A 278505-nucleotide genomic window follows, 5' to 3' on the forward strand; every position below is an offset into this window, starting at 1 on the left:
ATGGTCTCTGAAATCCTTTTATGTTTACATAAATTGCAAGTAAAAGCAAATGGGCCTGATGAATCACTGCACATTCCAGCCAGCCACCAGATTAAACTCATACTGCCTAGTTGGTCTTCCGGAGCATATTTTTCTTATACAGTTGCCCTGGTCCAGGATGTTTGTGGGAGCTTAGCATGTGGCGTCTGCTGGGCTTGGGGTGTCTGTGTACCAGGCTGGGCCTGGGGTGTATGCAACCCACACTTGAACAGGGATGTTGTTTCCTTTATGTGCAGTGGTCTTAGTGCTGCCTCTACAACCTGAATTTATCCATACATTGGAATTGTTAGGCAAATGCTTGAATCCAAGACAAGCCAACTGAAAAAACTTTCCATTTTTGTAATCCACACTGTGACATTTGAGAAAGCAGTCTTTATCTGATGGGTTTTCTGTACAAATGCTGATAGAGCTCAACTTCAAAGCTTCAGTAGTTGGAGCGTGCTTAGTTGACTTGGTTGACCATCTGAATTCTGGTAAGGACCTGCAGCTGGGGCAGTACCACACCTCTGTGATATTCTCAGTTCCAAGGCAGTCTAAATGAATTAGTCCAGTAGGGCACTTTGGATTGCTGCATTTGCCAGTGTTGTCAATGTCAACTTTCCTGCAGTAGCAAATGCCAGTGCTTGAGGATTGTGTAACTTCACTGCTTGTATGCTTCCTGGTATACCACCTGCCTAACACTTCAGGCAAACGCCAATTCTCCAGAACTGTTCAAGTTTAGGAAGAACAGTCTCCCAGCATTGAGGATGGCAAAAATTTGCAGTTGTACTATTTCTGCTCCCTTGTTACTGCCTACTGCACAACCTACAAAGTCACAGTTGGCAGTGAAAAGCTGCTGCTGTACTTGATAGCAGTACTGATGCTCTTTTGAAAGCATGTAGTTACCAGAACTATCTTTTCACAAACAGGAAAAATCGCTGTTCTCTAGACAAAGGAGGCACTTCACCTTGCCACAAGCCTTTCCACAACAGCGACAGTAACAAAGGAAACCTGGTGTATCATGTAACCATGGATAATCTCTATTTGTAATAACTCCACACTTTATGACTTTAAAATTTGTATGGGTCTCTCTGTTTCATTCTTAATTCATACTTCTGAATTGCAGTCTTCTCATGCTTGCAGCCATACTCGACTGGCTTTTTTGAACTTGTTTAATATGTATTCTGTGTAAGGGATAGGGATGGAAGGGAAGGGTCTGAATGACTGGCAGCCTTGCTCTGAGGTGCACCAATTCTGCCAACTCTATGTTTAAAAAATGCATCCCATTTTGCCTCATTAATGGTATCCCTCTCATGTAAGCAATTTCTTCACTAGATATTTTGATCTTTGTTTCCTTACATATATTAGTAAGATCAGGATAGGACAGGTCAACATACTTGGTTTGATGTAAATCCATTACAGTAAGAACACCAAGGCTTCATAAGACATATGCTTCAGCAGAAGGAGAGATTAAACTCAACATGAGTGCCATTGTTCCATTTGATTGTAAGCCTTCATACTCATAAAATTTGTAAACTGCCTGTTTGTGTAATAACCTGTTTTAAGAACCAAAAAAGCAGAGGAGATCTGTGGACTGTTTGGGTGGAAGGCAGTCAGGCTCAAATCACTTCCTGTCGATAAGTACAGGGTCAATTCCTTTCACAGATATTTTATTCAAATAGTGCTTTCTCACAGGTACCTCTAAGGCATATTCAGACACCCAGATTGTTGCCTTGTCTTTGGGACTAAAATATATCAAAGGCAGGGATTGTAACTCTATTTGCTCCATTATACTTGTTACACAAAAACGTCATGCAATATATGCGATCTGAGGTGCACAAAAATGGCGCCCGCAATATCTGGCGGTCACATGAAAATGATCTATTGCAAAAGAATCTTTGAAAAGGACGACAAAGTGGGGCACATAATACTTTATACCTGAGAGATCATTCTATGCTGTTCCAAAATACATTATGGAGGTGGGAGATGCAGAAGTGTTTCAAGAAAGCCCCTCCAGCTAGAAGAATTAATCCTCTGACTGAAAGAGCCATGTAGGAATTGATGGACAGATATCACCATGTGAGGCACAGAATGGTGTACAGTGGAATAACAAAAGATAAAGCTGGAGCTCTGCCACCTGCAGTATATTGCAATCAACCTACTTGAATGAAGGTGATGTTCCATGAGGACTCACAGGATCCAGTAACAGAAAATCAACAAAGAATCAAACAAAAAGGGCCACAAGTCACAGCCCCAATGATGAAGTAATGGTTATCACATTTGTGGACAATTGCGTGGTTGCAGTTGTTGCTGTTGGTGAAGTGCCTGATCCTATTGCTGTACAAGAGGATGAATACGACACTGACTCAGAGATCAATGTGGATGATGACACCTCACCACCCATAACACCAGTTGCTACGTCTGGTTGGGCCATCTGCACTCATTTTTACCTTGATTTTTAAAATCAAGTATGTGCAAATCCATTAATTAAATAAGTTTGTGAAAAAAGATGTGGAAGTTGAGAAAGCCTAGCAAGGAATTATGGAAGATCTTATTATTGTTGAGCATAAAATCATCTTCAACTTTTAAATAATTGCCCATAATAATAAGCTTTATTTACCCATCTTAAAACAAGTACACAATGGATTTGCATAGTTGGATTTAAGACAAAAATATACAATTCAATCATAAACAAAGGAGCCTTGCGCCTTGCGCCATTAAAAGAGTTTGCATGTCTTTGGGTTCTTGAGCTTGGTATTGCTGCTGGGCCTCGTACCGATCTCAAGTTATAGCTGTAACTAGTATTTGGCTTTAATGAGAATTTGATTTGGGTGGTTTTGATCAATTACAATTTTACGATGATGAAAAAATAAAAATGAAAACACAAAAAATGTAATCAAAAGACTAGTGTAACCATTGGTATATAACTCATGGATAAACATCTCTATTACCATCCTGGTCCTTTTGAAGCCACTTTCTTTCTTTTCTTTTCTTTTTTTTTTGTGTGTATCACATTTAGCGTTACAGTGAGTTTTTTTCTGAGATGTTTAACAGCCCAAAATTTTACTGTTTGATGTGATAGAGGCATTATTGTTATTGAGGTACCTCCATCCAGACCCTCTGGTATGTTTGTAATGCCAGGGGTTTCATCTACATGTTCCTATTAAGCAACTTGTTTCTACTCTTTCGTCCTTCTCGCCAAGTTATGCCGTTCTGGAGCAGCAAAATATTTTTACTCTTACACAACCCCTTTCGGCAACCCCTTCTACATTTTTTTCTGTTTTATGATCCTCTACCTTTGCAAAATGTTGCTTTCCATAATTTATTTTCAAATAGGCAGTAAGTCGTTGTATTTACAGTGAAAATGGTAAACTGTCTGTATGGCCACAGTTTCACTGTACACAAAGACCACAAGCTTGTCAAGTGCACCAACCTCAAACACCTGACAAGTATACCACCATGCCTTCAGTGGCTGTAGCTAATCAGTAACAAAATGTGGTAGAGAAATATTATCAAGGAACAGACCTCTTCAGACCCAGAGATCAATGTACCAAAGAAAATGATCCACCCAGGGTGGCCCCCAAACATTTGGCTCTTTTGTGATGAGCTTGCAGTATAAGATGGGTTACCAATGAAGGGCCTCTGTAGAATAATCATGCTATGCTGCAATTAACGCCTATGTCGCAAATGGAGGTTGGGTGTCCAGGAGCCAGGGGCTGGTACCGCCAACCCAAACCCCATAAGCCCAGCCACGAGCCCTGCCCGCAACCCAGCCTTAACCCTAGCACCTGTCACACTGAGACTAGAAGCTCAGTGGAAAAATAATAAGTAAATAAGACAACGAACTAACCCTAACCCTAACCAGCCCCCAACACCAACCCTAAACAATAACAAGGTAACACTACCGGGAGGGAAGGCAGGGAAAGAAAAACCCAACAAAACGCAATAAACTAGCCACGCCACGAAAAACGCTGAGTAGAGTAAATTTCCGAGCATGTGCAAAGGAGCATGCCTAAACTGCAAGAGAATACTGCTGGCCGACCCGAACCAGGCCCAAACAGTAATGTAACAACAAACGCCCAAACGCTAATGTGCCACCTGTGCTCAAACTATACGCCCATAAATGCTAACGACTCGCTACGCCACGCCACTAAGGAGCAAACTTGCTCCAAGTCGTTAACTAAGTTAAATTACATTAAACCCTATAAGGAGATCCTAACAAACCTCTAATCAAGCAGACGGTCTTTTTTACAAGTCACATTCCTCAGGTCACAAGTACAGGTCACTGTTGTACTGGTACATAACCAAAAGGGTTAGCATGCACGAGGCCTGAATTAGCTTTTTAGTACAGGGTAGGGCTAGGAGACCCTGTTTAGCTTGTTTATATACAACTATGGCAGTGATCTGTACTTGTGACCGGTGACCTGTAAAAGAAACCTGCCGCTACTCAGCACACCAAGGAACTGAGAAGACCAAGCTCAAGGCTGGAACCTCAGTGTACAGGAGAGGGCTCAACAAGGATGTAGAACCTAACTTTGCCCTAGTTTCCATGAATTATCTAAAAGTTACAAATTCTATAAACATTATCACAGCAACTAATTAGAGAAACCTCCACTAAGCATTGCCTTGTAATATATAGCAATTCACGAATGTTGCATGTAGCTTAGCCCAAAAGTGCTGAGAAAACCAGTCGTGTACTGTTGCTGTTTTAAAATAGAATAAGCAGTGCTGAGCCATTTTCATTTGTTAAACAATACTATGGTATTAGACAAGAAATGCATACCATCATCCCCAACCAAGAAGGTCTCTGTAGTGTGTTCCATAACACTGCGTGCTACTGAAATGGCTCGCTTTACTCGCTTAAGACAGCCAACAGCCCCAACATCATGGGTAACACTAAGAGAAAAAAAACTTCACTTAATCTCATACTTTTAGGATCTCATCTCAAGTTGTAATAATATATTACTTAAAAATCTCTAAAAGGTAGATCCATTCAATTTGAAGCACTTTTGCTGCTGCAAACTACAAACAGTTACATGTACATCGCACCTTACTCAACATCCTCTTGCAAAAGAATGTAGCCAACAACATTAAAGTTGTATTCCTAAAGTCAAACTTTGAATTTCGTAAACATGTACTGATCCTTCATCAGTGAACCTGATCACTTATTCTCCTTTAAAATGGTTTAACGTGGATGCTCCTTAGGAGTGAAAAGGTTATCCTCACCCATCCATTATCATGGCATCCAGAGTGGTTTCTCCATCTTCATTAGGACTACAAGAAAAACACACTTCATCATATTACTGTATGAATTTATCTTTGTTAACAATGTTCCAGTGAGATTGACAAGTTGATTGAGGTGTTGGTGAGTGGGTTATGGGTTGCGCACCAAGCTTCAAGGGTCATGGCTTGAGCAACATAAGAGGAAAGAAGCGAGTGCAGATTTGATTCTTAGCTGAAACTTCACATGCATTTGAGGCAACTGAAAGGTGCTGATGAACATTGGAAGGCATGGGTCATGCATCATGAGGCTTCTCTGTTGTGTGAAGGTTTACATAAATCTGTACACAGATCCAAACTAACAAATCAATGATCAATTACATCAATGAGTAATCGATGGATAATCAATGAGTCATCAACTGATAAGTCATTGATTATTGGTGATGATATATGGGTAATCAATGACCAAAAATTTTGGGGCCTATCAATTACTCATTGATGGCATTGATTACTCATCGATTACCTATTGCAGAGTGTCAAGTGCTTTAGGGGTCCAAAAATATAGGAATATAGGACTCAACGACCTGAAAATATAGGGCAAAACCCACCAAAACTGCAAAAATATAGGGCTAATCTGGCAGTAACTAATAGGCCCAACATAAGGTTCTTTATTTTATAAAGACTCTCTAGATATACTGTTCATATAATATGCTGCCAAAATTGAAAGCCAACAAAAGAAAGATGCTTTTCCGGTTTCAACTTATCGTTAGTTCATTATTTATTTCAAAAAGTCAGAAATGGCAATCAATTTTTTCTCGGATCATAACATCATCTCACTGAAAAAAAGCTACTTAACATGCAAGATCAATAACAAGGGCAATCTTACATTCCTTTCAGTTCAACAGTGGTTGACAACATCAACAGGTTCGAGTCCAAAACTCAATACCGACACTTCTGTGAATGCATATCAGTAGCAAAGAAATGGATTTACTGACAAAAACTCTTATAATTACAAAAATAGGCCATATAAAAGACAATTTGAACACAAGTCACCGTCCTGGATGCACTCATATGCTTTCAGGTCAGCTAAAGCACGTGAAAGATGGACCCCCACAGTCAACCCACAATCCATTGCACACCAACAAAAGTTAAGAGAAAGAGTGGGTGCAAATTTAAAGAAAATGTGCACTCTGAGGTGTTGCAAAAGGGTCTTTGTCACACGAAAATCTCCTGAATTGTGGATTTTAAATGCCAATGCAACGTTTAGTTAATTTTCTAAATATTTCTTGAATAATTTTTCAAAGAAGTCCTAAAATACGGGAAAACATAGGATTTTTCCTCGATTTATAGGACTTTATAGGACAAGTCTGAAAAAATAGGATTTTATAGGATTTTATAGGAATACAGGACTCGCTTGACACCCTGCTATTGATTACACATCAGTTACTCATTGATTACAGGTATATTATTATGCCACACATAATTTATTACAAATCTTTACATGAGTGGCTTACGACAATAATAATAGCTATAGGCAAAAAGGAATTGTACGTGCATGGTCAAACGGGGAAAGAAACTGAATTCATAGGAATCCAAGACTCGTTTCTAGTCTATTATAATGTTTAGGCCATCTATGAGAAAAACGAAATGGTATGTATCATATTGATTTGATGGATGATAAAATTACTGAAAAGGAAATATTCAGAAGGTCGAGTTGTCTTTCTCGCTCTCCTGGCTATCAGAGTCTGGAAAATATACTCAAAAATTTTCAACAAGTTTTCCTGCTGGGGTAAAAGTTTTCCGTCTAAGGCAGTTGTTTTAATCTATTAATGTAAATATGAAATTGTTTAATTTATTTCTTTATTTTCTATTTGGTATGGTTTATGTAGCCATGAGATTTGATCGATGACTAATCAGTGTCATCTATGACCAATCAATGCCTAATCGATAACTGAAAATTTTGTGGCCTATCAATTATTCATCGATTATTCATTGATCATTGGCAATAATCAATGACTAATCAACTGATTAACCATCGATTTAGGTGTGTTCAAATACCATCGTCAGTTACAATGAGTACAATAAAACTGCACTTACATATCTCAGAGAGTGGTAGGTTAAATAGATTAACATTAAATACTCACTGACAATTACAATATGTAAATTACTAAATAACAGTTATTATTATAATACACCAGTAAAGAGGTGTTACACAATGACAGATTAACATGTTACAGTTTCACTGTAATCATTTGAACATACCAAAACAAGCTATTCATGTATAACTAAACTAAAAACATTGTTCTCTATTTTCAACACCATCAAGCTATTACTACCTTCCACCAAATCCCACAGTTCCATCACACTGCTGTGCCTCACACACTGAACAGCCAGACTCTATTGCATCTAATGCAGTGCCTTTTCCGCTTGATATTAGTCGCCATGCTGTATAAAACAATCAGCAAAGTAAAAAATCAACAATCAGATGCTACATACCATACCCAATCACCACTAACAGTATCAGGATATAACTCGTTTTTGGCACAGAGAGAAGTTTATTAAGCATCACACTATATACAAGAAAAAGACACTGACCATTGTTTAATAAACTTCTCTTCAACTCACATGAAATTCATTTCCAGGGTGACTGGGAGGGAAGAAATGTATAAGCAATAACTTGAACTTGTAAACTCTAGGGAAACTAAATGAACTACGAAACACTGAACCACGATAACCTGATACTATACCAAAGGCCTTTAGGGGGTAAGTTGTGCAAATAAATTCCATTGAGCACGTGCTTGCCCAAGAGGATTGTGATATTGTTTATGATTAGGTAAATAGGAACCTTGAGTCACGTTTTTGTTAGCTGTTACGTATGTCATGCGGAACTTACTTACAATTTGGAAGGAGAGTCTAGCAAAATATCAGAAGTCACTTCAGGGCTTTTTTCCAGGCACCCTTTTCAATTAAACTCTGCACGTACCTCAAAACTCATATGGTTCGACCATATGGATCTGAATGTGGAAAATCGGTAGAGATATGATCAAACTGCAAGAGGAGGTCCAGGAGAAGTTATCCATGTTGCAGGGAACTTTTTATCAAAAACCATTTGTATACGATCAGGAAGGGCGATCACATTGTCAAATAGAGCATTGTCATCATATTACACAAGGTAAGGTGAGAACCATAAATTGAAAAGGCTGTTGTTGAAAATTAATCACAGAGGTTTTCCTTGCGTTTTTGAAAGTGTTACCATCCTTGTCGTTTTAAAATGGGACAGACCTTGTGCATTATGCACTCGATCAAGGAAATGTGACTTCTAAGAAATTTCGGACTAAATGCCACTTAAATCGAGTAATTTGTGCTGACTGTTTTCTGTGTTGTCAACATGAAATACAGGTTTCGTGAAATACCAAAAAGTACGCACGTGAATTGTGATGTGAGAACAAATAGGCTCCTGATTCGTGCTTGGGACCCCCCTCCCCCCCCTCCCCCCCCCCCCACGTTTACCACCCCGTACGTACAAATTGCACATAAGTTAGGTTCGTGTATGTCGGATAGTATGACAGTGGTGCATGTATAATTATTGCATGAGGCTTAGTGGAAATCTTTCCAAACTTAAAATGAAATGCCAATGTACATTTCTAGGAATCACATTACAAGTTTACATGTTCAGGCTTCGCTTCAAGCTTACTTCCTTGGAAAAGCTTACCTTCAGAAGTTGCGTTAGTGAAAGGGGGGCCCCATGTGTTAATGACGACGGGAAGAAACTTGGAAGCCACAGTTTTTCTTTGCTCCGACAGTTTTCCGTGTGCAATACACAAAAACATAGCAAAAACAACGAAAGAAAAACAGCCCGACATGCCCGCCATGTTACAGCAAATCAGTTAAATCACCGCTGAACGCACGTGAAACTCGGCCGCGATCCCAGAATTCCCACAATCGGTCTGCGCTAGGTCACGAGATGGGAACACAGTCCGGAATGTGACGACAGTTCTGGGACTGTTTTCTAGAGATGATAGACAAGGTCATGATAATAAAATATAAAATGCTAATTCTTGTTCAAAATATGTTCCTTAACCACTACTTCAAAAAACAGGCATGTTTGTGGGCTTGAAAACTGTTGTGAAACTTTGTCTCAAAGACATTCTAAATCCTCCAAATGGCAAGGAAAACTGCCCCTCCCTCCCCACCCACACACATCATTTGACCCATAGCCCGGTTCAGCCTGAAAAGTAACTTATGTGCACAATGCAATGCGGTCCTCAACAGAGATTAAGCTTTCACTGATTTCAAAAGTTATATTTTAGTTAAAATAATAAATAAATAAATAAATAAATAAATAAATGAAATTATGCAACATTACAGCAAGATGTGGTGAAGCAATTAACCTTAGCAAAACTAGTCCAATGTGAGAGTCACAAAAATAAATTTTCAATCAGAAATTTACTTATTGCTTTACTGAACAGAGAAAGATTTCATAGAGCCCTCTCGACTACATCTTGTATTATTAGTAAACAAGTAAACGTTGTAGCATACTACATTTTGCAACTAAGAAGTATTAACTCTTATTTTCGGGTCTGTTTATCTTTCTTCAGTTCACAGGGAGGGAGGGAATCAAGGGGAAGCCTCTTTTAACTTTTTAATTATTCCCAAATATATCAACATGTACATTCTCCATAATGTTCTCTCCATATTTTATGGTACTAGTTGGGAGAGTTTGTTTAAGAATCAAGGCAGCTTATCTTTGCTGATCAATTCCTTCATTCTCATGACAAATATGCTTGATCAACTAGTAATATTGTACTGAGAAATTACATCTTGATCACTATTGGGGCTTAAAGGGTTAAGGCCTTGTCAATAGGCCTTTTCACAGTCAGTGTTTGTATGGAAATCCGATGTCAAATAATTTTCATAAAACATCGCTTCTGAAAAATTCATGAATCGGAAACTTTTGGCACTAGGAAAAGGATTTTAAGAAAAAAATTGGAGGGATGTAGCTGTGCCAGAAAGCGTCCAGTCATGTTTTGAACTTTCCATTCATTTCTCTGTATTTTTTCCCGTGAGTTATTTTTAGTAGCAGTTCACGGCTGGTTCGCTATACAGACAAATATATGGAAAGTTCAAAACATGACTGGACGCTTTCTGGCACAGCCACATCCCTCCAATTTTTTTTCTTCAAATTCTTTTCCTGGTGCCAAAAGTTTCCAATTCATGAATTTTTCAGAAGCTATGTTTTATAAAAATTATTTGACATCGGATTTCCATATAAACACTGATATTTCAACCCTGTTTGCCTACTCGTCAAATTGGCGTCGAAAACCGTGATAAGGCAAAGTTGTCAAATATGTGTGCGCATTGCGGGCCTATTTCTATTTTAAGACCTCAGAGAATTGCGAAACGACCTTTGAAACTTCGTCACTAGGAACTGTTTCATTTCATTTGGGAACTTCAGGGTTATTCCATCTACTTTTAACGTTGCCTTACCTATAAGGACTAAGGGAAGCTTTTATTCATGGTTCACATTTCACTTGACAAAGAGAGATAAACTCATCAGTTCAAGACAGATAGAGAAAGATATCTGTCCCGGTTGGAAAAGGAAAACAAAAGATGCTACGTGTACGCTTACATAATGGAAAAATCTTCCGACCAATCAGAAAGTGACTTCCATTTTGAACTAGCCAATTGCATTGGCCAACAAGTATGAAATGAGCCTTGGCGCCCAAAAAGTCGGTCTTTTTTTGTTTACATCGACTGTTTTGATCATGGAACGTTGACTTTTGGGTGTGTAACCAAAGTTCTGAATATCTTACCTATGTATTTTAGGTGAGCTGGTTTTTCATCTCGTAACTGTTCAGTGTTGTTGGTAAAGAAGTGGTGGAGGCGCACAAATGAGGTACGTAGAAAACGGAGCTATCAGATGTAAGCGCATTTTCTTCATACTAAAATGGCGTCTTCCCGAGCGGTGACAGCTGAATTTTATAATTTCTCTTTATATCATAAAACAGAACACTAACCTATCTTGAAGTCTAATGTATTTATATCTAAATATGAATAATATATATACGGATGATATACTGAACCTACTTTGTGAATAGAGAACTACCATCGCGAAATATCTGTCATCTTCCGAGGAAATATATATACGACGTATCAGTCAATTAGGCCAATTGCCTTTATGTATATTTTTTTCTTTACCCTGGCAACAGTAAAATATTCTCTAGGAATATGGCTATCGAAGCTTTTCTCTTCTAATGTTTCATGCTATGGAAGCGACAAAAGGTTAGAAAGGAAATTAATCACACTTTCGATCGATTTCGCGCCGTGCAGTACGTTCGTTTGACTATAATCAGATTTATTGCCAACTTTACTTTGTTGCTTTCAGTATTCTTTTAGTTCATTTGACCGACATGTTGGGGAGATTTTTCTAACCTTTTCTGCAGTATGTAGTTAAATTCAGTTTCGGTTAGTATCTTGGCACTACACAAAATATGAAAAAAGATGTTTTTTTACTGATAACATGCAAGGGAAAAACCCGTGACGTCGCTCGCAAATATCTTAGCCGTCACATAACAGCCATAGAATTTGCTTATATGTGTGTTCTGTTGAGTGATTCCGCCTGAAAATGGATGCACAATGGGATAAGAAATATTACTCAGGTCTCTTCATTTACTATAGATCTGTCATGAATGTTCTCTTGATCCTGTAGTATCCACTGGGGTATAAAATTGCTCAAGCTTTTAAGCTCAAATGAACGTTCCAATCAACATTGTTGAACCAACAAAATATTGTGCAACAATGTTGGGACATTTAGCTGGGGCTTTGGAGTGTGGCAGAATATTGATCATGCCATGCCAAACATGTTTAGAAAAGGCTGTGAAGTCATTTTAATCATATATGCAAATGCTCAGACTACATACAGAGAGTTAGCCTGCAAACGCAGACGTATTTCCGGCTATCGCTTCACTCCGCCGAAAAACAGGGTGGAGTGAAGCGACAGCCGGAAATACGTCTGAGTTCGCAGGTTAACAGAGAGTAGACCTGGGGCACTTTCACATTTCTAAAGCCAAAATTTTGGTTGAAAATTCAAGAAACTTTCTGTGTCAAATGGAAGGGCTTTTTTTTTTTTTTGTTCCAAAATTGCAATCTCATTGGTAGATCAAAAAGGTTACATGAACAAAGAGCACAAGAACAAAGGAAAATGGAAGTGGAAATTTTGGGCAAATGGAATAATGCAGATGTACTGTAAATTTTCCAGAACAAATAAACAACCTTCGGGGGCACTCAAACTTTTTTTTGGAAGAGAAATTAACATTCCATTTGCTCAGAAATGCCATTTCTATTTTGCTGGCTAATTTGTGCACAACAAGGTATGTTTTTGTTCTACCTATGAGATTGTAAGTCTGTAACCGAAAGCAAGGCTTTGTAACTGGATGGTAAGAGAAGTTGGCACAGAAGTTTCTGGAGTTATAAACAGAAAGGTTTGGCTAGATGAAAAGTGTCCCAGACCTATTGAGAGAGATTTGCAGTTCCGTACTTGCCTTTACCGTCTGGTGGTATGATTAATGGAGTAAGAGCTTTATTTGTAGTATAATCTTGATTACATAAGTTTAGTCTGAGGGCTCTTTCCATTGATCAGAAAGTTCTGGCCGACCAGACCAGTCAGTTCATAAACAGAATGTACCAATTTGAAGGATAAGTTTTATCCTAGTCCTTTGAGTTTCTTCAAAATAGTATGTACCTTTTTCAGAGTGATTATTTTTCAAGATTTTGCAGCACCATCCCTTTATAAAATGATGTATTTGATTTAGTCTGGCTGGCCAGTACTGCCAAATGGAAAACACCCTAAGCTACTTTCTTATAATTAAATTTGGATGAACATGTCATATTTTTTCTCACAATGAAGAGTTTTAGGGTGCAGTGTAAAAATAATAAGAAAATAATAATAATGATGATGATGATGATGATGATGATGATGATGATGATAATTAAGCTTGCTGATAACTGTATTTTGCAACTGATAGCTAACATTGTGATAGGTTCCTATTGCACTGAGAAGTGGTTGTACTTGGAAAACGTAGAAAAGGGTAAATTTGTTTCCATGAAATGAATAATGTGGTCTACTGTTACAATAGTCAATTAAGCGGATGACCAGTCAACAAAAGGATAAGTCCAGACATAGGTATTCAGATGGCCACACCTGAGAGGGAATTCCTTGTAAATGTCATTACTTAACCAAAATGGGGTTGAGTCAGGAACTTATCTAATTTGGCTATTTATTATATTACTGTTGTGATTGTGGGTGTTTACAAGTGTTCTTAGGTGTCAGAGGAAACCATTTAAATCGCCCATTGTTTTGACTTGTTTAAACCTGTTAACGTAAACAAATATTTCTTTTCCTGTAATGTGCATACACGAAGATCATAGTAAGCTTACATCTTGTTTTTTTGCATTGTCCACATAGATACAGAGATTTTGTGCAGCTGTTTGTAGAATTAGTGAGGTACTGGTAGCCGAGGTGAGTATGAGTTGGGAAAGCAACAGTGTTGATATAGACATTAAAATTCTGGCCTTTACCATAGAATCATTGGTGTTTTATTTCACCATGGCATGTGATAGCTCAATATTTTGACCCATGAGACTGTGTATTTTTATGTTACAGTGTATCTTTCCATTGTGCACCATTTATCAAGAGATTCACTCTGTGATCCCATATTTTATTACTTTATCTAAAGATGTGATTCATGCTGGTCACACATAACACTTCAATAATTTCTCTTCTCTAGGCTCTAGTCAAATGGCATTGTTTCAGTGTTTCATAAGACAAATTTATGCTCTGACCTCTTAAATGTAAGAGCGTTTATTAAAAAAATGGATCATTGTATTAAATGCAATAAAATCGGATTGATTGGCTTAGAGGCCAATTAGTATATGAGTCGTTATCTTTGCCCAAGAAATAGAGACCATTCAATTGTCTTCTGGTTCTTCATGCAAAGTAAAATTGGCAAGATCTACATTGTAGCAATATTTATTTCTTGATCGTCCTTAATAAAACAATTATTCCACTCTTGCTTGTTGGATAAGAGGTGATTTTAGCCAACTCTGTGCTATGGAATAAGTAAATATTGATTGGTGCAATCCTGAGATAAGAGATCCCTAGTCAAATAGATATTAACGAAATTTGACAACAACAATTTCTGACCAGCTGCAATGTATTTTCTTGTAAATCCAGCTTTTCAATAGCTTAATGGCAGTTCTGGTAGTATGTTAACAGGCAATATTTTTTTTATCAACAAAATACACATACATCGATTTTTTTTTTTTCTTTTCAGATGATAGTTTCTTGTGGTTTGAATGTTGGAAAACTGCTCAGAGTGCTGCATGAGGGGCTTTTGAAAGAGGAAACACACTGTGCACCCCTTGTGTGCCTGCTCGGAAATGAGGTACTTCGAGTCAAACAGATGTCAAATACTTTTTATTTGATATTAATATTTTTTTGAGGCAAAATGCTGCATAAAGGCCATTATGCCTGCTACAAGTGACAGGTATTGTTGACATGAATACACAAAACTGGAAAATTCATTTTGAAAATAGACTGCTAGCAGTCACTTTCTGGATAGTCATCAGGGAGCAAGCATGGAATAACTGAGCAAAAAAAGCTGAAAACTGGAGTGAACAAGCAGAGAGAAGCTTGGGAAGAGGCACCAAACTCTTTCGTTTCTTCTTTTTTTTCCTTGCTCAAGTCTCAACCCTTTGTACACTTTCAGCTCTTTTGCTCGGCTATTTGAATTTCACACGGCCTCTCAGCCACCAAGAAAGGGACTGCGAGCAGTTTTTTTTGGAAAACACTGCCTGAAACAGGGTATTGACTCCTGGCCTGGTAATTGGCCTTTTGCTTCTTTAAAGTTTTGTAGAAACAGGTGTGGTTTCTTTGCTATTATGTATCCAAGCAGTGAGGATTTATAATTAAAAAGCACATATGGTGTACCATCTAGTACATTTAGTCAGGAAAATTTGGATCGTGAGTTATTTGAAAAGTTGCTTTCTTTTCTAGGATTCAGATGGAATCAGTCTTTCCAATCGGGATAATATAACAACTTTCATGCTGAATCTGAGCAGACACTGTGGCTTTCATTCAGAGACATACTCCCTTTCTGTAAACTTGCTTGATCGTTTCCTGTCAGTTGTAAAGGTGAGTGCTGTTCAGTTGAAATGAAGTTTACAGTACCTTAAAGTCATTAAATAAATTTTGTGGAAGAAATGTGATCTTATGTGATATATACCTACACTATGACCTGTTAAGTTTACTACTTGGGATGCTCTACCACACATGAAACTACATGTAGGTTCATGTGACAAACATCCTGCCTCTGCTAGGATTTGTACATGTATGTTGATGTGTCCATGTGAAAGAAATGTGATGTTACAGTATATTTTAAGGTCATATAGGTTGGACTCAACTGACTCAACTTAGATTTTCTTTCTCTGAGTATGCTTGCGTCACTGACATCTGCATGTAAATAAATGTTATTTTTAATTATTAGTACATAATTTGTAAGGTCTATTGTTCAGAGCATTATTGGCTAATGACAACTTGCATTATAATTAAGAACTTTGTGGAACTAATGGTGATATATGATATCTGATATATGAAGGTGATATAGGGAGTACATCCTTGTGTGCTGTCAGTAGCTAAACGCTTGACTGTACACCAGTTTAAATGCAATTTTTCTGAAATTCTTTTTCATCTTGAAGGCCAAGCGAAAATATCTTCCTTGTATGAGCATTTGCTGCCTATTCCTGGCTGTCAAGATGTCTGAGGAAGATGAGGTAATATAAGTAAAATATTTTCTAAACATATTGCAAACAAGATCTGTATATTAATAAATGTGGTTACTGATTTGCACAAATATGCGTGTCACGTCTGAGTGAAAAATTTATCTATCATTACTGATTTGCTGTTTGCATGCATTCCATATTTTAAAATTTTGTTTATATTTATATATATATATTTTTGTTCATTGTTAGGATGTTCCAACAGCAGCTGATTTTGTTAAAGTCAGTGGTCTTAACTTCTCTTCTTCTGATTTGCTACGGATGGAGCGCATTATTCTCGATAAACTTAAATGGAATCTTAATGCTACAACTCCTTTATATTTCCTTCAAGTAGTAAGTATATATGTACATGTACAAAGAGAGTTGTTAAAAGTGGAGTTTCAATGCAGATTAGGCTTGCATTATTCTAAGTTGCAAAATCTAAAGAATGTATTTTGATTTCTTTGCAGTTTCATGCTCTGTGTGTTTCAAAAGGATATCTTGATCATTGCCCAGTGAACCAACATTTGCAACATGTAACCTTAATATTAGAAGGTCTTCTTTGCCACCACAAGTTTATAATCTTCAAGGTAAGCTTGCTTTTCTTTGTCTCTCTTTGCTTGTTCTATGAATTTTAGTTGTTGTTGCTTGTATTTTGTTGTGCGGAACAGATTGTAACAAAGTAGCCGTGAAAAGTGCTTTGAAAATATGATAATATAGGGACCTGCATGAGTATTAAGAACATTGATGTTGCACAAACATGGCTAGAAGAGCTTTGATATTTGTTTAGTAAACAGAGCATTTCAATAAAGGAAACACTTAACTTCCTTTTGTCACACTCTATGTCTAGGATGTCAGCATTTGCATTTGGTTAAGATCTCTAATATTAGCAGTAGACCCATTACATTGTTTGACAAAAGTCAGTTGAAGGGCTGACAGCATAACTGTCTTATGTTTAATTTTAGGCTGATTTTTAGTTTTGCTTTAAAACTGCCTGAATTTTTGTATGTGGCATTTGAAACTAGTCAGAGAACATAACTCTGTCTTTTCACTGGTTTTCACTTAGTTTGGTATAAAAACAAGGCCAAAATCTATCATTAAGTCATTGAAAATAAAGCAGAGAAAAAAGCAGGAAAACAGATGCTTACGAGCCCCCCCCCCCCCCTCCCCCCTCTTCAAAAAAAAAAAAAAAAAAAAAGGGAGAAAACACAAAGCGATGTTCATTCATTAAATTGAAGGCCCCATGCAAAAATTCAGGCCCTCTGTACTTTGACGGAAATTAAAAAAATCTACCTAAAATTTGAGATACCCTTCTGTTGTAGCACTCATAATGACAAGAATGTGTAGACAGCTTGATCTTGGGTTGTCTTTAGTGTTCATGGTTTGATTTTGAAGTTACTATTTTTCAAAGGGGAAAAAAGGGGTTGCACGGCAAGGGTATGCCTGTATTTCATTGAATAAAGTTTTAGATCAGTGAGCTTTATATATCAGATTATGTTAGAAAGGAAATACTAGACTTTTAAAAATTGGACTGTATAGCATTACAGTAACTGTAACTTCTGACTCCATGTGTAGTCCACAGTTTGTCATTTTTGAGCTGTCTTTTGGCTTGTCTTTAGAATCAAAGGACTCCAAACATGAAAATTAATGTTGTTTTAATATTACTTTGAACCCTAGATGTCCCAGCTTTTAAAATGGAGGGGTGGTCCCTAGCTATTGCCACTAGAAAACAATGTTTTTAATTTCATGTATATAGTCATTCCTTTCATGTTTTTGTGTGCGTGGCATAAGTTCCCACCAAGGTTTTAGCCAGAAATTGAAAATTGGACAGGTCTAAGAGGCATTGCTCCAGTTAAAAAAGTGAAATCAAGTTTGAGAGAACTGTAAGAAACTCAGCAAGTTTTCCAATTTTTAAGAAGTGTCTTTTTTCTGCTTTTTATAGTTAAGTATTTGTTTTTAGTCCTTGCAGTGTGTATGTTGTAATCATTTTTATATCTCGATTTTAGCTTAAATTTTTATATTTTTAATTGTATCATATATATCGATTTTAGCTTAAATTTTTTATATTTTAATTGCATCATATAACATACATCTAGTAATAGGACCTCTATGTAAACCACTCTTGTGATGGAGCATCCTATTAAAAGATTGTTATTATTATTCACACCTAAAAAATGCATTAGTATTGATTATAAATGCAAGTTTAATGTCAAAAACACCTTTGTTTGATATTCAATGCCTTTTTTTTTTTCAGCCATCTACTCTTGCTCTTGCTTTGTTGAGTTGTGAATTAGTGTATGTCAGTAACAACTGGCTCCTGGCAACACATTTCCTGCAACAAGAAGCAAAGGTATCTATGATAGTTAAGCTGTTATTAAATGACATGGGTTATCATGAATGACTTTTGTTGTTGGGCTCAACACTTCAACTCCTGGGCCCAGTTGTTCGAAAGGCGATTTAGGCTAATCCCTGATTAAAAATTAACCGAGGTTTGTATCTCGCTCATTAAAAATGGTTTTGAAAGATGATTTTGAGCTAAAAGTTGAGAAAAGGCTAAGTCAAAACTGAAGGGCAAAAATCTTTTAGAAAAATATTTATTGATTAGTAATTAAACTTGAATCAAACTTCACGTTAAACCAGGATTAGCTTAATCGGGCTTTGAACAACTGGGTCCTGGCATCTCTGCAATTCATTAATACTGTAGGTGTTTTGTTTTCCGTGAAAGCAGAAAAGAATTCATGTTTGAGTATAGGGGTAATTTCTTTTTATCAGGACAGTTTTAGGTGTGTTTAACACAGCTTCTCAAATGCAAGAGAAAAATTGGACGAGCAGGCATGCTTTCGTGCATGCTCCTTTGTTGAATCTGAGTCGATTATAATCCTTTCTCTATGTGATGTTGCAGATTCCAGATGCAGAGCTATGGCAGTGTTCCAAACTAGTGGATGAGCATCTGAACTCTGTTGCACAAAAGCCCAGATTCAAGACATTGGCTATCACTGACACACAAGATGAACCTTTTCCAATAATAGGCAACTAAGTGATCTTTTCTCCAGGTATGTTTTTTCTTCATTTTTTCTTTAATTTTTTTCATTTTTTCATCTGCAAACTGATAGTCAGTGGTGTAAAAAACCTGAATGTATAGATGTTGTCCAACCACAGTCTGGATTCTGTTTGGCTTTTCTCTAAAATTTTGACAGACTGTTATTTGGATGTCAAATTTCCTAGACCTGAAAGTGAAATGAAATGAAATGCTATTATTCTAGCACAGCTAGGTGCCCAGAGCATGCACCCAGGCTATTGTTACCAAAGGCTTTTTGTTTGTGGTAATTCCAGTTTATTTCAAACAGTAAAAAACATTGCTAATATCAAAACTGAAAGGTATCATTGTGATCTTTCTAGAGATTAAATGGCCCAAAATATTAAAATACAAGGTGGTTGATTCAGGGCAAATTCAATGACAGAATGATTCCATGAAACTTCTCAAACAGGGCCACCTTGAATACAGAATAAATAAACTTGCACATGATAATAATTATTGTTTGTACAAACACAACCAATTGCAAAATTTGGTAGTTTTCTGAGAAGTCTGCAACTTGGGGTGGTTTCAAATTAAGCATTATACAGTTGAATGTATTGTCTGCAAGCTTCAATGCTGTTAAAAGACTGTTTTCAAAGATGTTTGGTGTGCATCCTTTGTTCTAAAGTCACGCTGTGATTGATTACAACAATTTTCAAAGGGGTCCAATTTGAGTTGTTGATAAACATTCAAAGATATAATTGCAACAGTAACTGCAAAATATGATTGTGTACTGTGACTTTTTTTGATGCTGATGTCAAACAGTTAGTGATTACTTTGAATCCATTCCTTTTAGGTGCCCTAACCTGTTTGCTGGTTGCAAACCTGGATAATTTCTTTGTTTTTATTGGAATAGTTGCCTTGAACATTGTTATAGTGGCAAGGGGACATTGAACTGTTAGACTAGTCAAGGGAACATGTCATGAATGTAATTAGTTCATATTTGTATATTGACCTCATGCATGTCAAATAGGCAAACTACACTGTAAGTATCTAGGTCTCACAGCTAGAAGCTAAAAATATGTGTATACCATTCTAAACAATATCATGACTAAGAGTCTTCAGCCTAAGTTATACTTTGTTGGGTTACTATTGTTGTTTTTCATGTTCATGCCATTTAATTGTACATTTGTAATATTCAGGGTTTTTTATGGTGGAAATGGAAGAAAGAGTAGGGTTGGCATTTTATTATTATGTGTAAATATTTTGGTATGAATTAGGAATAAAGTTTTTTTTTTTTATGGAGAATATGGTTGTGTCATTTATGTTTGCACCTCCTTTGATTAGCCATCTCAAGCATGTAAAAGCATGGGTAGGGTTAAATTAACAAAATATATTTAATCATGATTTATTCTAGTGTAAAAAATGTGCGTGAGAGTCAGAGGCAATTTTAACTGGGTAACTTTTGTATCCATAGGAAATAAAATTTGACATTTTACATTTGCAGTTGTTTGACTTTAAATATTGTGATCAACAAACAAAAATTAAGCACTCAGAAACTGAAATAAATGCCGGTATTCCAAAGGTGTTTAGGGTTCCAGAATTTCAGCCTAAAAGAAGCAAGTTCGTATGGCACAAAAATATCATGTATTTAGTCACCATCAAATTTACGTTGGGACACTCAAATGGCCCAAAACAAAATATAATAAACAACTTGGATATGCTGGAAAGCACTTGGCTGCCTGGATGAGATAAGTTTGACTGTCAGTTGGGTTTCCCAATTTACAGCATTGTAACCAGAATAAAAAATACGTGCCATACCATCCTTGGGTTTGACTACACTTTCACCATCAGAACCAATGCAATCATTAATGATTAGACTCTTCAAAATCAACCGTTTTGGGTATAAATCATTTTTACCTGCAGTTTTCCTGTTCATTTCACCCAACACAATGTAAACTTTATTATGCATTTCTCTGCAATGCATGACAATTTTGTTGAACGGTTGTGATATTCAGCAAATCAAACCACTCCTGACAGTAATCTGAAATAAGGCAACCCAGAGAAAAAAGCTAAAAGCAACCAAGCCAAGAATCCTGGGGCCAGATGCACAAATCCCTTCTATTGATAAAAGTTAAGATGTGTCTTAAGGACGGTGCCTACTTTAGTTACTGCACATACGTTCTGCGCATCTCGAGATACTTGGGTTTCCTATGGGTGGTGCTTACTGATACAGGGATATTTTTGCGTGGTTTAAAACTATGCAGACAAAGCAGAACTTGGCAAGTGCTCTTGGTATCCAAAAAGAAAATTTGGGTTAACCATGCATTTTTCAGAAATAGTAAAGCTTCAATTTAGAAAAAAATGCCATACATTTCTTTGTATTTTACTGTTTTTAGAATTATTATTGCTCCATATCTCTAAAAAAAAAGCGTGTTTACCCCCATTTTCCTTATTAGTAGGCACTGTCCTTAAGTATTGTTTCTTAATAAAGCCTATTGTTGGAATAACAGACTAATGTTTAGAAACATACTTGGGTTACATCTTAATTTAGGAAGGATTCGTCAATCTGGTCCCTGAACTATTTGTACCTGAAGGTCCCTGAAGTACTACCACTACTTTATTGTTTGCTCTCCTTTACTTATTGTGAGCCAGGGAAGCTTATGAACTGAATATGGTGGATTGAAGTTCAAAAACAAGGAAAGAGATACCAGTAGGACTATATCAATATTCACAGAGAACCCCCACTGGCAAATCGCCATATGCCACCAATCTGCTGCCATTTAAGGGACCTTCAGATTTGACTCCCAGTACAAGATTGAGTACAAGTACAACTTCAAATCTAGTTTGCGTGGCTTATGTAACTGCTTGTCACACCATTCTTGTTCCTATGGTCTCCTTATCTCCTGATAAGCAACAGGAAGGAGTGAGAGTTCTGGGGATGTGTCTGATTTGACTTTTGAAAGTTGTACTCGTAGTCAATCTCGTAATCGTATTCTGATCTGAAGGTCTCTATTGTTGCCACTGCAGTGGAGGAGGCCAAGTGAAGAATTATGCACAATTCGTTGACTGTAATAATTACAGAAATTATCTATACCTCTCACAGTAGGGATTAGAAATTCCAATGAGTGGGGGGTTTCAAAGGCCATAAAATTTAGAGGAAAGTACAAAGCTTTACTGGAATTTCTACAGGGGTAGGGGGCTAAGGAAAAAAATCCCTTCTGTGGGAGAGGGACGGTATCAATGTTTCCTGGAACTACACATTATTTAACTTTCCTCAGTTGTGACAAAATAAAATCAGACCGATCAACAAACAGGAAGACATTAATTTTATAACAAGTTTTTTATATCAATATAATTCAAACTTTTGTACATTTGTAAGGAGAAATAAATACAGTAGTTGTTAAAATGTATCTTTCACATTCCTTGACCCTTCATTTTATCTGCTAATGGTCCAACCTCCATGAACACTGCCATCTGACGCTGATTGAGATTCATCCACTTTGTACTACAAGTGTCAATGCACGACTGCTGTTAGAAAAAATAAAAATGGAGGCAGGCATTTTAGTCAAATTCTTCACTAGGAACGATTAAATTCAGCCTAATCCCCATTAATGATGTAAGCAACTAAACATTTCATTGGAATCACCCTCCTGTAGGACAACTGAATGTACAACACAGTAGGTTTGAATGAATCACACCACCAAAACAGGGCCCATTACAGCAGATAAGGAGTGATTTACAGTAACATATATGAAATATGAAAGCAAGTACTAATTCCATCTAATAATAAAATAAAAGGGACTGGTCAAAAAGTACAGGGTAGGGTGGGCCAGAGCAGAGAGGGGTTGGGTCATCAGTTTTTGAGCCCTTACATCATCTTGAATACCATAACATGATAAAACAAAAGAGAGAAAGGCAGAGTAACTCGTTTGAAAGCAGAATTTCAGTCCTTAAGAAAAGAGAACAAGTTTGACTTAGCGTCAGCTCAAATTCAGTTGTCAGGAGCCATAGGCAGTGTATCCACTAGCAAAGACAGAAGTGGCTCTGAATCGAGTGTCAGCAGCTCAGAAGCAAGTGAGACTGTGTTCTACAGGAATTTGGGGTGATACATGCCTTGATGACATAATTTTCAACCTTCACTTAAGGGATGTTCAGTCAGTTTTGTACAAAAAAGACCAGAAATGTGTTTTATTTTATCCACCACATCTCCAAATGAAGGGGTGCCTGGAAAAAAGGTTTCCTTCTCCTTCCGACTGTTTGCCTTATATTCACTAGTGAAACAAAAGGAGAATTTGACCTTACATCAAAAGTCACTTAGGGCCTTGCTCCATGTACCCCTTCAAATTATGCTCCAGCCCTGACCCCCACCCCTTTACCTTTTGACCAGTCCCTAAATGAAAAGAAAAGGCTTTGCAAACCTTAGCAATTATATGAGGAGAGTTTGAAATTCTATTTGTACAGTTATTACGGCCTTTTTTAGGATAAAAAGAAACAATAGTAAGACTGGGGCTATTTTTGTAACTGAATCAGTACTAGCCATGATTGATATGTTTTGCTCTGATTGATTTTGTTATTTAACAAGAAAATGACTGACCTCCTCTGCAGTAACTTTGCGATAATTCAAATTTGTCACACAGGCAAGAAAACAGTTCTGAGTCAGCTTGTTGTATAACTGCAGGAATTCTCTGTACTGGAGGAAAAAAGTTGTTGTCATTTACCTACTGGGAAGCAACACTGTCATGTATTAATCTATTGTGCGTCCGCTGGCCGCTGAATTGCCAGATTAGCTTTGCTAATGGCAATTATGCTAATTAAAGATTAAAGATGTCTCTTTTCCCAAATTAATGTAACTACATCCTCTTAGAGGATCCCTCTGTTAATCACTCTTGTGGCATTGGCATCCTCATAAAAGATTGATCTTTTATACTTGGGGCATTGCAAAATATATCATTATTAAGGTTCCCTTTTCCTACCCTTCCATGCACTTACAATGACCTGCATGTAATTCTCCAATGAGTCCAATGGTATAGCTAGCCTTTAATTAAGCCATTAAGCTTAGGGAAGGCGAATAACTGAGGGTTTTTTTTCCAGAATTACCAGAAGACTGTAATTCCTAAACTGTTTTCAATGCTTCCTATGCAAAATAAAATTGTACTGATGAATGGAAAACTGAAGGGACCGTGACAATGATCACTTGAGATCCTTTGAGGACTACGACAGGTTTGCTATGATATATAAAAGTGGAACCTGTTTCATGTAATCAGTATTGCTCCGCCATGGTCTACCAACCTTAACCCAGCTTTACTGAAAAAGCGAGAAATAATCACAAAATACTTACATTTCGAGCTGCTAGATCGTCTGCTATGAACCTTTCCATGGAAGAGCACTCTAAGTCGCTTGGTCAAATTCCGGACAAATTTCCTGGCACTATCCCACTTAGCTACCCCAGCTCAACAATAAATTGGTGGCGAAAAATCGCAGACGAGAAAAACAAATTTTGGGGGATTATTGAAACAAACAGATTATCTCATGCTTCCACCTTTTAAAGATTTGTGGAAATCATGGGGCTAGAAAGTGGGTAAAGTGTCGCACGTTGTAAACACATAACAGGTGAGGTGGGAGTTACATGAAGTACATACCGGGAGTTGGGTTCGGCGCATTAGTCCTTCATGTAAAACGACTTATATTGTCCTCAACTTACAGTGAATGGTCCACTTTCACAACTTATCAGAGCCCGCCTGACTGGGAGCGAGATTGTAGTAGAGCCTACTTTACTTATACTTATATGTATGCTTATGCTTACTTGCTTAGTATACTTTACTTGCTTGGTATACCTCACTTGCTTGGTGGACTTGAATTACTTGGTTAAATATGCAATTTACTTGGTTGGTGTACTTTACTTACTGGTCGCCATTAATATTTTATTGATTAAGGCTACATTGGTGACTATGCCCAACCTGAGTACTTGAGTACAGTTTAACACACACTCGATGTGTGAATTTGTATAATTTATTTGTCTGCAAATATCTTTATTGTAGGTGAAGTAAAAAAAAAATGTTTTTGATATAATTTTCATATTTCCCTCGCAACATGTCACAAAACCACCTTTTCTTTCTCTGTAAGTTTTACTCCTGACTTTTTGCAAAGGCTCTTAGATTTGATTCAAAAAAAGGAAGTGACATCATGATCAAGAGGATACTGCTTTTATTTACAAATTATTAATAATTACAACCTTTTAAACAAATATGGTGAAACCTTGCCTAGTTCCTAGGCCTCTCTCTGTCTTTCATCTCAGTCAATCCGTTTCGAAACCTATACTTGTGTAAATAACCTTTCAGAGTTAAATTGCTTTTTTTGTTTTAACAAATAAAGGCCTGTGCTACTCCTGTGTGTTTGTAATGGGTTTGGAGGATTTAATAGAGCCTTGTATTCAAACATCATGTCCCAGTTGTTCAAAGAATGGATAACTCTATCTAGTATCCAGTGGATAAATCGCTATCCAGCGGATAAAATGTAATCCAACCAATACACTTTATCAGCTGGATAGCGACTTATCCATTGGATTAAGTTAGCCATTGTTTCAACAACTGGGGCCATATGTTTAACATCAAAGATCATTCTGCGTGATGAGTTCTGTTTCTCCTACTTTTTAAATCTCTTCATTTTGAATATAAACTCTTATTCTGTGTGCTTAACAATGGTGTTTTTGTGTTTTCAATGCAATATTCAGTGCACATAGCCGGGGCGTTTCAGCTGGGTTTGGTTTGGCTGTGCATGATACTGGCTTCCCTTTCTTGTTGAGATTGTGCAATGATAGGACACAAGTTTGCACAAGCTAAATTTAAAAAGGATAAATCACTATGTCTTGCCACGCAGGCTTGTCATTCTTTATTTACATAGTTGGAAAGCAATCAAAAGGTAAAGAGATTAATCAATATATATACTGTTTGAAAGTTGAAACATACTAAACGACACACTAAAAATAAATGAAAAAAAAACAACAAATAAATATAGAAATAAACAAATAAATAAATAAATGAAATTAATAAAACTGAGAAACAGTGGCGTCGAATTCAAGCCCATCGGATAAAAAAACTTAAACCCTCCCCTTGACAGGCAACTTTTGTTTGTATGAAGCTGCAATTTCAAGAACGCTATTTAGTGGTTATCTAGGCTGGATAAACACAAACTCTGCCATTTTTTACATCTTCGGTTTCTTCACTCACGGGTTTGTTTACATTTACAAAAAATCATGGCCGTGAACTGTTTTGGAGGTGGTTGTGAGGGATGGTAGTGATTTCAAAAATGAGGAAAGTGATAATGAACTTGACAACAACGATCGGTGAAAGTGAATTACAACTGATTGGCGAGTTGGAGTCCTTTGCCTTTGGACAAAGAGATTTTCTCTGCAGGATCGGTTCGACCCTCACCGCCTTGTGAAATGCCCCCGGGGGGGGTACTCCCCTATATGGGCTATAAGGGGACGTGCCGCTGGATAGGGTATGGATTTTGGCCCCTCTGTCCTGTACAGGGTATATAATTTCAAGCGAGTCTGTCCCGGACCCGTCCTAGACAGGGTATGGTTGCAAGACTGTTGTCGAGTATTTGGCAATCTGAAATCAGAGACGCTAGTCTGCATTTATTTTAGTGAACAATGCTTCACGTCAATTGAGTTTCCACTTAAGGTTCACCGCTGTTAATGCGAAATTTTGAGGTTTTTCGCCATCACTTCTAGGAAGAGTATTATTCTATCTGTTGTGATTGGTATTCGCGATTCAATGCGTGGAACATCACGTTCGGTAAGTGACAGTGGGCCTTTAAATGTTATTACTATTACCAATAAACACTTGTGTAACACAAGAGCTAGATGTTGTCTTCTGTCCTAAATAGGGTCTTAAAATTGAAGACATTGTCCTACACAGGGTAGGTATTTAAGGTTATTTTTGTCCTAAACAGGGTCAGGGTTTCAAACCCCCAGCGGCACCCCTATACCCAAACATGGGTCAAGTGCCCCCCCCCCCCCCCCCCCCCCCCGGGGGAAATGCCTTCACAGCTTTGAAGTAGGGACTTAGTATTTATTAACCTTCATTTGGAAAGGGATCCATGTAAAGTTTTATTTAGAGAGAATTGGTGATTTTCCGAACCAGTGTTCCCGGTTTTAGCACATGCCCTTTTCATCCAGATACAGAATGAAATATAAAAATGTCCAGGAAGACAGTAGCAATGTAGTTGTTAACAAAGGACAGGATAACTTTCTTATCATTCAGCTACATTGTTCTCAGAAGCTAAGGAATTAGTTTTCTTGAGCAAACACGCAGTTTTGTAAGGCGGGTTGATCGGTTCCTGAGTGGGTGACAGTGACTGATATTTTTTCTGTTCAGTTGTGAGTGGGTATGTTTGGTCTGAGTCATATGCACTGAGGTCTCCACATGCCATGAACGGGATAATCATCTTGTTCACTCCTTCAAGGCTACAAAATAAAATGAATATAAGAGTATAGAAATGGGAAGTGATTCAAGAAAAAATAGAGTGTTATCCAAACAAAGACTCTTTGGTTTGATACGTTAAGTGACTTTAAAAGATAGTCGGAAGTCTTTGGGAACTCAGAAATAATATTATTTGAACAAGCAGCCCCTAACTTAGTGCAACAGAGTCCCAAAAAGAACATCAACGAACACAATTTTGAGATGGAAAAGAATGACTTATAGGTTGACTTATGACTCGTCTGAGAAGAGTTATAAGTTGAATTAATTATAACTCATCTCCAAAAGTTTGTCACTTTTTGTTTAACAAGCACAAAACATGTACCATTTTGTTTAATTAGCAAAAGTTACATGTTTAATAAACATAAAGAGTTGCCTTTCTTGCTTAATAAGCAAAAAATAGTGTCTTCTTTGTTTAATAAGCAAACTTGATGTGTTAAACTAGCTTATTAAGTAGAAAAGACTGCACTTTTGTGTACTAAACATGAAAAATTGAGTCCGGAAACAATCTGACTGATGTTTCTTAGATTTCTCAGAACTTACTCACAACACAAAAAACTTCAAATCACGTGCCTTTTAGAGAGAGGGTACCCAGAGGGTTTTAACCAAAGGACGATTTCAAAAGTGACGTTTGAAGACAGAAACCTAGCACTCCAAAAACAACAAAGAAAACAAAAAAAATCTTGCCTCTTGTAATAATATTATATGAAATGCCATCCAGCAGTGCCTAATCTAAAACCAGTGCTCATGAACAATTGGAATCTTACTAGACAGCAACCTCTAGTAAGAGAAATATACAGACACCCACTCCTGATATCATACAAATGGGACATCCTCTAAAAAAGATACCAACAAAATTAAAAAAGGCTAAAACATGTGCAAGGGAGTGGCGCAGGCATATCACTCTTTATCTACAAAGTAAGCTTGTTTCCGTTCTTCACCTTGAATTGTTGGACTCCAGGTTTTCAGTCTCCTGTCGGTCGTGTCCATTTAATTTGGTAACGTTGTCCAGTGAGCTAACTTATAAGTCACCTTATAAGTTGCCTTAGATGAGTTATAAGACAGTCGGCTTAAAAGTTGACTTGTAAGCTGCCTTAGATGAGTTATAAGTCAACCTATCACTCGTCTCAGATGAGATATCAGTCGACCTATAAGTCATCATGGATGAGATCTTACAGGTTGTCTTAGATGAGTTATAAGTTGATTTATAAGTCATTCTCTTCCATCTCAATTTTTTTTCTTTTTTTGATGCCCTTTTGGGGGTTCCTGACTGACTGGTGGGGCACAATAGTTATTAGAACCTGAATGATAGCTTTATAAAAGCAACTGCTACAAGATACCAGTAACAGCTGATTTGAATGCAAGACGTACATGTAGCAGAAAATATTATCACTGCCTGACAACATGTTTAATACCCGATTGAAAATTTACACCTTTGTGGAAACACTAAAAAACAAATCTATAATGAAGAAGAAAAAACAGAAACAAAATTTTGAATGCCTACAAAATGCCTGGGCCCAGTTATTTAAAGCCTGATTAAGCTAATCCTAGGTTAAAGTGAGCTTTGCTTTGAGATTAGTAATAATTACTACTCAATAAAGATTCTTCCAAAAGATATTTGTTGCTCAGTTTTGACTTAGACTTTTCAATACCATTAGCTTGAAGTTAGCTTTCAAAAACACCGGAGTGAGATGAAAAGCTAACAACCCAGACCTGACCTCTACTGTACACATTTTAGGATGCTATGAGAGAATGTTTGGTTGATAACCACATAATTACAAAAGAAAAGCAGACCTTTAATCTAAGAGGCTGAGGAATGCAAAAGATTTAAGAGTCAAGTCCCAGTAAGTTCACTTGGTAAGCAGTGTCTCAAAAAAATTATGAAAAATGACCATCATTATGAAATTGTGCCCAGTCCTAAAAATAGTTTGACCAACCTTTTGAACTGGCTTGGATCACTCAGCAAAGGGTTCAACATTGTTGGTGTATATCCAGATGGTGGAGAGTAATCCTGACAGACAACAAAAGACTCAATGCTGGAATTTCGACTACTTCTTGGCTTACAAATGGTCACAGTAGGGAAAAACACCTTGAGTTGACTATACAGAAGGTCAACATCTTTTCCTCTAAATATTTTGGCCACAAAGTTTCCTCCTTGTTTGAGGACATGAGTGGTGATATTAAGTGCTGCCAGTAGGAGTTGTCCTTGAATATATTCATCAATATCATGAAGCCCAGTGACATCCGGAGCACCATCACAAATAACTAAATCTGCAACCTGCCCTTCAAAGTGGCTGATGATTTCATGGGCGGTTGAGATCTACAGGTATAAAAGCATACATTCAAGTTAAATGATTGAAAAGAAACAATAACAAGTGGGAAAGTGGGATGGAGTGGTATTATTCAGTTATAAACTGCACTGTTGTTTTGGCAAACAGACTTTTTTTGCCTTATTTTGAACATTTAGGGTGACTATGGGGAGGGGGGGGGAGAGGAACTCCACATGGGCTATATGGGGAGGTACTGCCTAAAAGCAGTGCCCTTTTTACCATCTTAGTGTATATGCAAAGTGTAGCAAAATTTACAATTTTAGTATTTGAAACAAGTAACATTTTCTGGAAGAAATATAATTGGCTGCGTGAAAACATTTTTCTCTGTGAACTTTGCTTATGTGCCATGGAAATTAATTTTAAAATATTGAAACATTTTTAAACTTTATATTTTATAACAAACTTGTTGAATATTATTTTTGTTCATTTGTAGCCTTTGGAGTGGTTGGCTTCCAAAGGTGAAAAAATAAAAAAATATATCTTTGGCCAGGGTGGGATTTCAATGTGAAATCATAATTTTGCTCACCATATTTCTTACCAATTTTGCTACATGTATTTAACCATAATTTGCCTTGTGGCATCAAACTATCCAGTGCCCACGGCACAACAATTTTAAACACCCAATTGACAAAAGACTTTGAACCGCCCAAAAAACCACATGAATGAGCCTGGAAAACCCTCAGACGCTCCTCCATTGCACTTTCTCCTTCCATTTTGTGCAAAATCATTCACTTTAGGTTTACTGGTCTTTTCACTTGCATTAAAGCTGTTCCTATAATTCCACTGACGGATGCTGGGTAGGTTCAGAGGTGGAACTGGTCCATAATGTTGTCAGTTATAAGGCAGATTCTTTGCTTTCTGCAAATGTGTTGTTTTAATTTGCCAGTACGTAAAAACTTGTCTTATAAATTTTGTCAAAATTGAACCCCAATTAATAAGAGCTTGTTTTTTTTAAACCTCTGCACTAATATTTAGGACATTAAAGGACATATAAAGGCCTGGCTACACCAGGTCTTTAATTTGAGCCATATCGTTGGCTTGTTCATTGTTGTAAGAGCTTACATCAGCTCACACATGCACATTTCTTAAAGCTCACACCATCAGTGTGTATGGAAGCTTGAAATCCTAGAGAGACACCTCAAAGTGATTTGAGTCGTATATTAAAGCAATTGCACCCAGAAGTGTAAGGTCAATGGCAATCTTCCTCAGGCAAAACAACTCACTTGTGGAGTTCCCCAGGGATTGATCCTAAAGCCCCTGATTTTTCTCTTATGTATTTTATGCATTAATGACCTCCCAAATTGCTTGTAATGAGAAAGGCTGTTCCTAGGATGCATGGTGATGGCACCAGTATAGCCTGGGTGCTTCTGATCTTTAAATGACTATGAACATGAAATTATGAACAATGAACTAAAAAACTTATTAATCTTATAAAACATTGGCTCATGGCTAACAAGTTAAGACTGAATACTGCTCAAACCAAACTTATGTTGATCATTGGTCTTAATGGGTTCTTATTAATGGGTTTGAACTGCTTTGAACTGCTTTGAACTGCTTTGAACTTTGATTATAACTCAACACCATACATTACAGTCTGTTGAGTGCAACGATATCACTAAGCTTCATGTCAGGATATTCTGCACAACATTTGCTCTGGGGAATGTTCAAAAGTCAATCACTGCAGAAAGTATCAACATCAATGCTTCAAATAAACAAAACAAAAGGAGCTAGTTACAGCAGGAGATGTTCATTGATACATGTATGTGTTCCTCCTAGTGATGCATTTTAAAAAGAACACATTCACTATGTTGTTTATGATTTTGTCAAAAGGTCTTGCTAGCAGCAGGCTACTAAAAAGTTTTAAGAAGAAGACGACACTTTTAAGTTTTGAAAGAACCAACTGTCATTGTTAGTTACACTGTGAGAGTGAATTTCACAGTGTAACTGACGATAACAGTTGGTTCTGTCGAAACATGTTTTCAAACTTTAAAGTGACAGTTGTATTCTTCTTAAAACACATTCACAGGGTGTCAAGCACTTTAGGGGTCCAAAAGTGTAGGAATATACGACTCAACGACCTGAAAAATATAGGACAAAACCCACCAAAACTGCAAAAATACAGGACTAATCCGGCAGTAACTTATAGGCTCAATGTAAGGTTCTTTATTTTATAAAGACTCTCTAGATATACCGTTCATTTACTATGCTGCCAAAATTGAAAACCAACAAAAGAAAGACGTTAACCAAGTTATTTGGCATGCAAGATCAATAACAAGGGCAATCTTGCATTACTTTCAGTTCAACAATGGTTGACAATATTAACAGGCTTGAGTCCAAAACTCAGTACTGACACTTTCTGTAAATGCAGGTCAGTAACAAAGAAATGGATTTACTGACAAAAACACTTAGAATTACAAAATTAGGCCAAATAAAAGCCAACTTGAACACAAGTCACTGTTCTGGATGCACTCAGACATACAGTATGCCTTCAGGTCAGCTAAAGTATTCGTAAATTATTTTATGGTTAACGCCTTCAGCACTGCTGTTAGGTTGTCTTGGTTATCTTCCTAACGTTGGATTTCTTCTTGACCCCCCACAGTCAACCCACAATCCGTTGCACATCAACAAAAGCTAAGAGAAAGAGTAACAAAGTTTGCACTCTGAGGTGTTGCAAATGGATCTTTGTTTCATGAAAATCTCCTGAATTGTGGATTTCAAACACTAATACAACGTTTAGTTAATTTTCTAAATAATTCTTGAATATTTTTTGAAAGGCTTAAAATAGAGGAAAATATAGGATTTTTCCTCAATTTATAGGACTTTATAGGACAACTCTGAAAAAATGGGATTTTATTTTTTTTTTAAAGGAATATAGGACTCACTTGACACCCTGCATTTACTGTTTTTATGTTGTCAGCAGGCCAGCATTCCAGCAGAATATGGTTTCAAATAGTTATTCTTTTTGGACTGGCTATTTCAACTGCAAAGAGTTTGGAGGGGAGGGGGTGGGGAAACATGTATCACTAGCAGCCATATTTGAGGACTCAAACTCAAATCCCAAGTCATGCCAAGTGATGTGAGTGGGGAAACACAAATCACAGGTAAACACATATCACTGTTATCACTATGACACCGGTTTGTGATTTCACGGGAGGGGGTAAGGCACTGCTGGTAATAATAGGTTGACTGCATGTGACGTCATGGCGGCCATGTTGGTGGTGTGGAACAATAAGATTTTTCTCTTCTGGGAGTTAACTTCTATTTTTATGCAAACTATGTGAGCAATTTTTTGTTTGTTTTGGCACCAACATGGCGGTATTGCAATCCACCTATTGATTCATAAGAGATGCACGCTCGGGCTTGTCATCGGATTGAGGGCATGGACTAAAATTATTGAGGATTTGAGTCATACTTACTTTCGTGATATCTCCTTGAATTTGTATAACACCAGGGAGAGGAGCCATTGCTTGTAAATCAACCGCTACAATCTTCACTTTGTCCTTGTCATGTGGACGCTCTTCGATTAATTTTCTGCTTAACACCTGGCTCCAGCTCCCGGGAGCAGCGCATAAGTCCACTACACGGTTTACACCATTAAACAAATCAAAATCGTCGTTAAGTTGCAATAGTTTATAAGCACTTCTAGCTCTCCATCCTTCTTCTTTGGCAAGTCTATAATAAATGTCTCTTTTATCTTTCGATGAGCGTCCCATTATGTCTACCGTGTGACCTTTGGTGGTACAGTACGTTTCGAATACATGAAGAGGTACGTTGGAAACCGAAATACCGCTGACGGTGAAACACATGGGCTCGTTGCTCTTCAAAAATGGCGGAGAAGACGGAGGTGGCAGCCCAAGTGAATACAGGTGACAGCAAACTAGATGAAAAGATTGTGGAATGGCTTTCCTTAGACCAGGTGAATATGCTTTTTGGACTTCACTGAAGAATACTGGGCCACTTATCTGCATATCATCGAATAAGAATTGTTTTCTTTCGTATCTCTGTTTATTTGCGCTGATAGAACGTATTAAACGAATACATACCCGGCACAGTCTGCTGGCAGTCGGGAGCGTCTTCAAACCGAGAACGTACACGGACAGTCGAGAGTTTCGATTTGCAAGTTTGATTGAGACCTTGCAAGGCCAGCAAGACAAGTATAAGCTGCTTTTGGGTAATGGATTAATCCCATGAGGGTTGTCTGGGGCGGATCTAGGATTTAACCTTTTGGTCCCTGAATTTTTTACTAATTTTTGCTAAAAATTGACATGGACAGAGAACATAGCTAATAAAAGCTTAGATTCTCATCCAAATCATACATAGCCAAAAATTTCTAGAAAATAGATGAGTTGAACATCTTGAAAATGTAAACATTGTTGTTAATTATTAACTAGTCTGGTAAGTCATTCAAAATGTCTGCCATAAAAAGAAGAAATGTCGCGTTTGCTGTCGTGGGTCCAAGTTTATTACCCTCCATGCAAGCTACTGATCTTTAACTATCTGTATATCACTTGAATAATGTATAAGCTACAACAATCAGCACTTTTTTCATTCTTGGATCACACTTCACCTGTAAGCAGCCTGTAAGAACATATAGTTGATATTGACCTCAAAGGCATGAGTCGGTCCATGGTCAGAACCTGAAAGTTGTGGTTAGTCCATATTGTATTAAAAATTCAAACCGCTCTGATTCAGGTTTAGAGTCTTCTCTTCATTTCAACGGTGCTGTTGCCGAACTGGTTTCCATCTCCGTGTTTGTCCATCACGATTTGCACATGTGTGAGACGTTGCTTTCTTGATGCTTCAACAGTATTTACATTTTTGGTCTCTTCTGGGGAAGGTCAAATAATCAGTGGTTTTGAACTCGGAACTATACTCACATTGATGTCTGAGGAGAAGGATGCCATTTTTAAATCACCAGATAAAATCTGTAGACAATGCTAAAAAGAAAAATTTTGCCCCAAAAACTGGACAGATGTACTGTAAATAGACGCCATTTTGAGTCGCGTTTTTTCTCACATTAGTAGAGGAGGTCTGGGGCCTAGATTGAGCAAAATGTACACTATAGATGTAAGCCTGCCTTCAGGCGTCTTCAGGAGTCAAAGGGTTAAAGAAGAGGGGTTTCATGAAACTACGGCCGGAGTATTGTAGTGTGCACGATATTGTTAAAAAAGCAAAATACTCAGATTGACTATCTTTGATGGCACATTTTTGATTAAAATTTTTATGGCGCACCGGGTATGGCAAAGTTATTTAATATTATTTATGAGTAAAAGCTATGTGAGTTGAAACAAGAGCTGGCAAGCGTTTTGTCACATTCTATGTTTTGTTTAGCATCACAGCTGGCTGTCTATAAGGCCTTCAAAGTTGCTTAAAATGGCAAAACACTCTTTTCGTAAAGGCAAAATTTGCAACCAAAATTATTGCAGTATGGTGTACCCAGTATTATGGGGTATTTATTTACGAGCAGAAATTGTCCGAGTTGAAACAAGAGCAGTCAGGTGTTTTGACACATTGTCATGTTACGCTTAGAAAGGAAAATTACAGAAAAATGGAAAATAAAAAGAAATAAGACAGAAAACCAGAAAAACCCTTAGCCTATCCCTTAGCCTATAAGCCTTACTTTGCAAGCATCCAGCCAGGTTTTTAGTTTTGTGAATAAAAGTGATCAAGTTCAGTTGGATTGGCCAGCATCCAGCCAGTGTAGTACCTAGTAAATGAGTATGGAAAATAATAAAATAATGCTTTTACTTTGTCAGCATCCAGATAGCATTGCAGAAGTAAAACGTCTTGTGAAAGAGATGAAGTTTGATGAACTAAGAGATACTATGATGTCACCATTGTCATTTGGCACTGCAGGTAATTTATACATTTTTGTCTTTACAAGAGAAAATAAGGGGACAGAGAGGGAGACACCAGTATAGCCCTTGGCATATGTGAATTTCACTTAATAAGCTACTTTTAGATGTAGTGAAAATGGATGTCTGTTTCCCAAGACGTCTTCAAAAATACATCTGTACGCCTGTAAATGCCACTTAGAAAAGCCATACTGAATATTGAATGGCACACTGTGATGACTTCCTGTGACGTCAAATTGCCTGTTTGTGGATGTCCTGGGAAACCAACTTCTGTTTAGACGATGTCTAAAAATAAATTAAGTGTAATTCACATACATGTATCCCAGCCAACAGCCCTGGTTTTTCTCTTTGTCCCCTTATTTTCTCTTGGTAATAATAATAATAATAATAATAATAATAATAATAATAATAATAATAATAATAAATAGTAGTAACAACAACAATAATAATAATACAAAGTCATGAAATTACTATTATCATAAAAAAAGCTTTACAATAAAAACCCTCGGGAGTGTTTATACTCCTGTATACTCTTGCTAGTGGGGCCGTGCATTAAACTTCGCAAAGAAATGAATTAAGTTTCATAATTCCTTTTAAATTTTTTGGATTTTATGTCCCCTTTACTCCATCCTCCTGGAATTTCCAATCTATTCTGTGGGAGACTATTTATGTTTTCTGGAAGTTAACACGTTTTCAGTAAAGTGACCATATTTTGAGCATAAAAAAAACAATCCCTAATTTGGTGTGTTAAATTTCAAAAAAGTGGGGATGAATAAAGAGAGAAACAAAACAAAGTTGAACAAAACAATGTTCAGAAACAATTCCATAAAACCCAGATAGTGAGATCTGCCATTTTATCGTTGAGTCAATAATGGGCCATATTATTCATATTTTGATTCTCTTCTAAAGGTTTGAGATCAAAAATGGGAGCAGGTTTCAACAGAATTAATGATTTGACCATAATCCAAGCTACCCAGGTCAGTACAAAATAGTTAATACAGGGAATTGTGGTGGTTTCAAAGCAACATGTATGATGTTAACCACTTTTGAAAGAAGCATTACCTGAAAACACAGAAAAAGTGTCGGAAATAAATTGAAAGGCTGACTGCATAACCGTCTTTTGTCAAATTTCACTGACTTAATATTTGGAAAACTAAGTGTAAGCCAGTGGAAAAAAACAAAACAAAACTCACACAGCAGTGTTCTCTGACAAAATTGAAAGCCACATGCAAAAATTCAGATACTAGAGCAAAATGAAAATTCTGCCCAAAATTCATATAAGGATGGTAACACACTTACTGTAGCCCTTCAATGCTAAGCGTTTATTGAACCTATCTAGACTGTCTTCTGGGGCTGATCTAGGAAGATCAAAGAGACTCTGCTCGCAGGGTATGGGGGAGAGGGATTCCACTGCTTTTATAACTCAGTGACTGCAAAAGCTATGACAGTGACACTTGGATTAAAAATATTACAATACAATACGTGCAGAGTTGTTTCCTTTGAGGTCTTGCAAACAAGAAGTGAGGATGTCATATGAAATGGCAATTATGTCATAATAGCCAAATGGCAACCATTTTGGATCTGCCATCTTGGATAACTGGATTGCCTCAAATCTTCAGGAAGGTGCCAAAATTTAACAGGAAGTAATCAAAACCACTATCTACAATAGTACGAGCTAAAATGTAAAAGTTACTGAAAGCAATTTAAAATAAGTATTTTTTTTTCTTCATTTTAAAAATATGTCTTCACAATTTAGGACTGATCTGTGCGGGGTGTCATCCCATGCGGTGGTAGGTTAAAAAGAAACCTTTTCCGTACCCCCTCAAAACTCACAAATATATGTGCAGAAGGCAGATTCTGGTTGGATTATTTACAAGTCTCTAAAACAATTGACAGCTCTATAGTAGGGAGGGAGGTAGGGGATTTTGTGTTCTCCTCGTGGAACATGTGCAAGGCGTGGCCGGTTTTGGCCAGTGTAAGGGTCAATTGGTTAAAATAATATTGATTTCCAACAGGGTCTTTGTAGATATTTGGAAAAGCTTTTTCCAAATCTGAAGGAAAGAGGTGTTGTTGTAGGATTTGATGCAAGATACAACAGTGAACGGTAAGGGAACAGCCATAGCTGACAAATAAATAACACAGACTTTTGACTCTTAACTCTGACTTATTAACATGCATTATGTAGACTTTTGTTGGAATGGATCCCAGGAATAGATGCATACAATGATGCAACAATTATTGTTTTGAGTTGTGTGTAAATGAATAAAATGACTGGATGTTTCATGCCACATGAGCCTTAGGTACCTGTAAGTGTACATATTAACCTACAAGTGGGATATTCATGGTGTACCCTAAGGAAGCATTGCAAGTTACATTACTTTATCCCATACCTCTAAAATATCATGTGTGTTGAACTTTGAAGGGCCATCCCTATAAGTGAAAACAACTTGCCTAGTTATTGTTTAATAAACATTTTGTCATCTTGGATTTAAGAACACCAAGACTAAGTGTTCTTTGGTCCACCAAACCTTGGATCAAATTTCACAGGCCTTGTAGTCTCTATTTACAGTATTTTCACGATGCTGTATCAGAGTCTCAATTTGTTTACAGAATGCTAACCTTTTTTTTTTTTTTTTGCTTTTTGCTAACCTTGCTGTCTTGCATAGTCTTACGATTACCATTTTGCCATTCCTTATTAATAATATTATAATAAGTTAGACCTGTCCTCTGCTGAGTCCAAGACTCTTTTGTGAATTATCCTATCCATAGTTTTGTAATATTGTATTTTTGTGTCTTCCAATTTAATAGTTCATTGTAACAAATGGAGATTTATATCTATTAAAACAAAGGATAAGTGCATGTTTTAACATAATTATTTATGGTTAAAAACTGAACCTTGTAGTCATGTGGCCATGTTGTGTAACAGTTATAATAATAATTTTACTACATAAACACATTTTGCAGACTTGCCCAAAGGACTGGTAGTGTATTTGCTAGTCAAGGAGTTCCAGTGTATTTGTTCAGTAAAATAACACCCACTCCATTTGTTGTAAGTAAAAATGCATGCCAATGTATTGTAATAACGCCACTGCAGCATATTTGACTGTTTTAACATATAGGAAGCATGGCCAGAGCATCTGCACAAGGTTTTTGAGCTGCAGGTCAATGCCTTGATTGAATATTATTGGTGTCTACTGCCTTATGTTTTTCTTACACAATTAACTTTGGTCCATACTGTCTTGTCCCGTGCATGTGTATAAATGAGAGAAAGTGACAGAACTGTTTGGAAAACTAACAAAATGCTGATCAACACTTCACTTTACTCTTAGCAACATGGTAACAGAGGGGGAGTGGTCCCAATCCTGATTTCAAATCATCATTCATGTGTGTATTTTATGGCATTTCAGAATCACTTATTTTGTATTGGCAGCACAGAAAATGGTCATCCCATATTACTCTATTTAGTCTGAAATGTCTTAGAAGTTAGTCATGTTTTCTCAGGCGAGTGCATGGTTGCACAATGTCTATCCTGATACAAAAACGCAAGGGAAATTCACCGGGACCTCCTCCCTCCCCCCCCACCCCCCCTCCTGTATCTCTGATTTTCTATCGATATGGTCAAACCATGTGAGTTTTGAGGTATGTGCAGAGCTAATGGTTAGCCAGTTCCGACATGGTTAATAAACAGTATCATTTAGGTTTGGGTAAGTACTATAATAATCATTCAGATTGATAATTTGACTTTACTTCCATTGATAGCCATACAGTGTACAAAAGTATAAATGTGCATGTGGAGTCATGGTGACAGCCTCCCATAACCCCAAAGATGACAATGGATATAAGGTAAAAATATACTCAGCTCCATTTAGGTTTTAGTGCAAGAAAGGCATACAGGTTGTTTCTTGCCAAAAAAATAAAAATCAAATTTGCCAAAATTGCCCAGTTTTTGCATGTACCGTAGACTTTTTCTGTGCCTCTGTAATCGTCTGTTTATTTTATAACAATTATTATATATTTATAAATCTATTTATTCATTTTTTTTTTTTTGGGGGGGGGGGGGGTGGGGCTCAAGGGCTTATTGAAATGTATTGTGCAAATTAAAATAAAGGGTCTGTTGGTATGGCAAATTTCTCAGGAATTTAGACTCAGGGAGTTAAGACAAAAACGAAAAATAAAAATAGAAAATAAAGCAAGAAAGATGTAAGATCAATGTTTAGCAAATAACAGCTGCAGTGCATTCAAATTAATTTTAATGGGCTTTTTGGAGTGGTTTTGTTTCTTATTTTTCAGCCATCATTGTGCACAAAGCCCTGTATGGAACACAAACTTGTTAGAATGATCCATTCTCATGTGACCACAGTCAATGGGCTTATTGTTTTGCACTGTATTGCTCTCCCTATCCATCACTCTAAGAGTAGGCAATACTAACCACATTAATTTTTTGTATGAAATTCCACTTATGATAACACTGAGTGATTCTTACCGGTTGTTTGTAGGTCTTTTGGCTCTATTAAAGTTTACTTTTTTCTTTAAGGTTTACTTGGACAATGGGGCTCAGGTAGGTGTGCATGGAATTAGAAGTTTTTAAGTAAACTTATAAGCTAGACACTAGTAACTATTGCAACAGTAAAAACAGAAGTGCACAAGCATGCTACAAAATAATGTTACATTGCATGATACATTATTTACATGTGGGACCCTCCAGGGCTTTCATGGAAATATAAAATTAATGCACATATGGCTTATTAAAATGCACTGTGGGAATTAAAAACAGCTGATTTTGAGTGCCACGTTTGTAATTTTTGTTTTGTTTTGATGACACGAGGGAGATTTGTTTTTGACCGTGTACCTTGGGCAAGTAAGTTTAAGGTGATCCCCCAAAATAAAAGATTGTCATGAAAGTTTTCTCAAACTTTCTGTCATTGTTTGCTTTTATGTATTATTTTGAGAGAAATGTAATAAAAAAGATAAGTCACCATGTCTGCGAACAAGCTAGGATCCACTCAATTTACCCCGTAATCACTTTCAAAAATGAGTCTATTTGATCAGTTATTGCCATGTCTGCTGATTATAGAAGTTACATAGATAAAGCAGAACTCAGAATAACATTAGAAATAAAATGTATAAGGCATGATTGGCAATTTAAGATGAATTTCTTGTCATGTAAGCTCAGTATGAAGCAGTATTGACCCAAAACATTACTTCTCGTGTGTGACTTCTCAGTATCATTATTTTATGCCCACGAGTGGTGGGCAAGCTCGTATTTCTGGGAATACCACATTTTTCTGTTGTCTGGAGAAAGTACACTACAGCAGAGCTGTCATTAAAGGTGGTAACCCATTACACCTGTCACAGATAAATATCCTGAGAACCTTGATGTTACAGGTGATGTTGCTGGTTGTGAGGTTGTGAGAAGCTGACTGCAACATGTGTCTAAAAAAACTTAATGGCGGCTCTGCTACCGGAAAGCATTATTTATTGGTTTAAAAAGTTTTGAAGTTTCACACCAGTGTCCATGCTTGCCAACCAGAAATTTAATAATAATAATAATTATTATTATATTATTATTCCTTAACAGACTTGTTCTGAAAATTGTTGAATATAATTGAACAAATTTACCATTATATTAATTTGATTAACTGTCCACCTTTGAATAAGCACTCACCCTGAAAGCCCAAAAACTCAAAAAAAAAAAAGTTTCACATACAGTTTTAAATACAGTAGTCAATGAAATTTTGTATTGTTTAGGGCTTGTTCATGTTAGCTTTTCAAGTTGGTATTTTCTTGTTGAAGTGAAATAAACTTGTCATCCTTTATTTTTGTTATTCACCAAAAATGTCCTCGCTTGCTGAAAATATTAACCGCCCACCCTCATGGGCCCAAAATTAAATATTAAGTGCCTAGAGGTTAATCGAATAAATACAGTACTGTAAATGTGTTTATTTTATGAAGTGTTCATTGAACACTAAAAAAGATCAATGTTTAAACTTGGATAATCCACTACTCAAAAATTTCCGTTATATTGGCCTGTTAGAATGTTTGATGACCATCATGATTTAACTTTAAACTAAATTTCCACAGAACACATTCATACTGTTATAAAGAATGATGTAACCGAGCTTAAGGGTCAATTTACTCTCTTACTGGGAAGGTTAAGTTTAACTATCATCGCTTGTCTGCAATTTGCAGTAACCGTGTTTCATACAATATTTGCAATAGTTATTAGTAATATCTTGTTGATTGTGACTTCAGTGTTTTTTGCTTAGATCAAGACACCTCATGACAAGGGGATTTCCCAATGTATAAAGGAGAATAAAGTTCCTTGGCCAAACTCATGGACACTTGACATTACAAACCCTCTAGTGAAGGATCCTTTTGATGAGATATGTTCCTTTTACTTTGAAGACATCAAAAAGTATTCCATTTACAGGTTATTGTAAATAATTGAATGATGTTATTGAACTAGTCCTAGGTATACATTTTTCCAATATCTTTTTATCTCATGGTTTTCAGATGCTTGACCACATTTACATTAGCCATGCAAAATGATCAAGTGAAACAGCAAGTTACAGTATAAGTAGCAGTAATGTGAATTTTTTGCATGAATGTAAGAACTGCATGCCCTTTCTAAAATGTACATGTATAGTGAACTATCAGGTGTGGAACTTTTGGTGAATACACTGCATATTTTTTGCTGTCGACTGACATACTTTTGCATCCATGTATGTAGGATAGGAAATCAAATGTTTTTTTCCAATGGTATCTCTTGTTAATTTTTTTTAAAAATAACAAAAAATCTTTTTTCAGCTGAGAAACCTGTTTGCAGGGTGAGCATTGATATTATTTTTTTGTCCACTTTTTAGAAAAGAAAATAGCAAAACAAAGTTGAAGTATGTATTTACTCCCATGCATGGTGTTGGACAAAGATTTGCTGAGTTGGCATTTGAAGCATTCAACTTACCACAGTTTATATCAGTTAAAGAGCAGGTGATTTCCTTATGAGTTAATGTGTTTATGCCTGTTTTTCATGTTGTTTTTTGTATGGGTTCCCTCTTAACAATTTCTTGATGAACTCTGTATAATATCATAATATGGTGTACATATCTTTCAGACAGCTAAAGGAACAGTGTTCTTCAGTCTATATGACTGTCTGAGGCTCTGTCTGTTGATAATAAACAAAGCTTTAATCCAAACAACCAATCCTTCCCATCTAAGACAATTACTGTTAGTAATTTATTTATAATTAATCAAGTTTGAATTTTTATTTAGCAAAAGAATAGATTACACATAATTATACATTCATACATTTATGATAGATTTAAATTATGTAATAATTTATTGTAATAGTCAGAATTTATTAAACGTTTTGGAGAACTCTGCTGCTAAGATTCAACTGGCTTGCAGTTTATTATTGGAATAGAAGACAACAGCACAATTTGTAAAGTAGAAGTAAAACACACACAAATGAGACATACACTGTGTAAAAAGCTGGGTAAAGTTACTGTCAACATTCCAGGGTGTAATTTAACGAAATTTACCTGTCACATTTTGATACATATATATCTCAAAAGGTAGTGAAATGTAGAAAATGTTTTAAAGGTTGGCATACCCAATGTTCTCAAATCTGCTAATATCTGCTTAACTGAATTACCAGTGGAGACTGGATTATATCACTGAGGAGGTGATAGTCTAACAGGCTTTTTTGAAACTCTATTGGTTCCTGGGAAAATCCATCATAAATTTAGACAATGGATATTTATTTTCTGAGTGTCACATGTTGGGACATCAGAAGAAAAAAATGTGAAATTTTGTAAAGGTTTCACAGACAGTTGAACCTGTATTAAGAGCTCCCAACCATAAATATCAAAAATCTGATGACGGAAGCAAAATTTCAGATAATTTTCATTTTATTTCACCGAAATGTCTCCTTTAGTGAACTATTTTCAAAAGTCACAATTATAAATGTTCTGCTGCTCTCACACCAATATTTCTCTTCCTATTTGAAATATTTCTTGCACTATGAAAAAAAAAGAAGAAATAACCAGTGTTGATCAGAATTTACCCTAAAGGACTTTGAGTTTATAAGTTTGGCAAATTTTTAAGGCCCTTCCTATGATGAATTCAACTGGAGAAAAGGCTAGTGATTTTGAGTAAAGATCCTTGCTAATGCGTTGTTGCCTTACCATTCAGCTGATAGCTTGAATAGGAACAAACGTTTGACAAACATAGCTTTTGTTATACCTCTTGGCAAAGCTGTGGAAAGGTGTTGTCCATCCAGAAAAGCTTCTTCTCTCCCTACAGGGCCAGTATGTTTTCAATTCTTGCTTACTGGTTTTACCTCCCCCCACCCCCACCCCCATCTCCCAACTACCTTGCTTTGCTTTTCAGTTATTACTACACAACAAGATGCCTGCTATACTGGCATTACGCGTGATGCTGGGGCTGATTCATTTATTCCAACTGTATGCTTCGCCGATTGATAAAACTATCCTTGCTAATGGAATAGTTTGAGTCACGACGATCGCGTTACGTTGTTTTCCGTGTGTTACGTGACTCAGACTATCAGCGGAAATTTGTCAAATTCCATTACGATAACGTAAGGTTCTCAATGACCTCTTTTCTGTCTCGCGTCGTGGCCTAAGACTGTCAAACAAAGCACGATCCCTTCACTAAGAACTCACCAATTTCCACCGTTTTACGTGTCGGGTGCTTCTTAGAAGTTATTCTTTCGATTTACCGCTTCAAAATGGTGAAATTTCCCTTTGAAAACGGCACACTTGAGTCCAGAACATGTTAAAACAATATGGCGCGACTTAATCCGTCTTTAATAAATATATCAAATGATGCATTGACGTCACACAGGTAGGGGTGAGTGGGTCCCCTCCCTCGCGATATAAGCGACAAGAATGGATTTTGATTGGCCTGCTGTTGTTGAAGACAATCAGAACAATACATCCCGAGTAGGAGAGGGGAGAGTTTAATGAATAAATTAATGTACCGATTTGTAGCTACGAGGAAGAAAAAAAAAAAAAACAAGATGCCTGCTATACTGGCATTACGTGTGATGCTGGGGCTGATTCATTTATTCCAACTGTATGTTTCGCAGATTTATAAAACAATCCTTTCTAATGGAATAGTTTGAGTCACGAAGATCGCGTTACGTTGGTTCCCTTGTGTTACGCTACTCAGGGTTTCAAGGGAAATTGCGGGAATTCCATTGCGATAACGTAAGCTTCTCAATGACCTCTTTTCTGTCTGCAATCGTGGTCTAAGACTGTCAAAGAAAGCACGATTCCTTCGCCAGGAACGCTCCAATTTCCACCGTTTTAGATGTTGAGTGCTTCTTAGAAGTTATTCTTTCGATTCACCGCTTCAAAATGGTGAAATTTCCGTTTGAAAACGGCACACTTGAGTCCACAACATGTTAACAATGGTTGAGGTCACACTGGAGAAAGTTAACCATGGTAAACTCAAGTTTACCATGGTTAACGGCACCGCAAGTGTGACCCCCAATTTTCAGTTTACCATGGTAAACCTAACTCTGGTAAGTTGCCCTGACAACAGCGGCAAGAACAAAGTTGACTTGACCCCAGATAAGAATCTAGTTACCAAAAAAAATAGGTGGGTACATCTCTTGTCTATCTAAACCATGCTTATTTTGTTGACAGTTTGTCATCTTTTTGGACAAACGCAGTAATTACAATACATTTGTGGATTCATATTTTTTATAAACATGACATTTATTTTCCCGCTCATTCGTGCGTGTGTTTGAGTCCCTTTCAACGAGCTGGCAAATGAAGTCAAATGTTTCCCGTGTTACCCTGAAATGGTCTTTCCAAAGGGCTCGAAGGAGCCGGTTATTATACATTTCCTCAAACCATCCTTGTGGTCGAGGGTAAACCCAGGCTTGCCTGCGCGTTTTTTTTTTTGTCTGTGCCTTTGCCGTCTACGGTTAATTAACGAAACCGCTGCACTTTCTTTGGTCCCAAGATCTAAATAGTTGTATGTAAGAAGGAAGTGAATTCTACGTGCTCGTCTAAGCAGCAGAATTAAAAGCAAAATGGGAACAATTGAAAATGCAACTCTCTTGTTGATCCATAATTTTATTACGCGCTAAGTCACAGTTCAGTAACTTACCGCCGATCAGTGAACTCACGCGACATGTCAACATTTAGTGTACTCGTCACGTATAAGTTTACTGATCATGCAAAAAAGTGTACATGGAAAGCGTCAAATCTATTTTTTATGACTTTGACAGCTTTACTACGGTAACTAGGTGGTTGCGCAATTTACCTTGGTAAAGCAATTTTTACCATGGTAAAGCCTCTAGTGTGACCTCAGCCAATATCGCGCCACAAATTTAATCCGTTTTTGATAAATATATCAAATGATGCGTTGACGTCACACAGGTAGGGCTGAGTGGGTCCCCTCCCTCGCAATATAAGCGACAAGACTGGATTTTGATTGGCCTGCTTTTGTTGAAGACAATCAGAACAATACATCCCGAGTAGGAGAGGGGAGAGTTTAATGAATAAATTAATATACAGATTTGTGGCTACGAGGAAAAAGAAATCGTCCCGTTTTTAGACACGGTATGCCCCCTCAGGGCGTCCCGCGTAATTATTTTTATGCTGTCATGCAGTTCAGTTTGGCTATAAAACACTCTAATCTGTTATATGCCACTTCCAGGTAAAATCTGAAAAATAGATGCACAGCAGGCATTCAAATGGTTAACATTCATTTTTTATTACATCTGTTAGGGTGTTTTAAAATTCCCATTTGAATAAGTTGAAAATAGAGCTAGACAAGTGATAAGGGTTAAAAAGAATTCACACTTTTCCAGCACTGTCTAACAACTAATGATCTTTTCTATCTTCAGATGTTTCCAGATCCTTCATTTCCAACTGTAAGATACCCCAATCCAGAGGAAGGAAAGAGTGCTTTGGTGAGTAAAATCTATTCAGCATTATGAATAAATCAGAGCTTTGAATAAAAACGTATCAGTAAAAGTCTGGTGATCATCTCTCTACTGTTAGGGACTTTGAGGAGGAAGGGGCATTGTCATGGAATCAGAATGCAGACCCACATACCCAGGGTGCGCCTCTCACCACCCCGATCTATCAACAAACAGGAAACCATGTCACTAAATATGAGGAAGGCTTGCCAGAATGCTGCAGCCGAAGATGGGGTTGGGGGGTACCTGGGGTGTCTCTACTTCCCACCCTAAAGGACGGCACTGATAAATTTTCTGGAAAATAGAAGACAGTGTCTGTGGCTTCCTCGCTACTTAAAATGTTATTGTTTTTTATCACTCAAAGCTACTGAAATCATTGGAAATAATTTTTCCACAGGACCTTGCCATGAAAACTGCAAATGAGAACAACTGTACTGTAATACTGGCAAATGATCCTGACTCTGACAGAACAGCTCTTGCAGAGAAACAGCCCAGGTAAGATGTAATAATAACAAATGCACATTCAAAATCTACATTGTGTTCCTCGCTGCATAGTTTTCTTATCGTCATGAAACTGGCAAATACATGTAAACTAGTGTTTTGAAAGCTATCAGATGTCTCACATTTTGTATAAGGCAAACTTTTTAAGTTGGTAATTATTCATATTTGTTTATAAGTGATGAAATTTAAGAAAAGAGTTTATTTTAAAATAATTGCCTGGTATTCAATTTTGTTACCATCATGAAATGGACATAAAGCCAGAGCTTTCAAAGCTCTTTGATGGGGTTTTTGTTAGCAGTAAACAACCAGCAACCTTGCATAATACTGTTATTTATGATTTGCCTTAGCCAATAATGTGTTGATATGCAAATAGTTTTTGTACAAAGGTAGTGTTTCACTAAGCAATATTTTGTGCAGCTTGCCTTGCAATGGGTAAAAATGCTGTTTAGTGGCATTGCATGACAAGTTGCAGAAAGTTTGTTACACCACACTTTGTGTAACAATTCTGGAAACAGTGCAGTAAGTTTTTCAAGGATTGCATAGTATAACATGCTTCCTACAAGATAAGGTAGGGTGATGTAAGGTATGGGAAACTTTATTTAGGCTTAGGTTAATCCCGCAACTAGGCGGATATCCAGCTAAAAACCATAATCTAATACATAATATGAAAAATACATGGTATTGAAAATTTTAAAATTGGAATTGAAAACCAGTATTGAAAAAAAAATAACATGGGATAAAATGCTGGGTCACAAAACTGGGCTCTGTTGAGGTTTTTAAAGGAGGCAAGTAATACAACTTGTTTAACATTTGCAGGTCGTGCAATAAAAAGAAGTGAGCCAGAAAATCTAAAAATATGTTTACCAAGACTAAGTCTTGGTTTGGGTAAACCTTAACCTTGTAGTTATGTACATTATTATTTCTGTTGAAATAGTTATTTAAGATACCGAGGAACAAAATTATGCAAACATTAAAATTCAACTTGTCTCGCGATGCACTATATGTATAAGCCCAATGTGAGGCAAGTCACATGAGACATTGCCTAGTTGATCAGGCTGCAAATATTGATGTTATTTTTAATTACTGGATATTTTTTTGTAATCTGCATCTGAAGTGGTCAGTGGAAGGTTTTTACTGGAAATGAGATTGGGATTATGTTGGGCTGGTGGGCATTCACTTGTCACAAGAAACAGCACCCAGAGTTATATCCAGGTATGTGAACAATCAGTTTTATTGGGAGTTGTACTACCTGAGACTTAATTTACATTTGAACCTCGCTGTGACTGGTCACTTTAACAAAATACCAAAATTTTCTCAGTGAAGTCACTTAAGTTAGCACCTCTGGAAAGCGACTGTGACTACTTTTTGTATGGGCTTATACATAGAATTTTCTGTTCTTTCTAACCTCTGGTAAACAACCAGTGGACACATGATTCCATCTTCTGACAGGTGCCAACTGCATAATGCATTGCTGTACAATCTAATTTTTCTTGATAACGAAGTTGTAAATGCAGTGTACTTGTATGTATAAATCATTACCTTAGTGACACCTGCAGTCTTCCGTTTCAAATACATTAAACTGTTGTGTTGTGATATGATGATTTTAAATCTGTCATATTAGGTCTTCACTGGTAGCCCTTGTTATAAACTGCTAGTGGCTGAATATTAGACAGTAGTGTCTTACATGTAGTGTATATAATTATGTGTTTCTTCCCCCAATACTGCCACAAACTAATGTCTCAAAAATTAAACCCCTGTGGTCTTACTTCTTGTGAGTGACCACCTTCTGCAAGCACCCACCTTGGCTTGACATTTTGGGTTGTTGTTTACAGAAGGTTCAACTGTATTTAATTGCTACAGTATAGCTGGGAATATATAATAAGTACAATATGTTGCATGAATTTCAGTTTAACGAGTTTCTCAGAGTGTTGAAAATTCCACAATACTCATTTTTTCATTTTAACTCAAATTCTGAATCTTGTGTTGAGTACACTGTATATGCGGCTTTATCACACTTCATGTCAATTCTTAGTCTCAGAAGTGTCAATGTCCCCATTGTTTCTGGTATAATATTTTTTATTATGAGATAAATATCTCTGGGGTTACCATTGCAGTCTTAAACAAAATTTAACAGCACACTACAGTTAATTTCCTTCTTTTGGACGTTTTGTCTTCTCTTTGTATTAGTTTCCTTTTTGGGTTGTTTTCCCATTCAATTTGCTTTAATTAAAGTTGCACATATTTCATGTACCTCAATAAGCACAAGTATTAATTTTCAGTAACATTGTCCCTTTTTAAGAAACTTTGATTGGTCAACTATCCCAGAGCAAAGTCTGGTTCTTTCCACCTTTGAGGTGAATAGTATTGGAATTTTGGGCAGACTTCAGTGGGCTTTGAGTTTCAAATACAGGCCAATAAGAGGCTCCCAGCAGTTCTTACTTTGCCAACATTAAATTTTAATGACTTCAGTTTACAGCCATTACATCTGCAGCTACAATGTATGTGCCTTACTCCACAGTGGCATTATATAACTTTATTTATAAACAGGTTCGTCTGTGTACATGATCGCAAGTACGGTTTCTTCAAAAATGCTCCAAGCCATGGCCAGAGAAGAGGGTTTTATGTTTGAGGTCAGTCACAGTGACCGAATTATCTGTCCGAATTAATATGAATATTATATATGAAACATATATTTTAAACTGTGGATGAAAGATTAAATATAAGAAAGATCCTCGCAGTTAGTACGCAACTTAAGCAGTTGTGAAAAGAAAGCCTAAAAAATATCCAGGCTTGAACGTCAAAAGGCCATTTGAAAAGGCACTCAATAAATCCCAATATATTTAATGAAAGTAAAAACAGCAGACAGAAAATTACTTGATGGCGCCAATGCCTACCTTAACGCCAGAAACTGATCAAAACGGTTTAAAATGGTTATTTCTCTTTAACATCTTGTCATCCTAATTTGCCATAATTTATATACATCATCAGCTGCACCAAGATACGTAGACAGCTTCTCACACAAGGCTTAGTAACTGCTGAAAATGTTTGTTGTCCATAGATGATATTAATTATTTGTAAATAGCTGCTGTTTTAATTACCTAATGATAATGAAAAATCAGTTGAAAATAAAGACTGTGGATCAGTTTCCATAGCAACTGGTTGTAAATCTTCATTAAAAATTATTATTGCAACATTTGCAGCTTTGTCTTCTGCATGCTTCATTTCTTTGTTGCTAAAAAGTTGCTTGAGCTGTTAACGTTAACATGACTAATTGTTTTAACAAACTAAAATAATATGGGAGGTGTATGATGGTGGGTAATTATATCTAATGTTTGGCCTCTTTTATGCCTGAAAAAGTCCTCCTATTTTTTTCTAAAACAGGAAAAATATTAATGGTCCATTTGAAACAGTCTACTTAAAAAATTTCAGTATAACAGAAAAATTCTAGTTAAGTTAAGCATAATGTAGTTTAATAGATGCTTTCAATAACTGATGTCTTCTGGTGTCTATTATCTACATAAATTTTCAAGCCCGCAGATGATAGAAACCTGTTTCCCTACAACGCAATAGCTTTTGGTACAAAAGGGAGGTCCTTTATATTGCCTTTTTGATCTATCTAAATATTATTTTTTAATTTTATTTCAGGAAACTTTGACAGGCTTTAAGTGGATGGGCAATCTTGCATTTGATCTTATGACTCAAGGAAAAACAGTCCTGTTTTCATTTGAAGAAGCAATAGGTAAGGTAATCCAGGACTATACATCACGTTTTGGATCCACTGAGAAATGTTGTGAGTGGGTAGGTTGGTTGGTTAGTTGGACAGCTAGTTTGTCAGTTGGTTTGGCCAGGAGACAGGTGGGTGGTAAAGTGGGTCGGTGTCTTGTTTGGTCGGTTTTATAATTTTGGCACTGACCTGGTGTTCTTCTGGCAAGATTTTATAGCCAGTTCTTAGACTTTCTTCAGCTGATTGTTTAAGTGATGCGTCCTTCTTTATAAGAAGTGGATCATGCATGGCACAGAAGCGCAAAATGTTGTTGGGCCATGTGTTGGGTTCCAAGGTTTCTGAAGACGGTAAAGTTATGTTTTGTTGTTAGCTTTTTTTCTATCTTTGGGTAGTGATCGTCCTATTTTTATCTTGCCAGTGCTATCCACGTTATTAGAATGAGCAGGTCATGACTAAGTTAACCAATTGCTTGGTGAGATGAACCTTCTCGTCCTTTTCAATGTGGCTTTTGTAGGGGCCTTTCCATTGAATCTGCTTTCATCACTTTTACCTACACTATTCACCGAATTATGGATCAACATCTTTTGACAGGGGGTGGGGTGGGGGGGAGTATTTGTTGTCTTGAGGAAAGCATTGGATATGGTCAATAATGGGCTACTCTTGAGAAAGTTGCATACACATGACTACTTGAATAATAGAACTCAAGTAGAAGGGCATCAGCCTTCTCTCTCCAATCCCTGCCCTCTGCCCTCGGGTGTGCTCCAGGACTCAATTGTGGGTCCACTTTTGTTTGTTTTGTTCATTTATGATCTTCCTGATCCAGTGTCGCAGTGCAGCATCCAGTTGTGTGCTGATGACACAGTCATTTTTTGTGTAAACAGAGATGCTAGGGTGATCAGGAAGGTTCTGAATGAGGAACTTCATGTTGTTGATGACTGGACACAAAAGAACTTTCTGTTTAAATAACCATAAGAGCGACTGTGTGATATTTGGAATGGATGCTAGGATCTCTCAAGTCTCGAATTACAGGGTTTACATAAGAAAATAAGGAACTATCTAGGGTCAGTGAATTTAAGACAGAATTTGAAAGCATAGAAGTAAACAAGATGAATAAAGGTCTCTCTAAGGTTTACATTTCAGTGAGGAGAAAAGGTGACAGTTTTTATAAGGAAAATAGTTTGTTGTCGTAGTGAGCAGCTCTCGGCGACCACCTGAACTCACTGTCCAACAACAAAAAAAGAAGAGAAGAGTTTATTTGGAAGAGCAAAAAAATTAGTCAACCTTTTGATGTTTGAAATAGACTGTTCCTGAACATGCCTGAAGGTCAAATGATAAGTATGACTAAAACCACTCCAGGAAACGAAGCAGACAAGAAAGTCACACAGATTATTAAATTTTAAATGATAACCCACTGAACTGCTTAGGACCAGTCCAGAAAAGCAAACAAAAGTTAAACATTAGTGCCAAAAGTCACAGAGTGGAGAACCAACAGAATTTTGTGCAAATGTGATCATGTGATCATAATGATATCTTATTATTATTATTATCATTATCATTATCATTATCATTATCATTATCATTATCATTATCATTATCATTATCATTATCATTATTATTATTATTATTATTATTATTATTACTTAGAAGTTGATATGCACATTTCAAAATTTGTGTTGAATTTATGCAAAATGTTGTAAAATAAATATTAAAAGAACAACAAAGTATGTGTCAAAACCTTTTTTTTATTCAATCTGTTGCTTAATGATACCATTAATGTGGTGCATTTCTTTGTTAGGTTTTATGTTTGGCACAAATGTCCTTGATAAAGATGGGATCAGTGCTGCAGCGGTCTTGGCAGAGATGGCTACTTATCTTAGTTCTCAGGGAGTCACTCTAACGGAGCAGCTCAACAACTTGTACAAGAGGTACTGCGCTTGATGGCCTTGTTTTATTGCTTTTTCTTGTGAGGAGTGTGTCCATCCAGCCCACCAACCTAAGAATTGAGTCACAACACACACTGCCTCTTCCTCTTTGTTTTTAGGTATGGCATCCATGTGTCCAACAACTCTTATTACCTTTGTTACTCACCATCAACCATAAAGAGTATTTTTGATCGCATCAGGACTCTTGAGGACGGCCAGGTCAGTAACTACTTACCAAAATTAAAGGTAACCTGTTCTGTAATGAATAGATAACTACATTTGGGGGTCTGTAAAAACTTCAATTGGATGTACTTTTGTTTATTTATTCATGTGAATTCAGCAGTCGTCTTAACCTGAGCAGTGTATTCAGACCTACCACATCGGCAGGTCTGATTCGTTCTTATTTTAAATGTTAAGTAAACCATCTTTTTCACTTTAGAGTGCTGAAATTTGATGGCATCAGTTAGCATTGAAAGTTAGTGAAGTACTAGTGCAGCTGTGCTAGAAACTGGATTAATCAGTGCATGAATAATAGCCAGATCCATGGGTTAAGATACTGGGGAGCAGCGTGAAAAAGCATGCTTCAGAGAAAAAAGTTCAGCAGAGGGGACACAAATAAAAACCTGTGAACGTTTTTGGTTTAAGTCGATTCCAGTTCACCAGTATCTGGTATTTTAATTGGTCAATTTTAACATTTACTGCCAGCAGTCCAGCATCTTTGATAATCGAAAATACAATGATTTTTGCTTTTATTTATTAACGCAGTTTTTCTACTATAACAAAAAGCCAGAAGGGAGAAAAAGGATTAAAAACATGGGATAAAAATGCGAGAAACTTTATTTTATTAAGTCTGACGTGACCAAAATCAAAAACTTGTCTCGGTCTCTTATTGGTTAATGGAAAAAGGGAGACTTTCTATTGGTTGAGAAGTGACAGATTGACGTTTGGTTGTTTTCAAATTCCCCGTTCTCGTTCGTTGCGTCAACATCGCATAAATTATAAATTTATGTGTCAGTCGGATTATTGACAATGAAAGTTGTTGTAAAAAAGAATGATGATGATGTATTATTCCAGAAAGTGACACAGGCATACTCGGAGGATATTTGTCCCATGAACCTAGTTTAATGGCCTTAGCTCCCACGAGTCTCCTGTAGCTCAGTGCTAGAGCATCCAAACTAGTAAGGAAGGTCTTAGGTTCGACTCCTGATAGGAGCACTCGGATTTCTTTTTTCCGAGTATGCCTGTGTCACTTTCTAGAATAATACATCATTCTCATTCATTCACCAGGCTTGAAATATACCATCACATATATTTCCACACGTTCGACATTCAAATCCTAGCAGTATGCAGGATGTTTGTCCCATGAACCTAGTTTAACGGCCTTAGCTCCCACGAGTCTCCCGTTGCTCAGTGGTAGAGCATCCGAACTAGTAATCGGAAGGTCTTAGGTTCGACTCCTGATAGGAGAACTCGGATTTCTTTTTTCCGAGTATGCCTGCGTCACTTTCTAGAATAATACATCATTCTCATTCATTCACCAGGCTTGAAATATACCATCACATTTATTTCATATAAGAATAATGATGTTCTGTTTGGAAAAAAAAGAGCTTCCTTGCTGCTTGAATCCAGAAATTGTGTTTTTTCGAGCGAATGGTTTTCTTTTCCAGTCTTGTAAAAACTGATTGTAACAGCAGATCTTGACACAGTGTTCCATCCAACGGTTTATTTGTTGCTTGACAAGGTGTTGCATTTGGGGCCAAAACTGTTTCTCTTCAAAATAAAAAGAAGAAACCAAGCAACAAAGTTCTCCTTTTCAGTATGTTCTGTGAGGTACATGCAGTAAACACTGCTCTAATTTCTATTTCCAGATGGTTAGGTTGCACTTGTAATGAATCCATTTTCAAAGCAAAGACTAGTTGGTGAATAAAACCTCCCATCTTTTCATTTACCCATACGTCAACAATGTATGAATAGCAAAACCAAAAACAAGAACAAAAAAAACAGTTGTCAAGAAAGAGGATAAAAAACCCCCCGAATTATGGAAGAATTGTTTCTGAATTCTGTGCATAAACTGGTCTAACCAGTTTTTTTTCTGTGAAATGGTCATCATGAATCTTGTCCAACCAGATGAAACCCGTTTGAAGTGGTTTTCCTTTATGACGTTAGTGGAATCTAAATATGTGACAACCCTTCTTCTATCGTTGCCTAAATATGATACAGCTCGGAGGGTGAGCAGAACCGTACACCCACACACCCTTTAAGTTCCAGGTCACTCTTCTTGCTCATGCAACATCAACCAGCAGGGCTAGCATCTTATTGTCTCAGGACAACTGAGTATGCTTGCTTGCATATATTAATAAAAGCTGGCCCAACCTTCCCCACATATTACTGCCATCTGTTGTCAACCATGAAGGAAATAGTAAGTCAAACCTGTACTGAAATAAAGCTCTCTAATTAATAAAAGGTTGGCCTATCAAGTGTTATTTGGTTTATTTCAGTATCCCACTGCATGTGGTCCTTATAAGCTGTGTGGCATTCGAGACTTGACAGCTGGCTATGACAGTACTAAGCCTAATAACAAACCGGTGAGTGGCTGAGTTTCTTAACTCGTCAATTATGACAGCAAGCCAAATGCAAACCTACTGATCATAGAGAGAAGCAGCATGGGCTGTGTTACGAAAATTGCCTGTTCTGACTTTGAACATTCCATAATGCTCTTCAGAACGTTCACAACATTGTACAGTGCATTCAAGCAAATTACCATCTAACTACATCATAAGAAAATGACCTAGTCGAAAGAGTTTATTTAATCAGTTTTGAAGTATCAGTGTTGGGTATATGCCAGATCTAGTCGACAAAAGCTCACCATTAGTAGCCATTAGTATTTACTAATCAGACTAATGGTATCACGAAATAATTTTGGTTGTATCAACTGGACGTTTTAAATTATGATCCCTTTTCTAATGGGTAGTATACATAATGCCTGCACAAAATGAAAAACAACAGGAAGGCAACATTTATTGCTAGATGAAAAATCTTCGTCACAATCTGTTTGTACGTACAAATAAATAAAAATGAAAATGTAAACGCCCTGTTTAGGTTTGGGACAAAATTAATAATCCTTCAACATTAGAACTGTACCACATGGATACTCATTGAGAAAATATTGTTTTATCCATATTAGGTTCTTCCTGTCAGCAAGTCAAGTCAAATGATCACGTTCTATTTTGAGAATGGATGTGTTGCCACCCTTCGGACAAGTGGTACTGAGCCCAAGATTAAATATTACACGGAGCTTGCATGCCAACCAGGAGACAAGTATGTATATTCTGCTATTGATCTCATAGCTGTATACAAGCCTAAGCTGTATAGGTTAAAGCCCTTTGTCTGGGTTGATCCACATGTACAACAAGGGTTAGTTTCATGTGGTCTTAATGCTATCTTTAGGAATTCCTTTCCTTGTAAACCCTTCCAATTTCTCAATACAGCATCGTCGTTGAGTGGGAATGCAATAATTTGTAGTCCCTATCAGCTCCCTGTGCTTTCTTCTAGGCCAAATTTCCAGATATTCGACATTAATTAATTTTGGTTCAGACAAAAACAGTAACAGTATTCTAGCAGTATAACCGGCAGCATCTGTAAACACAGAACTCGTCTCTCAATGTAAAACGTGTCTTGTAACTGCACGTTATATTCAAGTAACGGTGTAATGACGAGATTAGTCAGGCAAGTTAGAAAAGACAGAAGGGTCACGTGAGCACATTACAAGAGGAAGGTAATGTTGGGGAGGGGGGGGGGGGGGAATCAGTAAGAGAGCTTAAATCCCACTACTTAAGCGCAGGCATCAGTGTGAGAGTCTTTGATTCATTATTTGCCTTCTTTTTGTACCTTTTTCCTTAGTGTGGATATGTCAACTGCTAAAGAAACACTTCAAAACATTGTAAACAGAATTATCCAAGAGTATTTGCAGCCTGGTTTAAACAATCTCACTCCCAAGCAAGACTAAAGATGTGTCTGTGAAGGTTTTGATCATTTTTGGTCATGTGCAGTGAAGTTTCGTTTGGCACATCACATGGTGATTATGATGTCATTTTTAAGTAAACTGAAATGAATAGTCACATATATGAGTTGTCATTAGAAAGATTTTTTATGGCATACAGTTCAGCTGCAGTTTAACCTCCTTGGATTCTTAGCTTTTATAGACTGAACAACAAACGTCTATTTATAACAAAAATATTTTCCTGTCAGAGTAGCGAAGTTTTTTGTAAATTCACGTCTGAACAATGGACATCAATAGACAATCCAATATGCTGGCTGCTGTCACAGTCCGCAGACATATTGAATATAACAAATATGTTTTGATGACATCAGATATTTGTAATTTTAAAGGGGCAGTGTCACCGATTTTTTAGTGTGCCTTTGAATAGCGAAAATATATAGTTGTATCGATGGAAATGTTAAAATAAAGGTTCAGTATTGTTTACAATTACCCTACCAGAATACATAAGCTAGTATTTGTTGTCTTTTGTTGCGGATGGCTTGGATGCAAATGGATTACAACTTGAAAAAATTGGCCAATTTTTTTCAAGTTCTTCCTGTGTATTTTGGACAAATTGCTTATTTATAAATTGTTCTTCATTGGACACTTAATATTTTCCTCTCGGTGCTCTACGAATAATTTCATGTCAGAAAAATGGTTTTATGTTAAATATTTAGGTAGCTTTGATTAAAATACAGCAAATGTTCCGTGACAGTGACCCTTTAAATTTCTTTGAACTCGATATCACTAACAGTTTACCACGAGTTTGTATCAAGGCCATGGATCGACTACACAGGAAGCTTTACAACACCTTAAAGCTTTGGAACTAAGTGAGTTAAACTGGGGCTGCACTGCGGTATTATATGCATACTTCTTTTTTCAATTGTTTGTTATGATTTATAATAAAACGATATATTAAGCAGAAATGCAGATACGAAAAGCAGATATTGAAGTGATAATAGCATTTAAGTTGCTTTGGTGATCTCCGCAGTTATCTGATCCTTTTACTCAGAAAGCACTATTCAATAGTTCCCAAATTAACGAAGGCAATAAAACTTCAATGAAAGTTTCCCGTTGGGATATAATCAAACCCATCGTGTTCAGATAAAAGTGTAGTGTGGTATTGTATGGTGAAAAAGTGTGGTGTAAAGTGTGGTGTGGTATGAATCTCAGCTGCGGCTATCTATAGCCAATTGTAAAAACGAGAGAAGACTCGGTCGATTATATCAATTTGATTAGATAGGACACCCAAACCATTCTACTTTCGAAACAACTCATCCATTTGTGAGAGCTCTGAAAGTGGGGAACTGGCAGTCTTGCCGAAACTGCAAAGTCACAAACCGTTATAATTTTATGACAGTCACAGTTATTGAAACTTGGTGATATGAAGGTGATCATTCATTTACATTTTAGCTTTTCGAACGAACGTAAAATAATACAGTCGGACCTCTATTAAGCGGCCACCCTCCATTAAGCGGCCACTTTCCAAAGTCCCGAATTATTATGTTGTCAGTAAAGTGCTGTATTCGATACCTCTATTAAGCGGCCAGTTTTCAAAGTCCCCAGGGTGGCCGCTTAATAGAGGTCCGACTGTAGTAGTCTTATGAGTTCCCTCGCGTTTTTGCAATTGGCTATTTAGTATGCTTTTGTTTTCCCAATACTGTAGAGAAAGAAAATGCAATTTGCTTGTATTGTCCGATTTTTTATGAAATGACAGAATAAAGAAACCAGAGAGAAATAGGGATTGTTTCTTTCCCTTCCCATTACTTTTACCTTTGATGTTAAAACAACCCCTTTACGTATAGTTACCAATTGCACAATTTAATACTATTCTGATACCAGCTACTAAATCCAGGCATGGTTCCTGTCTGGTGCCATATATCTGCGACTTACGTATTCTTTTATGAACTCTTGACACTAATAAACCTGAATACAACCCCTGGACAGCTCCACGATGAATGGAGTGACTCTAAAAACTCTCTGTGTTGGTGACGGGAGCTGAGGTTAAACACATACAAAAACGTAACGAGACCTTTAGAACTCAGTGAAAGGGCAAACTGGACATTAGGGTACAAGTACGGTGAACACAAGTCTAATCGAACCACATGAGATCATGGAGCGACCAGACGTAAAAAAGAATTATCTTAGATCCAAAGCTCGAATGTTCACAAAAAGAGGCCTTGATTAGTTGCCTCGAGGGAACTTCTTGCAATTGCGTCCCGACGAGCCGCTTGAGTAACCTTGTAGGACGCGATTAACTGCGCAGACTATAGGAGCCTCACGGGGTCCATGTGAGGCGTGGCTACTGGGCGCAGTGACGTAGGCAAGACGTGCTACTGGGCACAGTGACGTATGCAGGGCGTGGCTGCTGGGTGCAGTGATGTATGCAAGGCGTGGCTACTGGCCGTAGTGACGTATGCCAGGCGTGGTTGCTGGGCGAAATGATTAGATAGATGCTTTATTAAAAAGAAATTGCAACCCGAGGGTTGAATTATATAGTTTTTTACAATTAAATTTTAAAAATTACAAAGTTTAAAGAACTGCTACAAAATGAAAAAAATTACAATTTGAGCGCATTACTAAGAAAGAATGAGTTATTTAATCTATTTGTCTTACAATGACCTATGCCAGGCGTGGCTATTGGGCGCAATGACGTATGCAAGGCGTGGCTACTGGGCGCAGTGATGTATGCCAGGCATGGCTAGTGGGCGCAGTGACGTATGCAAGGCGTGGCTACTGGGCGCAGTGACGTATGCCTAACGTGGCTACTGGGCGCAGTGACGTATGCAAGGCGTTGCTACTGGGCGCAGTGACGTATGCATGACGTGGCTACTGGGCGCAGTGACGTATGCCAGGCATGGCTGCTGGGCGCAGTGAAGTATGCAAGGCGTGGCTACTGGGTGCAGTAACGTATGCAAGGCGTGGCTACTGGGCGCAGTGATGTGTGCAAGGCGTGGCTAATGGCCGCAGTGATGTATGCCAGGCGTGGCTGCTGGGCGCAGTGACGTATGCAAGGCGTGGCTACTGGGCACAGTGATGTATGCAAGGCGTGGCTGCTGGGCGCAGTGGCGTATGCAAGGCGTGGCTGCTGGGCGCAGTGACGTATGCAAGGCGTGGCTACTGGGCGCAGTGACGTATGCAAGGCGTGGCTACTGGGCGCAGTGACGTATGCATGACGTGGCTACTGGGCGCAGTGATATATGCCAGGCATGGCTGCTGGGCGCAGTGAAGTATGCAAGGCGTGGCTACTGGGCGCAGTGACGTATGCAAGGCGTGGCTACTGGGCGCAGTGATTTGGCAAGGCGTGGCTAATGGCCGCAGTGATGTATGCCAGGCGTGGCTGCTGGGCGCAGTGACGTATGCAAGGCGTGGCTGCTGGGCACAGTGATGTATGCCAGGCGTGGCTGCTGGGTGCAGTGACGTATGCAAGGCGTGGCTGCTGGGCGCAGTGATGTATGCCAGGCGTGGCTGCTGGGCGCAGTGGCGTATGCAAGGCGTGGCTACTGGGTGCAGTGACGTATGCATGACGTGGCTACTGGGCGCAGTGACGTATGCAAGGCGTGGCTACTGGGTGCAGTGACGTATGCATGACGTGGCTACTGGGCGCAGTGATGTTTGCCAGGCATGGCTGCTGGGCGCAGTGAAGTATGCAAGGCGTGGCTACTGGGCGCAGTGACGTATGCAAGGCGTGGCTACTGGGCGCAGTGATGTGTGCAAGGCGTTGCTAATGGCCTCAGTGATGTATGCCAGGCGTGGCTGCTGGGCACAGTGACGTATGCAAGGCGTGGCTACTGGGCACAGTGATGTATGCCAGGCGTGGCTGCTGGGCGCAGTGCCGTATGCAAGGCGTGGCTACTGGGCGCAGTGATGCGTGCAAGGCGGTGAACAAAAGCGTCAAAACGAAGAAAGGCCATCAGTAGCAGGGTGGTTCCGTAGTGTCAAATGTGTCATTTGGGCCAGGGGGGAAAAACAAAAGCAACCAAACAAACATGTTATTTTAATGGCATGCTTCAGTTTTTGCTGCTACGGTTTAACGGTTTCCGTTTTGGTTTGCCTGCCTTTGATAAAAGTGTAATTTCAGAAGCGATTTGGGGCGCTTTGAAAGGAAATTTGTATTAAATCTCGTCTCCAAAAAAAAAAAAAAAAATCCAAACAACCCCAAAGCTAAATTATTTGTAACTAGTTGGCAAAGCTCTTTACCATGGCAAAGTTTGAGGAAATCGAATTTTTCTATCTTGCATCGGTGTGGTTGATAGTTACAGCAAGGCACTCTATTTTAAGCAGAAAAAAAATATGGTGCGAGCGTGTGTTATCTTGGTACATTAAGATCAAGGAGCGTCATGTAGTCAGTCAGCGATAGTTGTTCTTGATGGCATCAGGTTATCTCAGTTTGTTATTAGCTAACCGAAGTAGCAATTGTTTCCAGTGAGCGAAAAGCTATTTGCGCGAGAAATAGTGCGCTCGTCCTATTTCTCGGGCGGCCAGAAACGGGAAAATTCCGACGGCTTAGCAAAGGTTTCAAGAGAACCCGGCGATTTACTAACGACACAAATGTACGTATCAATGATTAATTGATTTGTAATCGACTAAGCAGCAAAACTGGAGTAAATCACTTCAAGAGTGAACTAATGTCCTCCCTATTATAGAAAAACTGGTACGGTCTGGAAAAGCAGCTTTTCCACTCTTCGTGAATTGCATCTCATTAGGGGGACCTAGAATACTTCCACGTTTCATTGTGAAGGCTGAAAGATGGGAGAAACGCTTTTTCGGTCCGCACGGTCAGTACAGACCGTAAAATGGTCATTCGGTCCGTATCCGGTCTGTAAATTGCATCTCATTAGAGGGACTTAGGGAAGGTACGTTTTTAATTGGGGGGAGGCAGGGGGATTTTAAATTTATTTCGTGGTTCTCCCTTTTTCATTACCTGTTAAACTCATGACTCTCCCTACCCATAGAAAATAAATACCTGTGAAGCTACCCCATTCCTATCGTTCCATTCTTTGATGTCGCTTCATTTGTTTCTGGTCAATTTTTGCCTGGTGTTTCTAGTCACGTTATTTTCTAGTCACGTTATCTTCTAGTCATGTTGTTTTCTAGTCATGCTATTATTTAGTCACGGTATTTTCTAGTCGCGTTATTTTCTAGTCATGTTACTTTCTAGTCGCATTATTTTCTGGTCATGTTAATTTCTAGTTACGTTATTTTCTACTCATGCTATTTTCTAGTCACGTTATGTTCTATACACGTTATTTTCTAGTCGGGTTATTTTCTAGTCATGTTATTTTCTGGTCATGCTATTTTCTAGTCTTGTTATTTTCTAGTCATGTTATTTTCTAGTCACGTTATTTTCTGGTCGTCATTTTCTAGTTACGTGATTTACTAGTCACGTTATTTTCTAGTCATTTGATTTTCTATTCATGACATTTTCTATTTTCTGGTCACGTTATTTTCTAGTCACGTTATTTTTAGTCACGTTATTTTCTAGGTACGTTATTTTCTAGTCATATTATTTTCTATTCACGTTATTTACTAGTCATGTGATTTACTAGTCACGTTATTTTCTAGTCATGTGATTTTCTAGCCATGATGTTTTCTAGTCACGTTATTTCCTAGTCGTGATATTTCCCACTCATGTTATTTTCTAGTCATGCTATTTTGAAGTCATGTTATTTTGTGGTCATGTTATTCTCTAGTCATTATTTTCTAGTCATGTTATTCTCTAGTCACGCTATTTTTTAGTCACCTTCTTTTCTAGTCATGTTATTCTCTAGTCACGTTATTTGCTAGTCACCTTATTTTCAAGTCATGTTATTTTCTAGTCACGTTATGTTCTAGTCACGTTATTTTCTAGTCATGTCATTTTCTAGTCATGTTATTCTCTAGTCACGCTATTTTCTAGTCACCTCATTTTCTAGTCAAGTTATGTTCTAGTCATGTTATTTTCTAGTCATGTCATTTTCTAGTCATGTTATTCTCTAGTCACGTTATTTGCTAGTCACCTTATTTTCTAGTCATGTTATTCTCTAGTCACATTATTTTCTAGTCATGTTATTCTCTAGTCACGCTATGTTTTAGTCACCTTATTTTCTAGTCATGTTATTCTCTAGTTACGTTATTTTCTAGTCACCTTATTTTCTAGTCAAGTTATGTTCTAGTCATGTTATTTTCTAGTCATGTCATTTTCTACTCATGTTATTCTCTAGTCACGTTATTTTCTAGTCACCTTATTTTTTAGTCAAGTTATGTTCTAGTCATGTTATTGGATAGTCATGTCATTTTCTAGTCATGTTATTCCTTAGTCACGCTATTTTCTAGTCGCCTTATTTTCTAGTCATGTTATTCTCTAGTCACGTTATTTTCTAGTCACCTTATTTTCTAGTCAAGTTATGTTCTAGTCATGTTATTTTCTAGTCATGTCATTTTCTACTCATGTTATTCTCTAGTCACGTTATTTTCTAGTCACCTTATTTTTTAGTCAAGTTATGTTCTAGTCATGTTATTTTCTAGTCATGTCATTTTCTAGTCATGTTATTCTCTAGTCACGCTATTTTCTAGTCGCCTTATTTTCTAGTCATGTTATTCTCTAGTCACGTTATTTTCTAGTCACCTTATTTTCTAGTCACGTTATGTTCTAGTCACGTTATTTCCTAGTCATGTTATTTTCAAGTCACGTTATTTTCTAGTCACCTTATTTTCTAGTCATGTTATTCTCCGGTCACGCTATTTTCTAGTCACCTTATTTTCTAGTCATGTTATTCTCTAGTCACGTTATTTCCTAGTCACCTTATGTTCTAGTCACCTTATGTTCTAGTCACGTTATGTTCTAGTCAACTTTTTTTCAAGTCATGTTATTTTCTAGTCACGTTATGTTCTAGTCACGTTATTTTCTAGTCATGTCATTTTTTAGTCATGTTATTCTCTAGTCGATACGATACCCGTTCCTCCGAACAGATAATTAGATGCGGTGTTCCACAGGGTTCCATATTAGGCCCTTTACTTTTCATATTATATATCAATGATCTTCCCAAAACAACCAGACTGGCAGAATGCCTGCTCTTTGCAGATGACACTAGTATCTTTTACTCCAATTCAGACCCTGATCATGTTGCCTCTGTAATGAATAGTGAACTGACTAAGATTAGCTTATGGATGAAATCAAACAAACTTTCTGTTAACATAAAGAAAACCAATTATGTTATATTTAAACCCAAACAAAAATCTGTCCGCATGAGCTCCCAAATTTCACTTGACAGTATACCCCTCAAGCAAGTAACAGAAGTTAAGTTCTTAGGTATTTATATTGATGAAGGTCTCACCTGGAAATCGCATATCAGTTATATTTGCAAGAAAATCTCTAAGTCCGTTGGTATAATGTACAGATTTCGTTTCCTTTTGTCATCAAACACTAAAAAATCTTTGTATTATACCTTAATTTATCCCTATTTAACTTATTGTACTACAGTTTGGTCTTCTACTTATGTAACAAACCTAAATCGCATTTTTCTTCTTCAAAAACGAGCTGTGCGAGCTATGACAAATTCTAATCACCTTGCACCTTCTGCACCTTTATTTGCACAATTGAATATCCTAGATATTTTTAAAGTGAATTCCTTTTATATTGCAAAATTTATGTTTTCCTATCACCAACGTTTGCTGCCTTCGCCCTTTCTAAATTTATTTCCGACTGGTGGTCAAATTCATAATTATGATACCAGAACCTCAGCTCATTTTCGACCTCACACCTGCCGAACTAATATCAAGCAATTTACTATACTCTATAGAGGGCCAAAAATATGGAATGCTTTGCCATTATCAATTACGTCTTCCCCTAGTCTATCCACCTTCAAAAGAAAGCTTCTTGATTTCCTCAGTTAATTGCACGAAACGTCCGACTCTGTTATGTCTTTATAGTCTTACCACCACCGTATGTTAAAAAATCTCAACACAATGTCTTTACTGGTCTTAAAGTCCCAACATATCTCCGAGGAGACCTCTCAGTATAAGCCCGGGGGTTTCTTGAGGTCTCCTCGCCACTTCTTACTTCTTTTACTATTTTTATTTACTCTAAACTTATGTACTTGTAATCCTAGTCTATTATTCATTGTAACTTTCTATGTTTGTATGTCGTGGTGAATGAATAAATAAATAAATAAATAAATAGTCACGCTATTTTCTAGTCACCTTATTTTCTAGTCATGTTATTCTCTAGTCACATTATTTTCTAGTCACCTTATTTTCTAGTCATGTTATTCTCTAGTCACGTTATTTCCTAGTCACCTTATGTTCTAGTCACGTTATGTTCTAGTCAACTTTCTTTCAAGTCATGTGATTTTCTAGTCACGTTATGTTCTAGTCACGTTATTTTCTAGTCATGTCATTTTCTAGTCATGTTATTCTCTAGTCACGCTATTTTCTAGTCACCTTATTTTCTAGTCATGTTATTCTCTAGTCACATTATTTTCTAGTCATGTCATTTTTTAGTCATGTTATTCTCTAGTCACGCTATTTTCTAGTCACCTTATTTTCTAGTCATGTTATTCTCTAGTCACATTATTTTCTAGTCACCTTATTTTCTAGTCATGTTATTCTCTATTCACGTTATTTCCTAGTCACCTTATGTTCTAGTCACGTTATGTTCTAGTCAACTTTTTTTCAAGTCATGTGATTTTCTAGTCACGTTATGTTCTAGTCACGTTATTTTCTAGTCATGTCATTTTCTAGTCATATTATTCTCTAGTCACGCTATTTTCTAGTCACCTTATTTTCTAGTCATGTTATTCTCTAGTCACATTATTTTCTAGTCACCTTATTTTCTAGTCACGTTATGTTCTAGTCACGCTATTTCCTAGTACTGTTATTTTCAAGTCACGTTAGTTTCTTTTCATGTCATTTTCTAGTCTCGTTATTTTCTAGTTGTGATTTTCTAGTCTCGTTATTTTCTAGTCGTGATTTTTCTATGCACGTTATTTTCTAGTCATGTTATGTTCTTGAAATGTTATTTTCTAGTCATGCTATTTTCTAGTCACGTTATTTTCTAGTCATGATGTTTCTGCTCATGTTATTTTCTAGTCATGTTATTTTGTAGTCTTTTTTTGTAGTCATGTTATTCTCTAGTCATGTGATTTTTCTAGTCACGTTATCTTCTGGTCATGTTCTTTTGTAGTCACCTTATTTTCTGGACATGTTTTCTAGTTTCGTTATTTTCTAGTCGTGTTATCTGCTAGTCATGTTATTTTCTTGTCACGTTATCTTCTAGTTACGTTATTTTCTAGTCACCTTATTTTCTAGTCATGCCATTTTGTAGTCACCTTATTTTCTAGTCACGGTATTCTTTAGTCGTGTGCTTTTCTAGTCATGTGATTTTCTAGTCACGTTATTTTCTAGTCATGCTATTTTGTAGCAATGTTATTTCGTAGTCATGTTATTTTCTACTCATGCTATTTTGTAGCCACGTTATTTTCTAGTCGTGTTATTTTCTGGTCATGTTATTTTCAAGTCATGTTATTTTCTAGTCACGTTATTTTCTGGTCATGTTATTTTCTGGTCATGTTATTTTCAAGTCATGTTATTTTCTGTCATGTTATTTTCTAGTCACGTTATTTTGTAGTCATGTTATTCTCTAGTCATGTGATTTTTCTAGTCACGTTATCTTCTGGTCATGTTCTTTTGTAGTCACCTTATTTTCTGGTCGTGTTATTTTCTGGTCATGTTATTTTCAAGTCATGTTATTTTCTAGTCACGTTATTTTCTGGTCATGCTATTTTCTAGTCATGTTATTTTCTAGTCACGTTATTTTCTGGTCATGTTATTTTCTAGTCATGTTATTTTCAAGTCATGTTATTTTCTGTCATGTTATTTTCTAGTCACGTTATTTTGTAGTCACGTTCTTTTCTAGTCATGTTATTTTCTAGTCGGGTTATTTTCTGGTCATGTTATTTCTAGTCATGTTTTTTTCTAGTCATGCTATTTTCTAGTCATGTTATTTTCTAGTCACGTTATAGTCTGGAAAATACCCAATAAATTTCAATAAAAACTCAGAATCACTAGCCCCGATCATTTGAGAAACACATACAGCTGTTTCGACAAAGGTTGTCCAAAAAAAAAAAAGGCGTAAAAGCGTACGCGACAATGCCGACAGGTAGTCTGGAAAATACCCAATAAATTTCAATAAAAGCTCAGAATCCATAATGCCTCGACCGTACAGAACGTTCAACTTTCACTGGCCCTGATGATTAAAGAGAGGCATGTCATTAACGGACCGTGGCATTTTGTATTTATTGGACAAGTAAACAGGGTAAATAAGCCTTCCGCCCCCTTTCTAGCCTCACCCCCGACTCCAAAAAAAAAAAAAGAGAGAGAGAGAGAGAGAGAGAGAGAGAGAGAGAGAGAGAGAGAGAGAAAACTCGCCATTTTTATACCTTTATTTCCACGTATTCGCCTTAAAACCATATATGGTAAGGTAAAGGTAAAATCAATGTACTTTATAGAATTGGCGATTTTTACAAAATTAATTGATGTCGACCAGAATAAATATATCTCTTTTATCCGTTTAAACGGGATTTGACGACTGTAAGTGATATAATTAACAATTATTGGACAAGGTTGAGCAAAATATCGTGATTTGTCGGTGGCGAGCAGATCAATTATTTGCCGAAGCCGTAGACTGAGGCAAATAATTGATCTGCGAGACACTGACAAATCACGATTTCACGGTGTTTTGCGATAACCGAGATCAATAATTGTTTGATCATTCGATCACCGAGTTTGTTTTTCATAATTATTTTCTGGCTTCCGCGTAAAATTTTCTTAGAACAGTTGCCAACTTATCTTTCGATGACACAAGTGGCTTTTCGTCTATCTTCCTTTCTTTGAGATACTCTCGAAAGACGTTGAGGGCAACTTTGGTTGCTTTTTTAACATTCTCACTGATCTATTGATCAACTAAAGATGTCAAATCACTCTAAGACAGCTCAGGGAAGCGATCTGCCATTTTTATACAAGAGCGTGGTTTCAATGACGCATGAGCAGAACATTAATTGCAGCAAATCACAATTCGACAGTATTGCGCATGTGCAGACCATTATTTGCAGCCAATCAGAACTCAATCTCGTACCCAGAGCCTTCGTTGCCCTTGTCCAGCGGAACGGACCAAAAGAAAAGCGGGCTCTGGGGACGAGATTGATCAGAACTGGAAACCATTCAACTGCTCGCGCCGTTTTCTTGCTTGTTTGACTGGAAGCGCTGCCGTCTGCAAAGGAATTGTTTTGAGCTACAAAATGGCTGAAAACACGCAACGACGAACAAAATTCTCAGTCGTCTCAGCTAGATGAAGAGGACTTACAGAAACTCGTGGGAATGGTGGAAATAATGCCTGTAGTAGCTGTATGGTCGGCGGCCAAGTGAATGTAAATTTGTCTTCGTCGAGTGAAACCCGCTCAGTTTAGCAATTGCACAATTTTAACATTTTCACACCTGTGACTATTTCTTAGCTGTTTACAAAATTTTCTTATTTTCCGTTTGAAAACTTAGAAGCAGACATTCTTTTGACAAATTTTGCGGTGTTCTACTAAAGTTAAGGTTATGCGACAATGAAAACTTTTGTACAAATAAACGCCGTAAATATGTTTTTGGCCTTCTCAGAACTCATTTTAAATGAGCCTGAGTTGGGCCAAAAACATATTTACGCCCAAGAACATCAACTCCGTCGTTATAATATCCTACTCAAAGTCACTGTTTGCGTACAAAAACAAAAAAGTTTGCCTTGCGACACGCAAAAACAATATTTCCCCAGAGGAATCAGAAGTGGAGGATTTTTTGTTGACATCCGGCCTCTTTGCTCTTCACAATGCACCATAATGAAGTTCACGTTCCTTCATCATCAGCCCCTTAAGAAAAAAAAAATATTATTCATCGCAAGTTAGTTTTTCTTCACAGTCCGGCACTTGTGAATGTGAGCAACAATAGACTACAAGTAATTAACGCAAACAAGTCATTCTTATTAATAGATGTTTTTAGTTAAGGCGGTATAAAACATGTGAATTAACTTGCTGCTGGCCGTGGGGACTCAGTGTTCACTCGATGGTGTTCATAAGTGTCTTGCTACAAAAGTAATCTTGGTGTCGCCAGGGTTACTGTTTCTGTGAAGTCCTGTCAATTCTGACAAAAAAGTCCTCACATACGAAAAGAAGTTCATCGCACTTATGTCTCTGAAATGGATGTTAAACTTGTCCGAAATTCCTCCTGGCCTTGAGGCGTGTGAAGATGGTAACGGCTACACAAAATCTTCAACGCAGTAGAAAATTCCTTGGGGAATATTAAACTATACATTTAGACCTTTCTAAGTGAATCGTTACAAAAATGTCGTAACGTATGATGTCTTCAGGCTTGTAAATATGATTTATTATATCTTTCAGTTAGTACGCGCGGTGTGATTGGTCAATTTTGCGGGGCGTATTTCACCGTGCGGCCTGCTAAATTTCAAAGTTAAACCTCAGAGATAAAATAAATATCTTACTAACCTCGTTTTCTCGGTCCCTACTGTAAGTTACAGATCCTCGTTTTTCCCTGTTGATTTATGGCCCAAGCGTGAAGCACGCAGGCCATAAATCAACGGGAAAAAACTCGGTCCGTAACTTACAGTACGGACCTCGAACTCGGTTAGTAAGAGGTACATATGGATGAAGGCGCCTTTCTAAATTAGCGACTGTGCTAATTTTTTTATATTTATATGCGTATTTTTTCACTGAAGCTGCACCATTCGTTCTAGTGGGTCTTACCTGTCTCAGAGCAGCCAGCTGCTGCAGAATCATCTCCTGGCGTGCTGTAGGTAACGGGTCTGGAGACACCTAATAGGCAATATGATCACAGTTACAATCTATCAGACAACTCCATCCAAAATATATTGTTTTTCACAAACTTCAATAGCGTAGCTGTAAGCATAAAGCAACCACCATCAGGCTATCGAGCAGGTAAACGGTTTACCTAAAAAATTCTAAGATTATTAAGATAATTTTTTCTGATTATTGCAAATTTGCGGCTATAGATTGACAGTGCGCTGAATTACTAAGTTCTTCGTCATAAATCACGTGACATCATCAATCAAGCCAATCAACTCACTGCAATTTATGTCTAATAAATGACTTTAATGATTTAAAATGTTAGAAAAACCCTGACCTGCACTGGCTGCAAAAGAGGCTTTCCGTCATCCACATGTTTACCCTTGCGCTTTTCAGCCATTCTAGAAACAGCGGATGTTTTTGAACTAAGCCCTTGACCAACCCTTGGGATTTCAGACACCTTTCTTGTCGCATTGTCCTTTCTCATATTTGTAGGTTTTTTGGTAGATTCCTTGACTTGCCTATACTCTGCAGTTTGGTCCGACTGTGTTTTCTTTATTGTTAATTTATTCGTGTTTCCGAAAGTGTCTTGATGTGATGACGGAGTGTCCGCCGTAGCAGCAGGAAAAGTTGCACTAGAAGTCCTTCTGTAAGGCAACAAAAACGCATCCTCCCGTGGAACAGGAGGAGGAGGAGGAGGATTTATATCCTCGCCTTGCGTTACATTTTCCAAGGAAGGGCGTTTATTTTTTAGTTTTTTGGGTGGCTGTTTCTTTCTCTGGCTTCTCTCCGATTGCGATCTTGCTGTTTTGTATTTTTGTGCCTTATCTTTGCGAGGTGATGGAGACGATTCTGACAGCGCCGACTTTGCCTGAGAATCGTTTCTCGGATTGGAAACCGGGGATGACGGTATCCACTGTGATTCCAGCGATGTATTTAAACTTATTTCTTTCAGTTCTGCTTCAAATGATTCGTTCTTTTGGTGCGTTGAATAAATGGATCGGTCCTCACTTTCCATTAGTAGATCGCTGCCTTTTCCCACTCTCGGACTTGACTGGGGGTATTGAGTAGCATGCGATGAGCTGTCTGTGTGTATTTCTGTCGATTGTGCTTTATCCTGGTGCACTGAGCCAAAGCCAGCTTCAAAGACAAATATGACTGTTTTATTTATAAAGCCAACGACTTTTATACAGCGTGACATGTTGATTACGATTGGATTGTTCAAAATGGGGGTCATCAAGCTTGTTTTGAATTATACTAATTAAAGCTAACTTTACGACTGTTTTGAACATAATTATACTGTTGCTATTGTAACCTTTAAAGTCGATGAAACAACTACAGCTTGTTCACCAATAATTAGGCTTTTGTTTGTAGTATGCGCTGATAAAGAGTGATAGTATTGATCCGTCAAAGCTAACTGCTGGAAAGTGTTGGAAATTCCGGTGCCTGCCACCTTAAGAAAAGTTCTGATCATAGAATATGGCATAAATGATAGCGGCAAGTCTCTTACCTTGATGTTCTCTTGGTGATGTATTTTCCAGACGTGATTTCAATCCAGTAACATCATGCCCACCTGACTCCAAATGTTTTAGTCGTTTTAAAGCTTTTTCCTGAAGAAGAAAAAAAAGTACATTGGTTATCTCAGTACCGCGGAACCTCCCTGTCAGCTTTCAGCAACAAACTCACTGAAGGACCACTCGCTAAAAAGAAAAAGCTTTCCCAGTCATATAAAACCTCTCCTAGATGAGTTGGATCAGGCGTGACGCTGTTACGTGTTGACTTGCATGACGGCCGGTCAGGTTTTGTGAGACAGAACGCGCATATGGACACATTCCTATCTCAAGACCTCCCTCCCAATAGTGTAGTATTCTACACTAAAAGCGACTGTTGACTAACACCACTAACACCAATTCAATGCCCAAGTATTCTGCAGTTTGCTTTTTAGGTCAGGTGTAATCCGCAGAACGAGAAACCGATCCGTACAGGAGCGAATTACTTCATTCCCTCCTGTGCGTATATTTATCAAGTTATGATTCGTCGCTTTATTTGAAATACAAGTTAAACTGTAATTAACAAACACAACATTAAACACCTATAAACGGGATACGTTACCTGTTGAGCTGATTCATACGCCTGGGATACACTTTGTTGTAACGCCTCTGCCCGGCGCCTCGCTTCTTCCTGCAAGATAGCGTACGATACCATACCATAACTTTATTTATACACGATGGGTTTTAAAGCAATAGCTGGTGGGGCCCTGTTTCAACTAAAAAATACCAGTCGTATACTAAAGTAATGCTAATACTATATACTAATAATACTTATACAGTCTAGTTGACAATAAAGATGTTATCCTTGTTTTCAGTAGTTTGAAGGGATTCAAAGTTGAAGTTAAGGTTTTTCCTCTTCAAACTCTCCTGTGCTGTTAAAATTTTGGCACAAAGACTTTACGTTTAACAGACCCCTCATATCCACCTATGACAGAGGGTTCAAATATTGGGAAATGCACGCGGCTCAGTTGAAAACAGATCCTAAAATAAGAAGGAAAAAGAGCAGCTAGAGGAAGAAGAAAAGTAGTGGAAGCCAGCCAAAGCTGCTTGGTGGCTACTTCACCTCTCCACAACCCACGCACCTCACTTCAGCATATGCAAACACACCTTCAAGACTAGAAACTAACTCCCCTAGTGGACAGTGATGTTTTGACCAAAGTGTGCGTGTTCACTATCCGTCCTGTCCAGAGGCACAAAAGCTGTGCCAAAGTTTCGTTTTGTTCATGATGTTGTGTTAGACAAAAGATCGGTCGACTTGTGCAATCAAAACTGTTGAAGTTGACAACTAAGGAAAAAAATGCATTGTCTGTTGTTCCCAAGGTGTTGAGAATTCTGTTCACTTTATGTCTGTGAAACCCATTTTGTTTGATTTCTAACAGAAACACTACAGTTTCTGTGTTTTTGAACGGAAAAAATTACTTCCAGAAATGAAAACCCTACTGGCCAAAGCTAAACTTTTACTAGTCTTTGACTAGAACTTCAATTTTACTGTATCCTTATACTTGCATAGCTGCGTTCAACTCCGCCTTCTTAATACTGTTCATTGTAATTTGATCAGCAAATTGTTGTTGGTGACGCGATCTTTCCTAACATATCTGTCTGTTTGAGTGATAGTGTAGTTCCTAGGGCTACAAATGCTCCGTGTTTATTTTATGTGGATCAAAGTGATCAATATTTCAACAAGCCACTAACCTCTTTTTCTTGTCTTAGTTTAAGTTCCTCTTCATACTGGATTTGCAGTCTTGCTCGCTCCTGTGCTAGAGCCCTTTCTTTCTCTGCCTCTTCTTTCATCCTCCTTTCTTTCTCTTCTTGCTTAAGTCGTCTTTTCTCCTCTACTTGTTCTTTAATGGCAAGCTGAAAACAACGCAACATACTTTAAAAAAGTGGAAAATAAACTAACTATTTGCAAGAGAAATGCACTAATTTAAAAATTAATTTAATTAGAATTAAAAAATTCTGCTGGTTAAGGGTTTACATTCTATTGGCTGAGCGCATTTCCGAATATTAACTTTGTGGAATATTAACTTGTGGAAAGATCCTGGAAGCAGTTGGAACAAGAAACAAAGCAAGCAAACAAATTCAGTATCAAGGAATACACGCGCCATCAGCCAGTGATGATAAAACGGACTTTGTTTACTTTATTAAAAAGCATAAAGCTTGTTTCCAATTTGGGAAGATAATAATATTCAGTCCTACAGAAATAGGAAAACCACCCTTCACTCACACATGTGCACACTGAATCACTAAATAAGGAATAATGAATGACTTCTTTCGTCTATCTATTACCTTAGTCTAAATCTGCCTACTGGCCGACAACTCAGCAAAGTGCAAGGTGAAATTTTACACATGCACGATAGGAAACTGGACAGGTGCTAGTGTAGACTTTCTAAAATTCCTTTGAATTTCTTTTTCCTGGTTGGTTATACCTCGCGACTTCGTCGCTTGCTCGGTCACTGCACGACCTCGTTGAAGCTCGCTTCGCTCACTTTTTCTTGCTTGGTTCATTCGCTACGAAGAACTTTTTTATATGACTTATGAGAGGTCGACTTGCAGCAAGTCTAGTGCTAGTGTAGAGTTGCACAAAGAGAGACCAGGCTTAGGGTTTACATTCTATTGAGGACATAAATTTGTAATGACTATGATTTAAAACTGTGAAAACTGTCAAAAATATTAAGTCCAAGATAGCAGCTAGTGGAAAAGATATTTGAAAGGAAGGACAAATCTGCTAGTAAGCTGCTGACCTGATGTTCAAGTGTCTTCATTCTCTTTCTTTCTAGTTCATCCTGGTTCACTTGTCCTAAGCTTTGCAATCCATGACCTCGAGCATGAACATTCACAGCCCTGTTATGGCAAACCAGATAAACATCAAAACTTGACAGTAAAACACATGACAATATCATTGACTCGGTTGGTTGATTGACCTATTAGATGGGTAGAAAGGTAAATGGGGAAGTAGGTAGGTGAGTGGTTAGGTGAGTGAGTGAGGTAGATATGAAGGTAGATAGGGACAACCAGGGTACATAAGCATTCCTAACTTTCAAAAATGAAGCGCGAAATTGTCACCCACGTTTGGGCACCAAGTGGGGAAAACCTCCACTAAAGCAGGCCGCGCTGTTGGTCATCTTAGGTGAGAAAAAAATTTGGTGAACATATGAACAAATAAGAGACTTACCAAGAGCTCGATTGCAAAGCTCTCGACATATCACCTCGCTTTTCCTTTACTGGTAAACTGATTTAATAATTTTTATAAATGTTTTCAACGGTCTTGGCCAAACAGCTAAACCTCCAGGAGATTGTTGGTTGCAAAACTCAAAACGTGCAAAATAGACTTTCAGCAGGGAAACTGTACAAGGCATTCTACACTCGATAGGATATCAGAGAGAGTCACCAAAAAAATAAAGTGGTGGTTCAACAGACGAGTACCGGAAAACAGTGAACAAAGTCAGGTCAGATTGTGCTCGGTACAAAACAACTGTGTTTTATATTTGATGAAAGGAAGACGAAACCGATACAATATAAGACTTTTTCATTGCTCCGAACAGAAGAAACTGAATTTTGATGTCTCTTGTGCGCTCCCCTCGCTTCGCGAGTGTGCCTGATCACCCTCTTCCATCCCCCTTTCCGACGTTTCCCACACAGGCAATGCTAATACTAGCGAGCGAGAACGCAAACGCCGCAATATTCAAAATGACGAACACTTGGTTGGGTAGGTAGATACAGTGTAGGTAGGTTCATGTGGAAGTAACTTGGCAATAATTCTTCTATTTGGGTACAGAAATCATAAATTGAGTTTTTGGAATTTACACTTAAAATAATTGTTAAAAAGCGTACATGTACATGGAGAAAAACCCTCGGAGCAAGGACGCGAACCAACAGCAAACTCAACTCACATATGACGCTGAGTTCGGGAATCGAACCCACGCCACATCGGTGGGAGGTGAGTGCTCCCACCACTGCACGATCCCTGCTCCATTTTAAAGTATAAAATAACAGGACAAACACCGGGGACAAACAATAGCTGCTGGTATGTGGTGTTTGGAGATGGTAACCATTTTGATAAATTTAACTTCCTTTTTCCTGAAGAAAACTATGAAACGAAACTGGCTCTTAAACATAAAGACATGTTTATTATTGTTATTCATGTCTGACAAAAGATTGGGAAACTAGTGTTTCCATCTCAGTCAGCAATAATATTCAGGGGTTTTATAAAGGGCCAGCCACCAGGTAAATTGACCTACTGGGAACATGATTTTGTCCGTCTGCTTTTAACAATCTCAACAAACATTGTCTTATCTCTTACATGCCTGTTCAAAGTCTTAATGAAACTCCTGTATAATATTGTCTTTATTGTAGCTGATCAATGAGCCTACCTGACACTACCGCCTGGTGCAACTGATGCTTCAGTAGTCAAAGGAGAATCTATGGCAGTACCGCTTGACACAGTGACACTGGCAGCTGACTCATGGGGAACAGGCCTCTGATGCCAGGAGTCTTGTTTGGCATCCTTATATTCAATAAAAACTTGTTACAGCAAATAGTAACAAATTATTTTCACAGAAAATGGAAAGCTGTAAGCAATAATTGTATAACCGGTGTTAACTACTTTTTGAGATATTTGTTCATTTGAGATATTTTAATGCTCAGTGGTAAATTTAGAAGAGTTCGAAACAATGGCGTCACTGTTGGGCCATAAAATGCACTCGTATTGATAGGGCAGTCACATCAAAAGGGTTTAAAAATGAAAGAGAAACTGCACTTTACCTGTTAAACTAACAATATTGAGTTAATTTTAGACATTTAAAGCGAATGGAAGCTGGAATCAGGTAGTGTCAGTGAAATCTCAAATATTACAATTAACATGGATGCATGTCTTCTAGTACAAGTGCAAAACATCAACACATGGAACTAACGTAAAAAAACACTGTAATTACCTTTAGAAATTGGTGTAATTTTTCTTGGGCCTCCCTTTCTTGTTTTGCTTTGATCTGTTGTTCTATTTGACAGGATAAAAATCATTCTGAATTTTGAGTTGTGTGATTTAGTAAATACATCAGGGGTTACACTTGCATCATTTGTGAAGTGCAATGCCACTTGGCATTTGACATATAATAGGCATGTTATGAGACCACTCACCTTCAATGATTTATTATTGTTTTTTAAGGTTACAATATTTTACTGTTAATTAATATTTAGGAGTTTTATTAACCACATATTAATAAAGTGGCCTGATGAAAAGACATTTTCTTACCAGAAAACATTTAACTGAAACTGCATGGCCATAATAATCAAGAAGTCACCAAAGGAGTCGGAGGCTGCCTTAAGGTGTTGAATTCAGGGAATGGAAAACATTTTTCAAAGACGGTAGAAAGTCATATCAGAAAGGACCTTTGTCATTCAAAACATTCCATCTCATTAATATTTTACAAAAGGTAGGAAAAAAAAACATAGGGCAGCACACAAAGCATAGAAGACCTGTGAGGTTTTTAGGGTTATATTGTTCATTTTGGAAGTACAAGGCTTACCCTAGGTAGGTTATGAGCAATCACCATGAACTTAAAGCTAAACTGGAATAGGAACACTAAATTAGAGTTGTACAAATATTTTGTGGAATGACATTATTATAACTGATTTAATAGTTTCAGTGAATACAGCATACCAAGTTCTTGCAACCATTTTTTCTTTCGTTCTGCTTTAGACTGGTCTGTTTCATATTGAACCACTCCTGGAGCCTAACAAGTGAAACATTTTCATGATATATGAATTTCCAAATCGCAGGAAGAAAATAACATCATAATCCAGTGTACCAACATGAAAAGTTTCCACTTATCATAGTGATAATTCATTGATTAAAGTTCAGTGACTTTTATTAATGCTGATCATTAAAGTTTCTAGACTAAGTATATATATCAAAATTCAATCTCTAGAGAGGAGTAAACCTCCAAGCTTGCTCGAGAATAATTCCAGAAGCAGAAGCCTTACTTTATATAATTTGTATCAGAGTATAGTTAGAAATCATTAACAGTGTTCTTACCCCAACAGCAAATGAACTTCTCATAGCTGCAGGAGTTTCTGTTTTGACATAATGTGAGCTGCTGGCCTCCACAGTTGCCATCATTCTGGGCTGAAAATCATTTGTCTCCCCTGATGATGCCTTTACCTCGTTCTAGTAAATTATAAATATGCCAGAGAAACAGATATTCATACATAATTGTACACGAGTAAATATCCTGTACCTATGAACATTGACTGAGTGGTCCACCTTTAAAGGTCATGCAGAATAATTGAAAGAGAAATATTTTTGTGTGACCTGAACCAACTGGTCTATAAGCAGTTGTTGCTTGTGTTAATAATGTCTTGTTTATTTCGCAGTGGTAGGTCTAAAGGAATGGTGTGAGGGACCCGGGCCTCTCCTTGTTGTCCAATTCTATCTGAAAGTTTTTTTACTCTGGTGTCACAGAACTCTAGCATATACAAGGTTCTGGATCCACACTATTGCTGTCATTAGGTAGAACTACACTGTATTATGTAAGATCAGAAGTTGTCTCAGACCACATTCATAGTGTTGAGATGGTCATTTTGTTAATACTTTCCCCCCTCTGAATAGTTTATTTTCATGTGTAACTCAAAACAACCTTTTTTTCCTAACTTGTACAGCTGTGTCTCACCACCACTAAAGCCTAGTTTTGATGTGATTACAAAGAATACTGACTCTTATGGGTCTGTCCACTGATTAGTACTGCTGCCAAAAGTACCTGCATTGAAGTACCAAATAGTTCTACTTTCTCAATTTTTCTTAAAAATCTTCTCTCAAAGCAATATATTTTAGACACCTTTGGTACAAAACCCTTCAATTGTGTATAGTGTCTGCCATAATTATGATCACAGCACATGATAGCTCAAATGAAGTGCTGAAGACCATCATAGTGATTGTTCTTGTAGTGATTCATTTGATCACAGGATATAGTGGTGTCGTACATGTATGATAATTCTTTTCCAGCAATCACAGTAATCATGTGAAAACCAGGCTTATAATTTTGTCAGCATATCAAGGGAACTGCTCTGTTTATGGCATATTTTTCAATGAGTTCTTATTTCAAATGCAAAAATTTTATAGCTTTGTACAGCTGCTATTTCTAATTTTAGCACCTTAGTCAGTGGTACAAGTTTGGTATTAAAGGGCACTACAGCAATCCACAAGGCTTACCTTGACCATTTTCTTGAAGTCTGCCACAACAATCCCAGACTGGGTTCTTATAGGTGCACCTCCACCTGGGCGACCCCATGGATTGTATTCTTCAAATTCATTCTCTTTACTCTACAAAGTTATGAACATGCATGAAAGAAGAAATTTGAACACCTTAATTCTTTAGAAGAACCTTCACCTCGACAATCCATAAGTTTAGACTCTAAGTAGTCTAGTTTTTCTCAGGGATAGTTGAGCAAGAGAAATGCATAGGAATGTACAAACATTGCCTCCTTCCAAGAGAAAAGGGAATTAAGGTAAAAATACATGTAAGACACTACAGGCAATTAGCCAATTAGGAATGAACCATGTGTTGCTCTCACAAGGCAAAATTCTGATTGACTTTTTCTCAATCCTCTGTCACCACTCAGGAAATGACATACATGCAGTTGTTGCAAAGCAGTGAATAAATTATTTTTCCTTTATTTCAATGTTCACATTTTGTTTTGTGAGGCCAAAGTTCAAACACTTCTTCAAAAAGGTAAACAAAAAATTATTTAGCTTGATGGGGCTCCTAATGACAGCCAAACATCAAACTAGATGTTTATCTATTATAAGGGGTTTGCACAAAATTGACAAATGTTTGTTAACATGGAAAGAAGAGATTGAATCATTTTGGTGAACTGAGTATTTTCATTCAAGAGTTTTGTAGCATGCAGTAACCATTAAGTAAAGCAGCCAATGATGAATATTAATAATGTCACGACTTAGCAAGTTCACTTTGATTGGTCACATAATTTTTTTAGGGATAGTCCAGCAACCATGCGAATGAATGCATAACCACTGACTTTTTGAAAGACCTCTGGGTGATCTGGGCAACAGGTACATGTACATGTAAGGGACCTTTGAGTCTTGCTTCAGATCTCTTTAATTTCTCCATCTGGGATTCTAGCCTGCTTGATTTTAATGTCCCACCATGACAGAATTTTCAGTTCCCTCTGTGTTGAGGGTACAGATAAATTTTTTTGGAGCCCCACAATATAAAGTATTTCTGCAAAGTATTATATGTATAATTATTTCCTATATTTTCTGTATTAAAATGCAATCTTAAATGTCTCAGTAATCAATTAAGTAATATGCAGTACCTGTTTAGGGATGGCAGTAACCCCTGCAGTTGTTTGGCCTTCTGGAACATGCACCAGGTCTCTGCTGTTGATTATCAAAATACTGGTAACTTAGATCTGTACTCCTCTCATATGGTATGGTTGTTTTGAGGTAACATTATAAGTTGGCTTTTTCAAAAAAAGGAAAAACATTGGCATGTGACAAAAAGCAAATGGCATACTGTCCTGGCATAAATAGAGCAGTACTCATGTGTTGTTAGGTATCTTCACCACAGGTTTACTGGTCTAATTACTAAAGCTGTGAAAACTCGAGCTGGCCAATAAACCGAGTGACAGATGTCAAGTTAATTATAAGTGAAAACAGCTTGATATTGGCAGCTAAAGCATATTAAAGATTAACTAGACAGTATTTGACTATAACTATTTTGTTACAAATTAAAATAATGCAGTTTTAACAAAGGGTCACATACACTGTAGGTATGTGCTTTTAATTTAAAGGTCAATAAATAAGCATGGATTGATGAAGATATAGTTCTAAGCTAAATTTAGTTCTGACAAGGGTCAAACAGGAAACCGCAATGCAGCAAATAATTTTGTTCACCATACATCGTAGGTATAAAAACACAAACATCGCACACCATAGGGTTTGAGATCGCAATACCACAAAGTCGGGAGTTTATTCACCGAAATACCACACAAAAAAATGAGCAACACTGCAACACCACAAACCTCAGTGTCCCCCTTCCTTAGTGGTTTATGGTAAAGCAGTGATTTTGGCTATTCCCTTTACAATGTATAGATGTTTTCTTTTTTGAAAACTTTGGAGACAGCTGTCCAGACTAAATAGAATAACACCTGATTATTTTTACTTTAAAAGGACTTAAGAGCCAATAAAAATAAACAGGTCAGAATAATTCTGATTCTAAAATTTTACTTACAGTGACTAATATTTGTACCAGTGGCACACAATGATTTCTGGAACACAACAACAATCATGCAGATATGACTGTTATTTACTTCAAACCTTACCTCCTTTGACTGTTGGCTGTTGAGAATTGATTAACTGAAGTGTCTTTTGCCTCACTCTTCCTCGAGTCTATAATCATTAATAATAATTTAAGAAATTTTGAGCTGTTTGCACTCAAAATTTACAACATTGTCACAAAAGCCTGCACAAATTTCAACCCACCAACACTTGGTGTATTTTACAAGTTTAACCTCCATCTCTCTTGGGAAGGCAATCCAGTTTCCTCCCCTGTTGTTCCTAATTAATTTTGTGTTTGCCATAATTTTTGCAGACTTTTTTCAAGAATGGGGAGTACCAGAAAGAGATGAGAGACACAGTGACTGATGAAAAGCATTTGACCATTTGCAAAAAAATTCCATTAAAAATATTGTCCTCTATCTGAGGAAGACAAAAATAAAACAAAATGATGCAAAACTGAGATGAGAAGTCTTCTCTGATTTCTGGATCCTGGATTCCGTGTTTTAGGTAAACCTTGCCATAAACAAATGTTACATTGCACTGACATTGCTGAGGTCATGGGTTTGAATCCCGTTCATACCTGAATTTTTTCAGGTTTTCATTATTATACACCATTTCAATGGTTTACAACAAAAGGAAATTACAATATATAAGAAAAGGAACATAAAGACAGCATTAAATTACATAAATGTGAAAAGTAAAATGTGCGCAGTGACCAAAGGAGCTTAGGCTTTCGAGTTGGTCACTGCCACGTGCAACTAACTGGCGTATAACGTGCAACTAAATAGAGCAAAAAAAGTAAAGAATAATAAAAGTGCAATAATAGAAACATACTACAATTTTTACATAAAAAAACAATAGGAATGATAATTAATAGTGAGGGCAATACCTTTTAAATACCCAATATTCATTGGGCATTTCAAAGGTACAATTTGTACTGCTTGTAGAAGCTATTATATGAGAGCTTTTTTAATTTAGAGGGAACTTTTTCCCAAATTTTAGACCCTGCAAATGCTAAAGTGGCAGCTCCGTAGATATTCATTATCCTCGGCCGATGAAAATTACGGTTTGATACAAATCTGGTGTTGTAGCTATGAACTTAAGAGGCAAGAGTTAGGGTTCCTTTGAAAATGTTAGGAATATTAGTAGTATTGTTAATAATTTTATGTGTGAAAAGGGCCAGCTTAAATTTGTAAATGTTTTCAAGTGTAAAGAATACCTAAGAGATTTAAGTATGGCATAGCACTGTCCCTGCTATAAGCAAAGAACATGCTACGCACACACTTATTCTGTTTAGTTCTAATCTTAAGCAACCTGGTCTTGTAAGCACTACCCCAGCTTGTAATACCATAAGTTGAATGTGGATAAATGAAGGAGAAATACAACTGCCTTAAAGTATGAAGATCTACATAATATCTTAATTTATTAATGATGCCAATATTTTTACCTAATTTATTGTTTATGTGTTGAATCTGTGGTCCCCAGTGTAAATTTTGATCAATGTATACACCTAAATATTTTATTTGCCTTTTCCGTTCAATATTATGAATATGTATACTTCCATTTTATTTTGGAGATGAATTGCTTAAGTTGTGAAAATATATGTAACTGTAAGAATCTTTCTTAGAACCATTCAATCTTTCACCCCCAGTTTAAATATATGTTTCACACAAGCATTTCAGCAATTAAAGATATATCATTGGTGTTGTTTTGTATTTACCTTCCACACCAGCTGGTGGGCCTCGGCTCTCACTTGTGAGAGATGAGAGGATTCTAGAAAGCTGATCCTTTGTAAAATAACTAGCATCATTCACAGCCAATTCCTTTGAAGTGTTAGGAGTTTTTTTCCTAGTAGCATCATCTCTTAGCTGACCCTTCACTTCACCCTTTGCTTTTTCATTTCTCTTTACTTTTGGAACATTGGTGACTTGATTCTTTGATGTTGTTGCATGAGATGTTCTTGCTTGAGAAGACTTGGAAGAGGGACCTTTGGTTCTTCCCTAAAAATATAAACAATATCCACTCACTAATAGCAAAAACTTCACAATAATTTCAAGTAATCTGCAAAGACTAGATTAAAACAGAATATTATCAATTCTGGAAACATGTAGACTAGCTATAAGTTTTTTCCTTACTTTTAGTGTGTTTTTAATGTGCAAATATGGGAATCATTACAATTTCATAATTTATGATTATAGTCAAACTCCATTATTATGGACCAGAAAAGTGTCCATATTACAGAGTGTCCTCATTAAGTGGGTTAATTTTAAGGAAAATGTTTGGGGTGAGACCAAGAAAACTGTCTGTAATAACGAGACGTCCATACTAAGCAGGTGTCTGTAAAGTGGGGTTCCATTGTACAATAAATTATAATTATGATACATTGTAAATTTGTAATTGCTGTGTTGTTAGTGGGAACTAAGCCTTGTGATTTGTTCTTTAATTTATGCCAATTTTAATTATCACCTTTGTCAGTGATTCTCTGGAAATGGATATTATTATTGTTAATAAACCTTTCTTATTGCAAGATGAGACTGGTAACTTACTTTTGATTGGACAAATTCTAGAATATTGTGAATAAATTACTGTGTAACTTAAATACACTGTAAATGCGTCAAGCCTTACCTTAAGACCTCTACCTGTGGCTTTGGCATCAAATAACTTCTCTAAAACAGAAAATAAAATGATACAATTGGACAATACTGACAAGTTTAACAATAATAAATTATTATTAATTAACTTTCATTCACTTAAAGTGCACGTAATGCTCCAAGGTGGTACTCTGTATACTCCCTTTTAAACTGGCACTACAGAAAATAAAAATATTTTCCAAGCATTTCTGAAAGCATATGTTATCTTCAGCAATGTACAGTTTACACACATTAAGCATGCATCCGCATGTTTGTGAGCCACCAACAAAACATTTGAGAGACAATAATGTACAGGGTCAAGGAAACAGACCTGGTTAACAACGCTATAATATGATTGGGGAAAGGAAAATAATTTTAAAGCCTTTATACAAAGTTTATGAAACATGCTGAATTGTAATAACCAATCAAACAGTAATGGCCTCAGCTGCTTATGATTGATCTCTGTCGCAAGATCTTACCACAACTTTGTACCTTATTACACTACATGAATACAATTTTCTCTCTGCTGTTTATAAACGAAGACTAGTACAGTATGCTGAGGGAACTGAATAATGCATGGGGTTAATACTTAGTGGAACAAGCAACATTTTAAGTACATGTATGGAATGTTTACAAGTACATGATGTTTTTTAAAACTAGTTTTGCATTAAGGGTATTTTGGGGTCAATAGTGACCCATGTGCAGGTGGCAGGGGATTTTTGCCAGCTCTGATAACTCCATCCCTTGCAACTATGCATTCAATACATGTACACCAAAACAAATTTTATTCAGTTGATGATCTGAAGAATTTGACATGAGCACCTTTTTTTTTTTTTTTTTTTGCAAAAGTGGGACCAAAATATTTCACCTTCCCATGTTGTTGGTGAAATACAGGTATTTAGATTTTGAGATACATGTACATGACCATGTATGTGTTTTGATGGTAGATCAAATTTCTAGTGAAGAGATTTTCAGGTGTGAAGTACAGAACAATAATTCAGACCTGACTATCATCACAAAAGCTATGCAATTACCAAATATCACTCAAGGCAACATAAACATAGTGAAAGTTGTGTGGCGTCTGATGTCCTAGTGCATATTTTATACTCCAGTACATGTTTGTTTTCAGTAATCTTGCAATGCCTACCCTGAGTACTGAGTAAGTTACTTGTAAGGACGTGCCAGGTAGTGGTATTCACTGGGCCTGAACAATCAATGAAAATCGTTGATCCAAAAATCAATCAATTACGGTTGGTTAATTGGCATCGGCAAATCGATGACCAATAGATAATCACACAAAAATAGTTGTGAACTTCATAGCTTTTGTAATAACTTTAATTTTCAAGATACGGTTCAAGTTTTGTTCCAGAATCCACTGTTACCTCTCCTTCTCCTTCTCCGCTAAAGTTTTTAAATTGTTTAGTTTTCGTTGCCCTGTAATATGACAGAAGAGTCATATCATGCAGTATATTGTTGGCATAAGATTGAAGAAGTCAGGAAAACTTGTTGTATGTAGGACAAATAGAGATCAAAACAGGATTACAAGAGACAGGAATGGCTCTGGACAAAAAAGAATTGAACAAATACACAATATGGAAAGATTCGAGATTCATCTTAAATTCCTTGTTGTATCCTATTCTATAGATGTTTTAGGTATCGTTGTTGTTGCTAATACACACAGTAGAGGCCGTGTGCTTTATTAAAACTGAACATATAATTTAACGAGTACTACTAGTCAAATAAAAACCGATGGCTGCAAAAGTGATCGATTAATATTGGTAATCGATGAAAATCGAGGTTATTTAAGGATGGTGCCTACTAATACCGAAGTATTTTTGTGCGGTTTATGACTATGCGGGGAAAGGCAGATCTCAGCAAGGCCTATTGGAATCCAAAAAGAAAATTGGGGGTAACCACGCATTTTTCAGAGACACTTAAGCAATAATATCTCTAAAAGACGCTAAAATATAAAGCGATGTATGGAATTTTTTCCTAAATTGAAGCTTAATTATCTCTGAAAAATGTGTGGTTACCCCCAATTTTCTTTTGAGATACCAAAAGCATTTGGTAAGTTCTGCTTTCTCCGTATAGTTTTAAACCGCGCAAAAATATTCCTGTATTAGTAGGCACCACCCATAGGAAACCCAAGTATCTCGCGATACAATAGTAGGCACCGTCCTTAATTGATTGATTCTTATCGATAATCGATTTTATTGATAATCGATGACAATCGATATTCCCAAAAACTTGCCCGATCGTTTTCCATACCGGCCAATATCAATCGATTAATTAACATTGATTGCCATCTATTGTTCAGGCCCTGTTGTATTAAACTCATATTAAGTGATCAGCTCTGCAAATTGAAAAACAATTGTAAAGAAAATTTGGCCCGGTAGAAAGCCAAGGCACATGACACAAGAACTTAAAGCACGCCAGAAGCTTCGCGTTTCTTCAGCTGAGATACCGGGCCGAAATGTTGAGAAATGTTCAGTAATCTTCCGACTTAGTAGCTTTGTGGTTTTCGCCTGTCTATTTGACCTCATGTCGTTGTTTGCAACTGTACAAATTTGAGCTTCCCTTGGGCAAGAGTGTTGTGTGACTACGGATAAAAACCCCAGCCTCTACGCAATAAGTGCCGTCAATCCTGAGTCGGATTATAACCTTCAAACGACTTTTGCTTTATACGAATCGAAGACATACAAATCAGAATTGACTTAACTAACCTTCATTCAGAACTATGTCAAACTTTCCCTTTTCGTTCTTCACTTTGAGCCTGGTGAAACAAAGGTAAGATCTTGAAGGATCGAGGAAACACCAAAGCTAAGAGTGAGCAAAGATTCTCAGCTGTTGTGATATGTTCAATACTTCACTGCCCATGAGAAACGCAAGAAAATGTCATTTATAACAATCAAAACAAATAGCTCTTACATCTTCTTGCTTTCACCAGCCCCGAACTATTATGTCCAGAGAGTATTTGGAAATGAACTGATTCAGCTGGCTTTTGTTGTTTGCCTCGGCAATGGTTGCCGTGAGGCAGCCATTCCCAATAAATACTTCATGTATGATGACACAAGTTAACACCTCGTATCTCCTGACAGTTTTCTCAGGTCTTGTAAAATTCGTTTGAAGGTTTGAAGGTTTGCTTTCAATTTCAAGTGGAATTTAGATTTTTTCAAATCCGACTGCGAAATGGAGTTTCATCGCTTTTTTAAAAGCTTTTTCTTACAAGACTTTCATGTACTCTATTTTGGCGATAAGACACATCTCTGTGGAACTCAGAATGGAAAGACCTGATATCCCTGATATTAGGTCTTTCCATTCTGAGTTCCACAGAGATGTATCTTAATTGTAAGACGAAAAAATATGGGTTTAGGGCTCCAGGGCTCCGGCCTTTAAAAAAGTGGGACTCCAGGGCTCCGGGCCAACTATAAACAGGGCTCCAGGGTCCCCAAGAATCTAATCAAGGGCTCCAGGCCCCACCATTCTTTTCTCCTTTAATACAAACTCAAGTTCTAGAATTAAAAACGTTACAGCAATTTTCTATTGATAAACCCTGTTTGCTGTTTTTCTCTACTCATGTCTACTTTACTCGTGTGTAACAGTTGTTTAGCAATGAATACGGTTAACATTTGATCCTGTCAATAGACGTTTCAAGCTCAGCACGCGGTAAGACCACTGTTCGTAACGTTTGACTTCTCAGAATTCTTCCACACCGCTATGTGACAAGCAAGATAAAAAAGAAACTGCCTGTTCTCTCCGTTCGTTCGTCCTGTAAATCTTCGATTTTTGTCACTACGCTTCACTATTATGTCGATTCTGAGAGAGAATTCAAAGACGAATGTTTGCTGGATGCAACAAACTGGGAGCAGAGAAGGTCCGCCATCGCAGGCCATCGGCGGAGTTTCGTGTTAAAGGGCGATCGTACTGAAAAATCAATTTCGGGATTTAAAGGTTACTTGACTTTAAACCACGGCCTAAATGCTTCTGGGGGCTCGGAAAAAATGTACATATCATCTATTTCATCCAAAAATTTACGGTAGAAATCAGTGTTCGCCGATATCAAAACGGGAACCGCAGTTTCCAAATGGCCCGTTTGCATGTAACACATGTAACTCTGAAAGACAGTCTCCACTATCTGTCAGTTTTGCAGCCAGCAACCAACCAGCAACCAACCAGCAGTCGAAGCAGAAACCGGTCCAGGGTTAGGATTGATTTTACGGGACATCAAGGCGAAAGGTAGCACCTGAGTTGTTGTAGTAAAAAACGTGGTATATTTTCATTAAATGGCAAAGTAATAAGTGTTGACTTAATAGCCCGAAACAGAAAAATAGCAACGGCTTTCACAGAGCTCTTCGAGTGACGTCCTGATTCCTTTAACAATGTCAACAATCTATCGAAGGAGCAATCGTTTTCGGGAAAACAGAATAAAAATTGTAAGAATGAAATAAGGTAAAAGGAGTCCAGGTCGTTTGACCACGAGTCATCCTTGTCATTATATCGTTTTGGCCCGTGCACATGCTCAAACCTCAGAACGTACCTCATGGAAGACCATGGAAGATAATTTGTCGAGCGCGGCCCCATCAGGTACTCCTGAAAACAACAACGTCCAAACCATATTCTAACTAGTCATACCAACAAAGGTATTTAAATAGTGACTATGCAGTGAATGGGTCCAAGGATGGAATGCATCCCGTCCTGGCTTAGCCTGCGCGGCGTTTTTATGGAAAGCCGGAAAATTCCACAGAAACGCTTACTTCGCAGGCTAGTCCTGGCGCTTTCTCCTGCCTCTGTTATACCTGCAGCTCTGCATCCTTTCAGGATGATTTTCCTCCTCTTCTCGCCTTGCAGGAATTCATATGTATGAGTAGCTTGACATGGATTGGCTTCAGGGTTGAAAGCTTCTTGTCTGCGAGGTAGACCTGAAAGCTCAGGTCTACCTTGCCGGATTGTGGCGATATCTCTTTGCTGGTCTTTCCCGAATATTTCAGTGATAGTGGATGTAAAATAGTCACTAAAACCACGCTTCTCTATCTTCTTGACAGATGCGTTAGTTGTTAGGTCCAAAGGCTGCAACAAATGTGTCATGTTCTGTGACAACCTTTATGTTCAGCCTTAACTTTCCAGTTCGCGCATGACTTTATCTGTGCCAACAACAACAACCTTCATTTTTCCTCAAGATTAATTGCCTTGAACGCATCCCATACTAGCAATGCCCCAGTTCCGACTTTCAGGGAGGCCTAACTCCTCTTTGACTTTGGTGATATACGGGTAAATGATTTTCTTTAACCGAGCCATCGTCTCAGCTTTGTTACTCCAGTGCTTCTCATTGTAACGCAAAGAAAACCCTGCTGGAAATTCGACATTCGGCAGTGACCGGCTCGCCTTACCAGTGTAGATGAGTTGGAATGGTAATATCTGTCCGCTTAGCGTTTCCGCCAAAGTAACAGTAATTCCACGTTTGTCAGTACTTCCTTTCCTGTTTACATGCTTTGAACTCTTCTCTGCCATCGTGATGTTATCAGTACGAATTTAGACGGCGTTTGGTCAACATTTATAATTAAGTTCATCGGGAATTTCATCTTCAACTGAGCGGACACTATATCATGCAAAAACTTTGCCTTTACTACCAGCCATGCTGCTTTGGTGATAGCAGCCCTATATCTGGTGTGCACTGCAGAGAGGAGCTGACATAAGAGGTGAGGTCAAATCTATTAGATACAAACCATCTCCGCTTAAAAATAGTGCTTAAAAAATGCTGTAAAATACTGTGACTTTAATAAACAATGACGTAAATTAAGGTGCATAAAATAATATAACATAAATAACATGCATCGTTCATTTCCTTTAGTTCGTTTGTGGTCGGTGCATGCATTTCATCTCACCTGTGTTAAGGAAGCTTGAGCATTCCAGGGCAACCAAGTGCCCCACATGGCACTATGTCTTCACAAACTAGTCTGTGAACAGGCTCTTACGCCGATTTTTTTTTTTTTCGCCCTATGCCTAGCCAGCGAGCAAGCTCTCTTCAGGTCAACCGCGGGAGGATAGCGCGAGTGAGAGGATTAGCTTTGCAGACTTACCAAAGACCAAAGATGCCAAAGTTAACAAAATGCAAGCTTTCAACAACAGATGTTGCTCAAGATGAGAGAGTGGCGGCAACAAAATGATGGGCAAAATGTTCGTCAGCAGAGTGTTCGAAACATGAGTACAAAAGACCGGCCGGGCACACTACCTGTGAATGCATACGAGGAGGAGAATAGTTCTACAGAACTCTTTAATTCATCTCAACTCCAAGACGATGCCTTACTATCTTCACTCTAAGAAGAGAATGTCAGACACCAGAGAAATAAAAATCACGAGCAGGAGACCACTCTGCAGTTGCAAAAAAAGGGCATTGCACATGGCTATCACCGAAAGGACTGGTCACCAAATCCTGGTCGTTTTCTCCTTTATCATAAGATTGGAAGAGGATGTCTTGACTAGGTACTCGGAGGATTTACTGCCCTCCATTTCACAGATTCTGGCATCAAGAACGCCACTGTAGTATCGCAAGGATTTTTAGAGTATGGCATTGCCTATTTAGATAGTTTTGATTAAAAAAAAATTGATAGTTTTGATAGTTTTATTTAAAATAAAAAATAAAATAAATAACCTTTCTTTACCCTCGGCAGTGTTTATAGCACAAGTGCTTGTGGGGCCGAGCATTAAACTTCAAAAATAAGTAATTTAAGTTGAAAATAACATAGTTAAAAATCCCAACTGGCAGGAGGCAGACCAGCTGCCTATTTACAAGCGCGGCCTCGCGGCTACCGAGAAACAATTCCAGCTGGCGGTCAGAGCGGGACTTGAACCCGGGACCTCCGGATTTCAAGTCCGGCGCCCCAACCACTCGACTACGCTCGCAACCTGAAGGCTGATGTGCTATGATGCCCACAAAAAGTCAATTACATGTAATGGTGCAAGATGACCAAAAGCGACCAAAGACCGAACCGGAGCTAGTTTCAACAAGAAGATCAAGAAGAGCCAGAAAGCATGTCAAAGACAGTAACTTCGCCCAGAGCACAAAAGGAATATCATCACAGTACAGTGGGCAAAATAAATGTTAATCAGCCTTTAGTCTACTCTGTTCCGGTTACCACTGATCAACAAACGGAGCACGATACATGTATGTGTGTGCAAGAATGTGCGAATTTCAGTGCTTTGGTCTCCGGGCTCTGCGGCAAATGTTTTTAGGGCTCTAGGCTGGGTACAGCAAAATTGTATTAGGGTTCCAAGCAGTGAAATAATGGGGCTCCGGGTTCCGTAGAGAAAATTTTAGGGCTCCCGGTCTCCGGCTACCCCCCTTTGGGACACTGAGAAATTGAAACGATTTCAACGTATAGCTTTTAAAAGATGTTAAAATAATGAATAGTTTCTCGCGCCCGAAATGTAATCGAAAGTTCCGTGACACGCACCACTGATGCAAAACCATTTCAAAATTAGATTTACCTGGACGCAAACGAAAGCTTTGAAGGAGAAAGAAAAATAGGGGATTACTCCAAGCGTATTTTGTTCTCTGTATCGAATGTTAGTTTTTTTGCTTTGCTTATACTACAAAACTGAACTTTTCCGTTTTCTTATTTCTGTGACCCGCCTTCATGTTTGTCGCTGCAGCACCACCGCAAATGATTTATTCTCAGTAGCAAACTTTCCCCGTTTTAAAACTTGTTGATAGGGCATTTCTTAATTGCCTCCAGCCGCTTTTTTCCAAAGCTAGTCCTGGTTCATAGCCTTCCACACAAACTACTCATAGTCTAAGTACAAAATAATGTTACCCTGAAATGCCAGACAAAATTACCACTAGCCACCAAATATTCTTCAAATCTATACTTTATTAGAAACTGCATCCCTGACTGATTATTGCTTTATATTACACACTATGACTTAAAAATGCTCAAGGGCAGCCAATGGGAAAAAAACAAAACAACAACAAAAACAAAAAGAAAACTGGCTAACCTTTTGCTGGATTGCAGTTACATTTAAACGGGTACGATGTAATTTTGAGCTTCTTTTTAAACTTACGACGTTTTAATTGGAAAATCAACTTTTACAGCCCTAGGTTACTCTTACAAGTTAAAATTATGGTCTGAATTCGTTGACACACCGAGCCAAATCACATGAAAGAAAACAAATTCATTCTTGAGGCACACAGTAGTGCTATGAATGAATTTGCTGTCGTTGTGCTGGTCCCCTTCGTCTCCAATCCATGTTGACAATGTCAGAGTTCGGAATAATTCCGGTTGTATAGAATGGTTTTGTTTATTTAGGGGGTGAAACTCCTTGAACCACATCAGTTCTTTCAGACTAATTATGTCAACACGTCAGGGCAAGATCGCATTTTACCTTAAATAAAGATATATATTTATTTTAAAAAATCCACCTTTATAATTCTAGAGGTCGTACTAGTCCTGACCAACATCATTGTCAACCAAAAAAGGTTCTCCAAAAACAGAAAAGAAGAAAGAAACTTAGCTATCGACATAAAAAGCAACAATGAAGGTTTTTCTGATTGCTGAAGAAAACTCCCACCCTTACAACAAATTAACGTCAAATCGTTGGAAATAGTGTCTAAATTTCAAAGTTTAGTCATAAAATCCAAGATGGCGGCGCGCGTGATATTTAAACGAGGACAATACATTAGGCGATAATCATATCCAAGTTTTAGAACGCTAAAATGCTATTACCACTTTTTAAACTAAGCTTGAAAATTTGTTGTAAGAGTTGAGGTTCCCTTAATAATCAATCAACAAAACGATATGTACATCCAACACCGCTTCAACGTTTGATAGTCAAACTTCCTGGTATGTTCTCTTGAATAGTATAACTCAACTAAACATTAAAATAGTAATAAAAAAAAAAACTTGCAGTTGTAAATAAGAACGGGAATAAATAAAGCCGAGACCCATACATGGGTTTGGAAAAGGTTCTGTTTTAATTTTACAAATATGTAGATGACAAATGAATTACCATTAAATCCCGACTATACGCCCTCGCCCTATATTTGTCCAAAGAACTTTGTTAGGGGCATATTTCCAGTGAGGTCTTGTTTTCACTAAGCTAACAACTTCAACCAGGTAACAGTACATGGGCCTAAAGTTAGCGTCTCAGATGTTTTGTTTTGGACAGGGGCTTTTATTTAGAATTCTCTTCTTAGTGTTAATCTGATGTTAACTACTGGCCTACGCCATACACAACATACTCGGCGAATACGTTTAACGCCGTCATTAAAAGTTTAAATCAAGGCCACTTCAAGAACAAAGCGGAGAAACTCGTTAGGCATCAGTCATCTGAAATGGTCGCAATCACGTGCTCAAGCTTAGAGGCCAATGACGACAATTCGGATTCCTCAAGGGCATCCTGCAGCTGAAGAAAGAACAACGGATCAGTTAACATATGCGGGAAATAACATCAACAACATGAATTCCCAGTTATAACACGCAACAGAAACTGAACTAAAAAACTTCATTAAAATGTACTTTGGCCCAAACATGTTTAACGGGGCCTACTGTACGTACAAAGTGGAGAAGGCCATGTAAAACTCTTCAAATCGCTAAAACTTCACCGTTTTGAGCCAGAATGACGACAGAACAAAACGACTGAGGTAAGTGCACGTTTCTTGCGAGCTTAAATGCTAATATTCCATGCGCTAATATGAGCCTTTCGGTATTCCCACACATTCCCTTACATTTCGAAAACTACAAACTGGTCACACATTAGACTCACAGTTTGTGTGCATGCACATTTAAGAAATCGAACTGTAAAGAGAATGATCATTACGCTGTTTACATAGCGTGGTGTTGAAGTCCCGTCAGAGAGTAAGGATCCAAAATACAAGATCAACCACTGAACCAAACAAATGGCCCAGCTGTCTCCTCCTGACTTCAAAGGCTAGTAATGATTTACTGCAATACAGTATCGCTAGAGTCGTTAAGAAATTAGGCACTATCCTGACACACTACTTTCGTTGTTCTTTTTTGTTTACTTTTGACTATTTAACAATAACTTAGGTTGATTTTGTTTCACGGCTTATGCGAAACCACCGTCTAAACAGTGAAACAGATATTAAACAGGCACCCTCAGACCCTAATCCTTTTTGTTTTCTTTAAACTGTTTGGTAATAAATGTTAAACATGTTCTGTCACGTGGTCCCTACCTGGTCCTGATATCTTTTAACGTAATCATACAGCTCCTGAAGCGCATGATCACCATTAAACTCGTGCCCATGCTCCTGAACAATCAAAAGGAAACAAAACATTCCAAGTTATCAACCCAACTATCATAATCATATATCAGAGGCAATATCAGAGGCATTAGCAAGTGCTTGTTTTATTACAAACCCAAATGTTTGAGCCAGATATGTTACAAAGCCAAATACTAGTTACAGCTATAACTTGAGATCGGTACCAGGCCCAGTAACAATAACAAGCTCAAGAACCCAAAGACATGCAAACTCTTTTAATGGCGCGGGCCGCAAGGCTTTTTTGTTTATGATTAATAAATTGTATATGATTTTTTGTTTATGATTAATAAATTGTATATTTTTAACTTTAGTTTAAATGTAATTCCATTGTATATTTATCTTAAGATGGGTAAAGCTTGTTATTAAACATAAATACTCTAGATGGAATAGACAGTAACGTACCGTGGACAAATCATTGAGGAACTTGGATAATTCTTGTGGTGTGGGTGCAGGCGACGCTTGTATATCAGCGTAAAACCTGTTTAAATACGACAAAAACACATAAAGCAATGTCATTATTGCACTTTATTACGTTGCTGAATTTATCTCTTCTGATTGGTTGCCTGAGGGTTACTGAAATGGATCGCTTACAAACTGTTGCACTCGCGTTCAAAAGAAAACTGTTTTGTGTTAAGTCCCACCTTTTCTTAGACGTTTTATCTGTAAGATTGACGGAACGTTTGTAAAAGTGGCATGGAAAAATATTTCTGTACTTGACTATCCTCTTTGTAACGCGCCATAATAATAAATCCTTCACTGAACAAGCCCTGTGGTCCATATTAGGGAAAAACCCGTCATGGATAGTGTGCGCATATGCCCACACATGACATTCCAATCCTAGCAGTATGCATGATGTTTGTCCCATGAACCAAGTTTAACGGACTTAGCTCCCACGAGTCTCCTATAGCTCAGTGGTAGAGCATCCGAACTAGTAATCGGAAGGCCTTAGGTTCGACTCCTGATAGGAGCACTCGGATTTTTTCCGAGTATGCCTGTGTCACTCAACGAAAAAAAAATCATTCTCACCACAACAATCATTACAATGACTTGGGGGTGGGAGAGGCTGAAAAAGAGCTTTTACCGTAAGCGTTCTTGTTGCGACAAAATAGTGTAACGGTTAAATGGTGGATATTGAATCAATATCAGTGAAACGTTTTATCACATTTAGTGAATGAAATTACCTTTCAACTTCTTGGCGATATCCAGGAATTTCTCTTGCGTAAAGCAGTTTATTTGATGGTGAATCCTGTGTACATAGAGGAAATGTTTTCATTGTATAGTAGGGTGAAAAATTCTGAACAGTCAATGCAATTTTACCAAATACAAACGACGGCATCTTACCTTGCCCAGAACGTGCTCAGAAACAGAACAGGAATCCATGAACAGCTGTAAAGAAAGGCAAATTGATTCTTCATCTCATGTAGTTAAGCCTGGTTAAAAGGAACTTAAGAAACATAGGAACTAACCTGAGCTACAACAGACAGACAGGAATCAACAATGGCGGACTTGCAAACATCAAATATGAAGTTTGGATTCTTAATTATGTTAATCCAGAACCTCAGAGGTAAACTGAAAAATAATAAAAATGTAAAGGTAAGCATGAAGGACCACCTATTGATTGAAATGTGACCAAACCACTTCAGACAGATTACTTAAAGGTGTCGGGAAATAGAATTACCAGCTCGCAAGTTCAGGGAATACGATTCCATTTCCTAAACCACTCATGGTGTTTTGGCTCGTTTCACACAACCAAACAACTACCAATTGATTCCGCTAAACGACTTCCTCACGCAAAAATCAGCGATTTTTTTGTTATCAAAATCAGCCAAAAAACTACTTTTCTTTTTGTTTTAATTGCTTTAGATAAGTATTAGGCTTAAAAAATAAATACGCAACTAATTTTTGATATCCAGTCTATATAGCAAAAGGCTGAAAACAATTTCCAGTAATTTTAATTTTAAGGCCAAAATGTTACTCGTTTCCCCAGTCCCTTTTCCACCAATCCAGTTCCCTTTACTTAATAAGCATTTACACTTACCATGTAAATACAAAACACGGAATTCAAACAGTTGAATATCCGCGGCCAATTTAGAAGCTTAAAGTGCTACTATGATCAAATTTTTACCTCTTGAACTTTAAGGTTTATCACATAGAATTATAGGAAAGATTAAAAACGCCGTTGACCATTTCTAAATATCTGCATTGGTTCCGGAGATGTTTAAGTTCAAAACTGACAAGCTCATATTGTGGAGCGCACCTAGAACAATGTCACTGCAAAGAATCAAGCATTTCTGATACAAATTGGCTGAGATATCTATTTTCATAATATTTGATCAAAATTCGGTTGAGTTTATGACGCCATCACTTGGCTAATTTGCATATTCTAAAAACTTGCATATATCTCTGGAACAAAAAGAGATATTTGAAAATAGTAAACAGCATTCTTCTTCTTCTCGTCCAGAATACTTGTTTATGTTTTAAAATGGCTTCGATTAGAAAGACGCGAATTTCGTCATAGTAGCACTCGGCTGTTAATATGGTGTTTTCCGTACGCAGTTCGACAGAACGGAGTGCCCACGGTGTCACATTGATGATATGGGATGAGGTGGAGGGTAAATAAGGCCACGAAGGATTTCGTTTTAAGTTGCTACCATGGCTGTGAGGGCATTTTATACTCAACACAATGTTGGAGCCGGTATGCTTGTGCTGCAGTTACCTGTTGCTTTTCCAGGTATGTAAAACTTCAGCGTCACTCAAGTTCAACTCCTTGGCTTGTGCATCAAGGAGATCAAACAAAAACTTGACAACTGGAGGCAAACTGGAGCCGCGCCTGTACCTCATGAAAACAGTGTGGAACAGGCGGTCCACAAACTTCTGTAGGGCTCCCTGCGAGTGGCAAGTTTACATGTGTTATTCCGTCTTATAATACTTGGTGCGTTAAAAAAGAGGAAGAAGGACTGGATAATACGAAGTTGGCTAATGTAGACTGCAATTATTATCGGGACATTTGATAGCTAATTAAACCAAGCAAGAAGCAAATGCTTAATGACACTAACAAACCGCTTAACCTGACTGCAGGGAAAAGGGGGGCGAAACTGGATGGAAAACAACTACTTTTGATTTCTAATATCTATGTTAGATCGTTTGAAGTAAATTACGTTTCAACTTGTTTGAGAGTTGTAAACGCTCTAACTTGTTGGTTGGCGTATAGTGGTCTAGATGTTTTATAGTACTTATAATACAATACATTATGTACAAATGAATATAAATATATGAAACGTGTATTTTGCGGATGAAAGATCAAATAGAAGAAAGAAGATCCTCGTAGTTGGTATGCAACTTAAGCAGTTGCGGAAAGAAAGCCTTAAACAAATTCAGGCTTGTACGGGATTCGAACCCATGACCTCTGCACCGGCATCGCAGAGGTCATGGGTTCGAATCCCTTTCAAGCTTGATTTTTTTTAAGGCTTTCTTTTCGCAACTGCTTTTAAAAGATGCGTAGCAACTGCAAGGATCTTTCTTCTATTTGACATTATGCACAGTTCCTTGAAACTTTGCACTAAAACCTTAATAACCTACCTTAGTTTTTAAGAGTCGTGTTAAATAAATTTCTGATAGAAATTTGCTGTTGCGGTCGTCTTCAGCCCTATCAGTGGGGTAATCCAATTGTTTAACCTGTAATTATAAACAATATAAACTGTAAAGGAATATACTTCGGCACTGATAAGATTCTTAACAGTACAATAATGACAAAAATTCCATGATAATAATAATAATAATAATAATAATAATAATAATAATAATAATAATAATAATAATAATAATAATAATAATAATAATAATAATAATAATAATAATAATAATAATAATAATAATAATAATAATTTAATTTAGATTACCATAGCAAAATATTCAAGTCTAATCAGTAACAAGTGCAACTCTTACCAGATGCCAAAGCCTTCCACCCTCTTCTGGTCCGTCTGGGTTTAAAACTGCCAAAGGACTATAGCTTGCTCCAGGACTAAAGCCTACGCGTAATGCGTTCTTTTTATTTAATTCTGGAATGAAAGAAGCAGCATATAATCACGGAAGTTAAATAAGATGTACCCACACCACAAACTTTCCACAAACGTTAAGGATTAAATTAATAATAACCTCTATTTGGTGCGAAAATACGGCCAGAATATTCGGGCGCGGAATCCACGACAACGCCGGTAGGTCAGTAGCAGCCAATCACTGAGAGAACGCGAAAAACACTACCACGCCGACGGCTTGGTTTATGCTAATAAATGTTAGCACTCCACACAATCCTTACATTCCCAGAAGGTATCCTTTTATTTTGACTTGTATAGATAATTAATAAATAGAGCAATAAGAAATTAGTGATGTTCTTACCAGAGTCTGTTGAACTATAAAAATATCTTTGTCCTGTGACAAGTCTCAGCGTAGCATTGTCTGTCACCTACAAAATACAAAATGTAACAGAAATTACTTTTACAAAGTAATAAGCTCGATAAAGTCAAAAATATGTGGACTGAAGCCAGGCATGGTTAAAAATTCTGTATTAAAGGGGAAGTTAAGCAGAAAAACTAACGCGGAAAGATTTCAACGTTTCAATGACATCCTACCATCATTATCAAGAAAATGAAGAAAATTTACATAAGTAAGTAGACAAAACAAATTTGAAAATTTGCTATCATTTCAAAACCCAAAAATGTTTGTCTGTTAGCAGAAACAACGAAATAATTGTCAAGTTTAAAATAAATTATCACCCCAGTGCAATAAAACTGTCGATTAGTGCCTCTGGCCAGAGACAGAGTAGGCCGGTATGGATTGAAACTTGAAAAATGTTAGGCTAATGTTTTTCAAGTTCTCGCATTTTCGTTTCCAAAATGCGCTAGAACAGATCACGAGTTGTTCCTTTCAAGAATTGAGTTGATTTCTTTTCTCTCGTCATTCTAGATTTATTTGGCAGCTGATTCAAGGTCTTTTTTCATCATTTTAAACAAAAGATATAAAAAAACCGATGATACTTCCCCTTTAAATGTTGACACTGGCTTTTAAATACAAGATGGACGTTTCGCTTCTTGCTACAACCTTCTTCAGCTTAAGAATGTTAATAGAAACGGCGCCCAGGATGTTATATGAATAAAAATTAAAAACACGATAAACGTGATAAAATTTGGGTGAGAACTATTACAATAGCGTGGCAGATTTTGAATGCTTCTAAAAATTCTTAAGGTTTTTGTATATGTCTGGAAGAAAGAAGATTCTTTCGTCTCACATTTAAGATACATCTCTGACATATTCCTGAAGAATGATCAAATGCCGAAATAGAGGATACAGAGGTCTTGAAAGCCATGAAAATCAATTTTGCTTTCGGATTTGATAAAATCTACATTCCGCTCAAAAATTAAAACCAACTTCGGATTCAGTTCAAACGGATTTTACAAGACCTGGGAAAACGCTACATTACGCTACATTAACAGCAGTGTACGCGATCTGATAATTTGAGCCGAAATTCTTTAACTTTTGTAATTCAAACATTTAAAGTGCAAATTTTGCCAAGTCACACTGCAGTGTTAAGCTTGCAAACTGACACAGACCATAGCTGAGTGTAACTATCATTAGAATTCTTACCTTATAATGACTCAGTGTATTTATCTTCCTCCATTCCCCTTCAATCACTGATTGAGAATCGTCATCTCTTAGAGACAAAACTCTTCCAGAACTCTGATCCCATTCTGAAGTGAAACATGGCACGGACGTCAAGACAAGTCCACATTAAGTTTCACACTTTTGCTACTAAACAACTGCCGCTGAGTTCAGTTACTGGAACGTCCGAAAGCGATTAATAATCAATTCAATGACAAGCCTAACTGGCAGCAATGTTGGCAGCAATGTTGTTGTTGTCGAATAACATCAGAATTATGCTTGTAACCAACCTCCTCACAGGGCTGTTGGATTAAGAGAGCCTTTCAGTTCATACCTAACCTGAGTATCAGGCCTTCCTAATGGAAAGAGAGAGCAATACTCAGGCTAGTTCATACCAAAGATGATGGTAACCAGCACCGTTGAATGTTTTTATCTGGAATGTCGCAGTGTGTCCGGTTCATGTAACACACGGTTTTTTGTTGGTCAGTTATCCACAGATACCTGCCTAACATAAGTAAATAACAGGAAAAATTGAACTGTGTATCATTTTCATTTGCAAAATACCACTTGATTACGTGTGCTGTGACCTAACAATGACAGCTCTGTATGTTACTCCTTTACATCATGCAAACACATGCATGTGAAAATTATCTTTCTCACCAAGTTGAAGATCGTCTCTATCAGGCCGACTTGAAAATGGAGAGTTCTGGAACGAATTCGCTTTGATTAGTACAACTACCTTATTACATAAATTATAAACAAAACGTTGCTGTTTTCCTGCTGTAAAGCCTAACCTTAAGCACTGTAACAGATTTAACTGAGGTGACAGTAACACTTCCAGAAAGTATTAACGTTATTTTTTGATAAGCAAACACTGCCGCTGTGTTGTATGGTGAGTTAGCTTCACAAAGGAATTCTAATGACTACTATATTAATTTATGCTATTTCAAACCTTGAATATGACGTCTAAAATCTTCTCCTTAGCCAGAGTAATAGTGTCACAATCAAGCAGTACGACAGCTGCCGGAGGATTGCTTTCAAAAGTGACTGTAACATTCAGGGTCTGAAAACAAATGCACCAACACATCAAATTATACGAAAACAACACACAAAAACACAAATACAAATAAATAATCTCGACAAAGATTTCAACCCAAAAAATATGTTCAAAAGATAGCTCGTAGACATTAACACCAAACATGACAGCAGTGCGGTGTACCTTGAAGTCGACAGCCTGTCTGAGGAGTTTGTCTTCACTGAGTGAGTACCTTGCCTCTCCGGTAACTGCATCTACCGGACCCTTCTCGGACTGCTGTTTTACCGCTTTAAATAGCATGAACAATGGCTCACCAGCATCATTCTGAAAAAAAAAAAAAAATGGTTCAGATCAAAATCCACTTCGATAGAAAAACGGTAAAAAAATTGGCAACGTATGAAAAATAAACAAAAGTAAAAGAAATGACTTACTGAGATTAAACTATGCCCTTTGGCGTAAAAAAATAAAAAATAAAATAAAAAATCAGTTCTCAAGGACGAAATAGTTATTAGGGAAAACTTTATGCACCATGAACCTTGCAGTGTAAATCTTCTGAACCTGTTCAAACCACAGGCAGCCCAAGTTCGCGTCACTAGAGAGCGTGTAATGACTAATTATTAGTGGGACGATGACCTTTGAAAAAAAAATCGATTGCTACTGATCATCATCGGTTGTCATCAATTTGCACATCTTTTTGAAGGCCAAAAAGAAATGCTTTTACAAAAGAAATTACAGTGCATCTTATCGATCACTTTCAACGCATTCCCGCAATCTCCTTTCTTCTCCTGAGCAAACAAGCGCTCGCCAACGTCAACAGCAAATGCGCATTCGTGCTACCCTTTAACTACAACCTGGTCTCTCTCTTAGTCCTTTGAGCCCCCAGTGGGGCATAGGGCCGCGACTACAACCTGGTACTGATAGTCAAAACAAGTTCACAAATGTTTCCCGGGTTATTTGTGCACAAGAAGGGGCAAAAAGCACCAGACACGTACGCGACCACGAGCGGAACAAAACTATCAATTATTGATCAAAAATTGATCGAAAACAATTAGCTTGACAGCAAACGAAAGTCAATAATAATCGATGGCAATCAATGGTAATCGACAGCAATAAGAGGATTGAAGCTTGTGATTATCGATTGGTCATCGACTGCTCAATAGCAATCGACAACAATTCACTAATTGTCATCGATTGGATTTCCGATGATAGATTGTCATCGAAGGAAAGCGAATGTAATCTTTCGGTGAAGTGTTTGCTGGCGTTGCGCTCATGGTTTTTCTCTGAAAACAATTCACCATTGTACTCATATCAGTAATTAATAGATGTGGACTGTGCCCAGATATGTCTTGCGCATTTAATTTTGTCTGATTAGTTCTCTACAATACCGGCTAGGTCATACCTAGTGCCCTACTAGTCTTTGGGACCCAACGAAAACAGTACGACAAGGACAATGACCATATTCAAAGTTTTTAAAAGAACGTGGGAATACCACGGTGAATTTTTCTTTCTCTTTCTGGACTTTAACGCCGTTGCTACTAATCTGAATAATTCGTTCACATTGTGTACGTTGAACGGGTTGGGATAATAACAAAGTAGATTAGATAACATGACTTTTCATTTTGTTGGCGCTGCCGTCGTGCTTTCAAAAATCGTCAAAGTATTGAATTAGTGGAAAGGTTCTTTCTCTTGACAGAAATGCATCAATTGGCTGGTAGATCAACTGACGCGATTGTCTACAATAACACAGTTAGACTTCACTCAACATCGATGAACGTAATAATCTCGTGCTTACTCGTACCAACCTTAAGAAAATTGTACATACAGAATGCGAGCCAATTGGTGAGCATCTTTTCCGCAACAGACTCAGTTCTGCAGAAGAAAAAAGACAATTATTATCAATATTTGTTTGATACTGAAATGTATCAGAGAAACAATTGTGCTGACACGACTTACCGTCTAAGCAGCAGTTTGGGATGACTTTTGGCCACTGACTTACGTATCAACTCACAGGTTAAGTCCTTTAATATCCTGACAAAAGAGAAAACATTTCAATACAGTTAAATGAATATTTAATCACGTTAACAGCCATGAGCTACGCGGCGGGTCTTGGTTCAGATAGCACGTCATCGATACCATGTAGCGTGGTGCTCTCGTCCTCGAGCGCTCTTTAGTGTGATTTAGCGCTGTTTGTAGCGGTTTTTGTATTGGCAGCGGAGCTTTTATTCCCCTCCCAACCCTCCCCCCTTTTCCTTTCTTCCACTCATCCAATCAGTGTGACGGGTGTCTGGAGTGGAACGCGACGTTTAAACCGGACTTTATCTATGAAATTTTGGTTCAACCAAACGTAGTAAAAGTTGACTTGTTGGTCAGAGGGCTCAAGGGCGGTACCTGAAACTACTGTTTGAAGAAGAATAAACCACAAAGCTGAACCGATTTTCTTCCTGTGCAATTGATGTAAGTGTGTCGAGGTACAGGTGTTGTAAGAATTTTTAAAAAACGTTTTAACATTAAAGCTTTATAGCACAGACCGAGTTATCCATCATCGGTCAAGTGATGGCCACATTTCATTTTCGAAGGGCATTCACTCTCATTCACAGGGCAAACTATGATTAGAAATACGCTACTTTGTTATATATAGGCTTTGGTTAAAAAAAAATTAATTAAAAAAGGGTAAAAAATACAGAGATTAGAACTGTATGATACAGTAGACGATAAGAAAGGTGGCCAAACCGGGAAGGAGAAACTCACTCTGTTGCATATTCCATTTTGGCTTGAAGAGCAACCATCAAAAGGGAGGCAACGTTACACCTGCAACAATTTAAATAGTTTATATTATTGCTGTTGCATACGAACAAGCATCACATAACTAAAAAACAAGTTTGACGAAGAATCACTGGTAACCAACAATTAAACTGCAAAAACAGATGGTGACTTTTGAATGCATCTGGTTTCATTACCCAAACGGCAAACTTTGAAAACATTAATGACCTGAGTTCGATAAATATTGAACTATAACAAAATGAGGTGTATACTACATGTTCACATTGAGTTGAGTGATAAGCAGTCTGAGATCTACAAATAGATTTTATGGTCCACTGCTTTAAACGATGCTCCAAACTTGATCATCATAACAGCACGTTTAAGATCTCACTCAATATCAACGTGGGATTTAATGAATTACAAACCTGTCTTTCATCTGAAATGTGTTTTGCGACTCCAGGGTCCGAATAAACACCAAAAGGAACTCTTTGTTGTAAATCAGTTGAGAAAACTGCCGTAAACCTTTCTCCCAGTTTTCCGTGAGAACACCCTAACAGACACAATAAACAATAATTCTCCTTCTCTCTTAGAGTTGAGATCTAATTAGGATAATTCAAGCATATTTAACTAAATAGATAGATAGATGAATTTCTTGGATACCATATTCTACTACTCCGCTTGGACTAGAAACAGACGTCTACAAAGGAAAAGCAGTTAAAGAAAGCAGAAAAACGCTGTGGACCGACGCTGCTTGCGAAAAAGGACCACAAAAGTTGTATTAAGTTTTTGGTCGTGTCAGTCTACTCTTGCACACATTTTTTGAACGACAGCTATTTCAAAGTAAAGGGACTTATTTTGTTGGTGTTGAAACTTTATTTTGTGATAAGCATTACTATGATGAATCACCAATTCAACCAGATGCGAGGAATTCCCTCCACACTTATACATGGAGATTCTAAGAAAAGACACATTCGTCTTTGATAAAACAATGAATCGCTTCCAGTTTAGGCCTTAATCAAAATAAAGGTTTGATTTTGTTTAGTTCAGTTTAGTTAATTGTTTTGCCATAAGTTGTACAAAGGCAAGGAAAGAAATACTTATTATTTAAGCACTAATGGCGAGGAAGCCCAAGGGAAGCCACCGGGCTTATAAGGAATGGGCTCCCTCAGTTAAGTAATTGGAACAAAGTATTATCATAGTTACACATGGGACCAAAATAAATGACAGAGTTACAGTAAATCTTAAAATATTTTACATAGTCATGTTAATCATAAACCACACAAGCTTGCCCTTGTGAGATGTTTACTCCAGTTTGACGTTGGTTGTAAGCACTTCATGATCCACAAAAGAAGAAACCTGTGTGTTGTGTGTGCACAAAGTTACCTTGTTCTTGTGGAGAATTGGGTGATCATCAAGTCCAGGAAACAGCACATGTAAAGCATACGTTTGGAAATCCAAAAATGGCATCCCAGAAGTGGACAAGTCACTAGTCAAGTCCGTGACATCAGTCTGAAGTTCAGCGAAAGCTAAAGCAAAACAAGTTAAATAATCTTGACAAAATGTCGGTATTCGTTAATAGAAATGGAGACTACTTCTGGCCATTATTATATGCAGAGGAATGTATACGACTATATATGACTCACGACCACAATGTGTTACCAACTTGCCAAACACAGGTAAGCATAACATGAAGTGGACAAGTGATTGGGTAGGCTTGGAGGCTTGGGAGCAAGACACGTTTCCCCAATGTTCCAACAATAAGATCAACCCTCTATTGTAGCACCCAGCACCTCTCCACAGTGTATGTGCACAATTCATGTGCACGTAATGCGGAAACGCACAAAGGGTAAAATTACCCAGGCAGTGGGATAAAGAGTATGGCTCTGTCAAATAGTGTAGCCAAAATCTGTGCCTTTCTTAAATAATACAACAGAAACCCATTAAAACATTGCATTGTTTGTGTTCATGCCTCCTTGCGCAACTTGAAAAAAAAAAAATGCAATTTCAGAAGAGTTTTGTCGGTACATTAAAAATCGTCAGTCTGATAAAGGCAAAAATTTCTGTCTATCTTTCCTATTTTCAAAAAAGATAAATAGGTCACCTTCTCTGCATTCACGAGCAACCTTGGACTCCAGATTTGTCATCTGCACCTCAAGACTCTTAAAATTTTTCTTCTGCTTCCGACGACTGCGGCGACACCAGCAAAGAACACAGATGACCAAGATGACGACTACGGCAACACCAACGCCAGCTCCAATCCAAACCATAAGAGGAATACCCTTGCTCTCTACTTTGTAATATTTGAGCATCCCAATTGGGAATTCTAAGTCACCAACATCAACCTGGCAAATTGAAAACAGGTTCTCTGTAACAATACATAACTACGATTTCTCACTTGTTCTAATATTAGTATCAAATGATAGAATTGGTCACAGACTAAAGTTGTCACTGTATTTAGGACAGAGCACTAATTGGGGACACATTCCAGATCGAATTGGAATTTAGAACACCCCCCCCCCCCCCCACCCAATAACCAAACAAATAAATAAATAAATAAATAAATAAATAAATAAATAAATAAATAAATAAATAAATAAATAAATAAATAAATAAAACAAAAAACAGGCAGACTGAGAATTACAAACTTCAACCTGCAATAAAGGATTGATTTGTAAAAAAATTGCTTCTTTCAAAATTAAGGAAATAAAACAAACAAGAAATACAACATACAGGGGAACAAAAAGTCAAAAGGTGCACATTAAGAGAAACGCGTCAGCCCAAAATGGCAAAAAGGGAAATGGGTGTGAGCATTGATCCAAAACCATGTCCGTTAAGAAATATGTTACACATACGTTCATGTTTACTTGTTCTCAAAGTCATATGGTATCTGTAGATTATCAAATATTCTACTTCACGGTTTTCATTTCAACACAATAGTCTAACACTGTTGTAGATTTGTTGTCCTATACTTTTAAGTTTAATATTTAACTCCACTTCACCGTATAACACTATAATTTAACAATACTTTGTCCGAAGGATACTAGAATCTTTTTTTGGACGACACTAAGACAAGACAGTGTTTAACTTCATGTACGGTTTGAAACAATGTGTGACCGCTTCAACGTCTTTGGATGACGTGAACAGGCCATTCCGAGTTGCTGTAAACCTCACTATGAAAGCGAGGCTAAGTGCGAAACTTTTCATATGAAAATTAGTTTTGTTTGCATATGAATGAAAACTAATTTTCATAACAAAAACTTTGCACTTAATCTCACTTTCATAATGAGGTTCAAAGCAACTCGGAAATAGTCTATTTATTTTGAGGATCTTTTTATCGTTTTGTGACAATGTGCCACTAATTTTAATGGCTGGTGTAAATGCGTAAATAAAACATCGCGTCAATATGTAACCACTTTGAACATCTTGTAACGGTAGGTAAAGTACATGTGACAACTTGTGAAGCTGTGTAACTAACTTTAAAGTCTTTTACCAACGTGTAGAGTTGTAACGTTTAACGTTGTCAACGAAATGTTTAATTATACGGCTTGCCAAAAATATGGATAAACTTCAAAAGCCTTGTGACAATATGTTACTACTTTATATGCCTTATAAAGTGACGAAGTGTGTAACTACTTTTAACGTCTTTGAATGATATGTGATAACTTGTATCATCTCCTTACGTAACGAAATGTAACGTCACTGATGATGTGCAACTGTTTATATCGTTTTGCGATCATGCTGTGTAACCATTGCACGGCTATGGTGTTCGTTTGTGCTTGTCATAGTGGTAGTATTGTACAGATATATTTTTTGATTGCAGTGCCATCGCAGTATTATATGGTCACAGTAGCGTAAATTCGTCGTTTTGTAATTATTAATAGTAGTTTTCCAGTTTTGCAGTATTAAACAATTTTAGTGCAGAATGGTACAATTAGGTTCATATCAATTTAAGTAGCGTACTACAAAAAAGGGTGTAAAACGACTAAGTAGCGTCTTAGTGACGTTCAAATGAGACAGAAATAAAGGATATACAAGAAAGTTAAATTAAACAAATACGTAGATCATCTATTAAATACAGATGAACTTTATTGGACTACTGTTTACAACACTTTTGAAGGCAAAAATAAACGTAGCGGTATAGAATACAGTCGAAGCTCTCCTTGCAATCGCTCTCTTAGGCGACCAGCTCTAGTTACGTTATCAACATTAGCCTGTGAAGGAACCAAAGAAATGTACCTTAACAGCATAAAGTCCATTAGCTGGCTTTGATGGGTGATTTTGCTCAGGAGGTGCAAGACAAACCAGCTGAGTCTGTAAACAAAATAAACAAACGTTGTTTGACAAAAGAAAAGAAGTTTCACAAATGCAACAACAAAGTTACGATAGCTAAATCATACATTTACTACTGTTAAAGTGATTGACTTGTCTGAAAATGTGCTGAAAAGTCGTCTTAAGGTTTTTACCTGCATCAAGGTCAAAACAACAAATATTGAAAATTTTGTTTTTTCAGCAACTGAAATTTGAAAGAAATGGGTGATTTGATGCGTCATTTTACTGCAACTATCAGAATCTTACAGATTTCGTTTCTCTTGCAAATTAGGGCCCTTAGAGCTGGGATTTCCTAGCTGTTCCTCAATAATCTCCCCTGTCAAACCCGTTTTACCGACCATGACTACCATAAGATAAAAAAAAGAACATGACATCATTGATAAACCCGTCCAACTGGTTTATAACCTGTCGTTAGCCTAAAATAGAACATGACATCATCCTATTATAATTAATGTATTCCACAGCACGACAATGAGAATTCACCGTATTTTATTTATGAGATCAAGACAACAGCCTATGACGTCATCAACGTTAATGTATCCACTTGAATTTAATGAGATTCCACTGCAAAAAGAGGAGCAAAACATTCCTACCAAACTACTAAGGATAAATAAAGACAATTCTATTGGTTATCTTAACAACCACAACTGAATTGATGGCAACATGACTATAACCTAGCATTGTTGGTTCCTACCTTATCAACACTAGTTATGTTGCAAGCAAGATCTCCAACTGTTACATATATCTGTTTTCTCAGGAAGTCTTCCAAGTTAGAAGCCTGGTGATAAAAAACGTCATTCTGAGCCACAACATCGTCTCTGATGACTGATGAAGACCAGCAGCCACTGAATTGATTCATATGCATGTTGATAAAGAGACCATACACGGTATACTAAGCTACATGGTCTGCAGCTGCTTTAGATGCAATGCTGGCGTATACTAGCCAGATTTTCTTAATGCAGTTAAAGAGCCCTTTTAAAAAGGCTGCATTAATTTAGGAGCTTTGCAGAATAGGAGTACAGGCATATAATAGCGGTCTGTGTAAATCCCACACAAAAGTGATTGTCGACTAAACAAGTCTGTAAGAAGGCTCCTCAAATGCTGCAGGAAAACTGTGAGCGGAGTCAAACACATATTCCCAACTAGACTGTTCACACGGTATTCTGGCTCTAGTTAATTGTTTACGCTTTTAAGGATCAAAACTCAAATTAAGATCCATTAAAATCAGCACAAACAACTCTTTTCTCGTTAGTTCCAGAAATCAAACGCAGAGTAAATAAACAATACCTCGAGGATGAGACTGTCTCCCTTCAGCACATGAACACCATCAAAAGGTTTAAACTCTGGATTAGGAATCATTGTTAACTTTGTGTAGTTTGACTGTAAGTTCACGGCATCCAAGAAGAATCCAACCAACACCTCGGTTGCATTTCCTTTGAGAACTGCAACTTTTGGTGTGGGGCATATCATCAATGAGCTGCTGACAGGTCTACAATCCTAGCAAACAAATGAATGGGAAAATTAATATGGGTAAGCTGAAAAGCACACAAAGTAAGTAAATCTGCGAGAAAGCGTTTAGTGGTACAGAATGCATGGTTGAACACACCCAATTAGTAAAAAGAAAAAAAAGTTAAAAATACAAACGTACATAATTATTGATTTTTAGATGACACCACCGATTGCTTTCCCTTGGGATGCTGGGTTGTAAGGTCCTCAAATGTCAAACATCACTCATTCAAGTCGCTAAAAATTTACGTTGTGTTGTTTACAATCTGTTAATATGGTTATTTGACAGTTACAGGAAGACGAAGGAGATTAGGAAGGACAGTATTTCGGTTTACAAATTTGAGATGTTTTTCAAAGGCCTTTAACAGGTTCAACGTTTCTTTGTCTCCTGTTTAGTTTCTTATCATACAAGAATGTGTCATTTAGCTAGAATCACAAAAATTGTCAGAAAAACCAGAAAGAGGTGAGAAAACAACAACAACAACACCTTCCTGTTTTACCTTATTAATAAAAGTTCAAACATCCAATACAAACTGTCATAAATACAATTCGCAGATCACAATTATGTTCTTTAAAATCACAATCCTAAAATTAGCTCGGAAGGAAACTATTAGTCCTTACCCGACTTTCAGTAGCAAGAGTACCATTGTTGGAAGGATATTTGAAGTAAATCTGGGGTTTCTGGATGGTATCCAAGTAGGTACCACTAATCCGTAACTCAAGGCCCCCTCTGCAAAACAGAATTTTAAAGGAAACACCACAATTCACCTTCTCGCTGAATGGCACACATACTTAACATTTTTCATTACTCATATCTTCATGCTCTCTCTATTTGATACAGAGTTTACTTTGGTTACTTTGATAAAACAATAAATTAACAAGGATTATTTGGTATTCTATAAAGAATACTTAGGGTGCGTTCTTTTGGGACTATTCCGGAATAGGAATACTTGGAATAGACGGTATTTGTGTTCTTTGAGGAGCTGAACGAATGAACGGAATATCATTCTGTTCATTCCTTACCCGATAGCAGAATGAACAGAATGGAAGGAATACGGTTTACTCGGAATAGACAGAATACGCATTCTCGTGGGAAATTTGGTGGGAAATCCTACGCGGCTACTCGCGCGCGCATACAAAGTAGTTCTTAGGTCACCTCCGCCATGGGTATTCCGCTTCCAGATTTTAGGAGCGTTCTTTTCGAAATTGAAATTCCGTGTATTCCGTTATTCCTAAACCGGAATAAGAATAGCTAGAATAGCCCCAAAAGAATGCACTCTTAATAAGCAACACAAAAGTAATCGACAAGGAAGCTTACCCAAAAAATACTCTGTCAGGCTCAATAGCAGTGACGGTGGGATCAGGGGTGTAAATAAAACTGCCCTTAGGAGGAGTGGGGGTAAATCCATCGAATGAAATAACGACTCCTGTGCTTCCGTTTGCCATTCGTCTTTTCCTGTTTGAGATACGACTGGTGACACATGGTACACCAGTATCTGTAACTCTGTGAAAACAATTGACGTATCATTAGTCCCCTGATGATAAAATACATTACCATCAAATATAAACTCTCAATGTGAAAAAGTCAACTGAATATTAACTGACTATAATGTACAAACAAGTAAAAAAAAGCAGCCTTCAAATGGGCGAGACTGTCACAATCCATTTACGTCAAACGTGTGGCATGAATCAATGGGATCCAGGAATACCGTCATTAAACGTCAAGTCAACCTCTCACCGGCGGTACTTGACATCAAATCACCCAAAACTCCCACATACAAGGAGCAAAGAGAATCGTCAAATAAGACATAAATACCCACATTTCCAACCTAGTCCGGGGTTGAGAGTGGATAAGTGCAATAATTAACCCAGTTGTTTTCACTAGAATTGATTGTTAACACTCACTTGCTCCTGTCAACTATGCAGCTTCGCCCAGCCACTTGAACAGTGATGTATCTTCCAGTGTTCATTTTTTTTCCAGTGACAGTCACAGTTGTTCCACCAGATCTTGGGCCTTTCTTGGGATGGAAATCCTGGGGTTCTGGGTCCTGTAATGAATGCATGGATGATGACAAAGAAAGTCTGTTTGTGCTCTTTTGATTGAAACTATCATGAACTAGAAAGCCAGAATTGTTATAACTAAAACAAAGAATGCAACGCAAATCAACTTTCCAACCCACACGCCACTGTGTCAAGGAAAGTGATCCAAAAAGCTCTCACACGACTTCACCAAGAAAACTGAAAATATTTCCTCGCTGCAAATTTAGTTCTCAGCATCTAAAACTTTGCATATGAACTTTCATCTGCAACCATTGTAGTGCAAGGCTCCGACTTCAAACCGCAGGTGTAAGCCAGCTGTGATTCCAGCACGATATCACTGTAGTGTTCGTTTTCTGAGAATTCCTTCAAATGATAAGTTGTACTGAAATCGCCGCAAGTTTACACATGATTCAAAATTTAAATTGACTGCGACAAATGCTGCATTAAAAAAGTTTGATGGGAGAAAAATTTACAAAAACTGCAGGAGTAAATGGGCCTTCTATTGGCCAAGTGAAAAACTGGATGCCTGCTGTACAAGACCAAGAAAAAACAAACAAACAAACAAACAAGTAAACCTAAAAGCAGACTTGACCAAGCTCGCTCGTGAAAAAAATTATGTGATTTTACACCTTCAGTAGAATCTTTGGCAACAAACATTTTAAGAAGCCTCCATAAATTACCACTTTACATTTCCTTTGCCCTCCGAGCCACAACTGGTATAATAAACCTAAAATAAGGAGTCCCTTCCCAATAATAAATCCTTTTTTAAGTGCACCAGATAATAACGATCAACACTGAGTAATTACTACTTGTGCAAAAGGACGAGAACTGTGGAGGAAGAGCCTTCCCCATTTGCGAAGGATAGGGTGATGCTGAATAGTACTGACCTGGTAATAGAAGATCTGCGTTGATATTCCTTGGATTTTACTGACTGTAACAGTAACTCGACCTGACTTAACAGGACCAGTACTAGCTGATGTATTGCAGAATATCCTACAGTACAAAAACACAAAGAACAAGAGTTCAAGAACTTTGTACAATTCATGAAATAATTTCTGTTGCTTGTGATCAACTGAAACGTAATTGGTATGGGTGTATGACAACCAAAAGACGTCACCCTTTGAGCTGCAGTATTATTATTTCAATCTGATGCTCATCCTTTTCTCCTTAAATGCTTTGCAAGAAACCAGATGAGTACCATTACCTTTTCTCCTTAAATGCTTTGCAAGAAACCAGATGAGTACCATAAACCCATACATACAATTGCAGCATTATTTGTATTACATATTAGCACCAACATACGTTGAATGCATTCAAATCCTTTACAATAACTAGAATAGATCAATTTATAAAGTAAACAGAGGCGTCTCTGTAAGGAACATTGACAAGGTTTCCTTGACTGCTCTTTACCAAGTGAACTTTACTATCAACATCATTCAAACGAAGTAAAATTAATCATACGTGAGAAATTTTTAGTACTTGGTCTCAAGTCAAAATAGATTTCCTGAGAAGACACAATAAACAACTAAGTTCATAACCATCCACCACACACTCTTGTCTCATCGTTCAAGCCCTTTGGAAATCTTTAACCCATGGAAATCGAGGTGGTTTTCAAAGTTGATTTTGGGAATTACAGGAACTAAATGTGAATCTAGGTTCCATCTGTGTACTACTGGATGCCCCAAAAGAGATTTCTTTTTTTGCTAATTTTCAAACATTGCAGAAAGGTATGTAAGCAATTTGAGCCAACTGAATCTAACAAACAAGTATATATAAAACAAAAGGGTGCAATTCTCCTTCACGTTTTCTTAAGACTTTTTATCAGTGACGAACAGAAACCACATGAATTCAAGTTTATAATTTCATAAAAACAAAAATGTCAAAACAAAAAGCCATGCAGATACATGTACTCTTTTTTACACCAATAAACTATGAATTCATACAATACAGCTTATCACTGTTAAGCTACTACAGAAAAGCACAATATTGAATCTGGTGCAAATATGTGTATGAGCAACATTCACAAGCACTAACCTCTTTGAAGGTTGGTATTTGTTCTGATCTGGACGGCATTGATAATCTGCTACAACAACTGAGTTGCTTATATCAGCAAATTCTTTTCCCAGGTCATGACCATGAATTTCAACCTCTGTCCCACCAGCTACAGGACCAGCTAGAGGCCACACCTACAAAGTGGTTACAGATGAAATAAAACTCTATCAAGTGATACTTTGCTCTAAAAAAAGATTAGCACAGAGCAAAGGAAGCACAATTTTTATCACAATTGGGACAACGAGCATAACCAATATTAATGCATTTAGAGGATGCCACGATAGAAAGCGTGTGCGTGACTTGAGGTGAATAGAGCGTGACAATAAACTATATGCAATATGTAACAACTACAATCAAAAGCCTTTACTACAAAAATGCATTTCTGCTGCCTTAAGATGGTCCGCTAGTACATGCTTATTACAAAGAATTGCCAATACGCTGGAAAACTTTAACTCAACATGATTAACAGGAGCTTTAATGTACGGATAACAACAGTTATTTGATAGTCTATAAGTTCTTTATTTATCTGAATAGGCTGTTGACTGTTGGGAATAAAAAAAGCCAAAAGTGTGTTTCACACGACCAGATTGCTCGTGAAAGTTCCCCCTGGATCTGATCATTTCACCGATGACTGAGTTTTCATACTGGTTTGCCAGTGAGAACTGAGTAATGCATTGGCTCGCATACATCACAAAAGGTCTATCAACATTAATTACAATCATCCAGGCCAAAGTTTTTGCTTTACATTGCTACAGATCGCCAACCTGTTTACAAGCATCTCACATAGTAGCTATTCTATTCACAGTTCACTTCATGCCTACCAGCAAATGCTTTATTGGAGCACAAAATTTAATCTTTCCACTAAAACCTGGAACAACAGTAGTCGAAAATCGCCTATGATTAACTACAGATAAATCAGTATTCTTTACTTATGTGGACAACAATCATATAGAAAAATCGGAAAAATCCCATGGCTACAATATTGAACAATAGCGTTGAGAAACGTTTTGTAGACAGGCCTACAAAATCCACCACAGACCAACCTCCACACCTCTTTAAGGCAGATTGACATTTTAGTTATTAGGGCCCAGTTGTTCAAAGTCCGATTAAACTAATCCTGAATTAACGTGAACTTTGACTCGAGTTTAATAACTAACCATCAAATATTCTTCCAAAGATTTTGTCTCTCAGTTTTGACTTAAGACTTGCATTTAACATGAGCTTTAAATTAGGTTTGAATAAACCACTTTTAATAAGAGAGATGTAAATCTCAGTTAACTTTTCATCATGGATTAGCGTTAATCGGCTTTTGAACAACCAGGCCCAGGAGATTTGCCTTGTATGAGGTCTTGACTCTTTTGCAGATCATCCTTACAGCTCATATTTTTTTATCTTATTTATTTGTATTTGTGCCATTAAATTGAAATAAATAAATAAATAAATAAATAAATAAATAAATAAAACATTTACGCGAATAATACACATTTTTCTCAACACGTTTTTTCCAAAATTGTGGTTTGTTCCATCAAAAAGTCTTCCTTGACTTTCACTACAAGTACGCTTCAAACCGAAACCTTTTGAAGGGTAATTTCTATCACCAATAGCGGTGAAAAGTAGTGAAATAAGAGGGATGCTACATACATTGCAAGTGAAAGGTTAGTTTACATTGCATCGTCAATGATTACTATTGTTACAATATAAAGTGAGCGATGGTCAAAAGTTACATGGGAAACAGGCTACAGAAATGCATTCAGTGTAGGTATGCATTGTGAGTACATCAGTGTCTCAGAGAATACATAGAGGATATTACATGACCACGCAGAGATACGAAACTTCTCTTCGAGCGTGTACCCTCCTAGCAGTCATGTAATGTCCTGTTTATTTATAAACACCAATGAAATACCAAATCATTGCAAAAGGCACGATTTATCATGTAACCATAGCAGCGGTGATCTTTCAAGTGTGAAGACGTGACGTGTGACGTGTGTCATGTCTCTGCGCGAAAGCTCACCCGGTATTTCATTGGTGTTTATATAATAAATTTCATTATAAAAGTGGAACTACCCAGAATAGTAGCGATCCTACTAAGATCCTGAACACTCGAATCGACAAACCGCAATCACATAATCTGTCTCTCCAGTACTGTTTTCACCATGTTAATGATAATTTGCAAGCAGATATTCTCAGTCCACCCATCATCGCTGTACCCTTGAACTTATCTGACACAACAAATTCAACTTTTTCTTCACTTTTGTCATTCACTGACGTCTCCAGTAACAACATTCAACATAACCGCCTGAGTAGGTTTTAATGACATCCATTTCCAAGTTTTTATGGACTGCCAGTAATCATACCAATGAGTGACCGAACAAAGTTCACCATTCACACTCAGTGCACCCTTTTTTGAGCCTTCATGCTTGTTAAATGTCATTAAGAACAGACTGAGATGTCATTTTGCAAATTTTTCTAGTGAACACTAAGTTCTTCTATTGTGTGATGTGCTATATATTTTACATTAAGCATTTTAAACAGTTAAAAATAATTAATGTTTTAATTTATTTCCTTATCAGGAGATAAACTAGAAAGGGAAAACCCCATTTATCTCCTTTTCCCTTGGATTTGTGAATAAACAGCTATTATTATTATTATTATTATTATTATTATTATTATTATTATTATTATTATTATTAAAATCCACACACTAGTCACAAGTACAAACCAAATTTCTTCTAGATTTGTTGATACAAGAGTGAAGTAAATTTAAAAATATCCAAGAAAGATTTAATAATTATATGTAAGCAAAGTTCCACTTGTAACAATTAAACCCCAGTTCGATTTGTGACCTAACAAAATGTAATGCAGTATAAATACCTTGGTAATGTTAGGTGTGGTAAGACACCGTGAGGTGAATGGAACCCAATTGTTCACATCACTGCAAGCTTTTCTAACCACACACTTGGGTGTACCTGCCTTGCACCAGCCACACCTTAGATTTGGTTCAGCTTTGACATCATTATGACAGGTGCTGCAATCTGTCCTTGAAACCCAACACTTGTATAGATATGCTGAAATGATAAAACAAATAAGCAAACTAAAAACCAGCTGACTGCTGACTCACATTTGAAGAAGTCATCAAATATGTATTACAAAGCATTGGGACATGGGGTTCCAAGCACTACAAAAAAATCTCACATGAACGGCTCTATGATCACTGGAGGCATAAAGTTGCCTATGTTGAATTTTAGGTTGTGTTTTGATTTTTATCAACATTACCACCAGATTCAAGGGGGAAATGGACAGAAGTTTCTTAAATGGTTGTAGGCCAGATACCAGAAACAGTGGCAACCGAAAAAAAACAGAAAAAAAAACACCACCATGTCAAATTTTTAGTTTTTTTCTTACTTCCTTCAGAGTTGCAATCATTTTTGGCATGCAGCCTATGACATTTCATATGAGAAACTTTCACAGCACCCCCGTCCCCCCCCCCCCCCCACACAGAATCTTTCCATTTGGAAGTGGATGGCCATCACATCAGAAGTGCCAGAAAAATACTTAATTATCCACTTCCTTCAGCTGGAATGAAAATTCCATTCTTTTGTTCTTTTGGCACAAAACATCCATTCCTGCTGCTCATTAAAAAAAATAAATAAATAAAAAATAACTGTATAGATTGACTCAAAATAGTATTGCACTCTGTTTTAACTTCTTTTGACACACAGAAAAGAGTTGGTGTTATAGAAGTAAAGTCAAATCAATCTTCACTGCTCAACAAAACTTTGATTTTCTTGTCAATATTGTCTACAGAGTCAAAAAGTGGTGGCAACAAAAATGATGTGTAGGAAGAGGAGAAGGGTTGGAAGGTTCAAATGAAATCCCTCTGGAGGGTATTAATGCCACAACAACTAAACAATATCAGTCAACTTGCTTTTAAATTAAAAAGATCTTGCTGAAGAGATAAGAATTATGTCAGCAAGCAGTCTTCTCTATAGTGTAATTTAAGTAGGCTTCACAGGCCAGCACAACTCGTTTGTGCATATTTTAGCCACTTGTGATTTGGGTGTCTTCAGTGTTTAGAGCATATCCCTAAGCAATGGTTATTGTTCTAGAGTGTCAACTTGAGTTTTCGAAGAGTCAAATTTCAATTCTTCACCCTAATGTAATTCTCAGAGTGTGGTCTTCGGTACTTTCAGCTTGGAAACTGTTACTTTATCTGAAGCTCCCTATGATTTGACCTGCACTTTTGTCTCATGTTGACTCTGACTGATGATTATTTGACTTCTTATAGTATATTTTTCTCAACATTAGCAATTCCAAACCTAATTCTGTGGGACTGGCTAATTTTTCAACAACCAGATTAAGGTGAACAATATTGTGGAAATGACAGAGAGCTCCTCAAGGTATACTGTGCATGGTATATAGGAACAGTCAAGGAACAGTCACCTTCCTCATTGACATTAACCTTATGAACACCGTATAATTTACATACCTGCCAACTCTCCCGGTTTTCCCGGGAGTCTCCAAGTTTTTTATCAAATCTCCCGGTCTCCCGGGTAGAGCACCAAATCTCCCGGGAAATAGGTACCGCGGTCTTTGTGAGTTATGTTTGTAATATTGTTTATTTGTTGTCGTTCCCCCCCCCCCTCCCCACTGAAGCCCTAAATATAGGGTTGATGACACGGTTCTGCTGGGACCGCGGAACAAATAGAACAGATTTCTAGACGTCTCCAGATTTTTGTACTCTGGGGGTTGACAGGTATGAATTTACATTTACAAACCTTTAAAGTTACTGGGACTATACACCTCATCTGAATTCCTGAATGTAACAGTTAACTTCACAGCCTTTCTCTCGACATTGGCACTGTAGGAATACTGAACAATATGGACAAGCAAACAACAATAATTATTAAGTTCGTGGCTCTACCTAAGGTGCAGCCTAACTACTTACTCTGTTAAATGATTTGCCCAATAATATTATGTAACAGTTATAGTGTTATACACTTAAAGTGTTTTACAGTGTATACAGTGGAATCCCAATTTTTAAACCATCGATTCCTTGAACCAAATCTCGCTTCCCTTGGATTTGCTTCGGTTGGATTCTGTCATTTTACCCCTGATTTTTTTAACCCTCTAATTACACAACTCCCGAGATTTCAAACTAATTCTTGGCTTCCTTGTAAAAATTTACATTCAATTTCTCAAACTCTGAAAATTTAGGATCCAACAAGAAAATGGTTTTAGGTACATACACTCCTGGATGCAATCGACAACTTCTGGGAAAGGTGTTTTCATGCATTTTTATTACAAAGCAAGTGGCAAATCTGTTATTTTAGTTGCAAGAAACTACAGCGCCGTTGTTACACAATCGAGGGTCTTTAATTACATGATCAAAGTTTCTTCGTTTAGTTGTATTTCTGAGGCTCTTGTTATAGCACATTGACAAATTTTGCAGCCGTTATTTTAGCTGAGTGAACAACTGTTAATGGGCTTCTGATATGGTTCAACTGCAATTAGCTTAATGACTACATTAAATCATCTGCTACAAGGCATTTTAATAACATTCCAACAGACAGTAAAATCAGTTGTGAAAAATGTGCTTTATGAGGTAAAAATCAGATGGGGTGACAATGAGAGACAGCGCAGATAGCTGCAGTCTGTATTACATACCAGCTTGGGGTAGCACACCAACTGTGAGGCACTTGTTCGTGTTGCATCAGCTGTTACAATCTGTCCATCAACATTTAGAGTGCATTTGTATGAAGCACCAGGCTGATAAAAGGAACACAGTTTAATGACCAACAAATATAGTATTGCTGACATATAAATAAAGTACAAGAATTAGATAAAAAGTGTGTCTCATACCATGTACAGTATACTTCTATTTTTATAATTTTGATAATTTTTTTAGATCTTGTGAGATTAACAACAGGTACTCAGAACTAAATGCTTTTAGAAATTAACGAATAAACATTAAACATTTAACAAAGAAATTTAGTCATTCATAATAATCACACATGTGTAGTGTATATGTATAATGCCATATATGTAAATAATATGTTCAAGTACAACACAAGGGAAGTGAAATTCCAAACATCAGACACTCATTCTTGATGAACAACATTATTTTGCCAAAACTACAATTGTCAGTATAACACATCCCATTAATCAAGTGAGCTCTAGATGTAACAGCCAACAAGTCAATGAATGATACTTGTTCAAAATCTCAAGAAAGACAGGTGAAAGGGACTATGTCAGCAGGGGGACATGCGCAGTAGAGTCAGTGCATTGTTAGAACCACTTTGAAATCATCGGCCCAACTTTTTCAAATACTGTCGGAGAGTTCAGGAAGCGCAAGGCCCTTTTCATCTGCCTGAATCGCGTTCATATCCGGAAAGTTAGCCAAAATTTTTATTTACAAACGGTCCTCAGTAATTACAGAAGCTGTTTGTTGCAATATTTCTGAAATCGTTTGCTCTTGGAGCTCTATTAACGTGAATTTGCGATGTGTACTTGCGGCAGCTGTCGTTCTAGCTGCAGCCGAAAAAAATATACGACAGCAACAGCACAAAACATAAAGTTTGGAATCGAGAACATCGAAGGATTTGCCTGGATAGTTATTGACCTTGACCTCGATATCGCTGTGAATGCATTGACAGATGAGGAGTGTAAATCAGACACGAATACAAATACTGCTCTCGCTGTTTTGACAAGCCGACCTTTTCTTCGTGCCACAATTAAATAAATCAGTCTTGTGCAGTGTACGTTCGCAGTTTTGCAGGGGCAACCACGGGTTTTGGACGTAGTTCTTCGAGTACAAGTAGTTTTGCAATTGTGAGGATCGGCATTTAACCAAATGAAACTCACACGTAGGTCATTATGTATCACTGTATTGGCAAAGGTTAGCTGACGGTCGATAATTTACATCAGACAGATCAGACAGCACATTAAACACAAATCAAGTGAGAGGTGCGATCGACACGACGGACGCAATGACGGACAAACAATAATACCTCGACCAGTTATATGCAAATTAGTCTCAACCGGACTCTACTGCGCATGTCCCCCAGCTGACATAGTCCCTTTAAACAAATCCCATACATGCATAAACCTCCTCTTAAGCTGGTCAAAAGCAAACAGTTCTTAGTTTGACCCAATTATAATACCTTTAAGGAAGGATCAGGAAGATCCTGGGCAGCAACCGTAATGTTAGTTTTTATGTCTACTGGCACAAGCACGACTGTGTTGTTTCTCAACTTGGGGCAGCCCACTGAACCTGGAGTACGAGTCTGTTGATTGTATACAGCAGCAAAAAAAATATATATATATATACATATCATCATTATACATTATATTTTTGGGATTTTTTTTATTTCCTCCACTTAGCACATAACTACATTGTGTTAATATTAAGTTTGTAAATGAATATATTACTAAAGAGTGGGGGGGGGGGGCACATCTAGGTTACCTACAATAATAATATTTATTGTCATAATGGTTAATGAGAAGAATAGTTAATTTTTATACATTTCAATAAGGGAGAGGATACACCGGTATAAATTACACGTTATATATGGAACATAGTTGTTGTCACTAGCCCATCAAAATTGTGCAGTGAATGAAATTTCAATTTTCTGCAATTCCCTTCCTTCCCTGTAATCTGAATGATTTATGTATTTGTGGAAACCTCTATTAACAAAAACAAATCGTTTAAGAAAAAAGTGAGAAAAATTTTACTTTCCTGTAAGAATGAATTTGAGGAAAGTAAGCATCATGCCACGAAAAACATCATGACAATATTATTTCGAACTTTGAAGATATAATGAAATGCATTTTTGTACAGTGAACACACTTCACAGGTACACAATTCATAAAATTGGAGAACAGCTCCCCAACAAATCTGTCAGCAGACTGTTCATGAATTCTCTGGTGAGAGTTTGATGACAGATTACCAACACTCCACTAACAGATCACCAACACAAAACTGGCAAGCTAAAATGAAGAAAATTATAAGCCTTAAATCACCAACAAACTGCAAATTTTGTTCTTCTCACAGAATCAAAACATGGCCAACACATCCTTCCAATAGATCTTCTTTGAGTGATTCAGGTCCTTCAAGTTAACCACTGTTGCCTGCTCATTTAATCTTAATACCAACCCATGTGTTACCGGGATGTGACAATAGGTGATCATTTTAATGGCAACATAATGAAAGGCTACCAACAACTTGCCAACAAGACATTGACAGGTAACCAACAAGACACCAACAATTGGAAGACAAGTTAATCAGGAAGCTGACATGAACATGACATTCTTAACGTGTATACGCTTTCGTAGTAAGATTGAAAGCTAGGAATTTCACCAATCATATTCATTTACTTCTTTTCATTTGTTATTCAGTTCACCAGGATTATATGCCCATGGATGTTTGATACATTACTGTGTGGCACACACAGATGGGCTGATTTCGATTGACAGGCACATGTCCTTGTTTGGATGCTTGTTTTTTAACCTCTTGTCATGCAAACCTTTCCAATGCATGATTTGCTTGTTAATTCAAATGAAGTTGCCTTCTCTTCTATCAGAAAAACACACCAATATGAGTGCTGTTTGACACGCACCTGTAAAGCTTGGATAAAATTCACTGGACAGTCTCTACTTGTATCACTAGTGCATTTTCCAAGAAATGTACACCAGTGGCATTCATACTCCCCTTCTGCACAGTTTCTGCACCTATATTTAGAAACAAATACACAATTATACCCTTAGAATGGGCAAATCCATTCACACAGGATATCCGTAATATTTATTGTGGGCAAATGCAAACCTCTCAGTAACCTCTTGAAAGCTCTAATTCAAAAGGAATTTTGCTTTTTTCCATAGGTTCCAAACCTGAAGTGCTAAAGGATTCTGACCTGATTTTAATATTGCAGTGAAAAGGCATTGAACATTTAGGAAAATGAAAAGAGAGTTTCCATCACGACTTTTTCCTGCAGTTTTTTGCTCTATCAGTTGACATTTACCCGACCTATCTAGACAGGACTTGTTTTGTGTCCTATGGCTGGGGGAGGAGGGGGTAGACGAAAAAAAAAAAAACCTAAGACAATGGAGGATAGATGGTACATCCAAGATGTTTCCTTTGAGGTCTCTTACAAGAAGTGATGACGTCATATGACTTGGTAATTACGTTGTCATGATTGCAAAATGGTGGCCATTTTGGATCCGCCATCTTCTCCAAATTAAGACTTCAAGAAAGTGCAAAATTTGAATGAACATTAATGAAAACCAATAAAGGAATACTAATATTATGAGATCAAAAAATATATATAAGTTATAGTAAGAACTGTAATTTTTCTTCATTTTAGCAAGGGTAAATAATGCTGAACTTGACGTAAGTTTTGGAGTATGATCTATGTGAAAATCTTAAGAAAATTGCTATAATATTGTTGACTTATGAAATACAGATCTGTACTAACAAGATAACCAACTGAACACAGAGTCAATGAGTTGGAGAAGGAACTTCTCTTCTTCAATATTTTAATTAATACCCACCCCTTAACAGCAGAACAGCTATAGAATCCAAGCTTCTTGCTCACAAAAAATGTCTGGGACTCGCTGGAAAATAGTGCAAGATCCACAAAAACATCTCCTGAAAACACAATGTAATTCACAATATTATTTGTTAATTAATCACTGCCAGAATAACTGCCATGGTCTATTTTAAAGGCCCCACAGTTGTCACAATTTGATGTATGGAACAATTATATCCTGTATTGATGACAAAACATTGAGAACTGCAGTACTGTGGTAATGAAGTGCTTTGCTTGCATTGCTTTGCTCGCGAGCCCTTCAAAAACTGTGCACTGAATGAGTGCTGTAAATTTTTGTCTCTAATGCATTGATAAAGCAGCTTGCAAATCCCTGCTCTAAAGCTGTGTTGAGTACATAGTTAACATTTCAATTGGCATTTCATCAGAAGTGATTTTATAAGCAATGCTTTAAGGTTACAATTTCATTGTAGACTGCTACAAATCAACTTGTGATGAAATGACTGCACAAGCTGGAACCCAAACAAAAGCTTCTAAGCTAAAGCAGAGTTCAATTTTCATTCTATTCTTCAGAAGAATACAGCTTATCAAACTCATAATCTTAAAGTCACTTCGTATCATACTTTAAGATCAGAGAATGACTTCTTTAATGATAGAGTTATTAAATATTGGAACCAGCTACCATTACGTGTGCGATACTCAACAGCTATCAACGGTCTTGATGATTTTACGTTATCTAAACCTGATTCACCTACATGTAATAGATTCTGGGAACTATCGGAACAAAATTTTTAATAGAATAAGTGAACATGTAAATTACTTATTGGCTAATCGCGATGTTGTCATGCAGCAAAATATCTTGTTTTAATTCAATTGCTTTCTTGTTTTTTATAGCCTACTAGATCTTTTAAGCTTACACTGATATATTTTTATTTCTTACCATGTGTTTTACTTTGTAAATAGTTTTTTTTTTTTATCAGAGATATCCTGAATGTGATAATATATTATTATAATAAAGTTATCTTATCGTATCTTATCTTATCTTGTCTACAGTTATACATACTATAAATTATATTGTATACAAATATTAATGTAAACAACATGTACCTTGAAATGAATCACTCATGAACAAACATCTGAACTGTTTTAACACTTAATGAGATGGGCATGTTTTTTGGTACGATATATTTTCTCTCCCCATACTGTAACTCTTTTGACTAAAATAATTAGCTTCTGATAATAAAATAAACATTTAACTAGCAGCATGCTTTGGAGTCAAGTTACAATGAAAGAATTGATGCAACTCATGGGGGAACACACTTTTTCGTGTGCGCACAAGAGATCAAAATATGTGTCAAAGAAAGCGCATTTCTTTTTTTACACTCAAGATTATTACACAAAATCTTTTTCATATTGTTCAAGTTTTTTGTAAAACTACTGATAATAACTCTCAGAGTTAAGGTTAACAACTCATGGGATTTCCAGATTGTCAGGCCGCAAACTGATATCAATAAGAGGTAGCCCAGTTCAATTAAATTCTTACTGAGTGATTTATGTACATTTTAAAATCTGTCCATTTAGAAGGTAAATATTAATTTTATGCTTAAAAATGTGGGTGTGTTGTAGGTTAAAATGAATCCAGGTTAAAATGATTTCAATCTAGGTTGATTTGTATTTTCCTTTGCAAAGGTTGGGCAATTTACATCTGAAACAAGGGAAATACAAATCAACCTAGGTTGAAATCATTTTAACCTGGGATTCATTTTAACCTACAACAGGTGCACACTCTACTTTTGATAGTAAAATGTTGGACAAGACAAAGAAGTTCAATTAACTTGGAGTTGAATGCTCAACACAGAAAAAAAATACATGGAGGGGTATAAAGAGTTATTACAGAACTGTGTCAACAAGACCTTGATGTATGTTGCAAAGTATGTTATGCCTGTAAGGCAAAGGCTGTAAATCAATGACACGATTTGCAATACAACTAAGTCCTTTAATAACGAAGAATGATTACATCTACAAACAAGTGAAAACCTACATGAGATAAAAGGTAGATGGCCCAGGACAACGGGTGGCATTTCTCACATGTAGATCTTGGAGGAGTCACTGTCCCTGGCATGGAAGTCTCCCGCCGAATCACGGTGGGTCTTGGTGTCACAAGGTGCACCATGGCTGCAGGCAAAGTCCGTATGGCAGGAACATTCTGAGTGGCTGGTGTCAAGATCTCAACCAGTATATCAGGGGAATATGCAGGAGGAGGCCTTGATTGTGTATCTGGAGAGTCTGCATCGTTATTGAAATCAGGTGTTCAGAATTCTGCAACTTGAGACGGGACCAGGTAACAGTCATACATCTTCACACAGTAGGATGTGCTGAGGAGTTGAGTGCCAATGAACTTTCTTTTGTTGCAGAAGGAGCCAGACACTTCAACAACTAGGCAGTGATCCCGGGCTCTGGTCTTGTAGCAATCAGAGTAGAGGTAGACTAAATCACTAACAGCAATGTGCTCTGCCAAGTGTCTCTTTGTGACTGGTGCATTCCACTTCTCACTGTTGGAGTGGTTTGCCAAGTGTGTTTGTGCTGTCATAGAATGTCATAGAATATACTGGTCTTGCAGAGGAAACTGTTGGTTTGAGAACTGTTGCACTGGGTCCACATCTCTCTAGCAGAAAGGCCACATACGCAACCAAATGTGTGCATTTAAGTTGGCTATGGCTACAGCTACTATCAAAGAAGAAACAGGATCACCAAGCGGATTGTGTTGATGGAGCTTGCTTTCAACTACCAGTAGCGCCCTCCCAGCAACAGGGTTCTTGTTGCAGTTTCTAGCATTGCCAATTTCTGGGTGATTCTGTGGGATTTTAGGAGTTGATCATCAAGAAGTGCCTTGAATCCTGGGTAAGGGTTGCACTTAATAACAAGTAGGCCGCCATTTGCGATGGAGGAGACATTAAGGTAGCCCTTAACATCTATTGGTGAACTTTCTGGTTGGTGAACTTTCTGGAAGGTCACGTCCCTTGTTTCAGATGAGCACTGGTGAACTGTAGATGGGCACATTCAGCTTGTATGGCCAGCCAGGTGGTATGCTGGTGAAGGGGAGGCGCTGGTCGCCATTCAGTATGTCTTGTGTTGATGTGCATCTGATGACTGTGTCCTCACTGTGCTTCAAGAAGCCGCAGATCTGGCAGGCTTCATCCTCACATGGGGATGTGTTGCGGCTCGAGAAATTTGATGGCAGAATTGCAGATCCTGAAACATGTCTGATGGAGGCTTGATATTGGCTCATGGTTGATAGGAAGGTAGAGACATGGGGACAAGGCCGAAAACTAACCACAACAAAGCTTTTGGGTGGGTCTGCACTCAGGGCTTGCTGTCAGTCAGGATGCAGGCCTTGAGACGAGTGGTGGAGAGAGCCCCCTAGGCATTGTGGAACGTTGTCTGTCCACTGGATCAATAACCACGACCAGGGCCACACTTATAAGGAAGTGGTGATTTTTGTAATTTTTTTAAACTTTTTATTTTTTTTATTTTTTTAACTTAACTAGTGAGCAGCACTCTGCTAACTGAAGCTGTAAAACTTGTTTTATTCTGCTACACGTTTTGTCCAACTAATGCAGTCTTTCTTCAGGGAGTTTTACATTCAAACACTAAACGCCTGTATTTAAGCCATAGCTTAAGACTAAAAGTAATGACGATCGCAAACATTAAAGGTTTGGCTGGATTTACGAAAGGGAACAGGCGCAGCTGTGAAATTTTTACGCAAGGCTTGAGAAAATATTTTGGGGCCTCGGTTTTAGTAAAACTGTGCCGAAACATTAATAGACTTTGAGTTGTTATATGCATAATATTTCTCCTCACTGAGTTTTCTTGCTTCACACAGACACAATGGGCCACTTTCAACTCTTTTAACCTTCCCTTTTCTCAGTGCAACAGTTCTTAACTCACCTCGCTCCCCACAGCAGCATTCACTGTTGTTCCAGTATACTAGTTATAGCTTTCACCCAACCATAATGAGATAAATTCATGAATTTATTACGAGCAGTCGTGTATGTGATATAATATGTCATCATACATGTAGACTCTGATCAATGATTATTTTGAGGATCACTATCTCTGTTTTCAAAAATTACGCCTACTACATGTAAATAAAAGCAATCATGATATCTGTTAGTGTACCTGTGTCACTTGAGACACCGGGTAGCTGATCCTTTGGAGGAATACTGCATTGCACTAGACCTGGACCAGACAACTGGGTTTGCCTTTCTTTGCCATTAATATAGCACTTGTACGAGTTTGACTCCACCAAGGGAGGCAGGTTGGACACGTTTATAGTCAACTGTGGAAAGAAAATGGGAAGAACTGATTATGCGACAAATAGAACATTAAAAAAATTTACTTCCTATTTCCATAAACTAAGAGTAAAGTTACCATACCATCCCATACCATACCATTTCTAGAAATAAAGCAAAACAAGCCTTTGAACAAAATAATCTGCTGTAAACAGAAGACTTTTGACAAAAAATATTGCAATTCACTCAAAACAAGAATTATTCTTTTTTTTGAGCAAATTTCTTGCATTTTTATAATGCAAATTTGAATACAGCTGTTGTAACTCTTTCAGATTTATTCTGCCAATGCTCTTTCACAAATATCATATCTTGCTGCACCCACTATGCAATAGCAGGGCTTTACAACTCAAGATTTTGAACTGTATCTCCCGGTCTCCAGATTTCTGTTTGAAATCTCCATATTTTTAGCCGTATCCTCTCATCTCCAGATTTATGTCCGTAATCTCCCGGCTAATTGACGAAATTTGCTTCTTGTTGTATACTCTACTATGTTAGAAGAAAATCTGCAATATTTAGTGTTCTTTCTGATGTTGTGTAATGTAGTCCCCCCCCCCCCCCCCCCCCCCACTAAACAAGTGAATTCGGTTTTGATGCGAGGTGCAAGGCGCTTTGGCAGGGAAGTTATGTTCTCCATATTTGAAGGCGTGTGAGGTTGACAGCCCCGAATAGTGACAACTCTGAGTGACTGAACAAAGGATATGCAGTGATTAGCATCTACAGTATGATATGTACTGGGTTGCTCCTTGAGAAAGAAATTGCTTTCTCAAAACTTGAATTGCAAATAGATAAAATAAATCAGGAAACCAATGTGTTTTGGTTTGGCGGTTTGAATCAAGTATTGAAAATGAATAAAGTTGCAAATAAGTCTCAAAGCTTATACACATTCACCTACAGCTACAATTCATCCTTTGCGTATAGCGTAAGTGTAGGGTTCCAGAAAATATCCATTCCTCTCCCATGCATGGAAGGTTTTTCCCTTTAGACACCACGAGTGTGCGTAAACTTGCAGTAAGTTACAATAGATTCACAAATACGTTAAATTAGAACCCTCTTCACTCTCAAGTGCTGAAACAAATGCTTACCTTTAAATATTCACTGGAATATAGTTTGATAATTTAATATTGTTTTTAGTTCCTGTCTTTTTAATTTCTTGTCATTTTATTCCTTGTAGTTTTAAGATGTGATTGTTGGTAAATATATCATATCCACGCATTTAACATGAAGTAAGTTCAAACAGCCTGTAAAGGTTAAGGTTAAGTTTAAGAAGGTAGTAACCCAGACTTCAACTTACAAAACCCACTGCGCCAAGAGGAACTTTCTCAGGATTGATTGACACAAATTCCACACAATGAGATGCATTTTTCACAAACCGTAACGGATGAGCATCAGCGAGATTGCAGTCTTGCTTTTGGGTACACCTATAAAATAACGATACCACTTAATTAAAATTACTTCAACCTAGAGCAGCACAATTTTAAGTGTATAAGCAATGCTATCTGTCTGAAATTAACTGAAGGTTACTGTACACCTTTAGTTTAAGTATGCAGTTTGTCATCGTACTCAGAATTGTACATGCCCAATATCTACTGGGCTTTTTTAAATGTCTAAAATCACATAAAGCACCTAATCTTGTTATCCAAACACTTATTACAAATATCACTGGTTAAGAACTACAAAAACCAACATCCAATTAGCCTGTCAATTAACCAGCATACAAACTCTGCTTTGTAGATGGATGGATGAAATCCAAATCGAACTTCAACTTCCAGCTCAGTGTTGCTTAATTACAATTACCAGGTAAAAAATTTATTATATGGTAATCATTTGCTTTCAGTCCATGTAAAAGACCTGTAGACCACCCTGATCCTTGATATCTGTAATTGTTATACAGCTAGAGTTTTTTTGATTGATGATTTTCCCTTAATTTGTCACTGGTTGTATCTTGATTATGTGGTTAGACAGGAAACCCATTTGTGGTTTTGTTTGAAAATTTGCTTCTTTGAAATTTTCTTCCAAAAATGATCATAGTCATCAACAAAGTTAAGTGTTTTCACAGCTTCTTGTGGAGAAATATTTAGCCAAAAAGCAGCAAAAGTACAGTATTTACAAAAAGAACCATAAAGAAACCAATAAGATGCAGTCAAGGGAAGACAGCCAATCACTGAATTGAGAAATGCTATCTTGAAATAAGATGGTGCAGGATTGAAGACTCCAGCTACATAGATACAAAGATATCCAATCCTATCCTAACGCAAGTTCACTTTGTCTTGCACTACGTTTCAAAATGTTTTAATTAATCTGTTCACAGGCAAGTAAAAACTAGCGATATAAAGTTCCGACGTTTCGGAGACGTCATGACGCCATTCTCGAGGAATGAATAATATAAGAGAGTTAAACAGAGTAAGATCTTAGATTAGCATAATGGAGTAATTTAAAGAAATACTTTGGCGCAGATCGCATCTGTTTGTACATTCAAGCGTGGTCTTAATTGTTTGATGTACAGCATTTCGTTAATTAAACAATCAAATTTGTTCCTGCATTTTTTCAGTACTTTGAAACAGCTAAGGAGGTCTTCAGGCACTGCGCTCGCGTGATCGTTATCATAATGTTTCCGCACAGAGGATGAAGTGCTGTTGTGACCAACAACGCGCGCATGCAGATGACCACTAGTATAACCAACAGAGCTACCTGTATCGCACAGGTTACATTGAGTTCCCGATATTTTTTAAATCTGTGCTCAATCGTACAATCCTAAATTTCTTTCCCATCCGAACAAAAATTTAAGGAGTTTCTCATTATTTCAAGTACTTTCAGCAAAAATTCTTCTTTTCAAGGGCTTTTCAAGTGCCCTTGAAATCTAAATTAAATTCCAGGGCTTTTCAAGGACTTCAAGGAGTAGCACAAACCCTGCTACTAGCTAAACAGATGTCTAACCATGGTTATACATTAAGCTTTTACATTGTATGTAAATTTATGGTGACCTGGAATTCTGCACTTTACATGAGAAGAAGATGGTTATACTTACTTCTTATACAATGTGCACCAGCCACAGAAAGGGTCCCTTAGGTTCACACAGTCAAAACATGATGAGGACAACATGCATTCTTCAACTGGTACTTTTGTCACCTTAGGACATAACAGTGATAGTTATTAGTATATCTTTATTTTTTACTTTCATTCATCGGTTTCAGACAATACACTTAGAAGGAGAAGTAAAAATATTAAAATAATAAACAGATCAACCACCTTTTCACATAGCTGCACTCTACAACATTAACCCTCAAAGGTTCTCTTAAAATTCAAGTTTCTACAAAAAACACTTTCAATACTTGAGAATGATGTATTATTCTAGAAAGTGACACAGGCATACTCGGAAAAAAGAAATCTGAGTGCTCCTATCAGGAGTCGATCCTAACCTCATTACTGTAAGACCTTCCGATGACTAGTTCGGATGCTCTACCACTGAGCTATAGGAGACTCGTGGGAGCTAAGGCCATTAAACTAGGTTCATGGGACAAATATCCTCCATACTGCTAGGATTTAAATGTCGAACGTGTGGTAAATGAAATAAATGTGATGGTATATTTCCAGCTGGGTAAATGAATGAGAATGATGTATTATTCTAGAAAATGACACAGGCATACTCGAAAAAAAGAAATCCGAGTGCTCCTATCAGGAGTCGAACCTAAGACCTTCCGATTACTAGTTCGGATGCTCTACCACTGAGCTATAGGAGACTCGTGGGAGCTAAGGCCATTTCTTTCTTCCGAGTATGCCTGTGTCACTTTCTAGAATAATACATCATTCTCATTCATTTACCAGGCTGGAAATATACCATCACATTTATTTCATTTACCACACGTTCGACATTTAAATCCTAGCAGTATGCAGGATATTTGTCCCATGAACCTAGTTTAATGGCCTTAGCTCCCACGAGTCTCCTATAGCTCAGTGGTAGAGCATCCGAACTAGTCATCGGAAGGTCTTACAGTACTGTGCAAAAGTAATGAGAGCGAATTTCGACAAATTTCAAAGCATTTCGCCACTTTTCGACAAAAACCAGCAAAATATCGCCAAACTTTCGACGAATTTTCGAAAGCGCTTTTGTCTTGACACTTTCGAATTTCAAAATTGTATGCGAATGTTTCAGCGAAAATTCAGACGACAATTCAAGAAGATTCGCGAAATTTCGAAGGAAATGTTTCGAAATTTTGAAGAATGTTTCAATTTTTTGAATCGTTTTTCGAACTTTCAAAGAGTGCAGCAAATTTTCGAGGCTAAACTAAGTACAGTGTACAGTGAAAGAAGGCTTTCGCTTCGTTTCAATCAGGGTGCAGAAAAGAAAAGAATTCTTTTCTGCGCCCTGGTTTCGATCAACCGTTTGCGTAAATAATTCTATTTGAGACAGCGAGGCATCATGGTATTCTGACGTTATCATGGGAACAGGTTTTGTATAAATGTCATCTTCAGTGATTTGTAATCACACTGTTTACAGTAATCATGCCAAAGGTTTAATCTTAATCCAATCTCTTCACGAAAATGGCTTGCAGCCGCTAGCCATATTAAAAAAATTGGTTGGTAAATTGTGGAACCGATTGAATCACTGGTAAAAATACGTGAATTAATTTTGGCACAACACGCAGTGTCAAAGGCATGAGCTTCACAGTTTCCTACGCATCTGTTCTCACCGGAGTTCTCACGGGCATATTGTGTAAACAAATGCATCTGTCGGCATGGAATTTCAATAATTATCTTTCACTTTATAAAAGACCTGCCATATCATGCGAATATCAACAGTTTTTTGTCAAAACATTTTGAACTACTGGTATGCAAATCAAAGCGCTTTTTGTCTCTGAAGCGAATCAGAACATTGCAAGCTTGACCTTCAATCGGAGTTAGATTTCAACCAGAAATTTGCATGTGTAATCATGGAGTTTACAATCCCGCTTGTTGTAATTACGATTCAGTCCTTGATTCAGTCTTATTTAAAAACAAACGGGCAGTTATTCTACTGAAGGAGCGTGCGGGTTTAATCTCTCTAGCTAATTTTTAAACGCTCTTAAGTCGTGGTGTTAATAAATAAACAAAGCGCGTTTAGTTCCCGCGAGTTATGTACTGCAATTATAATTCGCTGCTTCAAAAATTCGAAGAAACCAAAGTTCATTTCTTCGAAATTTCAAAAGCAAGGAAAGTTCGTTACTTCGAAATTTCGAAAGAATTTGCATAATTTCGCCGCATTTTCTTCGAAATATCGCATTAAGCGACACAAAATACCGCCTGAAATTTCGCTGACATATCGTCGAAAATTCGCAAGAACAATAGACGAAATTCGTCGAAATTCGCTCTCATTACTTTTGCACAGTACTGTAGGTTCGACTCCTGATAGGAGTACTCGGATTTCTTTTTTCCGAGTATGCCTGTGTCACTTTCTAGAATAATACATCATTCTCATTCAGTTACCAGGCTGGAAATATATCATCACATTTATTTCACTTTCAATTCTTGTTCTGTAAAATGATTCTAAATCAAATTAACCATATTACAGCCCAATTTCCAAAATACATGCAGTAACTTTACCATTTTATCAGTTGAAATTACAAGTAACTGTGGATGAATCATTCTTGTAAGTGGAAAGTCACTGCAAAGCATGATCCCCCCTCCCCCCCGCACAGGGCTATGCAGTAAGTTAAATTTACGATTTTTCTTCTTGAGACTGCAACTCTAACGTCATGTTCATTTCAATCTCACATTACATAACCAGAATAGAAAACGTGAGTCAGGCCTGTATGTGTGTGGTCATTACATTATCGTAAATCAACTTCCGGTATGATGATAAGTAGTGTAATGCAAGGATACTGAAAAAAGATCATGCTATCTTTGTGACTCAAACTACATGTATTCCATTAGCTCCATTGCGACGGAGGAATATGTTTCCACCTGTTTTAGTGGTAAACATACATCAACTCATCTCGCATCAACCCCCATAGGTGTCTTGTCGTTATAATAATCATGCAATATTTGACTTGTTTGTAAAACTTGAGTGTATAAATGTACAATTAAAACTCTCATCTCTCATGGGCACAGAAAGCACTTTATCAAGCACACGTCTTGCACCTATCACTGTTAAAATGCCTCCACTTCCCTATTAGGCTCTATTGTCATGCAATCCAATCAACATTCAAAATTTTAAATGAAGGTACCATTCAAAGATGACAATTAACAATTCTACATTGCAAGTTTAAAACAAATTATGTGGTTTGTTCATGATTACTGAAGGCTATTCTTGCTTAGAAAGTGGAGCACATCAAGTATTTTCAGTGTACAGTGTGATATACTAAAAAAATAGTTTAAGGACTTTGATTTAAACCTATACTATCTTAATATAAATGACATCAAAAGCACCATTGAACCAGATACCAGTGCAGACACAAACACCATGGATAAATATCAGTTCTGAAAACAGGCAAACACAAAGACCAGAAATGGCACTTCAAGAATAAAAAATCAAGTTCAAAGCACACAACCACCACTCCACGGTGAACTAAGAATGCAAAGCCCAGCCTTCTACAGGGTAAAATAATAGTCAAGATCTGTTTGATGCAGAGATCAGCAAGATCATTTCAGGCATCCCACATGTGCTTAATAACTGCAATGACATCATGGTCCGTGGCAAAGACTGGGATGCGCACCACCAGAATGTTGCACAACTGTTAACAGAGATTGGACAATGACAACCACACCATAACAAGCAAAAAGTGCGAATTCAGAAAAGCGCCAATTGACTTCCATGGACACTTGGTCAGACAAGAGGGCTTGAAACCAAGCCCTACACTGTACCAAGATTCAAGCTGTCCAGAACTGCACCCCACCAAAGTCTAAAGAGGAACTCATCTCTTTCCTCCAAATGGTAGCCTACCTGTCTTCAAGTTGGTATATGTTAAGTAATTTATCCAGCCGCAGTGTGAGCCATTGAGAAGACTCACCAAAGCAAACACAACATTTCAGTATTCTACAGACCAAGAACAAGCCTCCAAGGCCTTGAGCAAGAGGGAAGCACTTTCAGCAGAATTTGCAACAACTAGGTTACAAATATACCTTGCAACTGACTACAAGCCTACACTTCCACTGTTCAACAATGCAACTGCTAAACTGTCACTGTGCATCTAACGATTAGCCCTGAAAATGCAAAGCCCAGGCTTCAAAGTGATTCACATCCCTGGTACATGTAAAACCAAATGCTTACTTCATGTCCAGACAGCCAGTTACATGTATGCCACAAACAGGGACTTATCACCTGGATAAATCAAATACCATTAATTGCCATTGTCCAAGCAGAGCATGCATTAGTTCTGGATAAAATTAGGAAAGAAACTGCAAGAGACCAAGAACTTACCAAGCTAGCAGCAGCTCTTCAGATTGAAATGGAACCATGCAATGCATGGAGCCAGTCCTCAAACCTTACTTTGACGTGAGAGCAGAACTCTACATGACAGAACGATTAATCCCGAGCGCGAACCAAATGATTCCTCCCAAATCACACAAGGACACTTGAGCATCAGCAAAATTGAAGAATTGACAAACACACTGCTTCCCAACCATGAACACTCGCATTGAAAAACATTGTGAGCAGTTGCTTGGTCAGCTACCAGATAGCACCACCATGAAGAGCCCGCTAAGATGACTCCACTGCCCAAAAGAGCATGCGATTCTATCTAAATTGACTTCCCCAAACCAGGCATATATGCTCATCATTTGCAAAAAACTGCTTGAACAGAAACAAAATGAACAAACAAAGATGCCTACTTTGAGGCAAGGGCAAAAACCTCAGCATCAACATAACCTGGATTTCACATAATTTGATAATTGTGGGCTCTATGTTACACTGCAGAATTTGAAAAGCTTTCAAATCTTTTAATTTATAGTACATAATTATAAAATCACACAATCAGGCTTTTGTTTAATTGTACAAATTCTAACTTTATCTGTTACACTGACACCATGTCTAATGTCTTTGATGGGAACTTACTGATGACAGAATTGGAGATTGAAACAAACTTATTGGACCATTTTTCCCTCGATAGACCATGTGTTGGTATAACTTAAAACTTAAAAACAATTAATACACTCAGACTGTTTTGCAGTCTAATTTTATACACGGTACTACATGTATTTACATGTAACTCTCAGAATTAAGTACCTTTTAATAACGAAATGCTTGCATACCAATAGCAGAGAATTTGAATGCACTCAAAGCCAATCCAGAGCAACTTAAAGACGGTCCATCTAAAAACAAACACCATTTAATGGATGAATACCTTGTATTTACTCAACACAACCAAGTGCTTGTGGTTACTGGTGAGTTTAATCTGTCGCACCTCATTGGAATCAATGCTCAACACACTGTATGGTTCCACCTTCTGATTGCCATGCTGTACCCATACCTAAAACAAACAACAAGTAATGCAAATTTAATTTACCCTATTCAGTCTGGAGGGAGGTGGGGGAGGGGGGGGGGGGTTTACAGGAAGGGATGCAAATATTAAAGGGCATTAAGTTATTAATTTTAGTCTGACTCCAAATGTTGAAAGGAACATTATTCATACCTTGAGCAGCTGGCCTTGATCAGTGCCAATGAATACCACTGTATGATTGTAATATGGCATTGCTGTGACGGCAGTTAACATCCCCTTGTTGTGTTCTACAATGGCACTTTTTTGCAAAGATGTTTTTCCACGATATGGATGATATTTATCTCTTGGAGATGTAGGGCAATAATCCGGTCTGATTTGAATTGCAGGATTCTTAAAAAAAAAAAAAACACTTTTACTCAATTATTATTAATTATTTATGAAGAACAAATCCCTGATTGGGATTCAAACCCACAACCTATGTGATACCACTGTGCAACCACTGCCCAACCTGTATTTATCCCATGAAAGCAAAAACATATGATGTTTACTCACCATCTTGAACCACTGCCTACAATATTAAAACTTATCTACATGTATCATTAGCTTGCTTATACAAGCCATGTACTTTTCACTCATTGAAGGTTGCCTGCCGCAATTTGTTGGGATAATATTTAAGGTTTTTACATTAACACCCACATGAATCCCCTTTTTCTTTGAAATGTTTTCCATTTTCACGATGCATGAGAAATGCCCCATCTCTAGAGAGTCACTAATTTTTCAACACAGTAGAGAAGGAGTTTTGCAGGGTTTTTTATTCTTAATTGGGGTAAAGGGTTCCCTTATTTACATCAAAATTAATTATTAGCTTAAGGTGGCTGAACACAGTTTACAGTAGTACTATGCACTGAAAATTGGCAAAGTGTAAGTTAATTCTGAAGGCATTAATTCGTTAGTAAAGTTGAGCTCACTGCCATTTCCATGGAAACATCACTTATTATGAAGCAGCATTTAAAAGAGTTTAGTATAGTTTATTTGGAGAAAATTAAGCCATTAGATTCCAAAGCATTTGTTGTTCACCTTTCATTTGAAGACAGAAACCGTTTCTACACGATTCTTTTTCTATAGTGAACGTGAGACATCTGAAAATCTAGTCGCCAGCACTCAATTTTTGGTTGCATTGGCGACCAGTGAGTCACAATTTCGAACCCTGGTAGGCGAACGCCGTTTCTGCTAAAGTTGATAAATTCTAGAGGAATAAGTCTTATTTTTAGTCATTTGTGTCTTGCATCTGCCATCCTGTATGTGACACGTCATGTGGTGAACTTCAGACTCGGCGCCTCACGGCGGGGATGCAAAATCTGCGAGCCAGCGAGGCATGCAAGGCAGACGTGTGAGGCACTCAGGATAGCCTAAAAAACACTCCGGTTAGCCTAAAGAGCACTCCGGTTAGCCTAAATAGCACTCAGGTTTGCTTAAATAGCTCCCCGGTTAGCTTAACGGTTAGCAGTTTATGTTGGGGTTATTCATGTCTCACATGCCTCGCATGTTTTGTTCATGCCTCGCATGCCTCTCTGGCTCGCATATTGTAAACACTCCTCACGGCCTGAGAACAAAGAACGCGACCGAGAATTTAAAGAAATTTATAACGCGACAAAAACTTAACTCGTGCCAGTTGAGTACAAAAAGTGAGACCGAGAACAATAACTTGTGGCCCGAAGTCTTATCTCTCGGCCCACCACGACCAAAAAAATTTAAAAAAGAATTTGATAATGCTACCGAAACCTTAACTCGTGCCGCCTTACGGCCTGAGTAATAAACTTAAAACTAAAATATTCAAATAAGCAACTTCATTATTGTACAGCTGTAGTTTACATGTAATCATAATTACTGTTTCCTTTCAGCTTTCTTTGGCCTACATCCACAATCAAACTTGTTGATTTCTGAGTAAAAGATTTTACATCATCCACAATAATCCCCATGAAGAGTAGTCAGCTACAACAGGTGCTATGTGCTACAGCCTTTGAAGATAGCTCTTCATGATAACATGGAATTTTGCCATCAACTACACGGTTGCCTTTATTTGGCTACTATAAAGTAAGTTCAAAGAAACACTCCAAAGTGTGTGCTTACCTGTTGACTTGCACAATTCTCATCACCATCAGCAATCCACGGTAATCCTAACTTGGTGTTACTTGTATATGTGCCATCAACACATTTCTGTAGGTCAGATGCTATTGCCTTGTTTATTTCTTTGACTGGATACAAACAAATAGCAGAATTTTGAGAAGAACCATCCCAGCCTGAAGAGCTCTCAAAAAATGCTACAACTAGCACATCATCTGATGCTTGAAGTCCGAGTGACTTGGAAAGGTGGCCTCCAGGTTTTGTAAGATAGGCTGATTGCGCTATAGTGAAGTTTTTACCATTTGAAGATTGGCATTCCACTGGCAGCTCTACATATGACAGATACTGATTATCTTGCTGGCAAAGACGAATTATAAATGTCTTCCACACTTTTGCGCCACCACCATTGTTTTTCGTTCTGTCATCATAGGATTCAGTTGTCTCCTGTACTGTCACAAAGTAGTTAAAGTTACCAGATGAAAATCCATAGATATATTTTACCAAATATTTGAAATCTTTGAATTCCAAAAAGCTCCAGGTTACAACGGTATTTTCAGAAAGTTGAAAAACATCAGGGCCATCAATGTTCCTGGTAGAAACAGCAGGTCTGATTCCAAAATTTAATGCAGAACCTTGATATTTCTCATCCCATGATGTTGCAACATACAGGGCACGCTTTCCTTGTTGTAGGTTGCCAAATGGAGTAATCAAGGCAATTGCTGGAAGAGTCTGAACATTTGACACAACAAACTCATTGCTGTTTATTTCATCTGATAATGAGTCAAGACTTCTTAGTTGACAGACGCCATGCTTTAGGCTTCCACATGTTATGAGATGCCTTGTTGTATTGTCTACCAGTAATATTTTGTTCCTGTTATCTGTCATTCGGCCATTACATTCATCCTTGTTAAGACAATCAATATAATCTAACTGGGGCCCAGTTGATATTCTTTTCAGTTCTGCTAAAGCTGGTGATACTTTCAACAATACATTTTTACCTCCAATAAAAATGTTATTTGTCATGCTATCAAAATCCAAATTAAGGAGCTCATTGCTCAGTTTTAACTCTTGATACTTGCCATAAGTTGAACACAACACAGATGAAAGGACTACACTGACAAAGATCCATACATACATCCTTACACTGGCCACGAAATGAAGAAATAGCCTGCTGAAACAATCAACAAAAAGTGGTTTATAAAATGACCAAACAAGCCTCCTTTAAGCACAGATACCTTACACCATCCCCCGATGCTGAAGAACGTTTTCATCTTAAAACAAAGTGCAAAACAGTGGATAAAACATAGGACAATGTTTCCTAAAGGAATTCAAGGCTACACTGTACATCAGGATTTTTACTCATTTGAGGTTTTAAAATTCCATGACTCTCTATGACCTTCAAGAGTTTTCCATGACAAGCGTTTGCATTATACAGTGTCAAATCTGAGTGTTTATTTCTACGAAGTGAAAATCTGTTTCTTGTTTCCTTTCCATGATTTAACAATTTATTTAAAAAAAATAAAAAGGAAACATGAAACAGAAACAAGCAACAAGATGTGAATGAACAATAATTGTTCAACACATCTTGTTGCTTGTTTCTGTTGTATTCCCTAAAAGAATGCTTTCTTTTACAAGGCCGCCTATGGGCTATATTGATATAGACGATAGTTATTAATTTAACAATCATCTAAGTACGTGCCGCGGCCAGTCTGCTGGCTGTTATCTTCCTGTTCTAGCCTGTAAGACCAGGGTCCGAAATTGTGCTTTCCTGGTCGCCAATGCGACTAAAAATTTTGCACTGGCAACCAGAATTTCACAACTAGTCGCCAGCCGGCGATTAACTATTTCATGCCACGATCATTATACAAACAATAATTTTGATTTTCAGCCAAATCGATAAAAATAAAATTCAAAGCCGCACGCCAATTGGTCTCTTACTTTTTACCTTTCCACTGCTTTTGAAGTATAAAACCGATTTTCCTGTTATTATAAATCTATCACAACCCTTCACAGCTCGAGCAGTGCGAAGTTTCGCTGCCATGTTTTTTGAACGAGAAATCCTGCATGGTTGTGGCCTGGTACGAACAATATGGCGATCCGTCGATCGTCTTGACAGAACGCGAAAGGAAAGATCATTTACGGTTTTGAACATAGAGCAAAGAATCAACCAGCAGTTTTTCAATCGGTCACATTTCTTCTCCAAAAGGTAGAGACAAGAGAAGGTATAAAGTTGACTTGAAACATTTAGTAGTCTTATGAAACTGCGTATATAGCCGGCATTCGATTCGTTCGTCGTGGTTTTTCAGTGGTAGGTGTATAAATCGCCATTGCAGCCCCAAACGTGCTCTCTTCGTTCTGATTCTTAAAAGAAAAATTGGCGACCAGAATTTTCCATCTGGCAACAAAAATTTTGGTTTGTGTTTCGGTGCGAAGGAAAAATTTTATTGACACTTTTTTCCCTGCTTTTTGGCGACCACACTTTTCCAAATGGCGACTGAAAAAAAAATTTCAGTCGCCACTTGGCGCCTGCCTAAAAAAGTTAATTTCGGACCCTGAAGACCTGTACTTTTCAAGCTTTATCTTTTATTTGTATTGTTAAACCGTGAACACGATATGCAATGTAGCCTTCCTAGTAGTTTTACCTGGGCTCTTTTAAATCATTTTTTAAGAATATGTACATGTATAAGTCTCTTTTAATGTCAGTTTTTGATATGAACCTGTTTGTGGTCTATTTCATGGGATTGTTCATGTCACCATACATAGATTAATTTTTAGATTGTCTTATTTCTGTAAATATTTTATTATTATTATTATTTTTAATCCCTTGGGTGGGTGTCTCGCAAGGGTCTGAGTGTCCTGTCCGTGCCTTTCCCTTTTGGGCAACCTTTTTAATATTTTATAATGTACATGTACTTAGTCTGTACCATTCATATCTGTATGTATTGTCCAATAAAGTTTGACAGAAGTGATTCTGTAGCATTAACATCATTTTATATGACTTTCAATGACCCCACTTTCCGGGTCTAGAAAACAAAACTACACATTCTGTGACTTTCCAGGCTTTTGATGACCTGTATGAAACCTGTACAATTGTGTACATGTACATTCAAAAAATCTGGCAAATCTGAGCCAAGTTTCATTGATACATTCTTTTCATACATACAAACATACAGGCAATGCAGGTCAGTATTAAGTGAACCAAAACATATGCATATTTAGTGCATCTGCTGACGATGCATATACAGTGTACACATCTAAAAATCTGTAGACGCACGTCTAATCTGACCCATTAGTATGTATGAGCTAGCTCATTGTTTTGTTGATCTTTCGTTGTTCTTTTGAAAAGCCTGGAAAATAAAAGCCTTTCAGATAGATTTAATGTAGTCAACTATACTTGCCAACTGAGAAAAATTTATGAATTGATTTCATGAAACCTTCCTTACAGAACTGGCTTAGTGTAAGAACAACCCAGTTATGTTTAGCACATAGCAGAAACTTTAAAATGTCTTAAATTACACAAAATGTTGGCCCCAAGCGTAACCTTTCATTACATGACTGGATATTATACCCCTAAAATCTAAGTATTTTTCTGTTTTGATCATGATATTACTGAACTGGAATCATGCTATTTTACATCTTTATATTTCCTGTGGCCAATACAATGCCTGTCGGCTTGTGCTTCAATTCAAAACAACTTTTGGTCGCAAATAAAACTAGTGATACACAGTGCCTCTTTAAATGTTGATTGGAAAATTGTCTGCATAGCATAGCATTTTCCTTTTTTACATGCCTTTCTACACCTAACATTCATGGCATGTGCCATGACAATTGTCGGCTCTTGTTTAGACTCGGACAATTTTCACTGGTAAATAAATAATGCAGTTATAATTGGCATGTCATAATAATTTTGGTCATGAATTTTGCCATTTAAGCGTCGTTCTTGGCCTAACAGAACTGGGATATAATTTTCATACTTGTCTTAACAACAGAGGGCCAACCTGTTGGATTTTGTTTCCACTCAGACAATTAATTTTTAGCTCGTAAGTAAACAACCTTGTAATACTTGGTGTGTAATAATAACTGGCTGAGATGCAAGTTTTTTTATTTTGACCAAATGTTTTTAAAATGAATAGTATTTTGAAAACTGAGATACTAGCAGGTTTCATTACCGCTATTCACTTCAGTAGCAGCATAGTGCCTTTTTTCAAACAAGCATTTTTTGACAAGTCAGCTTAGATTCCTTTTTTCTATAACTCTGAATTTTAAAGACCAGTTAGAAGTTCTTTATAAAGTCGCTACTATTTGCCAAGTGGATAAGATTCGAAATATAACAGCTTTCGCTGACTGATTTCATAAAAAGTAAATTTTGTTTGTCAGCACCCTGTTAAATTTTTTTTTATTTAAAAATACCACTCAAAGAATTTAACTTATGGCGATGAATAACAATGGGAAAAACGCACACTATTAGACGAGTCTAAAAAAAAATGTGTTTACGTGTTTTTGCAGCATCACGGACGTATCTGTGTAGTTTGCTTAATTCTGACCTGCACTATACATAACTTGTTTAATGTACAGTCATGCAAATTATAATATTACCTTACTGCATTTAGGTTAAATATGCTGCAACCCACAGGTAGCTTGGGTTAATTGTGGCAGGTTATTAGCTAGGATGATAAATCATCAGTCTATATATAATGTCTATATATACAAAAAAAAAATTAAAAAATGTATAGATTTTATTTTTATAAGATTATTATAAAGAACAGATTCAGGCTATAACGTCCACAAACAAAATTTTCAAACTTCATGCAAACCCTTCTAATCAAATTATGCAAATTTGTCATGGAATTAAAATGATATGAGAAAATGAATTTTCTTATGACGGGTGGCAAAAAATTTTGAAAGGCCGTCAATTTCAAGCAGAGAGACACAGGTTCAAAGTCAGCATAAATCCCATACATTTACTTAATTTAGCCTTGTTTGGCCCCAAACCAAGATGGCATAAGAAACAGTGAAAAGGTCTAGTCAACAAAAATCTGAAACCTAGAATGGGGTATCATTTTGAAATAAAAACCCTTCGAAAATAGGGTCCAAATTTTTGGAGGCCTTTGCAGCTCAATTAGGCACCCAAAAACCATTCGGTGGCTTAAAACAATAAAACTACAGAATTATGTTTTTTTTTTCTGTCATTGACACAGGCCTTGATAAATTATCACACTTTCATTTTACTGACTAGATTCTGTCAAGTTTAAGACTTACATGTAAGTTATATTGAATCGTTTAAAATCATGATAATGGTAGTAAAATGAGCAATGGGCTCGTTTATTAAAAGATGCACGTACATATTTCATATATCCAGTAAGTCTTATACTAAGATCTAAGCAAAACAAGGTTGAGATGATGGTACAAGAGAGCTTAAGCTTAGAGCTGATTAACTAGGTAACGAAATAAGTACCCAAGCGATTATTCATCACGAATGAAATTGAGTTCTGACGGTTAGTCTGTTTCATTACCACTCTTTCGATGAAGATATTTTAGCTCGTGTCAGACTGAATCAATGCGGCGATATATTTTGACGACTATTTTTGACAAGAACAACCCACCGAAGCCTTACGATCTGCGTTTTTTGGTGAAACTACTGTGACCGAATCCCCTGTTTAGGAAAGGACACATCTGTAGAGACGTCAACACCGCTGAAATGTTCATTGATGAAAATCTACACAGGTTTGAATTCGAAGAAAATACCTCACATGGTTTAAATAAGCTTACCATGTGTAACTATGTATGATTAACTTCGGCTATGATCAACCGCAAGATGCGAGTGCTTAGAAACAATCTTCAGATCATAACCAAGAAAAGACCTAATGGACTTTCTTGTAAAAAATATTTCTAAAACAACGTAATAGACAACAAAAGGAAAAACTGTAAACTTACCAGTGGACGACACACCTAAAATGAAGAGTTCTGTATTACCCTAAATAGGCATAAACTTTTCGAAAGACACTGATGACCGAGTGATAACCTGGGTTAGAGGCAAGCCCAATGTTGTAACCTAGTAAAATACGTCATGTAAATTTCTTGAAAATATACCCTTTCAAAAGCAAGTGGACTGGGCACGACCAAGGAGGATTTCAGGGCATTCCCATGATGCTTTGCACCCAACTATATTATCAAAGGTCGTTGCCCACGTGATCTCGCATTTGAACGTGGACAAGATGGATGCGGTGCGACTCGTACCGTGCTCTGAGCGTCCATTTAATGTTTCAAAACTGCTGTATCTCCATTGTATCGATCTCGAAACGAAAAAGTTTACACCAGTGTCTAGTTTTCCCTGCCTGGAAGTTCTTTGTGTGCTTGGGCACTTCAGTTTTCCGAGCGAATTGGCCGTTCGACGTCTCTGTTGCTTTCTATGGAGCGTGGAGTCCGAAGGCAAGCTTTCTGCTGCTCAAAGTCCTGTTCTTCTGAACGTCAAATCGTCTTGTTATTTCACGGTAATTATATTTATTGTTTTCCTTTTACGATAGTATAACTTTTTTAAATCGTAGAACATACAGAAGCTTACATACAAGGAAGTTCTATTGAAGACGATGTGTGCACATAAAATTTCGATAAAACGATCGATAATTCATTTTTTCGATCAATTCATGAAAAGAAAATTAAGTACTTATTTTTTTCTGTACATAGGAAACTAATGGAAGACAGATTTCTGTTATCGTGGATTTTGAAATTGTTAGTGTTTCAAGCCGTGTGTCAAAGCAGCCCAAACCAACATCGATGGAGGATCTTGAAAACTCAACCGAGGACGATTCCCTCGCCGATTGTTGTCCTTGGCTCGAGTTAACAAGATGTCATTGTAATTGTACTACCTTCCCCAAATTGGGAAAAGTTTTGGTCAGTGGTGATACCCCTGTTGCTGGGTCTATCGATGACTCTGACGAGTATTCTAGCGAAGACGAAGAACAAAATGACATGAATCAAGACGATGTCGAGGAAGCAAGTGAGGAAGAGGAGGAACATGAGGAATCTGTTCCTATGTTTACTGAATATGTTCCTCTACGTGGAAGCTCGTTTCATCAAGATTGCCAGAGCACCCTAAAAAAATGCAGGGAATTGTTGTGTGCTAAAGAACCAGTTGAACTTAGAATACTCCCTGAGCCAGACAATTTAAGAGACTGCAATGCTCTCATAATTCAAGCCAAAGTTGGGTCTCAGTGGGACAGAATAGGTTATATCCCCAAAGAGAAACTTCCTAAATTTACTGCAGCCATAAGGAACAACGAGATAAAATATGTTAAATTTAGAAACATTAAATGCCAGTTCATCATGACAGACACTCCAACTTGGACTTATTGTGCATCGGTTATGGTTACCAAGACTGGGAAATGGCTTCCAAATGATGGGAACTATAAGTATAATGACCAATTGTAGTACATTGTAGTTTTTACAATAACTGTCCAAATTCCTGGCGCTGATTGGTTTGTAGCTATTGTCTATAAGAGTACAGACAATAAATATGACGGATGTAGCGTGGGCTTTCTCAATGAAAAAAATAGCCAATTCCGCTCGTCCTTTTTCCATGTTATTGTAAAAAACAAATCGACAGCAGTTTTCTATGGTCTATACTCTATTAGACCATAAAATGACGCCATAAAATGTCCAAAACTTGGCAGTGAAACCACTTGCATGCGGCTCGTGGTTCCACTTGAGTTTTGAACATTTTTGACGTCATTTTATGGTCTATAAGAGTATAGACCATAGAAAACTGCTGTCGATTTGTTAATTATTTTCATCTGCGGTTCTGTTCAGTTATAAATCACTGAAGACGTCAAAATGTGGTAACAACATCAGTGACCAACTTGTCTCCAGCTTGTTTGCCACTTTTTTGTTCTAACCACATTTTGACGTTATGTGATCTATAACAGAACAGACGCACAGCAAAATGGAATCTGTTAAATAGAATAAACAGCTGGCTATATGTAAACCTTGTGTTCACAGCCTTTACCAAGTAATGCATAGCTGAAAGGAAATGCTTAACAGAATTGCCCTTGATAAAGTCTGTACATCAATTTTGTTGCAGTTGTTGGTTGTCTTATTTGCAGCTTGGCTGCTCATTCTGTCACTTTCTCTGAGGCAATTTTTTTTCCATTTGTTGCCAAGTTTAATAATTTGTGAAAATTTTATTCACAGATGTGTGCATTGTTCATTTCACTTCATTTTATTTCATTTTAAGTGATAATAAATTATTTATTTTTAGTATTTATATGTAACAGAAAAGGGGGTGGGGGGGGGAGGGGGTGCCAGTTGAAAATCAATACATAGTAAACTTAATCATCTGTAATCAGCTTTTTAATACGTACTGGAAACAGATTATTATTTAGTGTCTCAAAACTGTCATCAAGATAAAATGTACTGGTTAATGAGATCACTGACAGTTGTTTTGTAACACTGTAAATGATAATAAATTATTGAAAAGGATCAATAGATGTCTCTCCAAATCTTCATATGTTCATGCATCAATTCATTCCAGCTACTACTAACCCAGTGTTCCAGATAACTTTCAAAATCAGAGAGTCGATGAAGAATTATGAGGGGTCAATAGCTCTGGTTCTCTTTAAATTTTCTTAAGTTTGCCATTCATTTTGTCGGGTTAGGAAGCCAGGCTTCTTGGGTTTTTGATAAGAGATCCCTCTCTTATCTAGAACACTGCTAACCCCAACAAGGTTCTCAAGGAAACATTCAAAAAATTTCATGAAATAGATGTATTGATTGTATAAACATTGTGCTAAGTTTACCGTATTTTCTTGATTAAACGCCCCCAGTGTTCAAATGAAACTTGGCTTTGTAGACGAGGTGTTCAGCAGTTTATTTGAAAGCGGTTATTACAAAGGGTTTTTTTCCATTACATATACAGCCACAATACCTTGAGTAAAATGCTTAAGGGGGTTCAGTGTTTATAACTCCAATTCGGAGGCCTGGCGCTTATTTGGGACCTGGCATTTGATCGAGAAAATACGGTATTACAAAAGTGGGGGCAAACCGATATCGAAACGGTGAAATCGTTGCCTGGTCGACACCCTGTTTCTTGCTGGCAAGAAAGATCTTCCTGCAGCAAAAATCGAACTGTCTTCCCTGGTATTTCTGATGAGTCGGTGAAGACGAAATGGGTTTCTAGAGTCTGTTTCATCATCATTGTCACCACCGCTCTCATTACATCCTATAGGAGCTTCGTCAAATGATGGTAATAGGTCAGTTGAAAACCTCTCATTCAGGGTGTGGCAGAAGAAAGGCAGTTCAGGGTCCATCCGTTTTGAGAACTCACTGAAAAGATCAAAGCAGGAACTGTTAAAACAACCTTACAAAACATAAAAAACAATTTGGGTTGTTAAAGGGTGTCTAATGTTATGCTCCTGAAATGATTTTCTCAAAATCTACTTCCCCTTTCTACTAGCTTAAAAGCCAGGATGGTTAAACTACCTGGCACACCAGTGACAAATAAAATGTTAATTGACCTGATAAGAAAATTCATAAGCATCAGGATTGTAATTTTACTTTTGATTACACTTTCAGAACTTACCGCACAATTTTCCTCCACTTCGTCTTAAATTCTTTTAGTGTGAAAACTGGGCCTAGCTAGCCATGGCACATGCTGAAGAAACATTCCAGGTCATCTGTTGATGAACCACGTGGATTTTCCTCAAAGCCAATCTCAGCATTTTGTCGACGCCGAAACTCCTGGCTTTCGATATTTGTGGTAACTTCAACAACAGTTTCTCTGGAAAACCCTCTGATGCCATTTATGGGTCTGTTTAAAAAAAGAAAATAAAAAGGGTAATTTCTGCGAAACTAAATGTGATTATAAATTATTTTACAATAATATTATCTGGCAATGAAATATGCTTTTTACCCATATCAAATAACAAACTAATAATAATTGGATGAGACACTAGGTCAACAAATAATGACTCAATCAACACTAAATATTATAACATTAAGACTATTATTAATGAAAATGATGTTTTAATACTTATTGATGTCCATGGTAGAGAGGTCATGGTCCCTGTGCCATGGAATCCATTCGTCCAGAATATAATTCAGCATGCGGTAGTTTTGCCGACAACGCTGGAGTTGGGAGATACCACGACCATCTGAGGCCTCGTGCCACTTTGCAATAGTTTCCACATATTCAGCCTCGGGGAAGTAGTGTTTTTCTCTGAAAAACTTTGCCACATGGAAAGACAACAATTTCTCTGAATCTGGTACTGACTGTTTGCGAGTTCCTACCAAGGCAGCATGAGTTAAGCCAGTTTTTGGATCACGCATGGCTTCATCAAACCGCTCATAGGTAAGATCTTGGTTACCCCCATCTCTGGTGTGCTTAGCCATCCGTTTCAGTAGGTGGTTGTGGTCTGCTCGTTCATGGTGTGTTTCACCAGTAATTGGGTCAACCTCAGGAACGTACACATACTTTGAGAAGTCAACCCCACGTTCTTTCCAGTACCTCACATCAGCTCGGAATTGGTAAGTTGCAACTACTGACCGTAATTTATCCAATAAACTTTCTGGTGTATCTCTTCTAAATGGATGAGGTGTGTACCCTGCTGGAACCAGCCCACCCCGGATGTATGTTATAGCATCTTCAAGGCTCATTCCCTGGTTAGTTCTGAGGTCTGCAAGTTGCATTATAACTTCACTGGGTATCGCTGCATTTGGACGTGCAACAATGGGCTGACCAGCAGCATCAACTATAAAAGAAGATCAAGACAGTAAAAATGGAAATTAGTCTTTTCCTTTTCCACAATGAAGCTGACTAAATATTAAAATAATGTTTGGTGTTACTATGTCAAATTCTTTTTAAGTGGAATGTTTTTAAAATAAATTATTACAATAATATTATATAAATGCCACTCAGAGTTCACAATTTTTAAGACCTTCTTAAAAACCATGGCATAATATGTAATATTTCCTTTGTACTTCCATGTAGAAAGTAAAACAATATATTTTGCACTCTGAAAATAAAGCCAATGATGTCAAAGGTGAGCCTGCTACTTTTTGAGCTGATCAGCTTTTCTGTTCTTCTAAGATACAAAGAAACCATACCTCCATTCATTTCCAGCATTTGAAGAAGTGTCCTTCTACTCGTCTTTCCTACACTGTCACGTGCATAGTGTGCCAGCTGCCAAATGTGCAACGGACGTGTTTCCCCAATTCGACGTAGCTGTTCAAATTCACCATCAGTACTTGTACCTGTTGAGCAAAGCAAATAATTTAGATAGGTTTACAAAAGCAGATGTAGATTTAACAGTTACACATACTTACTTCCTGAGTAGTAGCCTGTTATCCTCAGTGACTGCCACATACTAATCAAAATAGTTCTATAATTTGTTTATTTGTTATATAAATGAATATTCAGTGCTATTCCCTCCTGATAATTGCTATTATTCTTCTTGTTGAAGGAAAATTACTTACCAACCACTCTGAGATCCTCGTTAACCATTGCTTCTTTGATCTTTTTTGTGAAATCCCTCACTTCCTGGTCTCTCATAGAACAATATGGGACATACTGGATAGGAATAGCATATGGCTTCCGGTTGCGACGTTCATCAGCAATCATGAATACCAGGACATGCGTAGCACAAACACGTTTCTTCTTGAACAAATTTCGAAGGTATTGCAGATAGGCATCACATTCTTTCTTGACACTATGCAAAATGGGTCCCACTGGTCTTTCTTGCATTGGGTGTAGATTCCCAAGGGATACCTCAAAATTCTGATAAAATACAGTAGCTTGTTCAAGGAGAGTCTTGTATTCAAAAATGTCCCAGTTTAATGATTTAAGAGTCTCCAAAGGAGTGCTGGGGCTGTTTATCTTAAGCTGGAAGGTCTCTACAGCACTTTGCAAGCCCTGGGCAAGAAATTGGCGATCAGTTTCAAGTTTGTCTAATTCTGCTGTCAAGGATGACAACAATTCATTTCATTCAATGGCTTTTGGACTCTTCCATTTACTACCCACAGAACAACGTTGATCGTAGGCAAGTCTGAGTGCCTCTAATTTTCCATCTTGCATATTAACATCACCATTCCATTCCTGACGTAAGGACTCTAGTAAGGCTGGCTTTATGTCCGTACCATCTGCTTTGATCCAAAACCTCCCTTCAGGGTTACACCTCTTTAGTTCTTTAATTGCTGTTGTCTGCATTTGAAAAAAAAGGTAAGTGATAGTTGGTAATAAACTAAACTGCTAAATAAATTATGGATCTGAATAAGTAACCATGTAAATAATTACATTTATTAAATGGTATTTCAAGGAATAATCATGATTCGATAATTCTTTTAAGGACGTATAATTTATGCACAATTGTTGTTCTACAAATACCCTTCACTTAATTAATTCTTTAAAACTGGAGCAGAAAATTGACAGAATGTTAACAAAAACAAAAACAAAAACTTGATCCCTTGAGAAAACTTTACCTGGATTTCAGGTTTGGTGGTAAATGGTGACTTCTGGGCATTCTTATTTTGAGTCTGCGTGCTCACACAAGGAATGTTAACTCTGGCCTACATGGTAATATAAAAGAGAAGAACAAAAACTCATGCATAATTATAATCAAATCACCCAGAAGTGGAAAATTCCATTCCCAGGTTCCAACAATTAAAATCAAGTGAATGTTGAAATTATAAGTGATGAAATAATATTATCATGAGCTGCATCTGAACTGCACAGTATAATAACCAAAGTGAGCCGAACTGAAGTGAGCCCTCTCGATGAGTTTTTTATTTCTCTTAGGGCAAACTTCGACAATAAAATGACCGTTTAGTAATGAATAACAAACATGAGCATTTCAATTAACAATCACCTGGTAAGTACAGTCAAATTACAAATACATGGTAAGTTCATGCTGACTGTGCTTACTAGCCAGTGATGTTAAGACTGTCAATTTCTAGGACAACACCTCCTATACTTAACTATCAGGGGACATTACAAAGTCACGACTCTTTGAAAAGAGTAATCAGCCATGATGTTGTAGCCGGGCCTATTCACACTAAATTAACATAATGAGAGCCACCACTTACACTGCTTTGTAACATAGTTTTCTCTAACTACTGCACAGCAGCTGTACAAGCAAAGTTAGCATAATCATTAATTCTCTTGATGTTTACCTTTCTAGGATCCCCAACATCTTGTCTATCACATCCACTCCACATTGGTCCACGAAAAAGCCGTTTAAATTTACCACTCCCAAATTCAGCATCCATAGTTTCCTGCCACATCTTGAAGTCAAGTGGCTCAGTTATCTGAGACAGAAATCTAAGATAAGCAAGATGGTTTGACAAAAATGAAAACTGTAGCTGCTGTAGGCTATTTGAGCCAAATCTCGAAAAAAGTTCTATCTTGGTTAAAATTTTAAAACGTGCTCTGGTTAACAAATAGGTATGAGCTTTCGACAACCATTCTGTTGTCTTCCACAGATCAAGCTCATACCTTGAAAAAATTGAAACAAAAATTGAAAAGGTATGAGCTTTTGACAACCGTCCTGTTGTCTTCAGTGGATCCGGATATTATCTGTTCGACGATTGTCGAAAGTTGTTACCTTTTCAATTTTTAACCAGAGAACGTTTTAAATTTTTTTTTTTTACCATCATGAATCCTGCTTACGGCTCTTCAATTTTCTTAAGTTCTATCTTCTGGTAATACATAAACCAGGTTTACAGATGACAGGACTAGACCAGAACAATGTGATTCCCAAAGAGAACTCCAGTAAGATTATAGCTAAAAACAACCAAACTGACCTACCTGGGAAACGTGTGTGCAACTGAAAAACTCAATGCTATACTGAATTAAGCCAAATGGCATTTTGTTGAAATCCAGGCTGGATTTGCCTTCCCCATTGTGCAAGCATCTAGACCACTTGTACACAAGATTGGGCTTTCCCTTTTCTTGTAACTGTAACATTGCCTTCATCGACAAACTGGCATAGTCCCCTGGATTGGAATCGATGCCAAGATCAGTGGCGCGCTGTAGATACAGATGATCCAGTAGAAGATCCTTCTTTGTGCAACACAATTCTTTGAAAAGATCTTGTATTATGCTCCCCAGATGTTTTAACAGAGGAGATTTAGTGGCCAGCCTAACAAGTAAACCCTTCTGGTCGGTGATCTTGTGGAATGCCTTCGCTATCACAACCTCAAGCTGAGACTGCCCTAGATGGTCAACAGAAGTCAATAGGTGATCAGGAATGCTATCTGGCTGGGGCTCTACATTTTCAGCGGCTTCACCAAGATAGCTTTCAACTGAAAGGCCATACTCTTCTTCAGCATCATCTACGGTGTTAAATTTGCCTTTCAAAAAGACAACAACCCGCTGACGAACAGATGACCCTAAAATAAAATGGGAAAAGGCTTACTCACAGAAGTGCATATGCATACAAAACAGATTTCCATAAAGCAATTGTGTGCTTGGTTTCTGGATTATAACAAGGAACACTGTCTAGCTACAAGGTCTAGCTGCATTCATATTACAAGAGAATTATAAGTAATTAAATAAAAATAACAATAACATCAACAATATTATGATTTAAAAATGCTAAAATATAATTTACAAGCAAACCACAAGTGAGAGTTGATAAGCATTAAAAACGTGTAAACCTGGGGCCACCTGAGGAGAAAAATGTAATTTATTCTTCACAAAAATATATTCAGAATTAACTTACTATTTTACAAGTGACCGAGTTTAAAACTGAATAACACTTATTACCTTCTCGAAGATAGCTTGTACCAGCTACCTCCTGAATGTACTTTGAGGCGTTCTCCCAGTAACTTGACTTCGAATTCAGAGAAGGCCACTCGCTTGTTGTAGGCTGCAAATCCCTGTGTAGGGCCACAAACTGCACCAGGGCAACATCTTCCTTTCTTTGCCAAGTGATTCTCGTTTTCTTGGAGACAAATAGCTGTTTCGGTGACTTTGGTGACTTCCTTAGTCCCCGCAATCTTGTAAGAATTGAAGGAGATTTTTTCCGAGTTACCTAATGAATTAGATGCACAGAAAACAAACATAAGCTTAGGCTTAAACTCGGTATTTTAAAAGGAAGACATCCAAATGTTATCCTACATGTACCTCTGCCAATGGAGTCCGGTCAGTCTGATCGATCCCATCAGAAAAGAGGCTTTTTCTGGAAGTTCCACGAACTGGCGTGGATCGTTTTTTATCTGGCTTATTTGGTGTTGTCCCGGTTTCGACGTGAGCTCTCTTGCTAGAACTACATGTGCAATATTTGTCCATCTGAAAAAAGAACACAAACATCTCAAATCAATAAGCTTACCATTAAGCTTGTAAAATGTCAAAAGTAACTGCAAGATCACCAAGCTGGCGACTGCAATGCAAAAATAATGTTCTGACCCATAGGAAAGACGAGGGAAAAGCGAAAAGCTGCCAACAAATGTGATGGCACTTACGAAACCCAGTAACCAAAACATCGTGCTCGTGTGACAAGACTCGCCAAAAGTAACTGTTGGCGCCATTTTTTTATGCATTTTAAAATGATATTTAATCTTAAAAAATGTGAGTACATTAGAATACATTTCGAATAATATTGTTCTTTTATCCCTTGAGGGCAGATTTAACGCTTCAATGAGCTAATGTATTCTATAAATTATCATTAAAACGGATCGAAACATACCTTTGTCGAACGCACATCGGTACACAATCGACTCGTCACGCCATAATGCCCACAAAGAAAGCCTTGGGAAAAGCACATAACACTGCAAATCAATTCAAAATTCTACACCAGTTGGTTCTTAGAATGACAAAGCACAGATAAGACGAAAAAAACTTACCGATATCATTCTTGAAGAAGGAAAAAAATCCAAGTGAAATCCAGTAATTTTAGGCGCGAAACACAACGACGGTGACGTGGCGACGATGAACTGAGCGATTTTTTACGCTAAGCATCATGGGAATGCCCTGAAATCCTCCTTGGGGCACGACCGACCTTCACGGGTGTGGGAAAGTGACTGAATCGTTTTGGTACACACACTACACATTCCTGTCACCCACCGGGTGTAAAAAGAGGCTTTATCACAGGCGAATCCGGGCGAATCTATCACACTTCTACGAACAATTTCCTCGGAAAAAGCTTTCCAGGAATCTCTCTAATTTTGGGTACGTGGATACCCGAAACATGTCATTTAGTAGAGAGAACATCATCTAGAGTCACCATCTAGCGTCACCTTCGCCGGAAGACAGTCGGCTTTCCAACAAAAGCAAAAAACTCACCAGCAAAAATTACCATTTGTCACGACATATCACCCAGGGGTGAATAACCTTAAAAAATATTGTTGCACAAATGGAGTTTTATTCAAAATCAGCCTAAGGACCATTTTCAAAAAGCCTTCCATTATATCTTACAAAGGAGGCAAATCACTTAGAGGCACTTACAGTAAAGGCGAAATTTTGAGGGCAAATAACCTACACGCCGCTAACAAAAACGTCCAGAAATGGGAACCAAACACCAATTTTTATTATAAAATCGGAATTGTCAGAAATTTTTGACTGATTGAATCAACTTAAGCAGTTTCGAAAAGAGAGCCTGAAAAATGTAGATAGAGCACTGTACCGGTATCCCAGAGGTCATAAGTTAGAATCCCGTTCAAGCCTGAATTTTTTTTTTTAGGATTTCTCTTCGCAACTACTTTTAAATTTGTGTAAATAACTGTGAGGGTCTTTCTTCTATTTAATCTTCCACCCGCAGTTCAAAGATATGTTTCAAATATTCATATGAATTTTATTATTTCGAACGAAACATCTAAGCAGACACAATGCAGCACAACTGTATTTCGAGTTGATGTCAGATCTGGACCTGGTAAGCGCTATTCCACCGTGGTATTCTCCAACCCAGCTGAAGGTCTTGTATGAAAATCCACAAGCAAAAGCTTACTGTGACGTCCCTGTCTTTGCAAAGTCACCGGAAGTGAGACTAGATCGGATAGATCTAAGGATTATAAACGAAGAAGCAAGGAAAGTCATACTGATTGAGATGAGCTGCCCGTGGGTCGAGAATTGAGAAGCGAAAGGAAGCAGAGAAAACGTTGAAGGACGGACTGCTTCGTCTGGAACTCAGGCCCGTAGCAGGGGGAGGGGCAGGGGGCTCAATTTTTGGAAGTGCCAAAAATATATAATAATTTAAAACAAATATGTGCATCAATCAGTCTTGAATTCTAACACTGCAAGTACCTTTTCACAACCTTTAATATACTGTTTACTACCTGTCAGTTTCCTTCGCTAACAGTAGTTTGTTTTTATATACAACAGCAACAAAGGCACTCCTACATGTACCTTGTGAACCGGAAATAAGAACCAGAATGGATTGAAATCAATCAATCTCAAGCCATAAAAGCTACTTGTTTTCAAAGACGTCCATTCATTGATAGCAATGTAGATGTCCTTAGTTTATGACAATTTAGTGGCAGTCGCACGTTGTCGTAAGCCACACAAATATGTCCTCTCAAGAGCCACAGTAAAGAAATTCTCCAGCAGTCGGATTCTTACTGCCAGCGATATTTCCAAATTTATTAGATCTACTGCTTTCTTGACGTTCTTGCTGCATCATAAACTCCCTAATCAGTCTGTGTTTTGAGTGAATTTTCTCGGGCCCCCAAGTTGTTTTAGGGCTACGGGCCTGGAATTAAAGAGACAGTCCCCAGTCTACAAGATCATCCAGCACAATACTGTTACAGACGTGTTCGGGGGTTACTCTTGAGGGCTAAACGACACAACGAAGAATCTACTAGGTGCGGTGAGAAGCAAAAAGGTTCTAGGAAGAATGCAGAATTCAGTGCTCTCGAGAAGTCGGTATATTGCACGTGCGTTCAAAGTTCTCGCTGTTTCTTAAAATTAAGAGGACTGACTGCTTGACTCTTTTATATTTACATTTATTTATTCATCCTTTACGGCTATATTACGAACTCACAATATGACCAGAGCACTGCACCGGCATCGCAGATTGTGTCATGGGTTCGAATCCCGTTCAAGCCTGTTTTTTTTTTTTTTTTTTTTTTTTTTCAGGCTTTCTTTTCGCAACTGCTTAAGTTGCGTAGTAACTGCGAGGATCTTTCTTCTATTTGAACTTTTATATCTGTAGACGTCACTTAACTTAGGAAATCGTGACCAAAATAAAGAAACTTTTTATTGTAAAATCATTTTTTCTTTAAGCAGAAATTAGGATTTCTATTGTATCTGTGTTTTATTTTTGTAAGGTTTTATATTTAGTTTTAGCTGTATGGTGCTAATTGATCGTAGTAAATACGTTACGCATGTCGCCCTATGTAGCTGTATCATTTGTAAGCATACGAAGGATCAAAAAACCTTTCGAACGAAAAGACTGCTGTATAACAATAATGATCAAAGAAATGAATAAACGTGGACTTGGTTAAAAGAAGGGAAACTCAAGAGAGAAACAGAAGCCCTAATCGTTGCAGTGCAAGATCAAGCCATAAGAACGAACTACATAAATGCAACGATCGACAAATCTCAGGTTTATGCCAAATGAAGGATGTGCGGCCAGAGTAATGAGACAATCAGGCACATTTGTAAGTGGCTAGTGGATGCCCTAAATTAGAACAAAAAGAATACAAGAGGAGCGGAATGCACTGGGTTTTGTCAGGAAAATGTAGATTTGGTCGAAAAGAGAAATCAGTGGTATCTGATGATCATGTTCTTGAGAGTGTAAGCGAAAATGAGAATTAAAAACTCGTGTGGGATTTCAGTTTGCGCAACGATCATGAAATTGAGGCTAGGAGACCAGATTTAGTAGTTGCAACAAAAGGGAGAACAATTGACAAATCAAAGCTTCCATCTGACAGCATCCATCACATACATATTTTTGCGACAATTGTATTAAATTCACATAGACACTATTTATTTGCACGCGCTATTTACAATAACATTTGCGATCAAGAGATAACAGTCAAACACCAGGAGCCTTAAAGTTTCGTACAAAATCTCTCTGTTATTAAAGACGAGTATTTTCCTCAAGAAAGATAGTAATTTCTTGCAAGCCCTTTCTTATATAAGTGGCGTCCGTTTTGCCCTCCTCGTCGTTACACTCTCTCAATAGTTGCCTGATCTGCAATAAAAAAGAATTTTTTTTAAAAAGATATATATTTTCATTGACAAACACAGAGCAGTACAGCACAATACAATAAAGTATAATAAATAGTAACTTACATAAAAAAAGACTAACTTAACTACAAACTTTGTGTCACTGTGACTAAATAGTGTAAAAAATGATAAAGAAAGATATAATACATAAATAAATAAATAAATAAATAAATAAATAAATAAATAAATAAATAAACAAATAAATAAATAACAAACAAATAAATATATAAATACCAGTAAATAAATGGGAATTTTAGTGGATCTTCTCTCCACTGTTTCCAGGTCGAATTGGAATTTGGAAATGTTGTTGTGTTTTTGGTTCAGACCATGCACGGCGTAACAATCAAACTACACAGTTACGGTGTTTATACTTAAACCCCTTTTCCCGCTTCAATCCCTTTCCCACCCTGAAACCAAACTCGAATCCTTTTCCATGCATCAATATGATATCACACGGTCTCGTAAGAAACCATAAAAGGGTGTTTAACTCACTACCTTTGTTTCTACCGCCTGTCCTGGCGAGCAGTGACTGACAACCGTTTCCATCAATTTCCCAAATTGTTTGAGGTCCTCCTTGATCATCAAACACCAGTTGTCGTTTTTATTGAGCGAAAATGCTTGCCCAAAATGTCCAAGCACCCCTTTAATAGGCAGGACCTGAAATGAAGCATAACGATAAAAGGTAGTCAAAAGGGGTGAACTGTGAACCCTTTTCACACGATGCTAAAAGCCGAGGAGAAAATTGTTGAATGGAGGACAACGGTCAATCTGTGTATAAGATATGGTAGTACTGAGCAATCAAACAGACGGATTTTGGCGTTTTGCGACATTACTGTATGCCTTTTTCTTCTGAATGAGACGTTGTTTATGTGCATACAGTTCACTATCCCGTCGTGCATGGAGCGCTTTTCGTGGAAGCTGGTCCAGCCAAAGGCTACAGCAATAAAAACATTGAAGATAAACGTTAGCTTTCACTAAAAATTCCAAAGGTTTTTTCCGGCCAGTTATCTGACCACTTCTCATCACACTGTGAAATTCCAAAAATTGCCAAGGACTCCTGCCCATTTGTCAGAAGGTTTCTCTGGAGGTTCTTTCAATGTTTTCAAGACATTTGAAGGTCAATTCAAAAGAGGTTCAAATTTCCCGTGAAGACACCAGGAACTGATAACCAAGGATACTCCGCAACTCAATGTAGAACGGTGTTCAAACTGTCTTTTTGTCTTAACAATGTATTTCTTTTTAATTAATTAGTTAAATATCCCTTCAGTGCCCTTAATAAATTATAAATTTCTTTAAGTTCTCTTACAACAGAAAAATTGATGCGCAGAAATTTTTTAACACGGCATTTTCGTGTTTAATTCTAATTTTAATGTTCACAAAACTTTAACAACTCTGACTTATTTATCTCGAGCTTAATAATTAATTTAAACAAAGAAAATAGTAAGCGTGATGGAAGTTTGGCGGTTTTAGATTGTGTTTTTAACAATTTAACGTTAATTTATTTCAAGGCTGGGGTTTCTTTAACCGGTAACTTTATGAATGGTACTCACTCCTTCATCAAAAGATACAAGAACACTGGATGGCCTGACGTCATTGTGACAAATTCCTATCTTGTGGAGATGCTCAATAGCTTTAATTACATCAACCATAACGCTCAGCAGTCCATTAAAGCCTGCTTCACAAATCCTGGCGTTTTCCTGCAGAAATTCCTCCAAAGTCGTGCTTGACACAAAGCTGAAGCAAATCAATCTAAAAGACGGAAATAAGAAAAAAATTTTTCAGTAAAATTTTGCACCTACAATTCCCCAGTTTTGAATTCCTGGATTCCCAGTACTTTCTAAACTCTCAAACGTCTTTTAGCCCTTTCTGGGTTGGGAATCTCTCTATTTTGGAAGACGGACACGCATTTTAAGATTTGTTTAATGAATGCATTTCAAATAGAGTTCCCAGATAACTTTTTAATTATTTTCAATGTGAGAAACCATGACATTTACCACTACAAAACTAGAAATAATGAGGACCTTATTTTGGAAAAAGTTTACTTATGATGCACCAAGCGCGTATTTTTCTACAAAGGTGCAAACATTTTTATTAATTCTTAGAATTTATAACTGTTTGAAACTTCCTTTTAATGTTACTATCCGAGAATATTTGTGATCTCCTTATATATATATTTTTTTCCAACAGGACCCGTATCGCAGTTTTCATCTTAAAACTTATGCAGCAATCCTGTATAAATATGCTTGAATTATTATTATTATTATTATTATTATTATTATTATTATTATTATTATTAAAGTGTCTTTTTTTCTAATTTAAAAATTAGATTATTGTCGAAAACGAGAAACTACGTAGGAAACAGTGTCCATTTTGCTTTGTTTCCTTGGTTGCCTCTTTTTCGTTGCCCTCGAAAGCAGTTTAAGAAACGTATTCTTGCTTTAAAAATATCGTAAACCAAGTAGAGACTTTACTTGCTAAGTCATGTTGGATAATGAATGTGTTTTTATATATACTTTTATATATAGGGAGTTTCCTTTATAAGATGACACTGAGAAAATTAGAGGCGGGTAACATATTAACGATGAAAATGCATTATTTAACACTTACAATCCATTGTTTTTCAAAGGTGGCATCTTGACTGTTTGAACATCTATGTTTAAAGCACAAACTAAAGAGGATGAAACACGAAAGTGGTTCGAATTATTTAAAATATAGCTGTTTGTTATCACCGAAGTATGAAATCCACATGTGTCCTCTTTCCTTCTCATGTTTTAGTTTGTTTAATGCGCCATTGTAAATTACTGTATATCCTTAATATATCCACAGTTCTTTAAATATTGGCAAATGTAGCGAAAGTTTAACAAAAAACGTTCTACTTTTAAAGGGTTATTACATTGCAATTATTGCATTGTCTCATAGTTAGTAGAGGGGGTCCCCTCTACTAACTATGATTGTATTTTATACACTTAATGTATGTTCCCGAGGGATACAGTTAGTTTCGTTTTCCCGAGAGTCCTGATTAGGCCTCGAGGGAAAACAAAACTAACTAGTTTCCCGAGGGACCATACATTAAGTGCTTTGTTATGTATTTAGACTTTCCCTTCAATAATTACAGCAAAACAAACAGACAAACAAAAAACCGAGAGGGCAACAACTGCAGAATTGTATCCCGGTCGGGATACATTTGTATTTGATCAGGGGCACGTGACCAAGAATCAACCAATCACAGTGCTCGTTTTGTTGAGTGAAAGTCTACGTATTGCATTAATGCCAGGACAGGAAGCGAAATGTATGAAATTCATGTGAATGAAACTGACAAAAAAGGAGCTGGTTAAGTTGCGAACATAACTTCGATGATCTCTCCTTTATAAATTCCAGGGGCATCATCAAGTCCGTGTGGTTATCTGCGCTGAATGCTGTTAGTTTTAGACATACATAACAACTGTAAGTGCACTAGTCACCCGTTTACCTTCTGAATGCCAGCGGTATTGCATAAGGTTGGGATGCTTGTCATGCTTGGCAATCTCACTTAAAACTTGTATTTCTCGATCCCAGTCTTTCTCCTTAGATCTTGTGAAGCGTTTTAACAAGCACATCTCGAGTATGTCGCTTTCTACCCAACAAGTGAGATATCCCTGAAAACAGTGGTGTTAATCGTTCTGAGGTACATAACTTAGTTGGAAAATCGTGGCCCTTACTGCTTACTACGTTCATGCTACTACCGAAACATGGTCACAGTGAACATGTTTGAACGAATGCATTTCTAAGTTTTGCCGTTTGCTTGATATTTTAAGCGAATAATACAGCTCGAAATTGCTATTGCATTCATTCTATGGTTAATCTGACTCACTAGTTAACCCTCGAGGTACTACCTCCCCCTGGGTCCCCAGCTGGCTTGTAAGGTAGTGTGAAACATATATAAGCATATGTCGATGATGGCTGCGCAATGCAGCGCCTGCCTGCTGTGAAGAGTTTTCATGGTGAAGCATATTTCATTCGTGATCATAGTAAAGATGAGACCGGTACAAACTTCAGACCGGTCTCAATAACTATGCTGGCCACTGTTTACAGTGCTCTGGAGAAACATCTGAGACCAGTGTGACTCAAATAACCCTGACCGGTGCATCTTCAGATCAGAGCCGTTTACATCTCGCTTTCTGTCTGTTCTTTCTGCTGTATAAAGAAGCAGATCACATAAATAGGGTACTTCTCGTTCTTGATTCACTATATCTCACGTTTGGTTGTATGTAAACTGTTGATGTCGGTCTCATAACTCTTATCAGTCTGAGCTACTTCCGGCGTCCTGTAATCGGTCCTTAATTTAAGTTTAGAACCTCTTGTGAACTTTACAGAACACAGAAATACCTGCACGGAGAAAGCTTTGGAAAGGTTGTTTTCATACTTACAATAGATTGAGCAGAGTGATGTTGATGGAATATGTTACACATCTCAATAATCTTAAGCTTAATATTTCCAGGGGAAGGTTTATCGTCAGGTAAATTAGGGGCCACGGATGACAGAGTAAAATCAAGGCCAGTGTCACTTTGATCCAGTCTGCTTCTTCTCTCTGAAAAATATTTTACCGATCAGTTAGATCATTATTGTTTTAGAATGGTTCCACTCGAAACAGCTTGCATACAGCTTGATGATAATAAGATGATACACTCTGATGCAACATTTTCATTTTTTGATCGAAGCCCGCTGTGATATACATTAGTTTACTCTGCAGCCTTTAATGGATCGTATACGTACTCTTAGATGAAGGACCTACTCTGCTATGTAAGCTATATTCGTAGCACCAAATGTGAAAATAGAAGATCACATCCTTTGATCTGAAATAGGGTAAACAAGAGTTTCAAGATGTAAGAAGCGGGCGGGCGCATCGAAAATTTGTACAACGGCCCATTGACAACATGGCTGCTGCATTCAAGGCCTAACTGAATTCTCTCATTTTAGCAAGAGAAGGTTTTGTAAATAGTTCAGAAACTAATGAAAAAGTGGGCCAAGGAATGCGCTCTGGATCGTGATCTGAGTGCTATTTCGCTATATTTTGATAATAATGTCAAAAAGGATAATGACAAAATTAACGACAAAAACGAAAAGACACTTGAGTGTCGATAGTCGTCAAGTTGTCGGTGGGCATCTTTCCATCTTACCTGCAGAACGAGACACATTCCTGCTTATAAATGTGTTCATGGTCTCCCTGATTGATTTCAACTTTTTTCTGGTGGTTGTTGTAGAAAATGTATAAAGGAGAGGATTAATGGAGGAATTCACTGGCAGAACAAATACGGCTATCCACACATAAACAAGCTGCTTTGGGTCATACAAATTGCCTGTTAAAGATAGTACTCCGATGATAATAACAGGCATCCAGCAAAAAAAGTCAGTTAAAATAATGAACATCATTTTTGCTGCCATCGATGTCTCCCGTCTAACGCTTGTTGATCTGACTGCTCCACCGACTCGCTTTGCAGTAATAAACATGGCGATGTAAGCTAAAAGCATAAACATGAAAGCCACGAAGTTAAAGGCAATGAAAAAAGACACAGAATATTCCCATCCAGCCGGCCTGTCAGAAGACAGCTGTAGAGGAAGACACACCGCTGAGCGGCCATAAAAGCCGAATCCAGTGTTATTATCAATAAAATAGGTGATACCCACTAGAGGCACTGTGGCTATCGCAATTCCCAGGAGCCACACAATCGAACACAGAAGGTACGTACGTTTGAGTGAAAGTCTCTTAAAGCGAAATGGAAATACAATGCATATGAGTCTATCAGCAGTAATGATCGTTAACATTGCCACAGAGACTTCACTTGATGCCATTGACAAAACACCTGCAAATTGGCACATCTGGCCTGTCCTCCACGAAAAGTCGTGTTTGAAATACTCCCCTTGCCACTGAACGTCTTTGATGGCTATAATTAGCAAATAGAGCCCCATGAGAAGATCTGATAATGCTAGATTTGTCAACAGAAACGAATGAACACGGTTGTCTTCTTTTAAAAAACTTCTCCAAGCGACGACAAAAATATTCCCAAAAAATGCCAAGATTCCAAGAATCCATATGAATACTTGAAGAGTTCCATTTTTCATCAGATCGTCACAGCTTGAAAAACCATCAGCAGGGGCTTGGCAATTCACTTTTGGAATGGTTTTAACAGCGTAGCAGCAATGGGTGAAATGATCCATCTTCCTGAAAAACAAAAAAAATAAATGAATTTTTAAAAATTACAATTTATTGCGCCCTTATTGGCTAATTTTAATTGTCAACGAAAGCACAGACATTCGCAACAAAAGATGGAAAGGTGACGCCACTGGTGAAAGTTTTGTCAGCCATTCTTTGTTTCAATCCAGCTGCTTTTTGTGTGGCAAGAATTCTACCTCAAAACTAAACTAATGTTTGAATGGGAAAATCGTCGAAATAATTCTGATGAAATCGAAAGAGCTAAATTGAAATTCTGAAGTGTTAAGCTGGGGTACAACTCAAATTTTAACGAGAGCTAACAGAGTCAGATTACGGGATATACACAATCAGACAATTAATGATCAGCGCGAACAGTTTACTTTTCTAAAGAAATGCCTTGGGAAGCTGGATTGTCTAATCTACTAAATGCTCCTCAAAAAGGACAAGAAACTCAACATGAACTCTCAATCTGACTCATTTAAAGGACAACTGTTTACCTCATAATTAACGTCCTCTGTATGTCACATTGTTCGTTAAATCACATGCAACTAAACTTTCGCATGCTTTTCACTATGTAACTAACCCGCATAATCGGACTTAAACGAATTTGAAAATGATGACATGGAGTCATCGAAACGTCATTCAACATTGCTATCACTTGTCTTTATTTTAAACTTATTAATTAATTAATTAATTAATTAATTAATTAATGACTACTGATTGACGTGCATTTCCTAGAGCCGATAATCGTGCATGCTGATCCTGCTGGTAATAGGTAAATCTTGTTATCACTTACAATCTTCGTAAGTTGCCCAGTACACGAAAGGTCTCAGGAGAGAAGTCCGCTATCTTGTTATTGTCTAGATACCTGCATGTTATGATCAGTGAAGCATTAACGTTAATTCTAAGTTAAACATGGTTTACCGTCAGCATGTTAGGTTATGCACCGCTTTCCATTCCCCTCTAAGTCATAAGGTGGTTTTGTAAACGAGGTCGGGAAAATGCAGGCGAGTCCCTTAACGGTACAGTATCGGCAGCAAGGCTGTCAATTGCCTTTTATTCCCTGATTTAGTTCCCAGAACAACTCTGCTCGACAGGAGGATTTATTTTAATACGTGGTTACAATTTTGTGTGAACCGATAGCATGGCATTAGAAATTAAACCTACGAATCAGGGTTAGGTTAAGGGTTAACGTTTGAAGAGAAAGTCACATTTTTGACCTACACGTATGGAGTGATTCCCTCATGTCGCCGGATATTGAGTTGAAGAACGTGGTTTAACTAATCTTCAAACTTTAATTTGCAACCGACGATAAGGGTGTGTGTTTGTGCATTTTCTGTGCATCGGTGTTGCAATATGTACGTTAGTTTTGGCGGAAGGCTGACTGCTGTCTGTGTAAACCTAAATTTTCTTGTTCTCAGTACTCTCTTGATTTTAATGTGGTTTTCCAACTGAAAAGATTAAATTGAACTAACTTTTAATTCAGGTTTATTACAAAGAGGATAGATTTTAATACGTGGTTACAATTTTGTGTGAACAGATAGCATGGCAAATTGAACTAACTTTTAATTCAGGTTTATTACAAAATGAACTTGTTCTATTCCCTTTTTGTTTGTGTTTTGTGTTATTGTTGTTATTTGTTGTTTGAATGCCAATAGTTGGTAAATGCATGCACTTATAAACCCGTGGTTATAAGGGCGAGTCCTATCACATTTTCAGCTGGTATGGCATCACAAAAACGTACAGTAGCAGAAGTCAGGCTATGTGCCACAGCGTTTTTTCGTAGGCACCCAACTTGGACGGAGGAAGGAAGAGTGCTTACCCATACCGAGCTACTGTCCTTGGTTACTTACATGGTCTCCAGAGATGAAAGCCCCTCGAAAGTAGACATGGATATTCTTTTTATCTTGTTATTGTTCAGGTACCTAAAGAGTCAGTAGATTGTCACTCACTACAATGCTAGTTACTCTGGTAAAGGCCTGTTTAAACTGTTTCAACATTTGCTTCAACATGCGTTCAACGCTTTGTTGAACCAAATGTGGGGGCGTTTGAACAGGTCGTTCAACATTGTTGAAAGTGTAATTTGTTGAAAGCTTGTTGAAAGTGTGTTGAATCAAATTTAAATTGTCCTAAATTGGTTTAAACTTTCATTCATCATCGATTCAACATTTCCTTTGTTCTTGAGAAAGTTGAAAGACGATGAAACCGTTTAAATACTCCGTTCATCCAACATTTGCCCAACATTCGTTCAACTTTTCTTGAACGAATGTTGGGCAAATGTTAGACTTGCTTACGCGCCAGGTCCATTCAAAGAGAAGCAAGCGAGCGACTTTGAGAAAGTCTAGGCAAATGTCGAAACCGTTTAAACGGGCCTTAACAGTTCAGTACAGATGAGTGTAAGGTACTGAAAGAATTTCTATGTCCAGTAGCTTGACGTAAATTAAGAAACAGCGAAGTGAGATATGACAGAAAAAAAATTCATACTTACAGTACTTTTAGAGTCTTTAAATCCATGAACAATCTATCAGGAATGCTTTCAATAAAATTGTCTTGGAGATAGCTATTAAAAAATAAAATAACAAACGGCAGATTTACGAAAGGGTTTAATGGAAATATTGATTGTATTTTTCCCACCACGTTTAGACAAAGGCATAACTGAGTAAAAGGGACAAAGTACTAAATACAAAGGACATACAAAACAGAATGGAAAGAAAAAATGACTAAGTGCTTAGACTAGTCGGCTTTTAAGTAGTTCGGTTTTATTTCAAACCGCTATTAAATCAGGTCAAACTTAGTTTCGAAGTTCAAACCTTTGTTTTTTAGGTAACCAGTCCTATATAATCTACTCAGTGAGTGTATTTATACGAACGCTTCAAAGCTTCTTTTATTTATAAATGACAGGTGTGCTCTACAGAGTATGAAGAACGTAATTTCACTCACAGCAGAAAGACTACACTGAAATAATCATGCGCAATCAATAAGTTATGGATGACAAGCAAACTACGTACAGGTATGTCAAATTACTTCTTTGACTGAACATGCCTCTCTCAAGAGTATTTATTTCGTTGGACCTCAAACTTCTGCCGAAAACAAAAACCATGGAAAACGTTAAGACATCGATATTTTAAAGCTAACAGAGAAAGTTAGTTATCAGCAAATTTGCTGAAGTTAGACTGACATCCTCGCATCCACATAGACCCACGTCAGCATTTGATAGCACTAAATTGCTTTGCGTGACATCAGCCGGAAAATGAAAATAGTCACAATGAATGAAAATACTTTGGTTCGACCAGTTCATCGCACAACAGTTTGCAGAATTGAATCCGACTGGCCCAAACTCAAGTTTTCATGGGTCATCTCATCATTAGACAGAAGTTTAGGAGCAGTCCAAACAACAGTTTATTCTTCTCACGCCAAAACCTTCTATTCGTGTTTCTGTAACCCTATAAAAACAAGGGAAATGTTTTCTATTTACTAATTGAGGGTTAAAAACTGAGTTGGGATTAAGAGCAAATCTAAACCCGGAAAGCGAAAACGTGTTCACCAGCGGAGAATAAGATGTAAAGGATTTTTTTTTCAACTGTACAGAAAAAGCGCAGTTAGCCGTCTGGACACGAAATCTGCTCAAGTCTCATGAATAACAGCAAGCAAATCCTTTTGTTACGTCCCCATGAGCTGCCATTTTGCGTTTGCCAAGCCAATGACAAAATTATTGCTTAGATAACAATTCCTAAATGACACAATCCTTTGAGTCCACCGTAATGAGTTAATTTGTAAAAGTTAATTTGCACTTTCAAGAAACACTATCAACTAAAAATAACAGGTAGTGTTCGTTTATATGTTTATATCACTTCTTCCCTACAACGTGGCAATAAATGCACGTGGCAGAAAAAGCAGATAACTTACAATCATGCTTTATACTCACAGAACACGGAGACTGGGCAGCTCACTAAAGGCTCCCTTTGGAATCACTGATAGAAGATTTTCTCCCAGGTCTCTGCGTTTGAGATTGAATGATTCAAAATATTTTCAACATTAGTTTTTACATACCTGTCTTTTTAGACTATAATAAGTAGAACTGACATCGGAGATACTGAGAGGTTGCTTTGTGTTGGTGAAATCAAACATGAAGATTAGAAATGAGTACATAAAACTGAAAATACTTACAAGACTTGTAAGCTGTCCAGACCAGAAAATACAAAGGGAGTTAATTTGCGGATAAAATTTCCAGTTAATTTTCTGAGGAATTAGAATGTAACATTAAAACGTTAGCTTCACATAAATGGCATCATAGGAGCCTTCTAAAATCAATTGTTGGGATGTTTGGTATTCATTAACTTTGAGTAAGATGATGAACTCGGAGCCTTAACCTCAGACATGTCGCATAGTACCTTCAGGTACTTTTGTTAAATGTCAATTTCTAAATCAAGAAAATGTAATAACGGTTTATCTGTTTCAGTTACCTCACTGAGAAATGTTTTCAGACATTTTCCAGTATCACTCGTGCATTTTGTGTACTTTCCTTAACACTCCATAAAAATAAGTTTTGATTCGTTTACTTTTGCTAACAAAAATCTGAACAAGGTCCGTGAGATTGTGACATTTATATGTTACAGATATTTTAAGAAAAGCATTAGATGTTTGTCTCAAATGCCACCAAGAATCATCTTAGAATGGTCGCAAATTCAGTTGCAAGTTTCTCGACTCATATCTTGAGACATGTTTCAGGAGTATAATCACTTTTAAAATCTGATAACATCATCTGTGTTGTAAGTAACAGTATCCCTTCCCGATGAGTGGAAGTGAACTTCACTGTCAAGAAAATATAGCATCGCCACATGATGATTCCTCAAAAAGTGTCCTGTTTGTGTCCTGCTTTATCAAGTTAGGTAGACTGTTATGGCTTGTGAAGTCCCAAACGAGTGATTAGCCATGCTTTGTAAGACGAGATATAGTTATACTCAAATTTCCCAGCTTGATCAGTTTATTGTTTGTCTTTTTTAGTAAACTCAGAAGTCATAGAAAGACGTAAATGGCGAGAAACATGAATGTAATGCAATCAACCAGCATAATATACACAAGTGTCCACCTTCGGATCGTCAATTAGACCATGACTTGTGCAAGAACATAAATAGGATCGGTAATAAATAATAATGAATTACATCAGGTACCATTTCACTGGTTAATTAACTGCCATTAATATTTCGAATATCATTAAAATGATTTCTCAACTTACATGCTTTTTAGCTCTTTCCTATCCTGAAATGAATAGTCCGCCAAAACCAGAATCACATTGTGACTGATATCTCTGGTAGGTAAGGAAAAAAGTTGGGGAATATTTCATAACTCGCAGAAAACCATGAAAGGTTACGTTAAAGCAAACCGATGGTAGTCAGATGTCAGATGAAGTAAACAAACCAGCGTCCTTGGGAATCTGAATCCTAAATTTACTTGAAATTTCAAGGAACATGCTCGACTCTCCGCTTATACTATCAAAATGGTTTCACCTTTGGGGTGTGAAATACAAATGAGGTCACCGATGTCTGCCATGCTGTTGACTATAGAGTGTCCGTATGTAAACTAAATTTGCTTCAAACTCTCATGAAACAAACATCCTAACGATCTCTAACGAAATTTCGTCTAAAAGACAAACACTGCATTTTATCGCCACTGTTAGCAGGAAAAGACCCATGTTGTGTGTCAGTTGTTTACTCTTTTGTGTTCGATTCATGGCAGAGTAGCCAGGCCAGGCATCCTGTTGATCATCTTCCGGCTCACTGAGTGTACTCGACCTTATTCTCCGTTTTGTCCCCCATTATTTTGACGTTGAGATTCATGTTCATACCGGTTCTCTATCCCCATTTTATTCCATTTCGCGTTAATTTTGCAATGCACCTTTTTAGTTACCAGTTTCATTTCCCAGTTTTTTTTAGTAACCTAGGAATTTCATATGTTTGCCACTTAAGTGAAAAACAGTTACAGGGTTGAATATGTATGTTTTGATGTGTAGTCAAAACTGCAAATTTAAAACCTTTTCAGACCCACAAGGCTGCAAAATAATCCACTGTTTTAACAACAAAACAAAGCAGAGATCCACGATGGGTTGTAGTAAGTGTAACGGAGTGCAGACAGAAGAAAAAAAACATCATTCGTATGGATAAGGGGCTAAGTTTATAAAGAAACTATGTTGCTGTATCGGTGGGGAGTGGAAACGAATGTTTGGTCTTATCAACAGTTCATAAAGTAATTTGCATAAAGTGCATTTTATATATAATGTTTTCACCGGAAAATTTATGGACAAGAGAATTGAATTTCAAGCGCCTGGTTAGTGTCTGTGTATAACGGTAAGGTTTTAACGATGCGTGCCAAAACAAGGTCTAAGTAATTAGAAATAAGCTCGGTGGGGCAGCTGTAAGCGGAAACAATTAGTCGGCCTGGGTTTTTAGGTTTGTGAATTCTAGGTTTAGTAGCCTATGTACGATCCGACAATCAACCTGATAGTTTTAAACGCGCGCGCGCACGATACAGAACTTTCCCTTTCTTAAAATCGCTGATTTTATGATTACGTGCACCTCCGATAAAAAAGTGACACATTGGTGAGACAGGAAGGAGACTAGGTGACCGATTTTGCGCACATCTGCGAGACGTTGAAAGAAATGACAAAGACGCATCCAAACCAATCGCTCGACACTTTAACCTGTCTAACCATTCATGTCTAGGCAAACCATCATGGTAACACAGAAAACCGCAAATTCATCTTCCAAATCGGCACTCTTCAGTAATCCTCCTCGAATCAACGAGCGCTTTTCATTCCACTAAGTTGTTCTTGTTCACCACATTACCATGCTCCCCGACCATTAGCGTAGCTCCACTGCTCACTATATAAACACATGCAACTAATAATTCCCTTATTCGATCTGACGAAGGCCTAACACTCCAAACGTCAGCACTCGATTCTCCTTACGGGGCCAAGTTAAGTTACCTTATCAACTCTGTTGATAAAACCAAATGTTCAGTACTCACATGTACTCCAAAAGTGGCAGTTTTGATAAGGCCTTTTCTTGAATCTGGCTTATTCTGTTATTCGCAAATAGTCTGAAAGATAGAAAACATCCTTTAGGCTGCGATTACTTGACATCGTTAAGGTAACATACTTAATTTAACGTGGGAAACATACGCTTAGCTGTAGTTCAGTACAACCTGCACCAGCTAGTTTAAAAATATGCCACGATTAAAAAATAAATGATAAAACATCAATCAGACAACAAGAGACAATAAAAATTAGGAAACTATATTAATAGAATAAAACTATTGCAGGATAAGAAAGCAAGTAGATATTCACAAAATGCTACTTTATCTGAGATATCGACTCGTTTTCTAAAAATTTTCTAAACATTTTATAATCCGTTGACGCTCTAATTGCATTTGGTAAGCTATTCCAAAGCCTGGGCGCCTGATAACGCCAGTCCAAACCTAGTTAACCTTTGGCATTGTTAGAATGTTTTTCCTCTTAAGGCATATGTCGTTTCCCTTGGTGATATCAACTCCCTCAGACTTTCTGGGTTTGCACTGTGATTCAAATTTGATAAATTGTACAAAGGATTTTATGTAGCCTGTGTTCCAATAATATTCTTCTACCTAAGACACTGAGCAGTTCGTATGTTTGTCTCTTGAAATGAAACGAACAGCTCTTTCGTTTACTTTTTCCAATTTGTCAGCCGAACTCTTGTTACAGAAATGCTAAGTCTGTGTACAGTAATCGAAATGTGGACCAATAAATGACATGTAAATACTCTTTCTTATTTCATAAGTGAGTATATTTCTCATTATCGCTTTAAAAACTGCAACCCGTCGAGACATTTTCCTGCAAATATTAGAAACTTGTTTATCGAATTTCAACATATCGTCGACAGTAACTCCCAGAATCTCTAGCGTATCGCTATTTAGAATAATCGTTCAGGATTAACTTGTCTTTTCCCCAGTACCATCGCCTCAACCTCGTTCCCAGCGTCTCGCCTCTTCTCGTCCCAGGGAGCGAGAGAGGGAAGACGTGAAGAAGAGAAACCCTGGGAACGAGGTTGCCATCGCCTGACAATTAGAATGGTTTCTTTTCATACCATTTTCCAAAGACCATTTCTCTACGTATGTCATGTCAGAGATAGAAGATAAACAAAGGCTCCTGTGAGCCAACTCGTGAATGCAGATGACCCATCAGTAATTGAAATTTAGACGGCTACGGAAACTTCCTTGAAAGCTAAAAGAAATTATATCTTTAACCGATTATGTAACGAAAAATAACCATTGTTGTACTATGAAAATGATTGTCAAATTATTCTCTACAGATTGAATAAAAAATAAGATTATTCTGATGCGCCGATTAAAAAAAATCACGTGCTTTTTTATTCAAAGTTCATGAAAGCACGCCATGTGCAGCTACGTCATGCATATTCGTGTCCGATAGTCCGGGGCTACTGGATTTTGCGATCGGGCTAGTGGATTCTGACCATCACTTGCCTATCGGGCAAGTGAAGTTTTTTTGGGAATCAAAATTACAAAATTACTGTAGGGCATACTTTTTTTTAACTTCCGGGTAGATTTGTGTTTTTCAAGCCGATCTCACAAAAGGGAAATCTGTTCAACAAAGTATCGCATTACATTTCATGCCCGACATAAATGCGTAAAATTTTTCCTTTGGAGTTTAGTCCACGCAATCCTCAAGTAAAAGTAATGAAATATGACAAGCTCTTGCCAAATAAGAATTATTTATCGACCGCGTCCTTTTGCTTTTCCATAAATTACCAGTTGTAAATTGCGAAAATGAAACATTTTTCCCTTTGAAACCTCTATGAAAGCTGACAAGATCTTAAAGTGTTCATTTCACCAGAAATTTGCATAATTTTGTTTACGACGTCACTGATGCGTGACAAGGCACGTTCCGCTTTCGCGTGAAAACTGACAGCAAAACTAGTTTTTTTAGCAAACTAATCTACTTGATGTAATACTTTTGTATGAGAAGAAAAAAATATGATGAAAGATGTCGAGTTTTCATGTATGCAAAAAGTTATGATTAGCAATGAACTTTTCAGTTAATAAGAGTGCTTCTTTCAGCTGAAGACATTTTCTGGCGGGAAATATGTTTTGGCGGCAAAATTTCAAGTTGCGCAACGCAATATCACGCATTCTTTCTGACTAAAACGATTCAGCTAGTTCAATCGCGAAGTGAGGATAGGTTAAAAAATCGGTGAGGCCTACAATAAATAAGGCCATTAGTGCTAAAGGTAAAAGCTCTAAAAAGCGTCCTGTTTATTCAAAGTCCATGCCGATAATTACTTTTATATTAAATTATTTTTAAATATTATTATTTCTAAATTAAATTATTTTTAATTCTTAAAAGAAACCGCACTTTGTGGAAAAAAAAAAAAAAAACCCTATAACTTTGCTCAGATTCAACGAAAAATCTCCATCCTTACATTAAAATGATTGTCAAATTATTCTCTACAGAATGAATAAGAGAATTCTGATGCGTCGTGAAAAAAATTTTCACGTTTTTTTTTTTTTTTAATCCCCGGACTTTCTGAAAAAGTGAAAAAACTTGTAACTTTGCTCAGATTTAACGAAAAATCTCCATTCTTGCACTAAATGATCGTCAAATTATTCTCTACATATTGAATAAGAAAATCCTGATGTGCCGTGAACAAAAAATGTTCGCGTGTTTTTTCCACTAATTGAATTAAAAACTCATTCACTGCGAACGCCCGAAAGTTAACGACAGAACCGACCAACCAACCAACCAACCAACCAACCAACCAACCAAGTCAACAGTCAGCCATCGCTATAACTCGTTCATTGCGCATGCGCGCATTCAGTATTGCACAGGCAGATCGACCACTGGTCCACTTTTTGTCCAAACTGTCGCTCATAATTGAGTGTACTATACAGTATATACGATATAAACTGGCTATAAATGCGATATCAAGTTAATATGGGGACAGTTCGGAGACGAGAACAGTCTTAGCACATAACCAACGTACCTATTGAACCAAGCACTGAGTAAACGCGACACTTCATGACATGATGACATGATTTACTAACGGTGATAAGTACCGTGGGTCACAATTCGCGGCTCGAGAAGAATCGTGTCATGACATAATCAAAACAACAGCTCTTCAATAAAACGATTAACAGAAAAACACCCTTGAATTGCGTGGCACTTTGGTACGTACTAGCAGGAAAGTGTTCAGTTACATAAAACATAAACAACAAGTACCATGAGAATGATGCATTATTCAGTAACGAGACAGGCAAACTCAAAACTCACGTTACATCACATTTTCTTTCATTGTGCATATGCCACTCATTGACATTCCAATCCTGGCAGTATGCAGGATGTTTGCCCCATGAACCTAGTTTTTATGGCCTCCCACGAGTCTCCTGTAGCTCAGTGGTAGAGCATCCGAACTAGTAATTGGAAGGTCTTAGGTTCAACTCCTGATAGGAGCACGCGAAATTTCTTTTTCCGAGTTTGCCTGTGTCATTACTGAATAATACACCATTCTCATTTGTTCACCAGGCTTAAAATATTACATCACATTTCCTTTCAACAAGTGCCATGTTTCGGATATGGTTTCCAAAGGCGTCGGGCTTGGCTTTTCATCAGTGGAAAAAACAAGTTCGTTGAATCCGGTGTGCTCTTCAATAACCTTACAACAACTCAGTGGAAGGCAAAGAAAATACCGTTCAATTTTACAGAAAATGGGATTTAGCGTTATAATTTAAATTAATAATAAAACATCTACGGAGCACTGAACTTACAAAGCCGTCGTGTAGGAGGGCATGTTCTTTGGTACAGTTCGTAGTTCATAACCTTGGATTGCAAACTTCTTGGGATTGTCGCTGATCTTAAAGCACGAGCACCCTGAGGGACAGTCTAAAGTCAACAAATAAGATTGTTGTCAACACTAATGCTTACATGTAAAGTAACCTATTTTCAGCGAAGTGATCCCTCTCTCTCTCTGCTCTGCTCCTTAGTTTTCTTTCTCCCCATTATATATTAAAATAGTGTTTCAAATCCCTGGATGGATTGGAAACCTGAAATAACTTTTTGAGTATTTCAGATTCCGTAAGAAAAATCTGAAAGCACGAAGTTTGATTACCTCTTTTATCGGCACATGTCTTGTCTTCAGTTTGTTCTATTGTAAAATAGAAGCAAGATTATAAGCATTACAGAAATAATGTGAAGTCTCGCTCTGAAACAAATAGCAAGACACTTGAAACTGTAACAGTAAAAAACGAAAAAAAAACTAAGATTTTCATGAAATATAATTTTCTTGAAAAGAAATAGCGACTTAAGCTTTTCTCCTCTTGGACCTACAGTTGGCAAAGGGCAATTTATTTGGGCCAATATTTCAACTAGTACCACTAGACGGTCTTCTTCATGGCCAGAGCTACAACGAGAGAAAAATAAAGGCTCTTAAAAGTTTAAATTTGAACGTAAATATAAATAGTTAGTGGTTAACTAGTGTACATGACATGGCGTATGTAACTGTTCATAAGATAAATGTAGGTGAAGAAGTTAAAAAAGACAAGTAATGATTCACGACTAACGTTCGGCCGCTCTCAAATTTTCGCCGGGACCCGTTGTTGTTGGGTTGTTATTCCAGAGGAATTAACCTCATGTCTGTAACACAGTTACTCGGGAAGTGGACGTGCGTATTCTACTTCGTCATTGGAGTGATTAGGATTGTTAATGGCTTGTGTGTATTCTTTCAAGTGTTCACGAAGCTTGCGTTTAGTTTCTCCCATGTACTGTTTTTTTACATCTCAGGCATTCAATCATATACGTCACATTAGTTGATTTTCATGTGTTGTTTGATTTGCCTCCTGTGTTACCACTAAATGTGTATGGTGTTCTTCCATCATCGATATGTGGGCAAGCCAAACAGCCATGTTTGGAGTTTGCAGCGAAATGTGCGAGGGGTTGTCTTCGGTGTCCTGTTAGGATTTTTTAGTTTAGCACGAACCAGGAAGTAGCAAAGGTTAGGAGAGTGACAGTAGGCGACGACAGGTGTTTCTATGAAAAATTCACTAAGGAATAGAGAATGGGTTGTTTCCTGTGGAGTATTTTGTGGATGTTGGGTAGAGGTGGATTATCGGTGATAATAAATGGGACTCTGTTAGTTTCCTTGGTATCAATACGGGTATATTCTTTTAACGCTTTATTCCTAAATATTTGTTTCACCCTAGGAATTTGTCATTTAATAAAGTAATCTTTATGCCCTCGTTTTGTTAAGAAGTTTAGAACCGTTATTTTCTCTCATTCAACTCTGGCCCTGTACTACTTAAAATATTGGTCCAAATAAATAAGCCTTTATTGTAGTGTCTGCCCTGCAATCAGTTTGGTTTATTTACACGTGAAAGGAAGTCTGGCACGATCATTTTTACTACAAGAAATCCGGCAATGAAAAGTATTCAGAACAGTTTATTTGTGCGTCTTTTTTTAAAATTAATATTTCAATCTTCACGTACTTTTTGTACCGGATGATATCATATTTCACAATTTTCACTAATATACGATCTTGAACGCACCTCTAAAGGAGTAGTGCAGATTGAAGCCAGTTCTTTGAATGTCTTTGTCAGATTTGAAAGTAATGAGCATTGTATTGCCAGATGATTCAATAATTCCAGGAATGTTCCCTCCACAAAATCTCCCCAAGCTTCCTTCGCTTGGTTTCTGGCCATCGATTATTTCCAGGAAATCATTTGCACAGCGGGGATCATATTCCAGTTGAAAGTCAAGAAGCTTAAGGCGCACCACGTGGCCAACTGGTGCAGTGATAAACCAGTTGCAATGGGAGTTAGGTGGGTAGTACCCCGGATGATAAGGTGATGAGATGAAAGCAGATGACGTCACAAGGTTTTCACTGCATGCTAAACAAATCAAAAATGAATGAGATTAGAATAACATAATCCCATCTTTGTTTACGAACTGGTCCTGGTTAGGATAAAAGGCCTGATATAGATTTATTACGCTATACACTGTTTTTTAATAAGATTTTTTTTATAAAGACGTTGAGGCTGAGATTGACCAAAATTTTAAAAAAATTTTGAACATACATTCAAAATTTAAATTTGGCAAGACGACAGCGACAAGACATTGACATGGTTGAGGGATGCCAGATCTTGTGCAGACCTGGATCAGTAATATATTTGAGAAAATAAATTATAGACGACAAGACTGATCCTTTTAACACGGCAGTAATAAGGACGGAAACAAAGAAGTTATATAAACGGAGAAACATGTATGTGTAAAGATTGCTTTGTTTTCGTCCTTTTCATTGCAGTAAGGATCCGCCCTGCCATCTATAATTTATTATCCTAAGAACGTAAACCAGGCTGAGAGTTAATTGGGAACGTTTTTATTTTAAAATGAGCTGTGTGAATGCCGGTGAATAAAATGTAAGTTGATACTACATTACAGCAAATAATGCTTTTTGATAGGTTCCTGATCTCACGCGCGCATTGATTTATGGAAATACTATTTAGGCAACTTAAAAACATCTTAAGAACGTTTTCAGGCTCAAATTGCCAAAAAATACGAACGCTCAGCAAAGAAAAAATGGGTGTAATTGCAGTTACAGGATTAAGTTTTTTTTGCAATTTTAGCAAGAAACACATCTCAGAAAACTCATTTGCAAGAAAAGAACTGAATTTCATTTAAAAGCACATTATCGCATGAAAAAAACTGTACTATCAAGTTGCTTTTTGTTACTCAACATATTGTTTATTAAGTTCGATTATCGCAAGATTATCAATGGAATAAAATTGTTCAGAATTTTTTTCTTAGAGAGGGGATTTATCTCAGCAATATAGAATAGCATCTGAGTGCGTTTTACAGTGTTGCAGAACATTGCACTGAATTACGCTACAGTTCAGATTACTTCAGTTGCCAAGCTTGTGATGATTAGTACGGCAATTTCGTCAGTATGATTTTTAAAAGAAGCAAAGAAACATCACCTTGTCTGTCAGCTAAGGATGGTTTAGCATCACAGTAACCATCAGTCCAAGACAACCCTCCAACGGCTATGTAACCGGGCAGATTTTCCAGGACTCCTTTGATGACGACCTATAAAATGGAGTGTTTTAAGATGGCATCTTTATGGCAGCAACTTCGTTTCATTTCTCTCTTTTTTCAATATTTTGGAATGCTAGTGGGCTTTAAATGACAACGAGGAAAAGAAGGAACTCAAGGAAACCAAGCACCCAAGTACAGACAACTGTCGCCTTGCGGACACCTCGTTATTACGGACAGCAGCTGAAACCCCGGCAAAATAAATTACAAAATTTTGACTGAAATAAATTCCCGCTATTACGGACTCTCGCTATTAAGGACACTAACTCGCGGTCCCGGAGATGTCCACAATAAAGGGAGTTGACTGTATCAAAAGACGATATAGCATTCGTGACGGAAAGGTAACGAAATTGATCAGTTATCTCCTCGTAGCTCCCATTCGACTTGTATCCATAGAAAACAAGTTAATAATGTACCCAGGGGACCAAAAAACAGTAAATGCGCACACAGTTTGTTACCTTACTGCTTGCAACAGAGTTAAAAGACACTTCCCCATAGCGCCAGTGTGGAACAGTGTTGTTGGAATCTTTCCAGACTCTTCTCTGATATGCGTTTGTATCTTGATAAATCTCCATCGTTTTAGCTCCTGCTCCAAACATTAAGAACCTAAACTGAAGACATTTTCCGTATCCCTCTGCTGACCTGTTGTACAAAGGACTCTCTAACACAGCTTCTCCTTCAGAATTATTACTAATCATACTCATAACACCTACGAGAAAATTAAATGCAATGTTTCGGAGATAATTCAATAGAACCATTCGTGTGACCCACATTCGATCTATCTTTGTTCAAATGGGAAAACGCCGTAACAAAATAAACCCTTAAAATCAGATGTGAATTAATTTATTGTAATAAATTCTTTTCTTCGAAAATAATATTGTGTACAAATGTTGGTACGCAAATTTTCAGAGTACAAACAGTTTAGTAGTGAAAGATCGACTTAGTTCTCAGTGAGTTAAGTAACTACAACTTGTGTAAAGAAAACCTGATTATTTCTTAACTTCATTTTTCATTTATTCATCGTTATTCATCCCCCAAATGGATTGACAGCTTAGTTGGAGGGAGCGTTACCCTGGTATCGCAGGAGCCTTACATGATCGTACTCCTCTTCAAGCCTGAATTTTATTTACAACTGTGTTAGTTTAAATTCCAATTCATCAGGTATCACTGGTATCCTAATGTTGTTCAAGCCTGAATTATTTGGCCCTAATTTTTCATGTGCATAAAGCCAAATCACAACGAGCAAGTTTTAGTCGTTCATTGTTAATCTGTTGTTTACACTGTTTCTGATGATCACATCCACGCCTTAACTAAAAGCGGCATAAAGTAACGTAGAATGTTTAACCTGGGGGTATTAACGCCCCTTATAACGAGTAATGATTTAATTTACCATCACGATATGTGCAGGAAAGGCCTCTTAACTTCGACACATGTTCAGCTAGGGCGTAGCTCTTCAGATCAACCCACTGCAGAAGGTTTCCGGTTTCGTCTCCACATCCAAGAGAAAGTCGGTACACTTGGTCTACTGTTAGCACATGGTCCCACACGTTTACCCCACTCAGCCTTGACCTTCTTGACTCGTTGTTTTGTTGGAATGATAAACTAACAGCTCCATTTCCTGAAATACGCATTGTAATTATGACATGTGCCCGACACACTTTAGATCTATATCCAGTTTACCAGTAAAAGTCTATAATCAGTCAATTAGGTGTCCGCAGGCTGACAATGACTGGACACTTATGGACCCGTCAGAGCAATTGCTCATTTACTAAAACCTAACTGTATACAAGGACTCACTGACTTCCCAAACGGCAAGTATCGAGTTATGTTTGGTATTGTCCTAGAACAGACTAAAACTACCGTCACGTGTGAGCAAAAGAAATTTGAAAGCAAAATTCTTATATGTGCTGGTATTAGCAAGGTGCTATTGCACTAGTTTTGATTCACTATTTTTCAGCACGATAGAATGACGAGCCGTATGACACCTATTTTTCCTGAAATGATCCCCCATATATCGTAAGTAATCTCCAAGTAGAAAGATGTTCAACTGAGGTGTGATTTATTCGATCTAACACAACTAGCCCTAATGTTTGGGGCTATTCCACAAAACAACCCAGTATCTAACTTCTAGTATCTAGTTTCTCGATGACTCACGATTCACGATTCAAGGACGAGCCGTGTGTCACCTATTTTTCTCCAAATGTTCTCATGTGCAAAATGTACAGCTGAGTTGTGATTGATTCGGTGGAACAAAACTAGTCCCAATTTCTGGGACTATTCCACAAAAAAACACAGTGTCTAATCTCTTGGTTTAATTTATAGGTGCCTTGCAATGTCTTTCCCTTGTGCTGTTACCTTGCCGTGGTGAGAAGGCTTGAGTGTCTCTGTGACCCTAAAAGCTATACCGACCTTGTCCGACAGATTCCAGGAGATACGTCAGACAAAGCTCAGCACCACCTGGCCCTCCAGGGTGAGAATTAGGCGTAATTCTAACGCCTTTACTCCGTAAAACTCTATCACGTTACGGAAACTACGACAAACAGTACTTCCAGGGTTCCCATAGTACCCTCGAGCCAACCAGATGGCAGTATCACTAACCACTGCTGATGAAATCCATGAAATCCCCGTATTGGAAGTCAGGAGTGTGAAAAGACCCAAAGTGAAGATATGATTCGCATGGAACTTGGAATGTCCGCGCCATATATGAAACATCAAGGCTAGCTTGAGACATCATTGAGATGAAAAGATACAACATAGACATCCTGAGAGTAACCGATGCCGTTGTACCGGTTCATTACGCCAACTGACTGGATAAGCGCTAGCCATCCTGTACGCTGGACCCGAAGAACAGCATTTAAGCGGTGTGGCTCTTATAGTCGTTAAGGGGAAAGGTAACACCCTATTGGAGTGGGAGCCCGTGAGCAACAGAATGAGCAGAGCCCGCTTCAAGTCTATGTGATGCAACCTTACCATCATACCACCGAATGAAGTTGGGGAGGAGAACAAAGATGACAGCGCACAATCTCCAAAGGCCCCCAATATGACATGGTTCTGAACATCGAGGATACGAACGCCAAGGATGGAGCTGACAATGCCAAGCGTGAAAAAGCTATAGGGTAACACGGCTGTGGTATGATGAACGACAACGGTGCACGCCTTATTGACTTCCGCTCGAGGCACAAAAACTGTGCTGTCCGCGGCACGCTCTTTCATACAAGAACATTCATAACTCGAATGGAATTCACCTAATGGTTTTACATCTAACCAGATTGATCACATCTTGAGAAATGGGAAGTGGTGCAGGCCTCTTCAGAATGTTCGAGTTTGCCGTGGCGCCGACGCAAGAAGTGAACAATACCAAGCGACAGCTACCAACAAACTGAAGCTTCGGAAGACAACTCAGCAGTTAAAATACCCAGAGACCAAACAAGAAGTTTGTTGACGAATTGAGAAATTGCTTCCGGTCCCTTGCTGATTCAACTGAGAATGATCACACCTGGCAAAGTTGAAACTAAAGCTGAAACGACAACCAATGCCCTTGGCTACAGGGAAAGGAAGGATACGCATGCCTGACTTCGGGCTCTCGGTAGAAGGAAGAAGAAAGTAAACAGCTGAAGGCCACCACCAAGTCATCAAGGAACCTGGAGTCGGGTGAGACCACGAATGAGGCGGTCAAAAGAAAGACGTGCTTGGGGTGACAAAACGTCCTTTTTAGAGGAGTTGGCAAGCGAAGCTGAGCCTACAGCTATTGTTGGTGAAATGATTATTGTTTACAAGATCACCAAACAACCCTTTAAGAAGAACACCAGCCAGTCTGTCTGCCCACTAAACGTGAATAGACAGCGAGATGGGTAAAAAAATTCCATAAAGTACTCAACCCTCTGAACCAGATGATCCTGCCAACCCACCAACAGCGGACGATGTACTCAATATCGATATCAGTCCAACTTCTGAACAATTGAACTGTACTCATGGTACTCATTGAACTGTTCATAACCTGGGACACAAATATAACATCCCTGAGGATTGGTCCAAAGGGCTGGTTGGACTACCAAGAAAGACGACCTCTAGAATTTCGAAAACTAGCGAGGCATCACACTGCTTTTCAAACCATCCACAGTGTCCGGTAGAGTCTTATTCAGTAGAATTGAAAAAGCCATTGACGCTAAGCTAAGGCAAAACAAGTGTTATTCAGGAAAGGTCGATGGTGTCTTGATCAAATTTCTGCACTAAACAAAATCATAGAACAGTGTCTGGAGTGGAACAGCCCATTAACATCAACTTCGTTGACTTCTCCGATCGGATGCTCTACCACTAAGCTGCAGGAAATTTGTAGGACCTAGGCCATTAAACCAGGTTCATGGGACACAAATTCTGCATACTGCTTGGCTTTGACTGCACCCACGAGTCTCCTATGGTCCTCCTATAGCCCTTCTGTAAGTGGTAGAGTATTCGAACTAGCTCGGAAGGTCATATATTTGACTCTCGTTGGGAGAACTCGGATTCTCTTTTTCCGAGTATGCCCGTCACTAACTGAAAAACAAAATACATCTATCGAAGATCAGAATACATAACAACAGTGTCAAATCTTTTCTAATGGTTAAAGGTGGCATGAAGAAAATCGACCTCTTCCACAACGGAAGCCTGGAAAATCTGCCGCATTTTCTATCCAAACCAGGTATCCAATTCTCTACAAGAATGCCGAATACCAAAGAGTGTTGCTTAATTGGATCAAACTCGTATGCCTCTGTTGGCTTGAGCACGTACTCAGGCCAGATTCACGAAGTCCTCCTAAGTTAAGATCATATCTTAAGTATTGTTTGCTAACAATAGGAAACTGTTAGTGCAACAACAGATTTTTGTCAGGAAGCATTTCTTGAATGTGGCTCCAGGATTGTATCCCTAAAGTAGGATGGATTTAACTTGGGGCGAGGCCCAACATGTTGCCCTTAAAAGGGCCATATGAAAACAATCATCACAGCCTTATGTCCCACTGGGAATGAAGAGGACTAACTAATGAAGTAATTTCTGGGTGTAATTTATAGGGGTCTCGCCCTCGAATCGTGCTGAATAATAGCGAATCATGGACAAACTAGTACAATAACGCCTCGTTAATGTTAATATAATCAAGAACTATAGCTACTACCTAATATTGCCTGTTCGTATCCGGGCCACCTATCAAAGTCAAAGAGTCTTCCATCCTTGTAAATTTTCCAGAATCCTCCTTGAGAACTCCAAGAAACACAAAGATGATGCCAGGTGTGTTTGTCCACAGTGATTTTTGACGAACTGCAAAAATATACATTTATCAGTTCAGCTACATCCATCCATTCATTCATTGTTTCATTCATTCATTGATTCATTCATTCATTCCTTTATTCATTCAATTCATTCGTTCATCCAGTTTTAGTCATTCGCGTATCGTGATTTTACTATATAACGTTCACTGTGATTGCCGCTTTTGGTATTTGTGAAACGTGCATTGGCCTATTTTGCACGTAAAAAAAAGCTACACAAAGTCTCCATCTACCTTTGCTGGAACCACACCGGCTAGTGTTGTGCACCCATTAGTTGTATTCCTGAAGATTGTTTCTAACAAACTCCTTCTAGAGGTCTTCATCAAGTGCACAACGACATTATAGCGAAGGGTAATATCGTTCCTTTAGGCGGTAATAAAGGTGGTGTGGGGGCAAATTGGGCGTGCACGAAGCACTTGTAATGGAGGCGCAAGGTAGCGAATGTAGCAACGGCATTATCTACTTTATTCCTATGTTTATGCGTCCAGTGGACGTAAAAATCTGAATTGGTTAGAAGAATCGTTTCAAGTCCTTGATTGAGTGCCAGTGCCACCTTTGACCAGTAAGCTTGTGGCTGACAACAACAGAACAAAATATTGCGTAGATTTGCCTGGAATTGTTGTCGAGAATAAAAACATTTGGCTCTGTGGTCTGAATTTTTGAACTTTTCACATTGTAACGTGTTTCATCTGTGACAGAACAAGAACACAGCTAAGCAGAGAAGGCGTGAAAAAAGTTCTAGGTAGTTTTGCCCTTACTGTTTTAGGTCTTGTATAAAGCTGTTCAGTCGTCAAGCCATATCACAAAACTGGCACTAAATTTCATTATTTTTTCCCATTGGTTAGTGGGTAAACTTTCTATCAAATCTTCCATTATATCGCTGGGTACTCAATAAATTTTCACACGGGAAGGCACCGCCCGGAGGTTCAAGCCCTTAAACTTTCATATACCATCTTTCACCAAAATAGTACCTCTTTCACAAACCCCTTACTTGTACCTCAAAGATAGCGGGATTTTTGTCTATCCTTTTCAGGACTTGGATTAATCGCTGCCCTTGCTGTTCCTAGTCTATTTTAACCTGTATTTACCTTTTATATATCCTGTTACTGACAAGTTACTCAGTGAACAATAATTACTCACATGCTATTTTTCATGACAGCAAAGCTTAGACCCGTGAAATTCTGCTGCACACTAAAGGCATATTTGTTCTCGGTTGTTGTGTAGATCACTGATAACGTAGCATTGTTATCTTGTAACCAGTAACATACTGTCAGCTCGGTGATGTGTTTACGACTCGAGACTGAAGCAGTCACGTGAAGGCGTTTGTTACCCCACGTCTCCAATGTATAGCGTCTGTCGTGCTGATTCCCTGTCAAAATAAAATTGATGGAATGTAGTTTTTACACTCAATTTCATTTTATACTTCTAATCGGACAAACCTCTTACCGTAATCCGCATAAGCTTCGGCGCTAGCTCTGTTCAAGTCCTCTGACTTGTGCACACTCCACCTTGGTGTAACATCACCATGTCTCCTCCAATCACACCATTCATTAAACAAATTGCATCTTCCTAGTAAAGCATACAACGAAAACTCATTAATAATTCATAAGCCCATCGACCTATGAAGTGGTCGATAATACATTACGTGCAGTGACTTTATATCGATAGCCCTCATCCTTATTAGTATGCGGTGTTTTATCAGCTCTAAAACACTCGTCATTAGTATGCGGTGTTTTTCTTGTATGCTAATTTCCAACGTTCGCAAAAGCATAATTGTTATGAACTCCATTGACACACGCTTTTCCAGGAATGTTTTTGAAGCCGTTCGAAAAACTCGCAGCACGTGTTTTATCGGGTCTAAAACCAATAAAACACTCTTGCTCGTTTTTAAACATTACTTAAAAAAACTGTGAATGCTAAATATTAAGTTAAGTTTAATAGGGAAGCCTTCTCATCCCGCACCCTCGGGATGTCATAAAATGGAAACATTAACCATGCAAGCGATAACGGGTTATGATGGCGCTACAACTTCTCATTTAAAGACATTTCTATCTCAATCAAGCAGATTTGTCTATCACGACACAACAACAATGCCTCAATGCATAAGAAATCGCTTTTTTATGTAAGTGTATGTTAATTTATAGCTCACTACTTACTGTTTATCCTGTATACTTGATTAGCCCAAGGTCCTCCTCGGCCATTTGCTGAGCATTGTGTTGAAACGCCGTACTTATTAAATCGCGCTTGAGCTCGCGGTTCTCCGAAACACTGTCCACCATTCTGTAGCGCAAAAATATCAAGTTGAAGATCGTACGCAGCCTTTGCACAACGTCTAACGGCGGCTGCCCTCTGCATGTAGCTGCCATCTAGAAGATGACTCATCCCTTCCATCAACGGAATAGCTCTCTTAGGAGTATCCTTGTGGCATCCCATGTCCTTGATATCCTGAATGTTCATGTTTACTATGACAGAAACCCAACAACCTGTTGAATCTCTTTAGACCTTAACTCGCAAAAAGCCTAAACTTGGAAGATTTTCTTAGGTGTGATTTTCGCAGTTGATGCGAATAAAAAATTAACAAAAAATTGTCATTTTTGATATCCTTTTACAGCTACTCCATGATTGTACCCAATCCCCATAAATTGACGAATTTCATTTAATTGCAGTAAAAATTTAAGTACGTTAAGCCCAGAACTGAAAATACAACGTATGTTATTTTATGGAAAAGAAAATTACCTGCAAAGCAGCCAAAGACTTCAATTCTTAAGGCAATATTACTGACCCAGGTGCGCGGGTGAATGCGAAGATACCTGGACAGTATGTACGGATTTACCACATTCACTGCTACCGTGATCTGATTGCTGTTACCAGTAAAGATCTGAAAGAGAGGATAAACTCCATATATCAAGCACGTAATGACTGGCCCCAAGGGAAACGGTGAGTTTTGTTTCCCCGAGATTCTCAACGTTGAGGGATGAGGGGAAATAAAATTCACTGTTTCCCATGAGGCCAGACATTAAGTGTTTTGTTATACCTCCCAATTCAAAAATAGAACAAATTATATACTGGTGTCACCTTACGACTTTATTGCAAAATCTTGAAAGCTTTTGTCCAAATTTTGCTCTTTGCAGAAGTCTCTCAATGTTTTCACGGCATTGTGGGTGGCTTTGTCGGTAGATTTCGAGTTTTTATCCCGAAGAGGCTGTTGAATTTCTTCTTCAGTTCTTGTTTGTAAGCGTTTAGCTACCATGACCACCAAAAAATTATCTTCTTGACGTGGACTGGCACACAAATTTTTCGCCGTTTCAAGGTGCACGACCTTATCACGCAGGGCGTTAGTGAGTTTTGTTCGCCGGAGTTTTGACACATGGCACGTGACACGTTCTCCTCCAATCGGAAAATGTATTTGAGTTGGGAGGTATAACAATTGTTGTAAGTTTATCAAAGTTCGTACTTCGTACAAAGTTCACGTGGGAGGAGCCTTCCGTTGTCCCTTACAGCTGTGGTAAAATGGCATTAAACAGCGAACAGTAAACAAAGCACATGTGGTCCCATTTTATCTTTTACAGTTTATGAGTTGCGAGAGTCAATGATAAAGATGGTGGGCATGACTACATTGAAGACAAAAACCAATGTGACTCTCTTATTTAACTGTGCGTTATGCAAGGGAGCAATAATTGGGCTAAATGATATCAAAAAGGTTGACTAATTACCTTTACCGTGGAATTGACTTCATAAAATCGAAAGTTGGTTATCACTGAACTGTAAGAAAGAGTAAAACTGGTGACCCACTCCGGAACTCCATGTCGTCCTTGGGTGGCCAGGCCTCTTATCATAACAAGAGCCCCAAAATCGACCTGTATAAGGCAATCAAGGAATCATTGTCGCCATGAATACCTCTTCAAACTACTTTAGGTGAGAAATCATATTAAATTAGATTTTTCCGTATAAACAAACCTCTGTAACGAAGAAACACTTTGTACTTCACTGGAAATCAAAAGCTCAGGTAGGAACCTTTCCTTATCTTTTAAGCGCAACTTCTTTACTCAGAATATTTAGTAGGTCTCAGAAAGAATATAATTATTACTAAATTTCTCTCCATAACACAGATACCTCTATTATGCACACACCGTTTGATGTCCAAACCAAGATGTTTATATTATATAAGCTAAGTAGCGATCAGTATGATCTATGATTAACAGAGGAGGTTCCTGACCTGAAGCCACTGATTCAAGTCTGCCAAAATTGCCACCCACGCGCCAAGTTTACCACCTTCTTCCACCGTGTGGAGGCGAGCGCGGTGAGCGGAACCAAAATTAGAGGAGGCTGTAACTGAAGCGTTGGGTATCTGACCGCTCTGCATCCCAAGGGGGGCATAGCAAGGAGTTTGTGGTTCATCAGCACTATCTACAGAAACACATCAAATAAAATTCCTTTTGGTTAGAAAGTGTCATCTGAAGCAGTAACCTCGACTGAAGTTGTAAACAAAACCTCAAACTATGTCAAGAATAGCAGACAGCAGGCAGGTACGACAGAATTCATCAGTTAAAAGTACTCGTAAAAAAGGTTACTAATTGAATAAATTACGGCCAAAGGAAATCACCGGGATCTCATTCGAGGATTCATTCCCTTTTTTCTTCATTTTAAACATCTTTTTTGAATTGAAGACGAACGATTAATCGCATAGAAAAGGTGTCTCATGTTAACAATTTGCTTACCTACTGCGCAGCCGTAGTACTCGACTCTAAGGCAGCCAAACTGACGATACCTGTAGGGATATATCCTTATAAACTGGGCTGTGATGCGTGGAATGAGAAGATGGCTGACAACAGTGTGACGGTCAAAATTACCATCAAATATCTGCAGTAAGAAAAGACAACCAAATAAATAATTACGAAACGTCTTTCAATTGTGCAATTGAGTTCATCAAAAATATTCATATTTGTTGAAATATAGTGGGATTACATGCTTGCGCTCTGCCTTCATCAAAGCGAAAAAATCTTTGACAATTTCTAACCACATACCAGGGGCCCTAAAATGTTAAGGATATCTGGTTTTATAAACTGAGTTGATGAGGTAATTTGGTGACCGTAAAGAGACTCGAGAGCTGACGTTTCGAGCGAATTAAGGTATGGTGAATTGTTTGTGGTTTATAAAGTGAGTAGTGAAGCTGCGCTATTGGTGGAAGCAAGAGCCCTTAAATGTTATTTTGCATGTTTTCGCTGTAGCTCGGAAGCATTTTAAAAGACGTGTGTCAACTGACATGGATAATTGTTCTTCAGCTGAATGTTAAGAGATCGAAAACCAGTTTAAGGGGATGATATCTCATTGAGCTAGGTAAAGGCTGTTTTATGGAAACCTCACACTCAAAAAAAATACCCTTCATGTACGGATCGTTCGGGACCCCTAGAATGAAAATTAATAATAACAAGGATAAAACTATATGACATGTTGGAAAAAGCATCGAATATTTGACACTGGTTCATGGCCATGTTATCGCACCAACAGTTTTACTTCTGAAGCCCAACGTCCGAACTTACTCACTGTAGTCACTTTGAGGTAGAAAAAGTTAATGGCAGGTGTCAGTTATAATAAATACCAGGAATGGACTTAACAGCCGGAGAGGTTAGCATTTAAATGTTACATTTTTACATTTTTTTTTTCCTTTTTCGAGCATGCCTGTCACTTACTGAATAATGCATCATTCTCATTCATTCACCACGCTTAAAATATATCATCACACCTATTTTATTGCACATATGCCACACATGGCATTTAAATCCTAGCAGTATGCGGGATGTTTGTTCCACGAGCCTAGTTTAATGGCTTTAGCTCTCACAAGTCTCCTGTAGCTCAGCGGTAGAGCATCCGAGCTAGTAATCTGCAGGTCTTAGTTCGACTTCTCATAGAAACATTCGGATTCCTTTTTTTCCGAGACAGGAAAGAAATTTGAATAAGACAGAAAAAAATTACCTTTGCATTTCCGTTTGGTCGATAGAACACAAACGTACTATTTACGTCACGTTTGTAAGCAAGAAAGTACTTGGTCACCCAAAAATCGAGTTCCTGTTTTCCTTGGGTGGCAACCTTGCCGACACTGGCCACGTAACCAAAATTTACTTGGAGCCACTGGTAATACTGGCTGCTGGGACCCTGACACCACCCTCCTGTGACACCAACATAGGAGTCTGGTACAGCCAGGTGAAGCCTCCCTCTTGAAGGTGCCGATCGTGGTCGGTAGTAAGACGATGCAGTTATTGCTGAGTCACGAATTCCGCCATCTTGCATACCTAGTGGTCTCATGCATTCCGGAAGCAAGGGAGGTAGAAATTCTAGAAAAAGTTGCGAAAAGAAAGTTGTTGCATAATACGAATGCAAACTCAAACAGATATCGGTTTGATTAATCGATTTAATGCCGTGACTGTATTCATGCACTACCATTAGTGCATGAATACAGTCACGGCATTAAATCGATTATTCAAACCGATATCTGTTTGAGTTTGCATTCGTATTATGCAACAACTTTCTTTTCGCAACTTTTTCTAGAATTTGGTTATCAGATACCTGTATTGGGATCCATAGATAAACGGATGGACGTTGGGATGGATGGATGGATGGATGGATAGAAAACGAAGAATAAAAAGAAGAAGAAGAAGAAGAAGAAGAGTTTATTTAATCGCGGTACGTTTGTTAAAAAGAACAATGTACAACGTAAGTTGCGCTAATTACTTAAAAATGATAAGAGTAAGAATAAGAACCAGTACTGAGATTGACAAATTTCAATATATTCAGTTTAAAGCCTCAATCGAGGGAGCGCTCATATTTCATGCATTCTAGATCTTACCTCCAGTAAAAGCAAACCCTTTTTGTGCAATAATCTGCTCTGGTTCGCAGTATGGCAATATCTGCCCTTGAGGTGCTAAGGTTATAGACAGAGGTTCCTACATTCCTTGAGAAAATGTCTTTGAAATAAACCAGTGTCATAAGTTTGAACATTATAAGGGCTTTTTGTTTATCTCTCCTCTCTTTTAAATTTGACCAGCCAAGTTCATTCCAAACAATACTATAGTAATCAAAGTACGGTTCCGCAATGGATTGATAAATGTTGATTAGGTTACACATTGGAATAAAGCGTTTCGTCTTTTTTTATGACACTTAAGCCAGGCGACCCTTTCTTTAAACTCTTGCAATGTGTGTATCCCATAAGAGAAATTAATTACATTCATCGCCAATGCATTTGCTACATTTAACTTTTTTTTTAATAATATGCCATGCGTAGAGACTATTTTCTGTCCTCGTTGCATCCCTTTGTCTTAACCCGATGGACAGATGGATTGGATGCAAGCTTGCATGCTTGAATGTGCTCAGTAGACCTGGAGACTGATAATGAACAATACCTTGATACGGAGCCCATGGTATTTCATTGCATGAATGTGCACTGAAGGACACGTCATCGAGATCAATAGAAGTTCCTGAACTCACACCTTTAATTATCACCTGCCAAAAAACACATTGTCGGGAGATTTTGAAGCAATAAGTAAATGCAATTTCTAAAGAGAGGACAAGTAAAAAAAAGAAAAAAAAAAACCCACGAGGGAATGAAGAAAACGTCCATCCTCCTGATTCGGTGTATATTTGTGGAGGAGGGTTTTGTAATATTTGGAATTATCAAGAAAAGAAACACACTTACCGAGACCTAACAATTGTTGGGATAATGATCACGAAAACTGAATTTTTGATAGTAAATTATTTTATTTGCCACGGCATGACACGAGTTTAAAACGTGTGCTAACTTCGTGTCCTTGTCTGGCTACATAATTAGTTTGCTCCCTGAACCTTTTGGTCTTTCTCAATCCTTTTCATAAAAATAGTTCAGCCAGCTTTACGAAAAAAGCTTACTTCGACATGTTTACAAAACGCAGAAGACATCGTATTCAAAGGTAAAAAAAAAAAAGGAAATTATGGTAATTACAAATAATTTACTCTCCATAGTTACAGTATATTGTGAAACGTTTGTCTAGGCTCCCACCGATGCAAAACTCTAGTTCTCTGAAATAGGTTAAATTTGTTGTAGCATAGGCAGAATTACCTTTGCCGTTCTACTTGTGTTGATTGGCAGTTGAACAAAACTCCATTTGGCCGTCCGATGCGCTGATCTCCACAGCTGTTCTGTTGTAGCTGAGCTGTTAATTGATACTATTATTTCTACGTTATATCCCATGCCGATTCTGTACCAAAAGCGCATGCACTTCCATTCTTCACCGCTGAATAAGGGAGAAACCAATGTCCCTCCTGATTGACTACCATCCGATACAAAGCTCAGGTAACCTCCTAAGAGGATGATAAAAGTAGTGTTCGTTCACGTTTGTAAAAGCAGTTTATATAATAGTTTACCGTCCATTTTCACATTTTAAGAGTATTACTTTGGACGTAGGGAGGATATTTTTTTAGAGAAGTATTGGCTTGTATCTAAGAAAAAAAAAACGGAGGAAATCTATGTATTTTTTGTCAACACACTTGTGGTTCAAGATTTATTTTCTTTTGTCTTTATGTATGGTAATGTATGATAAAGATTATGAAACAAAAGAAAAAAAATTCGAACCAAGGATAAAAGTGAAAAAACATTTTGGCATCGCCGAAAAATCGAGTTATTAATACCTCTTTTTCTTGTTTTATATTTTATCCACTGCCACGGCTTGTTGACTTCCCAGTGACACACATCGTCGTCAAAATAGCAATGGGGACTCTCTGTTGGTACAAAATTTAAGTATTTAACGACATTACTTATAGCCTCAACACGAAAGATTTCACTAAAATTGGTATAGTTTTTGAAAAGAAAATAACAGTGGTTACTACTAACGTTAAGGCTCTTTGAACAGACAGGCCCTGGACACCAAAGTAGGAGTTTTTCTGTGGCTCACAAAATGTGTCTGCTTACAGGATCCATAATACCTACAAGCGTAGGCCAACTAATTGATTTATTTTAGATCTTCTGTGGCAACTGTTAAAGTTCTACATGCATTCACCTCCCGAAATGGTTCGACCGCTCGAAAAGACACGCTCGCTCATGTGGACAGTTTGAAGTCATACACATGCTATACTGATTTCAAAACGACATAAATTATTTATTGGAGATCTTGGATCGTTTAGTTAAGGTTCCACATCTTTCAGGTAAAAGTATCAAACGCGTCCCAATATGTTATTTGTTCTCTAAGCATTTGTAGATTGCCTAATACGAGGATTTTCTTGTAGCTGCCAAATGGTCTGGGAACTTTCATTTGGGTCAGGATTTGATCGAGAATTTCGAAACTAGATTTCAGAGAGTAACATATGCTTGTCCCATGTTTGTCCCGTGAACCTAGTTTTATGGCCTTAGCTCCCACGAGTCTCCTGTAGCTCAGTGGTAGAGCATCCGAACTAGTAATTGGAAAGTCTTAGGTTCGACTCCTGATAGGAGCACTCGGATTTCAGTTTTTGCGAGTATGCCTGTGTCATTTATTGATTAATACATCATTCTCAACAAATGCTTAGTTTTCCAAACTTTTAAAACGGGAATATACCAGATAGCGGTTCGAAACCTCAACACAATCTGTTTTTGAGGTTTTAGCATAGTGAGATTTTGACAACCTTTCTTCTCATTTGAGGAGACTTAAACCACAGTCACCGACATTGGGTTGAAAACTCACATTAGCATAATACCAAACGAGTGAGATGGGTGGCCTCGAAATAGTCACTTTATTTTTATATTACTTTCCGCCAAAATTTTTGTTGGTTTGTTTCTTTGCGCGGGAACATGAAACAATGAGAGGGAAGTTACATGACACCATTAGGTGATCCACAACCTGTGCCTTTGTCTAGGGTGTTGGTTTATATAAATAAAGTTGAAGGTAAATAGCACTTGTTCTATTCTCTCCTGCGTCTTAGTCAATCAGAACGCGAAAAACAATATCAATTGGTTTGATATATTCTAATGAACACTGCGACTTTCTGATAAATGAGGGACGATCGCTTGCCAAAATTTTTCGCAAATTGCTTAAGCTGCGTACGTAACTAGGATGACTTTCTAGGGAAGGAGACATCAAGAGGGCATATGTTTGAGCAATTAGCTGCACGCATAAATTGTCCAGCAATTTAATCGAAAATGAAGACATAGACTGGATAGATGATAGCTGATATAAACTTCTTAATTACGGTTTTTTCCTTTAATGGAAAAGTCCATCTCTTCCGTCAATGGATTAATTAATAAAACATAATTTTGTCCTTTTTTCAATCGGAGAGGGATAAACTTTGACATACAAATTTTTCATGAGTTATTACTTGTTGATATTTGTCGTGTTTACTGTTTGCTAAAACTGCTTGAAGGACACAGTGACAAAATGAGTGTGCATGATTAAGCCGCAGTGGCCACCACAGTAGTTCCATAGAAACAACCAGGTTTCAAAGAGGAGGCAATTTGAAAATTTCAGATATTTTTCGGTTTCAGTTCAAAGGAAAATAAGGCCAAAAAACAGCTAAAGTTGTCACTTTCTAGAAAATTCCCAAAGAGACTCATCTCCCACATATCTTTTAAACGGAAAATATCTGTGCAATAATACTGAATATTCTGCCCGAACTGGGGCGTTCGTAGAAAAGCGTGAACTCCGTTAGTAAGTAAGTTAATTTTTAGCCTCACAATTCTTGCTATCGGGTTCTCTACAGGTAAATTACTCGGTAGAAGAAATTGTTGTCTGAGGGGGGCAAAATTCGTGAAACGTTCATCTGCAAGGGACGGATGATTGTTCTTAGTGCTGTAACGACTGGAGTATTGGAGGCTGCACGTTGGTACTTCGTCCGCGCATTACATTCGGGCTGACATCCGATTACAAGGAAGAACATTGAGCAGATGTGTCTGGCTGAAGCTTTTTCTGGTGCATATGCACTGTCATTCTGGTAAGAACTTTTTTAAGGGCATTTTTTTCAAAGGTAATCTTGGTGTCTATGTTCTTTTTGTCTTCCTCTCCTTTGATGCGATGGAAAATTATCGTTATAATAATGATTAAGCCTAAACTAACGAAACGGAATGAAAAGAATCATTTATTTACTCCATCTTGAGATGACACGGCAGCCCTCTTCCAGGACGGTAACATCATCCACTGCTATATCTCCCTTACTTCCTTCCAAGGTAACACCTTCCAAAATAAACTGAAAAATACATGTAGAAACTAATGATCTTTCATATTCATTGCTACGATAATAAAATAGGAATACTTTATCGAATTTTCTTTTCACTTTTACCTTGAAAGTAAGTTTTGATGTCAAAGTAGTCTGCGCAAACATCCAGCAGTCTCGTTGGTTTCCAGACTGACTCCAAGAAAGCGTCTCTGAAGTGTTAGTTGCAATGTAGACATTCAGTTGTCCTGTGTTTTTACCGAACATGTGATACCAGAACTGAAGGCAAATTAATTTATTGCGTTCCATCCACTCACTCATCAAACGAGCACGGTCTCCAAGCTGACGCTGAGAAGCTTCTATGTAAATGTATGCCCCTGTTTAAGAACAAACAGAAGACAGCTGGTGAGTGTGGTTTTGTGGCAGGAGGTCCGTGGGGCACTGGGACTCCAACTTGTGACAGAAGCCCGGTTTCTGAAGCTCTTATTTGCTTGATGCCCAGACCGTCAAAAATCCTGTTTCTGCTTATATTGAGCTGTAAAGTAACATAGAATGGGCGGGTGGTGGAAAAGGTACCTTTGTGAGAATATGTATTGTGATCATATGACGGGCCAGTCTCTGTTGATGGAGTGAAGCCGGAATGCAGAGTCCATAGATTTTCCATACTGTTGTCGTGTTTGAGTCCACAAAAGCCGTTTTCAAATGAACAGTGACCTGATAAAAGCGAGGAGAATTAAACAAATAAATGAACATATTCTATAAAACACCAGATTAAAGTCTTGCGAATTTAGTTGTTGTCGTGTTACATTAAAATGTTAAACATATTGTACTCATTTTTAAAAGCGTATGGCAAACGCAATGTATAGTGTTTTCTGTATACAAATACACTAAATAGTATTAAGAATCGTGTCCAAAGATACTTGTATTTAAAGAGCACATTTCGGGCTTGCCTTATACAATGTCAAAACCACGAGACAAATCCCTGGTGAGAGAGTTGTATCTCCCTGTTAGGAAAATTTTCATTAAAGTATGCCGCTTTCACCAATCCGTGCACCCTTTTTGAAAAGTATTCCACTCTGATGAAGGCTACCCAAACTTCATAGTTGATATGGTTTATAACTTATAACATGAAATAATGAAAACCAAATGGAAAAATTTGCAAAATGTACGTACCTTTAAAGTATTTGTCGCAATCAGTCCCTGAACTTTTGTCTTTGCAGTTAAGTTTGTTCAGCGGACAGTCCCTCATACCTATCAGGGTACAGCGAGGACGTCAAAAATTAACTTTAGTGTGGCGATATCAGAAACCTGAAAGCTATATCTTGCTTCATGGAGAGGAATAAAGGTGGACAAAAATGAACTAGCCGTAGATTATCCTGCCAGCTTGTCACGCCTCCTTTTCCTAATATAAAAGTACCTTCAGGTAGGTGTCCAAAAAGATATCTGGTGAATCTCAACCCATGAACCTCTTTTCATACCACATAGGGTTACTCAGTCGAAGACGCCAGAACGTTCGTCGGTTTCATATTGACGTGGTAATCATACTCGGGTAATTTATCTAGGAGGCTGGTTAAGGTGGTTTCCTTGTTTAAATTTAATATTCATCTTTGTGGATGAGTTTCCTCTCGTTGCACCTATTTTACACAAAGTGAAGAACTCTTTCCTTCCAACTTACGTGATTATTTTGCGTTTCTCATGATATCAGATACTGTAATATCAGATATCATGATATCAGATACATTCCACCATACTTTCTTCCGCCGGTATTGAGCTAAACACAAATCTTGTGGTCGTGACTTACCAATGACGAGGTGGAAAAATGCCTTTCGTTAATTGCAAACCTCGCTACGTGTAACAAAGTAAAACCAAAAAAAAAAAAAAAACATTCCCTACGTACTGTCTTTAAACTTTCCGTGTTCACTGGTGCGCCCAAACCGAACTTTACTTTAGCGTCTCACTAAAATTATTAAGGGCACCAAACGACAAGCTAATCATTACTTATCATTATCTAGTCTAACAATATAGGCTTTCCCCGATTACTTTACTTTAAATTACTTTACTTGTTCATCCAAGTATTCGATGGTTGGTGAATGTCTGTACACGATAGCTAGCAATTAAATTCATCCCAATTCCTAGAGAACGAAAACTATATTTAAACTGACCACATGTTGAAGGCATATGAGAACCATCTTGACAAACTGGTAACTTGTCTTGGTGACATGTTGACGACCACGGAATACATGTACCGTCTGCGCACTGAAACAAGTTACTGGAACACGAGGTTCCTGCAATTTTAAAGTTTGGAAAATTATGCATAATATTGTGGCATGGCAACAAACAACATATCAAACTATTTGTGCTGTAAACACGGACTACACGTGTTAGCACAAGGAATACTACTCTTCTGAATAAAGTGTTTGTATAAATTCATGTGCTTGGGGAAATAAAGAAAAACGATTTATTAGTTAGATAAGATGGAAGTTCAATGAGGCTGTTTGGAAGGAAAGTATAAATGTGTTATGACATCCCTAGTAATGAAAGTTGAATTGTATTTTAAGCTTAAAAGTAAAGCCCATTCTATACAAAAAATAGTTATATCTCTTTCTGTATTGCACCCCACTTCCAAGAAAATTCCTATTTTTTCCCTTCAGCGTAATTTCTGCAGGATAAGGTGCTACTTTGACAAAAAAATCAGCTAATCATTTCCCTTTATGAAAATCTAACCTGTGCAGTTGTTCAGTTATTAATGAATTCGCAAACATTGAAGCCTGCTATTTTCTTATAAAGCTGCCCGCTCACTGACGACATTTAAGTACTTCGGCCCAAGTTTCATGTCAATTTTGAAAGATAACAGCGAATCACAATGCAAGTATACTCATGACGGAAAAAAACTGAATAAACGTAATAAACTTACCACAAAACCGTTCATCTTTAGAATCTGAACAGTCATTTATTCCATCGCATAAGTTACCTGATGGAATACAACCACCTGAAGAACATGGGAACTCAACGGTTAAACAAGTGCAACCCTCTTCATCGGACCCATCCAGACAGTTGACGTCACTATCACAGCGGTGTGTAGCGCTAATGCATTCGCCATTAACACACTGAAATTCAGTGGGACTACAAGCAAAATCTGAAAATAATAATCATGAAACGACTTAAATCAACAGAACATTTATATGGTGAGCCAAGGCAAGTGCATGGTATGTTACGGTATGGTATGGTACGTCGTGGTATGGTATAGTATGGCATGGAATGGTATGGTATGATATGGCATGGTATGGCATTGTATGGTATGTATGCTATGACAAGGCATTGGATTGTATGGTACGGTATGGTATGGCATGGCATGGCATTGTATGGAATTGTATGGTACGGCATGGTATGGTATTACATGGTATGGTATGGTATGTGTTGCATGGCATTAGATGGTATGGTATGGTATGGTATGGTATGGTATGGTATGGTATGGTATGGTATGGTATAGTATGGCATGACATAACATGGTGTAGTATTGCATGGTATGGAATGGTATGGCATGGCATGGCATTAGATGGTGTAGTATGGTATGGATGGTATGGTATGGTATGGTATGGTATAGTATGGCATGGTACGGTATTGTGCAGTACTCTTTGTAGGAGCAATAAAGGGTTAAAGATGCAGCAGAACTCCGTTATATGAATGGATGGCTATCTCGAATCCCCAACATTTAGCTTGTGTAACAAAACCTTCATAAAGTGAGTTCTTCGTGATTTACCTGGTGATGCATGGGAAGGCGCCAGCGTACATGTCTCCGTTGTTATCGTAATATTATCCAATAGTATGGTTGGGGTGCCGTTCACTGCACCTAGGCCTTCAAATATGATCTACAGTATGACAGGACAATGGAATGATAAGTTGTTAAAAAATATGTATAATATGATGAAGCAGAATAACATATCGATAAAATAGAACTGTAAGATAAACTAATAGAATAACATCAGTGTTTCAACGATACAAAAAGATAACACAACAGAATGATACCAGTTGTTAATACGATGGCACAATAGGCTAGTGATATTTAAATAACATTGGATCTACAACATGATAGATTGGAATATGATGTTAATACTAGCAACAATATGACTGAGCTCAGGTAAAGTCATATTTAGAACTTGGAGAACAATCTGTCCTAGGTGTAACACAGCGAGGTCTCTCCTATGCCCGCCAACGTGCTGCTTCTAGCAATTTGGTCTCCCGCCTTGTCTCCTCTCAAGTTTTATGCTTACATATTAGTAGTTTTAGTTATTTAGCATTTTTTTCATATAAATAATTAACGAGGGATCCGCTGAAATTGGCTACGCTGTAGTGGTCTCCCTGCCTAATTATTATATCTTTGGAATTTTTTTGTTTCTATTGTTTGTTTCCATTCTGTTTGTATTTTAGTAAGGCGAAGCTAAATAAATAAATAAATAAATAAATAAATATTTGACGTTAGCACACTCAAGGAGACCGCTCGCGGTCTAAATCAAGAAACATCGTGATTAAAAAAAATCGTTATTTATACGCTGTACAATGTGTTTTACTTTCACTTCCCATGGTGATTATAAGGTAAACTAAATGAAAAATATGAAGGAGATTTACTTGATTTTTCTCGTGTGGCTTCCAAGTAACTTTGGCCTTGTTCCATTTGTTCCCTTGAAACCCTCGTAACTTCCAAATTAAAACCTCTTTTTCACCTGTCTTAGTGTACACCTTTAGCGAAGAAAGGAACTTGGAAGGAAGTTGGAACTTGAAGCGTAGGCATAACCCAACATCTTTATAAAATGGTTTCCATGGTAAAAAAGGACTTTCTAGCCGGCTATTAAGGGGTTCGTTGACCATACCAAGATCACCTGAAATTTGAGGTGAGTAAAAAAATAGAGAAATATTAATATAAATAATTGAGAAAAAATAAAATAAATACGCTTCAATAAAAATAGAAATAATTTTTTAGACTTACCTGAAATTTTCCATCCTTTGACTTCCCAGTCTTCATAATCCTTTGAAAAGGTAACCTGTGTTACTGAAGCCACTAAAAACATAATTTCAAAAACTTTAGTCACTAATGCTAAGTGAAGAAACTACGACTCCCGTAGCTTTCATACAGTGAGTGTCCATTTTAGGTAGAATGAGGAGGCACGGAATATTGTCACGCTCCTTAAGATTCAACCCCCTGATGAGGAGACCTCATAACTCTTCTTCAAGCAACATCGTTGAAATGCTGTATCTTTTTTAGACATGTGTTACCTTTAATATTGACATCAACAACTTTTCTTCTTCCTTTCTTTGCTGTCACGTCATTTGTGAATGAGTAATGTATCTATTGAGTGAATGTTGAAAAGAGGTTGTGTCACTGGCTTGTACAAAAATCAACTGCATTGATCGAACTGAGAAACAATTTACATAACAGTACATATAAAATTTTTGTAACCAAAATTGAACAATTCAAAATGGCTGTAATGCTACTTTAATACCTCCATAGAACTGTCTCCTGGCTGAGTTATCACTTCAATGTCTACTTGGAATATGTTCTCAGAACATGTTAACTTGACAGATGGATTTACAAGGTATGATTTGCCAAAGGCGTGGAACTCCAGTGCAACGGGGCAGTCAGGACAGTAGATACCCTCACAACAGTACTTATATGATGCTGAAAACAAACAACAACTGTGATCTGGTTAATGCAAAGTTTACATAATGACAAAAGTGATAAAGAGTTTGAAAACTGTTAAACAGATAATGAGTTACTTGCCAGTGATACGAATAACTGAGCCAAGATCGACCTGTTGGATAATGCTGTCATTTGGACGCAGAAGAGTAAAAGACAAACTTCTTATTCCTATTGAGGAAACGTACCAAGACTGAAATCAGTTATGAAAAATGTGGGTCTTTCACATCTTTTTCCTTTCAGCTACATTCATCAAAATATATTTAGTAAAACGTCAGTCGCATTTTTCTAAGCTAACCTCTCTTGGGATCAGGAAAGGTGGTCGATAACGCCAGTATTGTACAAAACTAACGATTGAACACGCCCATTCTTTTCAAGAGATATTGGAGAACCTAAAGTATCCCTCTTCTCACAGAGTATGTGAACTCTAAAATCAAAATGGCAGCTGATAGTCCACAATCAACTACAGTCATAGATCGCATCACTGCCATCATCACTCTTGCTGATCTCAGCTTACAGTGGTATGAATTTCGGACGCCTTTCGCATAAGGTGTTAGCTTTCAACCCATAGATAGCGTATATCATTATAGAGAACCACAAGAGCTGCAAAACATCGTCTTGGAACATGTATGGAGGTCATGTGTTTTAATGTTATAACAAACAGCCCCACTACAAACCTTGTATGCACAAAATATTTGATATTCTGGCTTCAAAGGAGAATGGAGATCAGGAAACAAAACACAGACAAACCGTATATAACCTACCAGGAGGAATTGCAAACAAATGGCTCCCTTGGATCGGTTCTTGTTGAATTTCCTTTGGTCTGCTCATCCCAACAGACAAACATTTAAACCGCAGTTCGTCTTTCATGTACACGGTTAGTACATACAGCTTACATTTACTTAGAGATAAACTTGACTTGGACAGCTTCTTTAAGCACCTGTTAAAAAAAATCGAAATTAAACGTCAGTTCCACCAGTGGCCGATTTTATACTAGAGGACGCGTTATCCGTCTGGGCAAACTTGGGGAAACATTCGTTGTTCGTCTGGTTATTCGTCCGACGTATAAAGACGGGCACAAGACGCATTATCCGTCTGGACGAACTGTCTTCCGCTGTTCGTCGTTCAAGACGTACAATGGATTACAGTTCGTCCAGACGCATAATTTGTCTTCTGCCCGTCTTTATACTAGAGACGCATCGCTAACTGTCAAGGACGCCTAATTCTTGCCAAGAGTTGACGACTCATTTGATGTATTGAGTGGCTCAAAACGGCGTTTTGCACTTGATATCTTTCCCTCTGTCACTGGCAAGAAGTGATTGATACAACCACAGGTAAAACTGCACTTTTCACCTCACTGAGTAGGCTTCAGGAGTGGAATGTTATGTCATCTGGGCTTTGTAATGCGCCGAGTGCGTTTAAAAGACTGATGTAGCTTATGCTTTTGAAAATTGGCCTGGTTCATCTTGATAATATTATTTTCACGGGAGGAATATTTGAAGGACTGTTACAGCGGCATAAGGGAAGCATTTAAGCGTTTATGCAGCAGTGTAGGATTGAGACGTTAGCCGACGTTAGCGAGTTTCCTTCGTTCTGTCATGTTGTCACAGAGGAAGGCTTTTTCTGAAAAAATACACAAATTTAAACATGGCCCTTTCCAGAAAATGTCACATAGATCAAATGTCCTCTTGGCCTTGCCTCTAATTATCGATGGTTTCTTGACAACAACTCGGCCACTGTATAAATCAACAGAGACAGCGATAGAGTTTCTTTGGACGCCATCATGCCAGCTGGCTTTTGACAGATTTTTAAAACAACATTGCATTATCTACCAGCAAGAAAATTATTTATACGAAGAGATCACACTTTAAGTACGGAAATTATGATCATCCGTGTTAGTGTAGTGCTGAGAAGGACTGTTTGTGGTGACTTTGACTGACGTCTCCACAACCTGAGCGGAAGTCATCTTCAGAGCTTTCACTTTCTTGTGGTCGATCCCTAAGGTCAGGATTCCACTAGAGAAACTGACACTTGCATTGAATTTCTCCTTACGTTTGATTTTAAAATCGAGTATCGACCAGGTTAATGACACCAGAGGGCACTCTTCGATCCCCATTGAAAATGGTCCAACTGTTGGAATGCTGACAATGTGCCCCGGCCTATCATATTGATCTTCATTCTGAGATACTTGGCAACAATGTTTGCAAGGTGCACCCTTAGGACTGTTTGCATCAGTGTGCGACCGTTGTGCCACAAGTTTGAACCAAGATATAGGAAGGGGACCCTGATCTTTAGGTCATAATTGGATGGAAGACGTTCAGCGATGAAAAAAACCATCATGAGAGAATGTCTCACCTTAAAGTTCTGAAATAAAGTCACCAGATTGTAACGGGAACAGATGTTCTTCAGAGAGGACGTTCTTTGTCGTCGGTTGGAAGTGACACGAGAGACCAAATCATGCGTCAAGACGTTCTCTTCCCAGCCGTGTCCGATAGATTGCCTTCGCCGCAGGTCATCGTGGTGTACAGAGGACTCTGAGTGTTCTTATGTCCCATTGGCCGAAGCTTTTTTCATCATTGCAGAGATGAGGTTGCAGGTTGCAATGTGTGACGTGTACCTCGTGAGCCTCTGAAGTGGTATGTGGTGGGACCATGGACCAATTGCTGTCGATATTTATTCGACCCCTACCAGAAACTCCACGAAGGAAGACGTTCGCGCTGGAAGGTAGTAATTGCTTCTCTAAATGAAGTGAATGCTGGCCGATTCCAAACTAAAAGTCATAACGTTGCCGAGAAGCTGATCAGTGAATTAACTGTTGTTTCAGTGTACCCCGTCAAACTTCAAAGTGACCAAGGAAGCAATTTGAATCAAGCGTATTGTGGAGGTCTGCAACTATTGGGCATTGCAAAGACTCCCATTACACCACCGAATCACCATGTTGAACGTTTCAATAAAAGCCGCACGGAAATTTTGAATTGAAAGATCAGGGAAGTCCAAACAGAGTGGGACTTGCAGCATCCAACTTGCGTGATGGCATGAAGTTCGGTCCATGAGTCAACGAGACTATCCCTAATCAAGTGATGCTGGTCCGAGAAGTGAGCGATGCCTTACGTGCCATGACCGACACACCTCCAAGACAGACTTTGCTAAATTAAAGCTCTTCAAAAGAAATTTACCAGTGCGCATGATTTGGCAAGAAAATACATGAGCATGGCAGCCTTACGCCAGAAATGCAATTTTATAAACACCTCCTGGAAGAAAACTTGTTATTCGTGATTGCGTTTGGTCACACAATATTCGGAGAAGAAAAGGAAGAAATGCTAAACTTGAATGCCCTTAGTAGATCCTGTGTCTGTTTGTACCAGCTGTCTTGTCATATGTAGTTTACCGCATCCAGACGAGTACGAAGGCCAAGCCAAAGGTCATTTGCTCAGATAGATTAAAGCCTCAATTGGGTCCCCGGTGGACAGCTGGATTCCAAAAAAGTGGCTATCAAGTTTTGGTTGAAGATGTAGAAACTGTTTCGGTTGTCGAGAGTGGAGGGTTTGCGCCGTCAAAAAGGAGTCATTGTGGGAGGGGAAGAGGAAGATGACACCCGACGACCTCGGACGGTTGATACAACTGAGGTTGACAACAATGACCTGCCTGGTATTAACTCCTATTATGAAAGACCAGAGATCTGAGGAAGTTGATGATCAATCAGCATTATCGCCTGTCCACACTACACCTGAGGCATATTCTCGGAATCATGTAGACCTTCAAGGAAACAAAGGTCCCCTCGCCCTCGCGGTTTTGGGTGGATGGTTAGTTATGGCTGCAATGAGCTTAACATAACATTTTCAAGGAAACTAGGGAAGAATTAAGAACTTTTGTTGACAATTGGTGGGGGGTTACGGGTTATGAACGATTTTTGTTGTTAGAGTCATTTGTGTAAAATCCAAGTACAAAAGCACTAGGGACAGTGCTTATGAAGGGGGGTGTGGTACGGCGATGAGGAATGTGCGCACGTTGAAAACATAGTCTGTTTTCCTTGTTGCTAAGCCCAGTTAATAACTAAATGGCTATTTCCTCGAGTCGAGCACAGTGACCTATCTTTTTCATCTCGTTATTTTAAGTCAGCTATTATCCTCTTTACGTTTAAACATTTTTAGAAAAAAAATTGACGACAGAAAAAAAGTTATTACCAGGAATACGAGCTTGCCCACCACCCTTAGGCCCGAGAACTCACACACAAGAAACGTGTTGGCTGGATACTGCTTCATATTGTGCTTCTCTGCCAAGAAATGCACCTTAAATTGCCAATTATATTTTATACATCCTATGCATAACGTTTTTATAAGTTCTGCTTTATCTATGTAACTTATGTTACCACCAGACATGACAATAACTGACCTATCTTATCATATTCATTTCTCGAAGTAATACTAGAAGTGAACAATCACAGACAGTTTGAGAAAATTTTCACAACAATTTTTATTTCACGGGAATCACCTTAACAAGTTTAACCGTGACACTTCGTAATTAGCCATTTCTTTTTTAACCTACGTTATTGGACAATTGGGCCGTAAACTAAAAATAGCTAACAATGTTAAAGGAAAAAGGGTTGTTTGTCAAGTCTTTCCTTTTGTTACATTTTCAAAGCCCCTCGTAAACTGTCGTTGTATTTCCCTTACTCCTTAATCGGCCGAAAATCCTCTGGAACGTATAGAAAACATGTAAAAAAAATTTCCGATTCATCTTAAAAGTTGCTTCATGCAACTGGACCAAACTTCCTACCCAACTCGGCAGCCTTGGTGAAGGCAAATCCAGTTCGATCGGTCTGTTCAGTCGGTCAAAAAATTATGCATGTCTTATGAAACTAGTAAAGGACGTATGAACTAATGCGACAGTAAATAACATGCAAATCTAAGAGGCCTAAAAAGTAAAGAGTAACACTGAACTCTTGGAATTTACTCACCCGTCTGACTCACTATTGGCGGCCCAACGTTGTAACTGAACGAGCATAATTTCTTTTTCTGAATAAGAAGCAGGACCGTCCTCAAATGAAAGCTCTCTTTCTGGGAATTCTGTAAACCACAATTCACATTCATCTCCACAAGAAAGAGAAAACTCGTAGCTCGCACTCATCGGTACCTAGAATGTTCAATAACTTTATCACTTTCGAGCTGAACGTGTGCGTAAAGCGACACTTTACAGAATGTAGGCATTATACGAGTTGTTTGCGCGAGTATCAGTCATTGCCGGTCCTAACAACATTCACTTAGACGATCGCATTTGACTTACGGACCACGTTTGATACTGAATTACATTTTTCGGAGGCGATTTAACAAAGCAACTTATATAAAACCTCGCTACTTTAAATAGCTCACAGTGATATGAAGTTTCTATAACGTTTAGAGAGTTCAGGAATACTTTGATGTTACAAATGACATTGCAAGAGTCCAAAAATACACCACAGTTATGGGTCTACGTCCTATGTACACAGGTACCCCTTTAGGAGAAAAAATGGAGGAAAATTGAAATCGTTCTATTATTGCTTAGAGATAAGGTTATTCTACCTGTAAATAGGAAGTCATTCTTTCGCCATAGTTGTCGCTGACCTCAAATGTCGTAGACATGTTGAACGTGGTTGTATAACCATCAGGTGGCTGATCAAAGATTGGATTTTCGCGAAGAGTTGTAAATCCCTCAGTATTCACATACCTATACCATAATTCCCGGCGAGCTCCTTGGGCCTCAACGACAGAATCTGTACAGGTGAGAGAGGTTTATTTGTTTTTAAAAATGACCGGACGACAGTTTGAAAAGACCCTTTCGATAATAAACTGGTCTTGATAGCGAATGCAAGGATGTTTACTTTTTGATGAGAATTCCCCTCCAAATATTGTAAGAATTACTTTTACAAACTTGTTTTTCAATGGAAAAAAATCGGGCACGCAAATAATATTAAGTTTTAAACTGTACATTTTGTCAAATGAAATGCTCATAACATGTAGTTTATGGAAAAATAATTGAATAATATCGGACATAATTAAGAAATCATCTCTCTAATATGTCGATACACAGGCGAGTTTTGGGATGAAAGAGATCAAATTGTAAACATCGTATTATGAGTTAATATCAACCATTGTTACTCTACACCAAGACAAATAACAGTGCACAATGTCTAATCATGGTACTCACGCACCGAAAGAAGCTACAGCGACGCTACCGGCAGGGGGAAAGGAGTGGCTGACGAATTCCACTATTACGTAGCTGCCGGTTCTTGGAGGCGTGCATTGGAACAATAACTTGGAGGGGCTGTTAGAAATGCTCATATCGCTACACTCGGAGTAAGGGCTGTTATCATCAGTCACGAATAATGTTGATGATTCAGCGTGTTCGTCACAGCAGTTAACAAACAGATCCACTGTAACTGTGAATACGAAAGTCTGCTTGGCTAGGGTTATTATCCATCTCGGATTACGTATCTACAGAGAAAAAAATTCGATGAGAATAACATCCAGTTTTCAAATATTGTAATAGAATGCACATAAAGGAAAAATTAATCTTACGATATCTCGAAAAAATGATGTATACGGTAGGATATCCGATAAAGAAAATGTTTCTTGTCCCTCAATCTGGCCTTGGGTCCAGCTTTTATCCTTAATCATATTCACTGTAGATATGAAACGCAAACAAAATTAGCCTCAGTTTGTTACCTTCGTCTAAAAAGTAACTTTATGGAAAGGGAGACCAAACAAATTGATTGTTTAGTTACATATTCAAAAACCGTTTCCAGAGAGAGAAATGATCTGGTCTCAAGTACCTTGGAAGCTTTCACATATAAAACCATTCATATTTGTGCAATCAGCGTTCAACAGCTTTGTCTCATGTCTGCTGAGTGCCCCACATGAACTCTTGACATCCATAAGCGGGTAGCCATTTTTCCATTGTTTATGATCAACAATGTTTCCGTCATTCCAAAGCCAGGTATCAAGTCCATTCTTAAATCTCGTTCGATGGAATCCCACAAAAAAGTCCGTTTCGGAGTTAGTGATGCTCATAAGCAGCCTAATCAAGTCATCGCTGGATAAAACAGCATTCTTTAGTATTGCCAGGTCCCCTCCTTGCTGCCTACAGGATGCACGGGCGCCGTCCCAGGTTCTTCGCGTATCCACGAAGAAACGAAGGCAAGATTGGCCAACAGGTATCCAGCCAGGGTAACAGCTTCTATTACTCTCTGCAACAAATATTACATACATATACTACTGATTCGAAAACAAAAACATTGATTCAAAACAATAATAAATCAAGACTCGGATTAACAAAGCTCTCTCAAGTGAAGACAATTCTAAGAATGGATTTTGGATAATAGGCTTTTTATCTAAGCAATACATATGAAATAGATCATCCTGCGATAGCTTGCAAAGACCATGATAAGTAAATCAATACATGTTATCATTCTTTTTTAAGAAGACACCGCCGGTAGGCAATGAGATATCTATTGCAGCACAGTAGTAACACCTGATGGCTGGGAGAAACGCTATGGTAATGGTGTTTGCATTTCACTCTAATTATGAAGCACAAAGCCCTCTCAGCAGAAGTTTGAAGATAAAGATGACGAGTGTTTGCACAGGCAGCGTTATTGAGCTCTCCCAAACGTTTTCGAGTGTTGCCGTAATTCATGGAAACTACTTTACAAAAATTGGACGTTTATCGAGCTCCAAACTTACCTGGAAGAAGAGTAACGGGAAATGTTGCTGTTCCAACTATTGAGCAACAGTCCACTGACGTGTTAGAAATGCTTATCCTACTGGAGTTAGAACTTAAAGCAAATTCAAAGATTTCATCAGTAGCTTCGTTTCTTTTAGCAATGAAAAAGTCCTGGGGAAAGCGCTGAGAGTCGTTAAGGTAGAGAACTGTTGATATGATGGGTCTTCTGTTGTTGAATGCAGGATAAATGAACATCATGGTGTCGTTCTCACTGCGCCAGCTCTGATGAGCTGTAAACTGAAATTTGTGCCGCCATTGATCGTGGGCTGGTATGGAGTGAACTCGATAAATCTCACTGTTTTTTTCCCTCCTTGAAGCGACATGGAACACTTGAGGGTCTGCGATAAACGCAAATACAATGCAAGAGATGTTTAGCATTAACACAAGAGGAAAAGTAAATCGGTAATTTTAAGACAAAAAATAATACTTTCTCAGTTAAGGTACAAACCACGTTTGCAAGATCCTTTTATGAAGCTAACTTCATCCAAAGCAGCATCGCCAAAGTATGAACTCCCTCTTATTCCGTCTATGATAATCTAACAAACAAGCAATATATTGCTGAAGGTGAGTTATGTCGGTCAGTGTGTCCTTATACAGGGCCCCTCAGGATAACAGCCCCGTAGCTGATTGGGCCACCCTGTCTTAAATAAAGTTCACTTAATTACTTACTTACTTACTCACTCACTCACTCACTCACTCACTCACTCACTCACTCACTCACTCACTCACTCACTCACTCACTCACTCACTCACTCACTCACTCACTCACTCACTCACTCACTTACTTACTTACTTACTTGCTTACTTACTTATACACAATTGATTTTGTGATCATACGTTTTAGTGCCTCTTAGTTCACCTATTGTCTTTTTTTACCCCTTTTTACCTTTTTATCCCCTCTTATCACCATTTTTAATTTCGTAAGGGTGGGGTGGGGGAGCGGCGGTGGAGGCGCTGTCATTCGACTCAGTTTTTTTCTCCTATCTTTTTAAATCAGTTCCTACCCCTCAACACGTAGCCAGTGGTTTCAAAATCAAGATATTAACTAAATTTTTAGAAAAAAAAGTGATAAAAGAGACTACGTTATACTAACGAAATGGCGTTGGAAATTACACCAGCATAACAGTGCTGGAGGAGCTTACTGATAGTTTTTCAGGCTGATTTTGCAGAAAGGAAAAGTATTTCTTGCAGAACTTATTGGTCAGTCCTCTAATCTGGCATTACGACACACTAGAAGGTGACCAGCGAAACATAGTTTGTAGTGATGAGATGATAAGTCCCGAGAAGCCATCCTGAAAAGTGACGGAATAAAAAGACATGTCTGTCTGTAAAAGTCACGACACTGCTTTATGTTCCACATAGCGATATCATATAAGGGGTTGTCAAACAATATCTTGATACAAACCTGATACTCAGATTTCCCTTCAGTTATCTCAATCTGTGCTTTAATCCAGCGGTCTCCCCAATGACCAGACTTAACCCATACGATCTTTTCCGAGCCATTCATGGTTTTCATGCTGATCACAACACAACTCATAGTACTACCGTAGAAATTATAATGGAATGTCATGCACTTGGTACCATTCAAAGGAGGGCTCCATAATCTTGCTTTGTCTAGTGAACGGCCAGAAGACGATTCTATGTAAATGTAATATCCATTACCTATAAAGACAAAAAAATAAAACATTCATTGAAGACTTCTAATCTTTCAGCTGCTCGAATCCAGTCACAATAGCATAATATCTTAACTAATACTAGTCAGCTTGTTTTTGTTTGCTAGAAATCACGCTTTGACTATCAATGGCTGTTCTGTATTCTGCAGAAAATAGTAAAGTAAAGCGCGCGCGTTTCAGAAATTAATGGAAGGGTTTTAAAATGAATAAATCCCTTCCTGACTTGCTGGTATGTTGGATGAGAATGATAATGCCCTTGGCTAAAAACTAAAAAAATTGTCTCAAAATTTCGCAGTTGCCCTCGAAACTTCGCTTCTAGACCAAATCTTCATTTTGTTGGACAATCATTCAGCTTTGGGCATTATCCATCGATATACCAGCCGCCTGATTATTTAATAAATATTTTCGTTTGCACTCCACCAGCGAAGCAGCACCATAGTTTCTTTAGAAACTGCTCCCCTTATGAATTACCCGACATGCAACTTCCATGGACATCAAAATATCGTTTGCACGTGAACTGCACGTCTCTGACACTTCTTGTCATTCAGCAACTTGTTAATGTGCGGCTGCCTTATGGAGGTTTTTGCCTTACCTCACTTAGAGACATAATCATGGAAAAAGAAGAATGGTTTAACCTGACACGTCTCGAGACGGGCCTGTGAACCTTGTGGGAGACTCCCCTCGATATCTTTCCCAGTCCGTCTCGTCCGTTTGCTTCTCGTTTGTCCATCCACACAAATCTTTATCAAAGGAACAGTTTCCTGCAATAGAGTAAATATAATACGCTAATTGAAACATTTTGACACTATTTTATCTCCTACCACAGTTATCGATTGAATACAAATAAAACTTCGTAGCCTTTACGATATTCTTATGTTAAAAATCTTTTCAATCAGTTTTCAATCTTGTGAGGTTTCTGTTCGAAATTTATCCGTTACACCAAGTATATTCGATAGACTGACTTTCGCCGACTTAATCTAAATTATTCTGCATGCAAACTATAGGCCATTTCCGAGTTACTTTGAACCTCATTATGAAAGCGAGGCCATGTGCAAAGTTTTTATTATAAAAATTGGTTTTCATTCATATGCAAACAAAACTCATTTTCATATGAAAAGTTTTGCACTTAGCCTCGCTTCCATAATGAGGTTAAAGCAACTCGGAAATGGCCTATTTAATTTATTTAAAATTGACGAAAGAAGCCTTTTTTTCATACGTGAATAACTTTTATTCCACTCTTTCATTGTCTTAGTCAATGATAATTTGCTGGATCTTAATTTATGGTCTTACTCCCCGGACTTACAAATTCATCTAAAAATGAGGGATGAACCTCATCAAACTTTCGGTACATTTTCCAGCTGTATAAAGTTTGAAAATTGAAAAAGTTGACCTTTGAGATGTCGCCCAATTTAAAATTCACTGCGCTGGTTGAAACTCCAAATTAAAGTTTATACTTGGAGTGTCGCTGCTTTTGGTGGAGGAGTAGTAAGCTCATTCGCGTGCTTAAGATTCCTTCATGCAGACTGGTTGAACAGCTTACCTTGATTTGCATCCGCTGCCAATGCTACATTTAGCCACGAACACCAGAATATCAAAATAGCGAATTCGATGAACTTCATTTCTTTCTTCTGGCCCTGCAAGTAAAATCACGTGCAAATAACTACATTGTAATGTAAGGGCAGTCCGTACCCTTAATAACTCAGTGCTGACACAAAGTATTATTTGAATTTCAACAAAAATTGATCTCTCCTAATAAGCAGCGAATCCGCGCACAGCGGAACTTGCCTGATTTTTTAGCCACAAACTTTAATTGAATTTGCTAAGCTTCAAACAAGCCTTCGACATCTTCGTTGTCGTGATTTTTTTGTGGATTGCTTCAACAAATTTCAGCGCCAGTTTTGCAAGAACTGAGCATAACTTTAAATGAATCTTTTAAACATTATCTGCTATTTTTCTTTCTTCGGTCTTTTTTAATATATCAATTACCTTAATCCAATGTCTTTTATTTTGGTACTGGTTTAATTTCGTTATTTTGACTCACAATTAAAGCACACGAAAATTAAACATCAGGAAATTTATCTGTAGAGAGTAATTGTGAAGGAGGCTGGTCGCTTAAACGCCATGATGCAAAGTGTGTGGTAGCAATCTATCTCCGGCACACTTAGCCCATGACGATTTTGCCCCTCTACATATGTTTTTAGAGATAAAACTATATATTCTTTGGTACTGGCGTTTTTTGCTTTATCAGTTTTTCTAAATAATGGATCAACTATAGCATGAATTTTAGCTGATACGTTTGCACGATATTTTGTGAATCCTTATACACGCAAATTAAACAAGTGTTATTGTACTTGGTAATACTTGACAATACACTTGCTTTAGGTGTTGTTGGAACAACTCTACTTTCACACAGTTAAACCAGACCGAACGCACTGTGTTAGGCTTGTATCCACTAACATATGTATTTGTGAAGTATTAAATGCATCGAAAAAGAATTAACATGCCGTGAACGGCTAAATGTAATTTATAATTTGCAATTTGCAACATCTTGTAATCCAAACATTACTCGTACTTTTTTTCTTCTTTTCAATTCATGAGGAAAGGAGTGCATGGTTTGTTCTTCAATTTCCTTACAGTTAACTTTAAAACTAGAATTCATCAATTTATTTTTTGATGATGAGAGACTAGGCAATAACTGCTCATGAATCAGGAGTTTATTTCTTTAAATTTGTAAGCTGCACAACTGTGGAGTCAGTAAACTGAATAAAATAACACAATTAAAAATGTTTTACCAGCGTGTCAATCATTTACGGGGAAGAAGTTTACCCTTTTTTATTTTTGCTTCCTGTACCTATTCTTCCTTTTTCAAATGCTTTTTATAATGGAAAGAATTTAGTTTTAAATCGCAAATAAAGAAGACAAAATAACAGGCAAATAGCGAAAGTGCAGCCAGCGCCAGCTTTTATCACTGATAGACACCACAGCTTGGTAAAACATTCATGTGTTCAAAAAGATAAAGCCAAAATAAATAAAATAAAACAGCCTCTAACACAGGCTCTTTTTAAAAGAATAGATAACAACAAAGTGACATATACCCACAAACTTGCAAGGAGAGTCGGTGAACGTAATGGAGCTGAAACTTTTGAAAGCTTCAGAAACGCGAAACGATGGCGAGCCAAATCGTCGTTATTGTAGTTACATGGTCATGACCACAAACACAGATTGTTGCAAAGCAAATAGTGCTATGCTTGAATGTAAATAAAGAAATTAAACTCAATGTACCATCTGCCTATACAGTCAAAAGTATCTCACAAGATCACTACAAAGCCGCAAACCTGGGTAAGATGCAATCAACATCACATCCTTTTTGTGTAAACAAAAGGTTGTTTTAATTTGAGTAACGAACATGTATCAGATGTATACGGAGAAGATATCTTGTGAAGAAGTTACGATAAGAGCACAACAACCAAATTAGCTCACGGCTTTAAATAAAAAATACAGGCAGGCAACTGATGCTTCAAAATTTACCGTACGCTCTCATTCCAATTCTAATTGCCAAAATATGTAACGACAGGATTGTGTGGTGGAAAGGGGTTCCTGAAAGAATAGAGCACGTCACTACTCGAATTACGTTTATCAAAAAAAGAGGAAAATAGCATAATAACGCTTTCCAAAAGTGTAAAAAGAGAAAAAAAAAAAAAATCATACCTATAGTAGGACTTCTTTCCATGAAGAGTCCTCTGTTTCAAAACAACTCGATGAAAAAACCGAAAAACAGGGATGTTCTTGTTTTTCAGTTGACAAAAAGAACACACTCTAAAGGGAAAACAAATCTGTAACTACCTGCAGTAATTTCCATGACATCAAAGCTTAAATTTGAAGCCTATCTTGAGTAATTAAACCCGTAACATTTTCACCAAGATAGTACGAACTCCTCGTGTAGTGTTCGTGAAAAAGGATCAAGGATCTTGAGCGGTTATTACCAATGAAATTAATGTCTTATGTTTGCTGTCACTGGGTCAATAAAGCGGTATCATGAATTATTCTTCGTCTTCCTAAACCCATGTTCAGTTCAGTCCTACGAAGCCTTTGCACGGCGGGTTAATCGTGATCCACATAATGTTTAAACTGAATTATCAAATGTAAGCAGAGCGAGGTAAAATATCAAAATATTGTTGGAGAGATTTGAGAATATCCATCTTCTACATGACCAGAGAGATTTGAAATGTCATGGGATCTTGATTGATTGATCCTGGTTTGATGGTTTCATAGGCGTTTTGACAGATACGTACTATTTTACCGTCAGTTTTGCTAATTGAAGTTTTTACTGTTATGCAAATATCAGAGGGAGCCTTTAACTGAGCGGCCTTCTGACTGAGGAAGTCTCTTTCGGCGTTTTTCAAACCTAAATTTCTTGCAATGAACTGATCTTCAAAGAACACTCCTTGCTGAAGCAATGTGATCATATTTCAAGCCCTGTAAATTGAGCGTGCCTGACAACTGAACAAATATTTATATTATATAGACTCTGGGGGCTTGTTCGATGAAAAAAATATATTTATCCCTTTTTACGTTTTTATTTTATCGCTTAACAGTAGCCAGTGTTTTCAGTAGTGTGAACCCAACATACATGGAAGGAAAGCTAAATGCTTTGACATTCATTTTGATTTCATTCCAGTTTTTTTTTTGCAAGAAAACATAACTTTCCTGACGTGGTTTGTGAGTAAAAATAAATTTCCGCATCAAGCCACGGTGTCCCAGTTGGTGGTAAAGTGAATCACCATGGTCAGTTTGATAAATATATCAGAGGATGAATTAATTTCGAGGAGGAACTTTACCTAAAAATGGGTCATCTGCATCACATTTTGGTTAGGTTAGTCTTAGAAAAAACGTTCAGTATCAGGTTTGTATAAAAGCCTCGATAATTGTAAAGATTTATCCTGTTTCTACTGATCTGTCGATAATTAACGAATCAGGCAACTGAAATTATCAATTTGGATGTAAACGTTAAGCTTTCTTGAAGCCTACGAACAACTGTTACATTTCAAAGGTTATTTGCCGTGTTTCATACCTGAAATACTGTCACTGAGTTTTTTGCTCAGTGTTGCTGTTGTTGAAAAGGAGACAAACGTTCATAAAATTGAATAGCCGGGCTAACCGGTTGTCAAGAGTCCCTTGAACTATCGCTCCATGCAAAGTTTGTTAACTAAACTCATTAACCAGAGAAGGTTTGGCATGGCAACCTAATTAGTGCAACCGGTAACTCCAGCTGCCATCTCGCAACTCTTGAAGTTTTTAACGTTTGGCTTTCTAATTAGTGAAGCCGTAAAAAAAGCTATTTTCGTTTATTGGCTATGCTTTTTTGATAAGTTGTCGATTCACCTGCAGTACAATTTCTTTTTGGTGGAATAAACAATTATATCCAACTTGCAAGCCTGTGGTGATTGATGATTACTATCCATGCACTTACAGGGAAAAAATTACCCAATTTACGCCCAATGAATTGCTCCCGATTTTCTGTTGCGGGTACAAAATTATCAACAAATGGAAAAAAATATTGTTGGCAATTGTTACATTAATCAACACCAATTAGTACCAAAAATTCATTACATTACCAACGATATCTTTAAAGGCGTCTTGAACTGAATAAGTGATGACTCAGGACGTTTTAATGACACTTTTGTGAGAACAAACAACTTTTAGTAATCGTTCATAAAGAAACTTAAATCGAACTTCAAAACCCGGTATTCTTCGTGAAGTATCCCTACGTTTCATGATATTTCCTTCGCTTAAGATGCTAACTTTTTTCAAATAGTTGTTGGCAGGTGAAAAAATGTCAACTCACTAAGCTAGCTAGGGAAACATTACCGCAATGATGAAGATCGATGTATAGATAAATCAAAGTAACTACCATCCACAAAGTGTTGATGGTTAGCCTTCTATCCAATCAGCTTACAATCGACACGTCACGCGTTCTAACTTGATGTCACTTGTTTAGGGTCTTAATGTTCGCGATTTTGGCAACGAAAATAACTAGACCGGAGAAACGTATGTCGCGGATTATTTTTGTTCGTTGTGTGACATTTAGCTTAGCGTTACATATTTTGAACATTTTTCTTATAGCACCTGGACAGATCACGCGGTTGACACACGTGATCACGTGAACATTGAACATGCTGTATTTTTTGATGAAGGAGAATTTTCTGTTTTGTACGGAGTGTGGTTGTAGAGTTAGGTTTTGAAACCCGTTCGCTTGCTGGAAATCTGTATTTTTATGCAACATTAAAGACGATCAATAAATTAATGACGAGTGGTCCTCAGAGCCGGATGTGATCGACATGCCGGGAAAATTGGCCATGAATAAGAAGATTCGAGAAACGCACAGAAAACATACGAAGAAAGTGCTTGTAGCCGTAAACGAAGCTCTGTGTGAATTTGATGGTTCAGCTGTCGCAAAGGATAAGGTTACACGGATTATTACTATGCTCAACAATAAATTAGCGACCTTAAAAGCACAGGATGAGTCAATTCTGGCGGCAGTAGAGGAGCCGAACATTGTAATTGAAGTAGAAGAATCGGAGAAATTTCGCGCCCAAATCCATGCCGCGCTGGTAAAACTACAAAGATGCCAAACTAGCGAAAACGAATCTAATGAACTGCTCCAGAGTGCTCCAGGTGTTTCAACTCCACCTGTTAATGCGAAATTGCCGAAATTGGACATTAAGAAGTTTATTGGCGATCCGAAAGAATGGCAGTCCTTTTGGGACGTGTTTAGTTCAGCCTCACACCCAAACAAGGCGCTCAAGAATGTCGACAAATTTAACTACCTGAGGAGCTTGCTTGAAGGCACAGCTTTATCGGCTATAACTGGACTGGCATTGACAGAGTCTAATTACGCGAATGCTGTTGATATCCTGAAGCAGAAGTTTGGAAACAAACAGTTTATAATCAGTTCCCACATGGAAGCTCCTTTGAGGTGGAAACCGGTGACGGCGTTGGCAGACATCAAGGGCTTGCGCGTTGTGCTCGATAAGGTGGAAATCCAAGTGAGGGGTTTACAGGCCCTTGGAATCGAATCGGATCAATATGGTGCCTTACGGATACCGATTTTTATGGAAAAATTACCGGAAGAGTTACGTTTGATAGTAAGTCGGGGAAACAAGGATGACTGGAAGCTCGACTCTGTACTTCGCTCCGTAAAATTCGAAGTGGATGCTCGTGAGCGCTGTAACATTCGCCCGTCTGCTGAAAAATCGCCCGTTAAGAAGCCGTACACAACTGGGAGTGCACTACTGAGTGGAAATCGAGCGGAGTTTAACTGTTTGTTTTGCAAAGGAAACCACCGAGCAGCCGAGTGTCGTGTTGTGACAAATATTGATCAGAGGAGGGATATTCTAAGGAAACAAGGGAGATGTTTTATTTGTTTGCGCCGCGGAGGACACTTGGCCCGAAATTGTGACTCAAAAATTCAGTGTTTTACATGTAAAAGCCGTCATCACGTGGCTGTTTGTGATAGTGGGAATTCTTGTGGTAGTGCCAATTCTGCAATGGTGGGTGCATGTAATTTGCCTGAAATGTCCACACCCGTAATGCATGTCAGTTCAGGAATGCATGTGTTTCTTTAAACTGTTTAAGTTGTTGTATCAAGACCAGGAATGGCATCCAGCCAAAGTTTAAAGGTTTGTGCTATTTTGACACTGGGGCTCAGAGATCGTATGTTTCCCAAAGAGTTGTGAATGCACTGAAACTGGAGACTGTCAAGACAGAGACACTACGGATTACAACATTTGGTAGCCGGGACCAACAGTTGCAAGCAGTTAATCTCGGTGAACTAACTCTAACTAAGCCAGAGACAGGCTTTGCAATGACTTTGAATGCCTTCTCAGTTCCTCATATTTGTAGTGATTTGCAAGGCCAAGACCTTCACTGGGTAAAGGAGAACTATCAACGCCTTAAGGACATTGATTTTGCTGACACGTGCACTGATTGTGGTCCTATGCAGATTGATTTATTGATTGGTTCAGACTACATCTGGAATTTCCTTGATGGCAAGACGATACGGGGGGAGAAGTCGGGTCATGGTGGTCCCGCTGCTGTCTCAACGAAAGTGGGATGGGTGTTGTCCGTCCCGGTTGAAAACCTTCCCCAGGAGAAGCTGTCCGGTATGCAGTTTTTGTCGACTCATGACTTGAGAGTAGATTCGCGAGAAACCGAAGAAACCCTGCAGAAGGATCTGCAGCAACTATGGGACTTGGATTCTTTTGGTATTCGAGATCAAGATACAGTCCATGAAGCTTTCGAGAAGAATTTAACTTTTAAAGACGGCAGGTATTCCTTGCACTTGCCCTGGAAGGAGCACCATGAGTTGCTTCCCGATAACTTTGAGAACTGTGTAGCGCGATTGAGCTCACAATTGAAACGCCTAAGGAGAGAACCAGAGATCTTGAGAGAGTATAATTCCATTATTCAGGATCAGTTGCGGTGTGGGATAATTGACCGTATGAAAGGCCCAGATGTTGGAAACGTATATTACTTACCTCACCATGTAGTGGTGCGCAAGGACGCCCTAACAATCAAGTTGTGTGTTGTTTTTGATGCTTTGTCCAATGCAACCAAGGACAGCCCTAGTCTGAATGATTGCCTTTATTCAGGGCCGGTCTTAATCCCTACGATTTTCAAGATTCTCCTGCGGTTCAGAGAAAGGAAAATTGCCCTAGTGGGCGACATCGAAAAGGCATTTCTGAAGATTGGAATTAGAGAGGAGGATCGTGATGCCCGACGCTTAATTTGGGTTGATAGTGTGATGGAGAATGATCCAGGACTGGTGCTGTACAGATTTTGTCGTGTCGTGTTTGGTGTCAATGCCAGCCCATTTTTGTTGAATGCTTCTTTGAAACACCACATCAGTCAGTACCAAGCAAATCCACAGTTTGTTGTGAACTTGATGAACTCATTTTTTGTGAATGACTTAGTGTCAGGTGAAAGGAGTGTCGAGAGAGGGTTGTTCCTTCACCGGAAGCCAAAGAAGTGCTTGTCAGAATGAGGTTTTAACCTAAGGAAGTGGGTTTCAAATTCACCCACGCTCCTGGAACTAATATCTGAAGAGCAAGCTAGAGTTGGGGAAAGTAACCCTGAATCTAAGATGGTAGTGGAGGACACTGAGTCTTATGCAAAAACCACCACAGGAAACCTGGAAAGGCTTGAGATGAAGAATCGACATAAGGTGCTGGGTCTAAATTGGGACTGTGTTTCAGACAAATTCACCTTCAAATTTGAAGCGTTGAGGCTTGCAGAAGGTCTGGAACCAACCAAAAGAAATTTTTTGAAGGTCACATCAAGTCTCTTTGATCCCCTTGGAATTCTCAGTTCTGTTCTAGTACATATGAAGGTGCTGTTTTAAACTCTTTGTGAGGAGAATGTCTACTGGGATGTACCACTCCTGAAAGAGGCACGAAAACAGTGGAACAAGTAGCTTAGGGATCTGCAAGAGGTGCAGGAAATCCTAGTTCCTCGATGCGTGTATGAAGGTGTGGAAGAGGTGGTAACGTCTTACTCTCTTCATGCTGTTACATTACTCTCTTCATGCTGTACTTGGTTCTAGAGGCGAGCAGTGGCTACTTTCCAGTTTTGTTGCCATCAAAACCCAGAGTTGCTCTATTTTCAAGGGATTCTATTTCTAGGATAGAATTACTATCAGGAGTAATTCTCGCAAGACTAGCGTCTTCAGTAAGGGAAGCACTGCAATCTCAGACCAAAATTGACAAGACCTACTTATAGTTAGACAGCAAGACTGCAATTTGCTGGATCAAGGGGTCCAAGGAGTGGAAGCAGTTCGTCCAGAATCGCGTGAATGAAATTTTGTCCCTTTCAGAGAAATCAATGTGGAATCATTGCCCGGGGATCGAAAACCCTGCAGATATTGGATCGCGAGGACAGTTTGCTTCGAATTTGAAGAGCAATCGATTATGGTGGAAGGGACCCACATGGCTATCGGAGCCAGCGTCCAGTTGGCCAAGGTCTGAAGATGAACCCCAACCTGTGACTGAAGAATGCCGTGCAGAGTTGAAGAAACGAGCAGCAGGGAAGGGTTCCGATGTATCACTACTCCTCACCACGGACAGCAGACCTGATCTTGAAGCCTGTATTCCAGTTAAAAACTTTAGCTGTTGCGACACATTATTCCGTGTTACAGCCTTGGTGCTACGTTTTGTCAGAAATTTAAAGATCAAGGCCAAAATATTATAAGAAGGAACTGTCTTTTGCAGGGAGAAATCACAGAAGCTGAAGTTGCGAATGCCGAAACACAATGGTTGAGAAGTGTCCAGAAAAACTTGAAGTCCCAAGCAAATTACAATCAATTGAAACACAGGTTTGGTCTTTACGAAGATGACAGTGGAGCGATGAGATGTAAGAGACGAATCGCCAATGCTGATCTACCACACGAAACTAGATTTCCAGCCCTGCTACCTCGAGACCACTATATTGTGACATTAATAGCGAGACAAGCCCACAAGACAAGCCTCCGTCGCATCTGTTCCACAGACATTAAATTTAAACTTCGTACTAACGAATTAAAAACATATCTTCTCGCTCGAGGTTACCATAACACTTTCCTTGATGAACAATTCCCACTGGCTGCTAACATTCCTCATATTAACGCGTTATAAACTAAACTTAAACATTCCACTGACCTTTTACCCCTTGTGGTTACATATAACCAAGAACTTCCTAACATCTCTAATATCTTACGCAAACATTTTAACGTATTACTCTCCTCTAAACGCTACAAGGACGTTCTCAGGCAAACACCCTTCGGTGTTTACAGACGTAGCCCTAATCTTCGAGACCTTCTAGTTAGAGCGCAATTGCCCATCACCAATAATTTTTTACCGTGCTCAATGCGCTGTGGACAAAATTGTGCCACTTGCCCTTGCATTACTAACGGCCTCACACATTATACTTTTTATTCCACAGGCGAAACTGGTTTTATCACTTTACAGATAACTTGTGACATTTAAAACGAAATCTACATGTTACACATATAACACATAGGTGAAACCGAACGACGTGTCAAATACAGATTCAATTACGAACACAGACGTTCAGTTGACAAACCTAAAATTATATCTAAACCCGCGTTCGTTTCTGAACATTTTCTTCCTCATACTAACCAGTCTAACACCGAAATGCAACTTATTCCACTAGAAATAATCCACTCTTTGCGTGATTCATTTTTTTCTGTTATATGTCTAGTTATTAACGTGAAGAAACATTGAATGTTTAAAAAAAAAAACAATTGGCCTTAACCGTTCGTGACTGTTTGCAGAATGTTTTACATACAAGTCTGAAACGTCAACAAAATTTTATTTATTTAATGGCCAAGAGGTGATTAAAGGCTAGAAGAAATTTGCATGTTATTTTGCAGACTTTCACTCGCCCACTTTTTATCCCTTGTCGCATTATTTTTCTTTTTGAATTCGACTTTTTGTACGTTTTTCTTTTACTAGGGCGTTTCTCAAATGTACTGTTAACTGAAAATTATTTTTTGTGCGATACCCCGAACGGAAAGACAATTATTATTTTTAAGCTAAATGTTAATACATTCATCATGATTTTGGATAACATATGCGCAAGTTTTAACCACAAATTCTTGCTTGATCAGTTAAAGAAAATAAAATGAGTACTAATTTGCCCAAAAGGTTTTCTGGTCTCTCAAAAAATGGGCTTCATGTACCCTATTCTCAGAAAGAGAGTTACTGACAAAATTTATGACGGCGTGTGATACACTTTCAATAAAATTTAAGTTATTCTTTGAATGATACCAGAAGACTTATGCTACCCGGGCATGGAAAGTCTTTCCTCATTTTTTACTTGCTCGTGGGTAAAGGGTGAACACGCGTTTGTTGATGACTTTGAAAGGCTATGTATAATTTCTCACACTAACGAGTTTTCCTTGGTCGCGGCAGTAGTACTAGTCTGTTACAAGCGACAGAGCAATTTTCTCTATCAAGCAACTTTGTCCATAAATCGGCGTGAAACGTGCACTCTATTTTTTGAACAAGACTTACTACAGAAAAATTCTCCAAACATCTTCATAGGCCACAACAACTCAATATTGTCTTTAACAGCCTTATGTTATTTCTGTCAGTGAAATTGGTATTTTGGATTTCTTATGGACGACAAAATTCTTTAGCGATGTTTTAAACACTTTGACAACAGAACATTCATCTGCTGGCAAATCACACCCACCTTCGGCAAATGATGACTTTGCAACGATCCAAATAAAGATGATTTTTAGCTTAGGACAACGCTCGGCCAGCAGTCGTGTAGTCGTATTTTGATAACTTGTGTGTACAGGTGTAGATGAGTCAGCAAGGGAATATAGTTTATTGGCCAATTTGAAACGGAAGTTGTTTCTTATTGGTCGTAATGCCCATAACCTAGTGTGTAATAAAACACACCTGTACTTTTTAATCTATCGGACCATATCAGAAGTCCATAAGAGTGGCTAATTATAGAAAGATCAAGCGTACTAGTTTTGGTCAGTGTAAGTAACTACGGAACATTAATTTCCTGTATTTTCTGTTGGCCACCAGAATTGTTGTGCACGATGTTTGCACTCCTTTCTGAAAACGTGAAGCATCGGTTTACTGCTAAGTGCGCCAGCTATAACGGGAAGCTTTAGAAACTGCCACCGAATACATTACTTTTATAAAAACGATTAATTTCGACGTTATAACTTCTAGACGTTGCAGCTCATCAGTAGGGACCTTACGGAACTACGACGGCAACGGCAACGAAAACTCGTTACCCAGAAATACATACCCACATTAGCTGGTCTATTGTGTGATGATTCCAAACCGTTCTTCTTGTAGCGCGTAGTTGAATTATGTCGGAACATAATTAGTACAAAATGCGTTTCCAGGTTCTGTTCTCCTAAGAACTTTTGATTTGATCATTTCACGTTGTTTTAATCTGCCGAGGACGTCAAACAAATGCATTAAGATTTTCCATGACGCAAAGGCATTATTTTAATATTTTCTCAATTTCTTTGTTTTTGGCTTCAATTGTCATTACCTTCGTGTTTGCGTATTAGGTTCCTCACGGAATGGCTTGCAAAGCAGATTAAGTGAAAATACTAATAAAAAAGGATTCTGGTAAGGTTCTTATTATCATTATGTTTTGACTTTTGTAATTATTAGTTGCTTAGTTGGTGTTAGTTGGCCACAATTTTTAAGGCCAAAAAATAATAATCATAGATGAGTTAAAAAACAGATTAAACAAACTCATTTTCAGCTTCACTTAAGCTGATCAGAAAAAATAAACAGAAATGCAAAAGAAAGTTAAAACATTAAAGCTTTAGTTCAAACATTATAAGCAGTACATCTTCTTTTCTCGCCAAAGCCGTTATAACATGCAACAAGCTTTTCGAATTAAAAAGACATTAATGAGAAATTTATTTCCGCCTATGTAAGCTTTGTATAAGACTTAGGCTCAACTTTATACATAGGCAATTAAAATTGCCTTGAAAATTTTTGCCCACTTGTGAAAGATATTTAGTTGGAGTCGCAGCTTTAATCTCTGTCGACAAAAAAGTCTTTGCAAGCTTCCGTCCAGTAGTCCTTAGACAGCTGTGTATATGGTTACTGTTTCACACGCACATGGCATTAAACGTTTTTATGTTTAACTGTGTCTTAATCCTTTCTTATTCCTTGTCTAATTATTTTTAACCGTTCGCGATTAATGTATATCTTAAAAGTATTTCTCATGAACGCAGTTTGAGGAAGTGGTCAGTCTTAAATCGGCCTTCCGAGCACTTCCAACACAGTTTGAAAGAAAGAAAAAAGGTTGAAAGGAACTTTTCGAAAAAACGGTTTTACAATCATGTAATACTAATAGAACGGTAATTTGCCTTCCAAACGGTTGGAATGAAAAACTGAAAGTGAAATAATACGTCCGAAGGTCTTCCGCTCCCGTGTCATTTGCATTTCAAATGTTTGAACCGAGAATTTTAGCTAAATAAAAAACGCCTCACCAGGAGCTCTTTTTTTATTTAGCCCAAATTTTGGTTTATACTTCCGGAAACGTTCCGACTATTTAGCATCCAGGCGAAGAGCCTGTTTTTTTTATTGGTAGATCAAGACACTTATGTTATGTCCCGCTTAATGGCGAGCGAATCCAATAAAATGAAAATGGATATTTTGTACAAATAGAAGGTAATTTCCGTTCCACCGAACGAAACATTGGAGTGCTGACTCCAATTTAGGTCGTCCGTTTGTTACGGGAAGTGTCCGTTATATGCGGGCTATACAGTTGCAATTAACGGTTTTGCTAAATGGAAAGTGCTTCAGATGATACCGTACATAAGTTAACCTGTGCAAAACGTCTGTTATTTTACTGGTACGTGGTTAGGCTAGGGTTGACGACTGCACAGCACTAAATGCACCAGAAACATTCCCCCCTCCATTGCTCTGATTTTCGTGTCATTTATTTATTTACTTACTTGTTTATTTTTAAACTTTTTCACTGTCCTACTTCAGAGCGAAATCAAATCTTTCCAGTTCCTTCTACGACTTCGTTTGCTCTTTAATTGCACTTTATCGTATTCCTGGCTTGCTTGTTGCGTCCTTACTTGAACTATCCTTACCTATTGATCAAAGCAGTCATCCATTTAGAAAACCGAACACGTACGTCTGGTGGTTTTTCGCTAAAGAGAAGACAGTCATGGATTAAGTCATTTTCACGGCATGTTACTGAAGGAAGATACTGTTTTACCGCACCAGTAAGCGGGTGAAGCTGTTGAATTTATATTTGGTTTCATGTAGCAAACTCCTGATTTTTTTAAGAATTGTCAATAAAAAGAAATTAAGTATGACTCAGTTATAAATTTGTTCAGTTCAGTTTGTTCCAGAAAGGTTTCAATTAATTTGTTTAAAACCATTCAAAGAGAGCTTCAATTTGGTCACCTACTGCGCACTAAATACCCTAAACACCTTTTGGGTATGATTAACCTACTGTACTTAGATTTCATTGCTTCCTTCTCACACACCTCACACGTCAAATTAAAATTTCAATTTTCTCAAAACTGTGTTACCTTTCAATTTAGTGCCAAGGTGAATCAGTGATGATTGAAAGTTCACGAACGGGTTGGTTGTCGTCTGGCCAGCACTGATATCCAAGATATGCTACGACAGTAAACACCGTTAGAGTCGGCACCTTTTAACACAAGCGATGGTGCTGACAAATGAATCACAACGTGAATGATTACAAAAACACAAGAGGAAGATATGCAAATATCCTGAGGTATTCATAACTTTAAAACACAACAAGCAGACCTTAAGATACTAACCGCAGGCAATACAGGTTGGTATCAGTAAATATATTGAGAGGCTTTACACACATTCTCTTCGCGCCCCCGAAAAAATTAGTTAAAAAAAGTCGAAAAAGTGCGAACGCCAATTAGCTGCTGTATTGTTTGAAACGCAATCTGAACAGACCATACAAATACTTTTTCAGCTTGTTCGAGTTCGTACTATTTTATCCCACCAAAGATGTACAAATCTAGATTTGTAAGTTTCGAAAATAGGCACTCGGTGAGTATTGCATGTATTTTCACGTCTTGACCTTTGTATTCGTGTTTGTGGCTGGATTAGTTTTACTCAAATGACTGACGGAAATTAACATTTGGCGTACCTCAGCACCTTGCACTGCATCATCGCATATGCGTTTGTTCCTTCTCACGATGAAAATGAGAGTGATATCTCGGACAAATTGAAACTGTCGTTTTTTGCCTTTTAAACAAATTTAAATAAACATATTTTCATCATACTTCGCTAATTAGTTGCCATTATAAATCGTTTCAGATTTAGCATGACAGCCTGAGTTTCGTTCTATATTTCCGACATTTAAATAACAAAATACTTAATCGCTTCTTATTTTGACGCCGAGCCCTGTTTAAAACAGGAAAGAATCTCAGAATAACGTCTGTGACCAGCTGCTTGGTAATTATTGGGTTTAACCCCATCGTTATCACATCGAAAATTAAAGTCGTAAACGAAATAGCAATCTAAACAAGTGATTTAGATTTACGATTGTCAAATGCTATCATACTTCAAGCTTAAGAGAGGAATATAAAAAACAATGCATGTATATCTTGTCTTAATCTATCAAAAAACGGTTAGTAAATACAAAGTCAGAAAATGTATCCGCAAAAAAAAAGTAATAAATAAGTGCACGATATTAAACCTGCTTAATTGTTTACATGTTAAACTTTTTGGTTGATGAATCCGCATGTTTGTGAAATGAAATGCGATATTTTGCCTTTACAATACAGAACTCTTACAATTTGATCAGGTTCGTTTCGCTGGAATATCTGTTCGGACTGAAGGCATTACCCACCTAAAAAATAAGACTACATTGTGATGAAAAACTAGAGTTTTCCCCAGCAAAATGTCACCTCAGACTTTCTAAACACCGGAAAACTAATTTCTTTTGTTTTCGGAAGGGAACTGAAATGTCTCCCTTTGTGCGAAATAAGACCAGATAAGATAGCCTGATCAGAAAGCCGACATCAGCTCCCTAACATTTTATGCGATTTAAATTTTTAGCTGATCAATCCGAACAAAGAAAGTTGTGTTAGCTGTCGTGTAAGCTTACACTAATTTTCCTGGAAAAAATGCAATGAACTGGAAATAAAGAAGACAACATTTCAGAATTTTCTTGAATGTTCTCGCTGGGTGTTCCTGTTTAATAAAATTAAGATTAGGTGGCCGACCACGAACTCGCTTCTTCCCCATTTTCCTTGCGATCCCACGGCCAAAATGTCGCTACTTCGTGTTCGTCACTCACGCTAACGGACAGGAGCGGTTGTCGTATTATATACTGCAACAGTCGTTTCCATATTTGGCAAAGATATTGGATAACTGGAGCAGTTTTCAATCTGCTTAAATATCTAAGGGTGAGTTTGATTGTATTGGGGGACAGCGGGGTTGACATTTCACAGATGAATGGATGCATGAAAGAATGAATGAATTTTGGTCAATTTTAAGACGTCTTAAAAAGTAGCAGTTTTAAGAAGTTGCAAAAAGTGGCAATTTTAAGGAGTCTTTAAGGGAACCTCCACTCTCACCACAAATTGACGGGTAAGCGTTGGAAATAGTGTCTAAATTCTAAATTTTTGTCTAAAACGTAGAAATTACATTCAAGTGTGTTAAATATTAGATATGATTATCGACAACTTTCGCTTTTTTTTTTCCTGGGGGCAGCCATTTTGAATTTTATGACGAGTAATGGTTACCGCTATTGTTATTCAGCAGAAGTTCTTTTGTGTAAAACAATTGAGCAACCGTATTACGTCATGAAATCCAAGATGGCGGCGCGCGGGAAATTTAAAAGCGAAAATAGCCGATAATCAAATCATTTTTTTCCGACACTGAAATATTTATTTCCATGTTTCCCAATGAAATTTTAAAGAAAATTATATTTTCAATAATGTAACGTTAACATGTTTCGAGAGTGGAGGTTTCCTTTGAAAGAGACAATTTTAAGGGATCTAAAAGTGGCAAATTTATGGAGTCTTTAAAGTGTACATGTTAATTAAGAAAAACATTTAAAAAGAGTTACCGAGGAACAATTAAACAATGGCACGTACAGTTCCTCTTGAAATTTTTAATTTAAAATTTTAAAATTTAAAAATTTAAATTTAAATCTTAATACTTATATAGCGCCCTTTAACATCTAAATGATCAAAGGCGCTTTACAATTCAAGAAAGCTAATATTTTTATAACAGACAATTACAATAAAGATGCTATTTTACAACAGATAATTACAAATCAAATCAAATGTTGGTTTTTGAGGAGAGGGGAAAACCGGAGTACCCGGAGAAAAACCTCTCGGAGCAGAGTAGAGAGGCAACAAACTCAGCCCACTTATGACGCCGAGTCCGGGAATCGAACCCGGGCCATATTGGTGGAAGGCGAGTGCTCAACCACTGCGCCAACCCTGCTCCCCATTGCTCTTGTAAATACTTTCATACGTTTCAGTTATAAAGAACGATTCTACTCCTCATTTGCATATTTGAGGTCCCGTGAGTGAGAGATAGCGCATGCGCAGTGAAGATCATTACAGCGTTGTGTTCAGTGAGGTTAAGTATGAAAAATCTTTTCGAATCTTTCGCTTTAGCTAATGACAAAATGTTCGAAAATTCTTTGCATCGTTCACTAAAAACACTCTCTGATTACAAGCAAAAGTGTGTGCGGAGACAACGGTGTCAGTTGTTGTAAAACCCTTGTCAGAATTGCCATCAACAAAACAAGGATTTAATCTAGTTTCTCACCCTGGCGAAGACCGCGAGGACGCCGCCAAGATAACTGCAGACGGAAGTCTCATTGTTGTACACTTTCACGTACATGATGTACCATCGCCTGATAACAAAACGGTTGAAAACAAACGCGAAAGGTGGAGAAATCCTGAAAAGCCTACTACGACTGCAAATGATGTCAGTAAACAGGGCAGAGAAAAATCCTCGACCAAATCTGGTCCACCCAAAACCGTGAGGCGGAAAGATTCTTACGGCGCAGAACAGTGCTGCCGCTAGTTCATCCTCGTTGTTGGAGGATATCGATGACATAATATAACAACTGAAACTCTTACTGGCTCTCTGGCAAAAATAGGACCAGTTATAACTGAGACAAAATCGGCCTATGACAATTATATCAGGTTCTTGATTGCGAGGGCCATGATAACGATGGACCTAAGTCTGAACTTGAACCGACGAGCCTCCAAAGAAAAAGCAAGAGAGGAATTTAACATGCTAACTGGTATGGCAAAAGTGGTAAAGAAGCCACAACAGGATGGTAAGGAATTTGACTGTGAACTGTCAGAGCTTGTGAAACAATTTCTTAGTCAGTAAGTAAAGAAGTGAGTAAAAAAGCACGCGTGGACTTGATGGACAAATTTCCTATCCTAGCAACTGCAACTGCAATCGAGTAGAGGTTGTGCGAGTCAGCCCAGAGATATTAAATAACAGTGTTAGAAAAGAGGTCAAAACTGACGATGTGATGCTCCAGAAAGATGAAAACTCCCTATTAAGGGGTATAACTGCATTTAGCAAGTCAGTCAAAGAAGTCAGTGACTTCTAAAGTAGTATTTAAACAGTAGAGACCTCATGGTAGTGGTCAGCATTTTCAAGGAAAGTGGAAATACATAAGACCAGTCCTTCTTTTTAGGTCGGGGCAGAGGCTCTGTTGGAAAAACAGAGGATCGGATACAAAAATCCACCACAACGAAGCCAATCTCAATACCAGCCTCGAGTGACAGTAAAGAAGCCCGGAGAAAAAATAAATAATTACCTGCTAAGACCAGACAAGTCTGGGTTGAAATGTGAGAGTACACTGGTTAATGAACAAATTGTACAGCCTGGTAGACTGAAATCTCATCAAAAGGAATGGGAAAATATCTAATCAGAATAAGTAATTTTGGACATTGTGAAGGGTTACAACATTGATTTCATTTAAGAACCCACTCAGAACCGTCTACCTAAACAACCAACTGACCTGATGGAACTGAGAAAATAGCTTTAAACACACTATTAAAATAACTGTTACAGACAGGAGTAATTGAAAATGTGTTCATGATCATGAAGAAGGGGAGGTTATTTCACAAGTTCGTCTGCGCCCAAAAAAGAACAGGAAATGTCGTATCATGTTAAACTTTGTAAAGAGTTCAAACAAGCATGTGTAAGTAATTGATTTCAAGGTAAATTCACTTCATTTAATGAAAAAGAATTGCTTTATGGGCTCCCTTGATTTAACAGATGGATATTATTCAGTTTCAATAGCTCAGAATTACAAAAATGTTTGAATTTCAAGAGTACAAGATCAATTTTACTAATTTATTACTTTGCCTAATGGTCTGAGCTCTGCACCTGGAATGTTCACGACACTTATGAAGCCAGTTTACTCTACTTTGCGAACTAGAGTTTCTAGTTACTATCTGGATGACAGTTTTTTTTTTGGTGAAACGTAATAATAATAATAATAATAATAATAATAATAATAATAATAATAATAATAATAATAATAATAATAATAATAATAATTTAACTATAAAAGTTAACGTTGAAAAAGAACGACGTTTCGACTTTCCAACGGTCATTTTCAAGTTCAAGATAAGAAGTAAAATTAGCATGTCCTTTTTATACAATTGTGAAAGGACTGATGAGATACTGACTAAAAGCTCCAAGAGATCTACATCGAAACAATACAAGAAAATAATAGCGTGAATGATAAAAAAGGAACGCTAAATACAATAAAAGGTATTTAAAAGTGAAATAATTAAACAAATAACTTCGCACGGATAGAGCCGCATTGTTTATCCAGTATCGGCTTTAGGGTCGCGAATAAAAACATCTCGAAGATCAAGCAGTCGAGTTTGCTCTGGCACTTTTTTAGGATTTTAAAGTTGCTTGCAATGGTCTCTGGATCCTTTCCATACTCATCCTTTACGTGATTGCCGATTGTTGATCGCCTGTGTCGACTCGTGAAGCCAACATAGTCTGCATCGCACAGACCACACTTGAAACAATAAACAACGTTTTGTTGATTCACAGTTGGAGGTTTATGTTCCTTTTTTTGCGTTCCCTTTTTTATCATTCACGCTATTATTTTCTTGTATTGTTCCGATGTAGATATCTTGGAGCTTTTAGTCAGTATCTCATTAGTCCTTTCACAATTGTATAAAAAGGACACGCTAATTTTACTTCTTATCTTGAACTTGAAAATGACCGTTGGACGGTCGACCCGTCGTTCTTTTTTAACGTTAACTTTTATAGTTAATCCGTTTCAAAAAAAAAAATAATAATATACATCTGTACGATAAATATACTAGATTACAGAGACAAGAAAGAAAGAAAACCACGAAAATATAATATGTAAAACTTAATCTTAGATCTTAAAGGAACCTAGTCAGCCTCCGCCATTTTCGATGCCATCGAAATTATTGATATTGCATGGTGAAGCGAAATCTTATTGCTTTACTGTAAGTTGTGTTCCTGAAAGTATGTTCCATTATTTTCACAGTGATTTCGTTCATTTCGACATGCTCTGAATAAAATATAATGGCCAAACTCTCGCATATAAACAAAAACAAAGGTGTGGCTGACTAGGGCTTAAAATCTTAAACAATGAAATGGCTATAGAAATGTAAACTAACATTTGTCCAATGTCAGACAAACTGACATTTGTCCAATTTCAGACAAATGTACACAATACCCAGTGCACAATACCTATGCCTTGTTTAGTGACCTAGGATTTAATGTTTCAGAGGAAAAATCAATCACCAAACCAACCCAAGTTGTAGTACACCTAGTGAAACTGCAAAACTGCACTGTCCGAAGGACTTAGGTGGGTTGTAATTAACAACGCTACGAACGATGCAAAGTGTAGGTTGAAACTGTAATACAAACGAGACTAAAAGTTACAAAAGATTGATAAAATAAAAGATACGCAAAGGAAATACATCGTATAAGAAACGACGTTAATGATTACTTTCATTGTAAGACCACGGAAAAACGTGGACGAAAGAAAACTCCCACTGGCGAAGAATCAAAACGAACTGCAAAAGCTTGACTCAGTGCGCTAAGCACGACTGCAAAAAAAAAAAAAAGCCTGTATTGCTGCAAAACTGACACGTATATATATAAGATAAATTATGCCAAAAGGAAGAGAAAGCGACGTAAATGAAAAGAAACGTACAAAAGACACTAATGAACAAGTGAAACATAACGCAAAATAACTACAAGAAAAAACCACGAATGCGTAGAGGGAAAAAACATGAACAAACAAAGAAATTAAGCAAAATGTCGCTTTTAGATCCTACACCTAGGGTTTGTTTTAAATTCTCCTACTCTGACAGTTTCACTAGAGAAAAAGTTGAGACACTAACTTGTTTGGGACAAGACCCTCTAAACAGACAGACGTGCTTAATTGGAGAAGCTGCTCAACTGATTGCCACTTTCGTCTCTCTTTTCCTCCTGGTGTAGAATACGGACCATTTTCTTCAAACAGCTTAAAATTGAAAAAAGAAATTGTTGCTCTTAAAAAACATCAAGGTTCCTTTTAAGCTTAAATGCAGTTTTTAGATCTATCTAAAACAGATATTCGGTGGTGGACGGAAGAAAGCTGGCAATATGCAAAGAAAATTTCTCATGGCAATCCTAATTTTACACTGACAATAGACCAATTTCGATATATTAAAATTCCAGCTTGACTTTGAGGCTTAGGAGAATAAAACAATAGAAATTGCATTGAGGTTCAGAGATGAATAATTTATTTCTTTTGTTTAATTCCCCCAAGCCTCGTAGCCAAACTAGAATTTTAATATATCGAAGTTGGTCTATTGATGCCTCCCCGGAAGGATGGGTGCACACCGAGATGACATGAAACCCACTGGTAGCAGGAGGCTTGCACAAGAAATTTCTGAAAATAAACACATCAATTGCCTTGAACTTGAGGCAGCTAAACCAGGCATCTAAGCTATCTGTGATAAAAAAGATGTGCATATTCTGGTACAACTTGACAATGTTACTGCAGTAATCTATTTTAATAATATGGGTGATACCCACTCTAAACCGTACAATAAGGTAATGACAGACATTTGCAATTGGCTTTGTTTCTCAAAAGAAGGCTGCCAACGATATTCCCGAAATTCATAAGGAAACTTCAGATAGGCTTAGCTGTGAATTTCAAGATAGGACTGAATGGCAGTTAAATCCAAGTGTTTTCAAAATGAGGCGATTGGGAAGACCAGAAACAGATTTGTTTGCTTCACGACATAACAATCAGCCGGAAGTCCTGTGTCATGGCATGCAGATCCTTATGCCTATGCAAATAATGCAATGTGTTTAAGATGGAAAGATAAATACGTATATATCTTCCCTCCTTTCAGCATGTTGTCTAGAGTTATCCAAAAGTTGCAGGAAGACCAAGGCCGAGCTTTAGTCATGATAGCATTATTATCGAGAACACAAGTTCGGTTTCCAAAGATGTGTCACATGTTAATCAGCCAGTCAGTACTTCTACCCTAGGAGGAATCTGTTCTTCGGCTGCCACACGACAAGACCAAGCTCCATGGCATGTCTCTTGTCCGGACGAGACTCCGACAGAAAATTATTTCTAAATGAACTTGCGATATCCTCTTGGAATCATGGAGGACTGGGACCACCAAACAGTACAGAGTGTATCTGGAGAAGTGGACCAAATTTACAACAGCAAGAAATGATAATCTCATTCATCCACCTTTAGCCAACGTTATTGTGTTTTTGACACATTCGTATGACACTGGTAGTAGTTAGTAGTTAGTCAGCAATTAACACTTCCAGGTCTGCAGCAGAAGACCACCCTGAAAGCCTACTAACAATGAACGAAGACCCTTTGATCAAGAGCTATAGTTTAATAGCTTCCCGTCAAGATTACTCCTTCCAAGATATGTGGCAACCTGGGATGTGTCTGAAGCTTTGGACTTACTAAAAACGTGGAGTCTTGCACAACAACTGAACTTGAAATTGTGAATGCTTAAATTAGTTATGCTGTGTATGTTAGTTACTGGACAAAGATGCTTGTTAGTCCATTTAATGGCCATGAAACATATGTCCAAAGGAATCATCATACAAGTTTCACATTGACAAAATTAATTAAAAACGACCAGGACAGGGAAGCCACAGGCAGCTCTGGTTTGCCTGCATATCCTGCAGACAGGCGAATATGTGCAGTGACACATATTTAGAAAGTTACACAGTATAAACATACTAGACTATTTCTTAGCTATGGTAAATCACATCACCCTGTTTTTCAAAGTACTATTTCTAGGTGGGTCAAAAAAGTAATGAAGAAAGCAGTAAGAGACACTCAAGCCACCAAGTACCAGAGCGGTTTCTACTTCAGCTGCCTTTAGCTACCCCAAGAAACAATCATGGCTGCCGCAGGATGGTTAGCAGAGTGTACTTTTGCCACTTATTACAAAAAAGAAGTCAAAGAAGAGGTTAGATTTTGACAATTTGTACTACACTGCTACCATTAGTTGTTACAAGTGTTGCTAGAGGACAGAGGCTGTAATAAACCAAATGTTATTGTTATGGATTTTTGTCCAATGCTTTTTTAGTGTAGGGCCCATGTGTTTTAAAGTCTCAAGGGACCTCAAATAGGCAAACGAGAAAATAGAATTAAGAACCTGAACAAGCCTTACCTGTAAGGTGAAGCTTGATTGAGGTTCTTGAACAAATTCATCAGGCTGGTAGAAGATAAACAGTCGATTTAAATGTTCTTACATCATAGCCAGTCTTATTAACGTCTTATTAATGCTGACAGTTTCGGTGACTGTCAGCCATCTTTATCAAAACTTGAAAAAACATGTAAAGTGTCAGAAGCCTTAAATAGGCTTCTGAAGGTGTTAATTATTGCGATAAATGCGTAAAGTCACTCTGTAGACGCCCCCTCCCCCCCTGGTTTGGGGGTGACATCATAGTAGCTACGGAATCGCTCCCTGCCATCGAAGTAACCCAACTGAGAACAGAAATAGTCGGAGCGATCAAGTCATCAAAGGTCCCGAAGAGCAACGTTTCGAAAGGAGAAAAAACGGCACTTCGGTCAATGAAACAGGAGGATTCCATCATGATACTGCCAGCAGACAAGGGAAGAGCCACCGTAGTCATGGATAAGACCGAGTATGAGGAAAAAGTCAACACCATGTTGAATGACGCTCACACTTATGAGAAATTGCAGGCCGATCCAACCAGTTCTTATAAGAGAAAGCTGATCGAAAAGCTGAGCAAGTTAAAGAAGGATGGTAAGATAACGGAAGATCAGTACAAATACTTGTACCTTACATCTGAGGCCACACCCAGATTGTACTGCACACCAAAATCCACAAGGCTAACAACCCTCTGAGACCTATTGTGGATTACACAGGATCGATTGGTTACAATACATCTAGAGCCCTAGCTGACCTCCTGGGACCTCTGGTCGGCACTACGGAACATCATGTCAAAAATTCCAAAGAGCTTGCTGAAGAATTATCTTCAGTCACATTAGAACAAGGAGACATGTTCAACTCCCACGATGTTGTGTCACTATTTACCGAGACCCCTGTACAGGAGACAATAACCATCATAAGAGAACGCTTAGATCAAGATCAAGATCTAAAGAAAAGAACAAACCTAGAGGTTGATGATATAATGGATCTCACAGAATTTATTGCCACCACCACATACTTCAGTTTCAGAGGACAATTATTCAAACAGAAGTTCGGTGCAGCCATGGGCATCTCAGTATCCCCGATCCTGGCTAACTTCTTTATGGAATGGCTAGAACAACAGGCCATCGCCACTGCTCCCATAGACTGTAAACCTAAGCTATGGAAACGATATGTGGATGACATCCTTCAAATCATTGAGAGGGAAAATGTGGAGGCTCTGACAGATCATCTCAACGGAATAGACAAAACAAACAGCATCAAATTCACGCACGAACCAGAGAAAAATGCCCAGATCCCATTTCTAGACACCCTTATCACCAGGAGGGAGGACGGATCCATCAAACTACTGGTTAACAGGAACGCCACACACACAGACCAGTACCTGCACATCATCCACTTCAGCACAAACTTGCTGTCATACGGACGTTATTGGAAAGAAGCGACAGTATTGTCACGGAGGAAGAAGACCGTAAACAAGAGGAAGAACACACAAGAACAGCCCTCCATACATGTGGTTACCCGGATTGGGCGATAAAGAAGTCAAAGAGCAAATGAACAGCAAGAAAGCTATTAGAAAGATAAAGCACATAAAAATCAAGAGCAGTGGTGATTGTCTCATATGTCCATTTATTCACGGAGGAAATACAATGTATATTCACCAAACACAGGGTAGCCACAGTGATTTAAAAACCTCAAACCACCCTCAGACAGGTTTTAGTTCACCCGAAGGACAATGTTGAGAAGCACAAAAAGGCTGGAGTGGTGTACAAAATTCCATGCAGCCAATGCGAAAAGATATATATCGGTGAAACAGGGAGACAGCTGGGAACCAGGATCACAGAACACAGAAAGGAAGCAGAAAAGATCTCTAACAGAAATTTCACAAGAACCACCCGCAGAGCTTCTACCAATGAACACTATGAATCAGCCATAACAGATCACGTCTGTCAGAACAATCATATTATCAATTGGGAAGCAAGTGAAATAGTTGAGCAGGAAAGCGACAAGTTTAAGCGATGGATTAAGGAAAGCATATGTATTAGATCGAACACTCCTACTATGAACAGGGACGAGGGAGCCTATCAGCTTTCTCCCATATGGACACAAGTGATCTCCATTCCCAAACCAGGGGGGAGGGGGCGTCCACAGAGTCACTTTACGCATTTATCGCAATAATTAACACCTTCAGAAGCCTATTTAAGGCTTCTGACACTTTACATGTTTTTTCAAGTTTTGATAAAGATGGCTAACAGTCATCGAAACTGTCAGTATTAATAAGACGTTAATATAAGACTGGCTTTGATTCAGGTTCTACGTCCTCGTTGTTGCATAGAGGGATCACATTCCAGCAGACATGGGCAAATGTCTCTCACGTAAACTCTTCACGCAACAGCGAGGAGGTAGAATCTCAACCAAACTTCACCTTACAGGTAAGGCTTTGTTTAATTTTTAATTAACTGTTTAAAGTTAGTTTCAAAGAACCTTTGCCCAAATAATTAGGATGATCCGATTCTCGACATGATTTACAATACCGGGCCACTCTGAAGCGCATGTTTCTTGCATCATGGCCCACACGCACGGCATAACTCACCCTTCATTTGCAACGTAGTACAGTCTATCAGAGAATAGAATAGTTTTCGATGTTTAAATAGCACATTGTATAATCACGAACGGTCTAGTGTGAAGTGGATTAGCGATGCGTGAAATGGTTTAGTGTGTACAAAGTGCAGAATGGTTTACCGTGGCATGAAATGACATAGCGTTGTGCGAAATTGGTCAGTATGATGTCAAATGGCACAGCGTAACAGCATTAGAACGCTTTGGTGTCAATGTTGTGATTTTTGTTTTTACGTCGTTCGAATACAACCAGTATTTTCTGTAGAATTACCGTGCAGCACGAACATTTTGCGGATTGACGATTTTTTGTGGTTTGCGGGAACAAATTTTTGCGTTTTGAGATGATTGAAATTTCTGCTGGGAACTAATTTTTGCGATTCTCTGTTAAATAAAAAAAAATCTCTTTATTTAAGTGTCAATGTATTTAGCGCGGAGCACTAATTGGGGACACTTTCCAGATCGAATTGGAATTTAGAAGTGTTGGTTTTTGAGGAGAGGGGAAAACCGGAGTACCCGGAGAAAAACTTCTCGGAGCAAAGACGAGAACCAACAACAAACTCAACCCAAGCAGCAGCAGAACATTTAAGAGCGGCGGTCAGAAAATATCAAGCATTTGGTGGCAGAACTCGAGAAATCAATTTCGCTCATTTTCTGGCTACAAAAAGCCTTTAAGTAGAGAACAAATTTGCCGCCTTCAGTTTTCTCTAGGAGCGCTTAACGTTCTAGAAAACTGAGATAAACAAATTTGACCCGCGAGGATCCCGAAAGTACCCGCACGGCAGTGTGAAATTAATATTCTGAACTGACTCTTCATCTGGAAGGAAAGAAGATCCATGGTATTTTTATACTCGGTATTGACAGCGGAAGCACCGCACGTTTATAGCAAAGTTTGAACTAGACTTAACCATTATTAATAAAAGCAAACAGAGCTTAGGAAAATGTCCCTTTTCTAAACAGGAAAAATCCCGCAAAAACGGATAAATTTTAAAGATAGTTTTCGCTATGTGGTATAACGCCGATTTTTCTTAAACTTTGCCTTTTAAGTAATGTAACGTTGTTCTTGATAATGTATTAAAATCAGCCTGGGTTTTGAATTAAGCACTTTACACGACCGTTTTGAAGTCACCATAATTCGTCTAAAATTCCGACAACGGCTAAATAAACAACCGTTGTTGCGTTACCGTGACAATAAACAGACTAATTTTACATATACCAAAAAAGCGTAATGAAAACAAATTTCTTTTAATCTTTAATTACAATAAGGTAAAGTCCGGTCTGGGAACCGATTTTTCTCGTTTGCGTTGTGAGATTTTTGCTTATAAAACCATATCTAGTAAGGAGCAGTAAGCGTCTCGATGTCCATTTCTTGAGTTCGCTCAGGTGTCAGATTGCCAATGAAACCGCATCAAAGGGAAATCTGTGGGGTTGAAGTTCTCCCCTATGACTATGGTAAAATGCTCGCTGAAATAAAAATTGGAGACCGGTCAAACTTTCCTATTCTGTTTTTAATTCGCTAAATAGTTAGGGTTGCGTTTTACAAATTCCGAAATCACCAATAATCAGTGAATATTAATAATATCACGCATTGGTGTTTACCAAAGTAAATTGAATTAGTAAAGTAAATGTACGATAAATTCAATTAAGGAAACTGGAAAATTTGTCACTTTATATTTGGTCTGATATTCTTGTGCTGTCATGGAAGCATGGAGGTGGTCTTTTAGCTCCTTGGTCGGAGGTCCTTGCTCTTACGACCCCAGAGACAGGAGCAGATCAACTGAAGTAAACTAGTGCAAAAGAAACATCGCCGGTCACAAGGCTTCCTTGTCAATAGCCGATGTAGAAACCGAAATTGAACTTATTCTGACAAGAATGTTTATCTCCTTCACCATGAATGTACATCTCCTTCACCTTTCGGAATTGACGATTTGTCTTCGACACCGTTCGTCTCTGGGCATTGGCTGGCGTCGAGGTCAGTTCAAATAAGTGTCAAACTTCTCCGCCGGTATCAAGCCATGACAGCCAGGCGCAAAAAGCCGCAAAACTAGAACGAGGACTTGAAAAAAATTCGTGTTATTTGCTATGGAAGAAACTAGGACTGTTTATTCCAGTTGGTTCAGGTATGCGTTTACATAATTTCCATTACCTTTTATGTATAATAAACTGTAAAAACGTCTGATGTAACACTTTACTTTTTTGCACATTCGGTCTTTTCCAGCACAAAATATTAGTATTCAGATGTATTTTCAGTTCATCAGATGCGGAGAAAGCCGTTAATTAGACTAAACGTGAAGTTTTCAGTGTTATTTATTTATTTATTTATTATTTTTATTTTCTGTGCTTGGAACCCTAGTCCTAGTGCTACTGACTGTGGTGGACAACTTTTTGTTCACTACCTCGTAAAAAGGTCCTTCTCTTGAGGAAAGTAAGACATCATAGTTACAGCTTTTCAGGCTTGTGTAACGCCCATGCTAAAGACTTATTATCCCTATTAAAGGAAAGTATTGAAAACTTTTCAATTGAAGGAAAAGAAGCCTGGTCCCAGCTCTTAAAAGTGTGAAGTTTGTGTCTTCGCCACGCCCTAATGCTAGGAGTTTTAGGTCTGCATGCACCTTCCTTTAATCTTTAGAACAAGGGAAGCAGCTTATGACGGTCTAAGTGAAATGACGAGGCTGAAATTAAAAAGAAATAAGGTTATGTATTTAATTAAGCCACCCCCACCCCCCTTTCCCCTCTATCTTAGGAAGAAGTAAAATTTCGCTCTACACTTAAATCAGTGAGTGTATCTTTTTAAGTCTGTTCCTCCGGTGTATCTTTCGCATTGACGGTTTTTGTTGCTGGTCGCTACGAAAAAGAAAATTCAATAAAGAACTACGGGTACTAGTCATTTGCGCAAAAGTTGTCACAAAGAGTTCGTTATTCCAGATAAGCAGCTGGTATATAAAGCCATACTGTTAAACGCGTCCGTAACAAGGGGAGGGGCAGGGGGGGACTCGAGCCCCGACCCCCCCCCCCCCCAGAATTTTAAGAAGCGTAAAAAACAATGTGTCAAAAAATAAATAATTAAAAAACAGTAATAATGTACAACAATCAATCTTGAATTCTGACGCTGCAAGTGCCTTTTCACAACCCTTAATAAATTGTTTATTACCTGACAGTTTCCTCCGCTAACATTTGGCTTTTATACAACAGCAGCAAAGGCAGTCCTTCCTTGTGAATCGGAAATAAGAACCAAAATCCTCATGACCGATTTGTGTCTTTTAGTAGGGAGTTAAAGATAACATGACGGTGATGGTAGCGAATTCGAAAACACAAAGAGAATTCGCGTTCTTTTAAACTTCATCGCGATAATTCCAGCTCCCACCTTTTTTTTTTTTAATTTTAGACAAATCTTCCTGCGGACATATTCTTACTGCCTGATTCCAAGTTCACTGGAAAAAGAGAAAGGGAAATTTGTCGTCGTCTTTTTACGTCATTCTTTAAACGTGAACAAGTTTGGCAATTTCACGTGGTAGTCCGTACAGTGACGGCAAAGGGTCGAAAAGAAGTTTAATGTACCAAAAAGTGTGATGCAAGTGCAAAGTTATTGTTTTGCTTACTATATCTGCCCCTTTTTTGATGTTTCCAATTTGCTTTCCCCATCCCAGTTGTTTTAGCCTGACTACGGGCCTGTTAAAGCAATTCTTCCCGCCCCCCACCCCTTCCCTACTGCCTACTGCCATATCTCAGTGACCATCTAACTAATTTGCATATTTGCTGTCACGCAACATTGTTAGACATGTCTGAATCTTTTCGATTTCTTCTCTTCCCGTCGATAATGGTTAAAAGGAAGCGAGGGGAAAACAGAAATCTTTCTGATAAAGCAAGATAGGAGCATTATTGAAGGCCCTGAAGCTGTAATTAGCAGTTTGCCCGTCGCGTCGGTTTGTTTTCACTGGCAGTCATTTGGTCGCCAAACGATGTCGTGGTCGAAATTAGCCAACTTTAACGACCTTTTGTGAAAATCTCAATGGAGAACCCAGCCTGATATTTAGGTATGAAGTACATCAAGGCAATTGTTACTGAAAGCCAAAGTGTGAGAATATTTCGAGTTATACCACATACTGAAATGTGTGCTTGACCTTTGACACTACATTACAGAGTAAACCAGCTGTAAAAATATGCCGCTGGTTTTAAATTGTTTAAATTTGCCAGATATCATAACAAACACAAATTCATCGGTTATCATATCAGAAAGAGATTGTCTTTCGATATAAGAAATCCCGATTTTCGTACGCTTCTTCTAAAACAAACGGGGAGACAATGAAAAGTGGCGATTTTCCGGTTTTAAATTCAATCATTTTTCAGTTCACAAGGCTTCGATCGATTTTCCTGATTTTCTCAAAACGCAAATGTTTCTGGCCAATTTAAGCCACACCATGATTCTTACTTTAGTAAAACCTTATTATGGACAAAAGATGAAAGAAATCGACTCTGCTAAGTTTCGCCAGAAAATTCAGATTTTGCTCGATTTTTCCTGACCGCCGCTCTTAAGTGGGAGAAACCTTAATATTTTCAACTTTTATTGTACGGTATGTTGGGTCACAGTTCACTCTATATACATATTACTCTACATACATATCACTGTCATACCTTGATACTACTCAAAGGGACTGAAAAACAACAAAACAAAACAAAAAGCCTACCACTAACTATGCACAACAAAACACTCACCATCTGTTAAGTTTCATCAATACGAGATACAGACTACCGTATGTATCTAAGCTCTAGGTGCTTTTTCCAATGGAAAACCATGTTAATGTTCTTGTTTAAGTCCAATATATATTGCTCTAGTGGCACAAGTCTAGCGCAGTTTTTAATTTGATTGAAGGGAGTTAATTTTTGCGGCTTTTTATTTTGCGGGTTTGTTTTTGTGCGGAAACGTATTTTTGCGGATCGAGGTCAATCCGCAAAATCCGCAAAAATTAGAACCTGCAAAATTTTCCTTTTTTTAAAAATTATTTATGCATTGTCACACATTACATTGCTGACCTTACAGTACTTTTTTTGCTATGGCTACGGGTAGTCGCTACCTACAGAGTGTTACTATTTGCACATTTTGAATACTTAATAAAACAAATACACTGATTCCAATGACGGTACATACTAGACTAGTTACATTTCAATGATGGCCGGCTAGTCTATTGCACTACACTAATAAGAGAACTTTACAAAGAAAAAAAAAGGAAAAAAAACATTCGACCTTTTTGGGAGAGAGGAGTACTTCTCGATAAAACATATAATTAAGACAAATTTTCAAGGTTGTATTTAATGGGTATCTTACTGATAAACTCGTGAATGGAGATGGCCATGCTATTTAACCTGTTTAAATAAATATAATGGCGCATAAGGTGGTGTAGTTAAATTTCCGTAGTATTGTAGTGGGAGCTTGCAGTGATACCGAACAAGATTTCCTCTATGGTAGGGGAGATTTGGCACCCTTTGGCACGCATTCTCTTTATTGAACCAGCTCACGACCTTTTGCATAAACATTTTAGTAAACGTACATTCGATAAAAGAGTGCCCTTTTGAATCTTTGTCTCCACAGTATAGACATTCATCGTCCGCCTTAATACCAAATCTGAATAATTCTTTCTTAGTAAATATCGTTCTGTGGATTAATTTAAATTGATACTCTTTTAATTTGGTTTCTTTGCAACTGGTTTTCAGTGATTTAAAGATCTTAGTCCATACGTCTTTGTTTAATGAAAGTTTTTCCCTCCAACGTTTAGGGTCCGTTTCTTCTTCAGTGTGCATTTTGGCTTTAAGCACATTAAAAAAGTCCCTTAACTTAGCCTTATACCAATTAATTTGGAGCGATTCATTCAGGGAAAAGATATCATCATTTCTGGTAAAGATTGATTTGTTGATGGTGTCGGAGCATTTGGCTAGAGACAATAAACGTCTCGCTAACAACTTGATAATATTGTAAAAAATTGGATTCACAGGAATATTTCTCGAGGAACTCTTGGAATGATAAAAAATTACTACTTTCGTTCAGTAGGTCTTTAATAGTGAGGACACCTTTCTTAAACCATTCACTGAGAAAAATGGGTTTCCCGTCCACCAATATATCTTTGTTGTTAAAAAAATTTAACTCCTGCTTTTGGTCGTAGGTATAAAGAATTTTTAATTCATTGAAGAAATCAAGTATCTTCTTATAAAAGATCGGGAGGTCGTTCAAGTAGTTTGTGTCGTAGTTGCACCTTAGTAGAAAGTTTAACCTTCCCTTCCTTCTGAAATAATGTTTTGGAATGATATACCAATTACTATTGTCCGAAGTCCGTAGGCAATCTTGGGATCCAAGCGAGTTTCAGAGCTTTCAACACTATCTCAAAATCTATCATACGTCTTCCGCCGTTGTCAAAATCTTGGTAGAGGCCTGATACTTTTACTTCATCTTTTTTGTTTTTCCAGAGGAACTTTGTTTTGACAATGTCCGCAATTCCTCGGGGGACATCCAGATTAGAAGTATTAGAGTAGACCAGTTGCGATATACCCAACGTTTTAATTAACATTGCCTTTCCAAATATCGTCAAATCCCGTGAACTCTACATATCCAGCTTAGTTTGCATCCTTTGGATCTTTTTGTCGAAGTTAAGCTCGTTATTCTCCTTAATATTGTATGAAAAATATATCCCAAGTATCTTAACAGGGCTATGGAAATCTAGAAGTTTATTTCTATTGTTTTTCCATCTTCCCAACCAAAGCGCCTTCGTTTTCTTTACATTGAGAGATAGACCAGCAATTTTTCCGAAATCTCCAACAACTTTCAAATCCAGTTCTAGAGATTCTAAGTCAGCATTTAACAGAGTGAATTGAGACAACTTGATTTCCCTACCGAAGATTTTGATTCCTCTCACGTTGGAGGACTTCCGCAGACAGAATAAATAAATAAATAAATAAATAAATAAATAAGGGGAGAGGGGGCAACCTTGTCGCACTCCTTTTGTCGGTTTAAACAGTCGAACCTCTTTATTACAGACACCAAGGGGACAGGGATAAGTGCCTGCATTATAGAGGTGTCCATTTTAGAGAGGTAAGCTTTATATGGATTTCGGTCTCTCAGGGACCAAGTGAACTGTCCGTAATAGTATTCTATTTGTTAAAGAATCGCTGTCTCGTTGCGCGTGATAGAGTCATCTTATGTTCGAAGTTCACTAATAGTTTTTTTTTCGTTATAATTACTTTTTTCAAGATTGAAAAAGTACTTTGTCGGGCGTTCACCATTTTCTATCCAACGGGATTTTGCTCTGAACATTGCCTTTTTTCCTTTCTCTTCGTAAATTGATTTGAGCTCCGAGTTTAGTCCGTCAAACTCTCGTAGTACTCCGTCGATTATAGGGGAGGAAAAATTGTTGCAAATAATAACATCAAGTTGTTCTAGTCTACGTCTTAATTCACGTTCTCAGGTACTGATACATTTTGCTTTACTTTTGGAAAAAGAAATAGTCGCTGATCTGATTTCCATCTTCTTTAACTCCCAAAAAAGTCTCTTATCCGTCACGTGAGAATATGTATCACCAACCACAATAGGGTGTTGTTGAATTTCCAAAGTCCCGGTCCCCGGGGAGGTTTACAGGACCACGATAGCGAAATGTAAATTGCGTCATGGTCAGGCGCGATCGAAGGGTAAATTTCAGAATTCTTTACGTGCCCAATAAGGTGCTTTGCAACCAAGAAAAAGTCAATTCTAGATTTAAGTTTCAAAGATTTTGATTCGTACGTGAATTTGCGTAACTTTGGATGACGCATTCTTTGAGTATCCACTAAATCAAACATTTCCATGGTGGTTAGAATGAGATTACAGTAACTAGATGGTTTCCACGGCGCTCCTCCGATTTTATCTTTTTTTGATAAAGTACAGTTCCAGTCTCCCCCGACAATTAGCGAGGTGAGTTCAGATTTATCGATAATGCATTTGTTGAGCTCTTGCATGAATTGGTGTTGATTGACCTGGTCATTAGGTGCGTAGATATTACACAGTGATAATTTTTGGCCATTCAGAGTAATTGTAATAAGCACTATTCTGCCTGAGTCATTGGCATAACAATAGTCAACTCTTGGTTGTACAGAGGGTTAATTAGAATACACACACCTTTACTATGCTTGGTGCCATGTGAGAAAAATAGCTCGCCACCCCATTCTTTTCTCCAGATATTTTCATCGGCTCGTTCTGAGTATGTTTCTTGTAAAAATTAAATGTTTGCTTTTTGGTCTTTTAGGTATGAAAATGTACTCCTTCTCTTGATTTGATCCCTGATTCCCCGAACGTTCAATGATAACATATCAAATTTGGACGAATTACCCGCATTCATATTAGATGATAAAAGAGAAAAGGAAAAAAAAAATGAATTAAGTTACAAAAAAAATAAGGTATAAACAATCTAAACAAACGCACACGGACATACAAACACAATAATAAACGGTAACAACACGAAAACAAAACAGCACAAGAGAGGGCAACTAAACCTTTTTGCAAGTAAGATAAAGAGATAAATCACTGTTCCAAACAGACAGAGTCCGTCCCCGTCTCCCGAAATACTTGGCAGGCTATAGAGATTCGAGGTCTTCTAATTCGTTGATCTTGATGGGTCTCCCATCCGGCGAGGTCTTCACGTAAACTGTTCCGTCCATAGACCACACACTCAATACTTCGCCATCTCTACGTTTCGCGTTAGCCCTAGACATGATGCGGCGGCGGCGGAAGGAAGTTAGGTTTTCGTTGATGAAGATCCGTGTTGATTCTACTCTCGTTGCGTAGGAAGAGTTGGGGAAGAGGTCGGCCAGTTTGACGTTTTTAAGCTTTGATCTTGCTCGGTAGAACTTCGTCTTGACTTTCTGACTGATGAATTTGGCTATTATTGCTTTGTTGCCCCGAGTATTCAATTTATGTCAGATTTCAATGTCATCGGGGCTGACAGGGACCTCGATCGCCTCCGCTATTTTGAGGATAGCCTCTTCTGGCAAGTTGTATGCACTTTCCGGAATTCCGTGGAATTCAAGAGAGTTAACATTGGTGGGAGGCGAGTACTCTCACCACTGCGCCATCTCTGCTCCCATTGCTCTCATTCCCAAAGAAAATTCTTTCCAATTCAATGGAAGGAACTACCTCCAAATCTATGGTACTGCCATGGGCACAAAAATGGCCGTTACTTTTGCAAACATTTTTTGGCCGACATTGAAACACAACTTAATTGTTAGCCAAAGCATCGTAAAACCTTCAGTTTGGAAACGTTACATGGACGATATCTTTTCTCTGTGGGACACTTGTAAACATGATATAGAACGGTTCATCTGGCAAGCAACCTCATATCATCCAACAATCAAATTTACGGCTGAAATCTCAAATGCCGAGGCTTCATTTCTGGATACAGTTGTATACAAAGGCAATCGATTCCATCATCATTCCATACTAGATAATAAAATGCATTTCAAGCGGACCGAAACCTTTTTTCAATACACACACTTTTCCTCTAGCCACCCAACAGGAGTCAAAAAAGAATTTGCTAAGGGCGAAGCCCTAAGAATCCTACGAACAAACTCCTCAGAAACAACATTTGAGGAAAATGTAAACAAAGAAGTAAATCCCCAGTAAATCACCACCCCTTGTTGGAGGCTACCCAAATAATCTGATTGAAAAAATTTTGTCAGATGTCAAATTTACAGAAAGGTCATTGGCATTGAAGCAAAAAGACAACACCCCCAAACAAATATTGCCTTTCGTAACACTATCAACCATCGTGCCCAACCTCAAACATGTTTTAATGGGAAAATGGCACCTTTCCTACGAAAAATCTTCTCAGAGTGACGACTAATTTCCTTTAAAAAAAGGAAAATCTCAAAATGACGTACTTGTCAGAGCAAAAATATTTAACAATTATTCCATGAGCGCGCGTTGGATATGAGATGGTAAATAGCCAAGGAGGCGCGAAGCGCCGAGTTGGCTATAACCAATGTCATATCCAACAAGCACGAATGGAATAATTGTTTTATTAAATTCTCCGCGTTTGGATATTGCTGTTGAAGTTTACTGAATTTTTATATTAAGAAAAAATTTTCTTCAAATTAAAACGACCGGATGTTGAGGCAACCTCCGACCAAAGCGCGCGAAACGTATTGATCACATGACACGCGCAGCTCTTTGCAAACGGAGTTGAATGAAAAATCGAAAGCGAAGAAAATCGGACACAGTCGGACATCTAAAATTCAAGAAACGTTTAAATGTACGAATTATAACCTTTCTGAGACTAGCATTCAAGTGCTTTTGAAGTTCCAACTCATCGAGAAGCGTAATAGTTGTGCACATTTGAGCAAATGTTCTGCTGTGTGGTGCCTAGCGAAGGAAGAGATCAGGCAAGGACGGCTTTTTTCATGCTGAACTGAATTCCTCGCGGACGATTTAAAACACTTCAGGCAAGTCCAAGTGTACGAGGTACAACCTCACTGAGACAAGCATTCAGTGAAAACTTCAAGCTTATTTGAGAAGCGTAAGAGCTGTGCACATTTGTGCAAATGTTCTGCTGAGTGGTGCCGAGCGATGGAAACGAACATATGGCCGCTGCTCGTACGGATTTCATAGATGAACTTTTTCTGAAGTCCTCCGAAATGCGTAAAAACATAAAGGCGGGCATAAAGCTCTTCCTAAGAAATTTCTTCGATTGGCATTGACCTCTTACCGCCAGGATTTGCAAGCCATCCTGAATTTTTTAAAGGTAACCGGTTGTTATTGTTGTTGTTATGTGATCTAAAAATCGTAAAATCTTGCAATTTTGAAGATTTTAAAGGAAACTTCAGAGATACGTACCATTAAATAGTGTCATACCGAACTTTGTGGCTTTTATTGTTGTTACATTGAGATGGCATTGTTTGGTATTTCTTTTTTTTTTTTTTCTACATATTTCCGAAGAAACTTTCGCTTCCTGCGCGCCGAAAAAGAAATTTAGCTTAGCGACACCTGGGGCATTCGTTTTCCATATAAGGTCAAACTACGGTATATGAGCTGATAACCGAGATTTAGTGAACCAATCAGAACGCTAGAAATGCAATATCCGAGGCTGAGAATTTAATAAAAAGAGGTTACACTTCAAAAATGTTTCCAGTACATTAGAAGTCGTGCAGGCCTGTCACCCCTTGCTATTTCCTACTCAAAAGAAAGATTGTTGAAGGTTTGCTATAGTAAAATTGTTTTATATTTCTTCTACATTTGAAATATGGTTCTCCATAAATGAGCAGGAGATCAGATGTAATCTGTTGCATTGTCACTTCTAAAAACATTAATGCATGTAAAATGTGTTAAAATGATAGTTGAGAAGGTTATGTTCTTGATATGTACAGTAATACTACTTGACGTTGTGTTTTGATATCGTACTTTGGTTCAGTTTACTTGCAGGAAATTTTTGGATGGTGAAATGCTTGCAGGAATTTCTTTTTTTGGCAATTTTCCTTTACAGGAATTTTTTTTGGGAATTGTCACCACCCCTCCCGTGATTTCTGATGGTCCGCCCCTGAGCCCTATAATCCACTTGGGAACCTGTTCACAAGCCAAGCCTGAATTGTTTGCAGGCTTTCTTCAATCAGCTGCTGAAGTTACAAACATAACTGTGATGATCTATCGTTTATTGATTCTTCCACCTGCAGTTCAATTTCAAATCCAAAACGGAATCGAGTTGCGTTGGAGGAAGGAGAACGCTTCCTAACATGGTGAGTGCCCTTGATTTTTTTGGGTTTCCATATGTAACCAAACAGATCTTTTCGGGAGGTTGGTCGGGTACCATTTCGAGCCAACCTCGTCCCCGGGGTCTTCGCCATATTCAAAATAGCGGAAGGAAGCGAAGTACCCCCATACACAGCGTGTCCCATGAGTTTCCCCGCCGTCCGCCATTTTGAATATTCGCGAAGCTCCTGGGGACGAGGTTGTTTGGGTGCTATTTCGAATTGCACATGCACTGATATTCAGTATTTAAAAGTATACAAAATTAGCGCATTTTTTGTGCTCTAAGAAGTGATGCTTTGATTTCAAATGAAGGAAGATTGCAGGTCTGGAACAACTTGAGACATCAAAATCGGCTAAAGTTGAAGCATCATATGGATCTATTGAGCCGAAATTACGCATGTTTTCAGGGTACTTTTGAGTTATTTCGATAGAATATCCATGGGGTTGAATAAAAGAAAAAATTGAGATCAACGGATTAAGATGGTGATTAATATTAAACGCAAAATCGATAGACGATAGGAAAGCATGGTATGGATCGACAAAAGAAGTGATCTGGGTAACCTTAATAGTTACTCTAAAATTTCAAGCTTCAAAGTTAAGTTAGATCCGACGAGAGGAAATGAGAAATATATTTTAAGCTTTATTAATACGACCGAGTGAAATAAACAGATCACAAAGAAAGCGTTACATTGTTGTTAAAACAAGTACACCATCAATACTGCCTTGTTATCACTTTATTGACTTCCACAGAATTTTGGGGAACCAGGTCATTTTTTATAAGTCGTGAAGGTTAAGAGTGAATAGCAGTCATCAGTTTAGAGGGAAACGCACTGCATAAACACGAAAGATTAACATGAACTACATGCTCGACATAAAATTTTGTGCACTGAATAGTATTAACGAAATTAATTTATATAAGAGCAATTTTTGTACAAGAATTCTACCTAACTCATAAAAAGCATATTAAAAGCATATCATTTGTGCAACCCGAGCTGTTATCAGAGAGTAAATCCATTGTTTTTTCTACATTTTCCTACATTTTATTTTACGTGTTCTGTGTCATCACTTATTAAAAAAATAAAAAAATAAATAAAAAATAAATGACTTCATTTAAGTTTCAAACAGCACTAATTAGGGGCACTCTCCAGATCGAATTGAATTGTGGAAATGTTATTGTTTTCCTTTTTTTTAAGAGAGGGGAATAACCGGAGTACAGTGAACTCTGGCCTTGCGGACACCTCACTATTACGGACACCCCGATAACACGGACAGCAGCTAAATCCCCGGCAAAAACAAATTACAGATGTTTGACTGAAATAAATTCCCGCTATTACGGACTCTCGCTATTAAGGACACTAATTCGCGGTCCCGAGGGTGTCCACAATAAAGGGAGTTGACTGCACCCAGAGAAAAACCTCTCGGAGCACGGACGAGAACTAACAACAAGCCACTGCGCCATCCCTACTCCATCTCTGCTCCCCAGTTCAAAATTTGTTCAAACCGGCTCAAACAGGCTGGCAGTACAGTGTATCAGCTGAAATTTCAGGGGGGCAGCGTTAGTGATAACTACTACTAGTTTATGTCTGAAGTGAGTTTGATCAACAAGTTAGCTTTTTTGCTATATATAATCCAGTGGTCACCGACAACAGCGCTCATCCCTAACCTTGTACAAAGATGTACAGTACATTGTCTTCAAACATACCACCGAACATTTACAGCAAGTGCCTTTCATTTTTTTCATTGTTTACGCAATTACCGAGTTTGTTGAGGCGTCAAATCAACTCATGCAGCTGACACAGCGTGGAATAATCCAGTGAGACCTGAGTGTGCTGTGGCGCTTGTCATACACCGTGAAATATAACTGAACTATTTTGAATTGTAATTAAAAACGTTTGCAGTCAACCTACTGGCCATAAAAAGTCATTCACACAGTGGAATACATTCGTCCCAATCTGACTACTTCTACGTTTAGTACTTCAAGATAATGAAAAGGTTACAGTAGGTCATTGCATGGATGCTAATGGCCACAATATGGAAAGGATGATCAGTATGGCGATCATTTTTTAAAGAACGCCGAGGAACGAGACAAGCAAGGGTGGACGTGTATTACAGCTGAGGAGAAAAGTCTCAGTACTCTAATTCAATAAATTACAAATTTAGTCCACAACTGAAATTGCGGCTTGATTAATTTTAGGACGAAAAATAAAGCAAAAAGTAACAAAAGCCTAATTACGAGTTTTAGAATCCCTGTAATGGTCTCCTAAGTGTTCTAGCAAGGAATTTTACTTTTTCTGGCTTTTTATGGGGAGTATGTCAACATATTTTGATAATACTTTGAAAAGTCAAACGTTACAGCTTCATCAATTCAAACCTAAAACTAATAGTCCAGTTTTGTTCAACTTTTCTATACTAGTGCGCTGCGAGCGCTGCTAAAACCATTTCTAGGATGGCCAGGATGAAAATGGATTGCAACTTGAAAAAATATAATAGGCCAACGCTTTTACGTCCTACCGCTGCGTCAGGCAAAAATGGCTGAAAAAAAAGGCTTGTTCTTCTTTCATGAATTCACAAGAAATCTTTTTCTTAGTGCTATAGGACCGTTTTTTTTTCGTCGCGAGGGTGAAGGTACGTGTACACAATTTTTGAATAATTTTGAAAAATTTCCCATCACTGTTATACGTATACGGTCTTGCCCTCGGAAAATTTTTCATCCGTAGTGTTCAATGCATATGATTACTACTAAAATGACATCTTATACTACTACAATAACAATACGCTATAACAAGGGCAGTTAAGAAATTTAAAGGGTACCTGACGACAAAATTTGTACACTTTTTATCATTCCTATGATTTCTTCTCAGCAAAAGTAAATTAAACAGGAATTTTTTTCCGCGCTCATTTGCGTCCGTCATCTAAAAGGATCTCCTCAGATCGACCTGTGGAAGTCAGGCTCTTTTGTTGTGTTTGTACTGAGGCACATGATGTGATGTTAACGACAAGAGAACCTTCTTTATTTACAGTGGCAATAAACACAGATTAAAAGTGACAAACTGGTTAATCAACGTTTCGGTTCTTCACAGCCATTGTTGGCCCACAAAGCACGAAGAGCAAAGAATGAGATCCTGCTTTGTTTTGATCGAAGTTTGCCTCCAACAGGCTGGTTCCCAGTCAATATTAATGAGTCATTATGAGTATTGGGCGCGAACGAAATCTGATGGAGTCATGAATCTTAATTACGCGCCCGTGGAAGGCGTCTCACAAACATGTTTCATGCAACATGACTTAACATTTCTTTTGTTGTCATTGGTAGTTAAATGATGATTTCATTTGGTCTACTGGTTTAACACAAGGGAGCGTTCAAAAGTGAATGTATACGTACAATATCATTAACAAGCAATGTACCGATACCTATTAATTAATTTTAAAGTTATGCGTTGTGAATAGGGGGACTGCCTTGTAAAAGCCCGCAAGGGTTTGTTCAGTTTCCCCACCGAATAGTTATCTTATTTTGTCACATTTCAAATTGTAAATGATTTCAAATATGGGTAAATAATCAATCAATCAATCAATCAATCAATCAATCAATCAATCAATCAATCAATCAATCAATCAATCAATCAATCAATCAATCAATCAATCAACAAAGACTGCCCATCCCAGTTCTGGATTTAAGGGATAGTAGCTTCAATTTTTTTCATTTTCCAAGTTTATTACAAAGTGCGACAGCTTATTTTATTACAAAGTGGGATGAACTGTTCTTATAAAGTGCGACAGTTATTACAAAATGAGATAATTTTATTACAAAGTGCGACAAGAATTATTTCAAAGTGCGACAGTTATCACAAAGTGCAACAATTTTATTACAAAGTGCGACGATTATTACAGAGTGTGACACTGCCACTGCCATTGTCTGTAATACCCGTCCCCCTTCTTGCTTTGGAGGGCCGTTTTTTTTTTTGTTAAAAAATTAAAATGCTGAGATGAAAAACATACTCTTATCACCCATTTGAGAGAAGGTAAGTTATATGTGAAGGGGAGGGGGGGAGGGTCATAACAGTGTAACTTTGTTTGCTGGTATCATATGAGGGTGTCTAGAATAATTTCCCTTAGAATATCAGGGGGTGGGGAAGGGAAGGGTGCTTCTAAAACACTACGGGGAAAAACTAAAAATGGCGGTGCCCCACCCCACTACGCTAAATAAATAATGGAGGCTCCCGTAATAAGTCTAACCTGCATGGAAAGAGGAGACGTCTGTGCACAGGCTACCCAGGTCAGGAACGAGCACAGTGATCAAACATTACATGTTGAATTTGTTTGGACTGCTGGCCTTTGGGAATGCGGACTCCTGGATTTCGTTTTACAACATTTTTACTTTGACTACTATCAATCTGGCAATAGAAAACTTATTGAATAATCGTTACAATTTGTCGGTCGATTTTTCCCCCAAGTTTTTTCCTAGTTTCTCCCACTCACTCAATTTCTTTGTCCAATTGGCCTTAATAGGTCCGATTAATCGGCACGTTAGCCTTTTTAAGAGCAACGACGACGACTACGGCAACGAGAATGCCACAAAACAATCAGCCGGTTTCACGAGCGAAAACAATTGCTCTGCACTTGCGTTATGCATTTCGGCACATTTCCCTCTTGTCCTCCACAAAACGACAACGTGAAATCACTGAATGCAAGACTTTCTGGCGAACGTGAGCACATGATGATGAATTTTTCATTCGTTTTCTTAAACTTGAACGCTGTTCCTTCCAATTTAGTTCCTGGACAGTAAGTTGTACGAGCTCGAATAAGCGCAAAGCATTCAAACAACGAGAGTCTACATTATCAAGTGACGCTTGCGTTGGTGTTGCTGTTGCTTAAGCTTCCTAATGCGGGGCCTGTGTTTATACAATTAACTTCAATTTTTAGTGCAAATAAAACAAAAAAAGGTGTAATATTCAGCATGTGACGAGGGTAGGACAAAAGTCCCAGGCAATAATCGAATCCTGTCATAACCAATCAAAATGTCTGCACCATTACAAGCTCTCCGGTTAGTAGCCTGTAGACAAACACAATTAAAGGCCGACTGTGAAGCTTCTCCTTGTAGGCTAATGGGCTATGATATCAAAGTGAGTGGACATGGGGCGGGCTTAATCGTGGATTAATATTGACATAACTTGTGTGAACCATACAATCTTTTCGCAGGTCTTTAAAATTCAGTGTCTTCACTGTTCTGGTTAAAATAAATTTTAACAGCCGTGGCTTTTCTTGGCAGGGTAAATGAATCCGTGAGACCTAAACTCGTACTAAGATGACTTCATTTTTTAACGACCACGCCCATATGCTAATAACGGTAACCGTGGGACGAAGCGGAAGCTGTAGAATCTTTCAAGGTATCATTGACGCTTGATCTTTTAACCCTCAGGAAATTTTGTTGGAAGTACATGTTTGGGTACTTTAAGGGATAAAAATATGTCACAAGTAAGCACAAATCTGAAGCTAGGTTTAAATACCTAGTTTGACTCGTGTCTTCGGAATAATTCTAACAGCAAGTATAATCGTTTGTCCAAATCTCATGAAATAATCACAAGTTATAGTCTCGTTAAGATTAAACATTACAAAGCCTGATCAGGTTTTTTATGTCTATTTTTTGGAGGAATTTATAAACTTTTGATTAGTTGGGAACGCTCAGAGCTTCACATAAAACTTTCCCTGTAACGCATTCCGCTGTTCGATCATCAACAGTCGTTTTTACCGAATTCATATTTATTTTTTGTCAAAAGAATCTGCGTAATTTGATTCGATATTAGCTTTCATTACTTAAGACTGTATATCTAAAAAGTCTCTGCCACGACGCTGGGCTTGGCGTCTCTGTAGAATGATCGGCTCGGTTGCTAAGTTACCAGCTGTACTGCACCAAAACAATCTCAAAACAGCATCCACTTATATACCATACATGGGCCTATAAAGTGCGTATGTGGTTGATGTTAATTACTGTCACTGCCACAGACTGTATTGATAGCCGCCTCCATACATTAAATATAATAAAACTGTCTTTTGGTGTCTGTTTGTGACTTTTGCAACGAAAATATTTGAGACCATAAAATTGTTCGAGCCTAAAATAATTTTCCTCTGTCATCCCCCGAGAAGGAAATGTTGGTACGTCAACCCTGAGCACTCCACCTCTGAGCGGAAGGAAGGGCACGCGTAAAACAAGCAACTCGAAAAAGAAACTGAAAATTTTTATTTGCATGTCAAGGAATATAAACAGGCAACTTCAGACCTTCTGCTTCGGTTAATATAAGAGACACGTTTTACTGAGAAACCATGTTTTGACTTCACTATAGCAAACTGCACGTGGTAAGAAAGTTTTTAAATGTTGAAGACTGGGGCAAACTCGGATTCTGTTCATTCAAGGAATAAGAGAAGTAAACAATAAAAGCTGAACTGGCATTTCCATAGTATTGGGCACGCTCTGATAATTATTTTCAATACTGCTTTTGTTCTTTTTTGCGTCAACAAAAGGAAAGCAAACGAGTTATTTGTCGAGGATTTTTGTTTATCTTGTTGTCTCTGGATGTAAATTCAGAACAATCGAACTTATAGGATACTCTGAAATACAATCATGAGGACAGCTACACTGTGCACGAGCAGAAAACTTTCTGTTACACTACACTGACACTACAGGCACACAATACCGATTCAATGTTTCGTGTTGGTTGCTGTTTTGTCTTCACATGCCATTTTGTTTATGAAGGTTCATTTGCACTTGTTCATCCCATAATCACGCCTTCTTTGTCCACAGTAACTTTCAATTCACACCTCTGGCGACAGCCAATGTATAATTTGTTTAATACTCGGGCAAAATAATGCACAGTCTGTAGATTACAAAACAACATTAAGTTTTAACAAACTAATTCATTTGAGTTTACCGCTAGGTTGTGTTTAATTAAGATAACTTCTAAACGACAGTCATCTGAAGTGTGTTTGGCTATTTTAGCTCTCCATTCACCCGCAAAATGACCACTGCCCCAAAAAATCAGCATGTACAATTATTTTCTAAGTCAGCTCTCAACCGAAGTGTGACCACAATTTTCCTCGGTTTATTGAACACAGTACTTGATAGGAATTTCAAAACCCTGTAATCAGAAAGAACGTTTCGATCTGTGGCCGTTCAGTTTGCCCGAGCTAAACAAATATTAGCTTTATCTTGCACACTTATTGAATATTCGTAGTATGTTATTTTGGTGTGAATTGTTGGGAATAATTCCGGCGTGGCTGGCTGCACTGCTCAGCGAATGTCGGGCGTGCACATGAACAATATAGTGGGCGGCTATAAAATCACAAATGAACCATTCGGCTACTTCAGTAATCAGTGTAACATACGACAAGCACACCGACCGAACGATTAGCGGATGAGAACAGCCAACTGATGCCAAGGAATCCCGCACAGCTACCAAATGAATTCTACTACCTTCATTTTAGTTTTAATGTGCTTCATGACAGTATCTCTCCAAAACGGAGACGAGTTTAGCCATCTCCAAACTGATTTGCTCAACCTGCTAGAAATCAAGGAAAAGCCAAGCGTGTCACGAAGCAGGTCTCAAGTGCCTAAATATGTTATGGACCTGTTCAAGGAGCAAGCTCACACCAGTGGCTTTACTAGGGGAGGCAAGTCAGCTCCTGGAAAGACAATACGAACTTTCTTTCGAGGTATGTAAATCTGACATTCTTGTTACAACAACGAAGTACCTGAGTGAATTATTTCGGCACATAAATATCATCGTGATTTGCATGGTTAACATTGTCTTTTATCATTGTAGATAAACGGCTAAGCGTCGACGAGCGCCATTTCTTCTTCAATTTATCTGCCCTTCAAGGAAAAGAAAAAATCCAAAAAGCAGAGTTAAGAATATTTAAAAGACGCTCAAAGCTTGAGACCACTAATGGCCACTTCAAGGTGACAGTCAATCGTTTGAACCGCAGAGCAGTGGACGGTAGCAGTAGCTGGAAGAGAAAGCTGACTGTAGTCGACACCAAACTCGTCAAATGTCGCCGAGTTGGCGGCTGGATCGTATTAAATGTCACCTCAGCTGTGGCGTTTTGGAGTTCTTGGCCGTCGCGTAATTTCGGCCTGTGGATCACAGTAACTGGGATAGGAGCTCCACAGTCGGATTTCTACATTGCATCGGGTGGACGAAAAGAACCTATCTTGATTATTTATGGGGATAATAGCGCGAAAGGCAATCACAGAGGACTGAAAACTGTCGACGAGATTCCACAAGAAACGCGACACACGTCCGAACAAATAAACAGATCGAAACGAAAAGACGAACATAATCCACTCACGTCTGCAAGAAGCAGAAGATCTTTACACGAGGAGAGGTGCGCAAGACGAAAACTGTTTGTGAAGTTTCGTGACTTAAAGTGGGACAAATGGATTATTGCGCCCCGTGGATTCAGCGCTTTCTACTGCATGGGTACATGTCCAGAGATCATCGACAAGTTTTTCAATCCAACAAACCATGCAATAATACAAAACCTCATTCACCACCGCTATAATAAAAAAATTCCAGCGGCTTGTTGCGTACCGACGAGTTTGCACTCGATGAGTTTGATGTACTTTGAACTAGATGGCAGCATTGTGTTGAGGGAATACTCTGGTATGGTTGCGTCAGCGTGCGGCTGTCGCTAAGACATACACAGGCCTGGAATTGGACCCATTCAGTTAAATAATTGAAAGTATAGAGAACAAATTAAGAGTCAAAGAACGTATTTATATTGATAAATGGTGTTTAGCACCCTAATACAATATTGGAAGATAGTGAACAGATTTACTAGAGACTTTAGAGACTGTTGTCTGTCTCAAGACAGATTGGCAGAGAGGCAGAATGAAGTTAAATTTGATGCACTAAGTGCAGTCAAGAGTTAAACACAAGAATACAGGCTTCACCTACACTAGCTAATGGTGCGCTAATATTTACGTTTAAACTAATTCTTCAATTTCGGAGAACAGTTTAATCGCTAAAGAGTTTATGGGGGTTAGAAGTTTATCAGTTCAGCTCACTGTGAGCAATAAAAGGCCTCAAGCGAGCACTGCTGTTCAAAGACAATTTTATTTATTTCCGGTCAGGTAACTAGCCGCCGTCTATTTCTTGAGAAATTTGCATGAAATTCAGACTTGTTATATCACGCTCCTGTAAACACGAGTTCAATAAATGTAGTTGCGGGTTCCAGGTGTTCCGCAATCACGTACATTGAAGAGTCTCAATTCCTTCTCTTGTTCCTTAATCTTCCTGTTTCAGCACGTTGTTGATGTTGGTTTTCACGAGTTTTAGCAAACCTCCCATTTTAGTAACCGACTAAATTTGACATTCTTAGAAACAGTTGCACTTGAAAGTGAAGAGCAAAGTGTTGACTTAAGATATGGATGCTTTACACAAGTGTTGTGTTCTGTCATCTTATTGGTTACTTAAACAAATATCACGACAAGGCTCGCGCAGAGGATTCTAGAATAAAGTTTAACGACAGGCAAGGTAGAAACAACCAATACGTTTGATGTGGTGTGCAAAGAATAGCATTTATTCCATGTAGGCATCACGCCAAAGAGTGATAGTTTATCAGTATACACTAAGATTGACAAAACGGGCAAATTTTTCATGTTTGCTCCTGTGTTTACTTAATTTCAACATCGTCTATTTGTGGAAAAGTGTGAAGAAAAAGTGTAACCTTTTCCCTCCGGGTATATAGCGAAAATGAACCTTTTTTAACCCGGGATTACATGATAAGGCTAGTAGACATGACAAAAAACGCTTTTAATAAAATATAACAATTGTTTCAGTTTACTGAACTTTAACACGGTAGTGTTCTCAAACTTTCAAGTAAGTTTTTGGCGCTGTCAAAAAATTTTTCGTTTTATCGAGAGGTTGAACGAAACGAATTAGGGAAGAAAGAGAGAACAAAAAAATTCAATTCAAAGCCTGCATGAAGACTTTTTTCTTTTGCGCAATCACGCATAAAATTAATCAACAGTGTTCTTAACATTTAAGATGTCTGATCGCTATTCATTTGGTCTTCACAGTCGATGCGGCACTCTAAAAAATGTTTTAAATTCCTCTGCTTTTTTCCCCTTAGTTCACCTGGAAAGGTGCGACAAGCACTTTATCGGAGAGCAAAAATAGTGCACGTTTCGCAAGCATATCAGTAAAAATTACCTTAGCAAAGTTAAGGAACATGAGCGCGAAAACTCATTTGCCTTTACTCTTGAACGAACTGACCAAATGAAATATTTGGTACGTTATAGGTAAAAAATTTATTGAAACCATACTAACAAACATCTCGAACCTTAACTTGAAGAGTTTCGGGAAAACAAACATAAAACTCGCTTAAGATATTCAAGTCCTTGATCACTTTACTCATGCAATGTCAAATAGGGTCAGCGCAGAGTCGACGGAGACCGTCGGCGCCTAGCATAAAATTGCACCGAAAACATTCCTCTTTTTTCTACTAACAAGTAACTTCCTGTGGAAACAAAGCCCATTTTACGCTACACTTTAGTTCCACACACACAGGTCTTGTCGGCTGTACTGTTAGTGGATTCGATCAAGTGAACTCTTTACAAAGTCTTACTCGACCCAACGTCGCCCCCGCCTGCTTAAAACGTTTTAAAAATAACTTCAAAATTATTCAAGCAATAAATATCAAACTTTGTGCCTTTATCCGCCAAACGTAGGACTGATAATATTGCTCGCAGGACTTGATGTTTGCAACACTATTTTTAGACAGGCATCTGTATCATCAGTAACTTTCAATTTCCTGTTTAAGTTTTAACTTTGTTCCAATGACGTCCATAGTGATCACTTTAGGGGTCAATTAAGGCGGTTTTTCTTCTCAAGTAGTCTAAGATGGTTATTCAAGACGGCGACATTTTTGGTTCGGTTATGACGTCTCAAACGTCATTGTGGCCAGCTAAAAATTCCACACTATTCTCGTTTCACTTTCATGGGATCATTGACCTTCGAATGTCGGGAGGCGGTCCAATAGGAGTAGAACAAGGAAATGGCAAAAAGACCAATAGCTGGTAGTTCTTATAAATCAGCATTTTTTACATAAGTTATCCTCATAAATAACTTGTCGCCGGACAGCAACTTCTCGATTCACAGTTTGGTGTAACATAAGGTAAATCTTCACTGTTATAATATTTGTCGTCCCGACCGTATATTGAATCCACTTGGAAGTTAAGCTTGGCTCCCGCTAGCTGGCTGTTCCACGAGCCCTCGCTCTATAGTGGCCAGATCTTGCAGGTCGTCTTTGATTATTGCTATCAGATGCATCAAGCCCTCTTGTTGACGCTCAAGATGCTGCGACAAAGAACAACTGTCCATTAACAACTAACTTCGCTCAACGGGACGTCAACAGTTAATGACCAAGCTCCCAAGAAATGACATTTTTAACGCATGGACGGGAGTCTCTCGAATTATTAAATTTATCGGGGCCAACAAACTACCGGAATATTCAAACCCTTACCCTTTCACATACCAGTTTTCAAAAAAATTGTACCCCGTTCACATACAGAAAACAAAAAATATTCTACCCTTCTTATACCTCAAAGAATTATCCTTCGGTTTTAAGTTGTTTTTGCAACCATTTGAAAAATTTCGCTACCCTTTTGCAAACTACGAGGGTAAACAGGCACCACTTTCGGTGCTTATGGAGTGCCCCCACCCACCCACTCACTGATGTGCTCGGGCTTTAGGGAAACGTACTACTTATGAAAGTAAACTTCACTAAAAACTTTCCAGGCATATTGGCAGACATTGGAAGTGCATCAAGTTTCTTTGGCGATTGGTATTTTTTGCCAATACTTCAGCCACTAGTGTGAAAATTTGTTAGGCGAGACGTGTCCCAAGTTTTCATCCCCCAAAGAATACAGCATCCAGAACAAAATGATGCTGAAAGAACAAAGGCACTTTCAATGTTCTCTTGCTGTAGTTAAACACTGCTATACTGTGGGAAATTTACCGTGATATTCCGAAACCTGTGATGAAACGAGAACCCAATTGACAAAAAAAAAAAAAAAAAACAAAAAAAAAAAAAAAAAATCACACGGACAATTTATTTTTAGTGTTATAAAAACCCTTTTGACAAGATAAAAAACATCAGTGAAACCGCAGGTAATAATACGCAATTAACTATATATAGTGTTTTCAATAGAAAACATGGATATTAAGAAAAGTGTACGAGTACTCGTGTAGGTGTGATGTGTAGGAGAATGGCAAGAGTTGTCGGCGCGACTAACATGCAAGTTAGCGTTATGTCCTTTGTTCAAAACCACAAAAATCGTACACAGTTAGGTGTGTGGTCTGTATGCGAGCATGTGCGGCATATGACCGTTTCCAAGTTCTGTGGGCGTTAACCGTCATTGGTCGAGCCAAGTTCGTGCTTATTACGTATAATATTAGTTTGATACTGATGGGGTAATCTGTGGTACAACCTAACAGACCTGATGACTGTTATAAAGCCAAACTTCGACGTAATGTACTACGGTCAACAAATGTATTTTTCTTACATCAAGAGTGCCCTAAGTAAGTTCGTTCTTAAAGAAATAATCTGGTATTTTCAGCTGTGCCCCTACGCATACAGCAGGACATTTTTTTCCACGGGTAGTGGGTGACGGGTGACGGCGGATTAAATGAATGCACAATATACAGCTTAATCAAGGAATAAAGGTGTTGGATAACGTTTTGCCAAATGTTTATCAGAGAAAATACAGCTGAATCAAAGAAACAAATCGAATAACTTCTTAACGGAATGCTCCAAGGAGAATAAACAGTTTCAACAAAGATAACACTGAAATAGATGAACAGTTTTGTTGGTTCTGGTTTGCCAGTTCACAAGAAGCTCTTGAATGAATTCCAATAAACTTCTGACCAATTTCGCATCCAGTTCAAATATCAGGCAAGAAATTAACCTCCTCAAAATGTCCACGTTTCCAAGATGGTCTGCAATCTCGGAAAACGTCTGAAATCACGAAATCATAAACTTCAAACTCGCGCAGCCAGAGTGTTGTGCCTTTATCAACCAACTCTAACATTACGAATGTCGTAAGTTATTGCTTATACAATTTGAGCAAATAATTGCTAATGCTTTCTTTTAACTATCGAAAATAAATTTAATATATTTCTTAACTTGCGTAATAAGCGTTTTTTCCTCGCATAAGAAGCGTTTCGCCCTTTTGAGCACAATGCAGACACGTTTTTTTTTTTCTGATATTTTTACTCCTGGCCCAACTTTCGCGCGACCAAAGAGAGAGAAACTCTTAAATTCCAACACACAGAAAAACCATGGAGCAGCTCGCTATGCAGACTATGTATTTGTAGCAACGATGTGGCGTTTTGCGACGATTATAATATGTGAAATAAATGAGTATACATAAACACAAATTATGAGTAAAGAATGAGAGTATTTGTATATTTGTATTTGTGTTTGAGAGTATTTGAAACCTAAGAGTCACATCACAACTCGGTACAGTATGATGTCCTGAGTTCGAAAACCTAAGTGGATGTCATCTGTGTCAAGTGAACTGTGTTGGTCAGTAAATGGGATAAAGGCTCTGGTTATTTTCTCCTGATTGGTTCTTGAAGTCAGGGTGTTATTGGTTGTCTGTCAGTTGTGCCTAATTTCAATCTAATTTTAGTTAACTACATTACTTCTTAACAAAAGCAGATAAATAAATATTCTGTTATCTGTCCTGAGCAACCCTCTATTCTCTGCGGAGGACAACCTGCGTTTATGTCAACCAATGGGATTCGTTCCTTTCATTCTTATTTGAATAATAATAATAATAATAATAATAATAATAATAATAATAATAATAATAATAATAATAATAATAATAATAATAATAATAATAATAATAATGCGCAATATGACAGACCTAAGATATGTCGTTTACTGTAAGTAAATGTCGAAAGAACAATTGGCATTCTGGGCGATGAAATAAATAAATAAATAAATAAATAAATAAATAAATAAATAAATAAATAAATAAATAAATAAGTAACAGCTGTGATGTCATTGACTGTGAAAACTGTTCTACACAATGATTGGTGCGTTATGTTTTTCGCTACTCTATGGTCCGTTGGTCTATTTTTTGGTCAAATTCGTCAGTTCCTTCAGTCTAACGTCGTTTGTAATGTGCAAGGACCACTGGGGACAATGGAGAAGTTATTGGTGTTTGTTCCAGTCAATTCCGGGGCGGTCAAACTTTACCAACTCACAGTATTTGTATATAAAGAGTTCTTACTTGTTTCAGTTGTTCCTGCATAACACCTTCTACTACATATCTGCCATCTGCTGGTCCCAGTCTCTCGCCAGCTTGGCTCTGCCGTAAGCGAATCTGTGACATCATCTCATTTAGGCGAGCCTAGGGCAAGTAATTCATGGTAAGGTACCATATAGTCACCTATATAACCCTAACCCTAACCCTCCATATAGTCACCCAACCCTCCATATAGTGGAAACAGCGATGTTCAGAATTTGATAAATGCTTATTTTAGAAATCGCCGTGAATTGCCTTATGAGGGAACTGTACGTGTGTGGTGGGCAATTCCTTGGACCAGGATTCCGTTTCCGTCCTTATCTGTCTGCTGCTTGTTTAAAAAAAAAAAAAGAAAAAAAAGTATTTTTATAGTGGAAATGCACTTAGCTACCCTAAGCTACTTTAAAGGCATTCCACTCAGAAATAACGGGAAACAAATAATAATCAAATTAAACATAACATGTTAAAAATCCCAACTGGCAGGAGGCAAACCAGCTGGCTATAGACAAGCTTGGCCGAGGACGGGGCTTGAACCCGGGACCTCCGGATTTCAAGTCCGGCGCCCTAACCGCTGTACCACGCCGCCTCCTCCTTGTTTGTTTGTTTTTTGTTTAACCGATCGACTCACATTTATTTAGAAGAGAAAGGATGACGATGAATGAAACGTTTCATTAAGGTGGCATTAGTCACCAGTCTTCCTGTGGACATTTAATCTTTGCACTTCTCCCTTTGATCCATAGTTCACAATTGCTACTTGCGGGACAAGCAATAACAGGAGTTCTGATAAGACGGTTACTGTCTTTAACCATGAAGAAATTAAGCAACAGTTTTGTTAATCTAGTTTTCACCAAGTCGAGCAATTTATCTGTTTCAGTAGGTTTCACTAGAGATTACTGAAGAATTAACTCAAGGTTAACATAAATATAAAGATAAGTAAGCTTAACCCAGAGACAAATATTGTTGATTATTTTCAGATATTTACGAAATGATAGCAGAAAGCCGGGAAAAAGGGCAACGACAAAAACTGATAAACGAAACGTCGGCGGAAAAGGTATGCCATCTTCACTAACGCAATCTTTTGTGTTTATAATCTTGCAGTCAGCGTGTCATATAATTTTCTGGCTTGTAAGAAGAAATCAACAGTTGGCACAAAACAATTACACTGTACATGTGATCAAACAGTTTACCATAAAGCTTCTTGGTACTGGACTGTGATTGCAAGAACATTTACAGGTTGGAAAACCTGGTTGATGTTTCTTGGAGTGCAACAAAGTGTACAATGCATATGATCCATGAGATACATATTCCTTTAATTTGTGTTTTGATTGAGCACAGAGTGAAAGGGTGTAATTGAATAAGGAGAGGTATAATAACACTCCCTTCAGGGATGGTACAGTGATGAGAGCAATTACCTGGATGAACATTTTATAGTAAAACAATCCCTAAGAATATCTGTTGACCTTCATTCTAGTTTTTACTCCAGTCTCACGAAGATGAGTGAATACTATAATTTCCCCAACTTTAATTATTACACATTGAATGAAAATAACATCAAACAATATATAGATCTTATGAAAAAGAAATTAGAAAGAAATTATTGGCACCAAACCCTTCAACACTCACAAAAACTCAACTTTTATTACACAATCAAAAAAACTTATGGCCCCTCTGCTTACCTAGATCTTACCAGGAAAAACGCTTCTAGGAAAGCGTTAGTGAAACTAAGAATTAGCAGCCACAAGCTTTTGATTGAAACAGGAAGATACGACAACATACCCCGTAGGGAAAGGGTATGTAATGTTTGCAACTGTAAAACCATTGAAGATAAAATTCAAGCTACTCTTCTTTAAGAGATATGTTCTTTACTAAAATAGAACCTAGCCTTCCATTTACACGACTATTAGTAAAAGAAACTTTACTATCGCATATAATGAACTCAACTGACTATTTTATAAACACTGAATTAACTTCACTTGTTTCCTCGTGCTTCGAATTGAGAGATAAACTTCTTTCCGGAATAATTACTTCAGTCTACTGTATGAATAGTTTAAAATAAGCAAAGACTTCAGTTACTTTATTTATTATTTTTTATTTTACTATATTATTATTTTATTTTATTTTACTCTATTTTAAGTTATCTTAGGAATTAGTTGACAAATTAATAATTAGCTATGAATAGCTTTTGCAATACTGTATTTGTTATAGTCATGCAAATAAAGCTTGTTGTTGTTGCCTGCCACCAATGTGGCCCAGGTTCAATTCCTGGCCAGAGTGTCACATGTGGGTTGAGTTTGTTACTGGTTCTCGTCCTTGCTCCGAGAGGTTTTTCTCTGGGTAATCTGGTATTCCACTCTCGTCAAAACAAACATTTCCAAATTCCAATTAGATCTGGGTAGTATACCCAGTTAAGTAAACCATGATCTTTCCACACTTCCCAAGGCCATGACCATGTTTCAGTGGAACTCACACAAAACTGGATTGAAATGCAAGAACCCAAGAAAAGATCTGATTATACGCCTACCTTGAATTGGGATGGTGCATTTAATTCAGCTTGCAGACATTCAAGCTGTACCCTGAAAACCAACAAAACAGTACATCTGACTACTAAAAGCACCAACAGCTGTATTCATCCACTCGAGCCCATTTGTTCAAAAGCTAATTGCTGCCAATCTACAAAACCATGGGATTTCCTTTGGTTCGCCAAAAACGTTTTCAGGCATTAATAATTATTATAACCTAAATGTGACAAAAAGTTAAATTATGTGGAAACTGTAAGGCAAAGAATGTTTTTTTTTTAAATATTATTTCATTCAGCACTACTTGCTTTGAACAACTCAGGACTGGGTTCATTTGTTCAAATTGTGATTATGCAAATCCACATATTATTTCCAATTCAAACTTAAACTTGTCATTTCGGTTCAATGTATAAATGTTTGACTCTACACTGTATTGAAAGTAAAATTCTAAGCTTTTGACTCTGCTAGAGTCTTGTTCACAGTGATTTGGCCAGGTCATGTGACATGACCAGCCTTGTCCAGATTGCTAGAAGGTTGTTTTTAAGAGTGAAAAATCTTTATATGATTAATAAATCCAGAACATTAAGTACTACTTGAATTCAAACTACTGGGCCTTGACAGTTAGCAAGAAAAAAATCTACCATTTACTGGGTATTTTGGGATTAAATTAAGGTTAGTACTACACAACAACTGGTGTGGAGTGATAAGTGAGACAGGCTTGATACCTAAGCTGTTCTTCATCAGCTTGCACAGAATAACCACTCTTTCTGAGGCATTCTTGTTTTATCATAACCTGCAAAAGACAAATGCTAAATAAATGTACTGCTACAAACATCTACAACAAAAATTTACAAGTAAATACAAATAGATGAAACATATATTTCAAACTGTGGATGAAAGATCAAATAGGAGAAAGATCCTCACAGTTAGTATGCAACTGAAGCAGTTGCGAAAAGAAAGCCTGAAAAAAAATTCAGGCTTGAACGGGGTTCAAAGCCATGACCTCTGTGATGCTGGTGCAGTGCTCTACCAACTGAGCTATCAAGCCAACTGGGAGCTGGTCATATTGTGAGTTTGTAAAATACCCGTAAAGGATGAATAAATGAATGTAAATATATGAAACATATATTTTGAACTGCGGATGAAATATCAAATAGAAGAAACATCCTTTACTTCAATTCATAAGAGCAATGTAGCAGGGTATTGTAGATCGTGAAGACCCTGGTTAAAAGCATTTAAAACTCCAGTCAATAAAAGCAAAAGCAGTGAAAGTCCAAGGCTAGCATTATTTTCGCTCCTTAAGACATTGAGTTGAATTTTAGTCAATGTTTTGTGTGTGTATTGTAAGATTTTTACCTCAAGAATACTATGACTTAGTTCCAAATGTTTTCTTTTAAACTGTGCTAGTTTTGCCATGGTGGTTGCATGGTTATGCTGCAGCTCAGCTATCTCCTCACTTATGAGCTGCAAAAAAAAAAAAAAAAAAAATAATATTAATAATGATAATAAATAAATAAATAATAATAAAACAACTGGTAACAATTCAATTAAGGACAGTGCCTACTATTGTTACTGCGCATATGTTCTGCGCATCTCGAGATACTCTGATTTTCTGTCAGTGGTGCCCACTAATACAGGGATATTTTTGTGCTGTTTAAAACTATGCGGACAAAGCAGAACTTGGCAAGTACTCTTGGTATCCATAAAGAAAATCGGGGGTAACCATGCATTTTTCAGAGATAATTGATCTTCAATTTAGGAAAAAATGCCACACATTGTTTTGCATTTTTGTGCTTTTAAGAAATACTGTTGCTCAATTATCTCTGAAAAATGCGTGGTTACCCCAATTTTCTCTTTGGATTCCAACAGCCCTTGCTAAGATCTGATTTTCGCACATAGCCATAAACCGCACAAAAATACCTGTGCATTAGTAGGCACCGCCTTTAAAGTCTGACGATAGTGATCATGGGATCGTAACAGTGATAGCAAAGGAAGCGCAGCATCCAGAATTGGAACTCTCAGAAATCAAGTCTATGTAACATACATGCTGCTTGGACCCTGATCCTAAAACATTCTATCACAAACCACATAAAAAACCAAAACAAGCATGTATTATGCAAACATACACAAATGTGCAATAATCATGCTACTTTATGTATAGAAAGTTGAAAGTGGACAGGATGATTTATTATTATATAACAGTGCTTACAGAAATTCTCTTCTGATGTTGCAACGTCTCCTGCTCCTGTAGCTTTTGTCGCTTTTTCAGTTCACTAAATCCAGTTATAGCCATTGGAATCAACCTTTAATCATTGACAGATAATCAAAAATAAAAGGTTATACTGACAGTGGAATCTACATTTCCCAAGAATTTGATGCATGTGACAGAAACATTTAGCATAATTAATAAGTAAACAAGATTTTAATAACAATGATTTAATAACAAGAAAAAGGTTTCATGGGAACTCTAATCAGCTCTGGTGTATTTGGCTTTTAAGGAAGCCCTTAAAATATCAGGTAATATTCTACCTTGGATGACATCTCACCTACAGTTATAATAATACTACTAATAATAATAATAATAATAATAATAATAATAATAATAATAATAATAATAATAATAATAATAATAATAATAATAATGACATATTTATGCAGGATGACCATTTCAGTTATAAAAACTGCTTTCAACATGGGTCCTGCGTTAAAAAAAAAAAACTAGATCTAAAAAAGCTAAATAAGAAATCCAGAAATCATCCATATGAAAAGAGATAAAAGGACTAAAACTAGAATTCACATACAATTATTAAAAATATCTGCCCCTTTACAAAAAAAAAACCAACGCTCTTTTAGTCAATTCCAATTTAACCCTATCAATAACTAGTTTGTTCTTATTCCTAATATCATAATCATGAATATCATGTCGTTTAAGTTGCAGTTGCAGCTAAACCCCTTAAAACTTAGATGAAACTGTTGCTGTTTGTTGTCAGCTGTGTAACATACCTTGAGTAACAATGAAAAAGCTCAGAAATTTGGCCAAAGACTCCATACAAGGTACAGCCATCCACCCAGCCACTAACCAATGAATCAGTTAGCCTCTTTCACCAAATCACCCAATTAATTAAAAGGTAGATAACACTCGCCAGTAGAGATGATAACTAATACCTTTGAGGGTCAGGATTGTCCTTCTTGGCTTGTTCCCAGAGTAAAGAATCAATTCCTACAAACACATTAACAAGGAAACAAATACTAAAAAAAAAATACTGTTGTAATGAAGTACTTAATAGATGTTTTAATTAGTATCAATCACATTTAACTTGGAAAGCTACACTTTATGACATGTAAACAGTTCATGATACCAACTTTAGTTCCATTTTGAGATGACATTACTGCATTCAGATAAATTAATTAAACTCCATATAATCATTCTGCTGTGCACACTAGAATACCTCCCACCTTTAAGTCACCATGAATAGGTTTAAGGAGCTTGCAGTGCAGTAACGTATGGGAGTTGTTACATTCTTGAGCACTGTATCCTCTCAACATCAACAACAACAGCATTGAAAGACAGTTTCTTATTTATAACCACTTGTCAGTAAATTTCTTACTACCTACTATACATAAAACACATGTAACAACTATCATTAAGCCACCTTACACAGTATAAAAAGCACATTTTTAACTTATTTAAAATCAACAAAAGTTGGTAGCACTCTACATATTAATGTGCACCGATACACTGTATGTGTTATCCTGAATTCAGAATTATACAATAATATGTATTACAAAATAATGTTAACAATAATTTGCCTGAGAATATATTGTTAGCATCAATAGTTATACAGTGTAATAGGCCAATTTACAGTTGCTTACTCAGTGACCGGGCCTATAAATGGTAGCGAGGCTGCCGTTGACCTTGTATTGATACAGACCTCACTGTTTTTATCATGTAAATTGTGTTGTTGTGATGCAAACTAGCCTGCATTTGCATAAGAAAAGTAAAGAGATTTGTATCAAAACAAGGTCACCGGCAGCCTTGCTTCCAGTCATAAGCCAGGTAACACAGCAACAACTGTAAAATGGTCTATTGCAAAACTTTGAGAAAATAATACAAAGTACGTTTTTTTCTGTACACATAATTCTTTTCAAACATTTGCAAAAAGATTTTAGATATATTGATTCATTTAAAATTTTGTTGATTTTTGTTCGCTTAAGCCACAGAAAGATCTAGAATTCAGGATTTACACAGGATGGTTAAAATGGCTTTGGAGATGTCTCCAAATCTTTTCAAAAATCCAAATCTTCCACTCTAGAGTTCAATGAAGTTTCCATTTAGCACACATTTGTGATTGTGGTGACATACCAACAGGAGGATTGTCCAGGTACTGCTGCAGCTGAGATGGTGACATACTTGTTTTCATTAAAATATTTACAATGCCAATGCTTTGCAGCTGAGTCTGCAAATAATTTTGCACAAATATTAGTACTCCAACCACAACACACATGTTGAAATTCTATATTAAACAGTTATTGAATGATGTTAATGTACATTACGTTGTTCTTTTATAAATTAGCAAAGAAATATAAAAATTATTAGTTTGTAACTTACAAAAACTCACAAGGATGGATGTGGTGTAGGTATTAATTTTTTGAAGTGTGGCCTGTTCACTCATTCACAATTCATCCTCTGTATGCATGGCTCGTGCTTCTCCATTTTGAATTCTTAAGTCTGAATCCATGACAGGGCATACACACTCAAAATCTTCATTTTTCTTTGGCAGAACCTCTTTCTTTTGATGGCATTTTAGTTATATTCAGTAAAATGTAAAGTTATTGGAAGTGAAAATATACATTGAAGTCACATACATGTATTTGAACTGCAGATGAAAGTATTAATCACTGATAATCTCATAGACCATCATAGTAAAGTATGCAACTTTCTTTTTTCAGCTGCTTAAAGTTGCAGACATAACTGCAATTTCACCTGACATTTATTAATTATTTCATCCATAGTTCAAATATAATTTATGACTTTAACATAAATTATTTCACTTCCATCTTTTAATTCACCTGTAAACTCAGGTATATTATTAATTTACAAAATGACAGCTCCCAGTTGGCTATAATCAAATATGATAGCTCAATTATTGCAGAGCACAGCCACTGCACTGGTATCACAGAGGTCATGGGTCTGAGTCCTGTTCAAGCCTCTAATGTTTTCAGGCTTTCTTTTCACAGCTGCTTAAGTTGTGTACATACCAGTGATTTTATTAATTTTACAACATAGATAATATAATGTCAGTGAGCAGTGTTCCAGTAGTTCAATAGAAGCTGACTGGATTGAATAGCTTAACATACCTTTATGTTGCTCTGATTAAGGTGTGTGTAGACATCTGTGGCTGCAATAGTTCTAGAGGACCCATTTGGATGCCTTTCAACAACATACATAACAACTTCTGCCCTGAAAAAAAAAAAAATGATTTCTTGTTACTTCTCCAAACCATTGACTTGATAAGCACTATGCTTTTGTTGCAGGTTCTCTCTCTTGTCCTCAGGTAGTCTGTCTGAGGTCTTGGGTTCAAGGCACATTCAAAATTCTATTCACCTTTGCAAAAGAATCAGGTCACTTATTCATGGATGTTACAACTGAAAGTAAACTTGGATGCTGGCTGCTTAAAAGTTTTGGGTGAACATGCAGGTTAGGCTCTTGATATGGCTTGCTATTCAAAGAACATTTTACTAGGAATTGTCAAAATAAGGTCGTGTATTTACTAGTGAAAAAATAATTGTTTGATGATGTAGTACATGTATTCCTCCATAAGACCTGATAGCTTCATTGATGGAATTAGTGTGATATACATGTAGAAACCATTAAAAAGTGTTTAGTGCATGTACATGAAGATGTATAAAATTAATAGTGTCAAACCTGTCATCAGGCAGAGGCTTTATTCCTTCTATACACACCATCAATGTGGGTTTGCTACCCAGACACTTGTGTAGAGCATCAACAAGACCCTGCTGGCTGGCACGCACTTCGCTTTCTTTCTTCTTAATCTCAAGTGATAAATGACCATCCTCATTGCTAGCAGTAGGAAGACGACTATAACCTACAACCTTAAAAACATACAGCATTACATATGTAGTGCTTAGTTTGGGAGATACTTACATTACTTATGCCATACCCTGGACTGTAAAGGCAACTGTCATCATTTAAACATGCACTTTATGTACTCTCCTTAAATAAGCAAGTACTTACTTTAAAACGACAAAATGGATTTTGTGGTGAAAAGTCCACGGCTCCCTGTTGGTTGTAGAAGCCTTTTCCAGTTCCCCAGCAAGCCTGTAACTGATTCAATTTAGCAATAATACCATCTCTTTCATCACCATAAATCTGAGGCCGAGATAAAGCAGCTGTTAGTTGAGCTAACAGAGTGGGTGCAGTCTGTGTGCTCTGTGGAAGCAAACCCAGTGAAGGCTGCGTAAACCCTGTAAACAAGAATTCAAAATAAACGTACCCTGACTCACACCTTATTTCCTTCATTTTTGGTAAAAAATGTCAGTTTACAGAGGTTAAAAAGTTCTCTCTACGTGGCTGTAAAAATGTCACTTGCTTTGTTTCTGTGAAGCATTGGTATGGACATACTAAAAAGTAACATTATCACTTGTAATGACTGTAATCAGTACTCAAGAATTGTTCACAGCACCTTTTGTTTAAATTTTACTTGAAACATGTTACCTCAGAGAAGAGAAAAGCGGTTACAAGAAAATTTAACCTACAACTGCAATGGAAAAACACAATTCATGAGTTGAGAAGTTATGTAGGCCATTTTACTCAAATAGTCACTCCAATTTCTCTGCTAAAAGTTGGCTTCAAATTCATTGACCTATATCATTCAATCTAGCCAAGACATGCCACTCAAATTCATATCATGAGAGCTGTGCTCTTTCCAAGGGTATCTTCTCCATAATAATTATTTAAAGTGGTCTAACATCATGTCTTTGTCTAATCTGAATACCTGTAGTGGGCTGTTGACCGAAAGTAGAAACACCAAGACCTCCAGTTGCTCCAAATCCTGTAAGACCTCCTCCAAGAGAAGGAGCAACACTTGTTGTTGTTCCAAAACCTGTAAACAAATAATTATGTATGAGTATGATCTTTAGACCTTATCAAGGTTCTGGAAGCTATCTTGATGGGTAAGCAAACATGTCTTGAAATAACAGTGTTTGTATGGAAATCCAAATATGTCAAATAATTTTCAGAAAACCTAGCTTCTGAACAATTCATGAATTAGAAACTTTTCGCACTAGTTAAAGGATTTAAAAAAAAAATTGGAGGGATCTAGCTGTGCCAGAAATTGGCCAGTCGTGTTTTGAACTTCCCATACATTTCCCTGTATTTTTTCCTGCAAACTATTTTTGACAGCAGTTCACAGCTGGTTCGCTGGAAAAGATTTACAGACAAATGTATGGAAATTTCAAAACGCAACTAGATGCTTTTTAGCACAGCTACATTCCTCAGTTATTTTCTGTAAAATCCTTTGCCTAGTACCTAAAGTTTCCAATTCATGAATTTTTCAGAAGCGATGTTTTATTTGACATCGGATTTCCATACAAAAACTGTTATTTCCAGACGTGTTTGCCTACCGGCCGCATCAAGATGACTTCCAAAACCGTGATGAGCTCTATTAACATCCCCCATACAAGTATTTTTAGACAGAATAAGAAATTTGGTTTTATTTGACAGTACGCAAACTTACCAAAAGTAGAAGAAGCAGTTGTCTTCACTCCAAAGCTCGTCCCAAACACTGATCCACTAGAAGCTGTAGTTGCCGCTCCAAAGCCACCAAAACTTGGTGTACTTGTTGCACCAAAAACCTTACCGGCCGTATTTCCCGCCTGACTCGTTCCAAAGCCAAATGCTGTACTTGAAGGAGTACCAAAAGTAAAACCTCCACCAGAAGCATCAAACAGTGACATAATGGCCCTGGGAGGCCGAAGAAAAGTATAGAAACGTAAGGGAAAACGATAAGAAACTCAGTCGGGCGGCAAAATGCGCCAGGCGTTTACATTGCGCCCACAAGCGCAAGTGTCCAGTAGTTTCGTTTCCAGGAGTGTTCATTTTGTGTATGCTTACTGAAATGTACCCACTCAGGCGCCTGAATCCAAACCGTCGGACAAACAGGTTATCGACCAAAAATTTCACTTCTTTTATGTATGATAAATTAGACTACAATAGTTGCTAGCGATGTACTGTTGAGACTGATGTCGTAGAAGCAACAAAAGTAATGGATGACAAAGAATTAGAGAGGTGAGTAAGGAAATGGCGTCTGACTCTCAGGCCTCTCGCTTTTTGAGAAGTCTGAGGTTTTAGAGAGCAAGTTAGCTTAATACGGACTGAAGAGACATTGTATTTATTTCCATAGCTGTTTCTCTCTGTCTGTCTTAAGTATTGGCGATTTTTTTTTCATTTTATAGATGTATTTTGTTAGTTGTAAACTAATAGCGAAGCGCGCGAGTGACGTCATTGAATGTACGTAGAACCCCAGGAAAGAATCAGGCAAACAAACAGCTGTCAGCGATAAGAGATGACGGAATGTTTTACAAATTTTTTCGAGAACGAGGTTTCAAACAGCCACAATTCTAACAGAAAATGACAGTTCCAGGTTCCATTAGTTTGAGAGCCTGGGAACCATCATATCCTTGAATCAAGTACAGGCAATGGCAAACCTCGGTTTCTAAATTATTACTATTCTCTGAAATATCTGATAGATCCTCGGTTGAAGTCGAAGGAATCAGCAAGTCACAATCATCTTTTCTTGTCTGTTTGTTTCCCAAGACTCTTGGTTGTGGTGCTTAAGAAATGCCTCCCCCCCCCCCCCCCCTTTTTTTTTTGTCATGATGGTCACCTACCTCAGTTTCACTCAGTCAAAACACTTGGGAGTTGGAGCCCCAGCCATCGTGGAGTGAAAATTAAATTTTTCTACCAATTTCTAGGTAATATGCCAGCAGCCTAAGCTAACAATCCGATAACATGAACGTGAAATGAATTTATAGACTTTATACCTTTTTATTTTGGTGACAAAAGAGCCCTGTTGAAAGGCTCGAATATGTTATAGTTCAAGTTAGCAAGGATTTCAGGCTAAATGGAAGGAGAAAATACAATGGTGAAAATTATGTCTGAGGGTGTTCAGAGCTCATTTGCTTGTATTTTGGGGCAGTGTGAAGTCTCTTAACTTTTAAAGCAATTACTAAACAGTAAACTTGGAGAGGTCATGATAACTTAGAACTAACCAGAAGTCAGGTCTCTCTGGTACATTGGTTATTACATTACCATAAGCAACTTTCGGTATGACATCAAGTTATTGCGTGATATTGTTTTGCTGACCTTATATTATGCTATTAAGTATTGTAACAGATGGTCAGTAAATCAATATCACGCTATCTTTCTGACTTAAACTATTCAATCGCGCAGCGAGAAAAGGTTAAACAAATCTATGAGGCAAATAGTGGGAATAAATTAGGTCACTTATTAAGCCTTTATGGCCTTCTTGTTTACTCTGGTCAAACAAAGTATTAATACTAACAGAAATTATTGAAAGGAATTTTATCAAAATATTAATCATTAAAAAATGGAAGATGCGCCAAAAGATTGTTTTGTCAAATTATTTTTGTTTCATAAATTATAATTCAATGGCAATAGAAGAGTTGAGCGCAGTGAACCCTAAAAGTCCCTGGTACTGTACATGTACATTGTACTGATCACAGCAATAGTCTCCGAACCATCATCATCATCATCTTTATTTATTTAAACATGGAATCCCTTTCATAAAAATGCTCTTCCAGAGAGCTGTGTAAAAGATACAATAAGTCATACAATATGGGAGATAGGAGTATTAAGTATAAGTATATATGAATAAATTACAAATATAATACAATATGGAAAACATGTAATAGAACATACAACAGGAGATAATTAGAACTAAAATGTATAAATAGGAGACTAAGATCTTAAATATACAAGAATAAATTACAAATGTAATAAAAATGATTTCAAGCTTGTCTGACCTTTGACCTAATACCAGGCAGACTATTCCAAAGAACTGTCCCTCTATAATGGAAGCCAAGGATGGAAGCTGTTTTTTCCAGCTTGAGTACATGGTCTTGGTACAAATAAATTGTATGTAGAGTTTCTTAAGTTGTTAGAATACATAGAGTTTGTGCATGTAAAAATTTGAGTTAAATGATTGGGCATAGTTCCATTAATCAGTTTATACACTACTCTGTAGCTAATTGCCTTATCTTTCATGTCTCAAGATTATCCCATCCAAGTTCATCCAGTATCTCAACTGACCGTCTATCATAATTTGTACTCTGGTAGTTTTAAAATACTCTGGTAGCCCTGTTTTGGAGGACCTGGAGTCGGTCACACATCCCCCTCCCACAGCTCCCCCATATTGTATTACAATAATAATATTGAAATATGGCAGTACAAGGGAGCTGTACATTGTAATTAATGTTTCATGAGGTATGAGATGTCTAACACGTCTCAGAGCTCCAATCCCTCTAGACCTACATGACCTCTCCACGATAATGATTGATCTTCAACACCAAGACATGTGAGTTATCCCTTGTAAGGTAATGGTGATTTACTTGTATATTGAATTGACGCTCAATGTGTTTTATCCCATATTGACTAGCTACAATCATGTATTTAGTCTTTATTACATTCAGGCTAAGTTTATTAGTTATTAGCCAAGAATGAATTCAATACATGTAAATCATGGTTCATCAGTTGTTCCAGGGTATATTTATCAAAATGTGCAACAGTTAAGCTGGTATCATCTGTCCATCAGGTGTCAAAAGCCTTTTTAAGATGTAGGAAAATGACACCATTTAATAGCCCCTTATCCATATTTAGAAACCAGTCATTAGTGGCACCCAATAAAGCAGTCGTAGTGGAGTGTAGTTGGTCTAAAGCCTGATTGGGAGTCTGAGAGTATGCCACGCTCTGTCAGATAACTGTACAGTTGGTTAAAAATAATCCTTTCTATCAGTTTGGTGACAGCTGGCAATACCGAAATAGGTCTATAGTTATCAGGAATGCATTTCTTGCCATCTTTGTATATCGGTGTTACTTTATCTATTTTCCATTCTCTTGTGGAAAAATTCCTGACCACTTCTAAATATAGAAAGATTAAATAAATTAGCAAGCGATGGAGCTATTATGGGATCAGCCTCCTTTAACAGCCTTGTAGAAATACCATCTAGACCAGGGGCTTTGTTTGTTGGCAGACCTCTTATCAAACTAAGAACCTCCTAAATGGATGTTTCTCTAATACTGAAGGAGTAGTGTGTTGGGGAGATATAATCAGATGTTTGTTTTGAAGAGAGTGGCAGTTGAGAGGCTAGTTTTGGTCCAATTTCGGTGAAATGGGAATTAGAGCATTCACTATAATTTCGTCTCAGATGGTATAATTTGTGTTGTTATAAGTTATGTTATTAATTTTAGAGACGTTAAACTTAGATTATTACTCAATAAAGTGTTAATCCCTTTCCAGGTCTTTTTTATGTTCTTGGAGTTTTCACGAAAGTACAGGCTGAAATATTCTTCTTTGGCAGATTTAATACCAAAGTTGACTCATTTCTAACACTTTTGTAATCCACCCAGCTTTCTCCTGTATTAAGCCTATTAGCTATCTTTTTTAGCTTGTCTCTTTCAAACATTAGCTCCTTTAATTCCGAAGTCAGCCAAGGAGCTTGTCTGGCACCTACCCTTTTGCACCTGAAAGGAGCATGAAGATTACAAATGGAAAGAAAAGCTTCTTTCCATATCTTCAAGGCTAAATAGGGATCACTACAAATGTCAATACTTTCCCAGGGGATTGACATAAGATCCTCTCTAAACTTTCTTTGGTCAAAGTCTCTATACTGTCTTGATTCAATAACTGTAGGCCTAGCTTTAATGAGTGGTATTTTTCGTATGGCATAAATTAAAATATGGTCACAGATCACTGTTGGAAGAATATTATGTTGTCTTGATATCTGTGCCCCTCATCACTTGGTCCATGCAAGTATCAACTAATTTTTCTCTCCTTCCATGCTTTGTTCCCATCATAGAAGGTTTGGGATGACTTGATCAATGACCCATTTGCTAATCATTTTAAGGAAGGTGCCCACTTTTGTTACTGCACATTTCTGCCCGTTTTGAGACGCTCAGGTTTCTTATGGGTGGTGGCTACTAATATAGGGATACTTTTGTGCAGGTTATAACTACGTGGAGTAAGCAGAACTTAGCAAGTGCTTTTGGTATACAAAAAGAAATTGGGGGTAACCATGCATTTTTCAGAGAGAAAAAAGCTTCAAATTATTAGGAAAAAACGTCATATTTTTCTTTGCATTTTATTGGTTTTTAGAATAATTGTTGCTCAATTATCTCTAAAAAATGCATAGTGTTTACCCCCAATTTTCTTTTTGGATTTCAATAGCCCTTGCTAAGATCTGCTTTCACAGCAGTCATAAACCATGCAAAAATACTTCTTTACTAGTAGGCACCACCCTAAAGTCATGTTCATGAATAACACTTTAATTAACTGTGTTTTAGGCTTGCCCAAGAGGAACTGTTACAGGAAGCAAAACGGGCTCAACAACGAGCAGAAGAGATGGGGCCTATGGGATGGTAGGTGCATACATGTATATGACAACTAGGAAGAAAAGGTCAGGGGTAGTCTTAATAATCTTACCCCAAGGGTATGGCCTTAATTAGTACTTCAGAACTATTTTGGTCTGAAATTTGTGCATAGATGTTCCTATTATGGTCAGGAAATGTTTACGGTTTTCTTTAGGGAGCCAAGAAAGCATCATCCTGCAAGCATAAGGTTCCTTGGTTGTCCTACGTATACCTTCCAGCAGACAAATAAGAAGCTTAATGCAAACATACCTCATGTGTATCATCACTGCCTGTCTAAGTCTTGCCATGCACATACTGTAAGCCCCCACCCCCCCCCCCCCCCAATTATAGGCCCATCTACGTGTAAACCAAAAAAAAAATCCGATTATAAGCTTCCCCCCCCCCCCCCTGCGACATAAGCCCCCCTAGCTTTCCTTGGTTTGAGTGATATTTTTAAGCACTTTCACAAAACTCTGTACTACGTCAAATAGAAAATTGGAAAAAAAATTGTGGAACAATAAGTTTATTGCTCCCTTTTTATTATCTACTCTTTATATATCTACCGAATAACTTTATTGTAAAATACCATTAAAGTAACTCTTCCATGCTTACTGTAGTATTAACCGTACAACACTTTTTAAAATTTTGTTTCAAATATTGAAGTGAATTCCTTTTACTATGATGTTTTAAAGCTTAATTAAAAACCAGTTAATGAAAAACTTATTTTGATCAGCACTGATATAGCTCGTTTCAAAACTTTTTTTTTTTTTGTTCCGGTCATAAACCCCGCGCGCCACTATCCTCCATTAATTATCCCATCTAAAACCTGTTACGAAGTTGTATAAGCCCAGAGCTTGTAAGCAGCAGTTTACGGTATTTGAAAATATACTAAATGAAAGATCATTGATAATCACTTTCTATAAATAATCTATTTCAGTAGGTACATGTATTTGTGACGATAAAATGGCACAATGGTGCACAACATAATAATTCATTGACATGAAATTTGAGAACGTCAATCAATAAAATTATTGTAAAGGACAACAACAACAACAATCTTTATTTTACCAATTTACAATTGGACTGGCCAGCCGGTAGCTAGTGCTAGTTTTGGCGGGCCTGTCTATCAAAGTTTAATTACAAAGTATCTATTTTATAATAGTAGTAACAAAAAGAAGATAGAATAGTTCAAACGAGAGAAAGAAAGAGAGATTTACACTTGTATACAACATATACAAGGATACGGTGCCTATTAAAACATTCTTTTACAGAAAGCAATGTTAGGGCAAAATTACAATCTCTACGCTAAAAAATGATAAAGGGATTCAGAGTAGTTATTGTTATTGATAGATTGTTTTCTACTTCATGAACATTTTGTTCTTTCTCTTTTTATTTATTTATTTTTTTTTGCACAAGGCAGAGGTGTCCCCTTCCTGCAACCAACAAGAGGTTCCTTCGCAATGTATTAGTTAGCACATTGGAACCAAGGAAAAAGAAACCAAGACAAGAAGGTAGAAATTACTGTCTTTCTGTTGTTGCAGAAAATACCCATACCCACACTAAAGGATGACCCTCTAAGACCCCCTACCCACCCCTGTGGAAAATTCCCATTTTAGTTTCATACTTTCCTTTAAATTTCTTGGCCTTAAATCTTACTTTAGTTATAACTTGGCCTGGAGACTGTATAGAATTAGGCATACCACTGCAAACCAAAATAACTTGGCCTGGAGACTGTATAGAATTAGGTATACCACTGCAAACCAAAATAGCTTGACCTGGAGACTGTATAGAATTAGGTATACCACTGCAAACCAAAATAGCTTGGCATAGAGGCTGCAGGCATACCACTGCAAACCAAAATTTGAACAGCATTTTTTTGTATCATGTCTACTTCTACCTTTAGAACCAGTCTTGAGCATTGTTATTTTAGAAGTCACACACATAGTATTTTATTTATTTAGTTACCATAGTCTTTCTTTTTCTTAAAGATACCATGCAACCTAGGAATCAAAGAAAACCTACACCCAGGGAAACACTCTTCAGAAAGAAGGACAGTAAGACACCTTCCAAATATAATAAGGGAGAAAAA

General features: G+C 37.8%; 16 protein-coding genes and 1 pseudogene across 28 annotated transcripts in view; 7 read left to right on the forward strand and 10 right to left on the reverse strand.

Annotated features, from left to right (window-relative positions):
- The window catches only part of LOC146457826 (N(4)-(Beta-N-acetylglucosaminyl)-L-asparaginase-like), a 41099-nt gene extending 31954 nt beyond the window's left edge, over nt 1-9145 (reverse strand). Inside the window, exons 1-4 of the mRNA XM_085091574.1 lie at nt 8951-9145; nt 7575-7683; nt 5245-5292; nt 4802-4914 (exon numbers count right to left, since the gene is read on the reverse strand). Coding sequence (XP_084947700.1) covers nt 4802-4914; nt 5245-5292; nt 7575-7683; nt 8951-9110 — 430 coding nt within the window. The 5' untranslated portion in view covers nt 9111-9145. The remainder of the gene's footprint in view (nt 1-4801; nt 4915-5244; nt 5293-7574; nt 7684-8950) is intronic.
- Nucleotides 9146-10964: 1819 nt separating this feature from the next.
- Nucleotides 10965-20377, forward strand: LOC146457829 (cyclin-I-like). The gene is made up of 10 exons (XM_085091511.1): nt 10965-11134; nt 13703-13756; nt 14571-14681; nt 15293-15430; nt 15994-16068; nt 16267-16407; nt 16524-16643; nt 18308-18403; nt 18956-19106; nt 19926-20377. The coding sequence occupies exons 3-9, from the start codon at nt 14571-14573 to the stop codon at nt 19088-19090; spliced, it is 816 nt and encodes a 271-aa protein (XP_084947637.1). The 5' UTR covers nt 10965-11134; nt 13703-13756; the 3' UTR covers nt 19091-19106; nt 19926-20377.
- Nucleotides 20378-22380: 2003 nt separating this feature from the next.
- On the reverse strand, nt 22381-24788 carry LOC146457830 (mitochondrial import inner membrane translocase subunit Tim10 B-like). Of its 2 annotated transcripts, none has more exons than XM_085091514.1 (3): nt 24411-24788; nt 23667-23762; nt 22381-22597 (listed from the first exon to the last, which is right to left on the reverse strand). In XM_085091514.1, the coding sequence occupies exons 1-3, from the start codon at nt 24447-24449 to the stop codon at nt 22487-22489; spliced, it is 246 nt and encodes an 81-aa protein (XP_084947640.1). In that variant the 5' UTR covers nt 24450-24788; the 3' UTR covers nt 22381-22486. The 2 variants fall into 2 exon arrangements, with proteins under 2 accessions (XP_084947640.1, XP_084947639.1); XM_085091513.1 differs by having other exon boundaries at nt 22381-22600; nt 24411-24726.
- A 471-nt stretch (nt 24789-25259) lies between these two features.
- Nucleotides 25260-33643, reverse strand: LOC146457831 (tRNA (cytidine(32)/guanosine(34)-2'-O)-methyltransferase-like). 2 transcript variants are annotated; one of them, XR_014858382.1, is made up of 4 exons: nt 33302-33643; nt 29493-29875; nt 25624-27542; nt 25260-25567 (listed from the first exon to the last, which is right to left on the reverse strand). XR_014858382.1 is itself a non-coding variant. In XM_085091509.1 (3 exons), the coding sequence occupies exons 1-3, from the start codon at nt 33596-33598 to the stop codon at nt 27332-27334; spliced, it is 891 nt and encodes a 296-aa protein (XP_084947635.1). In that variant the 5' UTR covers nt 33599-33643; the 3' UTR covers nt 25260-27331. The 2 variants fall into 2 exon arrangements, 1 of the variants encoding a protein (XP_084947635.1); XM_085091509.1 differs by having other exon boundaries at nt 25260-27542.
- An 8-nt stretch (nt 33644-33651) lies between these two features.
- Nucleotides 33652-58621, forward strand: LOC146457832 (glucose 1,6-bisphosphate synthase-like). 3 transcript variants are annotated; one of them, XR_014858381.1, is made up of 20 exons: nt 33652-33801; nt 35642-35741; nt 36650-36717; nt 37756-37844; nt 38705-38789; nt 39500-39583; nt 40275-40298; nt 42007-42170; nt 42604-42727; nt 46620-46685; nt 47092-47189; nt 48310-48407; nt 49743-49825; nt 50841-50934; nt 52715-52844; nt 52961-53060; nt 55340-55426; nt 56026-56159; nt 56742-58320; nt 58477-58621. XR_014858381.1 is itself a non-coding variant. In XM_085091505.1 (19 exons), the coding sequence occupies exons 1-19, from the start codon at nt 33712-33714 to the stop codon at nt 56845-56847; spliced, it is 1824 nt and encodes a 607-aa protein (XP_084947631.1). In that variant the 5' UTR covers nt 33652-33711; the 3' UTR covers nt 56848-58621. The 3 variants fall into 3 exon arrangements, 1 of the variants encoding a protein (XP_084947631.1); XR_014858380.1 differs by having other exon boundaries at nt 56742-58307; nt 58465-58621; XM_085091505.1 differs by having other exon boundaries at nt 56742-58621.
- An 8665-nt stretch (nt 58622-67286) lies between these two features.
- Nucleotides 67287-86245, reverse strand: LOC146457833 (uncharacterized). 2 transcript variants are annotated; one of them, XM_085091503.1, is made up of 19 exons: nt 86117-86236; nt 85912-85961; nt 84336-84392; nt 83184-83224; nt 82279-82558; nt 80603-80669; nt 79595-79658; nt 78471-78581; nt 77298-77429; nt 76923-76995; nt 76198-76259; nt 75637-75770; nt 74008-74107; nt 72959-73120; nt 71829-71897; nt 71227-71326; nt 70054-70856; nt 69657-69725; nt 67287-68765 (listed from the first exon to the last, which is right to left on the reverse strand). In XM_085091503.1, coding segments are annotated over exons 1-19 (2421 nt in total). In that variant the 5' UTR covers nt 86119-86236; the 3' UTR covers nt 67287-68720. The 2 variants fall into 2 exon arrangements, with proteins under 2 accessions (XP_084947629.1, XP_084947630.1); XM_085091504.1 differs by lacking the exon at nt 84336-84392 and having other exon boundaries at nt 86117-86245.
- A 4791-nt stretch (nt 86246-91036) lies between these two features.
- Nucleotides 91037-143315, reverse strand: LOC146457834 (plexin-A4-like). 2 transcript variants are annotated; one of them, XM_085091502.1, is made up of 41 exons: nt 143206-143315; nt 137278-138442; nt 135340-135537; nt 135052-135177; nt 129762-129862; nt 128028-128154; nt 126564-126723; nt 122389-122485; nt 121458-121569; nt 120003-120125; nt 118507-118608; nt 117618-117711; nt 115714-115907; nt 112825-112976; nt 111678-111783; nt 110656-110798; nt 110069-110254; nt 109372-109480; nt 108532-108741; nt 107939-108022; nt 107152-107226; nt 105017-105257; nt 104299-104441; nt 103341-103465; nt 102904-102963; nt 102109-102183; nt 101958-102024; nt 100339-100479; nt 100072-100182; nt 99780-99825; nt 99105-99208; nt 97860-97926; nt 97410-97522; nt 97044-97139; nt 96181-96350; nt 94931-95033; nt 94806-94850; nt 94646-94710; nt 93867-93942; nt 93378-93452; nt 91037-92587 (listed from the first exon to the last, which is right to left on the reverse strand). In XM_085091502.1, exons 2-41 carry the CDS (start codon nt 138406-138408, stop codon nt 92504-92506), a joined length of 5637 nt encoding a protein of 1878 aa, XP_084947628.1. In that variant the 5' UTR covers nt 138409-138442; nt 143206-143315; the 3' UTR covers nt 91037-92503. The 2 variants fall into 2 exon arrangements, with proteins under 2 accessions (XP_084947628.1, XP_084947627.1); XM_085091501.1 differs by having other exon boundaries at nt 137278-138439; nt 143206-143284.
- An 81-nt stretch (nt 143316-143396) lies between these two features.
- On the forward strand, nt 143397-145643 carry LOC146457835 (uncharacterized). Its single transcript, XM_085091530.1, has 2 exons — nt 143397-143762; nt 143956-145643. Exons 1-2 carry the CDS (start codon nt 143487-143489, stop codon nt 144697-144699), a joined length of 1020 nt encoding a protein of 339 aa, XP_084947656.1. The 5' UTR covers nt 143397-143486; the 3' UTR covers nt 144700-145643.
- Nucleotides 145644-146288: 645 nt separating this feature from the next.
- Nucleotides 146289-149238, reverse strand: LOC146457836 (uncharacterized; annotated as a pseudogene). The gene is made up of 5 exons (XR_014858386.1): nt 148738-149238; nt 148369-148515; nt 147296-148013; nt 146846-147073; nt 146289-146589 (listed from the first exon to the last, which is right to left on the reverse strand). The product of XR_014858386.1 is annotated as an uncharacterized LOC146457836 (transcript).
- LOC146457837 (uncharacterized) lies at nt 149238-153239 on the reverse strand. 5 transcript variants are annotated; one of them, XM_085091527.1, is made up of 8 exons: nt 153103-153239; nt 152946-153007; nt 152384-152548; nt 152024-152291; nt 151064-151647; nt 150430-150564; nt 149740-149826; nt 149238-149461 (listed from the first exon to the last, which is right to left on the reverse strand). In XM_085091527.1, exons 3-8 carry the CDS (start codon nt 152546-152548, stop codon nt 149243-149245), a joined length of 1458 nt encoding a protein of 485 aa, XP_084947653.1. In that variant the 5' UTR covers nt 152946-153007; nt 153103-153239; the 3' UTR covers nt 149238-149242. The 5 variants fall into 5 exon arrangements, with proteins under 5 accessions (XP_084947653.1, XP_084947652.1, XP_084947655.1 ...); XM_085091526.1 differs by having other exon boundaries at nt 152946-153239; XM_085091529.1 differs by lacking the exons at nt 152946-153007; nt 153103-153239 and adding an exon at nt 152722-152933 and having other exon boundaries at nt 151064-151470.
- A 2916-nt stretch (nt 153240-156155) lies between these two features.
- LOC146457838 (uncharacterized) lies at nt 156156-198811 on the reverse strand. 2 transcript variants are annotated; one of them, XM_085091499.1, is made up of 44 exons: nt 198686-198811; nt 198459-198531; nt 198172-198234; nt 197814-198064; nt 196948-197056; nt 196102-196323; nt 195350-195472; nt 194361-194438; nt 193764-193901; nt 193314-193564; nt 193121-193220; nt 190698-190787; nt 190129-190370; nt 189437-189536; nt 188013-188371; nt 186758-186899; nt 186256-186446; nt 185753-185896; nt 184776-184917; nt 184196-184501; nt 183486-183608; nt 183180-183408; nt 181889-182031; nt 178133-178360; nt 177201-177451; nt 176628-176736; nt 175200-175541; nt 173768-173803; nt 173427-173541; nt 169638-169709; nt 167851-167922; nt 166782-166853; nt 166540-166611; nt 165623-165694; nt 165103-165174; nt 164468-164539; nt 163411-163482; nt 161581-162623; nt 160831-160991; nt 159894-160059; nt 159032-159092; nt 157975-158173; nt 156920-157081; nt 156156-156389 (listed from the first exon to the last, which is right to left on the reverse strand). In XM_085091499.1, exons 1-44 carry the CDS (start codon nt 198689-198691, stop codon nt 156276-156278), a joined length of 7188 nt encoding a protein of 2395 aa, XP_084947625.1. In that variant the 5' UTR covers nt 198692-198811; the 3' UTR covers nt 156156-156275. The 2 variants fall into 2 exon arrangements, with proteins under 2 accessions (XP_084947625.1, XP_084947624.1); XM_085091498.1 differs by having other exon boundaries at nt 198172-198243.
- Nucleotides 198812-198826: 15 nt separating this feature from the next.
- On the reverse strand, nt 198827-212773 carry LOC146457839 (uncharacterized). Its single transcript, XM_085091559.1, has 13 exons — nt 212636-212773; nt 209848-209941; nt 208943-209068; nt 208040-208296; nt 207083-207170; nt 206595-206972; nt 205688-206101; nt 205434-205537; nt 205067-205349; nt 204438-204628; nt 203837-204012; nt 199644-199819; nt 198827-199050 (listed from the first exon to the last, which is right to left on the reverse strand). The coding sequence occupies exons 1-13, from the start codon at nt 212771-212773 to the stop codon at nt 198956-198958; spliced, it is 2520 nt and encodes an 839-aa protein (XP_084947685.1). The 3' UTR covers nt 198827-198955.
- A 1872-nt stretch (nt 212774-214645) lies between these two features.
- Nucleotides 214646-217350, forward strand: LOC146457840 (uncharacterized). The gene is made up of 2 exons (XM_085091560.1): nt 214646-215857; nt 215956-217350. The coding sequence occupies exons 1-2, from the start codon at nt 214646-214648 to the stop codon at nt 217348-217350; spliced, it is 2607 nt and encodes an 868-aa protein (XP_084947686.1).
- Nucleotides 217351-233012: 15662 nt separating this feature from the next.
- Nucleotides 233013-234091, forward strand: LOC146457841 (uncharacterized). Its single transcript, XM_085091561.1, has 2 exons — nt 233013-233148; nt 233271-234091. The coding sequence occupies exons 1-2, from the start codon at nt 233013-233015 to the stop codon at nt 234089-234091; spliced, it is 957 nt and encodes a 318-aa protein (XP_084947687.1).
- Nucleotides 234092-253252: 19161 nt separating this feature from the next.
- Nucleotides 253253-256168, forward strand: LOC146457842 (protein DVR-1 homolog). Its single transcript, XM_085091507.1, has 2 exons — nt 253253-254626; nt 254737-256168. The coding sequence occupies exons 1-2, from the start codon at nt 254374-254376 to the stop codon at nt 255606-255608; spliced, it is 1125 nt and encodes a 374-aa protein (XP_084947633.1). The 5' UTR covers nt 253253-254373; the 3' UTR covers nt 255609-256168.
- A 295-nt stretch (nt 256169-256463) lies between these two features.
- Nucleotides 256464-271837, reverse strand: LOC146457843 (nucleoporin p54-like). Its single transcript, XM_085091506.1, has 13 exons — nt 271507-271837; nt 270766-270873; nt 270006-270235; nt 269676-269863; nt 269108-269210; nt 268113-268206; nt 266915-266969; nt 265959-266052; nt 265106-265213; nt 264475-264542; nt 263755-263806; nt 261219-261338; nt 256464-258273 (listed from the first exon to the last, which is right to left on the reverse strand). The coding sequence occupies exons 1-13, from the start codon at nt 271724-271726 to the stop codon at nt 258151-258153; spliced, it is 1563 nt and encodes a 520-aa protein (XP_084947632.1). The 5' UTR covers nt 271727-271837; the 3' UTR covers nt 256464-258150.
- Nucleotides 271838-271892: 55 nt separating this feature from the next.
- LOC146457844 (uncharacterized) overlaps nt 271893-278505 on the forward strand; it is a 6730-nt gene continuing 117 nt past the window's right edge. Inside the window, exons 1-4 of the mRNA XM_085091512.1 lie at nt 271893-272057; nt 276351-276425; nt 277833-277927; nt 278405-278505. The exon at nt 278405-278505 is cut by the window's right edge and continues 117 nt beyond it. Coding sequence (XP_084947638.1) covers nt 272035-272057; nt 276351-276425; nt 277833-277927; nt 278405-278505 — 294 coding nt within the window. The 5' untranslated portion in view covers nt 271893-272034. The remainder of the gene's footprint in view (nt 272058-276350; nt 276426-277832; nt 277928-278404) is intronic.

The sequence above is a fragment of the Pavona decussata genome, unplaced genomic scaffold, assembly GCF_977016875.1.
Source record: "Pavona decussata unplaced genomic scaffold, jaPavDecu1.1 SCAFFOLD_237, whole genome shotgun sequence".
Lineage (NCBI taxonomy): Eukaryota > Metazoa > Cnidaria > Anthozoa > Scleractinia > Agariciidae > Pavona > Pavona decussata.

Bases quoted from the DNA above. Each gene is read 5' to 3' on its own strand.
- LOC146457841 (XM_085091561.1), top strand. From the start codon at position 233,013: ATGGATAAGACCGAGTATGAGGAAAAAGTCAACACCATGTTGAATGAC. The intron at 233,149-233,270 runs GTAAGATAACGG...TGGATTACACAG, and splicing joins GAGCAAGTTAAAGAAGGATG to GATCGATTGGTTACAATACA.
- LOC146457831 (XM_085091509.1), bottom strand. From the start codon at position 33,598: ATGGGACGCTCATCGAAAGATAAAAGAGACATTTATTATAGACTTGCC. The intron at 29,876-33,301 runs GTAAGTATGACT...TTATACCTGTAG, and splicing joins TTCAAGGAGATATCACGAAA to ATCTCAACCGCCCATGAAAT. The intron at 27,543-29,492 runs GTTGGTCAAACT...TTTATTTTGTAG, and splicing joins GATCCAAGCCAGTTCAAAAG to CCTTGAAGGAGTGAACAAGA.
- LOC146457838 (XM_085091498.1), bottom strand. The intron at 177,452-178,132 runs GTAAATTAAATC...ATTTTCTCGTAG, and splicing joins TTCCTGCACATATCGTGATG to GTGTTATGAGTATGATTAGT. The intron at 165,175-165,622 runs GTACGTAGTTTG...ATTTTTTAATAG, and splicing joins AGAAGTAATTTGACATACCT to CTATCTCCAAGACAATTTTA.
- LOC146457834 (XM_085091502.1), bottom strand. From the start codon at position 138,408: ATGTATGTATGGATCTTTGTCAGTGTAGTCCTTTCATCTGTGTTGTGT. The intron at 103,466-104,298 runs GTAACTTTGTGC...TGTGTCTGTTAG, and splicing joins CAATTCTCCACAAGAACAAG to GGTGTTCTCACGGAAAACTG. The intron at 97,140-97,409 runs GTAAGAGTTGCA...TTATAATTACAG, and splicing joins GTGGAAGGCTTTGGCATCTG to GTTAAACAATTGGATTACCC.
- LOC146457842 (XM_085091507.1), top strand. From the start codon at position 254,374: ATGAATTCTACTACCTTCATTTTAGTTTTAATGTGCTTCATGACAGTA. The intron at 254,627-254,736 runs GTATGTAAATCT...TTATCATTGTAG, and splicing joins AATACGAACTTTCTTTCGAG to ATAAACGGCTAAGCGTCGAC.
- LOC146457840 (XM_085091560.1), top strand. From the start codon at position 214,646: ATGCCGGGAAAATTGGCCATGAATAAGAAGATTCGAGAAACGCACAGA. The intron at 215,858-215,955 runs GTGGGTGCATGT...TGTTGTATCAAG, and splicing joins GTAGTGCCAATTCTGCAATG to ACCAGGAATGGCATCCAGCC.
- LOC146457839 (XM_085091559.1), bottom strand. From the start codon at position 212,773: ATGATCACATTGCTTCAGCAAGGAGTGTTCTTTGAAGATCAGTTCATT. The intron at 207,171-208,039 runs GTTTGTATCAAG...CTTGTTTGTTAG, and splicing joins AAGGGAAATCTGAGTATCAG to ATTATCATAGACGGAATAAG. The intron at 205,350-205,433 runs GTAAGATTAATT...TTTTCTCTGTAG, and splicing joins CATCATTTTTTCGAGATATC to ATACGTAATCCGAGATGGAT.
- LOC146457843 (XM_085091506.1), bottom strand. From the start codon at position 271,726: ATGTCACTGTTTGATGCTTCTGGTGGAGGTTTTACTTTTGGTACTCCT. The intron at 265,214-265,958 runs GTAAGCACTGTT...TTTTTTTTGCAG, and splicing joins AACATCAGAAGAGAATTTCT to CTCATAAGTGAGGAGATAGC. The intron at 258,274-261,218 runs GTAAGAACTCTT...TCTTTGTCGCAG, and splicing joins TGCAGGAACAACTGAAACAA to CATCTTGAGCGTCAACAAGA.
- LOC146457832 (XM_085091505.1), top strand. From the start codon at position 33,712: ATGGCGGAGAAGACGGAGGTGGCAGCCCAAGTGAATACAGGTGACAGC. The intron at 35,742-36,649 runs GTAATTTATACA...TCTCTTCTAAAG, and splicing joins ATTGTCATTTGGCACTGCAG to GTTTGAGATCAAAAATGGGA. The intron at 36,718-37,755 runs GTCAGTACAAAA...GATTTCCAACAG, and splicing joins CCATAATCCAAGCTACCCAG to GGTCTTTGTAGATATTTGGA.
- LOC146457833 (XM_085091503.1), bottom strand. The intron at 83,225-84,335 runs GTAGGCATTGCA...TTTCTGTTTTAG, and splicing joins TAACTTACTCAGTACTCAGG to AGAAGTTATTTGATGCCAAA. The intron at 71,327-71,828 runs GTAACGTATCCC...TTTCTTCTTCAG, and splicing joins CGTATGAATCAGCTCAACAG to GAAAAAGCTTTAAAACGACT.
- LOC146457837 (XM_085091525.1), bottom strand. From the start codon at position 152,847: ATGTATTCTAATGTACTCACATTTTTTAAGATTAAATATCATTTTAAA. The intron at 151,648-152,023 runs GTAATAAGTGTT...ATTTTATTTTAG, and splicing joins TACAAGCTATCTTCGAGAAG to GGTCATCTGTTCGTCAGCGG. The intron at 150,565-151,063 runs GTAGGTCAGTTT...TTTCTGTCTCAG, and splicing joins GTTGCACACACGTTTCCCAG to ATAACTGAGCCACTTGACTT.
- LOC146457829 (XM_085091511.1), top strand. From the start codon at position 14,571: ATGATAGTTTCTTGTGGTTTGAATGTTGGAAAACTGCTCAGAGTGCTG. The intron at 14,682-15,292 runs GTACTTCGAGTC...TTTCTTTTCTAG, and splicing joins TGTGCCTGCTCGGAAATGAG to GATTCAGATGGAATCAGTCT. The intron at 15,431-15,993 runs GTGAGTGCTGTT...TTCATCTTGAAG, and splicing joins GTTTCCTGTCAGTTGTAAAG to GCCAAGCGAAAATATCTTCC.
- LOC146457835 (XM_085091530.1), top strand. From the start codon at position 143,487: ATGGATGCGGTGCGACTCGTACCGTGCTCTGAGCGTCCATTTAATGTT. The intron at 143,763-143,955 runs GTAATTATATTT...TTCTGTACATAG, and splicing joins AATCGTCTTGTTATTTCACG to GAAACTAATGGAAGACAGAT.
- LOC146457830 (XM_085091513.1), bottom strand. From the start codon at position 24,449: ATGGAAAGGTTCATAGCAGACGATCTAGCAGCTCGAAAT. The intron at 23,763-24,410 runs GTAAGTATTTTG...TTTTTCCTCCAG, and splicing joins ACGATCTAGCAGCTCGAAAT to TACAGAGAATTCCTGCAGTT. The intron at 22,601-23,666 runs GTCAGTCATTTT...TTTTTCTAACAG, and splicing joins GCAAAGTTACTGCAGAGGAG to CAGTCGTGCATTGACACTTG.